Source organism: Ambystoma mexicanum, chromosome 1q (genome assembly GCF_040938575.1).
Source record: "Ambystoma mexicanum isolate Mex_15411 chromosome 1q, UKY_AmexF1_1, whole genome shotgun sequence".
NCBI lineage: Eukaryota > Metazoa > Chordata > Amphibia > Caudata > Ambystomatidae > Ambystoma > Ambystoma mexicanum.
The window spans coordinates 1,409,385,762-1,409,674,119 of record NC_090922.1 but is presented as its reverse complement, the minus strand read 5'-3'; the positions used below and the strand labels follow the sequence as shown (position 1 = coordinate 1,409,674,119).

The 288,358-nt window shown below is 45.5% G+C and overlaps 2 protein-coding genes across 2 annotated transcripts; one reads left to right on the top strand and one right to left on the bottom strand.

Annotated features, from left to right (window-relative positions):
• Positions 1 to 48,024: 48,024 nt before the first annotated feature.
• Positions 48,025 to 249,190, bottom strand: LRRC41 (leucine rich repeat containing 41). Its single transcript, XM_069642280.1, has 10 exons — positions 248,799 to 249,190; positions 237,925 to 238,011; positions 233,705 to 233,775; positions 213,435 to 214,602; positions 180,696 to 180,929; positions 160,234 to 160,398; positions 158,455 to 158,553; positions 157,559 to 157,681; positions 85,776 to 85,851; positions 48,025 to 48,619 (listed from the first exon to the last, which is right to left on the bottom strand). The coding sequence occupies exons 1-10, from the start codon at positions 248,896 to 248,898 to the stop codon at positions 48,388 to 48,390; spliced, it is 2,355 nt and encodes a 784-aa protein (XP_069498381.1). The 5' UTR covers positions 248,899 to 249,190; the 3' UTR covers positions 48,025 to 48,387.
• Positions 249,191 to 249,574: 384 nt separating this feature from the next.
• Positions 249,575 to 287,518, top strand: UQCRH (ubiquinol-cytochrome c reductase hinge protein). The gene is made up of 4 exons (XM_069642278.1): positions 249,575 to 249,740; positions 266,277 to 266,309; positions 279,867 to 280,028; positions 287,264 to 287,518. Exons 1-4 carry the CDS (start codon positions 249,687 to 249,689, stop codon positions 287,294 to 287,296), a joined length of 282 nt encoding a protein of 93 aa, XP_069498379.1. The 5' UTR covers positions 249,575 to 249,686; the 3' UTR covers positions 287,297 to 287,518.
• Positions 287,519 to 288,358: the final 840 nt, after the last annotated feature.

The window sequence follows — 288,358 nt, the reverse complement described above, 5'->3', positions numbered from 1 at the left end:
TCCAGCGATGGGGCAAACCCCCAAATCGACAATGTTCGTGATGAACTCCAAGTGCCAGAGGTTCGCCAGCAGGTTTCCGCAGCCGAGGAGCATGGGCGATGCTTTCTCGTTCCCCTGGGACGGGCTGTGCCTATATGCGTTCCCTCCGTTGCCGTTTCTGCTCAGAATCATCAACCAACTCAAGAGGTCCCGTGCAGGATGATCCTTGTCGCACCGGCGTGGCTGAGACAGATCTGGTTCCCGGACCTTCTGGACTTGTCAGCGTCCACACCAGTCAAGCTGGCGACGGACATGGATCTTCCCTCCAGAGAAGGAGGCGTCATTCTTCATCATGACCCGGAGTCGCTGAACTTGCAGGCCTGGCTCCTGCAGCACTAGAGTTTGGAGGGTACACTATCCCGGAGGACTGCAAGGAGGTTCTTGCAAAGGCCAGGGCGTCCTCAACTCTCAAGTGCTATGGACTAAAGTGGAAGAGGTTCTCTGTCTGGTGCCGTGCACAGAAGATTAACCCTCTACGGATTGCGGGCCCTCCAGTGCTACCGTACCTACTGTCGCTGGGCGAGGCTAGCGCATGCTTCCATCAAGATACACTTGGCAGCGATTCCCCGATACACCAGAACTACAGGACGACCATCCCTATGGTCTCATCGCCTGGTGAAGGAATTTATGAAAGGACTCTTCCGATCGTTCCCGCCGGTGAAGGCTCCGGCCCCGGCGTGGGAGCTCAACGTGGTGCTGACTAGGCTCATGGGGGCACCATTCGAGCCTCTGCATTCGGCACCGTTGAAGTTCCTGTCTTGGAAGACAGCATTTCTTGTGGCCATCACCTCCGCACGACGAGTGGGAGAGATCCAGGCCCTATCCTGCAAAGCCCCATACTTGACTTTTCACAAAACGAGGGTGGTGCTGAGGATGCACCCTTCCTTTATGCCCAAGGTGCCGTCGGACTTCCACTTCAACGAGCCCTTGGCGTTGCCAGTTTTCTTCCCGTCGCCTTTGTCACCGGCCGAGAGGACTCTGCACTCGCTGGATGTAGAGAGGGTGCTGAAGTTCTACATGGACTGCACGAAGAGTTTTCGGAAGACGTCACAGCTGTTTGTGAACTTTGGACCTGTGAACCAAGGGAAGGCTCTCTCGAAGGCTTCCATTTCCAGATGGCTCTCCGGCTGCATCATGCACTGTCACCGGTTGGCAAACCGACCGTTGCCCAGCCGTCCGAGATCCCATTTGACCAGAGCGATCGCTGCTACCACAGTGTTTTTGTCTGGTGTGCCCCTGCTGGACATCTGCAGGACTGCTACATGGAGGTTGACACACACCTTCACGAGATTCTACTGCGTCGACTGGGATTCCAAGGAGGAGTCCAGAGTCGGCCAAGCAGTGCTGTGCAACCTGTTCACCTGAAGGTGGGCCTGGTGAGGAGGTAAGAGTTGCTTAATGTTGAGTTTATGTGATGCTTAATATTGAGCCTTTGCTACCTCAGTGCATGAGTGTACTGCTATGTATTCATATATTAATGAGCATGTGAATCCATGCCAGACCGCATGCTGGAGAAGCAACAAGTTACTTACCTGTAACTGTTGTTCTCCAGCATGGGTCTGGCATGGATTCACATGTGAACCCTCCCTTCTACACCTCTTCACTTGGTCATACTGCCACTTTTCGTGCTACCAAATCTGAGGATGGCTGCCAGGGGAGGGGTTTAGGGAGAGGGCAGTCATTGGCTGGGGGCAGTATGACCCAGAGACCAGTGATTGGTTACTACTAAGAAAGACAAATCAGAAATGAAACTTATACTGATTTTTTTCTTTACCGAGGATTCCCAGCCTGACGATGGGGAATATTCATGAGCATGTGAATCCATGCCAGACCCATGCTGGAGAACAACAGTTACAGGTAAGTAGCTTGTTCCTTCCGCACACCGGTCAGGAGAGCGGCTGCGGACCAACCCCGTGCGGTGGCGCCCCCCACGAACAGTACGCCCTAGCTGAAGAGGGAAGTTGCAAAGTAGGCGGAGGCCTGGCCGGGTGGTGCCCGGATGTCTAAGAGCAAAGGAAAAGGAGGCCCATCTGGGGAACACTCGACCTCTACTAAACAAGACGCGAACCTAGTCCAGATGTGGGCGCGCAAAGTGGTGGGCGGCAATCGAGGGAAAGCTCAGGCGGACGCTACAGAGACCCAGAACCAAGCCCCATGCAGGGTCTTCAGATTTTGAAGGAAGACATTCAGGTTTGGTGTAAAGACCTACAGGACACATTTATGTCCACGGTGCAGGAGCAGTTCGCAAGCATGATAAAGGACATGAAACAGACGGTCCAGGACATTCGGCAGGATGTTGCAAAACTCGTAGAACGTACTGACACTTTGGAAAAGTAAAAATATGGAGGAAGAAACTCAGCAATATACTGAAACACAGGAGCAGCTGGTTCGCCTGACGCATAACTTAGAGTTACAATGCGAGGACTTGGAAAATTGGTCCCGTAGGGCGAATATCCGTATTAAGAATATGGTGGAGACGGTGGAGGAGAAAGACTTGAAGAAAGTGTGCAAGAAGTGTTTCGAGACATACTGGCAGAGGAAATAGGATTGATGCAAGAGATTGTAACCCGCACAAAAGATTTAGGGGAAGTCTTTAGAGACTACTATCAGAAGCTGTACTCCTCGGATAATCCGAATGGTCAGGCCCAACATTCTTAAGTGAGATAACATTGCCTAGGCTTTCGGAGTAAGACAGAGATTTAATGGAAGGGGAAATCGGGGAGGAGGAAGTTAGGAAGGCCATAAGAGAACTCCGGGCAAATAAGGCTCCGGGCCCTGACGGCTTTCTATATGAAATACGCTGATATACTGTCCCCCTTGTTAGCGAACTTATTCAATACCTTTAGGGAGGAAGGCACCATGACACAGTCGATGAACAAGGCCAAGGCCTTGGTCTTTCATAAGGCAGGCAAGGACTCATCGCTTCTGAGCTCTTATCGACCTATAGCCTTAACAAATTTAGATTCCAAAATCTACACGAAAGTATTGGCGGCAAGGCTGACTCTTGTGCTCCCCAAATTGATTAATAAGGACCAGTCGGGCTTTATACAAGGCCATAAAACTCATGACAATATCATGCGAATCATACATCTGATTGAAAAGATAGGGCTCAAGCAAACCCCGGCAGTTCTCCTAGCGTTGGATGCCGAAAAGGAACTCGACCGGGTGGAATGGTCAATGCTTTGTCGGATTATAGAGGGAATGAGATTCGGAGAGCAATTCATGGAAATGGTTAGAGCCAATTATAACACCTCCTCAATCAGAATAGCTTTGAACGGGGAGGTCACGGAGAGGGTGGAGTTAACGAGATGCACTAAACGGGGATGCCTGCTTTCACCATTGCTATATGCTGTCTTCCTAGAGCCGTTTCTAATTAGGATCAGAGAACATCCCGGGATCGCAGGTATAGACATGGCGGCTTACGCAGATGATATGCTGGTGCTCCTGACGGACCCCACCCGATGCCTCCCGGTGATTTTTCAGGAAGTAGAGCGATGTGGTTTGGTGTCGGGGTTGAAAATAAATAGAAATAAGTCTGAAGTGTTGGTGTTAGCAGGTGACGGTACAGATATAAACCGAGTGGCGGCTTCTCTAAACCTCAAGGTAGCAGACATCGGGATTAATTACCTGGGGGTAACTCTCACGGGCAGAATGGAGACCCTCTATGGCCAGAACTACAAAAGCTTTTTGGCAAAGGTTAAAAGGGAGCTTGAGCGCTGGAATCCATTGATGATCTCATGGTGGGCGTGCATGGTCTCGGTTAAGATGTCAGTCCTTCCCAAGCTGCTATATTTCTTTCAGGCTCTACCGGTCTCGATCCCCAAGACCTTTTTCCGAGCCCTTACTAAAATAGGACATTCCTTTGTCTGGAGGAGGAAACCGGCCATGGTGGCAAGGGGGGTGTTGTCGGCACTGCATCAGGATGGAGGCCTAGCTTTCCTGCATTTCTTCAGATATTACCAGCCGGCGCAATTATGGGTCATAAAGGAATGGATGGGGAAGAAGGGCAAACGATACGGGCTGAGCAAGATAGAGCTGTAGCAAGAACCCAGCTAGGAGGTCTGTTGTGGAACGAACGGCATAGACGGTAGACATGCTAACTTGCGAATAAGCAAGGTTATGGGAGCTACTCTGGAGGCCTGGATAATCAAACAGGGTAAAGGGGCTTTGATGATGGTGCCGGGTCCGTTTACTCTGATGTTCGCGAACCATGATTTCCCACCGGGTGTGGAGAAAGCAGCCTATGGGAAATGGGAACTGGCAGGGTGGACTAAGATTGGTGAAATGTATCAAGACGGGGAGGTCATTTGAGACCTGCGCTAGACTTTTGAGGCTGAAAGACTCTGACAGATATAAGTATGAACAGCTTCGCCATTGGCTAATGATGCTTGCAATTAAACGGGCGGCCGAAAGGGACCTTACACCCTTTGAAAAGTACACCATAACCAACTCAGGATCGCAAAAATTTGTCTCAACATTGTACAAGTTTATAAATGTACAGAATGAGGAGATCAAGTGGAATTACATGATAAAATGAGAACGAACACTGGGGGAACACATCAGTATACAGCATTGGAAAGACCTATGGGGGAGTATCCCTAAACTGACCCGATCCATCCACTCAAGGGAAATGTGGGCCAAGAATGTTTTGTAGTGGCACTATACAGCAGAGCCACTAAATGGGATGTTCACAAAAGTTTCCAAATCATGCTGGAGGGGCAGTGGGGGGGGGGGGGAAGGTTCCTGGTGGCATATATGGTGGGATTGTAAAGGGGTGCAGGTATTCTGGGCTGAGGTGAAATCCCAAATGAAGATGTTCCCCTATGTGGACCAATTGGGTGCACAGGTTTGGCTGTGTGACCTGAGGGATCACACACCTAAGAAGCTCTCAATGACTTGATGGAGATGCATTATGGGTTTGGTCATTATGGCTTGCACAGTGATTGCCCAGAACTGGAAGAAATGTGAACCTCCGGGGGTTTTTAGCTGGCTGCAGAAGGTATGGTCCCTGGTCACAATGGAAAGACTGTCACTTAGCATACAAGGTTCAACTGAATCATTCACGAAAAGATGGGGGACGGTCTTGGACTACCTCCAGTCAGACTACATGTTGCAATGGTGTCCGCGCAGGATCAGGATTTTGGACCTATTTCAGGCTTAAGTATCTACGCGGGGCTCAGGAGGCTACCACCGATGGGGGGGGGGGAGTGGAGAGGGGTAATGGGGAGTTGTAAGTTCTAACTGGTTGTTCATTGTTGAAAAATGAATAACAATATATACAAAAAAAATAGTAAGAGTGGGGGGGGTGAAGGAGGTGGCAAAAGCAGCTACTGACACTCGCTTCATTGGCCGAATGACAGAGAAGGAGACTGGCAGTGCGGGCAGAGGCTTATCTGAGGGGCTCATGAACTCCAGATGGGAGGAGAGAATGGTCGTACCAGGCGAGAGGAGTAGTTAGAGTGTTAGAGAAGAGATATCAGCTGAGATGAGCGCATCCAATCTTTGTCGGATGAGCGGGTTGGGCCAAAGGGAAGGATGGCGAGAGCGAGAGAGTTGCAGAAGTTGCGAAAGAGTAGAGTGGCAGAATTAGGGGAATCCAGATGGATATTGAAATCTCCAAAGAGGAGAAGCTTGGAAGAAGAGGTCAAAAGTGACGAGGCAAGTTCTGCCCACTTAGAGAAGAAGAGGGGGGTTGGCCCAGAAGGTCTGTATATTGTACCGAGAGGTTAGGAGAGACGCAAAGCTTGCGGATAAGACATTCAAAGAAGTAGTAGGATTGAGAGGGTATGATGGAAGCAGAGACCCATTCAGGGAAGACCAGAGCCATTCTGCCTTAAGACCAGTTAGATCTGAGCTTGGAGAGGATATTGTAACTCTCGGGAAGGAGAGTGTCAAAAGCATTGACAGAGCTGGCACTGAATCATGTCTCGGTGAGAGCAAGGACATTGAGGTCAAAGTCTTCAAGGAGATGACGGAGGAGTGTTGGACAGTAGAACAAGAATTTAGGGTAGCTAGATTAAGATGATTGCCACCTATACAGGTTTTCTGAGGCGGGTACAGGGGTGTGGTAGACCCGACGGTGGGGACAATGAGGCCAGAAGGGGGGCAGCCGGAGGAATGGCAGTAGAAGGGAGAAAGTTAATGAGAGAAGGAAGCTGCCTGTCGGGAAGGATGATGTTTGGCTGAGCGCCCTGGGCCATGATAATGCTATTCTGGTAGACATTGATAATGCACCTAGAAGATAGGAAGTGTGCTTAGAGAACTTCCCACCTGGTTCCACCATTAATGAGCGAGGAGGAAACAGGGTGAGGATAGAGACCATATGGGGAGTCCATAGGGCAGGAGAGAGGACAGTGAAGAGGATGTCGGTAATAGTCTTCCTGTAGGAAGCATTGATGTAGGTGTCGGCAATGGGCGTTCCTGGATTGAAGGGCAGAAGTGCTTTTAATAAAAAATTATTTCGAGGCTTTGAGAGAGGGGTAGGAAAGGCGATAGAGTAGCAATGAAAGTAGATAGAGCTGGAGAGTACTGTGGTTGCAAGGGTGGTGGGGTGGGGGTGTGGCAGACGGAGAAACTGCACAGTGCACAAGGAACTCACCAGGCAGTCTAGCAGGAAGTCAAGTCACGAAGGATCAAATGCAGCAGATGAGACAGGAGAATGGTAAGCAGGAATGGTGCCTAGGTTACAAGATGTAGCGGGAAACATGAACAATTCAGGATTCGAATGTGAAAGCGCAGCATCCATAAATGAAACGGGGTAAAGGTGCAAGGTGTAGTAATTGGCATAGCTGAGTTACAAATAACTGTGACTATAATGTCCCAATTCAGAGAGGACAGGGCAAGCAAATGACAAAGCTTAGGGCAGCAGGATACAGTTTTCAGAATTACAGATAAAATGTCCACATTTGGAGTGAGCACAGCACATTCCAAAATACCCAGATTCAATAAGGGCATGGCTGCCTCCAAAAGAGTGTCTGGGTTCCCTGAATGGGGAAATACCGGGCCATTCCGAGTATGGTATTGCCTCCTTCAGGGAACCCGGGCCCGGTCCTTCCCCATTCCCATTGGAGCCCCTATAGGGCTCAATGGGAATGGGGAGGGAGCTAACAACGGGCCCATTCATAATGGGCCCGTTGTTAGCTCCCTGGTCCCCTTTGGATAAACCAGACGTCCGGAGCGGGTCCAGCGAGGGGACATCGTAATTGTGCGGAATGGGTTTACCGGCGCCGGCACCATTACCGGTGCCGTTAAACCCATTCTGCACTCCTTATAATAAGGCCCAATGGGTGGAAGCCAAGCTCGACTCCACGTACGATAGAGAGACACAGTTAGAAATGGATGATAACAACTTCGTGTTTTTGTCATATAAAACGATTTAATATTAGCCACGTCCATGTTGCCCATAAATATTTAATCCAAAGTGGATTTCGACATCACACCAAACCAGGTAGGTAGGTCCTTTATTTCTAGACTAAAAAGGGAGTTAACTTGACATAAAAGCCCCACCTGGCAAGAAAATTAGCCCACGCGTATCAATCACTACCTTTTATTCCCCTGTCTCAAATTGTACAAATTATTGGGTAAATACAACACTTCATTTAAATGACATCAGGACATACACTGTTAAAATCGCATACAATTATATAAGTTGATTATCACGTTTCGATACCCAGTCTACAAGTAAATTGTTGATTTTATTAATGGCATCGTCCAAATTAAGCAGAGCAGGATTGTAGTAAACAATTATCAACAGCAAAGAATGAAGAACGCCTGTCATGTGATCCTCTATAATCATTGGTAACAGCGTCTCTGATGATGTTGATCATTTCTTAACTGTGTGACCCTGAATGTTCTTTACCGCCGTTAGAATTCCCCCATAGGGACGGCCGTGGGTCTTTTTTTTTAGCACGTTTATCCAAAACTATAAACCCATCAAAGATAGCTGTGGTACATAACCAAGTTTCTTGCAGACACCCTATGTAGTCCTTTGAGAACATTATACCATCAGCAAAAACTATTGTGTCCTCATGTATTCCAGGAGAAGATCCTCCAATCACTATTTTCTACATATTGTTCGATGGGATACTTTTGAATAGGGATAAAAGCAAGGCCCAACTCGCTTGTTCCCACTCAATTGTTACCAGCCTGCCCCCCCCCCAACCCATCATTCTCCGTACACTTTGTTAAATTTGTCAGTCAAGGCCTCCCATATGTTTTTCACAGAAACATAGCCACGGTTTACTAGAGTCCCCTCATAACAAACGAATCCTCTTTTTTATAAATTGTGTGACTGTTCAAGACAATGTTCTTAACCAACTGGGGAACTTCCTAACTAACACACACCCCGCCCCCTACCTCTCATTCACCAAGTTACCAACCTTCTTGGCCTCACCCCTATTCCAACCAAACGTAACCTCCCAGGCTCAGGGCAGAGATCTTATGATACCCTCAGGGGCTAACCATGTGGCCCTGGTCCAAGAAACTACCTCAGGCAAGAACTGCAGAGGGATTCCTAATAATTTCTTGTGGATTCTAAATCAAACCCTGATTATTCTACACCCTTCCTGGGCTTTTCAAACCCTTTCTGCTCTCCAACTGGTTATCAATGCTGATTATAGTCCCCAACACACAGTGATATACACATTCTAACTTGTCACGACACCCTGACCCAATCAAATCATTCTTATTGCAGCATCCCACTGCATCTCCTTGATGTAGTCGGTGGCCCTTTTGTGCGAGTTCCTCTGCTGCGCGGCCTCCTAGGTGCCCTAGACCATTCCCGCTGTCTGCTTCCTTGTTGGTGGGGACAGGACGTCTGGATGCTCTCACCATGTTATCCTTCACCTCTTCCAAGTGTAGCTGGGTATGTGTCCTTCCTCACAATTCGGTATCCGATGTTGCTTCCCGTCCATTGTGAAGAGCAACCCGAAGGGAAAAGTCAATTTATATTGTATCTGTTTTGCATTTAACGTCCTTACCACCGAACCCATAGCTCTCCACTTTTGCAGGGTTACAGCGGCAAGTCCTGGAACAGCTGAATTTTCCATCCATTGATGGTGATTTTGTCTTGTGCCCATGCTCTCAACACGCTCTCCTTTTGTCTATACAAGGTCATAGCAATCAGGACATCCCTAGGCCTTGCCCTATGTTCTGTCGTCTTGGGCCCACTCTATGTACTCTATCCATCCCCCACGTCGGAGCGCTTTCCAGTAGTAGATCACCAAAGCACTGTTCGATCGTATCTTGCAGGTCTTTATCTTGGATAGTCTCACTTTAATAAAATATTAGACCACCTCGATCTGTTTTCCAAGTCATCTTCCTGAAGTTCCAGATTCTGCATCATCCGTGTTCCAGCGGTTCATTGTTTTGTTTAACCTCTTCCACCATCTCCATTAGAGCCTGCTCATTGGTGTCCACTCTGTCTCCTAGGCTCCTCAGGTCATCCGTAACCTCTTTCAGGAAGCACTTGTGTTCTTCCTTTGAGGATGCAACTGGTCCTGAAAGGTAGCAGTGATCCTTCCATAGAGGTCCCTAAGGCACTCCTTCAGATCCTCCTTACTCTGTGCCATCTTTACTCCCACTATGCTCTTGGGATCTTCCTTTTGCCGTTGACCTTCGTGGGGAGCAGTTATCGGCTGGCCTCTGCTTCCAGTAGCGCTCCAACTACCCTTCAGGAGACAGAGGGTGTTATTTTAGACAGGCTGGTGTGGCCTTTCCCTTTGCTTTGGGCATCTGAGAGGCACAAGTACACACACACCACATTTCTGTTTGAGAGACGGCCCACTGCAGCCTGCACCGACTACTGTTAACTCTTCTCTGTACTGTTGTCCACTAATTTACCCTGTTCTCATCATACCCGTTAGTCTCGCAGGGCCGTGGGGCTTGGCTGTCCAGCTATGCAATTTACTGCTCCAGATCCTTGCTGTATAATCCATATAGGGCTGAAATAGTCCCCAGTTGCATCTCTCCACCCCTAGCAGCCTGCACTGCTGCTCAATATCCCTTGCTGCGGGGAGCGTCATTGCCTGGTATCCCAAGCAAAATTCCCTCAGAGCATGATCCACCCCTCGCAATCAGTGTTGGGGCCTGCTTTATTCCACCGCCTGAATCATGGGTTGTCTAACCACAGATACCTTGTTAGGCACTTCTCCTACTCCCCACCTTTTTGGGGCGTGTGTGACCCGGGCTTTCAACTTAAATTCCTTGCCAGATGTCCCTGGCAGCACCAATATCGATGCCATTCAAGCTTAATGCCCCTACTGCCCCCCAGACCTCTTCGCTACACTAGTTGTTCTTCCATTATGCCACAGGGGAGGGGAGGAGAAGAGTCACAGCCGGACTACTTCAACTGCACCTGCACCGTCGTGCTGCGGCGGACCCCACCCTCCCTGTTGCTGCCTCCCCTTCACATTCAGTTCGGCTCAGCAGTTTCTGTTTGGTGGTTTTGTTGATTTTATGAGGGTTTATGATTCTGCCAGAATCGTGGTGTAGATACACAGACATGCTTTATGAGACTGGTCCAGGACGGAGTGCAGCTCTATATGTCGGCCTCAATCGGCAGCCATCTTGGAATACCAGATCTGGTTATTTTAACTTATGGGATGATTGCCTGTTGATCCTGCATATGAAAAGGGTACCCATCACATGCAGGAAGTGGCGGTATCACTTCTTCTGGTGTGTCAAAGAAACTGATCTTAATGGGGACAAAGTGTCACAGCTATTGCCTTACTAGGAAGCTTGTGAGTGGCCTGCTTCTTACAACCCTACCATCAAGGTCCATATTTTGCAGGCAAGTTTCATCTGAAGGGCCCGCAGGCACCCTTTCCTTCTTGGACCCCACATTCAAGACCTTCCTGAAAGAACTGTCAAGTTTACTCCTGCACCACACCTTCAAAGATAAGACCTTCTGAGGGGAAAGAGAGTCTCTGAAAAATCCTAGAGAAGATCAAGGAAACTTAAGAGGTCACATTCCCAGAGTGCTTCCCATCGCTAGAAGAAAAAGACAATATTCGTCAGAACCCTCACCTGAAAGACAGATAAGGTTCACAGCATAATCAGCTTTGGCAAAAAAAAAAAAGGCTCTGGCTCGGAAAAAAGATGCTCAATTTTCAATAAAGCTACCCCGTCAACCTCTTTGAAGTCAAAAAAAGGTTTCAGAGCCAACCGCGTCTGGCAAAGCTGGCAGGGACTCTAATACAGGCTTGTCCTTGGCGCCCAAAAGGCCAGTTTGAGGCACAAAAAAGCCCCATAGTCCTCTATGTTCATCACACTGGCATTCTGCACCTTCTGTAAAAGGCCCGTCAGCGCAAGAGTCTATATCCTTCAGTGCCCAAATAGGCTCAGAGGTCGAGGAAAGATTTTACGTCTTCCTTCAAGATGATTGAGAGGATGGTGAAGAAGTCCCCCTTGACGTGGTCGCTGAGCTTCAGGATGCAAATGTGCTAGACACTTCTCCCAAGAGAGAGCTCTACAAACAAGACCCTAATGTTCATCCTCCTACTGTGGCATACCGGTTTGTCATGAAGGTTACTGGGGACCTCCTACCAGAAAAGTTACATCATACGACTTAACTGACATGCTGTGCAGGGAACCCACTAAACTTGCCAGTCCTTCTCTTTCCTGCAGTCTTCACGGACCCTCTTATTGAACTATGGCAAAAGCCCTGCTTGCCACCAGCATTGACGGGGACCTCGCAAAGAAATGCAGTCCTGCATCCTCAGCCGCTGACTTGTTTTATTTTTATTTATTGTTTATTTGTTATGCGCACAACACAACAGCAATGTGTTTCTAGGCGCATCAAGACAATGGGGGGTGGGGGAGAGGGGAATAAAACAAAAACATTCTCAAAAGGTCTTGGAACGTGCAAGTGCTATAGTATGAGAGCAGGAGCGGGTGAAAACAAACAAAACGCTCTGACTAGGTCGCAAGATAATTTAGAACGTGCATGTGCTGGGACATAAAAAGGGGGAGGCAGGGATGTCATTGGACCTCCACCCCAAAGTGACATCACAGGAAACGATGGAACACGACTTTTCACCCCTTGACAAAACAGGATGTGGGATCACATAGCATTGTTTCTAAGTACACTACAAAAGATATGGTTACAATATCACTGTAATGTGATATACATGTCATACAAGAATGGATCACCATATGTATCATTAATATAGGCGTGTATAGGCCCATATTACCAAATCACTGTGAATGCAAACAGACATCCAAGGACAAATGCTAATGATGTGTTATATAGCACTTACACTTAAGTGATTTATAAAGAACAAATTTACCTACAAAATCACCCTACCTGTGTTGATACTCATTTATCAACCTCAGAAGGATGGAAGGATGAGTTGGCCTTGCCGTGATTCGAACCTGCAGATCACATACATCGCAGCAGCGAGCACAGAACCCACTGAGCTATCTTACCAGCTAGAGCAAAATGAGCAATTACATATCTGAATGTTCTCAAAGTCAGAAAGCAAATTACACTGTGTAGTGGATACTATTAAACTGGCAAATGAACAGCCGGCCAGTTCATCTGCAGGTCTGGTGCAATGTTGGCCACATGTCAGGCCTGCATGGATCTACTTTTCGGATTTCAGAGGTTGGCAAAATACATACCATTGGGAGGGTTACTAACTGTGTATTAAAGAATTTAGTGTAGCAGATGGAAAGCAGCGCATTCACACGGTATCCCGTACTCTGGGCACTCGTTACCTCATACATGCAAACAAACATCCGGAACAGCACGCCATGGAAATAGGAAAGATAGACACATTGCAACAAAGCATTAATTGTGGCATGTGTGGAATAATGAAATCAAGGGCCACTTTATGTGCTGTGGTCAAACATTTCTACACTGTACACAAGCGTTTAGGCACAAGGATTTTGTCAAGTGACCGATGATATCGAAATAGAATGTCTTGTGATGATCGTAACAGAGACAACAGCTAAAAAAAAACATGCTATAACTGCAACTTGCGAAAAGCAAAATACATAGTCCCAAATGGATGCTTATTGTACTCAATGCTTTTTGGAGGTTTTTGTCTGCATTGTCAATTTGAGGTGTTTAAGAACAGACTAAATCAGTGACTCGCCCCCCTGAAGTGTGCATGAAATAAACCTTTAATGAGTCTAGCAATTATTGTATAGAATTCCAGAAAGAGAAATTATTTGTTATTCCTATTCTCTCTTATTTAGCGTCACTGTCCAAAGTGTTACACTTGCAGAACCCCAAGAGGCCTGACCAAGAAAGCCAGCCATTCCAGAAACAGGCTTCAATAGAAAATAAAAAAAACATTTTATTTCTTTTTTTAGGGGTAGCACGGGAGACCTCAGTGGTCGAAGGGGAGACCCCTGACAACCCCCAATGACGTCCCTGGGGGAAGGAAAGGGAGTGCAGGAGGGGAGAAGGTAAGGGTACAGAATGCAAACAAATATAAGTGCAGGAACAAGTAGGTAAACTGCATAAGGAGAAACAAAGGCCTGCTGTTGGGACAAGCTGGTAAAAAAGGCTACAGTCTGGGAAAGCGTCGCCTCAGCGATTGAGGGGCTACATCAGACATGCAGACCATTTAGACTAAGTGACTTCCGAATGGAAAAGCCACACCTCAGGGCTTGAGGGGCTACATCGGGCAGGAAGGCAACCAGAACAACAAGGTTTCATAGGCAATCTGCAAGGATCCAGAGTCAAAACGCAGGTAAATCAATGCAACAAGCAAGGATCCAGAGACAGTTGGTGGTTGCAGGAAGGTAATGCATAAAAAGAGGCCAGCGGCAAAACCCCGGTTAAGGATAGGTGAGGAATTGAAGAAGGCAGAGCATGGAAGTGAGCCACGGGCAGTGGGGAGAATTCATGAAGAGGCCCAGACTGCAAAATACATTCCAAAGCATGCAGGAAAGCAAAGGGACAACGAGCTAGGAGCAGGGGCAACAACTACGAAAGGAAAGGGGGGGGGGGGCAGCTGGGAGACAGACTGCACAGGGTGGCGGAAGGGAGGAAGAGAGCCACAGAAGGCAAATGGATGAGGGCGATCCGAGATGGATAAAGGGTGCACAGTGAATAGGTGAAACTGTGGGCTGCTGGGCTGTGTTTTTGGAGTCTGATTACCCTTAAGGCGGACTTAAAAGCCTATACTAACACGGCGCACGCAGTGTGTTCTTGCGGTTGTGGACTAGCAGAACTGTGGGCCGCAATTCTGCTCCGGCCAACACTTTGCCTGCCTTACCGCGTTCCTTGCATCTGGTAAAATGCTGTGCTCATACCTTCACTTCAGACTTCCAAGCCATCTTGCTTGTATAGTTGTGTGCTTCAGCCTGGTAATTTGTGGTGCGCAGAGCAAAGGAACTGCCGCTTAGGCACACTGTGTGGTATGCAGTGATAAAAATCGCTGCAAAAATGTCACATGTTAAAATGAAATTGCGGCAACAATGCTGTTTGACCCGGTAAAGGTGTACCCCATTATACCATTTAAGGGGAGCGGGGGTGTCCCCCGCATCCTTTACATGCATTGCAGTGGCAAAACCACAGCCTTTTTGCCACGATATTTTGTAACCACGCCCATTTTTACCACGATTTGAACACATGGAACCCACTGGGTGCCCTTTCTTACCTTTGCTCTCCCTGTTTTGTCTTGGAAGTGTGACCCAGAGTTCTACTCTGTCGAGGTGGGAGTGTGGTGGCTAGTTATTAATTAGTGCTTTTGGCTGCCGCTAAGGAACCTGAATTAGGGGCAACTCGGGAGTGTGGGTGTCTGTCAAGATCGTAACTTCTCAGATCCATAGCCCGTCTCCCCAGGTGTTGAACTAGTGTGTTTGTCTTCTGTGCCGCTTTCACTTTTAATCAAGTACCTATTGCGACCAATCATCGCTGATGATGCACTTGCGCAGTGGAATTGTGCATCTGATCTTCCGACGCCTTGGTCAAACTTGGCACCAATTTCTGATCAGGAAATGCTACTGGCCGTATTGCTACCGGTACCACCCTCTCCCACCATGGGCTTAGGTCATTCAATCACCCCTATTGAGTGTACCGAAGGACCCAGCGCACACTCTTGGTTAGTCCATCAAGAGGTCACTCATCGGAAGGGTCGGGGTCAGGCTTTCTTGGCAGCTGGCGCAACTTCCTCTTCTAGAGCGGGAAAAATAACTGCTTTCTACACTGGCAGAAAAGACTGACAACCAACTAAAGCTGCATCTACGCCCTCCAATCTTGGCGGAAACGTCATTACTATTAATTCGTCTCGCCACACGGGTGCTCGGTTAGCAAGTCTATCCGGGTTTTCTGCATTCTTCATTCAACCTTCTCATCTTTTAATTCAACTCCCGCTCCTGCTGCCTCACAGCTGCAATTCACAATTTAAAGGGACATTATCAACCAAGTGCTAGGTGTTCTAGTGCCATATGAAGGCTTAAAAACAAAAACACATTCTGTATTATCAGGGTCGCCGCTTTTCAAATTTGATAATGATAAATTGCATAATGTGGCTAAGTCATGTATTGCTAACTATGGGTGTGATCATGAGGAGCAGATTGGAGCGATGGCCAACGACGCAAACCACCAAAGGGGGGTTTCTGGCACAATCTTTCCGGTGCTGACAATCCACCGGGACGCAAGTCGGTAACACCGTAGGATGATGAGACTCCTACCATTATAACAAAATCTCCTACTCCCAGTGATTTACAGGTGGTGCTGAATGCTTCTAAGGGTCTGCAGTTAAACGGAGACTTGAATAACCTATTCCCTCATACTATAAACCCACTGGTGGTTGATTTAACCTCCAATCTCGGTCCAAATGTAATAGTGGGTGAAGTCAATAATGATACCCTTGCTTTTTTTGTCTTCAAACACCAAATGAAACAATGGCAAGTGTGAATATGCCATGGGGAACTCTTACAGGTGCAAGGTGCGATTACACAAAAAACCCTTACCGGAAACATGTTTAAAAGAAAAACGGGCTGATAAACAGGACAGATATCTAAATCTTTCGTGTAATCCCTGGTAAAGAATCCTTTATTTAAAAATCATCTTAAAAAATAACCTTGTCTGTGTCCACGATATATGAAGGCCCTATGATGTCAGGCACAGTGGGCACTTCGGTCCCTAAATCCAATCAATTAGGAAGTTTTAATTGTTCCAAAATATCTAAGACTAACCCCCACCCCCCAACCGGTCCACGAGCAGTTTCTTTTGTCCAGGAAACTCAACCTGCTAGCAAAATCTCGACCGAATGACCTACCTGGCACTAATTTACACTGGGTTGGAAGTTTAGCAAACCTAATCATGGAACCGGTTCAGTCAAATGTACATAACGTTGTTATCTCAACTATTGGTATGAAGCCAGTGATGGGGAATCTCTCTTCTCTGGCTTCTAGTAATAAGATCCAAATAGACTTGACGAACCCGACTAACTCACTCGAATGGGCAGCACAATGGCTTCTTCCATCTGGTATAACTCAAGTCGCACAAACAATTAAACAGGTTGCTTGCAGAGGAACTGCAATCCCATCCCATCAACCTATACCTTGACACTACAACATATCCCAGGCACAATGCAGATCACATTTCTTTCTTCAAGTACCAGTCCCCCCGTATCCATGATACTGCTAACTTGAGTCAGGACTTTAGGCCTCCGCTCAGGGCACCCAATGGGAGGAACTCTTGGGGGCTTCTTATTCTGATCAATCCTCTTGGCCTATTCCCACTGACAACCGGGTGGGACTGACTCCTCGCCCCATGGTCAAACAAATCGATCATCAGCAGGGCTTTCAGCTGTTATTAGAAAGTGTCTTACCAGAAAACATAAAACGTTAATCTTAATCACACCAATAAACACCCTAATCAGCGAGGAAATAGATTGAGTGGACTTTATAGGCCACTTTAGAATAGATCTGACAATCACATTTTTTAAATAAAAAATTCTAAAAATCTATTAATGAATGAATTGCAAGCGATTAGGACTTTTGGTTTTGTTTTTTCTTATTATAACATCTGCAGGCTTTTGGATGGTCCACTGATGGACGGAGGATGTATTGGACAGTCTCCAAGAAAGTCTATTGCCTCTCTTAGAAGAGACGATGGCCATTCTAGATTGCCGTTTATGTCCACGAGTACACTATCACACTGCGATCAACAACAAGACTGGCTTTGGTTATCGGGTCACTGTCCGCAGTAAGGAATTCGAATTCAGTTCAGTTTCTCTAACCCTCAGTTCTCGGACATGGAGGTAACTCTTATCATGGAACACAAGAGGTCATACCTCGCTAATGAAAACTCCATTTGTTTGTCAGTTGTTAAATCACTGCCTAATTTATCTCCAGGAAACATGGATGATGATATAGCCCACATTCAACGGCTATATGTCATCTTTTTAATCGGCAAAAAAGGGTCAGTTAGGCAGCCCCTCTGTCATTCTGCTTACACCGATATGCTCATGTTTGCATTTAAGCTCAGTATCCTCTCTGGAAATTGCATTTGGTGCATGGGGAACACAAGTTAGGTTATTATTGGTATCCCATATTGACATTCTGATTCTTAATATCTATTGTCATCCTGGCATTGGCCAACTCAGGATGTTTTTGGCAAACATAACGGCCCATGTCAATGAATGGCAAGTCAACAACTCTAGCGGTCACATCATTGTATCGTGGCCCTTAAACTTCTGCTGTCTGTCTATTCAATAGTTGACGGACATTCAATGCCTGGGTTCAGGGGAAAAAACATCATGGCCAGGTTTGGATGGATACCCTGGAAGGCTTGGGCCTGACCATGTTGAACGGCTCAATTAGTGGGGACGTTCCCCGAAGTTATACCTGGACAAATGGTTCAGCTCAATCAACTTTAGATTACATCTTTACCAGCAGGGGCCTGTACGATGGATGCAATCATCTCTTTATTGGCCCAAATAATTATAGTAACCATAGCTATTTGACAGCAGCTTTTTGTTTTACTTTGTTTAACCATGAGCAGTCGTCATCCTTCACCCTTCGCTACATTCAGTTGGAAATCATGTCAGCTGAAATCGGGGCACCTTACGCAAGGTGAACGCGACCTCCACTGCTTGCCTGACTTACTCCACATTGGACCGGCAGTATTCCACCTTTACAGTGAACAATTATGGTGACTTCCTCACAAAGCCTATGTAAATCAAAAAGGAGAGTGGGTCCTAGGAAGCACTGTCACGTGTTTGATCAGAATATGGTTAACCGAAAAAAGGCCCTGTGTCACCAGCTCAAACTTATCAGATGAGCTAAAGAGCTAAACAAGCATATGAAGACTGGGTGAAAAATAATCATGCTCTAATGTACCAGTGAAACGCTGAACAAATCCAATTGGTCCTGAGGAACAACGTTGGATCATTCTGGAATTTGATAAATGATCTTACCCAAGCATAGAGTTTCCTCCATATCAGAAAGCCAATGGGCCACTCATTTTGGTTAAATATTCAGTACTCTGATCGAAACAGTTGTAAACATGCCTCTTATGATTACAAATTGATGTGCCTTAAAGGGGACTCTGTCACTTGGTCTAGCGTTTTATATGTGATTTTCAATAATATCTATCCAACTAGTACTTTTCCCAAATCTTATTCAAAACCCTTTATTATATCAATCTTTAAAAAGGGGGTCCCATTCCAATCCATTATATTTCTGTCCTATAGCAATCATGGACACGAACAGCAAGATCTTTGCGGCCTTGCTTCTTCAACATCTTGAAACTTGGCAAAAATCAATTAATAGAAACCCACAATGGCAGATTGGTTTCCGGGAACACAACAGAACCACATTGAATGGGTTCCTACAGAAAGCGATCATTAGTCAAGTGCAGCAGCATAAACAAGAATCTGTCAACATGGCTAAAATTGACCTCTCCGCTGCACTCAATGCAGTCAATCAAAGTCTCTTGTGGACCAAGCTGCAGAAATGGGGAATCCCGCAGGGCCGTCTAAGACTCATAATTGGGCTACATTCTAATTCAAATGTTCAGGTCCTATTATATCACAACAGTGCATTGCCACATAGTATTCCAACCTCAAGAGGGGTTAGTGTTAGGAAAGGTTCCCATGTATGTGTAATTTTCCCTCCAATTGTGTACCCCCCAACCATTTGCTGCTGTTTAAACACCATAGTCTGACTTTTACCAGTGAAGCATAGCCTTCAGCTGCACTCTACTGGGCTTTCACGCACTTTATTCTGGGGAAACTGACATGCCCTTAAAGACAGTCAGTACTGGGAGACTTTGTTTCCCTTAGTCATTTCCAATGTTGCAACTTTTCTGCAACATGTTACAAGTGCACAATGTACTTTACAGTACAGTGCGCTTGGGTCTTCCTTTCATTTCCAAAGACCCGAGACTCCCTCAAAGGCTTTTTTGAGGAGAAGAGCAGATGTGCCTTGGACAGGGCTGGTGGCAGCTTATGTTTTCGCTTATTTTTTTTAACCCTTTCTTGCCATGCAAACCACATTTATCGCAGTTGGCACAGGAAGGTGGCCTGGCTCCAAAATTGCCATGCCCCAAGGTTCTTTGTCCTGTCCTTTGGCCATCTTGCCCCTTTACTTTTCCCAGATCATTATTTGGGCATGCATTCTCCCGCTAAACGTCAAGCTTTCACTGGCTTCTTCATGCCTTGTGTGTGTGCCTCCAGGATGTGGGCTGGACTGTCTAGTTCCAATACAAATCCTGGGTGCCAGAGAGCCTGGTATGCTGGGAAATGGCTGGGACCACCATGGTCGGCGATTGGTGCACGTCTGGTGTGCCCGCATGTGAGCAGATCTCTCATTGGGTCCTCTTTGTTTTGTCTTGGCGTGAAGGAGATTCTGGATAAGAGAAGGCTCCAAAGACCCATGCCAGGTTGATCTCTTGAGTTCTCACTGAACCTAGGATAGGATCCAAGCATCCTGAAACTAAGAAGCCAAGTCGAGGAACCGCTGGAAGGTTTGGCACACTGAGCTCGCTGGACCCCTCTGCATCAGATCGAACCAGAAGGTGCGCAAAAGCGCTTCGATCCATTTGAATAGTGGGAACTATTCACAGCACCTTCATATAAACATGCAAGTAAGCCTCTTCGAAAGTATCCCTTGGCGAACCAGTGGGCTGACCAGCTTGCGCAGGACCTTTGCTCTGAAAACGCCACCGTTTTGAGGAGACCCTTGAAACTTGGTACTTCGCAAGCTCTGTGTTCACGGCATTCTCACACCAAATTTCGTACACTTGGTATTCCCAGGTCTGGAATAAAGAGAGAGCACCCGAACCGGAGTACATACGGATACCATGTCGCCCAGCCATGTTGAGGAACTTTGCAGGTGCCTTGCTGCGGTGCCCCACTGTGCCCTGAAGCCTGCTACAGTGAAACTGGCCTGATGCATCCACCAGGAATGGAGAAATCACCACAGTCCCGCCAGGGAATCATTGCTGTAACTTCAGCGCTGAAAACCGCAAAACTGCTGCATTTGAACCTGCAACAGAAGTCAACTCGACTGCCGAAGTTTGGTACAGAGTGTGCCAGGGGTCGATGAGTACATGTAACTGGTAACCAGTGGCCCCTAACACATCCATCCATTTTTACGCATGAATGTGCCATGAGGGCCACTCACTTTTCCACAAGTAGCCATTCCCAACTCTTGGAACCTATTCTGCCCTTTTGGGAGACCCTCTATGAATAGTGGGAACCTGTTCTGTATCACCTCAGCCACCTCCCTGAGTTGCTACAACCCCTACGAGAGACCCCGTTTTTGCCCTTATTCTCTGTCACATGCACCAGCACTTGAAAGTACATTTGAGCGTTAGGCTCCACTTTTCGTAGGGACTGGACTGCCTCTCAGTTAGGGATGGTTTGATGTGGACCTGCCTAAGGTCTATTTGCACTGCTTGCTCCCTTTCCTTTTAGGTTGTGAACCCATTCTGTGCTTTAATCCTTTAGGCCACTTGGTATTATATATGTGTGTTATAGTAGTGTTGTATTGGTTTGATGTATTACTATTGGTAATTACTTCGTAATTGGGTATTTATAACGTGTTTAATACCCAGAGGTTTCTAAGCACATACCCGGGGATCAAACCTGTGTTGCTCCTCGTCGTCTTGTTTCCAAGGCGAGCACGTTGCCCCTGAGCTATCCTCCCGGCCCCTTTGTGTTAAACTTCAAAGGCCTTGAATAAATGTACATGTATTTTATATACATACACCTGACTGGGAGTGATTTTTAATGTCCTTTGCTCTGTGTGCTCATTGAGGTCTTTTAGTCACCCTCACCCCTCCTAAGACCTAGTCTTGACCGCGGCCAATACTACCTTGATTGGTCTGGTTTGTCCAGAAGGTTACCCTGTTCCAAGAAACTAGGCTGGCCTTCTGAATCTCTGCCCACCAGGTGAAAGTTCAGAAATCTATTTTAACAGTTAGGCAAAGTTGCATGCTTGTGCCCTGTCTATTTAATCTTTAATTAGGAGATATCGGTGAGTATTTAAACTGTGCAGCTCTCGCCTCTCCGAGGATTCAACATATAAAACCAATCTGGATTGCATATGCAGACAATTTCTTAATGTTTAATTTAACCCCAATTGGACTACAACATCTCTTGTTAACGTTTTCTAAATTTGCAGAATTTCACAAATTGAAGATTAATAAAAGAAAATAATGCAATGCACAAGTAAACGAACTGTTAAATCTTTCACTTGGCAAATAGACAATATGCCCTTGGAAAAAGTGCAAGGCTTCATATATTTGACATTCCCATCTTTGCCAAACAAAATAAATGTCTTGTAAGAGAATGGCTCAAGTGGCTTGGCCATTAGCAATCAATTGGTACGAGTTGACACTAGATACGGCAAGTACTCAATTCGCCCCTCTCTGAAGTTTTATGAAGGGCAAATAACCCCAAAAATGATATACAACATTGAACTCTTACCTCCTTGGGCCCTAGTTCTGATCCCCAGTATTGAGGATAAGATGTGGCAGAGGATTCTTCAACTTTCACATGGTATCCCTTTCCCTGCCCTTCGATATGAACTGGGTCTTTCGTCATGAGGTGTCGGAATATCTGGACCAATTACCTATTGCTAAGTTAGATGAAGGGGATAAACTTTGTCTGGAAAGTGAAATAACGGAACAGGAAATGATAAATGCCATGGGGCTATTAATGCCTGGTAAGTGCCCAGGACCGGATGGGTTTCCAATTGAATTTTCTGTTGCATTCAGTTCCTTACTTGCTCCATTTCTAGTTGATCCTTTTGAAGAAATCATTGAATCTGAACATGTGGCTGATTCCATGAAGTCTGCAGTAATATCAGTAATTCCCAAACCTGGTAATAATCACTCACTCTGCAGTAATTATAGACCCGTTTCTCTTCTAAATGCAGATGTTAAGTTATTAGCAAAGATGTATGCACTAAGGATTAACCCCCTGCTTCCAAAATTCATCCACCAAAATCAGACAGGCTTCTTACTTGGTAGGTATAGTTATGATAACCTAAGGGAATTACTGGATGTTATACATTTAAAGAATAACTCTGTCAACCCCATTGCTGCTGTCAGCATTGATGGAGAAAAAGCATCCGACGGGGATAACTGGGTTTTTCTCCATCAAGTATTAATTAGAGTAAACTCTGGCCCTTGTTTCTTGAAGCTATTTTCTGCTTTCTATAGCGATGCGAAGGCAAGAGTTCTAGTAAATGGTAGTTCATTGGATTGTTTCTCAATCCATCGGGGTACAAGACCGGGTTCTCCCTTATCCCCCCTATTGTTTGCCATCTTTATAGAGCCATTGGCTATCTCGATTAGGGTAATATTGCCATAAAGGGTATTTTGACAGGCAACTGCACCTCTAAAGTCTTGCTTTATGCAGACAACCTTTCGGTTCTACTTGCTGATCCTGAAGCCTCGTTCAAGGAACTTATTTTGGCACTGACTACATTTGGTCAAGTGTCAGATTATAAAATAAATGTATCAAAAACATGAATTATCCCAAATTCAGCCTCATGTCATAGAGGTTTTTTCGGAGTTGAGCAGGATAGTTGGGCTGGGAATGACTTTGTATATCTGGGTATACACATTTCTAGGCATGTCAACTGTTTGTTAGCCTCCAATATTCGATTCAAGCTCGCAGGGATTGTGCTGCTAGGTTTAAAGTGGAAAGGGTTGAACCTAACGTTGTGGGGTAAGATTAATGTAATAAAGATGCCTCTGCTTCCTAAACTACTTTATGGCTTTAGCATGCTTCCGCTTCCTTTAATGGGAGATTTGGTTCACGACATTAAGAGTTTTGTGTAATTTTCTATGGGGAGAGGGGGGGCAAATCTAGGATCCCAGTGGAGGTACTTATGAAGCCAGTACATTTTGGTGGTTTTGGTTTCCCTGATATATTCTTATACCATAGAGCCTTTTCCTTGTGTACTTTACATTTCTGGTTAAGAGAAGATGCAGCTAACTGCCCAAACTGGGTCATTATGGAGAGGGACGTGGTGTACCCAGTCCCTTCGGATTGCCTTCTTGATATGGCATTTATAATGCGCCTATACACAAGTGTTTCAAGGCGCGACAAGGCAAGGGAGGAGAACAGAGGGTAGACAGAGACAACGATCTTACTCGGCCAGGTGACACTGAGATCGCGCAGGTGCAGGGGGGGGAAGTGCAGTACATGGGATAAACAGTAAATAAATAAAAACAATAAATAGGAACAATAAATGAGAAGTGCAGCCACAAGTGAAAGGTGCAAGGGTAAGTGCAGACATCAGGTGTCAAGTGCTGGTAGGGGGCTGTAGGGATACAGAAACAGCCCCAGGGTGCAAGGGGCGGCAGTGCAGGTATGCAACTGGCGGGGAGGGGACCTGGGCCCAAGAACATAGGGTAGCCAGGTGACCAGTGCAGTTTCAGATTCAGCCAGGAGTTCAGCAGGGGAGGAGGAGAGAAAGCAGAAGCAAAGAAGAAGGTCTTGCGGTGCTTCCGAAACCGGAGATGGTTCTTCTCAATTTTCAGAGAGGCAGGGAGGCTGTTCCAGAGGGAGGCAGCAGCAGAAGAAAGATCTACCACCACCGTGTTGCTTGGTGAAGCGACTGACCCTGAGAGAGTTGGAGGTGGACGAGCGAAGAGCTCAGGAAGGAAGATATTTAGGAAGAGCGAGTTTAAGGTATTGAGGCCCCAGAAGGCCTTGTGGACAATGCAGAGGGTTTTGAACTTAATCTTTGCAGCCACTGGGAGCCAGTGCAGAGATTTAATTCTTGGAGAGATATGATCCCTGGGATTGAGGCCAAGGACAAGTCTTGCAGTTGTTCTGGATGAGTTGCAGAGGGCGGAGAATAGAGGCAGGCAAATTTAGAAAGAGGCTGCTGCAGTAATCCAGCATAGAGAGAACCAGAGCTCTGGAGACAGTGAGCTTCTGGGGGGAGGAGTGGAAAGGAAGAATACCTCTGAGGAGGTGCAGCTGGAAGTGTGACTTCTTAGAGACGTCAGAGATGTGAGGAGAGAAGGAGTGTGGAGTTGAAGATGCCTCCATGGTTTTTAGCCTCACAGGTGGGAGCAAGAAGAGGGCCAAGAGAGGCCAGCCAGAGAGTGACAGGAAAGGAGGGAGCGGGTGTGCCGATGAGGAGAATCTCAGTCTTACTGGCATTAAGGCAGAAATCATTGATGGCACACGATTCCTAAGAGATGAGAGAAGGAGAAGAGGTGGCTGAAGGATGCCCGAAAATGAGCTCCGTGTCATCCACATAGCACTGAAAGTTGGGGCAGCGAGCGGCAATGCGGTGGGCAAGAAGTGCCAAGCATTGGTTGAAAAGCTAGGGAGAAATGTTAGACCCCTGGGTAACACCACAGATAATGATAGAGAAGAGGAAGGACCCAAGTTGGACCTGGAGACGAAAGAAGACAGCCAAGCCAGGACCTGATCAGTGATATCCACGTTATCACAGAGACAGTTGAGCAGGATGGCTCCTAGGTATGGAAAAAAAAGATACCTGTGGATAAATCCACACTGTTTGTAGTCCACATTCTAAAAGACTGGAAGAAATCTTGTGAAGGTTCTGGAGTTAGATATCTACTGAGTCTGGAATCTTCCATCTGGAGAAACTTGGCAATACGTTTTAATAATCGTACTCTCTCGTGGCCCTCTTGGCAATCTGCAGGTTTAAATATAAGTTGCGTATGTCAGAGGAGTACTGATACCGAGTACTCTGTGATGTTTTTGCAAATCTTCTTGCACCTTTAAATGCCTTGTTCCATAGCGTCCCTCTTATATTGCAACTATCCAAAAGTATGCCTCTATCGGCTCCCACTCTGTATAAGCTTCTTGTGCAGGGGTTCCTTCTGAGCAGGGTAGGGCAACTTGGACCCTGGATATGGGACTTGAATTATCGGAGGGAGTTTGGAAAGCTATGTGTACAGGGCCTTGTAGGTATAAAGTTGATCTCTATTTGAGGTTTACTCAGCAGAGAGTTGTGCAGTGCATCTACTGGACACCTTAAAAAAATGGAGCGTTGTAAGCTTGTGCAGGATGACACATGTTGGAATAGTAAATCTGATGCTGGTACTGGTTTTCACATGTTTTGGTCCCGTGCGAAAATTAATAGCTTCTGGGATGATGTTCTGCAACACGTGGAACTTGTCTTGGGTTTGTCGCCACACCTTGCTATGTGTACTGGGCTTGTTCCCGGTAGATATTCAGTTTTCTGTTGGTCAGCCATTTTGGTTTTATAGGACACTATTGGTAGCTAAATAGCAAATCTTGAAATACAGGAAAAGTGATGCATAGCCTTTAGTCGATGGCTGGTTGCAGTATTTTTCCATTCTTTCAAGCAAATACATATCTTTCTATATGGAATGTCGCCAATGAATTGTATATCTGAATAATGTCCCTTTCTATTGTATTATTTAATGTATTGGATGGTTTTTATTTTCTCCTTTCCTTCTTCTCTCTCTCTCTCACTGTCTGCTCTTTCTTTTCTCTTCCTGTCTGCTATCTCTTTCTCTCCCTTTTCCCTCTTTCTTTCATTTCTTGCTCCATGGGATGAAAATATTTTTGCATCAGGCAGCATGGCTTTCAAAGCAGTAAATACCTGTTGCCTTAGCTAAATACACCCACACTTTGTAGGTGGTCATTAGGCAGGCTGCAGAGGTCAACCCAGAAGGGAAAGGGGGGGAATAAAAGAGGGTTTTCTAAAAGATGGCAAGGAGGCAATGTTCCAGACCCTCAAGTCTGGCATAAACCCTGTGGCAATTCGCCAGGTATCATCACTTCTCCCCAAGGGGGAGCCCTTTCCCATGGGGCCAGGGAGGTGTGGCCACTACCCAATAGTACCCCCAGGGGTAGGTTAATGCAGGATGGACTCACCCTCTGGCGATAAGGATGACCACCTGGGGTACAACCTGTTGAACATCACCCACCCCACATCCATTTCAAAACACTTCATTGAGAGTACACAAATGTATTTCTGTAGTACCTGGGGTACAGCCAAGACAGAAAATACTATGATGATGAAAAAAAGCACAGAAAATAAGAGGATTACTGACTGTGCTAGTACCTAGATGAGGTGCTGCCAGGAGTACCAAGGAGCCTTTAACAACAGGTGTTGACATCACACTGGGGCAGAGTAAGCCCTATAAAAAGGAAACAGAAAGTGAACTCTGCGTCTTCCTCCCTCATGGGAGAACGCGGGCGATTCGAAGAGGAGCTGGATTGTGCAGTCCTCTAACGGTGCAGAGACTGCAAGGAGCCACAACACGCAGAATCGCAGCAGAAACAGTAACGTGGCAGACGGCTGCAGGAAGGTCAGTAACCCCCAGTCCCTGGAGAGACCAGCACCGTGCAAGCAAGTCCCAGAAGGAAACGAGAAGCACAAGCGGACCAATAGGGATGGGATGGTGGGGTTAGAGCCGTTTTAGGCTTGATGCTTGGCCTGGCATGCAGCTATCAGAGGGCTATCAAGGGTCAGGGAACCAAACAGAGCAAAGAGTGCATCTGAGGAGTGTTTCCTCATATCAGTGGCAGATATAAGCCACCAGAGAAGGGACTGGTGCCCCAATATAAGTAAAACAAGCGTTGGAGGAAACCATCCTCACAGCTGTGGCAAAGATAAGCTCACTGACGATCAGAGACAGGTCTGGGATCCCAACTATACTGGACTAGCCATCCGAAGAAATCTTAATCATCGCAGTGGCAGAGCTAAGTCTGCTGGGATCCAGAGGAGGACTTGGGACCTTTCTGATATAATGGGAGTGTGCCAAGAGAAACCCCAAGTTGAAAAAGACCTCTCAGGAGAAACCCCAAGTTGAAAAAGACCTCTCAAACACCACAAGTAGAGAATCATTCTTATAGTGGAGAAACTAAATGCCTTCAAGTACACTGAAGATAACTGTATTTCTGCCTTGGCCTTGTTGTGAACTATATTGAACAGTGCAGAGCAGTAGAAGGGAGCATTTGTCCTGGTCCAGAAACTTGAGGGTACAAGCTGTTGGAGCTACAAGCCAGGGGAATGGAGTCATTCCCCCTGGCATCCATTTTACAAGAAGAGATTTTGGGAACACCACCCATCCACCAGGAGAAGGGAGTCATTCTACTGGAGAAGGAACGGTCTGTTAGGATGCTACAAGCTAGAGCGTTAGGTAGATTTTCCTTCTTAAGTGAAATTCTCCCCACTGTGTGAGTCCCCAAGCATTTTTGCTAGCCTATCAGATTTTTGGACTGATTCTCATAAGTGGGAACCTTTTTCCACACTCATTCATTCTTTTACTCTGACCATGAGAACCCTTTTAATCTCTTTTTGATACTTTTTAATGGAGTTATACTTTCCTCCATCTTTTCTGGCGTCTACATTTTATTATTGCAGCTCACAGCGCTTTCTTTGCAGTGTTTCTGGGGAGCGCCTTGAGCTTCCCTTTTTATTTTACCTATGTTACCAGGGCAGGTGGACACTTTTTGTCTCACCTGTATTTTATTTTGCTACATCAGCACACCCCACCTTAAGTAGTGTGCTGAGGGTAACCACGTTCTCCCTTTTCCAGTAACTTGTAGTTCATCTGGCAGGCTGGTGGCAGTGTACCTTTATGCACAACCTTTTGTGAACTTTTGTTGCAGGCTGCCTTCGCAGTAAGGTACATGAGGTTCACTATTTGCCAACAATGGTGGCTGTAATTTTTAAAGCGCTGTTCTTGATCAATTGAACTTTCTTGAGCCTTCTTCTACCTGCCTGGGTGGGGGAGATCTTAATGGGTGATTTGTCTTTGGCGGCTTCCCTTGGAAAGCCCACCAAGACCCCGAGTGCCTGAAACGACAGGAAGTGGGGGAGGTGACCGAAACTCCCTTGGTCTTTGTTATGCACTGTGCCTGCCTGGAACCAGTTTGTGCTGGGAGGCTGGCTGTCCCCATTAGACAACCCCTCCCCGCACCCCCCAAGCTTGAATGAATGCATGCCTGGTGATTGGTAGGCTCAGCCAGTTTTCCTGCATAAAAGACAAGGGTTCTGCAGCAGAGTTGGCCACTGCCACTGAAGATCCAAAGGAGGATAATGTCCACAGCCATTTCCAGCAACCGCCAGGTTGCTTTAGTCCCAAACGTCAACGTGTGTGTGATAGGGATGCCCCAAAGAGAACAGCTTCCTCCCTTGGACTGGTGGGACTATCCAGTCCAAAGATGACTGCATTTTGTGCCAACCAAGGATGAGCTGCTACTTCCAAAGCTTGTAATTCCTCAATGCGGGGGGTCCTGTGCCATTTCACAATGCAACATCTTCTGAAGTGCAGTTTCTTTCGAAACTTGGCAGGCATCCTTCTGGACCTTCAGTGACTGGATCCTGCAAGTCCCCTTAGCAGAGACGAGGACAGAGAATAGGCACAAAATCCACCACACAACAACAGTCCTTCAACCAGACCTTGAAAGAGGCACCAACAAGGTAGAGCTGCGAAGATCTTCTGCTGAGCGTCTAACTGCTCAAGTGCAACCACCAGTTCTATTCTTCAGTCGCCAAGGCCAAGAATCCTGAACCAGATTCTGTTGTCGCCTCACCTCGGGCACTGTCCGCTACACCAGCTTCTTCGCTTACAAGGTACTGTTCAGACCCCAATACTTACCCGGGCCTGCTTCGTTGTTGCTGTGCTTCAGAGGGTTGCACAGTCATTAGGAGCCCATGCTATAGACATACATGACCTTATCCTTGAACGCCAAATCAACTTCCTGGCCACCACAGAATCCTGGCTCCATGACGCTTCAGGACTTTTCCTCTCCTTGGACATCCCACCCAACTACATCATTCTCAGGGCTGACCGCCTGAATGCAGGAGGAGGAGTGGCACGCATAGCCAAATCCTCCCTACAGTTCAGAGATTGTCCCATCCCCATCATTCCTAGGTATGAAATGTTCCTACTCAAACTGTCAACCAACCCAAAGACCACCATAAACATCCTCCTTATCTTCCGGCAACCTAACAACGCCAACTATACGGACCTAGACATTCCCTTACTAATCACCCCACTCCTGAAACTTGCCACCAAATTCATTGTCTTACGCAATATCAACATGGGATATAAAGACACCTCAGATTCCATAGCCTCGCTCTGGTCCTTGAAGATATGAACTCCTCCCAACAAATAAACATCCCTAGACACGCAAAAGGCTACATTCTCAATTGGATTCTCACAGCCAATGCAACTGTATACATTACTGCCATCAACAACACCACATGGTCAGATCTTCAAAGTAGTCACCAATACCCCCATCCCCACTCAGACTCCCAACCTGAATCCCATAATTGTCAGAAACACCAGTAAACTATGACACGAGTTCCTAAAGCCCACCTTGACTGGCTACACTGGAATCAGGCCCCCCCCCCATCCCCTCCCATGCTGTCACCCCCACGATATCGCCAACCAATATCATGATTGCCTGCACATTACCATGGATAGTCATGCACCTTGCAAAACACGCAAACCCCTCCAACATAACTACTGGTTCAATGAGGACCTCATTCAATTGCGCCGGATCAAAAGAACCCTTGAACTTCTCTGCAAAAAGAAGCCCTCTCTCAGCAACTGCAATGCCCTTGCCACTGCTGCACACAATTAAAAGGCCGCTGTCATCTCCACCAAAGCGAACTCAATTATTGCAGCAAGAACGCAGGCTTCAACACCAAAGAACTCTTCTCTAACCTTAAGCGAGCTTGATACTCCCATTAGCATCACATCTCCCACCCTTGCTAACAAAACCTGGTGAACTACCTTACAAGACGCCCTAGTACACAAAATCACTTACCTACAAGTGAAAATCAGTGCCAAGAAAGCCAGCCATGCCACCAAAGCACCCACCCTCACCACACTCAAACCCTCCTCAATGGCCCACCCCTCTACTACTGCCCCGTTCAAGTTCAACATAGGTTTTAGAGCGAGGATGGTGGCCAGCACTCCCTCTTGTGTGACTAACTGCAAAGGCGACACCTGTCCTGCACATATAGTAAAACTCTGTGCGTCTACCTTGTCACCCATTATAAATAATTTAGTTAATGCCTCTTTTCTCACCAATGAAGTCCCATCCAACATTAAATCAGCATGGATTCTCCCACTACTAAAAAAACATCCCTCGACTCAGCCATACCTACAAACTACCGCCCCATCACAATGGTCCCCTTTCTCCTCAAGATACTAGACCGGGTGGCCTATCCTCAAGTACAGCACTACCTAGAGCTCAATCGCCTGCTTGGAAGCATGCAATTAGGCTTCCGATCCAAACATAGTACAGAAACAGCTCTCCTGGACCTAAAAAAAAGAAAAATCACATGGATACCATTAGGGACACTGATCAACTAGGCATTCTCCTACTACTCCACTTGCCTGCCACCTTCAACCTAGTCGACCATGGTACCCTCTGTCAGCACCTCACCCAGCATTTCAACTTCTCTCCTGATGCCACCGCCCGGATACATTCCTAACTCAGTGACCAGACCATAAGAGCATTCATCGGGGAGGCTGCCACAGACCCTATCCCCGTCACACTAGGTGTACCACAGGAATCATGCCTCTCACCCACGCTATATATCACATATACTAAACCGCTCTAAACCATTGGGTGTCATCTACACTTACTTTGAGGACAACACCCAAATACAGTGGAGTAACTTTGCTGAAAATGTTGGGGGGGGACATGACATCTGAAGAAAAGGTGCCCCAGCCAAATTAATGCGGACAAAATGGTGTGCCATGAAAGTTGGGGGGGGACAAACACCCCTGTACCCCCCCCCCCCAAAATGACACCCATGCCCAAATATATCCCGGTTACAGGCAAATTCACCCAAGACACCAACACCACCAAAACAGTTTACAGCACCATACAAAATTGGATGGGCACCCATAACTTACGCTTAAACGATGAAAACACGGAACTCCTCATAATTGACTGTCCCTACAGCCTCAAAAACCTTCCCTGCTTTTGCCTCCCTCTGCATAGATGGTACTACCATCCCTGTCCTGAAGCAGGTAAAAGCCCTGGGAGTAGGCCTAGAAGCAGAACTAACCATGACCAAACACAAAAGCCCTGTCATCTGCCACGGCCTACACCTCACAGCTTATTTCACGGAATAGCCAATTCCTGACTCCCAACAATTGCCTCACGCTCACCCATGCTCTCATCCTCTAAAAATGGGACTACTGCAATGTACTTCTCATGGACACCTCAGCCGCCAACCTAGCCAAATTACAACTATTGCAAAATAAAGCTCTGCGAGCAGCAATTGGACTTAACCGCTCTGGGCATATCTCTGCCACCAGACGCGAGGTCCACTGGCTACCAGTTAAAGCACAAATCAAGTACAAAACTCTATCCATCGCACACAAGTGCTTCTACACAGTAGCGCCCACATATCTCAACAACACAATCTCCCAGAAACCTCCAGGTTGAGGACTCAGACCCAGCGCCAGCATCTCCATGGTCACCCCTTCTTTCAGGAGGAAAAGAGCTGGAGGCTCTAGCTTCAGAATTACTGCACCTGCACTCTGGAACACGCTCCCCATAGATATCGAAAATGAAAAATCTTACATTTTCAAAAAACATGCAAGTATGAGATGTCTGACAACCTTTGTAACCCGATTCTGCTTTCGCTGTAACAAACACTGTGATACCCGAGGATTTTGGAGTTATATAAAGGTCATAAATAAATAAATCACTTGCATCCCCTCCAAGGCCTACATTGGACAACCCTTTGTGCTACTTACCCAAAGAAACCTAACTGATACTCACCTGTAAACTTGAAGAAACCTTCATAGACTCTGCCTTGTCCACTGCCTACTTGTCTTGGTCACTATATCCCCTTCCCCCAGACCCCTGTGCTCCATTCGACTTTGTGCGACTCACCTAGGATAGGTTTGGACTTCCTTAGGCTGGCTAAGCAGGGGTTAACTGTTATAAAAGTAGGTCTCAAGTTTGCATACTTGTGTCAGAAGTTTCTGATACTTTTTATGTTACCTTACAAATGTTCTAAAGTATATTACGGATATTGCAAGTATTCTGTGTTTATACTACAGTGTGATAGTACTTATCTTACTTAAATGTTATAAGCTTCAGTGTATATAAAATAAACTCTTATTTTTTATATAATTGCTAGAGTGAGTTTCCTTAAAATGCTCAGAGTTCTGTGTGCCTCACTACAGCCCTCATCCCTCCTAGATGACGCCTGGCTGCTCAGCCATTACTACCAAACCTTTGGGTAGTATAGGTTAAACCTAAGTGGTATAACCCCCATAGACTAAAAGGTGGGTTTTCTAAAGTCTTGTCCAAGACTGGACTTTACAAAAAAAAAGCCCCCTAACACATGGGAAGGTGGTCATTCCCCCTGGCACCTTTTTTTCAAGAGAACACCCAAATACCAGAAGAAGGGAGTCCTTCTCCTGGAGAAGAACAGGTTACTTACCCCTGGTAACGTTCTTTCGACTGGATGTTCCTCCCATGTATTCCTCATCTTTGACACTTGTTGTCCAGTACATTTTCGGCAGTGGGCGCTGTCCCTCGAGTTGATGGCCTACGTCGAGGATGATATCATCGAAGACATATATAGCACACGCAGCGCCTGTTGGCCTCAGTTCGGTTTTTCCTCCTCTTGCAGCAGAGATGCCCATAAAACACAGGAGTGACCATACTCAGCCTTGCTGGAACAGAAGCTGTAATAGCACAGGAAATTCTACTGTGGGGTAGACTGGGAGGGTGATGTGGCATACGTGGAAGGAACATCCAGTCAAAAGAACGTTACCAGGGGTAAGTAACTTGTCCTCCCACGTATTCCTCATCTTTGACAGACTTCCAAAGCAGTATTTGGTTTGAGTACCAATTTGACCAAGGGAAGACTCCAGGAAATAATGCTTAGTCAACGTGTGAATGGAAGACCATGCTGCTTTCTAATTGGTATGCCCCATTGAAGGGCCGTAGACCTAGTCATGCCCCTGGTGGAGTAAGCTCGTAACCCTTCAGGAGGGTCTTTTCCTGCCAGCCCGTAACATTCTGATATTGCCAGAATTATCCATCTAGATAAGGTCTGTTTGTTAACAGCCTGACCTAGCTTGTGTCCTGCGTGTCCGAGTTGGTAATCAATTCGTAACTTAGATATTCTTGAAATGCAAACGTTTAATGCTCTCTGAGGATCTAACCTATGCAGTCTTTCCTCCTCCTTAACAGGATGAGGTGGGGGATAGAAAGAAGATAGAATAATGTTTTGACCTAAATGAAAATCAGAAATGATTTTGGCCAAAAAAAGAGGGTTTGACCCTTAAAACAACCCTATCCTTGTGAAAGATGGTAGATGGTGGCTTGGATGAAAGTGCCTGCAACTCACTCCCTCTATGGGCTGATGTCAGAGCAACCAATACAATACTTTTGAAGGTTAATAACCTTAAGGGACATGTGTGCAGAGATTCAAAGAGTGCCCACATTAGGAATTTCAAGACCAGATCAATGCCCAAAACCAGAACCTGGAAATGAGATGGAGGGAACACATTACTGAGCACTTTTGGAAATTGAGTAACCAGTGGAATTTTGAAATGGCAACATTCCTCTGACAAGTGCTTAAAAATTGACAACCCCGCCAAGTAGCCTCTAACAGTACCAATCTGGAGCCCCAAATTAGCTAAGGATAGAAGAAAGGATAAAACATCTAGTGTTTTACATAGAAAAGGATCTACATTCTTTTCCTGCACCAGTTGCAGAATTTATTCCAATGGCACCAGTACAAAGACTTTGTTGCTGGCCTTCTGGCCAAAAGCAACACCTCCATTACATCATCCGGGAGGTCCCAGTTCAGAAACCAAGCATGATGGTACAACGTCTCTCTGAAAGAGAGAAAAAGAAAGAGACAAAGAGAAAGAAAGAGAAAGAAGGAGAAAGAAAGAGAAAGAAAGAGAAAGAAAGAGAAAGAAAGAGAAAGAAAGAGAAAGAAGGAAAGAGAGAAAGAGAGAGAGAGAAAGAAAGAGAGAGAAAGAAAGAGAGAGAAATGTGTCTCTCTTTGTGGAAGACCCATCAGAGGATAGATGGACATGTCCAGAAGGACTGGGTAACACGTCCTCCTGGCCCAATCTGGGGCAATTAGGATCATGCGTTTTCCGAACCTTCCGATCATATGAGGAATGACGTGGAAACTCCCAGTCCACTATGTGCGCGTCTCCTAGAGCTCCTCTCGGAGGGAATTCCCTTGGTCGCGAACAGATCTACTTGAGGGGTTCCCTAAAGGGTGAAGATCTCTTGAAGGACTTCCTGAGCTAGTTCCCACTCGTGGGAGACCGTGCTCTGCCTACTCAGAGTCCGCCGCATTTTTCTCCTCCCCAGCTAGGTGTACTGCCGATAGGGAGATTCCTTCCTGAATTGCCCAGTACCAGAGCTGCATCGCCTCTGTGCACACTGGTCGTGACCCTACATTTCCTCTCTTGTTGAGCAAATGCATGGCCACTGCGTTGTCCGTCATCATCAGGACATTCTTTCCCCAGACAGAGGGCAGAAAGCACTAGTCTGATTGCCCTCAGCTCCAAAAGATTGATATGTATTTTCGACTCTGATGGACACCAACGACCGCTGACTGTCAGATCATTGGTATGGGCTCCCCACCCCGTGAGTGAGGCATCGGTTACTACTGTAATCTCCAGCTATGGTTGCCAAAAGGGTTCTCCCTTCAGAATATTGTCCTTGCAGGCCCACCAAAGAAGATCCTGAAACCCTTGGTGGAAGCTGAATTTGGTCCAACATCTTTCCTGAGGACTGGGACCATTGAGTTCTTAGAGCCCATTGAAGGGATCTCATTCTCAGGCGGGCCTCTGCCACCAGAAAAATGCAGGTTGCCATGAGGCCGAGCAACCTCAGAAAATCGAAGGCCGGTAGACTGTGGACATTCTGAAATTTGGTCACCATCTGAAGAATGTCTCCAACCCTCACCTCGGGTGGCAAGCTCTTTCCCCAAGAATGTATCTAGCACAGCTGCGCTGTACTGGAGCTTTTGGGAAGGTGTCATATGGGACTTCTTGTAATTGAGGGACAAGCCCAGTCTGTGAAGAGAGTGGCAGTTGATGTTGACATGATCCAGGGCTTGTTCAGGAGAACGCGCCATGATCAGCCAATCGTCCAGGTAGGGGTAGACATGAATCCCCTCCTCTCCTGAGATTCGCTGCCACTACCGCCATCAGGGCGTAGGTCTGCCCGAATGGCAGAACTTGAAATTGATAATGAGAACCGCCAACTGCGAATCTCAGGTATTTTCTGTGCTCGAGATGGATTGGCACATCAAAATAAGTATCCTGAAGGCCTAATGACACCAACTAATCCTGGAGTTGGACGGCCTGAAAGATCTGAGAAAGTGTCACCATCTTGAACTTGTCCTTCCTGAGGAACTTGTTCAAGTTTCTCAAGTCCAAGAGGGGTCTCAGTCCTCCGTCCTTCTTGAGTATCAAAAAATATGGGGAGTACCAACACGTGTTCCTGTCCACTACAGGCACTGGTTCTGTAGCACCTTTCTCTAGTAGGGTTAACATTTCCTGCAGAAGGAGCGGATCCGGAATCCTCAAAGAGCAGTTCCTTTTATAAAAAGACCTCCAAACAAGCCACTTTGGAAGACAGTAACCGTGAGATACGGTTTCTAGAGCCCAAGCATCCAAAGTAATGTCTCACCATTCTTCTAGATGCTGAGACCGTCTGCCCCCCACTGGTGAACTGTGACTCAAGACCTCAAAGTGGTTTTGCAGCGGCAGATGCAGTGGTCACTTCTACTTCATCCACCACGAGGAAATCTTCTCTGGCCTCTGACTGGCCATTCCTCTCGCCCTTTCATCTGAGGAGTAGTAGCAAAAAGATCTACCCCTCCAAGGTTGAAAACGGCTGAGTTTGCCTTATAGCAGCACCTAAAGATTTGGCTGCCCGTTTTGAGGTCAGCAACTTCTCAAGGCTTGTTGCCAAAAAGGTGAGGCCCGTCAAAAGGCATGTTGAGAAGTCTAGATTGCACATCAGGTGAAAAACCCAACTTTCTCAACCACGCAAATCTGCGCAGAACGGTGCTCGTAGCCACGGATCTGCCGATGCTAAATGCAGAATCTAAATCTGATTAAAGGGACTCGCATATAGCATCTTTGGCATCCCTAACAATAGCTAAGAAGCCGTCCCTTTCATCCCCTTCGGAAATGTGCTCTGCTGCCATGGAAATACAATCCCATAGAGTATACAAAAACTTTGCAAGGGCACAAGTGGAGTTGGAAGATTTTAGCGCCATGCTCCCTGCAGAAAATACTGACCTCGCCCATCCATCTATGCGTTTGTCGTCCCTATCAGGAGGGATGGTAGAGTACGCCACTTGTTTGGAAGTAACAGTAGCTACCTGCACCACCAGACTCTCTGGAGTGGGGTGTTTTGACAGGTAGTCGGGGAGTGCGGGGGGGGGGGCACTAATGGAGGGGCAGTATTTTATCAACTGCCATATTGGACTCCGGAGCCTCCAATTCCTAGCCACCCTTTTCTGCAGTGCCATATGGGAAGGCAAAATAGGATCAGATTGTGGACCCTTGTCCAGAATGTCAGATGAGATCATCCTGCTCATAAGGCAATGGAGGCCTACTCCAGCCCGTGTATTCCACCACTTTAGCCATGAGCTGCCTGAGGGAAGCACCTGCATGCTCCCCGCCCTCTGGCTTTCCAAATTCAGGTTCGGGCGAGGTTCCTAACCCACTTGCTGTTTGCAAGTTGTCATACAGGTCCTTCATTCTGGACTCTACAGAAATAAAACTCTCTGGTACATTGGGAGTACCGTACTGTAAACCAAATGGGGCTTCTTCATCCTCAGACCACTTCTTTTCAAATATCGAAGAGATTTAAAGGAATCCTTTTTAGGAAGTGGAGCTTACACTATGTCTGGTTTTGTCATAATTGGCTTCGACATCATCAAAGTCGTCGATGCTTGCTTTAACAGCGCCGACTTAGGAGGGGCGCACGGCACTGACGGCACAGTTGGCAAATGTGGCATGGCTGGCGTCAAAGGCTTCAACGTCGAGGGATTGCCGGGCGAAGGTGTCGATGGCTTTGACAACCTCGACTTTTTATGCGCGTCTCGTATGATCCTTCGATTTTACATCGAAACGATCCCTTGCAGGCTCATGATGCGGATCAGGCCTTTTTCCCGGGCTCGAGGGCATGCAGGATTTCGGATGAGACCTTTCCTTTCCGACTTCTCTCGAAGGCTCGGTAGGAGCATGGCTTTTTTGTTTTATAAAAATCTTTAGGATTTCAGCCCTGAAGCCCTCCCACTCGGCCAGAGGGGACTTCTATGTAGGGCAAGCAACCCTCTCGGGGGGAAACGTCTGACGACAAAGACAACCTACGGTGCTGCCTAGATTTCTTTGAGGATGAAGAAGTGTGGTGTGAGCCACTCCTCGACTTCGATCGTTTGGCCTTCTTCCTCCGAGGAGAGTCTCCTCCTGACTCCTCGGTCGAAAGTTTCACAGATTGGGTAAGAGATTCTTTAAGGTTTTTCCTACCTTAAGCTTCCCCTTCAGTTCCCTCAAAGCTTTTGCAGTCATGTACTGGCATTTCAAACAGTTAGAGGTGTCGTGGTCCACTTCGAGGCACCACAGATACAGTGCGGGTCAGTGACTGACATTTTTTACCCGCAATCCTGACACTTCTTGGAACCGTACCTCAAAGTCGATGATTAAGACGGAACAAGTTACTTACCTGTAACTGTTCTCCAGCATGGGTCTGGCATGGATTCACATGCTCATGAATATTCCCCGTCAGACTGGAAATCCTCGGTAAAAGAAAAAATCTTATTCAGTTTCGTTTCTGAACTGTCTTTCTACTAATAACCAATCACTGGTCTCTGGGTCATACTGCCCCCAGCCAATGACTGCCCTCTACCTAAGTCCCTCCTCTGGCAGCCATCTTCAGATTTTTACTACACGTTCAAGTGTTGGGAGTCCTCGTGCTTTAGCTCTCGAGCTTTTAGTGCGTGTTGCCTTTTTCCAAAGAGTTTACTCTTTATTTTTCGGTCAAATCGAGCCTCAAGCTCCACAGTTTCATCTTCCGATTAACGGGAATCCGTTTTGGAAATTTTTACATCCTTCAAGGGCGATTATCATCGAATTTCACTTCTTGGAGGATTACAGAAGATCTTTGAGGCCTACCACATCATCCTCTGGAGCACCCCTCAAGAAGATCTATTTGCATCCAACTCCCAACAAGTGTAAGCTATTCTGTTCTGGGAACCTATGCCAAAAAGGAGCACAGAAGACACATTCATAGCGGACTCAGGCTTTCCACTGCATTATGCATTCTCACCAATTCCTGTCATCATGAGGTTTGGCATAACTATGATCCCAAGAGGCCTAGACTGGGCCGGGAGAACGTGGTACCTGGACCTTGTGGACTTGGCCATCAGCTCCCCTTGATGTCTTCCAAAGAGAAGACATGCTCTCACAAGGAGGTCGTCTAGTCCTTCACCTGAATGTCCACACTCTCAATCTCTCCAAATGGCTACTGAGAGGATGAGGTACAGAGATTGGGACCTCCTAGAAGACATCATGGATGTGTTGCTCTCGGCTAAAAGACCAGAAATGAAAGCTCATTCCGCAGCATTGCAGATGGGAGAAATGTTGCAGCTGGTGCAGAGCAAAGGATTTGGATACATTATCATGCAACATCACTGCAGTACTCGCTATCGTATTGCACCTCAAGTCAATGACTTTAGGTGGCTACGGCCAAAGGGTACCTAGCAGCACTCTCCCTTTTTTAAATGAGCCCAAAGTTCTTATTTTACAGTGCTTTTGGTCAGTCATTCAATTCTTGAAAGGACCAAAATATCCCCCCCCCACCTCCCCACCTACACCCCCAGACACCTTTTGTGGTGCTGGCTTGAATTTAGTGCTAATCTTTCTAATGGGAACACCGTTCATGCCAATGCCCTTTAGCCCATTTAGGTTTTTTTCCTGGAAGACAGCCTACTTGTTGCCATCACGTCGGCTAACAACGTGGGCAAACTCCAGGCACTTTCATGTAAACTATCTTTGCTAAGGACAAGTTGGCGCTGAGAGTTCCCCCATCCTTCCTCCCCAAGGTAGTGTTGGGGAACCAACTATTAATTGACCAGTTTTTACCTTCCTCCTTAACCTTCAAAGGATAAAGCACACTACTGTTCCCTGGGGCCAGCTCAGTGATATCTATCTTGTAAAGATGTTGGTGAGTGAAAATATAATCTATGAGGAAGGTTATTCTGCAGGTCATCTTCCTAAGCAAGTTAGACTACAACTTGTCACTAACCAGATTAACATGAACATCCAAATAGTCTACACTCTGTGTCCCTATTTTACTGGTCAATTGAATGCCGTCAGCAACGCCATCCAAACAGAAGAGAACTTCATGCAGCGCACCTTCATGAACATGCCATCGGCCAAATATATCAACAGTATACCTGCACCTACTTTGTAAGTAGAGTGCTGATGCAGGAAGACACTGTATGCTCCAATGAAGGTTTCACATGAAGGTGTTTGCATAAGAGGGAGTCATGGTAACCCTCATAGAAGTGCCTGAAGGCTGTACAAAAAAAATGTTCAAAACAAATGAGAATTCATTGGCGGCCCCAATGTCAGCATCCTGTAATAGCAAACATTCAACCAGAACTGTGCGCTACTGATGCTGGATAGAGACAATGTCAACGGTAAAAATGAAACTATTTTCTAATTCCATTTCTCCTAAAATTTCAAAGTTACATCTTTCACATACATTATTTACTACAGCCCTTCATACAAAAAAACTAGGTACCTACCCTAGTGGTTGTAAAATGCTTATTAGTGGCCAAAACTACTGGCTATCCTGGAGGAGAAGTTGGATGCATGTGAATGATGTGCAAAATGTAGAATAAGGGAGTTGTAGGGTTAATGAAGTTGAATATAATTTATTGATCCACACATACTCTTCTGCTTGCTCTAAAACGGTATCATTTAAGTTCAGGATTTACATCAGTTCATAGGTAGGCCCATCGGTAGGAAGTCGAAATGCTTGATGTTAATAGCAGCTTATCCATAAAACACCAGTGCTCTTTGTCCTCCTTATCAGCAAGTTAAACAAATCACCCAAATGGATAATGTTTATGTGATAAAACTATCTCTTCTGAAACTAATTTAGGGAAATAGCCAATCATAGGTTTAATGCACCTCAGGCTAAATCTATAACGTTGTGGTATAAATATGTATTTCAGGTAGCTAATTGAACAAAGATTTTAGATGAAACGCCTACGAAGGATATATTCAGTTCTTATTAACTTCATCGTTTAGTGGTCCTATTCACAACAAAGTTCATTAATTGACATAATCTGCATCTTCAGTTGCACGTCACTTTCTGTAACCTGCCTTAAGGGTTTAACATAACAGACAATTTAATGCTGTTTTGGTGCTTGTACTTGACATTTCCACAGAATAAGATAGTAATTTCATTTGAAATAACTAATGACTGAAGAACCCCTCCTCCCCCCGACCCCACATTATGAAATTATGAAAAACACTCGTCTGTAGAAATTCTTGATTTTGATGTTTATTCATCCGAGTATATATTTCATCACTGATGTTTTTTTTCTCCCTCCTGATTTTTCACTACATGTTGGTCTCTAGCTTTGATTTATATTGTTAGAGTTTCTGATTAATGTCCAATTAGATTTGATCTAATTCAGTCTCCTTGAGAGTTTATGCTCGTAACTCCCTGTGAAAGTTCCTATTACTCTTCATAATAGATGTAATTTCCTGTGACAGTTAATCCAACATATTTGCCAACTTTGAAACCAAATGCTTTCAGCAGCTCTTCTGTAAAAACGTAAAAGGAGAGCTTGCAGAATTTGCTCCCTACTTTTTTGTGTTGCACGTTTGCAAAATTGATTAAACCCAGAGAGATTAAGATTATTAATTGCAGGCAGAAATACCAGGCAGCATCTCCCAGGAAAATAACGCTTCCCCATTAGAACAAACCTCTTCTTTTACTCAAAGGTTGCCTTTTCTATTACAATCCCACTACTCTGTCAGTTGTGCATGCGTTACTAAACGCCCAATCAGCTTAACTCTAGTCAATTTAATTGCACACACATTAACTTGTTTGTTGCAGTTTTTGTCGCAATGCTTCTGTAAGGGGAACTAAAGAATATTTCTGATGAATTCTCCTTCTAGGAAAAATAATAACTTAATTTCCAGGCAGCATTTATACAAGTTTATGCTTTGGCTTTTATGACATATGTTATAACATGTACATACATGCAAGAGCAAATAGAAAAGCTACTGAAAACACTTTGCTTTTGTATTGGTTGCAATGAGGATAAGACAGCATTTGTTTGGATGTATGCAGAAAGATAAGCCTGTTGCGTTTCTCTTAAAAAATAAAAATAAAGTCACTTAGATTTAACATGTACAGCTGCATTATCTTCTCCTGTTTTGAAAAGTCCAACACGTTCAGCAAACAACTCTAATAAGAAGAAAAACTGATGCAAGGAAGACAACTTTCTGGATGCAAGATAATAAGGTCATCACTGGAATGCAGGAGACTGCGCCACTAGGAAATTCCACTTTTTCAAACACATTATGTTGCAAGTGTTTGTTAAAAAGCAAATATACATTTTTCAAGAACAAGCATTTCTGCCCCAAAGAAATCATTGCATTTAGGATCTCATTTTAGGAATAAAACAAGTTCCAACAGGTTAAAATACATTCACATGAAAGCATATATGTAGTGCTCTTTTAAAAAGCCCTTTAGACGCACAATATAAAAAGAATTTACTTCATGTAGCCGATTGTTTATACAAGTGTTCCCAGTCCAAGCACCAAAATGTTGTTATTCTTGACATATTGCCTTTTTACTTTAAACATTGCACGTCTAAATTATTTGATTCCAGTTACTACATGTTGAATAGATTGTCTGGAATGTGGTACGAAATAAATGGTCCTCAGAATGCATTTGCTAACTCGACACTTACAACACCAAATACACTTGACTGAGGTTTTATTCCCACTGAAGCAACTTCCTGAGTACAGTCACTTGCCTTCAAAAAGAACCACCAATAATTATTATTTTGAAATACACAAAAATAGATATCCAACATACATCATGTCCCACGGGTAACGAGGCCTAAACCAGGGTTTTGGGAGTAAAACTTACAATCCCATGAAGATAACGTTGCTATGATTGTTGTAGCTCTTTCCATCAGTGGGAAAGGAGAAGAGCTACTCGCTTTGTGCTTCTGTATATGTTGCAAGAGGTGTGGGGGGGCTTCAGCGTGAAATGAAGAAAACCAGTGGAAATCTGATGAACACATACAAAACAACCAATGTAATTCTTCAGTACACTAATACGTTGGTTTGCATTTTTCAGCAGGGCAATGTAATACGTCTTGGTCCCCATCTTTCACATATAAAACTGTAACAGTCAAGTGGTGAATTTTGGTGCAGTGATAATCAGTGATCCATGGATCTAATAACCCTAAAATATGATCATTTTACGTTCACAGTCACACATTTTGGTACGCCTTTATAAAAACAAAAAAACATTATTTGTTCCAATGGGCCGAGAGGGGTGGATGGTTATCTAACCTAGTTGAACACAACTATTCCTTTACTGGAATCCTCTAGGGAACACTTTCAGATTGGAGTAGCCAGGCTACCCTAGGGCAAACCAGATCTCTGGGGATTGCTGACCAATGATGTAGAGGTTTGTTATGCAAGCATTTCTGAAGTCTTCTATTTAAATAGGTGTCCCCCACACTACCCTGATATAACATGTGTTGTGGATGGCATACGTTTAGGGAAGATCAGCAATGGCATCTGGTACATTTTTAGAACATTTTTTTTTTCAGTACACAAGATCGAGGAGTGTGGTCTTTTTTCATTCTCTAGAATAAGCAAGCAAATTAGTTGATGTAACATAATTGCATTCATGGCAAATCTGCTCATTATCCCTATCTCCTCTTCCCTCAACAAAGCCAGGCACACAATTTAGCATACAAAGAATCTTTTCTCATTGAGGCTTCAGTGGAAAACATACTACACTACCCATTCAGTCCTGCATCAGAAAACAGGTACATACTGTGCTGAAATCGAGTCATTGCTAGAAACCCTCCAAGTCTGGTGCATTTTCTACACTCGCTAAAAGGTTATTCTATGTTGAAACAGTTCTACACAAAAAGGATGCTTACCTCTAAACACAAAGTTTTCCCTTTCATTTCAAAGGCATTCTAATAGCAACACACGAATTGGTAACAGAAGACGTATCACTTGGCCAAACAAGAAGTCACACTTCGATGACCATGCTATATTGCAATATACCTATTGCAATATAGCATGGCATACAAATCAGGTAAAAAAGCTGCATGGGTCTCACGGGATGAAGAAGTCATTGTATTTGCTAGTCAGAAATAATCACTCTTCAAAGAAAAATGCCACATCTATACAGTCACTGGATAACTGTCTGTGGGACTGTGCTGATCACCATGTTGGGTGGCATACTCATGTCACAAACATTGTCTGGCAACTTAATTATCCATGGCATTATTTCTTCGCAGAGCATAAAGAGGTGTCTCCCTTTGCTTGCTTATCAATGTCTTGTACAAAAGTTTTGGCAAAATAAAACAAAGTTGTGATCGGCGTTATGAACAACGAGAAACAGGCAAGGAACAGAAAAGAAAATGTTGAAAGACACCAATCATTACCAATGAAAGTTTACTTGATCACTGGCCGAAAGTGCACCCTTTGACACTGGCCTGGTGGTATTCCCATCAACAAATGTGAAATGAGCTGAATGAAGAAACATATGTCCCAGTAGTAGAAAATACACTGAAATATTTAAAATTACATTTGGCAAGTATGCTTAATTAAATGGGTGAGAATGCCAATAAAATTAAAGCAGAATCACAGCAAGATCAGGAAAAAGGAACACAATCCCCTCATCACGTGTGTCCAAGTGTAGCTGGTTGAATACAACCTGCCATGCACTGTGTCCCTAATCAGATACTGTATTCATTGGAACTATGCAACAGAAGATCCTGGCATTTCACCACAGACATTCACAATCCCCCTCTGGCTTAGTAGATGAAATCCCTCAAAATGGACATTCTGAGATCTAGGGGGAAGAGGAGCCCCATTCTTGATTGTGGCTTCCAGAACATGGGGTGTCGCTATTTGCAGAGGTGCAAGTCAACAGGGAACCTGGCCGTACCACATTGCCTCGCAAATGCTAGTGGGTAATAGGCACTAAGCATACAAGCAATGTACAATGTGGGTAGAGCACTTGAATGTATAGATCACTGTGCTGATCATGACTATTAATAGTCTATCCTGTTTCTGGAAAAGGGTTCTTAGGAGACTCGGTGAGGTAAGAATGGGTTTGGGTAAGAACCAGCATTACCCAGGCGCTGGGTCAGTAAACTAGTTAGCTGTTTGGTTTGCTTGCATTATCAACCAATAAATGTGAAGACTTGTCACTTGTTTTTTGCAGTTGTTTAATTCACTCACTAAAAGCCAACACGTGTTTTGACCAGACAACTGTCGTTTTCAAGGCATGTATGATATGCGTGGGAGGATTGTGTTGTAGGTGAGCTCCAGATAAGGGCTCTTGTCCATTAACACCTAGAAGGCCTGTAGGGCCTCTGCGTGAAGATGAGCAGTCACGCCAATCTTTCGAAATCTAGAGCTCCCCTACAACACAATCCTCACGCGCATATCATACACACCTTGAAAAAGATCCTATTGGGTCGAAACATGCGTCGGCTTTTAGTGTGTAAATTAAACGACGACAAACAAGTGACAAGACTTCGCATTTATTGGTTGATAATTCAAGCAAACGAAACAGCTAACTATTTTACTAACCCAGCGCCTGGGTGATACTGGTTCTTACCTAAACCCACGCATACTAGCAATGTACTTTGGCCACCAAAACGAGAGCAACAAAGCTTAATGTACCTCCCATTTCCAGAGCAGAGATTTGAACCAGAATAGCCCTTACTCAACACTTTAACCCTCCCTGTCCCATAGTCATTGTCTATTGTTAGTTTACCAAAATCCTTTGCTCAGTGACAACCAAGGAACCTCATCTCTTCGACAACAGTCATCAATGGATACTCATGCAAGTAGTTCACACAGGATCAGCAGAAGTTCATGGCTACAGAAACACAGACTGGCGAGGCACTAACCACCAGAATTGAAAGTCCTTCAGTTTACTCCTTTGGTTGCAAACATATGTTCGGATTGAATATGAAGTTGTAGCCATGTACATAGGTCCTAATAGTCTGTGTGGAAATGGACATGCTGAATGTACCCCAGTAATCAACATTATCTGTGTGAACAGCATAGGGTTGCACAAAGACAAGGCATGTAAACAGAAACGCAAGTGGCACTGTATTCATACCGCTATCCTGCATTAAGAGACATATCACTTACAAATACAAAGAAAAATTTCAAGGGCACTAATGAGTACATCTTAAGATGCCTGCCATTAAAAGGCAAAAACATGGCAAGTTCAGAACAAGATCTTTCCTGTAAAAATAGGTGGTTTAAACAACCTTAATAAACAGAGGCAATATTGATTTTTGAGAGGTGAGGGGAGGGGAAGCAACATAAAAGGCTGAGATGGCACAATAACCATTTTATTGTGCATACAGTGCCTGTAAGTTTAAATTTAAATACTGAAACAAGTACAGTTGCAAAACCATGAGAGTACTAAAAAGTGAGTATGTCTGTGTGTATCTGGAGCCAGTGATCTCACAGAAAGTGCAGGGCCAAACCAGTGTTGTCTGGCCTGGCTCTTAGGCCCAAGGAAATGGGCGTGCAAAAGTGTGAAGGGGAGGGGCACAGAGAAAAGGGGCCGTCTGGACTCCCAAAGCACAGGGGTGGGCTTATAAAAACAAAACAAGCCAGAATCTTTTGTGAATCTTGGCACATCCTAGCAGAACTTCGGATGGGAGATGTGTTAAGGATGGCACAAGTAAAAAGGTGGGAGGGGGGAAGTTGAGAGGAGAGAAAGGGGGCTAGAGACACAGGTAATGGGGAGAGAAACGGTGATGGTTGCACTCTGTGTGTGGTGCAGGGGATTTGTTGAGGGTGGTAAGGGTAGAAGAAAAAGGGGGCTGGAGGGAAGAAGGAGCGTGATCGCAGTGCTGGTGGGGCCAGGGGAAGTGGTAACCGTGAAGCAGGTATCTGCTTCAAGGTCACCGGTCCACCATTGCCACACAACAGGACATTCTAACACTCCCTGCCCTAACCAAGGCAAGGAGTCACTGATACCGTGGGCAGCATGTGGGGAATCATGGCTGCCCCCTTACACGAAAGGAGTGTCAGGCCAGAGCATCATGTCTGACCCAGGGACCACCTGGGTGCATTGCTGCATAAGTTTCAAAATGAGTGGCCACAATTATTGTCAGCATATCTGGCACATACAAAGGTAGGTCATGTTCAGAAGGAGGGGCATGGGAAGGGATGGAGGCACAAAAGGGTCCTAGCTTTGAGTGAAAAGAGCCTGGATATAAAACAAGCTGAGCAACTGCACTGCTAGTACCATATGCAGTCTTTCTACCCTGACATTTTTCAGATAGTATAAAAGAGGGCATTTAAGGGCAATTAAGTATTTCACCAAATACACTCGCTTATCAATGCATATACTTTTACTGGCAAATTTTAAACAATGCCATGTTTAAATACTTTGTTTAAAGTTCAACCCAGTGGAGCAGTTAGGAATGTAGTTTCAAACCTTATATGTTAATAGGACAGATTAAAATCAACATAATATTGCAAAATCAACAGGTAAGGTTGGAAGAACGTAAACGTTCTCCCCATTAGGCAAATTGTTCTCCTTTTTGTGTCCTCTCTGCAAGATCCTGTCAGGAGGTATATTTAAATTCAAGCGAAAGATAAGAAGAATAATACAATAAACGGTCTGAAAGCAACCCATGGTTATCATAGCTAAACATTGTGCACGGAAGCGCTCCAGTCCAGAAAGAATCAAGATTTTAGAATAGTAATGCTCAGAGAGGATTTGGTTCCCACCATAGGGTTTTTGTACGAGGAAAATCATCATTCATTTCAGAGATCTGTAAGAATTCAGTGCGATTCGTTTACCTCGCAGGATCTCCACTTAGCTTATGAACCCCTCATTAGCAGCAGCTTTACAATCATGCTCAGATCCGACAGAGCTCTACAACCTGTGACTCTCCAGGTACTTAGGACTAGGAGTCCCATCACTGCTTCCCCCTCCACCCCCGTTGACTATCCTGCTATGGCTGATGGGAGATGTAGTCCAAAACATCTGGAGATCCAAAGGTTAGTGACCCATAACAGTAAGAGGGTATACACCGATTTTGTGCCAAATATCCTCCTTTTAGCTAACACTTTCTCAACCCGAGTACAGGGTCTATACAGAACTCTGCCTATATGTACATTTTTAATTTGTGAAAATATAGGGTTTCCGTTCGAATCCTGTGCCAAATCAATGCCTGGTAGTGCAATGTCCGCGGACGTTGGGTGAGGCATGAGAATGGCAATCAACAAGAACAAACTTTCACAAAAGAGCATGTAATAAACCTTTTCCACAGGCCAATCCCTACAGTGTTTTTTAAATGTTCAACCTTGTCTCATGGCACTTCAGCAGAGCTTGAAACAGAAGTTACAGCCTGGGCAAATGGCACGTTGACACATAGAAACCTCAATTTAAAGAAGATAAACCATTCCAATGTCTTAGCTCCACATTGTGGCTTGGAAGCACCATCATTTCCTCCTCTTGGAACTGGTCATTTGCCACCAGTGTCTGCTCTTAAAGCTCGTCATTTACCAACAGTGGATTCTCTGCCACATCGTAGCACAGTCATTTTTCCTCTTGTCGACTATGTGACTGCTCATCAGAGACCAAATGTTTAAATTTACATGATACTAACATGATCAGCAAAGGCTTTAGCAGAGTCCCACTTGTCGCTGATCACGGTGCACATTCCCTGGAGAAGGTGCAAGGCCTCTTGAGCCATCATGGGGTCACGATCAAGCAGGTTCTGGGAGAGGGACAGGAGTTTTAACTGGAGCCCGGGTCTGCTTTGCAGACCGTACTCCAACTTCTTTGCAAACTGGAGCAGCCCATCCGACTTGATGCAGTTTGAACTAAGATCAGAAACAAAAGATAAAAGCAATTTATTCTAAACAAATGCAGGGAGTAGTCAGTTTGCTTGGCTAAGGCAGTTTTAACCTAATTTGATAACCAATTAAATACATTCTGGTTGGGCCAGGTGGATAAGAAGAAAGGTAGGAATCCCCAAATCTTGTTCCGCGAGATGTAAAAACTCGCAAAATGTACGTTATCAAGCACAATAGCACAAGTCTGTACAGCTGTTCAGTGTTTGAAAAAAGTATTACAAAAACAAATCTATTTGCAAGAACGTTATGATGGCAGATACAACATGTAGGTTGAAAGCCGCCATTAAAGGATAGTTCCGGGACTTTTTTTTTTTTTGTCCCTACGGTTCGGCCATGTGTTTTTAAGCATAAATCGGTAGATCGTAGAAAACTTTCCTATGGACCTTACCCGACTTTTCGTCCATTAACGCACTCGAAATCAGCCGCCATTTTCTGATAATCCTATCATTTCCCCCCCATCGACCTGGCTCACCTGCTTTTGCGGCACTAAATCAAATCCCCCGCCCCTGAAACAGACTTTATCAAAACATTCATATTCCCCGCCTCTATCCGTGACATGACTGTGCTGCGTAGGCAAACGCACCCAGGTGTCTTCTACGCGACTCCACACAGAACCCGGAAATCAACACAGATCAGCTCACAACACAGCGCGCCACAATTGGGAATATGAAACTGTACTTTTAAATCAAACCTCAAGATTGTAAATTTGGTAAAGTACATTTATTTGACATCAAATGTTTAGAGAATATTCAGCGATTTTCATTTTTATTTGCTCACGTTCCAAAAAGTTCGTTTTGAGGCACGCGATGTTCCTTTGCTGTACACAGGGTCTTAGATCATCTCACAATACAGCGCCACAATTCGGAATATGAAACTGTGGTTTAAAAGCAAACGGCAAGATTGTACATTTGGCAAAGTACATTTATTGGACATCAAATGTTTAGAGAATATTCAGCGATTTGTATTTTTCTTTGCTCTCGATCCAAAATCGTTCGTCTTGAGGCAAGCGATGTTCGTGTGCAGTACACAGGGTGTTGGTTTACGATAAAATAAGCTCTTCGGTCGCACTGATAATCGCATGGCTGTTCCAACAACGAGGCACTAGGCCACCACAACGGTCTGTATGTTGCATCTAGCCGTTAGTACCGCGTAAGGGCATACTTGTACTTGGCGATCGTCCCATAAAATGGTCAGGGTGGTAACGTTGTTCACGCGGAGAAGCAACTGGCGGTTGAAAAAGCCATCCGCCGGTGTCTGGTACTCGTGACACATACAATAATGAAGGATGTACCTGTTTTAAAAACATAAAAAATGAAATTAGTCTCACCATCAGATCTTTATTAAAATTATTCATTTTATATATTAGGTCGGGAAATTATTTCATAGCTAGGACAGTGCAACTGGGTATTATACGTCAAGGGGGGGCTGTAGGATACTGAGACAGTCCCCCAGTGCAGGGGTTGACAGGGAGGCAGTGCAGGTGGAGAGTGGAAGGGCCCAGGACCGAGGTCGCAGACAGTGGACCAGTTGTAGCAGGGGAGAGGGAGAGAGAAAGCAGAAGCAAAGAGGAAGGTTTTGAGGTGCTTCCGTAAAAGGAGATGGTTCTCCTCAAGATAGTGCGCGGTACAAAACAATATGCCACATAGAACGAACAAGTACAACTTAACCCGTCTTTAAAGCTACTGTATAGTAATTAAATTGCGGTATAAACTCATCTAAAGAGTTATTTACATTATATTTTCAGTTTCCATTGTGTCTGTGCGTAGGGCAGCCCCGAATTACCACTCCTTCTATGCCGACGTTATTTCTTCTAATGAACGAACATTAAATGGCTTTCGTTTCTGAAATTATATTCATTATCGTTTCTTACGTTATTGCCCCACACCCCCAAAAAGAAGTCTTTCGGGATGGTCCCGGCCTGTCAAGGTCAAATAACAATAGAACCTTATACTGAGTCGTGGGCCATTCCGGCACCCGAGCAAAAAATCAAAGCAGCTGACCTTCACTTTGAACGAGCACACATTCCTAGTTAGCTACATTCAGTGTAAGGCCATCTCACAGGACTTGAAATTTACACTCCATCTTTGCATTTTGTCTGCGTGCATTTGCAGCCCCAGCGAACCATAAATACGGAGACATTCTATATTTTTTGAAAAATGATTTATATTACTGTTTGGTTTAATTTAATGCGCAAATGAACAAGGGTGGAGAGACACATTGCATGTACACTGAGCAATCACTTTTATTTACACAATACATAGCTACACATATTCAATGGGCCTGCGACATGAGGAGACTCGAGAGAACAGACAATCAAATTACAATCATTTAAACCGTGATGTGTATTTCTCAATGAGCTCTGCTTTAGGTGGACATGGAACAGAGGCAATGTTGGGTGGCAATGCAGTTGTCCCCTGCACAGGTTCGTTCACAACTCCATGTATGTGCCTATCTAGGACATCAACAATAAGTCTCTCAATAAACTCATATTGCATATCCTCAAACACTGGTTTGATCACCCATTGTTTACTTCTTTTAGTGAAGGCCTTATTGTAGCGAAGCGTCCCTAAAGTGCCGGTCGTCCTACTTTGTTGACGGCCAACATTATGGTTATGTGCCAAGACCGCTAGAAGAGTCCGATTTATCATGCCCTCCATGCCAAAATGCAATCGTTTTGGCCTGTACTTTAGGCACATATTGTGGAACACCTCCAAATCTCCTGTGTGGCAGAATTCCGTGAGTCCCCTCAAATCTCTTGTTATAGTTTTATCAAATACAATCTTTTCAATGGCTTTGTGAGTGGGTGATGAAGGAATCAACCACTTATTCTTCCTGCCTCCTCTGTGGACAAATGGCCATGTTCACAATTGTGGAAATGTTGGTTTGTGGTCCAGCGGTGAACGTTGCTACAGTGTAGCATTACTGACCGCCATTTTTCCAGTAGAATTTCCAACGACCCTCCACATGTTTTTGAGCTCCACCAAAGATGGTTGCTGATTGACTTGGACCACTGTGAAATACCTTGCAATTCTTTTTTTTTACCTGCAGCCGACATTTTTTTATTGATTGTTTTTGCAAGATGCCAAACGTCAAATTGGTGATTTATATTTTTGTACTCTTCTCTCATTGTCTTGGCAATTGAAACGTGTCTGTCCGTGGCTATCAGGTCGATCACCATTCCCCGCGATTGTAGTTCTTGCAATGATGCTACAAAGCTAACTTTCTCCATGGCCACCGAGGATGTACTTTGTGACACCTGCACGACAACCGAACTCACAATTTTCTTACTTTCCATGTCCTGAAAGTGGTAGGTGCAGTACTTGGCTGAAAATCCTGGGCTGTCGCACTGTCCATCACCGGCTAGCCTGAACCGTTTGCCCGCGAATGTACTATCAATAGACATTTTTTCCATTCTCCAAGCTTCGCTAATGGCTGGAAATAGATAATCGGTTTGGTATTTGTAGAACTGAGTTTTCGCAATGAAATGGATTCCCACAAACTGAAAGAAAGACTAACTTTTTAAAACTTGAACCACTAAAAAGTGCAGCCGCTGCACAAAGTAGATTGCCTGCTGGCAGTTGCCCCAGCATGGGTTGTGCAGACCATGAGAAAGGATGATATTTTGTACAGGTGGCATGTATTTTAAGGTTAGTGCCTCGAATTGCACGAGTCACATTAATCAATGGCTCCCCACATACTTCCCCACCAACCGAATGCCCACATTTCATCCTAATAATAATATCAATCAAACAACTATCGAATACAATGAATTTGGCCTCTTTCCTTATACTGTCACTCTGCATCCCAGCTGGTTCGGCCTGTAACGTTGAGGACATGTCACTCACATGAAAGGTAGAATCTCTGATATCGTCTTCCGCTATGTTCAGTGATATTGATGGTGTTTCATTGTCGTCCACTTCATTCTCTTCCATTGCAACATCTGTTCCTTCTCCGGCGATGGGTGAATAAAACAATTTCTTCAACTTTCTCGCGGTCTTAGTTTTTGCGGGTGTGGATTCTGTAAATTGATCTCCGACTGCATCCGAACTACCAGGAGGACATTCACTATCAATGGCTGGTGGTGGTATAGCTCCGTTGTCAATCACTTCATATTCTTCCCATTGGCACGAGGCATCTCCAGTCTCAAGTCCCTGCCAAAAGGTTTGACAAGCAACATCTCTCGTTCGCTTCACTGTCTGTGTAGATCTAGTTCGTACACCCACTCGCAACTAGAGGACAGATTGGAAAAGGGATGTTCAGTTTAAACACAACTTACAGTATTGAACTATTAACAGTGAAAAACAACATAATATAGTGACCAGGACACTAACCTTCTTTTGCTTTCTTTTCTTTGAAACTTTCTTGCCTCGAACTTCAACATCAGGACGCTGTTGCTCCGACTCGTGTGTGCATGTCTCCACTTCCTCTTGCGCTGCAACGACTATATTTTCATGATAAGCACATCCATCACGCACTGACGCTCCATCGACTCCCTGAAACATAGAACTTTCATTAGTATGTATAATAATATTGAAAACACAAAATGTACTTGGGGACCAATACCCACGTACATCTCAATAGCAAAACACGAATGAACGCTTTGTGTAGAACATTCAAATGACAATTATTCACGCATTGTTGATCTAGTTAGATGGAACTGTCAAGATCCATACCTCGGGCTTCTCATAGACTTCCATTGATGATATTATTGAAGATGATGCTTCAGTAACTCCCTGAAACACAGTAATTGCATTAGTATGGTTTTCTATTTTGTTAAAAAGAACATAAACTTTGTGCAGGCGTCAACGGCTCATCTAAATAGACCTGCACAAATGATCAGTTGTCTAAAATAAATAATGGATATGTAAATATGATTCGATTTGCTCGATCGTTGGAAGTGTCACCACCCAGAGATCTGCATCAACTACTAGGGGTGATGTTCTTGTAGAAGAAGCTCCGTCATCTCCCTGAAACATAGTACTTGCGTTAATAAAGAAGGAAGTATAGCGGATGTAATCACGTCATATGATTTCGCTTGATCGAACTGTCAGTATCCATACCTCGAAATGCATAAGAACATCAAGGGACGATGTAACTGCGGTGCACACTTCTGCAAGCTGTTGCGCCGACCCGTAACTGCATGCTCCCCCTTCTTCTTGGACTAATGCTCCATCGACTCCCTGAAACATAGGACTTTCATTAGTAATGAACACAATATTGAAAAAAGAAGACACATAGGAGGGCGACGACAGAAGGACATATCAATGGCTAAAAACGAAAGAAACATTGTGTGTAACAATCACGCTACAAGAATGCAAGATCTGATGATCTCCATCGATGGAACTGTCCGGAAACGTACCTCAAGCATCTGAGCGACATCAACGGTTGTCGTCAATACGTTGGACTCCTCAGCATCTCCCTGAAAGACAGTACTTGCATTATTTTGGATAACAATAATTATAACTGAAAACAAAGACTAGAGGATGAGTACAAGGGTGTACCATTAGGTAAAATAATTACACGATAAATTAAAACTATTGATTTACATGCCTAAAACAAGTCAGTGGCAGAATAGCCAAGTAAGATTACCCGATAGGCGCTTGAAGTGGCTGATGACTGCAATAACGACACGGATGGAGAATCTTCCGCCTTCATATTGAGTGGATACATAAATGGGGAAATTATTGTTAGCTAATGCTACACACTACCGCAAGGCCGAGAGATAAATACGTAAACTTGACTCACCAGTGGAGGGATGTGGACGAATAGAGTGGGAATAGCGGTTGAGAGCAATTTTCGCCTCGCTCGCGGTGTGTTCTTCTTTATTAGCAATGATGTGGAGTACATGTCTGAGCTAAAGTGCCTGCTGCAGATGCGGTATCGATCACCCCTCTTGTCCGCAAAGACTTCTAGGACTCTACTTTCAAGCTCAGACGGTGGATATCCGCAATATCGGACCCATTCTCTTATCTGATCTATTGTCTTAGGGAAAACATGCATTATAGTACCTTCAGATTTATTATGGGTCTTCAAAGGGCAACCGCCAATGGAACAGGCAGGCATTGTGGAAAGTTCTGAAAAGTAAAGATTAACAATTCTCTATGAATACCAATGTGTTAAAAAATTAAATGACAAAAGGTTCAATGCAAGGTTCGTTTTGGTTCTTGGAACTATACACGTTATTCACATGCGGATAAGTATTTGAATAACTTTAAAAAAAATAGAAAGATAATTTGACTAAACTCAGAACATGTGACTAGTTCCTTGCATGTACTGTCTTGAACGAAAAGAAATTGGACGCAAAATGATTATGGTACATGGCCTTACCTTGACGAACAAACAGTTAGATGCAGGGATCAGAGTAGTTTCTTGTCGTAGAACAGGGAGCAGTTCACAGGTTGCAAACTGACGAGTTTCCTCGAAGTGGTCACGGAAGTTCACAGAGACGAAGAGCAGATAACCAGCACCTTCACGGGTTGACTAGCAAAGCGCAAAGAAGTTCTCATTAGAAATATGAAGTGGGTTATAAAGAATTCGAAACAGGGGTGTGTTTGTGAATGAATGACGTGTATATGTCGTGGCATTATGCGGTTTGCAGGGGGCCGTCCAGCGTGAGGGGGGATGCTTGGCAGGAGACACAGGGTCTGAAGGTAGACATGGGAACAACAACCCATGCTCTATAGACCACTTTGAAGTGTACATGGTCTTTGGCTCCTCTTGGCCTTTATCGCTCCCTGACAGCTCCACTTGCCAGCACAAGTACCCCGGTGCGAACTGCCTTTGATAGGGCGGGGGGGTGGATTGGGGCGGTGGTCGTGCAGACAAGACACAGGAAGACTCGTGAATGGAGACACACTTATGTGGATTGCAGGGGGCCGTCCAGCGTGAGGGGGGATGCTTGGCAGGAGACACGGGGTCTGGAGGTAGACATGGGAACAACAACCCATGCTCTATAGACCACTTTGAAGTGTACATGCTCTTTGGCACCTCTTGGCCTTTATCGCTCCCTGACAGCTCCACTTGCCAGCACAAGTACCCCGGTGCGAACTGCCTTTGATAGGGCGGGGGGGGGGGGGGGGTGGATTGGGGCGGTGGTCGTGCAGACAAGACTCGTTTGCCGCAGGGCCTCACCAAGGAGAGGCCATCTAACTGCATGTAAGAGGCAGGCTGCAGGATCTAGTACATGGAAGGCAGGGGGGTGAGTTTATAAATACCTCACCCTCCCAGGAGAATATATGGGTGCAGTTCACCCTGGAGACCCTGGATGCCTAGGCAGTTAGTCAGCAGCAGGCTGGCCTGTGGTGGCAAGGCGGCACGGGCCAGAGGGGGTCATCTCTGTCCCCGGTGCCCAAAAGGATGATTTATTATGATCAACCATATGGATTATTTACCTATAACCATGTTTTGTATCAATAAAATCCAACGGCCTTCCTTTTATTGCCAACGCTTGAACAAAGTGGTGTGGTAAGTATTTTTGGGGGAGGAGGCAAGGCCGGGAGGCTTGATGCCAACCCGCAAAATAACATATGTATGTCTGCTGCATATGGGTTCAACAGTTATGTGGATTGAAGGTGGGCGGCCAGCGTGAGGGAGGATGCTGGCCGGAGACATGTGGTGTGACAAGACAAAGCACAGGAAGACTATTCAATGGAGACACACTAGATTCATTTAAAAAATCAAAACAACCATTGTTAAAATATATGTTGGGTTTTATTTTAGATCTTAATTTCAATTGAACATAAATAATAAACATTACACATTGTAAAGTTCCGGTTGCAGCACATCCAGGGAAAATCCGCGCTATTGTCCACTGTCGCTGGGGAAATGTTGTCTAATGGCAAGTACCGCACAGGCAGGTATTACTCTCCGAACGCGGTGTCCGAGCCTCCCGTGAAGCCACCAAGTGAAGCAACGATAGGCCATCAGCCTGTACCACCTGTGAAAATGAAAGATGCAAACTGTATTAAAATGACAAAACTTTCTTATCACTGTCGATTCAGGTAAAAAATGTCATTCTGCTTTGAAAAAAATTCTATCTAGAAAATGCACAATATGGAACCAATTTACATGCATTCGAATGATATGTAGATGTAATTTTATATGTGGGAGACGACCATGACATAGTAGTGGCATCACTGACATCACAACTAGAGTATACTTACTCGTTACTCGGATTACGCGAACAGTGCCGCGAAGTTCGTGCATAAGCACCATCATCATCCTCAACACGGTCCGTGAGAGGCAGGCTTCCCTGAACTCTGGCAGCTCGGTGATGCATTGCGGACTTGGCTCGCCTTCCGAAATGTAGGCCAAGCACCCGGAATTTTCACGGCAGCAGCAGTTCTCCTCCTCAGTTGGCATTAGCTCGCACCGATTGCACGTGCACCAGGTGGAGACGCCGTCCATGCGACATGGTCCAGGCTCTTCATCCGTTGACTGGTCCTCCCAACTGCCGTCCGAATCCCCATAGTTTTCGCGTGCTTGCCTTTCCAGCAGTTCTTGCTCAGTGTACACGGGCTCGTACATATACGGCATTATTGTAGCCATTGTGTGGTAAAGAAAGTAAAATAATTTACAGAGATGGTACAGGTGTTCACAAGGCCTAGAATCGGCGAAGGTAGCTGACCAGAGCACAGAAACGAGTCACAGAATACTCAAAGTAACACAGAGAGAGTAATGGAATCGAAAATCTGCTGCTGTGTGTTGTGAAACGGTGTGTTTATACTTATTGAGGAAAGAGGCGTCCTGCCATTTCCATGGCGACACTTCATTAGCTGAGGCGCAGCGATTCTTGACACGAAACGTGCTTTGGCGTTGGGAAATGGGCGGTACGCGTCTGCTGATGTCAGGCTCAGGGGCGGGGGATTTGATTTAGTGCCGCAAAAGCAGGTGAGCCAGGTCGATGGGGGGAAATGATAGGATTATCAGAAAATGGCGGCTGATTTCGAGTGCGTTAATGGACGAAAAGTCGGGTAAGGTCCATAGGAAAGTTTTCTACGATCTACCGATTTATGCTTAAAAACACATGCCCGAACCGTAGGGACAATAAAAAAAAAGTCCCGGAACTATCCTTTAATGGTCGTTTTTCAGCAGGGAACAATTATTTTAGTAGGGTCCCACTGTTAAGCAAAGTTTGAATGCAGTACCCTCCTGGAACACTACAAACAACTATGACGGCAGGTATAGGCAACCCAATCTTTGGTATAAGCTTGTAATACACAGTTTTGGTAGCGTGTTGAGCAGCCAGGCTTATCTCAAGAGGGGAAATGTTAGCTGTAGTGGAGTTACACAAAGATTCACAGTTACAGGTTGTCAAATAAATGCTTACACTCAAGGTTTCTTCCATAAACAATAATTTATCAGTCAGTTATAAAGCCTCCTTTAGAAGGGAGCAATAGGATAGTAACACACAAATATACTTCAATACTGTACACTCTGTTTCTGGATCAGACAAGGCCCTTTTGGGATGGCCCACAGACACAACCAGGGTGCTGGGGACATTAATACCTTACTGTTGGCATACAGAAAACTCTCAATATTTGTAAAAGACAAAGGTTATCAGAGCACAAGAAATTACAAACATCCTTAAGCAGGGCAAATACTTTCAGATAGCAAGAGAATAGTCATTCAATTCCATAGACTAAGCCAAAGTCAATGGGCAAAAGTCTTTGTATAGGGTGCAGCACTTCAGGTAAGTAAATGGAAAAGTATTTTCACAAGGTTTTAGGAGTCTTTGATAAGAAGAGGAACCAAATGTAGGGCCACAAGCTGATTAGACTTGTTAGTTGCAGAAGTTACAAGCACTTCCACAGTAAGCGGTAAATTCTCATAGGCTAGTTTTACAGTACCTTAGTAAAGAAGAAAAATATGCAGCTGAAAATTTCTGTTCCTGTACAGCTCTGCAGATCTCACTGTTCCTTTGCCTCAGTCGTGGGGACCAGAGGGCAGACGTCGGGGAACTCCCTCACTGTATTGGCACCGTCAAAGCTGGCAACCGGTAAACTTTACGTTCAGTGGCTGTTTCGCTTTTCAGTTCCTTGAGGTACAGCAAATAGCAATAAGCGCGGTTCCTGGCTGTCAAGGTGGTCTTTCCTCACATCTGAGGTCCTGCACTCAATTGGCAAGCTTACAAGCAACACACACAACCTGGTGCCCCTCTCCGTGGCTCTACGCTTTCCTGCAGCACTCTGAGGAAATGCAACCAGCTCAGAGATGGGTGTCCAGGTGGCTTAGTTGGGAGTCGATTGGTCCTACCAACTCAAAAAGGGAGAAGTCAGCCTTGTAGGGCTTCTCTGTCGATGCGAACTCGGCAATTCGGACCTGCAGCAGGGCTTCACCGGGCAAACCAACGGTCCAGGAGTTGCAGCAGCCGTCCTCTTCAAGCTCTTCTTCGGTTCCTTCGTCCAGTGGTCGACTCTGCCTTCCAAGCCAAGAGACTCGCCCTTTTATTCAGTTCTTTCCCATTCATTCCAGCCTAGCTGCCACTCACCCAGCAGTTTGGCTGTCCTTGCCGGACAGCCAGCCAATCATCACAGAGTGCATTTGGGTCTCCTAGGAGGCTAAGCACAGGGAGTTTTGGGCACCTCCCTCACTTCCTGCCTACCCCAGCCACTCTGGGGCCAGTGGCAGGTTTCACTCCTGAAGCCCGCCAAAGGCAAATGAACAAAGAGAGCAAACCTGGTTTGGCGCGCAGAGAGAAACTAGAGTAGGACCTTTCCACAAAGAAATGGCGAAAAAAGAAGACCAGGGATCATTTTAACAAAGGAGGCTTAGCGCTAATTTGAAAAACATGGCTCCCACGATTTAATGTTACCGGAGCTGCGAACAGTTCGCGGTCGGGGTAAATCATGGTAGTTCATTGCAATACCACTGACACCAGCCATTCTGAGAGGAAAGGGTAACATGTGAATGCTACATGAGTAACTAGACATAGGGGACACTAAGTAACCCCTCCAGCACACTATGTAAGATAGGGTGTGCTGGGTCTAGAATTTTACAGGACTAAAAGAAGTCAATTTCACTCCACTGCTCTGGGAAACAGTAGTTGATCCCAGAGAAGGTATTTAAACCTGGGGAAATCTGACAGACTTCCCCGGGTCACTGCACTGAAGGTGCTTTGTGACAATTGTAAAAGATGATGCCTATGGAGTTGTTTAGACTCCATAACCAAAAAGGAACAAACACAAACAATTAGAATTAAAAGTACAAAGTCCCAAAGTTAAGCAAATGAGCTGGGGGTCTCTAAGGTAGAGAGGAATGAGCAAAATTTAGAGAATTCTCCTTAACACCCACATTTTAGCATACCAGCTGGTACAGACCACAGCTGCACTACAATAATACAATAGAATACATTGTTCTGAGTTTTTATATCCACCCAACCTGTCTTTCTGACTCTTTACTATGCATTGGTTTATCTTGATTTATGGTTTCAATTTAGATTTATAAAACTACATTCACAGAACCATGATTGTGACAAAATGATTTTCTGCAGGAGTACAAGGGTGAGACGTGGCTAAACTGTCTACTCAGGCCCACTCTATTAGATCAGCATTGTTACTCAAAGTGTAAGTGAGACAGCCTTACAGTACACATCCTTTGCCTTTTGTGGTAATGTGGGCCGAGGGCAGGCTATGCTCACCGCAGGGTGAGAGGTTATTGTTGAGCAAGAATTGATGTAGTAACCCCCGGGGGAGACTACACAACCCTTGTCTTCTTGGTAGTAGGTAATCCACCTATTGGTATAGGTCTATACTACACAAGTTGTTAGTGTGCCTGAGCAGCCAGACTTATCTCAAGAGGGGTAAATGTGAGGTGTAGCATTGAAATTCACCAATACAAGTATCCAAATAACACTCACACTTAAGGTTTTCTAGTAAAATATTTTTTTTAACGGTCAGTTTTAAATAAGCATTCTTTAAAAAGAGCAATGCGCAACAATAAAAATACAATTCAAAATACTTTCTCAGAGTCAAGTCAAAGCAAAGCAAGAAGATACTCTTTAGAAATGCTTCATACAAACTTCCTACACACCATGAGGTGACTTCACTAACTAGGACAGTATGGGCATTTATATATATCACTTTTATACTTTGTACAATTCTGAGGTTGGTAGGAAGGAAAAAAGGTTAAACAGGTTCTCAGAGCATGTGAGCACTTTTAAATCTCCCAATTAAGTAATCCCAGCAATATTAGTTAGAAATCAATATATCACCTATGAGGCACAATGGGAATCAGTCAATCCACTAGAAGAGTCTGCAGGGAGCCAGGACAGCAAAGGTTAATTTGAACAAAGTCTTTGGAGCCGAGGCACATCTTAGATAGCAAGAGGTCTTGCAAAGTAGAGAGTTTGTTGCAGAAAAATCACTGTAGGGTCACAAGCTGTTACAATTGTGAAAGTTAGAGCTGAAATGAACTCTAGAAACGCAGCTGCTGCAAGTGTCAACTGAGAAAAGCAAGCTACAAAGAGGTAAGTACCCCTTAGTCAGAACAGTACCTTAGGTTAGAAGAAGAGGATCCAGCTGGCTTCTGTCTTGGTTGCAGATCCTGTATTCCTGGGCCTCAGTTGTGGGGACAATAGGGAGGCAGTCTGGAGGACTCCTGCAGAGCAGTTGTGAGGTCAGCGGCAGCTATGGGCTCTTTTCAATTCAGCAGCACTTTGCGGTTTTAGCACGTGGTAAAACAGCACCACCACAGATCTTGGACACTAGTTGGGCTTCCTTCACTCCATGAGTCCAGCATTTTGGTGAGGTGACTCGAGCTTCAGTTGTCCTGCTTCGGGAGAGTCCTCAGGAGACTCCTGGACCTTTTGGCTGGCTTACAGACGTTGCACTCGACTACAAATTTCTCTACCTCTGGCACTCGGTTCCAGCAGCAGCAGCAAAGAAGTAAAGCCAGTTGGGGAATGTCTTCCAGCAAAGTTATTCTCGGGGTTAGTTGGTCCCACTACTCAAGGGAACAAGTCGTCCTTTCCGGAGCATCTCTTGTCAAGCAGAAAAAGGAGTTTCAGCACAGCAGCACGGATTCACCAGGCAGTTCAAAGATCCAGAAGGATGCAGCAAGCTTCGTTTACGGTTTCATCAGGGTGTTCTTCCCAGTGGTCAACTATCTTCAGTCCAAGAAGCCTCGCCTTTTATGCAGGTTTCTTCCATTCATACACAGCCTAGCTGTCACTCACACAGCAGGGTGGCTGTCCTACAAGGACAGCCAGCCAGCCAATCAGGACTGGATGCAGTTTGCCCTGGAGACTAAGGATATGGGCGTTTCGTGCACCTCCATCACTTCCTGTCCTTGCAGACACACTGGAGCCAAAGGCAGGTTTCAGTACTGAGCCCCCCCAAAGGTAAAACGAGCATAGGGCTCAAACTTGGCTTGGCACGCAGAGTAAAACCCAAGAAAGTAAACAAGAGTTTGGGATTCTATGTATGCCTATGTGCTTGGTATTTCACTTCTTCAGCGTTTCGCTCTTCAATGAAACAGTTTAAACTTTGTTCGTTGTTACTGCACTGACGGTGCTGTATATCAGCATACAAAAAGTAGATGCCTATGGAGTTTGTCAGACTCCAAAAACAAAAGAAACGCAGAATACCACTCAGATCAAAATACATGAGCGAGTGAGAAAAAGGGCTCACTCTCTCCAGGGTTAAAAAGTCCTAAAGTCCAGCAAAAGAACTGGGGGTCTCGAAGGTTGAAGGGAATTAACACAGAAATGGGAATTCTCCCCAACACTCGTCCCCCACAGACTAAGGGACAGGAGGATTGAATCCACTCCTGGATGAATCTCCTAATCCAGTCGGTCATACTTTCTGGAGAGACAATCCGCATTTTGGTGATTACACCCTCACCTGTGTTCTATGGTGAAATCAAACCCTTGAAGGCTGATTGACCAGCTTAACAATTTAGGATTCCCCCCTTCATCTGCATCAACCTTCCCAAGGGTTGGTCGTCTGTCTGAATAAAAAAAGTAGAACCATACATGTATGGACTCCATTTCTTCAGAGACAACACAATGGCAAAACACTCACGTTCAATAGTTGCCCACCTTGTCTCATGTTCCTTCAGTTTCCTACTGATGAAGCAGATAGGGTAGTCCCTGGCTTTCTCATCCAGTTGACTCAAATCACCACCTATTCCTGTGTTAGAAGCATCTGTCTGTACCATGAAGGATTGGTTGTAGTCATGAGCTCAAGACGGGGGCTAGACAAAAGGGTTTCTTCAGTCCTTCAAAGGCCTGAGTGAACGCCTTATTCCACCTGACCTTCTTGGGGAATTGTTGGTGAGGAGATCACATTCAAGGGAGAAGCTATGGTCCCATAGCTCTCAATGAAGTTGGTATAGTACCCAGTGAGACCTAGAAAGGCTCTCACTTGGGTTTGAGTAGTAGGGGTGGCCCAGTCTAGTCAATGGCCTGATTTTACCCCCTCCTACATCATGTCCAAGGTAGACCACTTTGCTCTGACCAATTTGACATTTACTAGCCTTTATGGTCAGGTGGGCCTGTTGAAGAGCTTGCAAAACTTATCCAAGGTGGTAAAGATGCTCTTCCCAAGTTGTGGTTAAAGCTGCAATGTCATCCAAGTATGCCATGAAGAAGTCCTCCCTCCCATTCAGAACTTGATTCACCATGCTCTGGAATGCAGCAGGTGCACGTTTGAGTCTAAAAGGTATAATCCTAATCTGGTAGAGGCCTCCTGGGGTAGGAAATGCAGTTCTCTCCTTGGCATGGTCTGTCCGAGCTATTTGCCAATAGCCTGAGGTCAGAACAAATGTACTGAGGAAATTGGCTGAACCTAGTTTGTCCACCAGCTCATCTGTCCTGGGTAAAGGATGGGCATCAGTCGTGGCGACTGCATTAAGAGCTCTACAGTGCACACAGAATCTCAATTCCTGCTTTTTGCACTAGTAAAACTGGACTAGCTCATGGAATTGTAGATGGCTCTATTTAGCCCAAGATCAAGCATCTTCTTGACCTCTTCTTTTATGTGGGATCTTACATGGTTTGACATTCTGTAAACCCTGCTTTTGACAGGGAGACTGCCACCAGTGAGAAGGAACAAGTTACTTACATGTAACTGTTGTTCTCCAGCATGGGTCTGGCATGGATTCACATGCTCATGAATATTCCCTGTCAGGCAGGGAATCCTCGGTAAAGAAAAAATCAGTTTGAGCTTCGTTTCTGAACTGTCTTTATACTAATAACCAATCACTGGTCTCTGGGTCATACTGCCCCAGCCAATGACTGCCCTCTACTTAAGTCCCTCCTCTGGCAGCCATCTTCAGATTTGGTAGCAAGTAAAGTGGCAGTAGGACCAAGAGAAGAGCCGCAGAGGGGTTGGAGGCAGGGTTTGCATGTAAATCCATGCCAGACCCATGCTGGAGAACAATAGTTACAGATAAGTAACTTGTTCCTTCTCCAGCATGGGGTCTGGCATGTATTCACATGCTCATGAATACAGGAATACATAGCAGTACACATGCACAACCACGGGAGGTGGCAAGGCTCAACATTAAGCATTTCAACAACTCGACATTAAGCATCTCTTACCTCCTCAGCAGGCTCACCTTCAAGTGAACACGTTGCGCAGCACTGCTTGGGTGACTCTGGACTCCTCCCTGGAATCCCGGTCAACGGAGTAGAATTTCGTGAAGGTGTGAGTGGACCTCCACATAGCTGCCCTGCAGGGGCACACCAGACAGGAACGCTGTAGTAGCAGCGGTCGCTCTGGTCGATTGGGCTTTCGGACGGGCAACGGTCGGTTTGCCAACCGGTGACAGTGCATGATGCTGCCGGAGAGCCATCTGGAAATTGAATCCTTGGAGAGGGCCTTCCCTTGGATCACAGGGCCAAAGTTCACAAACCGCTGTGACGTTTTCCGAAAGAAAACTATTTGTGCGGTCCATGTAGAACTTCAGCGCTCTAGCCACATCCAGCGAGTGCAAAGTCCTCTCAGCTGGCGACTAATGCGACGGGAAGAATACAGGCAACACCAAGGGCTCGTTGAGAAAGAAGTCCGACGGCACCTTTGGCACGAAGGAGGGGTGCGTCCTCAGCAATACCCTCGTCTAGTGGAATGTCGGGTATGGCGGCTTACAGGAGAGGGCCTGGATCTCTCCCACTCGTCGTACGGAGGTGAGGGCCACAAGATACGCCGTCTCCCACGATAGGAATTTCAGCAGCGCCGAATGCAAAGGCTCGAATGGCGAGCTCATGATCCTGGTCAGCACCACATTGAGCTCCCACGCCAGGGCCGGAGCTTTCACCGGCGGGAACGAGCAGAACAGTCCTTTCATGAACTCCTTCACCAGGCGGTGAGACCACAGGAGGCCCCGGAGTTATGGTATAGTGGGAAATAGCCGCCAGATGAATTTTGAGTGAGGCATGCGCTAGCCCTGCCTTGGCCAGCGATAGCAAGTACGGCAGCACTTGAGGGGCCGTAATCCGTAGAGGGCTGATGATCTGTGCGCGGCACCAGACAGAGAACCTCTTCCATTTATGTCCATAGCACTTAAGAGTCGAGGAAGCCTGGCATTGGAAAGTATCTCCTTGCAGTCCGCCGGGATGTCGTATCCTCCGAACTCTAGTGCTGCAGGAGCCAGGCCTGCAGGTTCAAAGATCCTGGGTCATGATGCAGAATCGCGCCTCCTTCCCTGGCGAGAAGATCCGCATCCATCGGTATCTTGACTGGAGGGGACACTGACTCGCCCAGAAGGTCCGGGAGCCATATCTGCCTCGGCCATGCCGGTGCAACGAGGATCATCCTGCACTGGGACCATCTGAGTTGACTGATGAGTCGCAGGAGCAACCGCAATGGTGGGAATGCATAGAGGAACAGGCCGTCCCAGGGGAAGGAGAATGCATCCCCCATGCTCCCCCCGGCTGGGGAAACCTGCTGGTGAACCTCTGGCACTTGGTGTTCGTCACGAACAGATCGATCTGGGGATTGCCCCATTGTCGGAATAGGAGATCTACTTGATCTTGCCAAAGCTCCCATTCGGGGCAAGAGCGCAGCTCCCTGCCGAGTAAGTCGGCGATGGTGTTCTTCACTTCTGACAGGTGAAAGGGTACCAGGAACATCCCCTGGTCGACGGCCTAGTGCCACAGATCCTGTGCTTCCTTGGAGAGCGGGGGATCTGGTGCCCTCCTGCTTCCGGATGTAGAACATTGTGGTAGTGTTGTCGGTGAAGACCCTCACCACTTTGCCCTTGAGGGATGGAAGGACCTGAGGGCCCAGAACACGGCACGGAGCTCCAGGAGGTTTATGTGCAGTGACCTCTCCTCCGGGAGCCAAAGGCCTCTTGCGTGGAGATCTCTGGTGTGCGCGCCCCATCCTTCCAGGGAGGTGTCCATCGTCACCGTCTCCTGATGCGCTGCAGTCTGGAAGTCCATGCCCGCCGCGAGATGCACGCGGGTGCCCCACCAGCGGATCGCTTGGAGGAAAGTCCCGTAGATGGAGATATTGTCTTCGAAGCTTCCTGCCACTTATATCCACCGGGCGTCGAGGAACTGCTGCAGCGGCTGCATCCGCAACCTGCTCAACCGCACAAGGTAGATGCACGACAACATCATGCCGAGCAGGGACTTGATGGACCTCACCCTGGCTATTTCCATGGTCAACAGCCGTTGTACCTTGCCCAGGATGGCCTTTAGCCTCTCCTCCGACGGTGAAGCCAGCCACGCCACCATGTTGAGCCTGGCTCCCAGGAACAGGGCATCCTGCGATGGCACCAAGCAGGACTTTGCAAAGTTTATCGAGAACCCCAGTTCCATGAGCAGGCGTACGATCCTTGCTGTGTGGTCAACAGCAAGTTCCCTTGACTTCGCTCGGATGAGCCAATAGTGCCAGGCACTTGGTGAAAACCCTTGGCGCCGACTTCAAACCGGAGGGCAGTGCCTTGAACTGATAGTGCTGCCCCTGGACCACAAAGTGTAAGAACTTTCAATAACCTTTGTGTATGGGGATGTGGAAGTATGCATCCTCTAGGTCCAGCGACGACAGGAAGAAGGGTGACCATCTGGAATTTTTGGGATTTTATGTATTTGTTGAGGTGGCGGACGTCCAGGATAGGCCGCCAGCCGCCGGTCTTCTTTTGGACGAGGAAGTACCGCGAGTATACTACGGAGCCACTTCGGGGCGAGTTCTATCATGCCCTTTGCCAGCATCGCGCGTACCTCCAGAAGTAGTTGTGGGATGTGGTTTTCTTTCCTGGCCACCGGTGGAAAGTCTGGACACTTCCTTTGGAACTCCAGAGTGTGCCCATGGCCCAGGGCATCCAGCACCCAACGGTTGGTGGAGATGTATTTCCACACGCTGACGGATTTCGCCAGCCGGCCTCCCACTGGGGTGCCTGGGTGGGGGCCTGACGTAACAGCCGGTTCAGTCCTGCTTCGTCGAGGCCTTGCCACCTTGGGCCCCTTGGCGACGACTACTATGTCCACCAGCCTTGTTGCGACCTCGGTAGGCTTACTGCGACAAAGAGCGAGCCGCCTGACGGTACGACAAAGAGCTGCCGGCAAGTCCTTTGGAGTCACCTTAAGACTTGCCTCCGGAGGTCCGAAAGGGCAGCCGTCGCTGATGTAACGTGCCCATGGCACAGGCCATCTCAATGTCTACCTTGATGGCCAGCAGTGACTCATCCACTGCCTTGCTAAACAGGTTGTTCCCGTCGATGGGCATGTCCAGTACCCTAGCCAGTACGTCCTGACGTTAGTCGGTGGCCCTGAGCCAATGAAGGCAAACGCGGTTGCCCATCTGGCGAAAACCAGTGTCGCCAATGTCCGTGGCTACCGTGATGGTGTGGTCCGACGCCACCTCACCCTCTTACAGGATTTCAAGGGCTTGCGCCCTCTTGTTGTCTGGAAGGAAGTCCAGGAGGGGGCGGGGGGGGCGATTTTGAACCACAGCTCCCTATCGTAGCGGGCTACGATAGCGAGAGCGTTGGCCGCCTTGATGACCCGACATCCCATGGCGTCTAGCTTCTTCCCCTCATAGTCCGGCACAGAAGTGGAAGTCGATGCTGTCGCCCCAACCGATTTCTTCTTGGCCGCCGCAGATACCACTGAGTCTGGGGATGGCTGCGCCCAGAGGCACATAGGAGCGGAGTCTGGAACCAGGTACTTCTTCTCGTACCGGTCTCTCTTTGCAGGGGCCGTGGACGGGTTCTTCAGAAGGGACAGCCTGTCGTCCACCAGCGGGACTGAGGACAATCTTCCTCTTGGCCTCTCGTCGTTGATAAAGGAACCCCTCCTTCTGTTCTTCGGGGCATAGCTGGAAAAGCTCTGATGCCCAGCCAATTTCGTCAGGAGGGGAAGCCCGGGGAGGGGGCGATGAGAGATCTGTTCCGTCGTCGCCACCGTCATCCGTCCCAGTTGTCTCAGTCTCATCCCTCGGCGGAGGGGATGGAGGTGAGGGATGGAAGGGCGGGAGAAGATGGACTCGCCTCCTCTTGGCTTGAGGACTCCCCAACGGTCCAGGCGCCGCTGGAGGTAAGGGTAACCTTGTCCGTATCTCTGTGCACAAGGTGTGCAGTGCCAGCAAAATGTCATCTGACCCGTTTGTCGGCGGTGGCATCGGTTGAGTAGGCAGAGGTGTGGTGTCCGGTTCCTCGTCAATCTGCCGTTCATCGACTCCACCCTCGCTCTCCACGTCCGCCTCATTGAGATCCTTCCTGTAGGCCCTGACCTCAACAAACCTCTTGTCGAGGACTGACTTGAGGCCAGACAGCTCGTCCTCTGAGGAGGTAACAGTCAGCTCTATAGCACCCCCCCACCACCTTCTCGGCCCGGGAATCACGGGGGGCTTTTAGATAGGCTGGAAAGACGATTCCCTCCAGGATGGCAGGGAAACTCTTGGCCTGGAGTTCGTCTCCACTGGGGTCGCCTCTGCGGGCTTCGCCAGGGCCATCACGACTCCCTTAATCAAGGCCTTAGCCGTTGAATTTGGGCCTTCACGACATTAGGCGCGTCTGAGGACTTCACCGCGGGGGGGGGAGGGTCACCGCCTCGCTCCCCCTTGGCTTTATCTGTCAGGGCCGTCCGGGGCTTCTCCCAAAGCTTACCCGGGTTGTCCGACTTCCTCTTCGAGCCAGAGCGTTGGCTCGCGGTTGACAGTGTCTGTGATGTTGCGCCCGGCCTGGCAGTCGAGGAGCCCGAACCAACGGCGCTACCGGTGCCCGTGGACTCACAGTGCTTTGCCTTTTGTTGGGCCCCCAAACGCCAGAGTACCCTCAAAGGTCTTAGAAGACCAATCAGACTTCTCCCCTGCTGCTGGGCCCTTTGCCGCCAGCCAGTTAGCAAGTCGTGTACGACGGTCCTTCATGGTCCAGGCGGACATGTTCTTGCAGAATGCACAGTTCTCCTCCACGTGCGACTTTTCGGAGTGCAGGCAGTAGAGGCACCGGGAGTGCTCATCCTCCTTGAAGACGTTCTGTAATCAACATCCTGGGCCGATCCTAAACAGCTTGGATCCATCGGGCGTTGAGTCTCCTTTGTCTTGGGCATGTCCACGCGGGGGGGAGGCCTCAAAGATCTTCCGGAATCCTCCAAAAAGTGAAATTCGATGAAATTCCGCCCTTGAGGGGCGTAGATCTTTCCAAAACGGGTCCCTGTTAATCGGAAGATGAATCGGTGGAGCTTGAGGCTCGATTTAACAGAAAAAATAAGAGCAAACTCTTTGAAAAACACAATACACAGCAAAAGCTCGAGAACTAATCACAAGGACTCCCAACACTTGAACGTGCAGTAAAAATTCTGAAGATGGCTGTCAGGAGGGGCTTCGGTAGAGGGCAGTCATTGGCTGGGGGCAGTATGACCCAGAGACCAGTGATTTGTTATTAGTAGAAAGACAGTTCAGAAATGAAACTGATTTTTTCTTTACCAAGGATCCCCAGCCTGACGGGGAATATTCATGAGCATGTGAATCCATGCCAGTACCCATGCTGGAGAATATCATGCTGGCCCCAAGGGGTCAAGCCTGGAGTCAGCGAAAACAGGGAGGCAAACTGATTTAACAGAGCTTTGCACTCCTCCTGTTGTTGCAGAGTCTGATCTGACGAGAGTTTTACTCTTTTCTCATCTGAAGGTTGTCCCCTTAGAAGGTCAGGTAGAGGTTCACTCTCCTCCTCCTGATCAGAGGCTAAAAGCAAAGCTCCTAGTTCTGGTCCGGAAACATAAGCCTTCAGACTAAGTGTGATAAACCCTAGGGGCCTGCTTGTGATTTCCCAAGTACACTAAATTGACCCCTCCAAGTTTGCCCACACTCTTGAAGGGTCCAATCAATTTGTCCTTTAAGGATCTCTGCCTTGTAGGTACCATAACTAGAACAAGCTGGCCTGGAGTAAACTCCACCATGTTGGCATTCTGGTCATGCCAGTGTTTGACCAGAGCCTGACCTGCTTTCAAGTTATCAGAAGCTTGTCATCATAAGTGCCATTCTCCTCTGGAGACCTAGTACATAGTCGGTGACTGTCACTGGCTTGAGGGAAGGAGCACGCTCCAACCCTTCCTTCATTAGAGCCAAATAGCCTCTCACCGGATGACCATAGAGCAGTTCAAAGGGGCTGAAACCAACCCCTGCTTGAGGGACTTCTCTATAAGCAAAGAGAAGGCATGGCAGTAGAAGGTCCCACTTTCTTCTAAAGCACATGTCATGCGCTTCATAGTTCTGTTAAACCACCAACCCATTGGTTTGGGGATTGTAGGCTGTAGAGAACTTATAGGTCACTCCACAGTTTCTCCACATGGTCTGCATGTAGTGGGACATTGCATTTGACCCAGTGTCAGATGACCTCTTTAGGAAAACCAACCCTGGTAAAGATACCAAGGAGGGCTTTAGCCACTGCCTGAGCAGTAACAGTCCTCATAGTTAGGACTTCAGGATACCTGGTAGCATGGTCTACCACAACCAATACAAATCGGTTTCCTGAAGGAGTTAGAGGGTCTAGGGGACCAACAATGTCGATCCCCAGCCTCTCAAAAGGAACTCCCACCACTGGGAGGGGCACTAAAGGTGCCACATTCTTGGCTCCACTCTTGCCAGAAGTCTGACAAGTGTGATATCTCTTACAGAACTTAACTACATCAGACCCCATCTTGGGCCAGTAGAAATACAGAGATAGCCTCTCTTTGGTCCTCTTGAAACTCAAGTGGCTTGCCAGAGGTATCTCACGGGCTAACTGTAAGAACTGTTGTCTCACCTCCTGGGGCACTACAAGTCTTCTGTATTCTCCTGGGGTAGGCTCAGTAGGTTCACTTTAGAGGCCTTCCTCCCAGTAAAGCCTGTGCTTCCCTGGCTCTTACCCGTACAGCTTTCAAGCTGTCTGTTGACAAAGACCTTGTAGAGTATGTCACTCTGTTTGAAATATGCTGAAGTCTGCCCTAGAGAGTCCACCTTCCACAAGTAAAGTTTGCAGATCAGGATGGTCTTTAGGATCCAGATCTCCAACACAGGGAAGGTTCTCCTCCAGCTCTGTTTCACCAGTAGTGGACTCTTCTGAGTTTGGGTGGTCCAGCCGCTCAGCCTCAGCTGGGGAAGGGGTCACTGGGGTAACCTTGGACTGTCCTCTCAGGGATGTCTTTGTCCTTTGAACAGGTTTAGGTGCAATACCTTTCTTTTTTTCGGAGTTCTTGGGTAGCCCCTTTGTCTCTTTATTTGTCTTGGAAATAGAAGGGTGTCCTGCCTGTGGACTGGGGCTAAGAGGAATCTCCTCAACCTCCCACTGAGAGTCTCCATAGGGTGCCTCTCTGGCCAATCTAGTTTGCTCCTGCTTCCTTTTACTGTGAGGCCTGGGGGTACTAGTTACAACTCAAGAGTTTTCAAATCATTCCCCAACAGGACTCTCCCAGGCACCTCATTTTGTACACTGACAGGTATTCTAACAGTCATATTATTGCACTGAATAAGAGCTGGCAGTATTGGAACCATTTGGCTTGGACCTCCTGCACATTTAGTGGGACCTTTGGGTGCCTTAGCCACATCCTCAGGTTTTAAAAAAACTTTTCATCAACCACTGTCATGCTTGCCCCAGTGTCTAATGGCAGGGATCTCCTGACCATTTACAAATACACTGTTCTTGTAATATTCTTTTGTGTTATCTGGTATGGAGTTGTACACATCCACATTCTGTTGTTCTCACAGACCCACAGACACTAAACACACACCGGCTTGAACTCCAATGGGGTCTTCAGCCAATAGTTGAAAGTTACCACTTGCCATTTGGACTTCTCCCTCAGGGATAAAGGGTAAGGAGGCAGTGTGGACCCCTGACGGTTTACCCATACATCTGGGATCCCATTTCACATGGTCAGTAGACCCACATAGATAGCATTTCCCAAATGCTCTCTGGAATGGAGGTTTCTGCTGACCTCCCTCCGGTTTAGCACCAGGGGGTTCACTAGACTTACCAGGCTTTCCATGGAATTTACACTTATTCTGTTTGTGGCCCTCTTTTGGATGGTTGGAATTAAAATTCTCTTTTCCATCTTTCTTCCGAGTCTTCCCCTCATTCTTTTTGTGAGTGGTCCAAAGTCCTTGTGAGTGGCCCTGTTGGCTAACCACAAGTAAGCAGCCTGTGCTAACTTTTTGGGATCAATCCCTTGAGTCAGCCAAGTGCTGTCTCAGCTCAGGAGCGCAGACATCAACACTAGATTCTAACAAAAACAGATCTCATTTTTTCAAAGGTGTTCATACTATAACCCTTAACCCAACCATCTAGGTGTTTCAAACATTCACACACCCAGGTAGCCCAAGGGATACCATCAGTCTTTTTGAGGGTCCTAAACCTCCTAAGGTACTGAGAAGGGGTTTTCCCAAATCTGGCTATTAATGCCAGCTTCACAGATTCAAAATCCCCACTCTCAATGGTACCATACTCCATTAAAGCATCACTGCCATTCAGGAGGAGCCTATACATGAGCCAAGGGATTAAATCATTCCCACTTATTCCCTGAAGACCATACGTGTATTCAAATGTACTCTACCAACCCAATACATCCAGTTTTGCATCATACATACTCACTGCTTCTTTGGGCAGGCGAGGCCTATTGGGACTGGAAGACCTAGAGGACCCTGGGAGGGAAGCAGATTCAAGAGACAATCTTTTCATATCCATTTCATGTTACATTCCCAACTCCCTGAGCCTGCTGGTCTGATGTCTGGCTTCAGTTTGAGCATGTATCCTTTTGACTTCCAACTCTACTCTTTTGTTTTCAAGAGAAACATATTCCGGCCTTAATGTTGGACCTTGTGGGGTCCCAAGGCGAATGAGTTGAGGCAAAAGGGCAGGCTGTGGCAAAAGAGGGGCTTCTATCCCGAGACTGCTCTACCTCCCCTGACTCCTCTTGAATGGAGGTAGATTTTAAACTGTCACCCTCATCATTTTCCACATTACTTGGGATAGTAGGTGTTACAGGGCACAACCCAAACCTTGGAGATTCAACAACCTTGCAATTAATTCACCTTTCTTTCCTTTAACAGGCAGACCCCTAGCTTTGCACATTTCTTTCAGTTGATCTACTGTCAGAATAACTAGGACTGCCTCATTCAAGTTATCCATATTTGGCATGTTACAATTGCTTTACTTTTCTGATGGAGCTTAGCCTTGTGGCGGTTTGGTTGAACACAATCACAGTAAAAAACGTAATGTAACAACTCTACCCAAATCCTCACCCCCTGCCACGAGTGTTAGGCAAGATTGTATGTAGTAACCCTTTGGGTGACTACACCAGCCTTGTCCTCACGGTAACAGTTAACCCACCTATCGGTATAGGTCTATACAGCACAAGTTGTTAGATTGACTGAGCAGCCAGACATATCAATAGTGGCAACTGTGGGCTGTGGAGATGCAAGACTGAGATTCACAATTACAAGTATTTTATACTCCAGGTTTTCTAGTAAAACTAATTATTTATTCATTCAATGGCTGGTTTTAAATAAGCCTTCTTTAGAAAGTGCAATATGCAACAATAAAAATACATACTTCATAACGCATCCTAAGATTTAAGTTATGCAAGTAGATACCCTTTTGGGATGTCACACACACACACACACACACAACTTCAATTACTGGGACACGATGGACATTAATATATAACTTTGTACACTTAATGCAATCCTGAGGTTGTGGAAAAGGTTAGAGAGAAGGAAAAAAGGTTAACAGTTTCTCAAAGCATGTGAATATTTTACAATATCCCAACGAGTCTAAGTTAGACCTTTCCCAGCAATACAAGTTAAAGATATACACCACCTATGAGGGACAGTTAAAACCAAAGTCAATGGGTCAGAAAAGTCTTTAGGGAGCCGGGACAGCCAAAGTCACTTTGCACAATATCTAGGGAGCTGAGGCACTTCTTCAGATAGCATAAACGTCTTACACAATGTTATTAGAGCGTTTGTAGAAAAATAATCACTGTTGGGCCACAAGCTGTTAGGCTTGTGAAGGGCAGAGCTGCAAGCAACTCTGCAAAAAGCAGCTACTGCAAGTCTCCAGTGAGAACAAGCAAGCTACAGACAAAAGAGGTAAAGTACCCCTTCAGTCAAGACAGTACCTTAGGATGGAAGAAAAGGATCCAGCTGGCTTCTGTTCAGGTTGCAGTCCTGCAGGTCCTGGGTTCCTGGGCCTCAGTTGTGAGGACAAGAGGGAGGACGTCTGGAGGACTCCTGCACTGCAGTTTGAAGGTCGATGGCGGCTAGAGGGTCCTCAGGATCTTCCAGGAGCTCGGATCCAGCTTAAAGACGATGCACTTGTTTCTGGTGTTCCTTATCCCTGCCACTCGGTACCAGCAGCAACAAGAAAGTACACCAGCAGGAAAAGGGGTTCCAGCAAACCAAGGGAAGAAGTCGTCCGTTGCGGGCTTCTCTAGTCGATACGAAATTGGTGCTTCAGCACTGCAGCAGAGCTTCATCGGGCAGTTCAAGGGTACAGCCAGCTTCTCTTCCAGTTTTTTCATCAGATGTTTCTTCCAGTGGTCGATTCTGCCTTCTGTTCAAGAGACCTCACCTTTTATACAGTCCCATTCATGCACAGCCTAGCTGTCACTCACACAGCAGGGTGGCTGTCCTGCAAGAACAGCCAGCCAGCCAATCACGACTGGGTGCATTCAGGTAACCAATGAAACTAAGGACAGGGAGTTTCGGGCACCTCCCTCACTTCCTGCCCTACCAGACACACTGGATCCAGAGGCAGGTTTCAGCACTGAAGCCCACCAAAGGAAAAACAAACAAAAAGGGTTAAACCTGGTTTGAAGCACAGAGTAAAATCCAAGAAAGACCTCACAAGCAAGAACTGGCAAAAAAAGAAGACTGGGCCATTTTCACAAAATGGGAGCCCATGGATGCAATACTGCAACAGAGGATTCAGCCTGCGGTACAAGCACACAATTCTAGGAAAATTAAATCACTGCCACCAGCCATTAAAAGTAGGTTAACATTTAAAAATGTACACGAGTAGATAGGAAAAGGGGCTACTAAGTAAACCCCAGTACATCTACATAAGATAGGGTGTACTGGATCTACATAGGAAAAACAGGCAAGTACAGTCAATTTCACTTTACTACTCTTGGGAACAGTAGTTTACCCAAGAGAAGGTATTTAAACCTTAAGAGAAATCCAAAGAACTTCTCTGTGACACTGCACTGAAAGTGCAGTGTCACAATACAAAAGGTGATGCCTATGGAGTTTGTCAGACTCCAAAACCAAAAGAGACACAGTTCAAATACATGAGAGAGAGTGAGAAAAAGGTCTCACTCCATAAAAATCAAAAGTCCAGCAAAAGAGCTGGGTGTCCCTAAGGTTGAATGGAATTAGCACAGAAATGAGAATTCTCCCTAACAGTCATAACTTAAATAGTGATATTAACCTCTACATGTGTTTCTCCATTGTGGCTCCAGTGGGTCATCAGGAGGTTTTTCGTAATAGTCACAATTTAAAGGTTTCTGAGGAGCAAAATTAAAATAAACAAAAGTTAAAAATAAAATTAGGACTACATCTTTAAAGAACACTTTTTCTGTCTCAATGATTTGTTAAGCTTGTTAACTTCTTCATGTAGTAGTGGCGCACCCTTACTGATTTTTTGATGCAGTTTTCCACTGGAGATTCAGTCTTTTTCAAAATCTTTTTCGATTTTGGGAGATTCTGGATGTGATGCCCTCTTTTCAAGAGCTGCTCCTATTTTGGGAGTTGTCAAAGTATTAAAAGATTACTTTTGTAAGTATCCTGGTAGTTCTTAATGAGTTAGTACTAAGGATGCATTGCAATATATAGTGTATTTCCCAAAAGTTATTTTCATGTTTTACCTTATTGTGAGTGGTTCTCTAGGACTCAATTGTCCGGAAACGCTGATCCCTAGGGGGGATGGCCGCCTATTTGTTTACCTACGCGAAGATGTCATTGCGCCAAATCTAACACGACCAACAAGAATGCAATGATTTTTGTGGTTATATCATAACATGTTTGAAAATTCTATTTGTTGCTCGCTGTTCATCTGGATCTACTGAAAATGCTCAGATTACTTCAGATTCAAATGCAGGAATAAGAAGACAAAAAAATTATAAAAATAAAGTATAAAAATGCATCTCAGTGGAGATGACATTTTTTAAAAAAATAAACAAATGCAATAGCGTTTCACAGAACTCCATAGCATATCATCTGTGGTTACTGATCATATAGTACTTGTAATAATACCTCAGTTGCTATTTTGTCATCTGAATCTTACAGTTCATTATGTACATTCAATTTCATTGTTCTGATTTAAGCCGGATGTACATGTGTCCATTAGATTGATCCATCTGGCCTCTTTCTGTCCTAGTAACAGTTCTTTCTTTCCACCTTTAGGTGGCAAGTCCGCTCTTTCCACTCCGAAGATATTGCTTCCTTCTACAGTTTCATTTGGATGTTCCATATAGAAGTGATTGGCCAATGGGTATTTTGGTTCTCTTTTTAATCGCTCTAAGGTGTCCCATAAATCTTGACTTCAAAGGGCGAATTATATTGCCTACATAGAGTTTATTGCATAGGCACTGTATACCATAGATAATACATGTTGTATTGCATATTTTAAAGTGTACCTTCATCCTAGAGATCTGAATCTACTACTTTTTTAATTCTAGTTATTTTGGCAGCATGGACAGAACAGTCAGGCTCATCTTTGGAGAAAAAGAGGGCAGTAGAAAGGTCCAAAGAGTTTGTAGCATACAAGTGGTCCAAAGAAACACTTATACACAGATTTATTGTAAAATTAAAGGTGCATTTATATATACACAGGCAAAGAGAATATTTCAGAAAGGTAAGTACAATTTAGAAGTCTCACAATATAAAAACCAACACTATGCTTATGGTAAGTTAACCACAGCATATACCACACATTAGGAATATCAGTGAGCAGTTTAAGGTGAGTAAAACCTAGCGATACACATTTAGAATGGCAGTAAGCTATTCAAGGGAAGGAAAAAACATTAGCAGACTTTTAGAAATACCAAAGGCAACTCAAGATAAGCAGACCCTATTGGCAGTACACTGACACATATCCAGTTTTCAGAACACAGTTCTAATGTAAGCAAAAAATGAATAACTTTTAAGGAGGACAGTATGCACTTCATGGACAAGTAAGAGCTAAAGATACACATTTAGAATGGCGGTAAGATATTCAAGGTGAGCAAGACCCTACTGGTAGTAACACCTTTTTCACTTATTCTATTTCAGGACCATGTAGGCACACCAAAGTTCTTTTCAGAAGAGTGGAACACAATTCAAAGGCAAGTAAATAACTATACTTTTCAGACGGGCTATAGGCAGCACAAAGCTAAGTAATAACATTGTAACATGTTGTAACTTATTCTGTTTCAGGAATCAAAGTTACACCACTAACACATAGCAAGTAAGTACTTTGCAACACTGGTTATAATTTCTCTGCAGAGGCATATGCCATCGAAGCCCTTCCCTATTCTAGGGCATGAGTGATCTCAGAGGTAAAAAGGGGGCCTTGGCGGTCCAGGAGCCAGCAGTAGGCAGGTCAGGATAAGGCAGAACTGACTTTCCTCAGAGTTCTAGAGCATTTCTCGTCGAACAAGTATCAGATTTTAGAGCTTGTGGAAGTGTTCAGGGACTTCGTAGAAGGCTCCCTAGATGCGTTCAGGAATTAGGTCTGGACGAACTCCCAACTACACAAATCACCTACTTAGCCACACAGGGGCAACACAAGACTTTAGGTAAGTATTTACCCCAAGCCACACAGTATCACAGTAGTGAACTGGAGCTTGCAGATAGACACCTTCACGATGCAGTAGCACAGGACCCGTCTCAGGATTCTTGGTTGTGGTGATGAAAGACAGGACACTGGATGGGAACCTGCAGCAACAGTCGACAGAAAAGTCTACCAATAAAGGAATCTTGGATGCTTCTTGTGGCTCTGATTTTGGTGCCCTTTTCAAGGTACAGATGAAGGACTGTCGTCGCCGTGTTAGACCATGAATGTAACCCTATAGTCGGATGATATGTATAATATGTTGGCCTGAAGCCAATAGCATCATGTGACAAACATCCTGATCAAAGAATCATCAATGTAACCAAAGGGCGCCCATTTTGTATAAATGTCAGCCATTTGCTTTTTTACTTTCTGTCAAAACGCTCCTAGGCTGGTAGAACCTGCTGGCAAACCTCTGGCATTTGGAGTTCGCTGCCGTCGCAAACAGATCAATCGGGGGCCTGCACCACTTGGTAAAGATGCAGTGCACCTGGTCCTGCCGAGGTTCGCACTTGTGGCAGCAACGAAACTCCCTGCTGAGCGAATCTGGGATATTTTATTTACTCCCGCCAGGGGAAAATGAATGAGGAACATCTCGTGTCCGACAGCCTAGTGCCACAAGGCTGTGCCTCTTTGGAGAGCGCTGGGGATCGGGTGCCCCCCTGCTTACTGATGTAAAACATTGTGGTGGTGTTGTCTGTGAAGATCCACACCACCTTGCCCTTCAGGGACAGAAGGAATGACTTGAGGGCCAAGCACACTGCCCACAGCTCCAGGACATTGATGGGGAGATCCTTCTCTGGCGTGCAGAAGTTCGGTGTGGGCTCCCCAGCCTTCCAGGCAAACGTCCATTGGTGACCGTCTCCTGGCATGGTTTTTTTTTTGAAACCCTGTGCCCCGGGTGATGTTTGAGTGTACAGCCCACTACCTCACCGCCCGACTGAACTCCTCGTGGAGAGGGATCTTGTCTACAATGCTTCCGGCCACTTGTAACCAGCGGGCATCCAGGAACTCTGAAGAGGCTTCATCCACAACCTGCAAAGTCTGATAAGGTAGATGCACGACGACAACATTCCGAGCAGCTACTCGATGGTCCACACCGTGACAGTCTTCAGTGACAACAGCCGTTACACCTTGCCCAGCAGGGCCGCTATCCTCTCCTCCAAGAGCGCAGTTAGGCTGGACTGTGTTGAGCCCGGCTCCCAGGAACAGTGTTCTGCGATGGTATCAAGCAGGACTTTGGATAATTGACGGAGAATCCCAGAACCATCAGCAGTTGGGCTGTCATCTCCATGTGCTCCCGTGAATTGGGCTGGATGAACCAGTCGTCGAGGTACGGGTACACTTGTATCCCCCGTAAACGTAGATGGGCCGCCACTGGTGCCAGGCACTTAATGCACACTCTGATGACTTCAATAGCTAGGGTGCTGTTGGCATTTATTTATCACTGTTGCATTTAGAATATTCTTGGGAGTAGTGTTAAAGAGAAGAGTTCAGAATAAAACAAATATTCACACAGTTATTCTTAAGTAGATAAGTTCAATACAACCCCCAGCGCAAAGTCAGTTATCCCTCTCCAAGAAGGGAGGCAAAACACATAAGCAGAAGAGAGAAGTGTCATTCAGGGAGCCTAGGCCAGCCAATGTTAAGTTAGCAAAAGTCAAGGTGAATTGAAGCACTTCTTGCAGGTTAGTAAAACGTCTTTTCCAATGTTTAAAAAGTAATTGTCGGATAGAAGAAATCAAAGTAGGGCCACAAGCTGATTAGTATTGTGAGGTAAAGAAGCTGCAAGCTCTTTTACACATGCAACCAAGCAAGTTTCCAACGAGAACAAGTGGCTACACAACAAGAGGTAAGTTCTCTTCGACTGTACAGTACCTTTTGCTTGAAGAAAAATTGCAGCAGATGACTTCTGTTCCTGTGCAGCGCTGTAGATGTTGCTGTTCCTGGGCCTCAGTCGTGGGGACAAGAAGGACGACCTCTGGGGACTCCTGCACTGCAATGGGGTGGTCACTGCTCGCAACCAACAAACTTCAAACAAGTGGCTGTGGTGTTCCAGCTCCTCGTGTCTACCGCAAGTAGCAACAGTGCGGTTCCTGGCTTTCGAGACGGGCTTTCCTTGCGTCTGGGGTCCCGCATTCTGTTGCGGGGGCTCAGGCTCGGTCAGTCTTGCTTCCAGGGAGTTCGGAGGATCTTCCTGGAGATCTTGGCCAGCTTAAAAGCAACACACACAAACTGGTGTTCCTCTCCCTGGCTATCCGGTTCCAGCAGCGGCTGCAGTGGATACTCGACCAGCTTTGAGAGGATGTCCAGGTGGTTTACGTTGGAGTTGATTGATCCCACCAACTCAAAGGGAGAAGTCGTCCTTGCAGGAGCTTCTCTGTCAATACTAATTCTGAGTTTCAGCACAGCAGCAGGGCTTCACCGGGCAAACCAACGGTCCAGGAGTTGCAGCAAGCATCCCCTTCAAGTTCGTCTTTGGCTTCTTCCATCCAGTGGTCGACTCTGCCTTCCAAGCCAAAAAAACCTCGCCTTTTATGCAACTTGCTCCCATTCATTCCAGCATAGCTGTCAGGGTGGCTGTCAGAGTGGCTGTCCTTGTAGGACAGCCAACCGGCCAATCACCTAAGAGTGCATTCCTGTCTCCTAGGAGAATAAACACAGGGAGTTTCGTGCACCTGCTGGAGCAGAACTTGAAAAGGGAACTTCCAACCCTGGTGGACGAAAAGGAGTGAGGTGCGGAGTAGGCCCGATGGCCTTCTGGAATCTTCGATGAAACACAATGTTAGGGAGAAATGTGCTAATTCCTCTCTACCTTAGAGACCCCCAGCACTTTTGCCGGACTCTAGGACGTTTTAATTTTTAACGTGGTGGGAGCAAGACCTTTTTCCCACTCGCTCATGTATTTTTCTGTGATTTAAACTCTTTCTTTTGGTTATGGAGTCTGACAAACTCCATAAGCACCATCTATTTACATTGTGACACACAGCACCTTCAGTACAGTGACACAGGAAAGTCTTTTAGATTTCCCAAAGTGTTAAATACCTTCTCTTGGATAAATGACTGTTTCCAAGAGCAGTGAAGTGAAAATGACTTTACTTTAACTTTCTGGACCCAGCACACACTATCTTACAATAGGGGGCTGGAGGGGTTACTTAGTTTCCCCTTTTGTCTAGTTTCTCATGTAATAATTTTACGTTACCTTTTCAACAATTAATGTCTGGTGGCAGTGGTTTACTTTTAACTACCATTGGGAGTTTTTACTGCAGGCTGCATTCGCAGCTTCAGTAAAGCACCCATGGGTGCCCATTCTGTCAAAATGGTCGTCTTTTTTCACCATTTCTGGTTGGACAGGTCCTTCTTGAGATTTACTCTGCGCGCCAAACCAGGTTTGGTTCCTTTGTACATTTTGTCTTTGGCGGGATTCACAAGCGGAGCCCGCCTCTGGCTCCAGTATATCTGGCAGAGGCAGGAAGTAAGGAAAGTGCCCAAAACTCCCTGTGCTTAATCCCCATGGTTACAGGAATGCACCCAAAGGTGATTGGCCGACTGGCTGACCGGCAAGGACAGCCACCCTGCTGTGTGACAGTGGGCTGGAATGAATGGGAGAAACCTGCATAAAAGGCATAAAAGGCAAGGCATTTTGGCTTGGAAGGCAGAGTTGACCACTGGACAAAGGAATCTGAAGAAGAACTTGGAAGAGACGCCTGCTGCAACTTCTGGAACATTGGGTTGCCCAGTGAAGTACTGCTGCTGTGCTGAAGCTCTGAATTCGCCTTCACTAGAGAAGCCCTGCAAGGACGACTTCTCCCCTTGAGTTGGTGGGATCAATCAACTCCAAAGTGAACTTGTGTGGACATCCTCCCGAAGCTGGCTGTACTAATGCTGGAACCGAAGTGTCAGGGAGAGGAACACCAAATCGAGTGGATCGCTTTTAAGTCAGACCCGAGCGTTAGGAAGATCCGATGCAGGACTGAACAAGCCTGAGCCACCTCAAAAGAGTGCTGGACCCCAGAAGCAAGGAAAGTCTGAAGTTGTATCCGTGAACTGCAATGTTGCTATTTGCTGTCAGACGCGAGGAGCTGAAAAGCCGAAGAGCTACTGAATTGAAGTTTGCCCTTTGCGGTCGCCGAACTTCCCGTTGTGTTGCAGGAGTCCCCAGACGTCCTCCATCTTATCCCCACGACTGAGGCCCAGGAACAAAAGGATCTGCAGAACCACACAGGAACAGAAGCCAGCTGGAACCATTTCTTCTAACCAAAAGGTACTGTACAGTTTAAGAGAACTTCCCTCTTGTCTTGTAGCCTTATTTGTTCTGACGGTGGGAAAAAGGGCACGGGCTCTATTTGTATTTTATTTATTTATATAGCGCAGCCAGGCCCGAGGGCAACCGGGCGCATATCTTGACACAGGTGTATAATACAGTACAGGTTACATTTTAAGATGGCAGGTTAGCACAGTGTATACAGTAGGTTATGCATCGTAAACAATGTAAGGTGTAATAATATCTACAGTCAAAGAATAAATGTAAAATTTTACAAAGTGCAGAGCACAATATCTACAAGTAGCAAGGGGAGCATACAGGCGGAGGTAATTGCTGAGCCAGGGTAGTTCCTAAGATACGTTTGGTCATTTAGACAACATTGGTAGCTAACCATAATTTGGTGCTTTGTTTGAAAATGGTAGTCGAGTGTTCTTCAGATCTAATAGGTAAAGGAATCGAATTCCAAAGTTGGCTCTAGGTTGGAACCGACCTTGCTGAGCTTTGGTAATAGGTTTCCTTAGTTGTTAATGTTGCAGCAAGATCACAGGTTAGGATTGAGGTGCAGCCCACACCTCGTTTGGTTGGTAGGAAAAAGAAGGGAAACCTGGATACCTTGCCTTAGTTTTATATATGGAATAACATATTGTTCACACAATCTTGTGTTTGAAGTGCTATATTTGTAGCATAGTTATTTTATTAGGTTTGTCTACACCTTTGGTGGATACAAGTAAAGGGGGGTTCTGTGTGAGAGACAGCTTCCGAACGCAGACAAGAAGGAACTCCCTGGACCTAAGGGCCCAACAAAGCCACTGTATAAACAGGACCAATTGTAACCAGGACCCCATAGGGGGCGCCAGACCAAACCACTTAGCCTTGAAAAGGACCTACGGGTAGAAACACGTGGCGGCTGACCATATGGGGCAACTAGAACCCCCCTTAACTTCTATCCACCAATAGCTGTGCTACAAATACAGCACTTCAAACACAAGATTGTGTGGACAATATATTATTCCATATATAAATATTCCATACATAAAACTAAGACAAGGTATCCAGGTTACCCCTTCTTTTTCTTACTTGTTCTCAGTTGAGACTGATCTTGGTTGCTCCTGTAGAGTTGCTTGCATCTTCTACACCTCACAAGCCTGCCAGCAAGTGGCCCTACTTTGATTCTACTTTTCCTACAACGACTTCTAAAACATTGTGCAAGACTTTTTCCTTACCTACAAGAAGTGCTTAAGATCACCTAGACTTTTGCCCAATTGACATTGGCTGGCCTGGCTCCCTGAATGACTCTTCGCTCCTCTGATTGTGTGTTTTTACCTTCTTTCCGGGAAAGGGTTAACTTACTTTGCATTGGGGGGGTTCAAAAGTACTTTACTGTTTTTGAATATTTGTGTGATCTCTTGTCTTATTCTGAAACCTCTTTTCTTTAACACCAACTTCAGTATTGCTCTAAATGTGCCCAACTATTTAAGTCACCTGAGAGTGTAGGAAGTGTGTGTGCCATCCCAAATAGGTACTTGCTGATTTAGAAAAACTAAGTGTGTATTTTGGAGTGTATGTGTGTGTTACTATTATATTGCCCCTACGGAAGAAGGCTTATTCAAACTGACTATTATTTTTTTTTATAATTGTTTACTCAAGAAACCTCGAGTGTAAGGGTTTATTTGGGTGCTTGTCACTGTGAATCTCTGTTTAACTACCCTACAGCTCACACTGACCCCTCTTGAGATGAGCCTGGCTGCTCAGCCACACTACCAACCTGTGTAGTACAGACTTGTACCAAAAGGTTGGGTTCCTATTGCCAGGAGGTCAAGGTTGTTGTAGTGAACCAAAAGGGTACTGCTCCGAGTCTTGCCTAACACTCGACGATCCTTGCTCTTGAGGGGTGCTGAAATTCACTGACAAACGGATCCTCCTTTGTCGGCCGATGAAGAGAAGAGCACCACAGGCTCCGTTTGATAAAAATATGACTTCTATGAAAAAAAGCGCTTAAAACCGTTGAATAGCTCACAGAGCAAAACTTATGGACTCCCAACACTTGGACGTGCGGTAAAAATCTAAAGACGGCTGCCAGAGGAGGGGCTTAGGGAGAGGGCAGTCATTGGCTGGGGGCAGTAGGACCTAGAGTACAGTGATTGGTTTAGAGGAGAAATACAGTTTGTAAGTGAAAATGAAAATTTTTTCTTTCACCGAGTATTCCCAGCCAGACGACTGGGAATATTCAGGCGCATGTTAATCCATGCCAGACACCATGCTGGAGAATAGAACTTTACAGAAAGCATTGGTAAAAATTGCACTACACACACGCACGCTAAAATGAGGTTCGAGCCTCTACTGCCAAAATTGATATACAAATATCAACAGTTTTGTTAAAGGTAGACTTTTCTTAGCTAACGTCCAAATATTTTGTGATGCCATTGATCTTGCTAAAAACACTGACTAGCCTTGGCCAGCGGTTCATTTTAACATCGAAAAGGGTAGGGTGTGACTTCTTGGCAGAAATTCCGAGATGGCACCGGTTCGGGCAGAAAATAAGACCTTTTATTTTTACTTTATACCATCAACACAGATTTTCTGTCTTTGTGAACCGTCCCTTCCCTCCCTAGGGGCATGAAACGGGACTACCCACTTCCCACCCTTTTATTAATTTGATCACTAGAATCTCTCCTTCCAGCATATCAGAATTACTGAATCCATCATAGAGGTGGGTACTCAATCAAGGTATAACTACAAATTAACTGAATAAAATCCTGAATGCGTAGTGGTGAAAATACTTAATCCAATCATACCAAACAAAGGGAACAGGGGTCGCAGTGGTGTCCCCCGTACCCCTTAAAATGCATGATACAGGAGTTCTGTGGGTGTCCCCTGCTTCCATTACATGGATTACAAGGGACTATAAAGTTTAATGAAAAATATAAAAATATCCATCAGCGGAAGTTCCTACCCACTTTAGGGTTCAGGAACTGACGTTGCGAGGAGGAGGAAAGGTGAGCTACAGGAAAGAAGGTAAGTGAAACACACAGAGGTAAGTATGGGGGTAAAGGGGTAGCTGGTATGGGGGATGCAGGAAAAGAGTGATTTATGTGATCACTGCCATTCACGCTTTTCATATTTGGCATTTTTGTATCCGAAATGTCATGGTTCGCAGTGATCACATAGATCCCTCAATCAATAAGCAATAAAGTAGCAGCATTTGTGGATGACATTTTGGCCTTACTTGAAGAACCCCTTTCTTCCCTTACCCCTTTCTATTTGATTTGGAACACCTTCATTTCTATATGCAGAGGATGTATGCAGTGTAACAAGATCGTACATTTTGTGAAATTATATGCAGATTTCCAACTTTCTCAATTGTATGTTGTGAAGCGTAAAATGTAAAAACTAGAGATTTGCTAAATTGTATGCTCCTATAGGCTCTCTTGCTTTCTGTATCACTGAGTTTCAATAAAATTAGCCAAGAAAAAAAAAATATGTCAGTTAACGAGGCCAGTAGGAATGAGACCATGTGGCCACGTTAAGCTGAAACGGAGGATTAGTTTATGTGTGCAATGTTATAGTTACAAGTGTCACCCCCCCAACCTTACCACCACCACCAACCCCCCCAAACAGATCAGCGATTACCTGACATCAAGGCAGTGAATCCTCGATAAGGAATCTTCTGAAAAGAGGTCTGCCAACAAGATAAGGCCATCATTCCCTGGAAATTAAAGATCTGTGTAAGTTAGAAAAATGGTCAAGCAACCAAGCAATCCACAGAAAAAATACACGTGAAACAGACCAGCACAAACTGACTATTGTTCAAAATTCGCTTCAGATAGACCTACCATGTATGTAGGATATATTATAGGAATTTGCATGACACAAAAGGACAAGCAATTAGGGCATTAAAGTTTTCAAGCTTGGCTCAAATGACCCTAAAGTTAAAACAAGCGGAGATTGTCAAAACTGACCCTTGAATATTCCCAAACCAGACACTAAGATCTGATTAACTAGAAGAGCATTAGCAGTTTTCACTGCAGGAAATTCACCAGTTATGCTTTCAGCAATCAAATCACAACTTAACCACCTACATGTGTTGCTCACGACAACGCGCATTCAGCCAACTAGCATGGAACATAGCCTTTGGAAGAGAATTTTTAGCACCCCATTTGGGCTTCATTTTCTGGGTGCTGGAATCAAAAGTAAATTTAAACAGTCTGAGGTATTACGGTTAACTGTGGGAATGTGCATTTCATCTACGATGCCGTGTGTTGGCATGAGGGGTACATGATGTCGGGTAAGTTTTTGTAAAGACCAACTGGGGTAAGACTTCTCTTGGTATTAAGGACCCAACTCTTAATATAGGCCTGTACTACACAGGTTGTAGAGTGGCTAAGCAGCCAGGCTTATCTTAGGAGGGAGTTATGTGAGCTGTAGAGCAGTACAAAGAAATCAGTTCATACAAGGACCGAAGAAAATACGTACTACGTTATATTTAAAATATATTTATTTATATATACACACACACAAGAAATAGCAACAACAACATTCAGCTTGGATAAGAATTAAATTACAGAAGGAACAATGATGCAGGCGAGTACCTTTTATTACACTTCATATATCCAGCACACAGACCGACATCAGTTATGGTCAGTAGAAACACTTAGAAGTATCTGTCATGATCTCTGCTTCCAAAAGGTCAGGGTTTTCCCAACTCCCTTGGAAGCAGATCCATAACCCAGGTTCTGAGTGCCAACCAGTCCCAATTGGGACCTTTTGGACCCAGTCCTGGCGCCAGTGGCACCAGGCTCATAAATATGCCCAGTCCCAGCACTGGAAGCGCCGGGCTCATAATGCTTGGGTGGACTTACCTGCAGCAGACCATGCTGCTTACTTGCCTGCCAGTTGAGCCTCTGATCCTCTTCTGTTTGGAACTACTTTTCCTGTTGGGTGGGGCAGGAGCCACTCCCTAGATTCAGAACACTGGAACTCTTCTGGAAAGCAGGAACTCTTTTCTTACCTAGGCGTGGCTGTGGAAGGAGACACCTAAGCACTACAGGAGGCTATTTAAACCACACCCGATGGATGAATCTTGCTTTGCGTTATTCTGCATCCTCTGCAGCAGAACGCTCATCGTGTCTTCTGAATCTGATCCTGGGCCTAAGGAAAAAGGCTTACCATCCTGAATCCAGTCTTCAGCAACACCTATAAAGACAAGAAAGAACAGGTTAGCATTACTGTCTTCAGTGACAGCTCTTCACTTACCTGGTCCATCGGCTGTCACCAACGCCTCGCGCTGCATTCCGGCATCTGAAAGACAAAGGCTTACCTACTCTTCGTGCGCTCCGGAGGTCTTCACACTGCATTCCGGCATCTGAAAGACAAAAGCTTACCAACTCTTTGCACGCTCCGGAGGCCTTCGGCGCTGCATCCCGCATCTGAAAGACAAAACAAGGTGCGTTTAAAGACATTGGGGAACTTTAATACTCACGTGCCATTACTCCTTTCCACATCTAACCCAGTGGGTATTCCGGCACCCTGCAGCCGCTCCGAACTTGTACCTGCAAAATAAAAAGACAGTTAGAACGCATCGTGAAGCAGGCAACAAGCGCTTACTTACGTGCTTCAAGGCGCTTCTATTCATCACACGGGCTCCATCTTCAACTCACTTCAGCCCGTCATCCGCCATCGCCGGAACCCTGCAAAACAAGAAACATCATTACTAAAGACTTTAAAGACATTAGAATTACTCGAAACTTACCGTTCGTGCAGTAAACGACGGACAGCAGTCCTCTGAAGTCAAGAGGCCTGCTCCCCTTATCCAGTGAAGAAACTGGTTACAGCACCCTGCCCCGAGGCAGATGGAGAGCACGGCGTTCACTTACCTAAGGTGAGAGCGTTAACCTTTGGGGTTCTACAGGAGAAGAGAAAGGGAAGAAGAGAGAGACATTCAATAACCCAGTTCCTTAATCCCATATTTTCTATCTGCAGACATCTTACCCTTCGAGTCAGACATACAGTGCACAGAGGTCCAGCCCAAAGAGCCAGCCGTGTGTTACAGATCACCTTTGAAGATACGGTATACGCCCAGTCAAGACCGGCGCCTCTACGGGAATCAGGTGAGCGTTACAGAACGCAAAGCCTACCACAAAACTCCCGTCCAGGCGCTATGGAAACCTCGGATACCGACCAGCTAGCCCAGTTACTTGGGGAACTAAGGGCAGAAGTGCATGCAGCCCGTCAGGAAACGAACGCTCTAAGAAGGGAACTGATTATTTCCAAGGAGCGAACAGATGATCTCGCTAGACAATTGCTACAGTCACAAGCCGGACAGACCCCGTTACCCGCATCTGGGGGAAATCTTCCTTCTACATCCTCTATGAATCCAGTGCAGATCAACCTACCTGGGAATGTACCCCTGGCTCCGCCCGAACGATTTTCTGGTGACCCAAAGAGGTTTGCAGTATTTATCAATCAGTGCCGGTTGCATTTCTTATGCCGGCCAGCAGCCTTTCCAACTGATCAAGCTAAAGTAGCTTTCGTGCTTTCGTACCTTAGTGGCAATGCGGCAGACTGGTCGATCCCTCTAGTAAATCAAGATGATCCGGTCCTCCATGATTTTCAAGCTTTTCAGCTCAGTATGGAAAAACTGTTCGCAAGGCATTCACAGGGGCAGGCCTTGGACAATGAGCTTCTTTCGTTGCGACAAGGTAATCAAGACCTTTTGGCTTATATTGCGTCTTTCAACAGACTGATAGTGGAAACTCAATGGCCTGAGGACAAATGGATTACGCTGTTTTATAGAGGTCTACGTGGAGAGCTCAAAGATGTGTTAGCCCAAGTAGTGAATCCCCCACAAGATTGTTCGGACTATATAGACTTAGTCGTTCAAATAGATCACAGACTGCAGAACAGGAAGGCCGATCGTTCCAAGTTTGATGCTCGAGTATTTTCCAAACCGCCAACTCCTTCCAAAGGAGTAGACTCCGGGGAACCCATGCAAATAGGGGGTCTGAAAGGTCCTCTAACACAAAAGGAGCGGGAAAGGAGAAAACAGTTGCAATTATGCCTCTATTGCGGAAACTCAGGGCACGACCTCGCCCGACAAGAATAGAGGTCCTCTTGCCGAGCGTGAAAACCAGTTCCGTGACCTCGCATTTCGTGATACCTATGGTCCTCATTAGCCCTGATTATCCGGATCGATTACATGCAATTGAAGCTTACATCGACAGCGGTGCCATCGGCAATTATGTGGATCATGAAATGGTTTTGAGGATGAATCTAACTCTTTGTCCCAAGGCTGTAAAGGACGTCATTACTACAGTGGATGGTACGGAGATAGCCTCCGGGCCAGTAACGCATACCACTCAAGAGGTGACGCTAGTAAGTCAAGATGGACACCATGAGAAGATCGTGTTCGATGTGATCAAGGCCCCTCAGTTTCAGATTATTCTAGGAATACCTTGGTTAGAGAAACACAATCCTCTGATGGATTGGCGAGCAAGAACGGTCCAGTTTCCAGAATGTGTCTCTACTTGTCACCCTCCACCTGGTGTTGCACTGGCAGCAATTTCTTCAGAGACTCCACAGTTACCTCCCGAATACCTAGAATACCAAGATGTTTTCCGGAAGGATCAGGCTAACTCTCTACCTCCTCATAGGTCTTATGACTGCCAGATAGACCTGATACCTGGATCTACTCCTCCTTGTAGTAGAATTTATGCCCTCACCGAGCCTGAGAACCTTCATCTTCGACAATACCTGGATCAATACCTGGCAAATGGGTTTATTCGTCCTTCGAAGTCCCCTGCTTCTTCAGCTTTGTTCTTCGTTCCAAAACAGGAAGGAGACCTTAGAACTTGTATAGATTATCGCTCCCTGAACCAGATCACCGTTAAGAATAGATATCCGTTACCTTTGATCCCTGAACTCCTGGACCAAGTCAGAAAAGCATGCATATATACAAAGCTGGATCTTAGAGGAGCTTACCACTTGGTACGAGTAAAAGAGGGCGATGAATGGAAGACGGCCTTCCGCACCAAGTATGGGCTATTTGAATATCAGGTCATGCCCTTCGGACTTTGCAATGCCCCGGCCGCCTTTCAATATTTTATGAACGATGTCCTCAGAGCTCATAGATGTGTGTGTTGTTGTTTACATTGACGACATCCTCGTTTATTCTTCATCGGAATCTGAACATCGGAAACACGTGAAAATGGTCCTCGAAAGATTGCGTCAACACAAACTTTTCGCTAAGTTGGAAAAATGTGTTTTCAACGTGACTGAAGTTGAATTCTTGGGATTCATATTATCACCTGGCGGAGTGCGTATGGATTCAAAGAAGGTCGATGCAGTTCTCAAATGGCCATCACCATCCTCCGCAAAAGGTGTGCAAAGCATGTTAGGCTTCGCTAACTTTTACCGAAGGTTTATCCCCGAATTCTCTCGAACAGTCCAGCCCATCACTGCCTTGTTAAAGAAAAACAAACGGTTTGAATGGTCTACCGAGGCGGAACAAGCTTTCCAGGATTTGAAGACGAAATTTATCTCTGCACCAATCTTAAAACACCCTCGCCCCGAACTCCCCTACATCGTGGAAACTGATGCTTCAAGCCTTGCCATGGGGGCAGTTCTATCACAAAAGGACCCGGTAACCAATCAGTTGCATCCCGTGGCATTTTGGTCCCGCAAATTCTCGCCTCCTGAAATCAATTACACGATTACTGACAAGGAACTTCTGGCTATCAAGTCTGCCTTTAAGGCTTGGCGGCATTATCTGCTGGGGGCCCGACACACCGTTACTGTGATTACGGATCACCGAAACCTGCAATATTTGAAAACCGCAAAAGCCCAATCCTCTAGACAACTCCGTTGGGCATTATTCTTTGCCGAGTTTGACTTCATAATTACCTATCGACCTGGTACAAAGAACGGTAAAGCTGATGCCCTTTCTCGGATGGGAGTGGAAGAACACTTGATCAACCTTAACCCTGTACCAATCATTCCCGAACAAAGAATTCTGGGTGTAATCGCCACAGAATCCATAGAGGAAGTTAAGGATAAAGCCAGGCAACTTGTAACTCCAGCAGACATACAGAATTGGCATCTGCAGGGAAAGGACTTTGCAGTAAAGGACAACTTATTGTATTTCCAAGAACGATTATACCTACCCAGCACAGATTTACAGAAAAAAGTAATCTCTTGTTATCACGATTCTTTAATGGAAGGACATCCCGGTATGGCCAAGACCTCAGAAAAGATCAAGCGCTACTTCTGGTGGCCGTCTTGGAAAAAAAGATATCAGAGACTTTATAATGTCCTGTGGAGTATGCGCCCAAAACAAGAGTCAAAAGGAAAGACCAGCAGGCCTCTTACGCCCTATTGACATCCCACCTCGCCCTTGGCATACGCTTTCTATGGACTTCATCACCGATCTACCTCCATGCTCCGGATACAATACGATTCTAGTAATCGTGGACTTATTCTCCAAGATGGCGCATTTCATCCGGTCAAAGGCTTGCCAACAGCAGCAACTCTGGCCCGAGAATTTCTCGAAAACATCGTCCGACTGCACGGTTTTCCTTCGGTTCTAATTTCGGATCGAGGTAGTCAATTTATTTCTCATTTTTGGCGAAGTTGCTGTCGGTCGGCTCAAATTGATGTGAGACTATCGACCAGTCACCACCCTCAGACCGACGGACAAACCGAGAGGACCAATCAAACTCTGGAACAGTATTTACGCTGCATGCTGCAACAAACTGAAAAAACTTGGAAAGACATCCTTTGGATAGCCGAATATGCCTACAATAACTCTGTCCATTCGGGAACTGGGAAAACCCCGTTTTTTCTTTTGTACGGCAGTCACCCTCGAACCTCGGAGTTGGATCCCCTCCAAGATCTTGAAACACCAGCAGTAGACTACCTGCATTCTACAATCACCCAAGCCTTTAAGGAAGCTGTTTCTCACCTTCAAAGGGCTAAAGAACAATACAAGAAAGGAGCAGATCAACATCGGAAGGAAGCCCCTCAATATCAAGTAGGGGATCAAGTCTGGTTATCCACCAAATATCTACCTCTAAAAGGGCCACGCACATTCAACCCAAGATACCTTGGTCCCTATTCCATCACTACCATAGTAAACCCAGTAGCGGTCAAGTTGGACTTGCCCCCGCACATGAAGATACATCCGGTCTTCCACGTCTCTCTATTAAAACCCGTGCAACCTCAAACCCGACTAACTAAATCTCCAAAACCTATCCTAGTTGATGGAGAACTCGAGTTTGAAGTCAAAAGCATTCTGGACTCCAAGATCTCCAAATCTAAACTATTTTACCTAATTGACTGGAAAGGCTACGGCCCCCAAGAGAGATCCTGGGAACCTGCTGAATATGTCCACGCTCCTCGCCTAATCAAAAGATTTCACCGAACATTTCTTGACAAGCCAAAACCCCCGGAGAAGCCCGGTTTGGGAGGGGCCTTGAGGGGGGGTACTGTCATGATCTCTGCTTCCAAAAGGTCAGGGTTTTCCCAACTCCCTTGGAAGCAGATCCATAACCCAGGTTCCGAGTGCCAACCAGTCCCAATTGGGACCTTTTGGACCCAGTCCTGGCGCCAGTGGCACCAGGCTCATAAATATGCCCAGTCCCAGCGCTGGAAGCGCCGGGCTCATAATGCTTGGGTGGACTTACCTGCAGCAGACCATGCTGCTTACTTGCCTGCCAGTTGAGCCTCTGATCCTCTTCTGTTTGGAACTACTTTTCCTGTTGGGTGGGGCAGGAGCCACTCCCTAGATTCAGAACACTGGAACTCTTCTGGAAAGCAGGAACTCTTTTCTTACCTAGGCGTGGCTGAGGAAGGAGACCCCTAAGCACTACAGGAGGCTATTTAAACCACACCCGATGGATGAATCTTGCTTTGCGTTATTCTGCATCCTCTGCAGCAGAACGCTCATCGTGTCTTCTGCATCTGATCCTGGGCCTAAGGAAAAAGGCTTACCATCCTGAATCCAGTCTTCAGCAACACCTATAAAGACAAGAAAGAACAGGTTAGCATTACGGTCTTCAGTGACAGCTCTTCACTTACCTGGTCCATCGGCTGTCACCAATGCCTCGCGCTGCATTCCGGCATCTGAAAGACAAAAGCTTACCAACTCTTTGCACGCTCCGGAGGCCTTCGGCGCTGCATCCCGCATCTGAAAGACAAAACAAGGTGCGTTTAAAGACATTGGGGAACTTTAATACTCACGTGCCATTACTCCTTTCCACATCTAACCCAGTGGGTATTCCGGCACCCTGCAGCCGCTCCGAACTTGTACCTGCAAAATAAAAAGACAGTTAGAGCGCATCGTGAAGCAGGCAACAAGCGCTTACTTACGTGCTTCCAGGCGCTTCTATTCATCACACGGGCTCCATCTTCAACTCACTTCAGCCCGTCATCCGCCATCGCCGGAACCCTGAAAAACAAGAAACATCATTACTTTAAAGACATTAGAATTACTCGAAACTTACCGTTCGTGCAGTAAACGACGGACAGCAGTCCTCTGAAGTCAAGAGGCCTGCTCCCCTTATCCAGTGAAGAAACTGGTTACAGCACCCTGCCCCGAGGCAGATGGAGAGCACGGCAGATGGAGAGCACAGCGTTCACTTACCTAAGGTGAGAGCGTTAACCTTTGGGGTTCTACAGGAGAAGAGAAAGGGAAGAAGAGAGACATTCAATAACCCAGTTCCTTAATCCCATATTTTCTATCTGCAGACATCTTACCCTTCGAGTCAGACATACAGTGCACAGAGGTCCAGCCCAAAGAGCCAGCCGTGTGTTACACATCACCTTTGAAGATACGGTATACGCCCAGTCAAGACCGGCGCCTCTACGGGAATCAGGTGAGCGTTACAGTATCACCTTTGCAAAATTGAGGTAGGAGGGAAATAGAAAATTATACAGCACAAAGTGAGCAACTGTTAATAACAAGAACACTATCCCACAGGGATATAGGCAGTTGGGTTCCTAGCAATAAAAGTGTTCACAATTAAAACACAATGGACGATACAGCATTGCCAAAGCCAGTAGGATCAGAAGATGGACCTTTAAAAAACCAGTACAGCCAAAGTCAAATGGACAGTTCGAGGTCTGATGAAGATCTTCAGAGGTAAGGTTATTCAAGCAGTCAATAGTACATGAGGAAAATAAAGGAGTTAAAGAGGAGCCTACCCACTCGAGGCCTCCATGTCATGGGGTGGGGAAGCCCTATGACTTCAAAAAGAAACAGTGGGCCTCATGAGTTTGCCGGCCCGGAAAAAACGGTACCGGTAAGCTTGCCGGTACCCTTGTTTTACGGACTGGCAAGCTACGAGTTCTGCAAGCGGGTGCCTTTCAGCCCACCAGGTTTGACCTGGTGGGTGGAACGGCACCGGCGCGCAGAACTCGGAACCACCGGCACCATTCATGAATGGTGCATCCGGCCTCCCCATTCCCATTGAGTCCAATGGGACTCAATGGGAATGGGGAGTAATATTTTCAGGCGCCGGGAATGGGAAATTACCGGGTCCGCCGGGGTTTTAATGCACTGGTAATTGCCCATTCCCGGGCACCAGAAAATTCATGACTTCGGTGGCAGCCATGCTGGTATTTACCGGCACCGCTACCGCCAGGGTCATAATGACCCCCAGTATCTTTTTGAAGTCACTCTCCATTCAAAAAGCAATGATTTCCACTATGGTTCATTCCTTAAAGGAACTCATTTCTTTATGAAGTCAACGTGACTTCAAAAAGAAACAATTTCTTGCGGGTGCGTGTGCGAGTGTATGGTGAAGAGTGCACACTGAAATGTACGGGTGACTGCCTGGGAGTGCTTGCATGGTGAAAGGGTGCACTCTTAAATGTACGGATGGCTGTGTTTGCATTTGTGTATATGGTGAATGGTGCGTGTCTTGTGTTCAGGGGTGCAACAAAACCTACATTTTGGGGGGCTAACCCTTCAAATGTTGGGAGAGGTGCAGACTTCACGGGCGGTGGGGGAAGGGCAAACTTATTTGTGTGGGGGCATCCAATTTCTTTACTCATTTTAATGAGACTATTCTAGTGCAGCTTCAAAGTTACAAGCAGTTAACTTTCTCCTTTAAGGTTTAAAGCTCCCTCTTATGGACTGTTGTGAGAATGGAGTGGTGTCCTGTTCCCTCTCTACCCTTCCAATCTTTCCCCTGGCATGCAAGTACTAAACCCACATCAAGATTTCAATTGGCTAAAACATTTGGCATTTGAATGCAGGTACTAACGGTGAAATGCTTTATGTTAGTAATGGCTGGGTTCTTGTTAACAGCAAAACCCAGGTTTAACATCTTAGTCCTGTTCTGTCCGGCCACTGCTCTGAAGGCCAGTCAGGTCGAGTCAACATAGCCCAACATTTCGGGGGGGGGGGAGGAGTGCTTAATCCTAGTCAACTCAATGGTGTTGCACCACTACTTGTGGTTAATGCTTTGATTACTTATTGGTAATCTTCATTACTCCTAGCCCTATTCTTCTTCGTCCCACTACTTGTGTATGAGGCAAATTGCCTCATACACAAGTACTGGGATGAGGTGGAGGTACATGGAGGTAATGCCTCACTTAGCTACTGTAATCTTCATTACTCCTAGTCCCACTCGCCCTCATCCCAGTACTTATCTGGGAGTGAAGGAGCCTCATATGTAAGCTGTGGGACAAGGAAGAGGGACGTGGAGGTAATTCTGGGCCAAGGAGCTGATTTTGGAGGTTGGGGTAGGAATGGGAGGGTAGTTTGTGGGGAGGAGGAGCGGGATTGTGTGACAAATCATAATGGTTGTCCATGTCCAGTCTAAGCAGGCATGATATGTGGTATTAGTGGCTAGAGAGGCATTTTGGTGCAGCCAGTCTAGTCATTCCTTGGTTTGGTATGACTTTAATAACTGGGCATTTCTGATAAAGCAGTCCTGCTAAATGTAATTCCCTGGCTAGACTGGCATTTGGGTGCTGCCAGACTAGTCGTTTCTTACTGGGGCATTGTATATTTTTCTGGGCATCTGTGACAAAATGATATGATACAAGTCATTTATAATGCACCTGTACACAAGGCATGGGAGGGGAGATGGAGGGAGAACAAGACAAACGATCTTATGTCATTCAGATTGTGCCGGTGTGAGAACGAGAAGTGCAAGGTTAAGGGAGGGAGGGGGTGGCGGAGGAGGAGTGCAAGGGAGAGTGGAGGGAAAAACAGGGCAGCAATTCTCTGAGTTAGTGCAGCCAGGGCAGTGCAGCTCTGGTTAGTGCAAGGAGAACAAGTGACTGTAGGGTTACAGTTACAGCCCCTAAGCGCGTGGTAGGCCCAGAGGCAGTGCAGGGGTGACTGATCAAGAAAGAGTCTCGACATAGCGAGACTCTGAGGGTAGCCCAGCAACCAGTCGGTACAGCAGACAGTTAGGCCAGGAGGGGATGTAGAGAGAGAAAGCAGAAAGCAGAGGAGAAGAGGAAAGTTTTGAGCTGCTTCCGGATCTTCAGGTGGTCCGGCTCAATTTTGAGAGGGGCAAGAAGGCCTTTCCGGAGGCAGGCACCTGCATAGGAGAGAGAGAGATCTACCCCACCCCCCCACTCTCTGCCTGGGGAAGTGTCTAACCCTTAGAGAGTTGGAGGTAGCGTGGGGAAGGGCTTGAGAAGGAAGGTATTTTGGAATAGAGTGATAGATGTAGTGTGGGCCCAGGCCCAGAAAGCTTTGTGGACAATGCAAAGGGTCTTAAACTTCATCTTTGCAGCAACCGGGAGCCAGTGGAGAGATTTCAGGGCTGGAGATATATGATCCCTGGGCTTGAGGCTAAGGATAAGTCTCGCAGTCCTGTTCTCGATTAGTTGCAGAGGGCAGAGAGTAGAGGAAGGCAGGTTGAGAAAGTGGTTATTGCAGTAGTCCAGCCTATAGAGAACCAAGGCTCTGGAGACACTGAGCTTCTGAGGGAGAGTGAGAAAGGGAAGAGTCCCTTTGAGGAGGAGCAGCTGGTAGTGGGACTTTGTGGCGATGTCTGAGATGTGAGGAGAGAAGGAGAGCGTGCAGTCAAAGATGACAACCATGTTTTTTGCCTCGCAGGAAGGAAAAGGAAGAGGGCCAAGGTAGACGGAAAGTGTGCGAGCGGGAAAGCAGGGGCGGGGGCCCCAATGAGAAGGATCTCCATTTTACTGGCATTAAGGGAGAGATTGGTGGATGTGCACCAATCCTGAATCGCGGATATAATGAGAGAGGAGAGAAGTGTGAGGGGAGCCTGAAGGAAAGCGGAGTGTCATCTGCATAAGGTGCTGCTGAACGTCTATTTGGAAGTTGCTGGTGTTTGCATACACGCTGCGTGAGACTCTGGCTTCTGGACCTGCCAGGAAGTCTTTACTGGTTGCACGCGCTGCCTGACCAGGTGAAAGGAAGGTGAAGGAAAAGGAAGGTGAAGGGAAAGGAAAGGAAGGTGAAGGGAAAGGAAAGGAAGGTGAAGGGAAAGGAAAGGAAGGTGAAGGGAAAGGAACAGAACGTGAAAGGAACGGAACGTGAAAGGAACGGAACGTGAAAGGAAAGGAACGTGAAAGGAAAGGAACGTGAAAGGAAAGGAACGTGAAAGGAAAGGAACGTGAAAGGAAAGGAAACAAAGGTGTGTCCCCGTGACATTTTACGCCGCCTGGCCAGCATAAAGCACAAGCATCCAGCGCACCCACGCACGCACCATGCAAGTACTTTTGAAGTACTGTTGACTGGCGCCGTGTGCTGCTGAATGCTTATTTGGAAGTTGCTGGTGTTTGCATACGCGCTGCGTGAGACTCTGGCTTCTGGACCTGCCAGGAGTCTTTACTGGTTGCACGCGCAGCCTGACCAAAGGAAAGGAACGTGAAAGGAAACTAAGGTGACTGACTGCTACTTTATTCGAACTACACCCCTGATGATACGAGAGGCACGAAAACGTAGTGATTTTTTTTTCTCACGCTGTGTGTGGGGACTTGTTATTAACAACTATGTTGTGTTTGAGAGAGGGGGCACAGCCTGAGGGGGTACGGCCTCTTTGTTGGCCAAGAAACGCCCCTTCATCCGTCAGTCACGAATGTTGCAAATCTCTAACAGTGCTCATTAATTAAAAGTATCTTTTTCCTTCCTTTTTTGAAGCTGTGTCCCTGGGACGTTTCCCGCCCTCTGTTGTGGAGACGCCCCCTGGCCAGCATAAAGCCCGAGCATCCAGCGCACCCGCGCGCGCACCATGGAAGTACTTTTGAAGTACTGTTGACTGTTTACGGTTTCCGGTGCGCGGGGGCGCTGGGTGCTCAACAGACTGTAATGCTGACCAATTTTTGAAGCCCGTCACCACAACTTGTGCACATACTCAAAATTGAAGCAACTACCTAGAGCCAAACTGGAGGGCGGTCATTTCTGACTACAGGTTGGAATGGCTAACAGTGACCAACTAGGTCTTTTCTTTGCACATTTTATGTACTATCCTCTCTTAACCATTCAACTTCCTAAATTGGCGTTACTGAGGCCACGCTGCAGTCCTAGTGGATGAATGGTAAAACTCCAAATTTGGGGGAAACACTCATTGTACTATGCTAGCGGTTGGTTCAATTTGGAAAATACTTATCCTTTCAACACAAGTGTATAGACAACGTTGAACGAATCTTAAGGACATTGGGTTATCTGTGGTACAGCCCCTATGGTTTACTCTTTACGCACTGGTTGCCCCCACCCTGCAAAACTGTGGTCAAAAACAAAAATTCTAAAAAATAAACAAAAAAAAAACATTTCTTCAAATCTCTCTCCAATTGTTGAGACAGTAAACATGGACCAATACCAGGGCGCAAAGAGTATTCCAGGCCGCCAGGTCTTCCGTAGCGGCAAATGACACAATCTGCCACGAAGTGGCATTTGCATATACACGTTCGCACGCGGAATTTGAAACTCCAGCTTTGCCCAAACGGGCAAATGCTCCCGGGGAGGGTGCTCTGGCTCGTCCGTCCTCATCCAGGAAGAGTTTCATGAGTATGAGAATAGACGAACCACCATCTGTGGGGGATGGCTCAAACGATTTATTAAACACCTCACCATCCGACAACTCCATCCTTGCCCCAGCAGTTCTTGCGGCCCTTGAAAAATGGGTTCGCTTGTCAGATGGTCCCTCCACCCCGGGTATCCTGCCCAGTTGTAAAAGAGCCGATGTTCACTTGTATTGTAAGGAAAAGGTGACGCTAGATATCTCTAATATTTCCCCCAGTTCAACGAAGTCCAGTAACCCCCCCGATTCTAACGGAGCTGACAATGGAGTTGCCTCTGTTGATTAAAACGGATCCAACTCCATCGGCTGCTGCGGTAGCCTCTTCTCCTACCTTGAGGCCCCATATTCCCCCTTTGGGCTTTGATCCCTCAGATCTGCAGTCCTTAGAGGCCTCGTATCCAGTTCTAACACGCATCTTGAACTTACTTGACAAAGGCCACAAATACACCCATTATGAGCTTAGAGATTGCAAGTCTTTATTGAATCAAATATTATTCAAACTTAACAAATTGGAGGGCTTCATTTTTGCTGAATCTATCTGAAAGGAAGGTTCAAATCCCAGGAATGATGGGCAACCACCTGTACACACTGACAACGTAGAAAAGGTAGAATTTGCGAACATAGCTACTCAAACTGAATTGAGTTAACAGGCGGCAATGTTAGTTAAGATGCCCCCAACTCAGCCGAATACCTATTCATTTGCGCAATCCTTCGCCTAAACGGTTGCCGCTCCCCTGACTCCCGCACACCACCACATCCTCACTCATGCCCAGTTATGTCAAATGGTTAGTATGAACACAGAGAAGATTGAACAATTACTCCTCTTTGTTCAGAATAACCCCGCTGACTGTCCAATTGGGAGGGGGGGGCTAAAAGACTCAAGAGGACATGAAGTGGATGCAATTTTTCATCCGGGCAGTCCATCCGCCTTTACCAACCTCTTTTTGGAGTCTAGGACCGAATCAACGGTCCCAGATGGAAAAACCAAGGCTAAGATTGGCGATTCAGCTAGTGCTGGCCAATTTTTCACCTCTCGGAAAGAAAAGCGTCTTTTTCTTAGAGCACTAAAGAGGAAGGAGGACAGGCAGCCTCCGCTGTCTGCGGCAAAACCATCCATCTTAAAAAAAGCAAAAATGACGACAAAAAAAACAAAAATACTGCTCCGTACAATTTGGTAGCACTTCACAGGATGCTAAACAGTCTTCAGTAAACAAACCAGGCCCTTCTATACATGCTTCCCTTAGTGCATCAAAAGTAGTCTTACAGCCTGCCTCTGAAAGTACTGATACGGGCATGCCAACCAAAAGTCACAAAGAAAATAAAAATGAGAGTAAACACAAAGAAACAAAAAGGGCCCACTTCTTGTGAACCCCCAGTGCATCAGGACAAAACACCACTTACTGCTCAAACTCAGCTATCAGCCTTTGTTAAGCCCATTGCGAGTAAAGCAGTACAGGCAGGGAACAAAATACATCAACCTCCCTCACCCTACGAAGAAGCAGAAATTCTAAAGACACAGTCCAATAAAATAAATGGTTGCTTACATTCCATCCATTGGCAAGGGACACAAATCTTGAGGATTATGATCATAAAAACATGCAGAATGTCTCTCAAATGGGAGATCAAACTATCGAAAAGATGTCACATGATCATACGGAATCCCAAAAGCACAAAAATAAAACGACTACATCGGTATCTACTATTCTTAGCTGGGAATCTGACCTGAACATCTATGGAAATAGACGTCTTAATCGATCTGCTTTGTTGAAAACATTTAGGCAAATCCCAGCGCTTCGGACGCTCCATTCCGATGACATAGAATGGATCATTTTGCCCCAAACCCAAAACTACAGGATGGTATGCAAAGTGCAAACCACCATTATTTCAGACCTGATATGGCAACACAGGAGTGAACTCCACACGATTGGCCTTCAACCGACACCATTTGAAATCCTTGATGAGGCCATAGCGTTCAACCAAACACCACTGAGACAACCCTCTCCAAATCCAAAAAGATCAGGGCAGTATCCATCCGGAAGTAATTAGCCAATTGGTTGCCCTTTCAAATAGCAGTAAGGATTGGTCATGCTCATCTTCCTTGGCTACTACACTAAACCCCGCAATGGATAATACTCCCACCTAACAAGTCTCACAGGATTTCCATCTTCTCATGGAATTCATGTGGTTTTACAAATCTTCTCCCCTGGTTTAATAAGAAACTTGACGGCATAAACTGTGACATACTGTTTTGTCAAGAAACTATGGAAATGCGTAATATCACACTGCCCGGTTTTCTAGTCCTCCAAAATGCGGCTGAGCGTGGACTAAGGGTACACCCGCACGGTGGAATTGCTATTTGTATAAATACCAAATTGCACTTCACTATCCATGAAGTTTACGAATCCTCATTGTTTGTAGCTGCTGTTATATCCTTTCAATCTTCTTCAGAGGACTATTTCTTATGTGTATCTGTTAGGCAGAAACCTGTGCAGTTCCCTTGGGGAACACTGCAAAAGATTTAAGACTACAGGTAGAGCAGTAAACCCCTTTGGTAGCAGTCTGTACCACCCAGATTTACCTGGTAGCTGTGGCTGAGCAGTCAGACTTCTCTCAAGAAGAGTTAGGCAGTATGTAAAGTATACACAATATGTACCAAAACACAATAGCACAAGCAAACACTGACCAGAGCTTGGTTTCAAAGTATATAGTTATTTATTTAAAAACACACATAAGTAAAAACACTCTAGCAAAATATAGTAAACACTTCAAACACAGTTATAATGAAAGTAGATTCAATCCTTTCTCCTATCTAGACAACTCTAGGTTAACACCACTTAATTAAAACAGAGGTGAGTGCTTAACGTTAGATGACACTCTAGTAGTTTCCAAGAAAGGGAGAGAAAAAGCAGAAATGGGTTAAACACACCACTCTAAGGTCCAGAACACTTGCAATAGGCTCAAAGAAGCACAAAGTCACAGGTGAGCAAAAGTCACTAGGCAGGGCCCACTCTTAGAGTAGCCGGAGCGAAAATGTGCCCAAGATCACACTGTTAGTTAGAGATTCAAAGTCTTGCAAAGAGTCAAAAAGAGTTTAGAGTGGCTCAGAAAGTTTAGCCAAAGTGTCCCAGGCACTCCCAGGTTCGAGAGCCGGGGACTAAATCTACCCCGTACAGTCGGTGGCAAGGGAAGCCAGGCGGAACACAGTACCTTAAGCGGAAAGGATCCTCCAGCGGTGGCAGTTGTTCCAGGCAGTGGCAGCAGGGCTCGACGTCGGTCAGGGGAGAAGAAGTTCTCGCTGAAGAGCAGAAGAAGAGGGTCGTTGCACTGCCCGGGAAGAAACCAGCCGCGGAGTCCTCCGGTTAAAGGGTTGGTACCGACTTTCGCGGTATGGGGGTAAAGTGTGGTATTCCGGTTGCCGGGGTGCTTGGCACAGGCAAGGCGGCCACGAGATACCTCAAAGAACGGAAAGAAGGCGAAAACTGGTTGTCCCCACCAGTCAAGGGAAGGAGCCACTCCGTTAAGAGTTCTCCTCGGTCGTCGGGAAAAAGTGGTGAGACGGTTCAGCAGGGCTCCACCGGGTGGTGTCGTCGAAGCAGGTCGGCTCAGCTCTTCCCTCGTCGGATTCTTGGTCCTGTGGCGACTTCTGAAGTCCCAGTCCCCAAAGCCCTGCTTTTATGCAGCAAACCCCCATTCACCCAGCCTAGCTGTCACTCACACATGCTAAGTGGTGAGCCGGGCGGCTCACCACTTGGGCCAATCAGGACGGAGTGCGACTTGAGTTACCAAGGTAACTCAGTCCAGGGTGCCTAAATCCCCCTCCACCCCTCCTAAGTACCCCAGACAGAGTGGCACCACTTTGGAGGGCTTCTGTGGAGAAGCCCGCCAAAAGTGGAACAAAGGGCTCCACTTTGGGTCAGAGTTACAGAGGCGAACACCAACGCCATTTTAGAATCAAGTTTTGGCAAAAAGTCCCAACCGGAGTTATAAAAATAAATATATAAACCGGCGGTATGTTTAAGGCTACCGTAAATAAATAATTAAATGTGTTAGCCTAAAACAATGGGAAATCCCATAGGAAAATATTCGCGGTCGAATATAAAACGTAGTTTCCACTGCCACCAGCCAAAACTCGATCAGGGGGGACGGAGACGTGCCCCCTCGACTAACAGACCCTGGGGCAATCGAATTGCCCCAGCCAGTACGTCCACAATATGATGGTTTGTACTGGTTCTGTTCAGGATTCAAGACTAGCAAAGTCTTTGGTGACTTTACATGCCCTGGGAGACAGTAGTCAGCCCCAGGGTATGGAGTCTATGTTGGGGAGTCCCTAGGACACCCCTGGGTCACGGCACAGAGGGTGCTGTGTGACCCACATCACAAAAATACATGAGGCCCTATGGAGTAAAAGACCCCATAGCCCATTCAACACAAGGTTTAACCAAGAAAACACACTTCAACATGTCCAAGAGTGAGGGTAAAAGAGTCTCACTCTTGGCAGGAGAAAAAATTAAACCCCAGAAATCCAGCAAAGCTGCTGGGGGACTCACTAGGGAGGGAAATTCAGCCTAACCAGAGAATTCTCCCTAACACTCGCCCCCCCCAGACTAAGGGACAGGAGGATTTAATCCACTCCTGGATGAACCTCATACCTCTAGTCGATGATATACATCCTAGAGAGTCCATCAGCATTTTGATGGTGACACCTTGACCTATGCTTAAGGGAGAACTCAAAGGTCTTCTTTTGCAAGCTAAAGGACCTACAAACCCTTTGAGGAACATCAGTCTTTTTGTTATAGGGGATCTGGTTGACCAGTCCCTCAGAAGTTGGTACAACTTCTGAACCTATGTTAGGCTTTTTGAAGGGGTCCTTATAAAGGATTCCCTTAGATCTAGAGGGGCCTCCAAGGTTCCTCACCACCTCTCTTGTGGGAGCAGGTTGGGTCTTAGGCCTCTTGGTTGGAGGGGTTGGGGTTAGGCAATGTACCTGCTTCCCCTTCCTCTTAGATCTACCCTTACCTATTTTAGGAGTTTCCCCCCTAATATTAGGATTTGAGTTGGGGTCTTCAGTAGAAGGCCCAACAGTCTGAAGGTTTCTGGCCTTAGACTTTTCTTTTCTGGTTTTCCACCAGCACTGAGAATTACCAGTTCTCTCAGGTTCAGATAGGGGCCTAGTTGGTCTATCCACCTCTTCCTCAGAAGCAGGGGGGTCAGAGACTCTGAAACTAGGGGAACACAGGGTGGAGCTTGGTTGGGGCTCCCATGTTCCTAGCATACTATCCTGAACTGTGCCTGGGTTAGAGGTCAACTTACTAAAACCAGGGCTTGTAGTGGGGTTCTCAGTAGAGGGTCCCACAGGCCTAGAAGGGTCCTTCAAGGTAGCCTTTCTAGCCAATTTGGTTAAGTTCTGTTTCTCCATACTGGGAGGCCTGGGGGTATGTGACACTACTCCTAGAGTTCTTAGGTCATTCCCCAACAGGACCTTCCCAGGTACCTCAGTCTGAACACTGACAGGGATCCTCACTGTCATGTTGTTACACTGAATGAGGGCTGGTAGAATAGGAACCATTTGGGCAGGGCCTCCAGACATTTTAGTGGGACCTTTGGGTGCTTTGGCCACATCCTCAGGTTGAAAGAAGCTTTCATCCACTACTGTTCTGCTGGCCCCAGTGTCTCTCCTGGCAGGAGTATCCTGGCCATTGACAAGAACACTGTCCACATAATACACCTTAGAGTTAACAGGTAGGGAGTTATACACAACCCTATTCTGGGGACTAACCAGACCCATAGGCTCTAAGTTTACAGTTGCTTGAAGACCCAAGGGTTCTTCAGCAAAGAGTTCAAAGTGGGCACTAGCCATCTGTACTTCATCCTCAGGAGTGAAGGCTAAGGAGACTGTGCTGATCCCTGCAGGTTTACCCTTGCACTTGGGATCTCCTTTGATATGGTCAGTACCCTGACAGACATAGCATTGTCCAAATGCTCTCTGGAAGGGTGGCTTGTTCTGACCTCCTTCTGGCTTGTGGCCAGAAGGTACAGTAGCCTGACTTGGTTTCCCATGTGGCTTACCCTGGTTATTTTGTGGTTTGGGGCCCTCTTTGGGATAGGAATTATTAGAATTCTCTTTGGAGTCTTTTTTTGGCTGTTTCTCCCCATCCTTCTTCTGAGTTACCCCAGAATCCTTGTGAGTGGCCCTGTTGGCAACCCACAAGTCAGCAGCCTTAGCTAGCTTCCTAGGATCCAATTCCTGTGAATCAGCCAAGTGCTGTCTGAGCTCAGGAGAGCAGGCATCATAAATAGTCTCCAACATAAACAAATTCTTCATACCTTCATAAGTGTTCACCTTGTAACCCTTAATCCATCCCTCTAAGTTTTTCAAACATTCACTCACCCAGGTAGCCCAAGGGGTACCATCATGCTTTTTGAGGCTCCTAAACCTCTTAAGATACTGGGAAGGGGTCTTCCCAAACCTAGCTATCAAAGCTAGTTTCACACATTCATAGTCTTTCCTATCCTCCTCCCCCATCTCCATTACCACATCAGTTGCAACAGGGGGAAGCCTAGAGAACAACCAGGTGAGTAAGTCATTTCCTGTGATGTTCTGGAGCCCATGATTATATTCAAACAGAGACAACCAATCCAACACATCCAACTTGGGCTCATACATACCAACCAATTCTTTAGGCATCCGGGGTCTTTTAGGACTGGAACTTCTAGAGGAGCCAGAGAGAGAAACATTCTCAACAGATAATTTCTTCATTTCTAAGTCATACTTGAGCTCCATTTCCCTTAGCCTTAGTTCTTTGTCAGTTTGAGCATTCAGTTTCTTATACTCCAATTCTAGCTTCATTTTCTCTAGTTCAAAGTACTGAGGACTAAATGTGGGACCTGGTAAAGGTCCAGTAGGCACAGCAGGTAGAGCAGGCAGAGGCCTAGGGGGGACAGTTACAACAGCCTCACCCTCCTCTTCTGACTCTTCCTCAGAAACATCAACATTTTGCTCCATGTTAACTTCAACACTGTCATCTACAGTTGCTGGAGTGGTAGGTTCCTCTGAACCATCACCCAGACTTTGGTTAGCTAACAATCTTTCAATCAGCTCCATTTTCTTGCCCTTAGTCAGGAGATCCTTATGTTTACAGAGCACTCTTAAACAATCAGCAGTTTTGGCTGCAAGGGACTCTTGACTATAGCTTTCTATAACTGACATGTTAGAGGTTTTACTTTTTCAGTGCTAAGCTTTGTGGTTAGTTGCACTAAGGTATCTAAAGCACAATAAAATGTATACTCAATACAAATCCCACCGCTGTACACCAGTGTTAGGCAGAAACCTGTGCAGTTCCCTTGGGGAACACTGCAAAAGATTTAAGACTACAGGTAGAGCAGTAAACCCCTTTGGTAGCAGTCTGTACCACCCAGATTTACCTGGTAGCTGTGGCTGAGCAGTCAGACTTCTCTCAAGAAGAGTTAGGCAGTATGTAAAGTATACACAATATGTACCAAAACACAATAGCACAAGCAAACACTGACCAGAGCTTGGTTTCAAAGTATATAGTTATTTATTTAAAAACACACATAAGTAAAAACACTCTAGCAAAATATAGTAAACACTTCAAACACAGTTATAATGAAAGTAGATTCAATCCTTTCTCCTATCTAGACAACTCTAGGTTAACACCACTTAATTAAAACAGAGGTGAGTGCTTAACGTTAGATGACACTCTAGTAGTTTCCAAGAAAGGGAGAGAAAAAGCAGAAATGGGTTAAACACACCACTCTAAGGTCCAGAACACTTGCAATAGGCTCAAAGAAGCACAAAGTCACAGGTGAGCAAAAGTCACTAGGCAGGGCCCACTCTTAGAGTAGCCGGAGCGAAAATGTGCCCAAGATCACACTGTTAGTTAGAGATTCAAAGTCTTGCAAAGAGTCAAAAAGAGTTTAGAGTGGCTCAGAAAGTTTAGCCAAAGTGTCCCAGGCACTCCCAGGTTCGAGAGCCGGGGACTAAATCTACCCCGTACAGTCGGTGGCAAGGGAAGCCAGGCGGAACACAGTACCTTAAGCGGAAAGGATCCTCCAGCGGTGGCAGTTGTTCCAGGCAGTGGCAGCAGGGCTCGACGTCGGTCAGGGGAGAAGAAGTTCTCGCTGAAGAGCAGAAGAAGAGGGTCGTTGCACTGCCCGGGAAGAAACCAGCCGCGGAGTCCTCCGGTTAAAGGGTTGGTACCGACTTTCGCGGTATGGGGGTAAAGTGTGGTATTCCGGTTGCCGGGGTGCTTGGCACAGGCAAGGCGGCCACGAGATACCTCAAAGAACGGAAAGAAGGCGAAAACTGGTTGTCCCCACCAGTCAAGGGAAGGAGCCACTCCGTTAAGAGTTCTCCTCGGTCGTCGGGAAAAAGTGGTGAGACGGTTCAGCAGGGCTCCACCGGGTGGTGTCGTCGAAGCAGGTCGGCTCAGCTCTTCCCTCGTCGGATTCTTGGTCCTGTGGCGACTTCTGAAGTCCCAGTCCCCAAAGCCCTGCTTTTATGCAGCAAACCCCCATTCACCCAGCCTAGCTGTCACTCACACATGCTAAGTGGTGAGCCGGGCGGCTCACCACTTGGGCCAATCAGGACGGAGTGCGACTTGAGTTACCAAGGTAACTCAGTCCAGGGTGCCTAAATCCCCCTCCACCCCTCCTAAGTACCCCAGACAGAGTGGCACCACTTTGGAGGGCTTCTGTGGAGAAGCCCGCCAAAAGTGGAACAAAGGGCTCCACTTTGGGTCAGAGTTACAGAGGCGAACACCAACGCCATTTTAGAATCAAGTTTTGGCAAAAAGTCCCAACCGGAGTTATAAAAATAAATATATAAACCGGCGGTATGTTTAAGGCTACCGTAAATAAATAATTAAATGTGTTAGCCTAAAACAATGGGAAATCCCATAGGAAAATATTCGCGGTCGAATATAAAACGTAGTTTCCACTGCCACCAGCCAAAACTCGATCAGGGGGGACGGAGACGTGCCCCCTCGACTAACAGACCCTGGGGCAATCGAATTGCCCCAGCCAGTACGTCCACAATATGATGGTTTGTACTGGTTCTGTTCAGGATTCAAGACTAGCAAAGTCTTTGGTGACTTTACATGCCCTGGGAGACAGTAGTCAGCCCCAGGGTATGGAGTCTATGTTGGGGAGTCCCTAGGACACCCCTGGGTCACGGCACAGAGGGTGCTGTGTGACCCACATCACAAAAATACATGAGGCCCTATGGAGTAAAAGACCCCATAGCCCATTCAACACAAGGTTTAACCAAGAAAACACACTTCAACATGTCCAAGAGTGAGGGTAAAAGAGTCTCACTCTTGGCAGGAGAAAAAATTAAACCCCAGAAATCCAGCAAAGCTGCTGGGGGACTCACTAGGGAGGGAAATTCAGCCTAACCAGAGAATTCTCCCTAACAGTATCTTTATACCATAACCCTAATTGTTTCAAAATTAATAGTGCCTTTGACCAATTAGATACACTTTTAGACAAAGCACTCAAGTATACTGCATGCCGGATTATTATTGGCGGGGACTTTAACGCTGAATGTTGGAAGAAACCTGCTACCAACATGGCCAACGAGCTACCCCTATCTTCACATGGTAGGGGAGTAATGTGGAATCAGCACCTAAAATCCTGGGATCTAACATTTCTCCCCAATCAAAATACAGGGTTAGATTACCCCTGGAAGAGAGGACCACTTAACTTGTAGAGATCATTTTGCTATTTCTGCAAACCTACAAGAATGTTGTACTGACACCCTTACAATAGATCCGGAATGTGGCGACCATATGTTAATTTCATTGACCATTTCTATAAATGTTACTGAATTAGCTCAGGATCCGAATCAGGGATTCTTAGAAGTTGATAGACCACAGCTTTCAATAAGATGGAACAATCGTTTATGCGATAAAATCAACGCTCGTATTAACAAATGGCTTGAAGGATTTCTGGACAGCTCTGGAAAGTTGCAATTAACTGACAAAGATCCAGCCAAGTACTTGCAGATGCTAACGCACACAATGGCTAGGACCCAAAAAGAAAAAAACAATCTGAATGCAACAAATCAACCAAAAGGATGCCCAGAACTCCTACTAGCGAAACGAAAATGTATAACTGCGCAAAGTTGAAAACATCGATTTGTACTATATATATTGCAATAAATGTTAAAATATTAAACGATACACACATAACCTGGTCAATCAACAGATAATCAATTTACTATGTCGAAACGATCAGAGATCAACATGGGCAATCTTGAGGTGAGACGCCAGTAAATTATATAAGAATCAGGCTTCTACGATATCTGCCGCAACATGGGCGAGCTATTATGAGAAAAAATATGCACCTGCCCCATGTTTTTCCATCGTTAACGCAATTACTGCGCCCATTCCACAATTGCCAATAATCCCCTGGTCACTCCAGGATATTGAGTGTGCCATCAATGCCTTGAACTACTCAAAGGCAGCCGACCCAGATGGGATTCCTCCCTGTGTTCTGAAACAACAACCATCACTTTGGGCCAACATACTGAAACACCAATTTGACAATGTGCTATCGTCCTTAGTTATTCCATCTTCATGGCTGGGTTCTATTATTGTTCCCCATCTACAAAAAGGGGGAAGGAGTAATCCTGCGAATTACAGGCCTATCGCATTGATAGATGCGTCTGCTAAAGTCTTTGCCATCTTACTTTTACGGGAACTCCAATCACTTTTGAAAATTAACAATACCCTATCCCGCTTTCAGATCGGTTTCAGAGCACAGATGGGAACTTTCCTTAATGCTCCACTTATGGCGCATATACTTGCCAAATCAAAGATTCCAGATAACGGGCCAATATACATGGCTTCAGTGGACCAAACCGAGGCCTTTGATTATGTAGTGCGCGGCCTGCTTAGGCAAAAAATGTGGGAGATGGGTATTCCTGATCTTGTCTACTTCATTGCCAAACTGCACACCAATACCGTGTACTTTATTAGACTCAACTTGGCTGGAGCTACTACAGGACCAATTGCGATTGCTTTAGGGGTTAAACAGGAGTGCAACTTGGCTGCCACCTTGTTTAACCTATATCTTTGCAGTATCAATGAAATATGGTCGCAACAAATCAGCTACCCAGCTCGACTAGGCCACTTAAAAATCCAGTGGCTAGCATTCGCGGATGATATAGTCATCTTCGATCGAACACCATCGGGCCTGCAAACGAAGCTTTCACTGTTCGCCGAATATTGTTCATCCCATAATCTGCAATTTGATGCAGGGAAGTCAAACATCTTTCTATTTAACAATTTAAAGAAAAGGATATGCCCTAGAAATTGGACTATCGGTTTGATTCCTATTCCACGGACTGCCATAATACGCTACTTGGGCTATCTGATATCCGACTCAACCGCATTATTAATGTGGAAAAATACCTTGAATCAAAAAGCAAAAACTTTAGTAACACAAATGCGCATGATACTAGTTGAGTATTGGAAGTTCTCACTGCTTCCATAATTTGAATTTTACATCCTTAAAGTTGAGGAGATTTTATTATACGCTCTTGATATGTGCTTGGCTAAAATAAATCCATTCTTAGACCTACTACAGGGTCGCATCTGGAAGGATGTGTTGCGTCTGGCTAATTCACTCCCAAATGCGGTACTAAAACAGGAATTAGGATTGATATCACTGTCTGCCCGCTACAATTGGCAACAACTAACAAATTACGCAAAAATGCTTTATCCACTTAAAAACTCTTTATATGACGATCTGGGGAAGATTATTAAAAATCGCAATCCACCATCCATTGAACAATATAAAAAAAAAAAATGGAAGCTCTTTTGGACGAGATGGCACTTACTTCTGCCGATCTAGAATATCGCCAAGCACATGTCAAGAATCGACTATTCGCCTACGACTGGTGCAAAACCCTAAATGCTATGGAAAAATATAAGCTGTACAAGGAAGCTGTTAAATTCACAACAGCGCGTTCTCCGCGTAAGTTTGATCTTCAGCAATTTCCCTGTTCCATAGCAAGAGGTTTATATTTACGATTCAAACTAAACCAACTGCCAACACTAGAGAGAATAAAAAATTGGAAAAAAATCAGATGAAACATTGGTCTGGTGATACATGCAGACTACGCAAAGTGAGCGACTCACATGAAACACTTAAGCACTTGATTATTTATTGTATACATTTCGAAGTACAACGTAATGAAATATTCGAAATTCAACATGCAAATGACACTGTTGAAAGAAGAGAATGGCTATGGCTGCCATGAATGTGGGGACTAACAACTAAAGCCATTCTGCAGATTACGCGCCTTCTTACTTTAGTGAATGCTGAGTTAAAAAAAACTGTCACTAACTCATGTAAATGTCTTGGGTCTAAATTAAAATAAAAGTTCCTCAAACAAAAACTATAAATCTTTAGTGGAACTGAAATTCCAACAATAGGCCCATACGATTGGGGATGTAGACTCTTTGTTGTATCGTTTACGAAAATTTAAATTTGAGGGTCAAGAATGAGGTAATGTTAATTTTATATTATATATATTTTATGTACTGGGATGAACTAAAGTGTTTTTCTTTTTAAGTTTGTATTGTATAATGATAATAATCGGAACCTCGTATTCTGGAAAGATTTTAAGGTAAAATTGTGTGAAATTGTATGAAAATTGCAGAAGAAATTGTGAAATGAAGTATGTTGTAAACATTTGGTAATCAAACTATAAACAACGGTTTGAATTTTTTAAAAAAAAAAAAAGGAGGACAAGGTAGAGATCAGGTGGGCCAAAAGGAGCCAAGAAGAGGTTGAAAAACCAGGGTGAGAGGATGGAGCCCTGGGGAACGCCACAGGTATAGAGAGATGTGGTCGAGAGAAAGGGACCAAGTTGCACCTGGGATGGGCAGTCCAAGAGGAAGGAGGTCAGCCACTCAAGGGCCTGATCCGTGATGCCCAGGTTCTCAAGGAGTCGATTAATCAGGATGGCGTGGTTGACCATGTCAAAAGCAGAGGAAATATCAAGGAGGATGAGGACAGAAGGAATGCTGTAATCAAGGTTAGAGAACAGATCTTCACAGGTGTTCAGGAGAACGGTTTCCATGCCTCTGGCAGCTTTGAAGCCAGACTGATGGTCATGGAGACAACCAACAGATTCAGTGTGGAGAGCAAGCTGGAAGATGAGCAGATTTTTCCCAAAAGTTTGCCCAGGAAAGGAGTGATGGATATTGATTGATAGTTTGCCAGGCAGGAAAGGCAGACGGCTTCTTGAGGAGTGGGTGCACAAGGGAGTGCTTAAGGGGAGAGGGGAACATTCCAGTGGTGAAAGAGCGATTACAGAAATCGGCCAAGGCTGGAACGAGGGTGTCAATATGGTCCTTGATGGTTCTAGAGGAGCAGGAGAGCCCCCTGTTTGGACAACACTTTCATAGATCGTGCTTGTCTAGAAACCTCATAAGGTATTGGCAGAGAAAAAGACGAGAACGGAGGAAGAGGAGTAGAGTTGGCCAATGGGGGGCCAAGAGAGGTAGAGGAAGAGGAGATGGGGGACTGGATGTCCTGATTTTTAACAGAGAAGTGAGAGAGCAGAGCCATACAGAGGGCCTGGGAGGGAACAGGAGAGGTAAAGACCGTGTTGTTAGAGGCCACAGAGACGCAGGCTTGAATGTGTGTTCTCTTCTTCATGAGTGTTATTGCTTCGACTGGCATTTTGGTGCAACCAGTCTAGGTATGTCTAAATGTGGCCTGGCATGCTTTACTGTAATGTTATTACACTGGTCTATATTGTGCAGCCAGTTGGACATGTTTTCATTGTGGCATGGCATTTTTAATAGCAAAGCATTAATGTTCCTGTGCACTGTTGATGACTTGCATGTATTGGATTGGTGATAGCCTACAAAACCATTGCAAACACTGTGGCATTTTTCGGCAATTTTTCTCAAGTGTGCTGTATATTGCATTAGATCACATATTTATATCTTTCTCCTAATGCAGTGTGTGGTATACCCCTTCAACAGCACATTTGTGCATATTGCGCAAGCGTGATAATCTAGGCCGGACCAGAGTGTGGCGCGACCTGTGATTTGTTGCCGAGTTGGGGGTGGGTGACCCCCTCAGCATGGCCCGCAGGGGGGCCCTTACGTTTTGTGTTACGCCACTGAGCCTACATGAGAGTACACAGGCTGCAAGGCCTGCACAGGGGAGTTGAGGTCAACTATTACTTGAAGGAAACAGCATTTCCCAAAACGGGAAGCACCGAAAGTGGCACAAGGTAATTGCACCCCAAGCCCCAAAGTACCTTAAAGATGAAGACATTGTAGCTGGCTTCCTTCTAGGTGAAACATTACAGACCCCGATTCCTGCTCCATCTTCGTGGTGACGAAAAGGGGGACCTCTGGCTGGCTTCTGCAGCAGCACTCAGGAGAAGGGGTCCTCGGCAATGGATTGCACTCTTTGTGTCTGTGTCTCTTTGTGGTTTTGGTGCCTTTTTCTTAGCCCCAAAAAGAAACATATTGCCGATTGGATTCTCTTCAATTCCTTGGTCCTGAACTCTGGAGAGGAGACTTGTGGTGAAGAATTCCTGCCTCTGGAGGTCCACACGGATGCCTGCAAAGTTTCAGCCAGATTCGATCTTCGGTAGATGAGGCACTGTATAATGGTCCAGGTACCCTGGTAGGAAGAAGGTCTCGAGGCTTGTTTTGTCTAGTTTAGTTTATTATTTGTAGAGCGCACCTAACCCTGAGGTATCTGGGCGCTTGAGCATAGGTAATTTGTTACAAGTAGAAGATGACAAATGGCTTATTGACCAGTTTACAAATTGATCAACGTGCCAACATGTGATTAAATAAAGAGCTTACAACAGCTGAGAAGCAAAACTCAGTTGGCTGTCGAGCATGGTACTAACAGTCAGAACAGTTACAAAATGGAGAACAGTTATACACAGTATTTAGGCATGAGCTAGTCTAGAGGGCCAGGAATACTGGTCTCACTGAGGCCATATAAATAACAGTAGTAAGATCAACGCAACAATCGGGGGTGGCTGATGAAGATAGGTAGTAGATTCAGTAGTAACAAATGTAATGGAGGTTCAGTTAATGTTGCTGGGCAAAAAGCCAAGCCTTCACTTTAGATCTAAAAGTCCAAAAAGAAGGTTCAGCTCTGATGGCTGTGGGGAGGGAGTTCCAGCACTTAGCAGCTAGCACAGGGAAACTAGACCCCCTGCAGTTTTCAGTTTGTAAAGTGTAGGTAGAAGGATCTTGTAGGTCTGGAAGGTTGGTTCCTTGAGAATTTGTCAGTCAAGTATTTAGGCGCTGTGTTTGACAGGCATTTGTGTGTGATGACAAATGTGCGCAGTGAGATTCTGTCACGCACTGGTAGCCAGTGTGTATCCAGTCTAATGGTGGAAATATGATTAGAACGCGGGATATTTAAGGAAGATCTAAGGGTATTGACCTGAACAACTTGTAATCTATTCAGGTTACATTCGGAGGAGCCTAGGAATAGGGTATTACAATAGTACAACTTAGATAGAATCAAAGCCCTTGCTAGCGTAAGGCAGCTGTTGGACGACAAATAAGGTTTGCAGGCATTGATTAGTTTGTTAGTGTACTTGTTTTTTGAGGGAGAGAGTAGATTCTAAGTAGACGCCTAACGTTTTGACCTCGTTGGCTACTTTGATAATGTTCCCATTAATATTGAAGGTCTTGTATCGTATGTACAGTCTATTTAGACAAACTTGAGAACCAATAATCAGAAGTTCCGTATTGTCGTTTTGACACAGGCTTTGGGCGGCCATCCAAGCCTGAATTGCGAGGTAGATTTCATTTAACATTTTAGAGTCTTTGTCATTGCAACCAGTGAGCATGAGGAGGACCTGGGTGTCATCTGCATAATGTGTGTACGTGACACCCAGGTTGTCAAGACGATCAAAGAGGAGCTTTGTAAAAATTTTGTAAATCGTGGGTGAAACACACAGGAGCCCTGCGGGACTCCAGAGTAGATAGGTACTGTGGGTGCGAAGACCCTAGTTGTTCTGTTCAAGAAGAAACATTGGATCCAACTAGCAGCATTCGGAGAGAACGCTGCAGCAGTGGTCGGGTGTTGGGTCAAGATCTGATGGTCGATGAGATCAAACGCTGCTGAGAGGTCCATCAGTAGAAGGATGGATAACTTGCCCTTTTCTTTGGCTTCATCAATTTGGATTTTTAGGTCCAGGAGGGCCGTTTCAGTGCCGTGCCTGGGCCTGAAGCCGGACGGTCACAGGCCTAGAAGGTTATTGTATTCCAGGTGTTTCTGTATTTTTAGATAGACTGCACGATCTAATATTTTTAATAAGAATGGGACTGTTATGGGTCTGTAATTGGTATGTATGTTAGGGTCTAGATTATGTTTTTTGAGGAGTGGCATAACCCATGCCTCTTGAAGGTTGTTGGGGACTGAGCAACTTTTGAAGGATGAATTAATCAAGGCAGTGATGAACGAAGCTAGATCTTTAGCTTCATCCTTAATAACTTAGGCTGGGCAAATATCTGCCTGGCATCTTGAAGGTTCGAGCCCCATGATGAGGTTTTCAACTTCTTTAGTGGTGACGGGGGAGAAGTAGAAAGGGTGGCACGGAGGAGATTGAGGGTCGGGCAGATTACGTGAGATAACGATTATGGCTAGGCTGTTCTTTTTAGTCTCAATTTTAGCTTGTAGTAGGGCTACTTTGTCTGATAAGGTCTTCTGGATATTAGCACACCTTGATGCAGGCTTCTGTGGGCGGTGCAGGTGACTCCAATTCCCTTAGTATAGTAAAGAGCTCTTTCGTGCCAGATTTTGCATTCTGAATTCTGATGTTATAGATCTCTCTTGGTGTGGAGAATGGCTGCTTTGTAAGTAGTAGCGGCATTAGTGAACTTTTCCTTGTTAGGGATTGAAGGTGTTTTTCTCCAGATGGCTTTGGAGGATCTTTTAGCATTGTGGAGTGATTTTAGGTCAGCTGTGAACCATTTATTAAAATGGGCTGAAGGTTTCCCATTTCTTAGTTTGAGGGGGTGGAGGGGGGGCAATTTTATTTAGGGCTTGTTCTAAGGTACAGTTATACAGGACAACCAGTGAAGATAGGTTCTTATCTGAGTTATATCGTAAGTCAGTAATGGACTGTAGTAGGGGTAATAGGTTGTCTAATGTTATGTTATGCTTACTTCTGGACAAGTTTTGAGGGACGATGGCAGTGCTGGTATTGAGGTGGGCGCTCTCCTGCATGGTGAAGCTGATGTAATGGTGGTCTGACCAGGCACACGGCACATTATTAAGGATTGTAGTAGTGCAATTTAGGTCTGCCAGCCAGTCCAGTGTTCTACCCTTGTTGCAAGTAGGTTCATTAATACTATGTTTGAAGCCAAGTTGTGTGATAGAGTTTTCTAGGATAGTGGCGTTGGAATCATTAGGGTAATGAAGGCCTAGGTTAAGATCTCCCAGTAAAATGATTTGCAAGCCCGGTTTGGTATTTTGGGTCAGGAGGAAGGTAATGTCTTCCTCAAAGGAGGAGATGGAGCCAGGGGGCCGGTAGTTAAGATGAAGGAAAAGGGTACTGGTAGAGGAGAGGGAGTTTAACCGAGAGAAGTTCAGCTGAAGGGAAGCACACACTCGAGAATTCTGTAAGGCCTATGTGTGATTTGGCTATGAAAGCCACTCCGCCACCTTTGCCAGTGCCTCCATCTGCTCTGATAATCATATAGTTATCTGGGAGAGCTAATGATAAGGTAGGTCCTGCCGCAGGGTACATCCAAGTTTCTGTTATGGCAAGGAAGTCTAATTGGTTGGTGGAAATGAGGTTGGCAATGTCAAGAGCATGGGCTAACACAGACCGTGCATTGATAAGAGCTCCTTTGATAGTTGGTGTGTCTATGTCTGGAGCTCCAGGTAAAGGAATTGCAGATACAGGTGAGCAAGTGTTTTTGGTGGAATAGGTAGACAGAGTGGGATGGATTGTTGTCTGTTAATTGATAGGCCGGTTAGCGTCCTGCAGAACAAAAGGCCTATGTTGGGAGAGTTCTCAAAACGTGCCAATTCCTCTCTACCTTAGAGACCCCCAGCTCTTTTGCTGAACTTGGGACTCTGTACTTGTTAATTGTTTTTTTCTGTGTTCTTTGATTATGGAGTTTTAAGATAACTCCATAGGCATCTTTTAATATGTGTTACACAGCACCCTCAGTGCAGTGACACAGGGATGTCTTTGTAGACTTCCCAAAGGTTTAAATACCTTCTCTTGGATAAAGTACCGTTTCCCAGAGAATGTAAAGTTAAATTGACTTTACTAGTCTTTTTAAATTCCTAGACCCAGCACACACTCTTCCTATTGAGTGCTGGAGGGGTTACCTAGTATCCCCTATGTCTAGAAACTCATGTAGCAGTCAAATGCTACCCTTTCCTATCTAAATGGCTGGTGGCAGTGGTTTTACAATAAACTACCATGATTTTTCCCGACCGCGAACACCGGTAGATAAAAATCGCGGGAGCCATGTTTTATAAGATTGCGCCTTAAACCCCTTTGTTTAAACGGTCCCGGTCTTCTTTTTTCACCATTTCTTTTTGGAAAGGTCCTTCCAGTGTTTGTCTCTGCACGCCAAACTAGGTTTGGTCCCTTTGTTTCCATGCCTTTGCGGGCTTCAGGACTGAAGACTGCCTCTGCTGTCTGTGTCTGGGGTGGGCAGGAAGTGAGGGAGGTGCCCGAAACTCCCTGTGCTTAGTCTCCTAGGAGACCCAAATGCACTCTGGAGTGATTGGCTGGCTGACTGTCCAGCAAGGACAGCCACCCTGCTGGGTGAGTGGCGGCTAGGCTGGAATGAAAGGGAGAGAACTGTTTAAAAGGCAAGTCTCTTGGACTTGAAAGCATAGCCGACCACTGGAACGAAAGAACCGAAGGCGAGCTGGAAGAGGATAGAAGAGGATGGCTGCTGGAACTCCTGGACCGTTGGTTTGCACGGTGAAGCCCTGCTGCACATCCGAATGACCAAATTCATCTCGACAGAGAAGCCCCTTCAAGGACGACTTCTTCCTTGATGTAACGCTCACCTGATTCTCGCAGAGGCGCCGGTCTTGACTGGGCGACTACCGTATCTTCAAAGGTGATGTGCAGCACCCGGTTGGCTCTTTGGGCTGGACCTCTGTGCCCTGTATGCCTGACGTGCAGAGTAAGATGTCTGCAGATAGAAAATACGGGGTTAATGAACTGGGGTTATTGGGGTGTCCCTATCTCTTTCCTCTTCTCCTCTCCTGTAGACCCCCACAGGTTAACGCTCTCACCTTAGGTAAGTGAATGCCGAGCTCTCCATCTGCCTCGGGGCAGGGTGCTGTAACCAGTTCCTTCACTGGATAGGTAGCGCAGGCCTCTTGTCTTCAGAGGACTGCTGTCCGTCGTTTACTGCACAAACGGTAAGTTTCGAGTAACTCAAATGTCTTTAAAGTCTTTAATAATGATGTCTCTTGTTTTGCAGGGTTCCGGCGATGGCGGATGACGGGCTGAAGTGAGTTGAAGATGGAGCCCGTGTGATGAATAGAAGCGCCTGGAAGCACGTAAGTAAGCGCTTGTTGCCAGCTTCACGATGCGCTCTAACTGTCTTTTTATTTTGCAGGTACAAGTTCGGAGCGGCTGCAGGGTGCCGGGATACCCACTGGGTTAGATGTGGAAAGGAGTATTGGCACGTGAGTATTAAAGTTCCCCAATGTCTTTAAACGCACCTTGTTTTGTCTTTCAGATGCGGGATGCAGCGCCGACGGCCTCCGGAGCGTGCGAAGAGTTGGTAAGCTTTTGTCTTTCAGATGCCGGAATGCAGTGTGAAGACCTCCGGAGCGCACGAAGAGTAGGTAAGCCTTTGCCTTTCAGATGCCGGAATGCAGTGTGAAGACCTCCGGAGCGCACGAAGAGTAGGTAAGCCTTTGCCTTTCAGATGCCGGAATGCTAACCTGTTCTTTCTTGTCTTTATAGGTGTTGCTGAAAACTGGATTCAGGATGTTAAGCCTTTTTCCTTAGGCCCAGGACCGGATGCAGAAGACACGATGAGCGTTCTGCTGCAGAGGGTGCAGAATAACGCAAAGCAAGATTCATCCACCGGGTGTGGTTTAAATAGCCTCCTGTAGTGCTTAGGTGTCTCCTTCCACAGCCACGTAAGAAAAGAGTTCCTGGTAAGAAAAGAGTTCCTGCCTACCAGAAGAGTTCCAGTGTTCTGAATCTAGGGAGTGGCTCCAGCCCCACCCAACAGGAAAAGTAGTTCCAAACAGAAGAGGATCAGAGGCTCAACCGGCAGGCAAGTAAGCAGCATGGTCTGCTGCAGGTAAGTCCACCCAAGCATTATGAGCCCGGCGCTTCCAGCCTGGGACTGGGCATATTTATGAGCCTGGTGCCACTGGCGCCAGGACTGGGTCCAAAAGGTCCCAATTGGGACTGGTTGGCACTCGGAACCTGGGTTATGGATCTGCTTCCAAGGGAGTTGGGAAAACCCTGACCTTTTGGAAGCAGAGATCATGACAGTACCCCCCCTCAAGGCCCCTCCCAAACCGGGCTTCTCCGGGGGTTTTGGCTTGTCAGGAAATGTTCGGTGAAATCTTTTGATTAGGCGAGGAGCGTGGACATATTCAGCAGGTTCCCAGGATCTCTCTTGGGGGCCGTAGCCTTTCCAGTCAATTAGGTAGAATAGTTTAGATTTGGAGATCTTGGAGTCCAGAATGCTTTTGACTTCAAACTCGAGTTCTCCATCAACTAGGATAGGTTTTGGAGATTTGGTTAGTCGGGTTTGAGGTTGCACAGGTTTTAATAGAGAGACGTGGAAGACTGGATGTATCTTCATGTGCGGGGGCAAGTCCAACTTGACCGCTACTGGGTTTACTATGGTAGTGATGGAATAGGGACCAAGGTATCTTGGGTTGAATGTGCGTGGCCCTTTTAGAGATAGATATTTGGTGGATAACCAGACTTGATCCCCTACTTGATAGTGAGGGGCTTCCTTCCGATGTTGATCTGCTCCTTTCTTGTATTGTTCTTTAGCCCTTTGAAGGTGAGAAACAGCTTCCTTAAAGGCTTGGGTGATTGTAGAATGCAGGTAGTCTACTGCTGGTGTTTCAAGATCTTGGAGGGGATCCAACTCCGAGGTTCGAGGGTGACTGCCGTACAAAAGAAAAAACGGGGTTTTCCCAGTTCCCGAATGGACAGAGTTATTGTAGGCATACTCGGCTATCCAAAGGATATCTTTCCAAGTTTTTTCAGTTTGTTGCAGCATGCAGCGTAAATACTGTTCCAGAGTTTGATTGGTCCTCTCGGTTTGTCCGTCGGTCTGAGGGTGGTGACTGGTCGATAGTCTCACATCAATTTGAGCCGACCGACAGCAACTTCGCCAAAAATGAGAAATAAATTGACTACCTCGATCCGAAATTAGAACCGAAGGAAAACCGTGCAGTCGGACGATGTTTTCGAGAAATTCTCGGGCCAGAGTTGCTGCTGTTGGCAAGCCTTTGAGCAGAATGAAATGCGCCATCTTGGAGAATAAGTCCACGATTACTAGAATCGTATTGTATCCGGAGCATGGAGGTAGATCGGTTATGAAGTCCATAGAAAGCGTATGCCAAGGGCGAGGTGGGATGTCAATAGGGCGTAAGAGGCCTGCTGGTCTTTCCTTTTGACTCTTGTTTTGGGCGCATACTCCACAGGACATTATAAAGTCTCTGATATCTTTTTTCCAAGACGGCCACCAGAAGTAGCGCTTGATCTTTTCTGAGGTCTTGGCTATACCGGGATGACCTTCTATTAAAGAGTCGTGATAACAAGATATTACTTTTTTCTGTAAATCTGTGCTGGGTAGGTATAATCGTTCTTGGAAATACAATAAGTTGTCCTTTACTGCAAAGTCCTTTCCCTGCAGATGCCAATTCTGTATGTCTGCTGGAGTTACAAGTTGCCTGGCTTTATCCTTAACTTCCTCTATGGATTCTGTGGCGATTACACCCAGAATTCTTTGTTCGGGAATGATTGGTACAGGTTTAGGGTTGATCAAGTGTTCTTCCACTCCCATCCGAGAAAGGGCATCGGCTTTACCGTTCTTTGTACCAGGTCGATAGGTAATTATGAAGTCAAACTCGGCAAAGAATAATGCCCAACTGAGTTGTCTAGAGGATTGGGCTTTTGCGGTTTTCAAATATTGCAGGTTTCGGTGATCCGTAATCACAGTAACGGTGTGTCGGGCCCCCAGCAGATAATGCCGCCAAGCCTTAAAGGCAGACTTGATAGCCAGAAGTTCCTTGTCAGTAATCGTGTAATTGACTTCAGGAGGCGAGAATTTGCGGGACCAAAATGCCACGGGATGCAACTGGTTGGTTACCGGGTCCTTTTGTGATAGAACTGCCCCCATGGCAAGGCTTGAAGCATCAGTTTCCACGATGTAGGGGAGTTCGGGGCGAGGGTGTTTTAAGATTGGTGCAGAGATAAATTTCGTCTTCAAATCCTGGAAAGCTTGTTCCGCCTCGGTAGACCATTCAAACCGTTTGTTTTTCTTTAACAAGGCAGTGATGGGCTGGACTATTCGAGAGAACTCGGGGATAAACCTGCGGTAAAAGTTAGCGAAGCCTAACATGCTTTGCACACCTTTTACGGAGGATGGTGATGGCCATTTGAGAACTGCATCGACCTTCTTTGAATCCATACGCACTCCGCCAGGTGATAATATGAATCCCAAGAATTCAACTTCAGTCACGTTGAAAACACATTTTTCCAACTTAGCGAAAAGTTTGTGTTGACGCAATCTTTCGAGGACCATTTTCACGTGTTTCCGATGTTCAGATTCCGATGAAGAATAAACGAGAATGTCGTCGATGTAAACAACACACACAACTATGAGCTCTCTGAGGACATCGTTCATAAAATATTGAAAGGCGGCCGGGGCATTGCAAAGTCCGAAGGGCATGACCTGATATTCAAATAGCCCATACTTGGTGCGGAAGGCCGTCTTCCATTCATCACCCTCTTTTACTCGTACCAAGTGGTAAGCTCCTCTAAGATCCAGCTTTGTATATATGCATGCTTTTCTGACTTGGTCCAGGAGTTCAGGGATCAAAGGTAACGGATATCTATTCTTAACGGTGATCTGGTTCAGGGAGCGATAATCGATACAAGTTCTAAGGTCTCCTTCCTTTTTTGGAACGAAGAACAAAGCTGAAGAGGCAGGGGACTTGGAAGGACGAATAAACCCATTTCCCAGGTATTGATCCAGGTATTGTCGAAGGTGAAGGTTCTCAGGCTCGGTGAGGGCATAAATTCTACTACAAGGAGGAGTAGATCCAGGTATCAGGTCTATCTGGCAGTCATAAGACCTATGAGGAGGTAGAGAGTTAGCCTGCTCCTTCCGGAAAACATCTTGGTATTCTAGGTATTCGGGAGGTAACTGGGGAGTCTCTGAAGAAATTGCTGCCAGTGCAACACCAGGTGGAGGGTGACAAGTAGAGACACATTCTGGAAACTGGACCGTTCTTACTCGCCAATCGATCAGAGGATTGTGTTTCTCTAACCAAGGTATTCCTAGAATAATCTGGAACTGAGGGGCCTTGATCACATCGAACACGATCTTCTCATGGTGTCCATCTTGACTTACTAGCGTCACCTCTTGAGTGGTATGCGTTACTGGCCCGGAGGCTATCTCCGTACCATCCACCGTAGTAATGACGTCCTTTACAGCCTTGGGACAAAGAGTTAGATTCATCCTCAAAACCATTTCATGATCCACATAATTGCCGATGGCACCGCTGTCGACGTAAGCTTCAATTGCATGTAATCGATCCGGATTATCAGGGCTAATGAGGACCATAGGTATCACGAAATGCGAGGTCACGGAACTGGTTTTCACGCTCGGCAAGAGGACCTCTATTCTTGTCGGGCGAGGTCGTTTCCCTGCTCAGAGTTTGTAACTGTGGTAACTGCAGCTCCTACTGCCTTCTTGGCAGGTATCACCGGACAGTCTCGAAGAAAGTGCCCTGAGTTTCCGCAATATAGGCATAATTGCAACTGTTTTCTCCTTTCCCGCTCCCTTTGTGTTAGAGGACCTTTCAGACCCCCTATTTGCATGGGTTCCCCGGAGTCTACTCCTTTGGAAGGAGTTGGCGGTTTGGAAAATACTCGAGCATCAAACTTGGAACGATCGGCCTTCCTGTTCTGCAGTCTGTGATCTATTTGAACGACCAAGTCTATGTAATCCGAACAGTCTTGTGGGGGATTCACTACTTGGGCTAAAACGTCTTTGAGCTCTCCACGTAGACCTCTATAAAACAGCGTAATCCTTTTGTCCTCAGGCCATTGAGTTTCCACTATTAGTCTATTGAAAGATGCAATATAAGCCAAAAGGTCTCGATTACCCTGTCGCAACGAAAGAAGCTCATTGTCCAAGGCCTGCCCCTGTGCATGTCTTGCGAACAGTTTTTCCATACTAAGCTGAAAGGCTTGAAAATCATGGAGAACCGGATCATCTTGATTAACTAGAGGGATCGACCAGTCTGCCGCATTGCCACTAAGGTACGAAAGTACAAAAGCTACTTTAGCTTGATCAGTTGGAAAGGCTGCTGGCCGGCATAAGAAGTGCAACCGGCACTGATTGATAAATACCGCAAATCTCTTTGGGTCACCAGAAAATCGTTCGGGCGGAGCCAGAGGTACATTCCCAGGTAGGTTGATCTGCACTGGATTCATAGAGGATGTTGAAGGAAGATTTGCCCCTGATGCGGGTAGCGGGGTCTGTCCGGCTTGTGACTGTAGCAATTGTCTAGCAAGATCATCTGTTCTCTCCTTGGAAATAATTAGTTCCCTTCTTAGAGCGTTCGTTTCCTGACGAGCTGCATGCACTTCTGCCCTTAGTTCCCCAAGTAACCGGGCTAGGTGGTCAGTATCCGAGGTTTCCATAGCGCCTGGGCGAGAGTTTTGCGGTAGGCTTTGCGTTCTGCAACGCTCACCTGATTCTCGCAGAGGCGCCGGTCTTGACTGGGCGACTACCGTATCTTCAAAGGTGATGTGCAGCACCCGGTTGGCTCTTTGGGCTGGACCTCTGTGCCCTGTATGCCTGACGTGCAGAGTAAGATGTCTGCAGATAGAAAATACGGGGTTAATGAACTGGGGTTATTGGGGTGTCCCTATCTCTTTCCTCTTCTCCTCTCCTGTAGACCCCCACAGGTTAACGCTCTCACCTTAGGTAAGTGAATGCCGAGCTCTCCATCTGCCTCGGGGCAGGGTGCTGTAACCAGTTCCTTCACTGGATAGGTAGCGCAGGCCTCTTGACTTCAGAGGACTGCTGTCCGTCGTTTACTGCACAAACGGTAAGTTTCGAGTAACTCAAATGTCTTTAAAGTCTTTAATAATGATGTCTCTTGTTTTGCAGGGTTCCGGCGATGGCGGATGACGGGCTGAAGTGAGTTGAAGATGGAGCCCGTGTGATGAATAGAAGTGCCTGGAAGCACGTAAGTAAGCGCTTGTTGCCAGCTTCACGATGCGCTCTAACTGTCTTTTTATTTTGCAGGTACAAGTTCGGAGCGGCTGCAGGGTGCCGGGATACCCACTGGGTTAGATGTGGAAAGGAGTAATGGCACGTGAGTATTAAAGTTCCCCAATGTCTTTAAACGCACCTTGTTTTGTCTTTCAGATGCGGGATGCAGCGCCGACGGCCTCCGGAGCGTGCAAAGAGTTGGTAAGCCTTTGCCTTTCAGATGCCGGAATGCAGTGTGAAGACCTCCGGAGCGCACGAAGAGTAGGTAAGCCTTTGCCTTTCAGATGCCGGAATGCAGTGTGAAGACCTCCGGAGCGCACGAAGAGTAGGTAAGCCTTTGCCTTTCAGATGCCGGAATGCTAACCTGTTCTTTCTTGTCTTTATAGGTGTTGCTGAAGACTGGATTCAGGATGGATGCAGAAGACACGATGAGCGTTCTGCTGCAGAGGGTGCAGAATAACGCAAAGCAAGATTCATCCACTGGGTGTGGTTTAAATAGCCTCCTGTAGTGCTTAGGTGTCTCCTTCCACAGCCACGCCTAAGTAAGAAAAGAGTTCCTGGTAAGAAAAGAGTTCCTGCCTTCCAGAAGAGTTCCAGTGTTCTGAATCTAGGGAGTGGCTCCAGCCCCACCCAACAGGAAAAGTAGTTCCAAACAGAAGAGGATCAGAGGCTCAACTGGCAGGCAAGTAAGCAGCATGGTCTGCTGCAGGTAAGTCCACTCAAGCATTATGAGCCCGGCGCGTCCAGCGCTGGGACTGGGCATATTTATGAGCCTGGTGCCACTGGCGCCAGGACTGGGTCCAAAAGGTCCCAATTGGGACTGGTTGGCACTCGGAACCTGGGTTATGGATCTGCTTCCAAGGGAGTTGGGAAAACCCTGACCTTTTGGAAGCAGAGATCATGACACTTGAGTTGGTGGGACCAATCAACTCGTAAGCCACCTGGATACCATTCTCAGAGCTGGTTAGGATTAAACAGGGGGAAGGACACCAACTTGTGTACTGGACTACAGTTACCCAAACTGAAGTAAGTCCATTTTGTCAGCATTTTCCGATGATCCCACGCAGTGCAGGAGTCCCCTTGACATCCTCCCTCTTGTCCCCACGACTGAGGCTCAGGAACAGTGTGATCTGCAGGAACTGAAAGTAACTGAAGTGCTATTTTGCTCCTATTTCAGGGGAGCCTAATTTACTCAGAAACGTATTGGTTTGGTGTTGGAAGTTTATTTGTGTATGATATTATGTTGCCTCCTTCTAGTGAATGTTTTCCAAATGATTGTGTAATACATTAATAAGTGTTTGTACTGCTCACATTCCCTCTTGAGATAAGCCTGGCTGCTCAGCTCTCAACCACAAACTGTAGTATAGATAGGGTTTCCTGTTCTAGGGGTTTATTTATTTATTTTTTACTTCCGGGGGTGTTTTTCCAGTGTTTTCAAACATTTTCAGAATCTGTGTATCAGTGGTTTCCCGTTTGCCCCTTTCAAAAAATCGCGGACAGCCGTTTTTCCAGGTGCAAACACAGAAATGTTATTTTATTGCTTCATTGTGTGCATATGTAGGAGCTGTATTTCCTAACACACTGTCATGTAACCAAATATGCCTTCTTCTGTAACCAGTTTTGACTCTACAGGTAACAGTGCCACGATGCCTCCGGGCTGCTGCGCGGTATATAAACATTAATAAATAAATAACATTGTTATATGTTAGCTCGTATAAGCGGGGAGGGGGCTGATGTGTGCATTTCATTTTTCAAAGGCAGAGAGGTAATGGAAGCCTTTCTTAAAACTAGCAGGTTTAAAGCTGGGCTTTTTATTTTATTTATAGTGTCTACCTCCTTATTGCATGTACAAATGGGGATATATACTCTTATTTAGGTAATATGCTGTTAATCTTGCTTGCTGAATAGGGTGTGCCCACCTCTGGACCTGTGTGCCGCCTGTGCCCTGCCTATCGCGCTCCATATGGTGCACTGGCTCTGAGCCTTTGTCTTGGATTCTACCCTGCTTTTGACCTACCTCTGAGCCAGTGATGTTTTATTCTTTGCTCTTCCTCGGACATGCGTGTGAGCTGGTGTTCGGTCTGTGATTAACCTCAGGGTCCGAGTGTAGACTTCTCCCGTGTCGGAGGACGCGGGTGCTCTCTGTGAGGCTGTTGCATGCATGTGAAGCGGTCTCTTCATGCGGCCTGCCCGATTTTATGGTTATTGCCTGTGTGTAGGGATGCCTATTTCTTGCTTGTTATCCTCCTATCGCATGCATGTGAGCCTAGGTCTTGCTTTTGAACCTGTAGCCTGCCTGTGAATCTGAGGCTGCCTGGGACCCGTCTGTGCACTCGTGGATCACCTATGGCATGCCTAGCGATACGAAGGACCAGAAACTACAGAATACAATATTGTTTCTGGAAAATGTAACAAAAAATAAAAAAAAAAGGCTGTGGCTGAGACCCGTCACTGCCTCTGGTGCCCCCTTGCAGGCCTTGCTCCTCTTCCACGGCCTTGTTTATTTATTTGGACAATGTTTTCCGGTTCCGTGGACCTGCTTAATTTATTTATTTCCGCGATGTTGGTCGGGACGAACATTGCAGAAATAAATAAATCGGATCCACAGACCAGACAACATTGTCCAAATAAATAAATAGCAAGGCAGTGGCAAGCCACTTACACACCTGCAGAGAGGCAAAGCTGCCTACAATGCACGCCCACTCCCCACACCACCTCCCCTCCCATTACAATGCTGGCACAAAACCATTCATTGACCAATGGCCATCATTAACAGTTTCCTGCCAGCATTGTGATGGGAGGGGCTGGTATTAGCTGCAGGGGGAACTGAAGTGCCCTTATTGTTGTGCTTATGAAGAAATAAGCACAACAATAAGGGACTAATTGACAGAGGGAAAAAAAAAAAATCAGTTTGCAAAATGCACTCAATTCAGCCACAAGGCGGCAATGGTGGATAATCATTTAAGGCATTAAATAAAACTCTTTCATGGAGCTGCCAGGATAGCTCACTGGCAACGCTTCTATCTTGAATACAATATCTTGAATAGCTCCAAATCCCACTCCCTGCATATAGTTAGGAAGTATGATTTAATGAATTACTGGGGTTTATCGGAGTCCCCTAGTAATAAATAAATATTAATGGGGTCTAGATATCAGGGAAAATCAGTAATCCCCGAAAACCGGACTCCCTAAGTATAGACTTATACCAAAGGTTGGTTTTGCTTACACCTGTAGTCCTGTAGTATGTGATGGTCCAAGAGAGTACTGCATGCAATTCTGCCCAACTGTGGCCATGGTAAGCGTTACTCTCCGTAAAATGGCCATGTGAAAGAGAGCAGGTGGCCTAGATTAGAGTTCTAGTTTGTTTGATGCAACACAGTCAGAAGTGCAATGAGATGCTAGGCACAACACAGTAGGCTAGGTGCAACACTATAGGATATGCAGTGAAATGCTAGGCAAAACACAGTAGGCAACACAGTAGGGTAGGTGCAACACTATAGGATATGCAATGAGATGCTGGGCACAGCGCTATAGGTAATATAGTAGGCTAGCAGCAACACTATAGGTAACAGTAGGCTAGGAGCAACACTATAGGAAATGTAGTGGATTACTAAGGACAACCGTAAGCTAGGTGCAGCATAATGAAGTTGAGGTATAGAGGTCGAATGCATTATGAAGTGACTTCCAGGCTTCTTGGGATTACTTATGTTTATTACAAGTACTTAAGTCACAGTTATATACATAGGTGGACAGGACATAACACTAGCTCCCATCACCCAGGCTGGGGAGCTCTAACTACTCCACATGACATCACCAGCTCTCACGTGCATAGACAAGCACATCACAATACATCTCCTTCCTTTACTGATAAACATAAACACACTTAGGCACGCTATAACACATCTCCTTCCTTTACTGATACACACTGATTCCAGGTTTGTTCGTTGCCGTGTTCATTTTGATTTGGAGGCAGCAGTATAGCTGGAGGTCCTTATTTATAGTATTACGCTTAAATAAACACTTTGTGTAACCCAAGGTCTTCCAATGAGTGTCACTTAACATTTCATACAGAATCTAAGTAAACCCGACATCAGTCCAGGAGGATCTAACCAAGAGCCCATTGAGCTGTTAGGATACAGTATAAATGAGTTTGAGTTTAAGAATCGAATTTGTGAAGTAAAGATCTATGTTTCTAAGAAAGGTCTCACTTTGTTGGGGTGGAGGGAACAGAAAAAACTTAAAATCAAACTGGACCCAAATGGATATGAACAAGTATTGCAAGTTGGGGATTCTGTCACAAGAAAACACCCCAAAGTTTTCAGGAAGGGTGTTGGCAAGATGAAAGGTATTCAACAGCAGATAATATTGAGAAAAGGGAGTATGCCTGTAGCGGCAAAACTGAGGCCTGTGCCATTGACAGTAAGAGAAAATGTTAAGGAAGAACTCACCAAGTTGTTGTCTGCAGGTGTTATTGAAAGAGCAGGAGGTGTAGATTGGGTATCGCCATTAGTGGTGGTGAAAAAGAGTTCGGGAGATCTACGTCTATGCGTGGATTTACGACAATGCGTGATGGTACATCGTCACCCTTTGCCCAACATGGCAGAAATGCTATCAAGAATTGGTCAAGGGAGAATATTTTCCAAGTTGGACAAGGCATCAGCATACCGCCAGGTGGAACTAGAGGAACGGTGTCGCAAATTGACAGCTTTTATATTACATGAAGGGGTTTTTCAATTCAGACGCATGCCATTTCGTCTAGTGTCTGCTTCAGCTGTTTTTCAAAAGATTATGGACAGGCTAGCGGGTCACATTGATGGTGTGTACTGTTTCCAGGATGATGTATTAGTATGGGGGAAACGTATGGAGGAGCATGATTGCATACTGGATAGAGTACTCAAAACATTTGAAAGGAATGGAATTGTGCTGAGAGAAGAGAAATGTAAGTTTGGTGTTGAGAAGATTGAATATTTAGGACATGAAATAACAGCCGAGGGGGTGAGACCAAAAGAAAGCCTTGTGGATGCCATAAAAAACATTGAGTCCAGAAGATAAAGCCCAATTGAGGTCGTTTTTGGGAATGACCGAATTTTATCAGAAGTTTGTACGTAAATATTCCAGCAAGGGGAATGAGTCGAGAAAACTATTGAAGAAGGGTTGTGAGTTTGTTTGGAATCATAAGTGTCAGGAGGAATTTGAGAACCTAAAGAAGGAAATTGACTTAGCTCAACCATTAGGGCATTTTAATACATATCTCAGGTGGATGAAGGGAAGGAGCACATCATAGCTCATGCATCGCGAGGTTTAAGAGGGGCAGAATATCACTACTCTGTGCTAGAAAAAGAGGCGCTGGCATGTCATTGGGCCATAGAGAGATTCAGGTATTTTATTTGGGGCACATGTTTTGTGCTATGTACTGACCATAAACCCTTAAAAGAAATTCTAGAGAACAAAGGTTTGGACAAAGTTTCCAGAAGAGTTGCGGGTTGGATTACTTGCATGCAAGGTCACGAATTTTCAGTTCAGATAATACCAGGAAAAGAAAATGTGTTGGCAGATTGCCTGTCAAGATGAAGTGTGAAGAAAAATTGGAAGCGAATGTTGAGAATACTGAAATGGAAATGGTTTTCGTCAACACTTATGGGATAATATCAAAGGAGGAATGGCTGGAAGAGTTGTGCAAGGATGAGAAGTTGACGTTGGTGAGATCGCATGTGCAGTCAGGTGTATGGCCCAGAAAAGCGGAGTTAGAAAAAGGTACAGAACCATTTTGGGAAGTCAGGAATGAACTCAGCGTGGTGAATGGTATTTTATTCAGGTGGGAACGTGCTGTGGTGCCCAGGTTGTTGCGAAATTGATCTAGCACATGTGGGACACATAGGTATTACCAAAACGAAGGGTGTTTTAAGGAGTGATTACTGGTGGCCCGGTTCCGATAGAGACATTGAGAGAAGGCTATTGGAATGTGTCATGTGCACGAAAATGAGAAAAGGTTAGGTTGCTAAACAACAACCACTTGTGGAAGTGGAGGTACCGAATGGAGTATGGAAAGATATTGCCATGGATATCCTGGGTCCTGTTGAGTTGGGATATGGACGCGGGAAATTTGTAGTAGTAATAGATTTGTTTTCACGATGGTGCGAGTTTAGTGTGGTTAGGAATACATCCGGGGAAGCTATGGTGAAGGTACTGCAGCAAATGTTTGCTAGGGAGGGTGTGCCTGAAAGTGTGCTTACGGATAACCGACCGCAATTTACTAGTGGATGTTTTAAAAGATATTTGAAAGAGTGTGGAATTAATCACAAGAGGACATCATTATATCATCCAGAGTCGAATGGTTGCGCAGAAAGAATGAATAGGTGTCTCATGGAGAGAATCCGAATGGCGAATGAGACAGGATTCGATAAAAAAGTTGCTATCCAGGACAGGATATTTGGTCTATGCATGTCACCCCACTCTGTTACGGGGATATCACCTTTCGAATTGATGAGAGGGTGTAAACCCAACATGGCAGTTAGTCCACCATGGCTGTGAAGAAGTAGAGAGAGAGAATATGTGGTGGATGGCGTGAGGAGAGAAATGAAAGGGAAGAAAGAGGTGGGTGGAACGTGAGAATGCAAGGAGAGGAAAAACCTTTGAGTATTAAATGTGGAGATATGGTGAGGATAAAGAAAGGATAAAGAAAGGAACATTAAAGAAGAAGGGAGAATCTCTCTATTGCCCAATGAATGTTACCGCAGTTTGCGAGTGAGGGTGAAGGAGATCTGTCCGAAATTGGATCTAGATTTTAATCCAAAGACTAGCACCATCCTCGAGAGATATCATTTCCGCATGAGAATACAGGAACCAGGCGAAACGGTGGAAGAATATTTCACTGCTCTCCGACAATTAGCATCTTCATGCAAATTTCAAGGTTCACATGATACACAGATGTGTTGTGATGTGCTTGTCTATGCATGTGAGAGCTGGTGATGATGTGGAGTGTTGCCTTGTGAATGTCGGAATGTTTACCCAAGGATTCCAGACCCAGCCAGTTAGAGCTCCCCAGCCTGGGTGATGGGAGCCAGTGTTATGTCCTGTCCACTTACGTATACAACTTCATGTAACTGTGACTTAAGTACTTGTAATAAACATAAGTAATCACAAGAAGCCTGGAAGTCACTTCAGAACATTGGCGACGAGGATGGGATTACTTATATGTTTATTACAAGTACTTAAGTCACAGTTACATGAAGTTATATACAGATATATCAGATTCTGGGGGTCTCAGCATAAAGGGAATTAGCACAGAACTGAAAATTCTCCAACAGTGGTCGAAGTATGGATGCTTTGGAAACTAACTGGCAAGTTTGGGTTTATAATTTTTCAATGAAACCATAATGTCCCTTCAGTGACCATTAAGGTTATTACAGAAGTTAACTATAAGTGATTTCTGTTTTGTCATGACATACACTAACTTGTCTAGTGGGCAGTTTGCCCATGGCATGGTGCTTACCTATGCATACATCATCTTAAAGACAAACTGTAGGGGAGTTTTCCTAAATTTCAATTTGGAGGTAAAACTTTAGAAAGCTATCCCTGTGGTTTGTAGATCCCAACTCTTTAATATCAGTCTGTACTACTCAAGGACCTTGGTAGAGTGACAGAGCAGTCAGGCTTATCTTAAAAGGAAGATGGTGAGCTGTAGGTAGGTACACTGAACCCAGTTAGATTTGCAAATCAAAGAAACACTTCACGCATACATTTATATTAAAATATAGATTTACACAAGAGTCACTGTTGAATACAACCACAATAAACCAACACACAGGTACACTTTTCAATACATTCAAAGCGTAACTTCTTGGTATGTTGCTGAACGCATACAATTGTTACTTCTATCGGTAATAACGCACACCCACAAAGTAATACGGTAATTGTATTTAGTCTGCATACACATATAAGATAGTGATTTTTGGGAAGGATAACCTTTTGTTACCCCTAGCAGAGCTTCAGGTTCCAGAGGCAATTTCGCGGCACAGCAAGTCTTTCAAAGTCAAAAACGCAACCCTAGCTAAAAGGCAGTTTGTAACAGCATAAAGTCTTGCAAAGTAAAAAAATGAAAAGGTTTCTGTGGATTCTTTCTAATCTCTAGGAAGGAAGATACAACAAAGCTTAACCAACGTTGGAGACCGTGTTAAAGGACTCTAAAGGGAGACAAGCAGCAGCTTGACGCCCCTGGGTGCACTCCAATGCTTTGGATGCCTTTCTGGAATCAGGTAAGCAATACCTTTTTCCCCACAGTACCTTTGGTTAGAAGAACAAGTTACTTACCAACTGCAACATTCTTTCGACTGGATGTTCCTCCCACTAATTCCTCATCTTATGATAAGTCGTTAACTCCAGCTTCGCTGCTTCGGAAAAAAAGAAATGTTCTCGCCAGAGGGCGCTGTGCTCGAAGTCGTGGCGTTGATTGTCCCTCGACGGGCTCCGTACTCCGTCGAGGTCACCGATGGTATAAATAGCTTGAGCCGCACCTGTTGCTTCAGTTCTGTTTTTTCGATGAACATATAGGAGGAACACCCAGTCATGCCCCATGACTGATGCACTCTTCACGAGAGGAAAGTGTAAGAAAAACTGTACTGCGGGGTAGGATGGGAGGGTCGATGAGGAATACGTGGGAGGAACATCCAGTCGAACGAACGTTACAGTTGGTAAGTAACGTTCTTCGAATGGATTGTCTCCTCCCACGTATTGCTCATCTTGTGCTAGACTCCCATAGCAGTGGCAATTTTGGAGGTGGGAGTACTAATTACAGTTTTCATGGACAGAATGCAGAACTGCCCCTGGCAAATAACCCCTCATTGGAGGAGGTAGTATCCAAGCAGTAATGCTTGATAAAAGTATGCATTGTTTTCCCAAGTTGCATCTGAACAAATATCTGCTGCCGGGACTCCCCTCTTTAGAGCCACAGAAGTAGCCATTCCCCTTGTAGAATTGGCTCGAAGCCCATCTGGTGGGTCTTTTCCCGCCAATCCGTAGCATTCAATTATGGCCAGAATGATCCAGCGGGATATGGTCTGTTTTGTTACTGATAAGCCCAGTTTATGGCCAGTATAACCCACAAACAGTTGGTCATCTTGTCGTAATTTAGACATCCTTGAGATGTAAAAACTAAGAGCCCTCTTGGGGTCTAGTCTATGCAGTCTCTCCTCTTCTTTGCCCAAATGAGGAGGATAAAATGTTGGTAATATTTTTTGGGACAAGTGGAAGTCAGAAACTACCTTTGGTAAAAAGGAAGGTTTAACTGTAAGGACTACCTTATCCTTATAGAAAAGTAGTATATGGTGGCTTGCATGAGAGAGCCTGAAGTTCACTAACTCTGCGGGCTGATTAGGCTACAAGAAGGACAGTTTTTAATGTTAAACCTCAATGGACAGGAGTGCAGAGGCTCAAAAGGTATGCAAGTCAAACATTTGAGTACTAAATTTAAGTCCCAAGTTGGGACATGAAAAGGTACTGGAGGGTATACGTTAGTAAGCCCTTTTAAGAATTGAATGATTAAATGGTATTTTGAAATATGAAACCTCTTCCGAGGTGCGCTTGAAGATGGACAGCGCAGCAAGGTATCCTTTGATTGATCCTATCTGGAGCCCCAGATTGGCTAGATGTAAATCGAAAAGAAAGCACTATTGGAGTGCCACATTGAAAAGGGTCCACATCCTTATCTTTGCACCAGTTACTAAACCTGTTCCAGCGACATCTGTACAAAGATTTTGTTGCTGGCCTTCTGGCCGAAAGCAAAATTTCCATTACGTCATCCGGAAGATCCCAATCCTTGTATCTCAACTTCTCAGAAACCATGCGTGAAGGTTGAGTGTCTTGACCTCTGGAGGGAGAACCAGACCTTCCTCTTGCAAGAGAAGATCCTCTCTTTGCGGAAGACGTATTGGAGTGCAGATGGACATGTCTAGAAGGTCCGGGTACCACGTCCTCCTGGCCCAGTCCCAGGCAATTAGGATCATGGTTTTCCTGAACTTTCTAAACCTCCTGATTACTTGAGGAATCACAGGGACTGGGGGAAACGCGTACAGCAGTGGAAAATTCCACTCCACTACGAATGAGTCTCCCAGAGCTCCTATTTGAGGAAATTCCCTTGAGCAGTACTGCTGGCACTTCCGATTGATCACAGTGGCGAAGATCTCTTGAAGGACTTCCTGAGCTAGCTCCCACTCGTGAGAGACTGTGCTCTGCCTGCTCAGAGCATCTGCTGCCGTGTTCTGCTCTCCGGCTAGGTGAATTGCCGATAGAGATTCCTTCTCGTATTGCCCAGAACCAGAGCTGCATTGCCTCTCTGCACAGTGGTAGTGACCCTACTCCTCCTCTCTTGTTGATGTAGTACATGGCCACTGTGTTGTCTGTCATTATCATGACATTCTTTCCCTGTACAGAGGGCAGAAAGGCCTTCAGCGCTAGTCTGATTGCCCTCAACTCCAAAATGTTGATGTGTAGTTTGGACTCCGGTGGAGACCAAACCGCTGATTGTCAGATCGTTTGTGTGTGCTCCCCACCCCGTGAGTGAGGCGTCTGTTACTACTGTTATCTCCGGCCATGGTTGCCAAAAAGATTCTCCCTTCAGAATGTTATCGTTGCAAGCCCACCATAGAAGATCCTGAGCAACTGCACGCGGGACTTGCAGAAGAGCTGACATATTCCCTGAGAACTGGGACCACTGAGTTCTGAGTGCCCTTTGAAGGGATCTCATTCTCAATCTGGCCTCTGGTATTAGAAAAATGCAGGATGCCATGAGGCCGAGCAACCTGAGAAAATCGAAGGCCGGTAGACATTGGGCATTCTGGAACTTCGTTACCATCTACAGAATGTGGAGAGCTCTCAACTCGGGAGGCAAGGCTTTTCCCGAGGAAAATTACAAAATTTAAGTAAAGTCAATTTCACTTCACTGCTCTTGGAAACAGCTTCACCAAGAGAAGGAATTTAAACCTTTGGGAAATCTAAGACTTCCCTGTGTCACTGCACTGAAGGTGCTGTGTGTCACAATGCAAAGATGATGCCTATGGAGTTTGTCTCCAAGTTAAAAGAAACAGTCCAAATCACAATAAAAATACATGAGAGGGTGAGAAAAAGGGCTCACTCTCTCCAGGTTAGAAATTAAAAGTCCTAAAGTCCAGCAAAAGAGCTGGGCGTCTATAAGGTAGAAGGGAATTAGTACATTTCTGAGAATTCGTCCCCCCAGACTAAGTGACAGGATCATTTAATCCACTCCTGGATGAATCTCCTTACTCCAGTCGGTCATACTTTCTGGAGAGACCATCAGCATTTTGGCGATTACATCCCGATCTATGTTCTATAGTAAAATCAAGCCCCTGAAGGCCGATTGACCATCTTAACAATTTAGGATTCTCCCCTTGATCTGCATTAACCATATGAAGGGTTGGTGGTCTGTTTGAATTACAAAATTAGACCCATACAAGTATGGTCTAAACTTCTTCAAAGACCACACAATGGCAAAACATTCATGTCCTATTGTTGCCCACATGGTTTCTCGCGCCTTCACTTTCCTACTGATGAAGTAGATACAGTGTTCCCTGCCTTTCTCATCCAGCCGACTCAGAACTGCACCTAAACCTGTATTGGAAGCATCAGTTTGTACAACAAAGGAATGTTTGTAGTCAGGAGCTCTTAAGACTGGCGCTTGACAAAGGGCTTTCTTAAGTCATTCAAATGCCTTGGTGCACTCCTCATTCCACCTGACCTTCTTGGGGAATTTGGGTGAGGAGATCACATTCAAAGGAGAAGCTATGGTCCCATAGTTCTATATGAAGTTTGTATAGTGCCCAGCGAGACCTAAAAAAAGGCTCTCACCTGGGTTTGAGTAATAGGGGTGGCCCAGTCTTGTACAGCTTCTACTTTACTAGGCAATTGCCTTATTTCACCTCCTCCTACCTCATGTCCAAGGTAGACCACTTTAATTTGACATTTGCTTGCCTTTATGGTCAGATGGGCATGCACAACATATCCTAGGTGGTCGAAATGTTCTTTCCAAGTAGGGCTGAACACTGCAATGTCATCCAAGTATGCCATGCAGAAGTCCTCCATCCCATTCAGAACATGATTTACCATCCTTTTGGAATGTAGCATGTGCATTTCTTAGTGCAAAAGGCATTACCCTAAACTGGTAGAGGCCTCCTGGGGTTGAAGATGCAGTTTTCTCCTTGGCATGTTCTGTCAGAGCTATTTGCCAATAGCCTGATGTTAGGTAAAATGTACTGAGGTACTTGGCTGAACCAAGTTTATCCACCAGTTCTTCCTCTGTCCTAGGTAGATGGGCAACAGTCGTGGTGACTGCATTAAGAGGTCTATAGTCCACACAGAATCTCAACTCCTTGGATCCTGCCTTTGGCACTAGTACAACAGGACTAGCTCCTGGACTTGTAGATGGCTCTATCACCCCAAGATCAAGCATCTTCTTGAATTCTTCCTTTATGTGGGTTCTTACATGATCCGACATTCTGTACCTCCTGCTTTTGACAGGTAAACAGTCACCAGTGAGTATTATGTTGGCCCCAAGGGGTCAAGCCTGGTGTCAATGAAACAGGGAGGTAAACTGATTTAACAGAATTTTGCACTCCTCCTGTTGGTCCAAAGTCAGATCAGAAGACCGATTAACACCTATTTTCCCCATCTAAAGGCTGTCCCCTGAGAAGGTCAGGTAGAGGCTCACCCTACCCCTCTTGATCAGATGCTAAGAGCAAAGCTCCCATTTCTGGTCTGGATACATCTGCCTTTAGGCGGTTGGTGTGAAAGACCCTGGGGGCCTCCTTGGGGTTGCCCAAGTCCACCAAATAAGTGACCTCTCCAAGTTTGCCCACTACCTTGAAGGGTCCATTCCACTTGTCCTGTAAGGCCCTCTGCCTTGTAGCTACCATAACTGTTGGCCTTCTGGTCGTGCCAATGTTTAACCAGAGCCTGACCTGCTTTCAAGTTATCTAAAGCTTCTGTCATCATGTGTGTCATTCTCCTTCGGAGACCTAACAAATAGTGACTCTCACTGGCTTGTGGGAAGGAGCATTCTCCAACCCTTCCTTGATTAGGGCCAATGGACCTCTAACCGGATGACCATAGAGAAGCTCAAAGGGGCTGAAGCCAACCCCTTCTTGAGGGACTTCTCTATAAGCGAAGAGAAGGCATGGCAGTAGAAGGTCCCACTTTCTTCTAAGGGTTTTTTCTAAAGCACCCATTATGCTCTTCATAATTGACTTTACTTACGTTTTGTAACTTTATAGACCCAGCACACACTATTTTACCATAGGGTGCTGGAGGGGTTACTTAGTATCCCCTTTGTCTAGTTTTATGTTACCCTTTCTACAATTAATGGATGGTGGCAGTGGTTTACTTTTAACTACCATTGTGTTTTTACCGCGGGCTGCGTTCGCAGCTACAGTAAAGCACCCATTACTGCTCAAATGTCCAGTGCTATGCTGACGACACAACTCATTTTCAGTCTGTCCTCGGCCAACTCCTCTCCCTCATCTCTGATTGCCTAACTGCCATTCAAGATTGGTGTGCAACCAATGATCTTTGTCTGAATGCCAGCAAGATTGAGATCCTTCACCATCCTTTCCCCTCAACTCTCTGGCCGATCTCCCTTGGCCATCCTACCCCTACCTGCGAGGCTAAGAACCTCTGGGTCATCTTTGACTCCACACTTTTCTTCTTCGCCCACATCTGATGTCTCTAAACTTCCTACTGCACCTCCTCGGAGGTACTCTGCCTTTCCTCTCCTTCCCCCAGAAGCTCACTGTCTCCCAAGCTCTGGTTCTCTCTACGTTGGACTATTGTAACAGCCTCTTTCTTAATCTACCGGCCTCTACTCTCCACCCTCTGCAACTAATCCAGAACAGGACTGCAAGACTTTTCCTTGGCCTCAAGCCTTGGGGTTGTATCTCTCCAGCTCTGAAATCTCTCCATTGGCTCCCAGTGGATACAGGGATTACATTCAAAACCCTCTGCATTGTCCACAAAGCTTTCTGGGGCATGGGGCCAAAATGCCTTCAGCTATCCCTCTGCAAATACCTCCACTCTCGATCTCTTTGCTCCTCTACCTCCAACTCTCTCAGGGTCAGTCGTCTTTCAAAGAAACTAGCTTGGATTCTCTCTGGGACAGCTTCCCTACCACTCCAACTTGAGAACCATCTCCGGTTCCGGAAGCACCTCAAGACCTACCTTTTTGCTTCTGCCTTCGCTCCCCCTCTCCCCTGATGATCTGTTTTCTTGGCACCGTGCACCAAGCCACCCACTGACCTGTGGACCCAGGTACCTGCTCACCCTGCCACCCTCCCGTCCCACACTGCCTCCGGCAACCCCTTGCACTGGGGTCTGTTTCTGTCCCTATACAGTCCCCTCTCCCCCTTTTCTTCCTGCACTCATCAGTCCTACCCTGTCTGCTGCATTAAACCCACCACTTGCCACATGCTGGCTGCACTACCCCTGTTTGTTGCCTTTATTATTCATTATTATTAATCTGTTTTTCCTTTGCTCCGCACTTTCCACTTCTCCCCCCCCTTCATTGCACTTTTCCCTCCCCCCTCTCCTATGAACTTGCGTGTTCGTTGTTTTGTTCTCCCCTGTTCGCCTCCTTTTCCTTGGCTCGCTCGGAAACACGTTTGTACGAGCGCGATAGAAATGAAATATCAATATCAATACCCATTTCGTCAAAATGGCCCTGGTCTTTTTTGCCATTTCTTTGTGGAAAGGTCCTTCTTGAGATTTACTCTGCGCGCCAAACCAGGTTTGGTCTCTTCGTTCATTTTGCCTTTGGCGGGATTCACGAGAGAAGCCCGCCTCTGGCTCCAGGGTGTCTGGTGGGGGCAGGAAGCGAGGGAGGTGCCCGAAACTCCCTGTGCTAAGTCTCCTAGGAGACAGGAATGCACTCTTAGGTGATTGGCTGGCTGTCCAGCAAGGACAGCCACCCTGCTGGGGGACTGATAGGTATATATGATATGATCGTTTATTTATATAGCGCCTATACACAATGTGTTTCAAAGCGCTTTGAGGCAAGGGAGGGAACAAGGGAAAATACAACCACATTCTTACAGGCCATGAACAGTAAGGATGTGAAATTAACTATCGTACTCGGTCCGACGACATTTCAGATAGTGCAAGAGCTAAGACATAGATAAAGAAGGGAGGGGGAGAGTGGGAAGGAAATGGAAACAGACAGGCAACTACCGTACAAGGCCTGAAGACATTTCTGGTGGAGCCGGAGAAAAACAAAAGGTGAGGGAGAGGGGTGCAGAAAGGGAGGGGAGGAACAAAACAACCGACTATCATACTAGGCCCGACGACATTTCAGATAGTGCTGGAGGGGTGGTGAGGAGGAAAAAAACAGTAAAGGGAGGGTGGAGAAAACAGACGAGGTTGCTATCATATTAGGTCCAGGGACAATTCTGATAGAGTAAGGTAAGAAAGTAAGGGGAGGAGATAGGAAAAGGGAGAAGGGAAAGGAGGAGAGAACAGAGAGTAAGCAGTCAAAAAGAGTGGAGAAGCAAGAGTGGAGAGCGAATACAATTGCAGAAGTCAGCAGTAACACATATTGTTGCAAGCCAGGATGCAAGATGAAGATGGGAACAGCATGATTCAGGGCCACCATGAGTACAAGATGCAAAGGAAGTTCAGCATGAGAGTTGAGAAAGTGTGACGCACCATGAATGAATGAAGTCCATAAAAGTCAAATCCAGCATTGGCCAAAAGACAGTGATGTTGAAGGAAGGCACCAGGTGGGCGGGGCTTAGGACAGGTGACCTAGATCCACTTGCACCTGCTCCCCATCTGCAAAGGAAAAGAAGCTGGAGGGCTCCTTAAGTAGGGAAAACAGAGCGGCAAGCAGGAAGGCACCAGGTGGGCGTGGCTTGCTAAGTGGTGAAAAAGAGCGGCAAGCAAGAAGGCACCAGGTGGGCATGGCTTGCTAAGTGGTGAAAAAGAGCAGCAAGCAGGAAGGCACCAGGTGGGCGTGGCTTGCTAAGTGGTGAAAGAGCGGCAAGCAGGAACGCACCAGTTGGGTGGGGCTTGCTAAGTGGTGAAAGAGCGGCAGGCACCAGGTTGGCGGGGCTTAGGCCAGGTGACCTAGATCCACTTGCACCTGCTACCCATCTGCAAAGGAAAAGAAGCTGGAGGGCTCCTTAAGTAGGCAAACAGAGCGACAAGCAGGAAGGCACCAGGTGGGATGGAATGAATGGGAGCATGCTGCATAAAAGGCAAGTCTTTTTGGCTTGGAAGGCAGAGTTGAGCACTGGACGAAGGAATCCGAAGAACTAGGAGAGGACGTCTGCTGCAACTTCTGGACCGTTGGTTTGCCCAGTGAAGCCCTGCTGCTGTGCTGAAACTCCAAATTTGTATCGACAGAGAAGCTCCTGCAAGGACGACTTCTCCCTTTGATTTGGTGGCACCAATCAACTCCAAAGTAAGCCACCTGGACATCCTCTCAAAGCTGGTCGAGTTTCCACTGCAGTTGCTGCTGGGAGAGGAAGACCAGTTTGTGTGCATCGCTTTTAAACTAGCGAGGAGCTCCAGGAAGATCCCCCGGACTCCCAGGAAGCAGGACTGACCGAGCCTGAGCCCCCTCAACAGAGTGCGGGACCCCAAACGCAAGGAAAGCCCATCTCGACAGCCAGGAACCGCGGTGTTGTCATTTGCGGTAGACGCGAGGAGCTGAAACACCGAAGTGCCACTTGTTTGAAGATTGCCTGTTGCGAGCAGTGACCGTCTCATTGCAGTGCAGGAGTCCCCAGACATCCTCCCTCTTGGCCCCACGACTGAGGCCCAAGAACAGCGAGATCTGCAGAGATGCACAGGAAAAAAAGTCATCCGCTGCACTTTTTCTTTAACCTAAAAGGTACTGTAAAGTCTGAGAGAACTTACCTCTTGTTGTGTAGCCACTTGTCCTCGTTGGAGGCTTTCTTGGTTGTATCTGTAGAGTTGCCATCAGCTTCTTTACCTCACAAGCCTAATCATCTTGTGGCCCTACTTTCTTCTATCCTACCAAGATGTTTATTATTTGATAATGCGCACCAAACCCGAGGGTAGCCGGGCGCAGCAGGTACAAGGTTACTTAAGCTTAGGTTACATACATAGAATAAAAATCAAACCAATACAATACATACAAGTCAGTACAAGCAGTTGGAGTGAAGAGCTAGCATATTACAGTATTACAAGAATGTACAAGGTAAGAAAGGGAGAAAGCAGCATCAGCATTGTCTTCGACTAAGGTACAAGGGCATCATAGCTGTAGGGTGCCGCGTGAGTTAATTGTCGTTGGACCAGAGCCAGTTTTTTACCTTCCATCTGAAGTTAGAGTAGGGTAGGCTAGCTCTCAGTGCAGTGGGCAGTGCGTTCCAGGCCTGGGCAGCTCTGACGGGGAAGCTTGCTCCACCCGCTTTAGATCATCTAAATCTAGGCGTTTCGAGCAAGAAGTGGTTGGTAGCCCTAGTGTGGTGGCTAAAGGTTTTTCTGGTCAGTCTAGCCGAAATATAAGGGGGTGCTGCGTGGTTGAGCCCTTTGTGGGTGAGCAACAGTGTCTTGAGCAGGATTCCGTCGCTGATTTTAAGCCAGTGGTGGTCTTTTCTGATGTTGGAAATGTGTGCTCTACGGGGTATGTCAAGGGCTGCTCTGAGAGCGTTATTTTGAAGGATTTGCATTTTATTTATAATGGATTTGTTGATACCTGCATAGAGGGCGTTGCAATAGTCCAGCTTGGACATTACTAATGCGTTGGCTAGAATGATGCAGTTGGTTTTAGAGAGGTAAGGTCTACAGGTCCTGATTAATTTACAGGTGTATGCTGTGGAGGATGCCAGGGTGTTAACTTGTTTATGTAGGGAAAGGGTAGAATCGAGGTAGAAGCCTAGAGTTTTTACCTCAGTAGCCAACCTTAATTGTGTTACCATCTATGATGAAATTGCGATAGTTGGGACTCAGTTTTTTTAAGTTGGAGTCGGAGCCCAGGATCAATAACTCAGTTTTGTCGTCATTTAGGCAGAGGCCGTGGGAGGCCATCCATGCCTGAATGAGGAGGTACATTTTGTTTACTAAAGCTGTGTCTTCGACAAAGTTGCCCGATAGTGGTATGAGGATCTGCGTATCGTCCGCATAATTAGTGTAAGTTACCCCTAATCTGTCAAGTTTGTCGAAGAGAGGCTTAGTAAAGATATTATACATTGTCGGGGAGACACATGAGCCTTGTGGGACACCACAAGTGATCTGGATTGGGTCCGCTGCCGCTACAGGGGAGAATACTCTCATCGTCCGGTTAGCTAGGAAGGATTGTACCCATGCTATAGCTTCACTTGAGAAGTGGGAGGCCGACGCTAAGTGGTTGCATAATACTGCATGATCCACCAGGTCAAAGGCCGCTGATAGGTCAAGGAGGAGGAGCATAGCTGTACTACCTTTATCCTTCAACTCGTCGATTTGTGTCTTGAGGTCGATAAGGGCCGTTTCAGTACCGTGCAGAGGTCTGAAGCCAGATTGCTGTGAGCCTAATAGTTGGTGTGTCTCCAAATATTTTTGGATTTGGAGGTAGGCTACTCTGTCTATAATTTTAAGCAGAAATGGGACTGTAGTAATGGGCCTGTAGTTAGTGGGGATAGCTGGGTCAAATGTCTGTTTTTTGAGTAAGGGCAGTACCCAGGATTCTTTAAGGTTAGTAGGTACCGTATTCGTATTGAAGGAGGCGTTAAGTTTCGAGATAAAAAGGTGCTAGATCTCTGGCTGCATCCTTGAGGATTTGCGCAGGGCAGCTGTCGCCTTGGCAGTTGGACGGTTTAAGGGAGAGAATGACCTTTTCAGTTTCTAATATAGAAATATTAGTAAACCTGAAGGGTTTACAGTTGCTTTGGGTGGATGTGCTGGGTATCTCTTTCAATGGGGTGGTATGCGTTCCGCTAGGGATCAATGACGCTTTTTTCTTAGCAATTTTCGATTGAAGGGTAGTGATTTTATTTGCTAAGGCGTTTTGGGTGCACCAAGTGCACCAAGATTTGTCCTTGGGGACATTGCCTGTAGGGGTTATTGGGTTTTCCAGTTCCCGGAGAATGGTGAAGAGCACTTTGGAGTTCGAGTTGGCTTTATTGATTCTTTTTTAGTTTGGATTATGTCCTTCTTGTATTTTTTGGCAAAGTTGACAAGTGTAGTTATGTTGTCAGCAGAGGGAGTGTGCCTCCAAATAGCTTGGAGTTTGCGTTTTTGGATACGCATTTCTTTGAGGTGGGGGGTAAACCAAGAGTTAAGGTGCGTTTCACGTTTACTTTTATGGAATTTGATAGGGGCAATCAAGTCTAGCGCTTTGGCCATGGAGTTGTTAAATGATTCAACTAACTCGCTAGGGTTGGGTTCATTGGAGCTGATTGTGAGATCTGGTAGGAGAAGTGGAAGTAGTTTTTCAGCTGTGATTTCTTTTTTGCTTCTTGTTGGCAAGGGAGGTGCTGTTTTATTCTTGTTAGGTTTGGAAGGCTCGATGCTGGCTGTAAAGCATATCAGATAGTGGTCTGTCCATATTTGAGGTAAGACCCTAGAGATGGCGATGTCGCAGTTATAGTTGGCTATCCAGTCTAGTGTGCGTCTTTGTGTGTGTGTAGGAGTTAGGATATTTTGGGTAATGTCGTGGTTGACTAGAATGGATTGGATAGACTGGGCTTGTTTATCTTCAGCGTCGTTAAAGCCCAGGTTAAAGTCACCTAGTAAAATAAGCTGAGTGGAGTCTTTAATACTGTTGGTGAGGAGGCTGGAAAGGTCTTCCTCGAAGTTGCCTAGTGGGCCTGGTGGTCTGTATATCAGAAGTATCGTTAGAGTGCTATTATTAGAGATAGGTATTTTAGCTGAGAGAAGTTCACACGATGTAATTGTTGGGTGTGGGATGAGTCTAGCAGCTAGCTGTGTTTTGGTTATGATGGCCAGGCCGCCTCCTCTAGAGTTAGGTCGGTCGACTCTTAGGATGTTGTAGTCGTCTGGTATGGCAGTCATGAGGGCAGGGCCGGCTGCATCGTGGAGCCAGGTTTCAGAAACTGCAAGGATATCTAGGTTGTCCATAGCCAGTATATCAGCTATTTCAGTATTGTGTGCTATAAGGGACCTAGCATTAATAAGGGCTCCTGATAATGTAGGAGTTGTAGTATTGTCTTTGGCAGAACTGGGGGTAGGGCGGATAGGTCTCCTCTGTTTGTAGTATGGGACATCATGTGGTTTCCTCTGTTTGTAGTATGGGACAACATGTGGTTCAGGACGATGTAACGTCGCTGAGTCTAGGAGGTTAAGATTAATGGCAGTGGAGGTACTTGTGGGTACTAACGGGCTGGTTCTTTTATTTTAAATGTCGTAGAGTCGTGGCAGCCTAGCTCTGAGTCGCAAGTTTCTCTCTTGCAGGTTACAAGGTATGGGGTTGGTGAGGGCCATTGTTATGGTGATGGTTAGAAGAGTCCAGACTAGGGAACCGCATGCGAGTGATAAACAAGTCTTAGTGGCGCGCATGTTGTGAACGTGGCAGGATGGCGCCTGTGTTAGGCAAGCCCGGTGGGGACTAGTGCGTGGTTGTGCTATTGCAAATGCACCTAGATTGGGCAATCCTGTTAGTGTCTATGGGGCAGACATCCTATGGTATAACGCCTAGCGTTGAGGGTCCTAATCATGGCTAAAGATGTATACATACTACAGCCCAGCACCTAAAATTGAGAGTCCTTTTCGTGACTAGAAATGCAAGCACCTTATAACATGGCACCTGGAATTGATGTAAAACATAGGGCACAACATAAGTTTAAAGTGGTCTGGAAGCGACCGTAAGGCACAACACAATTTAAAGTGGTCTGGAAGCGACCGTAAGGCACAACACAATTTAAAGTGGTCTGGAAGTGACCGTAAGACACAACACAATTTAAAAATGTAAAGTGGTCTGGAAGCGACCATGAGGCACAATACAATTTAAAGTGGTCTGGAAGCGACCGTAAGGCACAACGCAATTTAAAGTGGTCTGGAAGCGACCGTAAGGCACAACACAATTTAAAAATGTAAAGTGGTCTGGAAGCGACCATGAGGCACAACACAATTTAAAGTGGTCTGGAAGCGACCGTAAGGCACAACACAATTTAAAGTGGTCTGGAAATTACCATGAGGCACTACACAATTAAAAATAGACTAGGAGTGACCTTAAGGGCCAGCACATTATAAAATGGTCTGAAGTGACCGTAGGCACACCAAGATTTAACATGGTCAGGTGCGACCATAGGGACAGCACTAAGTAGTGTAGGCACCATGCATGCGGAATGCAGGGGAAGGGTGAGGAGGAAGGCAGGACCGTTATACCCATACAGTAATGGAGCGACTGACAAATCTTGATGTGTATAAAGGCTCAATCCATAGCAAGCAGAAGGTATGAATAATGGTAATTCGAAGGCTAGTCTTGGAATGTATTAAGCTTAAGCAAAGCGAATAGACTGCTTGTCCAATTTTGCATAAACACGTGATGGCAGATAGTGGCATATGTAGGCAGGCATATGTATGTGCCAAGTATGCAGTAAGGATACAGTGTATAGGAGACCGGGAGTTGTGCAGCGAGTGTCATTGATCAAGCGCAGCAATGCAGGACTGTCTGATTGTGGCAGGCGGTATGCTACGCATTGCCTGATGTGGGAGACAGGGCAATTGGACTGTAGGCTTAGTGGGAGCCCCGCGGAAGGCGAGCCGTGCAGAAAAGAGTCGTAATGCAGCTGCCGCTCGGGAAGTGGTGCTGAAAAGTTTGTAAAACTAAGTTGATATGTGTGTGCTTACCAGGATGAGGTGCCAGGTCGTGCCGGGCGGGTGTAGTACAGACATATACCAAAAGTTGGGTTCCTATTGCCAGGAGATCAGGGTTGTTTTAGTGCACCCAAAGGGTACTGCATACAATCTTACCCAACACATCTCAACAGAGTGCTGGACCCCGGATGTGAGGAAAGTCCAGAGTGTTATCCGAGAGTCCGCGGTGGTGCTATTTGCTGAGACGCGAGCAGCTGAAACCGCAAGTGCTGCTAAATAGAGGTTTGTCCTTTTCTGCCGCTGACCGTCCCATTGCAGTGCATGAGTCCCCAGACATCCTCCCTCTTGTTCCCATGACTGAGGCCCAGGAACAGGATCTGCAGAGCTGCACAGGAACAGAAGCCAGCTTGAACCATTTCTTCTAACCAAAAGGTACTGTAAAGTTTGAGAGGACTTACCTCTTGTGGTAGCCTTACTTGATCTCAGTTGAGACTAGTCCTGGTTACTTCTGTAGAGTTGCTTGCATCTTCTACCTCTCACAACCCTCCCACCTTGAGACCATACATTGATTCTACTTTTTCTACCAAGACTTCTAAAACATTGTGCAAGACTTCTACATGCCTGCAATAAGTGTTTCAGCTCACCTAGATGTTTTGCACAATTGACATTGACTGGCCTGGCTCTCTTAATGACTTCTCTCCTTTGCTTGCGTCTTACCTTCCCTCCAGTAAAGGGTTAATTTACTTTGCATTGGGAGGTTCAAAGTACTCACCTGCTTCAGAATATTTGTGTGATCTCTTGTTTGATTCTCTAACCTCTTTACTTTAACACTCATCTCAGTACTGCTCTAAATGTACCAGTGATGTATTAATGTCCACAGGGTCCTAGTTATTTAAGTCACCTGAGGGTGTAGGAAGTGTCTGTGTGCCATCCCATATGGGTATTTGCTGATTTAGAGTAACTAAGAGCATGTATTTTGGAGTGTATTTGTGTGTTGCTATTATATTGCTCCTTCTGTGAGAGGGCTTATTCAAACTGACTATTAAATGAATTGCTTAATCAAGAAACCATGAGTGTAAGGGTTTATTTGGATACTTGTCACTGTAAATCTCTGTGTAACCACTATACTGCTCACATTGACCACTCTTGAGATAAGCCTGCCTGCTCAGCCACATTGCCAACCTGTGTAGTACAGACTTGCACCAAAGATTGGGTTCCTATTGCCAGGAGGTCATGATTGTTGTAATGCATCCAAAGGGTCCTGCTCCAAATCTTTCCTACAAGCCTGCGATGTCATGTCCCCAAGCAAGGACCAGCGACTGGAGTTTGATATCCGGAACAAACAGCCAAACTTAATGGAACCACAAGCCTTTCTTTGTGGAAAAGCGCTCCTGGAGGGACCTAGGAAGATGTTTCAAAGCTTTGGGGGAGGCTGACCTGACCTCTTGGACCTCTAGCCGGTACGATAGCACAGCGAGTAGAGCGCTCACTTTGACATCTGTGCAGAGCCTGCTGACGCAGGTTCGAATCCCGGCAGGGCCAAACTCAGCCCTTCATCCTTCCGAGGTCGATAAATGAGTACCACACACCCTGGGTAATAATAAGCAGCGCTCAGATACCTGAGGGTTCGTAGTGCTATATAAATGCTAAATTATTATTGTTATTATTGGAGAAAGTTACAGTGCCTACAAACCGTACATCACAAAGTAGACTCTCTCCTTTGAACGGAGGATGGAAAAACACCAATGGATTCTGGGACAAACTATCGGCCACAATGTTCTTGCTGCCGGGAAGGTATGTAATGAAAATCATATTGCGCAAAGAAGTACGCCCATCGGGCTTGGCAGGTGTTTCTAAACTCCATTTGCTATAAAACTTTGAGGTTACTATGATCCGTTAGGGCCTCAAACAGATGGTTTCATCCTTGCAAAAGGTGTCACCATTCAGCACATGCCCGTTTGATGGCCAGTGACTCTTTCTCTATGACCAAGTAGTGATTTTCACTAGGGTTTAGAGTGCGCGAGAGATATGCTACTGGATGTCCAAGCCGTTCTGTTCTTGCTTCAAGACCGCTCCCAGAGCCCCTGCTGATGCGTCAGTCTCTACTATGAACGGTTGACGTTGGTCGGGTTGTCTGGGAATGGGAGCCGAGATAAAGGCCTTCTTCAGGCCCTGAAACGCCCATTCAGCCTTGGAGACCCAAGATGAAAGGTATGTCCTTTAGCAGTGCTGTGATGGGTAGGACTTGCTCCAAAACATTTTTAATGCATCTCCTGTAGAAATTTGCAAGGCCCAAAAAAGCCTGAATCTCCTTTATTTTATTTTTTTATTATTCAAGGTAATTTGGTTTACACTTTGAAAACGTTTAACCCTTCAGTTCAGTTACTACAATTTCATCAAAAGAAAAAAAAAGAAGAAAAACTAAAGACTGGTAATCCAAAGCACTAGAGCCTCTTCCTCAGTCTCTTACTCCTGTGCATCTAGTTTCTTGAGCATTGAAACTACCAGTTTTACAAGGGCTATGTTGATTTTGGTGTTCCCTCCTTCAATCGATGTTCTCCACCAATCGTCCGTGCTTCTGGTTGGATAGGTTCTAAACGTCTCCCCTAGGCAGTTCTCACGTTCCTGCCTAAGGCCCAGACAGCAAAGAGTTGAATGTTTTAGAGTTTCATTCTCTCCCGAGAGATCACACAGTCAGCACCCTATATGCCTGCTCAAGATGCTTCTTCTGTGCAATATCTCTCCTGTCGGCAATATGTTAAGTCTGTACCCTCATTAGAATTGACCTGAAGTACCAGTTAGGAAATAGTGACAAATACCCTGGTATCAGGTTCAATCTTCTTGACTGAGCCCAGAAATCTTCATAGTCCTTGTATTTCCTATTGTGCTCTTGAGTTTCTATCCAGTCCATTGTGTACAATTTTTTTGTTTGTTTTGTCTGGGTTGTTTGACAAATCCTTTTTTCAGCACGTTGAAGCCTCCGGGTGCGTTCTCCTCCAAGCATTTACGATAATAAAAGGACATTTGTTTCCAGCGGCTATCGCTTTCAGCGACACCATGGCCAGCTCTCTCATTATTACTTGTATCGGCACTGAATTAGGGCGTTGGAGCACTTTCCGCCAGAACAAACCCTCCAGAGTTGGCCATGTTTGTATTGGCAAGGATGTTGATGTTTCTGCTCTGTAAGTCAGTATGGGTACTACTTTCATTCTGTAGAATTTGATCAGCGGTATCATGGTGAACCTAGAATATCTTTTCAGAATGATTTTCCCCTGTGAAGCTAAGTTGATGGCTTTCCTTCTTAGCCCTTCAATTCTGAGTGCTTCACTGCTCGTGTTATTGATGCAGACTCCCAAATAAGTAAACGAGTTTACCTCAAAGAATTTTTTCCCTTTTAGTGTCCAATCCATTTTTCTGATCTCACCATTATTACCTCCCTTTGGAAACCTCATTATTCTTGATTTCTCCGGGTTCATAGTCAAATCGTTTGCGTCCACATATGAATGTAAGGTAGTGAACTGTCTTTGCAGGCCTATCAGGGTTTGATCTATTAACACAAGGTCATCTGTGTAAAATAGTCTCCCTATTGGAGCCCCGCAACCTTAGGAGGATAGCTGCGGATGAGATCAAATTCTTCTCCCATGTCTGATGTAAACAAGTTGTAGAGCTCCGGCGCTAAGGGGCAACCTTGTTTCAGCCCCGTTTTAATAGATATTTGGTCCGACAGTGACCCTGTCTTGTCTAGCCTTATTTGAATGTTTATGTCCAAATAAAGGTCTTTGATATTCTCCACAATAATTTGGGGACATTCCCACTTGCAGTTTGTCCCAAAGTTTCTTTCTTGTGATTGTGTCGAAGGCCTTTTACAGGTCAATAAAGGCAATGTAAATTACCTGTTCTTTGGTTCTGGCTTTTAGCAGGTTAATCAGAAAGATGTTTAGTGCGGTGCCCATTCCTTTCACAAACCCAGAATGCCAAGGGTATCTTCGACGTTTCCTGATGCTGCATTCTGTTAAGGCCTTCAGTAATGTGGTCGCGGATACTTTTTCAGCCACGTCCATGAGAGCGATAGGTCTGTAATTATGGGGAGATGTTCTCAGCCCTTTTTTATAAATTGAACAACCACTGCCGCCTTCCAAGACTCCGGAATTTTTCTGTCCATATCACGTATTTAAACACTAGGAACCGGGCCCACTGGCATGTTACTTTTAAGTATGACGTTTGTCAACCCGTCTGGTCCCGGGGCTCTGGAGTTTAAGTTCTTTAGTATAATTTCAATTGACTGTGCAAATGTACGGTCTGTCTTTCTTTGCGTTTGCCACTGATCTTCGTTGTAAAGGGCACCCGTTATCCTCTTGCTGCGGAATAAAAAACTCACACCACGCTGTTGCACTAATTGGGTTTGACAAAGACACATCTTGCCTATTGTCTGTCTCTTTAATAATTGCCCATCTCTCTGCTGTGTTTTTTGATCAGATTTTTTTTAACATTCTTTCTGCATCTTGGTTGAGCATGGTTTTCTTGTGAAGATATAGCCAGTTCCGATAGCTCGGTTTCAGCTTGTGTATTTCCATGCTACTGTTCGGGCTTCAGATCTTAGTCAAGCGGGTGATATTTTTCCTCAGATCTTTTTTCTTTTTACGTACCAGACGATCATATGCGTGGGCATGGGTCTTGGACAGTTGGTTCGTGTTTTGTTTTCTCCTTTACCGACGATGGGGTTGGCCACTCGAGAATAGCAGTGACTTTCTTTGGATCCATCTCCACTCCTTTAGCGGATAGGATGAAATCCAGGTAGGGCACAGAGGGAACAGCAATGAGGCATTTTCAGATTTGGCGTACAGCTGATGGCGTCTGAAGCATTCCATGACTTCAGTGGGATGGGCTTTGTGTTGGTCGCTATGCCAGGAGAAGACCAGGATGTCATCAAAGTAAACAATTACCGACACAAACAGTAGGTCAGCAAATAAACGGTCCATAAACCGCTGAGATCCAGCGGGGTCATTCACCAAGCCAAACGGCATTACACAGTAAAAAGTCTGAAGGGTGTGCGGAAGGCCGTTTTCCACTCATCTCCCTTTTGAACTCTCAAAAGATGATACGCACCTCTCAGGTCAAGTTTGCTGAATACCTCGGCACCCTCCACTGCCTCCAGGATATCTTTAATCAATGGCATGGGATAGCGGTCCCTTACCGTGACCTTGTTAAGGCCACGATAATCGATACTGAGTTTGCTGGAATCCTTCTTAGCTATGAAAAACAAAGGCCGCAGCCGGAGACTTGTTGGGCTACTTGAGGCCGTTTGAGGTTTTGATCCAGGTAAGCTCTTGGTATCGTCAAGGAGAACATACGCCCAAAGGGAACAGTCGAGCCTGGAAGCAGTTCAATAGAGCAATCTTCCAACCAATGTGGTGGTAGGTGTTTAGGTACCCGGTCTTAAAAAAAAACACATCAGCAAAGTCTTGGTATACTGAATGCAAGTTGTGGATCGCAGCTGAGGTGGAAGATAAGCAGGAAATGGTGGCGCACTCCGCCACAAAGGATAGAAAACATTGCTTCTTGTAATGCTACGAGCAGAATCTCAACATGTTGAGGGACCAATCGATAAAGGGGTTGTGCCTGCGGAGCCAAGGGATTCCGAGAATGACGGGGAAGCGGGCTGCTCTTATAACGTCAAAAGTTAACATCCCTCGATGATCGGAGATGCAAACTTGAATCCTAGGTGATGACTGGACAATGGGGCCTGATCACAAGGGGCGGCCATCCACCCCTACCACCTTTTGTTCTGCCTCGTTGACAAGATGGAGGCCTTCTTGCTTGGCCCAATTGACATCAAAAAAGTTTCTTGCAGCACCACTGTCGATCAGAGCTAGGACCTCCTTACCCGATTGCCCCTTCCATTGAAGGGTGGCCTGCACCACCATCAGCCGTGAATCTTTTCCTGATGCCCGAGCACAGGTGGCGCCTTCATCCCGGTTAGTGGCTGCTCCTAGTAATCGGGGTCTTTCGTTTCCCAGTCTCCGCTGGGGCACTTCAGGACAGTCTTGCAACAAATGGGTATCCGTGGCACAGTACATATATAAGCCTTTTTCGCAACATCTGTTTCTTTACATTGAGGTAAGTGGTCCTCTGGTAGTTCATATCTGCATTGGCTCCTCACTAGTGTGAGCCTGAGACTGGGTCAATGGGGTAGCTGATCTGGACGTGGGAAGGGATGGCATCCGGCTTTTCTTCCTCTCACATCTGCGCTCTGACATCCTGTAATCAATCTGAAGAACCAGAGAGAACAAATCCGCGAGGGTGGTCGGCGGATGGCTGCGGGCCAACTCATCTTTCAGTTCTTCATGGAACCCTCTCCTGAAGGCAGTAAATGTAACCGATTCTCCGCCTTTTATATGTGTGGGGAAGTGTGATGAAGTCAGGTGTGTGCGTAATGATCAGAAATTGCTTGACCTTGCCTGACCATTGTATTGGAACATGTCAGGTGATCCTCCCACACTGGTCCACCCCCAGGAACTGGATCAAAAAGCGATGGCCGTGTCCTGCCCACCTGGTTGACTGATCCCCGGGACTAGCGCGCAAGACACCTTCTGGTGTCTCACAATAGGCAAGATCATGTAGCTTCTGGTATAGCAAGGCTAAAGTATGGTATGTAAAACACAACTAGGCTGTTGACAATACTCTCAAACACAAATCCAACAGGCAACTCATGGACATCAATCCTATACCCGACAAAGTGCAATTGCAAAGGACATTTATTGATGGACTAGAATTACATTGGCAAGAGAAAAAACAATTACCCATTGAACACCACAACTACTAGTACTACCAACCATTAGTCCTGAGGGACCAGGAAATATACTATTATTACCTACAGTATATGGTTTGTTACATGGTACTTTATTATCTGGAATGCTCCATTAACCGGCCAGCCACTATCATAGCACAATAGGAACACTGCCAATGTTGATGGCCCGTTAGCGAAGTCTAGAGATTTCATAAGAGCATTTTGGATGGCATGGTACCAGTCAGTAGAGAACAAGTCCAGGAGGCTTCGTTATCTGAACTTTTAGCTATTTACTGGCTATGACATTCAGAATATGAAGGTTATCCAAAATATGCCTTACAATGGTGCCGTGTTATCCGGAACCATTGATTACCAAAGGCTGTTGAACTTTCACTGTAGTTAAGCGGTCCCAAGTGACACAGATAAGGTTTTCAAAAAGTAAAGTTACATGGGCCTTACTGGTGTAATGAAATTAGGAAATCCACTGGCTTTCTGCAAGCTCAATTTTGAAACTGGAAGTAATAAATATTTGCCCTACAGTTAGCACTGTTTGCAACAAAACTAAGCCTTAAGATCGAGAATTTATTTTCCTTTCTATTTTAATATATTTACAACCCAAGTATAGTTTGTCAATTTGAATTTTAATTTGCTGCAGTCAATCGTGCAAGAGCATAAGGATTTTTTTTCCTTAATGTGTCTACAGTTCAACTTCACTGATGACAAATGTTGATATTGTTACCATAAATATATTCTATGTATATCTTTTAATCGTTTTACACTAAAAAGAGGTTTGTGCATCATTCGTTCCATTGGGGGTGTTGAATAAGACTCTGATATTGTATGTCAATGAGCCAAAAATGTTATTATTTGTGAATGCAAAAATTTGCAACATTTTTTAAATTATGTACCAGAACAGCTTTCCCGCTCAACAGGCTGCTCAAACTCCCCATCATCAGCGATTTCAATCCTTATGTTAGGCAAGATCTGGTGCAGTACCCTTTGGGTGCATTCCAATAACCTTGACATCCTGGCAATAGGAACCCAACCTTTGGTATAAGTCTGTACTACACAGGTTGGTAGTGTGGCTGAGCAGCCAGGCTTACTCAAGAGGGGACAATGTGAGCAGTAGGGTGGTTAGAGATTCACAGTGGTAAGTATCCAAATAAAAACTTACAGTGAAGGTTTCTTGATTAAACAATTATTAATTTAACAGTCAGTTTGAATAAGCCTTCTTCAGAAGGGGCAATATAATAGTAACACACAAATACAATACAAAATACACACTCCGCAAATACCCATTTGGGATGGCACACAGACACTTCCTACACCCTCAGGTGACAAATAACTAGGACCCTGTGGACATTAATATATCACTGGTACATTTAGAGCAATACTGAGATGAGTGTTAAAGTAAAGAGGTCCCAGAATAAGACAAGAGATCACACAAATATTCTGAAGCAGGCAAGTACTTTTCAACCCCTCAATGCAAAGTAAGTTAACCCTTTCCTGGAGGGAAGGGAAGACACAAGCAGAGGTAAGAAGAGTCATTCAGGGAGCCAGGCCAGCCAATGTCAATTGGGAAAAAGTCTAGGTGATCCGAAGCTCTTCTTGTAGGTAAGTAAAAGTCTTGCACAATGCTTAAGAAGTCTTTGTAGAAAAAGTAGAATCAATGTAGGGCCATAAACTGGGAGGCTTGTACGACGTAGAAGATGCAAGCAACTCTACAGAGGCAACCAAAACAAGTCTCAACTGAGATCAAGTAAGGCTACAACAACAAGAGTAAGTCCTCTCAAACTTTACAGTACCTTTGGTTAGAAGAAATGGTTTCAGCTGGCTCCTGTTCCTGTGCAGCTCTGCAGATCCTGTTCCTGGGCCTCAGTCATGGGGACAAGAGGGAGGACGTCTGGGGACTCATGCACTGCAATGGGACATTCAGCGGCAGAAAAGGACAAACCTCTATTCAGCAGCACTTTGCGGTTTCAGCTGCTCGCGTCTTAGCAAATAGCACGACCGCAGACTCTCAGATACCACTCTGGACTTTCCTCACATCCGGGGTCCAGCACTTGGTTGAGATTTGTTAGGTAATATTGTATGCAGTACCCTTTTGGTTGCACTACAACCACCCTGATCTCCTGGCAATAGGAATCATTTGGTTTAAGTCTGTACTACACAGGTTGGGAGGGTGGTTGAGTAACCATGCTTATATCAAGCGGGGTCAATGTGAGCTGTAGGGGAGTTGCAGAGATTCACAGTGACAAGTTTCCAAATAAAGTCTTACACACAAGGTTTGATTAAACAATTATTAATTTATCAGTCAGTTATAGTAAGCCATCAGAAGGGAGCAATATACAGCAACACACAAATATACTTCAGAAATACACACTCTTAGTAGGGTGTCAAGGAAAAGGGGATCAGAATATAACAAGTATTCATACAATGATTCTAAAGCAGGTAAGTACTTTCCATAACCCCCCAATGTAAAGTCAGTTATCCCTTTCCTGGAAGATAGACAAAACCCCTTGAACAGAGGAGAGCAGAGTCATTCAGTGAGCCAGGCCAGCCAATGTTAAGTTAGCAAAAATCAAGGTGAACGGAAGCACTTCCTGCAGGTAAGGAGAAAGTCTTTCACAATGTTTTAAAAGTCTTGGTAGAATAGAAGAAATCAAAGTAGGGCCACAAGCTGATTAGTATTGTGAGGTAAAGAAGCTGATAGCAACTCTACAGATGCAACCAAGAAAGCCTCCAACAAGGACAAGTGGCTACACAACAAGAGGCAAGTTCTTAGACTTTACAGTACCTTTTAGGTTGATGAAAAAGTGCAGGGGATGACTTCTTTTGCTGTGCAGCTCTGCAGATCTCGCTGTTCTTGGGCCTCAGTCGTGGGGCCAAGAGGGAGGATGTCTGGGGACTCCTGCACTGCAATGGGACAGTCACCGCTCGCAACCGGCAATCTACAAACAAGTGACACTTTCAGCTCCTCGCATCTACCGCAAATAGCAACACTGCAGTTCCTGGCTGTCGAGATGGGCTTTCCTTGCGTCTGGGGTCTCGCACTCTGTTGAGGGGGCTCAGGCTCGGTCAGTCCTGCTTCCTGGGAGTCCAGAGGATCTTCCTGGAGCTCTTCGCTAGTTTAAAAGCGATGCACACAAACTGGTCTTCCTCTCCCAGCAGCGACTGCAGTGGAAACTCAACCAGCTTTGAGAGGATGTCCAGGTGGCTTACTTTGGAGTGGATTGGTCCCACTAACTCAAGGGGAGAAGACGTCCTTGCAGGGCTTCTCTAGTCGAGGCGAATTTGGAGCTTCAGCACAGTAGCAGGGATTCACTGGGCAAACCAATGGTCCAGGAGTTGCAGCAGGCGTCTCCCAAGTTCTTCTTCGGATTTCTTCATCCAGTGGTTGACTCTGCTTTCTATGGCAAAAAGCCTTGCCTTTTATGCAGGTTTCTCCCATTCATTCCAGCCTAGCTGTCAATCACACAGCAGGGTGGCTGTCCTTACCAGACAGCCAGCCGTCCAATCACCTAAGAGTGCATTCCTGTCTCCTTGGAGACTAAGCACAGGGAGTTTCAGGCACCTCCCTTGCTTTCTGCCCCCACCAGACAACCTGGAGCCAGAGGCGGGCTTCACTCGTGAATGCCGCCAAAGACAAAACAAAGAAAGGGCCCATATCTGGTTTGGCGCACAGGGTAAATCTCAAGAAGGACCTTTTCCACAAAGAAATGGCGGGAAAAAAAAGACCGGGCCCATTTTGACAAACTGTGCATCCATGGGTGCTTTACTGCAGCTGCGAACGCAGCCCGCTGTAAAAACACACAATGGTAGTAAAAAGTAAACCACTGGCACCAGCCATTAATTGTAGAAAGGGTAACATAAAAATGTTACATGAGAAACTATACAAAGGGGATACTAAGTAACCCCTCCAGCACCCCATGCTAAGAAGTCACAAATTGTAAGTAAAGTCAATTTCACTTCACTGCTCTTGGAAACAGTTTAAACAAGAGAAGGTATTTAAACCTTTGGAAAATCTAAGACTTCCCCGTGCCACTGCGCTGAAGGTGCTGTGTATCACAAGGCAAAGATGATGTCTATGGAGTTCGTCAGACTCCAAAACCAAAAGAAACTGTGTAAATCACAGAAAAATACATGAGAGTGGGGAAAAGGTCTCACTCTCTTCAAGTTGAAAATTAAAGTGCTAGTCCAGCAAATGTGCTGGAGGTCTCTAAGGTAGAGAGGAATTACCACATTTCTAAGAATTCTCCCTAACACCTTGACATACAGTTTATATGAATTTAACCAAAAACATACTTTTTACTGTTCAAATAACAATTCTTAAAATAAATACAGTACCAAGTCGATTTCCACACAGCTTGAGTGTCTTCAAAGCAGAATTTCTCTTAAGTGCGTGCACCATGTCAGATAGGAACTGCAATGCACGCTTTTCAAACAGATGGCAAAATGAGATCTTTACATCTATGGCAAAAAAAATGAATTTAGTGCATCAGCAATACTACTTCTGAACGCATCCAAAAGATCCATATACACACACCAAAGATTGTGCACAATCAGATATCAAATGACAATAAAATCCCAGTGAGGTAGTAGTGCCGTCAAACAGCACACTAGTTTACATTAATAAACGAATGTACTGATGCCAGTTAGGGCATCACACACAGAGGATATGTTCTAAGGACTGATAAATGGAAGTTCATTTACCACAGGCAATTAACAAGATACCCTCACCAAAATGTCAAGGGACAAGCCAGCCATAAAAAGTCACTTGCCACCTCAATTCCACATTTGCATACACAGCACACCATTTCTTACTCGCCAAGAGCCCATTATCACTAGCCAATGGCTAGTGCAAATGTTGCACCCTGTCCTCACTCTAGGTCCTTGAAGAAGTCTGCATTACTCTAGCCTACTGGAACTTAAAAGCTGAAAGTGGGCACATTGGGGGACAAGTTCCGTTTCACAATAGGAGCCACCTCACGATTTGCTTTAGCATGTACTTACCCTGGGTTGGCAGGCGCTACTGCCCTGTGCAAAATCGCCCATGTTCCAATGAAAGCACTACCTTAGTGTGTCGCACAGCTTCTGGAGGCTCCCATTCTCAAAGTAATGTCATCAGTGACTCAGTGAAAACATCTCACACATCAAGGCCATGCACCAGCCAATCTCAATTACTCCACCACCCACTAAAGTGGTGGTGTGAAGGGGTATCCTAAGAAGGGCAGTAACTTCACCTTCAAGATGAGACTTTTGAAGTAGGAGTAGAATCTCGTCCTGGCAGTCAGCAAGATACATATCATGGAAGCTCAGTCGCTTCAAAGTGGTGTTGTACTCTAGAGGGAAGAAAAGGGTATCCATTAAAACAATGTCAAGTAATGATTCTGTGGCAGGCAGAAAAAGTTATGGCTGTTGGCGTTCCCCACAATACAAAATGGAACCCTTAGATGGAGGATGACAGCATATTCATCTGTTTTTTATGAATAATTACAAATGATTCAATACTTTCACTTCAACACAGTTTAATATTTTTTATATAAAGTAACACCCAACAGTGTAAAATTATTTAAAATGTAAAACACAATTTACACTTGTTTAAGATCCACAAAAACATTTAACCCTACACTCCATTCATTTCACTTTACCATACCAGCATTCATACAAATACTCCATAATCCTAACATATAGAGGAGTGCCTGTCCCTAAGCGGGACAGGCAGTCATATATATGTTAAGATTGTATTAAGAGGATCTAAACTGAACAATGATATACTAGACTATTTGAGTGTGACCGCATTTTGAGGTTATAGAGTATTTGTGTGAATGCTGGTATAGTAAAGTGAAATGAATGGAATAAAGGTTAAATGTTTTTGTGGATCTTAAACAAGTGTAAATTGTGTTTTACATTTAAAATAATTTTACACCGTTGGGTGTTACTTTATATAAAAAAATATTTAAGAACTATGTTTTGAAGGGAAAGTATTGAATCATTTCTTATTATTCATTAAAAAAACAAATGAATATGCTGTCATCCTCCATCTAAGGGTTCCATTTTGTATTGTGTTGAATATTTAGCCCATAGGACCCTAGATTTTTGGGCAATCCCCTTCATTATTGAAATTTGTTGGCATTCCCTCCATCACCACCGAAGCCTAATTTCCACACATCGCAAGAATTAAATAGCTCAAAACCAATGTCCATACAGTATTTTCTGAGAGCGAGTAGGCTTGTAGAGTTAATCTTTGGGAACTGCAAAAAAGTTGTACTCTTGAAAGATCAATAAGGGAATGGAATATGTGGTAAGGGGAAAGAAATGAAAGGAAAGCGGGAAAGCAAAGGGGTAAAACATTAGAATTAGTATCAGGAATAGGACTGAGTGGAGCAATGGAGGCAATGGTGGGGTTGTGGAAATTAGGTAAAGGATGGAAGTGCATCAGTGCACAGATTACATTTTATAGCACTCAACATTAGGGTGTTAAAGACACGCATGTGCCACAATCAGGTGATATTAATTTCTCAAAATCATCACCTCCAAATTAGAAGCAGATGTAGCACTCTGGGGGAGAATGGGTGCACCACCATCTCTTCCTGTTTTGTCAGATGAAAAGTGGACTTCACTTCTCCCATCTAAGATGGATTATGAATGCACAAGATAGTTCACTGTAAGTGTACCACTAGTGCACATACCTAGGAGGTATGCATTTTAGGTAAATTGCTCTACAAGTTTCATGCATCCATTTATTCTTCAACATTTCCTTTGATGCATTTAGCTAGACCGGAAGACAGTGAGGAATAGACCACAATCCTCAATAAATGCCTCAGCATGCAAAATACTTTTTGGGCGAGCACAAATCAGTACAATCGCATTTATGACAATATGATTCCACATTATTAAATCTGTACAAATCACCTCTGGATATAAGAAAAACAGGATCTCTCTGATCGGTTCTGCTTGGCTGATGCACCGACACTGTGCCAATGTAATGCCACTGTACAAAGCAATCCAGTCTACTATACCTGTGAGTGTCTGCAGGGTATGTCTCAGTTCCTCAAAAGAAGAAAATGTTGCATTATCCAGCGATAACTCGTTCAGTTTCCTGGATCCTCTCAGCAAGGATAATAGGTCATCTGTGTGTAGGGGCTCACGAGGGAAACGGATGTCCAATGCCTCCAGCTGGTTTTCTGAGGGTAAAACACAGAAACCGATGAGTGCGACAGAGGGTAGCTACTCTGCAGCAATCACTTTGATGCAATTATGCACACAATCTCAACAATAACATTACGAGGTCCACTGTCTCAAAATGTAACTTTCATGGATGAAAAGATTTTTTAGAAGATATAAAATCTGGGACAAAAGAACAAAGGAATGTATGGAAAAGCCCTCAGTTTAACATTCTAGTGAGCAGCATAGGACCATGTGCAATGACAGTCTTGGCAACTACATACTAAGCAATCGCTTACTTCATAGAGTTATGGGGAAACGCACGAATGCCCAGGGGACACAAGAGTGGCACTTTAACATTGTTAAGCAAGAAGCCATGAGTTCAATCAGTCAAAGTGTTTCCTCCCGTATCTAGTTCATGTTAACAAATTAAGCTACCCTGCATTACATTTCTAAACAAGTAGTTTCGATCTGCAATAGACGAGCTCGCATTTGAAAGTGTTTCACTATTAGAGAGCATGTAGAGATTCAAACACTCTCTTCACTCATCACCTACACTGTACTAAATTATCTTCGCTCATCACCTACACTCTACTAAATTATCCTTTTTACGAACTATATCAATGAGCAGTAGACTGGCAGTCCCCCAGGGGTACTGCTTGTGTCCTGGAAATTGCTGCAGCTGATGTGGCACAAGCCCAGCCACGAGTGCCAATAGCACATCTAAGGGCAGTTGACCCGCAGTTTGTGGGAGACTAGCCTGACTCAACCCTTTGAGGAATTCTCACATGAGCTCTCCTGGCCTGTTTTGCCAAGCTACAGGAACACTAAGAAATGAAATGCTCCTATAACCACATATTTGATTCTATTGGCTCATGTTTGTTAACAGCTGTTGGAGGGAGCCCTCGCTCAAGGAAATACAAAATCACTAACTGAAGAATGAACAGTGGTCTTCTCCGAGGGTAAACGATTACACTAGCAAATATGGCCAAAAGGAAATCAAACAGCCTATAAAGAGTCTTAAAGAAATGGCAGGAGAGATAGGAGCCCAAATAACAGCTGTTGAAAGTGACCTTCAAGCATACTAGTGATTGATTTAGGCTAGAAAAGAGTGCATCTACTCCAAGAAATACCACAAGACTTGACAGAATGGGAGAGGGATTCCTTCAACCCCTATGCCTGGTGTCTGATAAAAATGTGCTGCCTAAATGCTAGCCTGTCTATGAAAAGGAACCAACTATAACGAGTTAACCATGGAGATCAAGCAACTTAAAGGGAACATTTGTGAGACCCAAGAAAAGTTCCAGATCCTTGAAGAAATCTAGAAATAAGTAAAGTCAATCAAAAGGACCAAAAATGCCAAAAGAAACAAACGAAGTCTGGAAATATAAAGCAAAAACATCTAAGCATATGTATTGCTTTTTGTAGGTCTATGGCAGAAGGAATATTGGCAGAAGCAAGTGGCAGAGAAATCTATGCAATCCCAAGTAACGGCTTACCGCCAGATATTAGTAGGTTGAAACTGATGGATTTAATTGTACCTGAAGTTACTTCATTTCAGAAATCCTGACCCAATGACAATTGTTTAAAGGGCTTACGAAAAAATATAAATTGATACTATGATGTTGCTACACCAACCGTTTCACAGTTTTTGGCTGTGGGGTGAACACAGGTAACAAGAGTAACAAGCTCCAAGAAAATACAGATCGTCGGGGTACTAAATCTTTGAGACCCAAAACCCAACAGTTTTTGCTAAAGGTAGAGACTGCCTGGTAGCAAAAACAGAAGGATAATAGTTTAAAGAGCTACTATCGAAATAAGCATGCGTCTTGCAAACTCAATGCTATGAAGATGAGCAGCACATTTAAAAAGACTTGTGCACAGTGTTCTGGGGTAGGCAAAAGTCACAGTAGAGAGTCAAGTGGCCCGGTGAAGCCCTCTTGGACTACCTGATCTGCTTCAATCACTGGACTGGTGGGACAAACCAGTCTTGAAGTATTTGAGGATCCAGCTGTCCTGAACCATCGGAAGAGAACCTGGAACACCAAGCTCTGCAGAACCTTCACCGTTCAACGTTTGCCGCCAGAACTCTGGCTGTTGCCCGATTGTGGTACAAGTCGCCTTCCTGACAGACATCAGCGTTCCAGCCTCAAGTGATCCCGTTCTGGAAGGACATCTACAACAGCAATTGGAAAGCTACCTGCCATCGTCTCTGTGCAGTGGCCATTGCTAGAACTCACCTTCCACCTCACCCCCTGTCCTATGAAGTGTCCTGAAGAGGGCTGCGTCTGTGAATATTGCATGTCTCCATCGCCAAGGATTGCACTCTGCTGCCAGACCGGACCCATTCTTCTTAGGGATTGGACTGCTAAAGTTAGGGAATATCACTTGTGACTTGGTTCCATCTTTATTTACCCTCATTTGTGTTTTTTCATGTTTTTTTATTGAACCTTTGTAATGTGCCTATACAGCAAAATTGTTTCCATGCACCACAAGACAAAAGAGGGGCATAGGGCAGAGGTGAAAATAACAGTAACAGTCCTACTAGGCCTTGTGATGTTCGGATTGTGCAAGTGCTGTAAATAAAGGTGCAGTGAGAGGGGGCTGATCGTGGCAAAGGGATGGTAAAGGGTGGGGGGCGGAAGAGTGAGAAGTGCAGGAGGGAGGGGACCCCAAATGCAAGTCACTGAATGCATTTTAAGAACCTGTGGTAACTGTATAATCTATTGAGTGTTGTGCAATATCGCCTGCTTATTTAATTTTTTAGTGTGTGGCCTAGAATTAATAGCTATTTGTAGACATTCCTGTCTAAACTGAATTATTGTGTGCTCGACTGTGTGGACTCATTGTGGCCCCATTGCCACCCATCACACTCTCCACGCTCATCTTGATTGGTTTTGGCCAACCTTCAGTTCACCATAACTAGGTTGGGCTCCTAAAATCTGCCCACCAGGCCAGATACTAGAAATCCATCTCATTTAAGGAATATCCTTCTGGGTTGTACATGAAACAATTAAGCAGGCAAACCACTTGTACTCAATGATAATTTGTGTAACTTGTAGGTTTGTATTCTAAAAGAAGGGTATTACAAATCAGATGATTGAGTTTTTGCTTTATTAGATTGCAATTATCAGTAAAATTGGCACAGCGTTTCCTTTCACATCTAACCTCAACATTGCCAATTTAGTTTGAACTTTGAAAGGGTTGCCTGTGCAAGTGTCAGTTTTCTTGAAAACAGGAATGCAAATGCCCCATTATATAAATTGTTAGGCAAGATTGTATGCAGTACCCTTTGGCCAGCTTAAAAGCAACGCACACAAACTGGCGTTCCGCTCCCTAGCTATCCGGTTCCAGCAGCGACTACAGTGGATACCAACTTTGAGAGGATGTGCAGGAGGCTTACTTTGGAGTGGATTGGTCCTGCCAACTCAAAAGGGAGAAGTCGTCCTTGCTGGGGCTTCTCTGTCGATGCAAATTTGGAGTTTTAGCACAGCAGCAGTGCTTCACCGGGCAAACCAAAGGTCCAGGGGTTCCAGCAGGCGTCCGTTCTTCGGATTCCTTCATCCAGTGGTCGACTCTGCCTTCCAAGCCAAAAAGCCTCGCCTTTTATGCAGCTTGCTCCAATTCATTCCAGCCTAGCTGTCAGCCTAGCTGTCAGTCACACAGCAGGCTGGCTGTCCTTGTCGCGCAGCCAGCCGGCCAATCACCTAAGAGTGCATTCCTGTCTCCTAGGAGACTAAACACGGAGTTTCTGGAACCTCCCTTGCTTCCTGCCCCGCCAGACACCCTGGAGCCAGACGGGCTTCATTCGTCAATCCCGCCTAAAGAGAAATAAACAAAAGGTACCAAACCTGGTTTGGCATACAGAGTAAATCTCCAGAAGGACCTTTCCACAAATAAATGGCGAAAAAAGAAGACTGTGGCCATTTTGACAAAAATGACACCCATGGGCGCTTTACCGTGGCTGCGAACGCAGCCCGTGGTAAAAATCACATAATGGTAGTAAAAAGTAAACCACTGCCACCAGCCATTCAGTGAGGAAAGGGCAACATAAAAAGGTTACATGAGAAGCTAGACAAAGGGGATACGCTCCAGCACCCTATGGTAAGATAGTGTGTGCAGGATCTAGAAAGTTACAAACGTAAGTAAAGTGAATTTTACTTTACTGCTCTGGGAAACAGTAGTTTATCCAAGCAAAGGCATTTAAACCTTTGGGAAATCTGAATGTGGCACTGCCCTGAAGGTGCTGTGTGAAACAATGTAAAAGATGATGCCTATGGAGTTTGTCAGACTCCACAATCAAAAGAAACAGTGTACAAAATCACATTAAAACACATGAGAGAGTGGGAATAAGGGTCTCACCCTCTCCAGGTTAAAAAAAATCAAGTCCTCAAAATCCAGCAAAATTGTTGGGCATCTCTGAGGTAGAGGGAATTAGCAAATTTCAGAGAATTCTCCCTAACACCCCTCATATAGGGACCGAGCAGTGGGTGCCTGGCAATAGGATTCCAACTAACTTGCACCTTGTCACACTTTCCTAAAACTATGCAATCACCTTATGTTCTATCTGCAATATTTCAACCATCGCAGGACCCCTTATCTCGTATCCTGATAGTAAACATTTATAACCCACCTGGTTGTTTACAGACAAAAACCATGCAGGTCATAGTCAACAATAACATACAATGGTACGGATGTCGTCCACTGGTCACGTAGTCTTGGTAGGCGATTTTAATGTAAAAAATATACACGTACTTGCTCCATTTTCTACAGACTCTGGTCGCCACTGGAGGCAGTTTTAGTTCATACAATCTGCTACATCTATCGTTTGTCACATCTAAGACATATATTTCAAGTTATACATGGACAAATGACTGTTATTAGCGACTCTGTCTTGAATTACAGATGCAGCCCTGTTAAAACTGAATATAATAATTTGAGTGACCTTGCAGCACTAACTTGGACAGTGGATATTGGTGTAACTCAACCGAATATGGTGAGGCAACCTAATGTGACCAACCTCCAGGGTGACTGCCTTCATTGGACGGAGACAACCGTAAAGGCTTTTAATGGTTAACTATGGCATGAACGAGAATTAATAGATCCGGCTCGATCGCAATCCAACTGTGATCTAGAGTTCATGATTAAGAATAAAATGAAAATAAAAGCAACGCCCCATTTGACATTGCTGCTCTATTGTAAAGCTCGAACTTCAATTAGAGCTAGTCTTTTGCTAAGCAGTTCTGAAAAAGAATTGGGCATTATACATCTAGCCACACGATACAAGAACTGGTTGAAGCAACATAAACACTACCACTAATGCCAATTGGTTACTGTTTGGATGGTTAAGATTGCACAATAGCTGCAAATTCTGGTCACACTTTAATGAGCATATAAAAGCTACGACTCCCACAGAATTAAACCCAATACCAGAAGATATATGGTTCAGACAGATCCAAGAACTTTGTCAACCATACTACTTCCTGCCCTGAAGAGATTTTCAAACTTATAAAATCACATCTCTATTTTAGAAATGGAAGAGAACTTACTGGTCAGCATAAAACTAAAGGGTTCAAGTGCCCCCGGGCCCAGATGGCATGCTGAATATTGTTTAAGGCCCAGCTGGCGCTATGGGCAAAAATATTAACTTTATATCAGCATTTAGAACTTTGCAGAGTTGGCGTAAATCTGTACTTGTAGTACCCATTTTCAAAAAATGGGTATAGATCGGACCCTGCCAACTATCGCCTTCTGGTTATGATGGATTCTAGCCAGAAGATCTTCGCCACAGTACCTTTAAGGAAGCTCCGATGGGCCGAAACAACTAATCTGAAAATCATATAATACAATAACTAACATCTGTATAATCCAATATTTGATTGTGACAGCCGCTACTGGACAAATAAACGGAACTGTTCTACTGTTATTTCCCCGACTTCTGCTTTGGGAAGAACTTGAGGCTTGGGGGATGGATCCTACATCCCTGTACTATATTCAACAATTATACACAAATAGTTGCATTATGGTACAACTAAATAATGCAGGAGTGCATACCAATAACTATAGTACCAATCACATCCTTAAGCAAGGCTGCGTAACTGGCTCCAATGCTGTATAACATATACACTAAAGATTTGGATAAAAGAGCTTCGACTGGCGCATCATTTTCCACCTAAAATGAATGGTGAACATATATTGTGGATCTCATATGCAGACGATAATATTGTTTGACCAGACTCACACTGGCCTCCAACATACAACCGACGCCCTTGCTGCCTACGCCACAACGAATGTTATGGTAATTGATACATCAAAAACAAAAGACCATGTGTCTAGGTGAACGTACCCCTGAAAAGTGCCTGTTCACTTGGAAGCTAATCAATAGTTCATGGAAAGGGTGAATGAGTAGGTCTACCAAGGCTTTCCGATCAGATTGAATCCTTCCTCATCTTATTATGGTGCTAGAACTGTAACTTAAGAACAGTAAAAAGTGGCTGGCAGTAAAAAGTTATGCAGTACATCGTGGAGGAGGTTAGAACGTGGTAGGATTACTGGAAATATATCGTACTAGCATTATACCTGGTTTATTATATTGTTTTTCTTCGCTCTCATGCAAGCAGGTTTCATGGCTTGATCGTTTCGAAGAAAATACTTTGGTGGTGGTCGAAGATCTGAGACTGGAATTTGGGCTACCCTCACCTCTCTCAATCTGGTATACACAGAGAACACTTCTTTATGCCTAGCTTTGTCAACAAACTCAAATGGTTTTCTTCAATTGCTAGGGAAGAAGATTGATATTGGAGAAAGAAACAAGTTAATTATTGAATTGAAAATGACTGCCATGACACACCTAGCCGCCTTGGGTTTAGACCCCGATTCTACTCCTGTTTTGACCAATTTTGAAATGATAAAAAAAATATCGAAAATATGGGACAGGGGCAACAATAAAGATAAGCGAGGCAGAAAAAGAAGGTATAATTAATATGCTCAGAGTTTTCCATTGCACATGCCCTGCAGTTATTTATCTAAACCCTGTGCAATTGATTTGAAATGTTTTAGAATGTATTTACGATTAAACTTATTGCATACCATGGAACTTATTGCAGCACGGCAGAATATACCATCTTTGCCATAGGGAAGTCAAAACCTTACGTCACATATTTAACTCCTGGCCCGGACAAATCAGAAAGGCTATTGCCGTTTCATTACTAAAAATCGAACATGTAGCACACAACCAATTTTGGTCTGCTCTAGTCGGAGCAGAATCATTGGTTATTGTGAAAGCAGCATTTTCCATATGGAAAGAAGCTTTGAAGAGATTTTACTAGGAACGTTTGCTGTCTCTTGTGTACTTGTGAATTTAAATTGAATTTAAATTCATTGTGATTGTAATAAGAAAATTGTATTAATTGCATATTTTAAAACCCATTAACGTATTTATGGTATTGCTTCTATTCCCATTGTAGAATTGTAATGAAATGACTGATGCAATTTACATTTTTATTAATTTTCCATGTGCCTAAAGTTTGTATGTGCACAATACAAATAGAATGCAGCCTGGGTTATAAGTTTCACAAAATGGTAGAAAAGTACCCGCTGCCACCAGCCAGTCAGATTCCTTACTGTAAATAGAAAGTTACAGGAGAAGTGGAAAAAGGGATTCCACAAAATAAAGTTAAGTAGGATAAAAAGTATCCCCTTGTCCTTGCAAACAGTAGTTAGCACAATATAAAAAGGGAAGCTCAAAGAGCTCCAGCAACATTGCACAGAAAGTGCTGTATGCTGCAATAATAAATTGCAGATGCCTTAAAACGTGGAGGTAAGCACAACTCCAAAAGGATAAAACCGAAAGGGTTGAAAACGGTTTCCAGAGGTAGAGTAAAAGACTGAGTGAGTGTGGAAAAAGGATCCAACTAACTCTGGAAACCTGATAACAAGAAAGTCCAGCAAAATGTGCTGGGTACTGCGCCTTTGAAGGTTAGGACCAGGAGTAGTTTTTGTCTAGTGCAGAGAGCTTGAACCACCGAAACTTGCATGAGGCCAGTGAGCAAGTTCCGTCCTTAGCGGGGGCTCCGACAACTTCAGCAGGAGGGTGTAAACCTTCATCACTTTTGTAAACAATGCATCTGCATAGGAATACTAGGGTTGGGGGGTTGCCGGCGCTGACAGAAACCCTCGACAGATGAGCCAGCTCCAACCAGCCATTTCCATGATACGAGCCAACAACGTGCTACAGTAACAGCAGTAGAAATGATGGAAGACCACTTCATGTGCCCCAATTCACTCCAGCTGGGAAGAATAAGCACCATCCACAGAGTAGTCATTCTAGGGAGAGGGGGAAGGCCTACATCTATATGCACAATGTTCCCAGATTGGAGCCAGGCCGTTACAAGATCAAATAATCGTTACAAAATAAAGCCATTCATTGGTTGTGGCATAGCAGTAGTTGTACATCCATCATACAGGATCTAGTCTAGTATTCCGTGGGCCTATGCCGATAGGTGGGGAAGATTACATTCAGTTGGCAGTGACTAGTAACCACCTTCTGATGGAGGGGTTAATGTCCACTGAGCTGAGAACATATCCCCCAAATGCTCGAGGACCATACTAAGATAATACATCGCCACCCTCATTCCAGCGAACACAACCAGAGGGGCGGTTAGGTTACAAGTGGCAAGGCCGGATGAGGGCCTGGAGGGTATGACTACTAAACACATCCCCAAACACTGCAGAAATTCTACCTCGTACCACTCCCGATGCGAATCCAGGCTGTAAAGAACTGGAAGGCTTTATCTTGGAACATAGCCGACATTGGCAAACATCAGGACAATCCTGGCTGGTCTGATTTTATTCATGGTTTCAAAATTATTTGTTCCCAAGAGACATGGGCCTTGGAGGTGAAGACTATCTAGGCTTATAGTATTTTTTCTATTCAAGCTGTTAAATGCCCTAGAGGAAGCCCAAAGAGTGGTCTGTTGATTTGGGTGGCCTCTGGCCTAAACTGGCCTGTTAATTCATGCTTTACTGGTAGCTCAGACTTAAAACATCTTGTAGCTATTACCCCCTGATGCTAAGCCAATCCATATATTTAACATTTATAACAAACTGGGTGGAAAACCGCCAAATAACTACTGATGCAGGATGAAATCCACATGTGTGCTCAGGCTAAAACCCAGCCTCTTATATTGGCTATGGGTGACAAACATACAATTTGAGCTGCTACACGAGTATGACAAGCAATGGAACATCAGGACCACGCTTCGGGGGAGAGGCAGGGGAATAATTCCAGCCTTGTTAGCTACTCACCTACAAAGAATCCATCCGCAGGCCATTGAAGCTGCACACATTCTGTACGGCCTTAAATACAAGAGCCTGCAACTACAGGTTGAAATCTTAACAGCCTGCTGTAAACACCTTTCATGGTCATAATGGTCACTCTAGAATTAATTACATTCTTATTAGCACTGGTGAGTGTATTTTGGTGGATAACTTTGCTGTCTTACAACACAATGACAGTGATCATAAGCCACTCGTGCACAGTCCAGTTCAAAGTTGGGTACACTACGCTAACGCAGGGTCAGCAGCACACGGTGGAGATCGATTTACTGGGCCATGCCAGGCGTAGAGTGAAATTGTTGGATGTTGAGATGAACAATTGGAAGTCTGATATGTATGGCTTCAGACTGGATGATATTTATGCCATACGTGGTGCTCACATTTGGGATCAGTCCATTTTGCTACATTATGAAGCTATGGTTCTCGGCCTGCAACCTGTTTCCACCAAGCCTGCTAGGATTATCAAACAGAGGGTGCTCAAACAAGCGAGCTGGTTTGACGAAGAGTGCAGAGTGGCAATACATGATCTAAAATGTATAAAGGAAGGTCAGCCTGTGCAGAAAGCGGGGTTTCGATATCTCAGGTTCTCCTATAAATCACAGACTAAAATAGATGGGATGTCCTTACATCCGATTGTAAAGAGGATGACTTGTCTTTTTTGGAGGATGGTAGCGGGAAAAGATCAGTACGCTCCTAATATCCTCCAGTGTAGTATACAACCATTATCCTGGCAGATGCACTTTGGGGAGCTATATCACGATCCAGTTGACCACTATCCAGTTGAGGGCTGGAAGTTAGAAACCTCCCTGCAACATCGAAATCTATCGATGGCCCAGGCGGGTGGTAAAGCCCCTGGCCCAGGCAGGGTTCCAGTTGACCTTAGGGATGAGCCACAGATTTGGGTCCCAGTCCTTTGCTGTCACTTCCTCAATCCTGGCCTTCAGTGGAAATAGTTTCCATATTTAACAAGGACTATAGGGTTCATCCTGGGAACGACCGCCCAATGTCTCTTCTCGGTGAGAGGGAAAGCTTTTCACTAAAGTTGCATTGGAACGTCTGCAGGATTGTGCTCAGTCAACTGGGATTATTAGTCACTTACAGACTGGGTTCCAAAAGGAGACAAGCACAATAGATCAGAGCTTTCGTCTTGGACTAATTCTGAAGAAGTATACAGTCCTAAATAGGGCAAGGGTTTATACGGTCTTCGTAAACCTTTGGGCCACTTTTGACTGTGTGCCAAAAGAATTACAGTGGCAGGTGCAGGGCAATAAGAATATTCCCTGTGAGCTGCTGCCTTTAATTTAATCCTTGTACACGTCCAATAAAGCCATCTGTTAGATAGGGCCTTGGTAGTGAGTTAACTTAGCCAGTTGATGTACCGAGAGGAGTTCAGCAAGGGGGGTATATTTGTGCCGCTCCTCATTAAACTATACATTAATGAGGACATTGAGGAACTGCTGGGCAAGTTGTCTGGACCCTCCCAGAATGGGCACATTTCCATTTCCTGCCCTCTTCTTTGCAGACAACGCAGTTTTGTTGGTGACATCCACAATGGGGCTAAGATTTACATTAGCCACTTTTCAGTTAAGCAATTTTTATTGAGCTTTGTAATGGGATACATTTAATCATTTACAGTTAACCATTATAAGACTTTCTAACCAATAATCCAAAATAAAAATGTAAATTGAGTTAATAAAAAGGCACAATGTATTCTATCAAGGTTACAATAAATGCAGAAAGCCACTAAATGTTCGTTTGCAAAAACTAACATCAGAATTCATTGAAGCAATATATGAGAAATATAAACCTAAAAAGGACTAGAAGAACACAAAAAGAAGAACAAAACAGACAGGACAAGACAAGAGGAGAAGGAAGAACAAACGAAACTAAAACTAAAGCGACAAATTAAAATGAATCTGCTGAGGAGGCATTAAGATATTTGATCAGCCACGTTTTTGAGAAAATGTGAGGAATTGCGGCTCGAATTGAACAAAGAGAAAACAAAAACAATGGTCTACAGACAGATTGGCCAAGCTGGTCAAACTTAATGTTGGCGTTGAAGGCATCCTATTTGAACAAGTCTCCACTTATGATTATCTTGTGATTAAGTTCTCTGAAAATGGGCTACAGGCCAAACAAGCAGTAAAGGCGACTGTGACCTTGGGAGAGTATGGTGGGGTCAATTACCCTGGCTCTTCAGTTTCATCGCTCACAGGCACTTACCTCAGCTACCTGCGAAGCTGACATTTGGTGTTGCTCTAGAGCACACAGTCCATGAGCATTGTTGAAAAAAGTTTTTAAAACTGCTACTTATGTTACCTATGGGTACTCCAAGTGCAAGCTTACGTATGGAATGTGATCTCCAACCCGTTGAAGACCACATTAAGCTGAAGCCTTTATTATATTGGGCTAGATTGTGGTCCTCTCCAGGTTTAGCATGCTATAGAGAGGTATTGAAGCACACAATGTCCTTGCAGGGGTCGAAGTCATTCTTGTGACATTTATGGTTAACCGCCAAAGGGTGGTGAGGGGCTGCCCACGTGTCAAGCAGGAGAAAATTATACACTGTACCGGGATCCGTCGACGGGAAGCCAAGATATATATTATTCCATTAAAATTGATCTTGGCGACCACAACCTACTGGAGGGCATATTAAACATAAATCAATCATGAGGACCCCCACCAAATTCTCTAATAGTACACAGCCTTTTGCCTTGTGAAAAGATATTCCATCGGTCTGTGCTCACAGGAGCAAATGCTGTTTATACTAGGCAACAGGCCCCAAGCAAGGCTCCTTTTTTCAGACAATCAAGGTTCATGGCACACTGATTGTTGGTATGTATCCAGCTATTATGTAATAACCAAGAGCTACCCAGACCATTTTCAATTTGTAGCTGCCTTAACCCGTCTCCCGATCTCGATCACTCCTTTCCTGGGCAAACTCCTGGCCAGCTCTCAGCTTACTCTCCATACTGAATCTGTTGACTGTCTCCATGACCATCAGTCTGGCTTCAAAGCAGCAAGAGGCACGGAAAACTGCTCTCCTGAACACCCGTGAAGATATGCTCACTAATCTCAATTCAAGCCTTCCTTCTGTCCTCATCCTCCTTGAACTTTCCTCTGCTTCTGACACAGTCAATCATGCCATCCTGATCAATTGACTGAGAACCTGGGCATCACCGATAAGGTCCTGGAGTGGTTGACCTCCTTCCTTCTGCAACGACCCTTCCAGGTCCAACTTGGATCCTTTCTCTCCACCACCTCTCTCTCTACATGTGGTGTTCCCCAGGGCTCTAACCTCTCACCATGGCTCTTCAGTGTCTACTTGGCCCCTTTGGACCACCTGATCTCCATTCTTCTCTAACTAAGTATTATGCGGATGACACTCAGCTCTCTTTCAGGCTCTCCTTAGCCTCCTCACCTCTCTCGCTCATTCAAGATGGTCTATCCGCGATTCAGGATTGGTGCGCCTCCAACAACCTCTGCCTTAATGCCACCAAGACCGAGATCCTTCTCAATGGGGCCCGTGCTCCCGCTTTCCGTCTCACTCTGGCCGCCCTCCTTGGGTTCTCTTCTTTCCCCTTTCTGTGAGGCAAAATGGAATAAGCTACTTACCTGTAGCTCCAGTTCTCCAGCATTGGTATCTTTCAAAGATTCATATGCTGTGAATATTCCCCATCGTCAGGCGGGAATCCACGGTAACAGAGCAGTTTACACTTTCAGTCACTAGTATGCTCCACCATAGTCATTGTTGGGTCATACTGCCCACAACAATAGGAACACCTCCCTTAGCGCCTTCCCTGTGGGACATCTTCAGAGTTGATAGCGCACGCGAGTGGCAGTAAAAGCCAAAAGATGAGCCATGCACGTTTGGTGGGAGTGTCGCATTTGAATCTATGAAAGATACCAATGCTGGAGAACAGGAGGTACAGCTAAGTAACTCTCCACCATTGGATCTTTCATAGATTTGCATTCTGTGAATAGATTACAAAGCATTATTATAATACCCATGGGCGGAGGCAAGCTCCCAGCATACCTTACCACTGGAGACTTATCCACCTGATGCAAAAAGGTTCAGCAGAACAGATTAGCAGATTCTAGATTCTTCTGCAGAATGTCTGTCGACACAGTAGAACCTGGTGAACGTATGCACCGATCTCCAGGTGGCTACACAGCAGATGTCAGGCAGCTGAATTCCGGAGAGAAAAGATGTGGTTGCAGCCACTGCTCTGGTAGAATGAGCCCGTCCTGCCGGGAAGAGGCCTGCCGGCTTGCCGATGGCAGAACGAGATACAGGTAGCAAACTATCTTGCAATGGAGGACTTCCAGAGAGCCTTCCCAGGACCAGACAGTACAAATGAAATGAACAACTGATCCGTTGCGTGGAAAGATTTTATTTGTGCCACGTACTACTTCAGGGCACGCACCACTTCCAGCGTCTGCAGAGTACGTTACGCTGGAGATATGGGTGTGCCAAAGAAAACAGACAAAACTACCAACTGGTTTGGGTGGAAAGCAGAAGGCACCTTCGTCACAAAATGTTGGGTTTGTACCTAAAACTGCCTTGTCCTTCTGAAACTTTAGGTAGGGCGGTTTCACAGAAAACGCCTGGATTTCACTCGCTCGTCTGGCTGCAGTTATGGCCACCAAGAATGCAGTTTCCCAGCAAAGGTGTTTAATAGATGCTTGGTGCATGGGCTAGAAGGGTGGCTTCATGAGTCTTGAGAGTAGCACATTGAGTTCCCATGTTGGTGGAAAAGACCAGAAGAGCCCCCGTAAACCTCCTTCACCAGCCGGTGAGACCACAGGTAAGGCACACCTGCTGCATGGTTGTTCCTAGAAATCGCTGTGAGGTGCACCTTTATGGAGGAATGCGTTAACCCAGATTGAGCCTGGGACAGAAGATATGGCACTAGTTTGTCCGGTCGGATGGTTTGAAGTTGCAGTTGTTGGCTTCTGCACCACACTTGGACACGTTTCCAATTGCCTTTGTAACATTTCAAGGTGGACGGGGCTCTAGCCTTGCCAAGGATAGCTTGGCAGTCTTGCGTAAGGGACAGTGCCCTGCACTCTAAGAAGACAGGAGCCAGGTCATCAGATTGAGAGAGGCCGGGTCGTGGTGCAGTACTGCTCCTTGATTCCTGGACAGGAGTGCTTGGTGAGGAAGCAGCTTGATTGGTGGGGCCGACGATAGGGCAAGGAGGTCCGAGTACCAAAACTGTCTCAGCTACGGAGGGGCCACTAATATCAGTTTGCACTGATACAGACTGAAGGCGTTTAGTACTCGAGGAATAGGGTGTGAAAACGCATAAAGAAACTTCCCCTCCCATGGAATTGTAAAGGCGTCTCCCACGCTTTGTAAATGGGGAAAGTGGCTGGCAAAAGTCTTGCAACTTCTGTTCTTGTGGGTGGCAAAAAGGTTGATCTCCGGAGTGCCCCATGTCTGAAACCGGTGTAGCTGGTCGTTGTGCTGTTCCCACTCGTGGCAGGAGCGTAACTCCCTGCTGAGAGAGTCCACTGGAGTGTTTCTGAATCCCAGGTAGATGGAGGGGGAATGAGAAACATGCCCTGCTATAGGAGGCTTGGGCCTCCTTGGAAAGCTGTGGGGACCTTGTTCCTCCTTGCTTGCGGACATAAAACATCGACCTTGTGTTGTCGGTGTAAATGCGAATCAACTTAGATTGCGGACCAAATTAAATGCGAACCAACCAATAGCCGGTCAGATTGCACAGCGAGTACAGCACTCGCTTTGACATCCATGCAGAGCCTGCTGAAACAGGTTCGAATCCCAGGAGGGCCAAACTCAGCCTTTCATCCTTCCGAGGTCGATAAATGGGCACCACACCCTGTGGGAAATAAGCAGCGCTCATATACCGGAGGGTTTGTAGCGCTATATAAATTCACAAACAAACTTCCTCTTTAGGAGGGGGAAGGAAATATTTCAGGGCCCAGAAGCTTGCTCGTAGCTCCAGCAGATTGATTAACTGGCTCTTTTCCTCCTCCGTCCAAAACCCTCTGGTGTGTTGGCAATGACAGTGGGTGCCCCAGCCCTGCAGTGAAGCATCCGTTGCGACGGTTGCCTGGTGGTCCGGCAGTCTGAAGGGGGAGCCCTGCACCAGGTGTTCCATTACTGCCCACCAGCGAAGGCTTTGTCTGAAAACTGGTGTTAGAGTAATGCAGTCGTCACAGGACCCCAAAGGACTGGACCCAGCAGGCATTGAGGAATTCCTGAACCCGTCTCATGGGTTATCGGCAGTCTGAGACTAATGGGACTAATGTGCAAAGATCCGGGCCCGTCAGTTGACAAATCCTTGTGCCTCTTCTTGGAGGCATGGACTTTGTGCCACCTAGACCTCTTGCTAGAGGTTGTTCGCTGGGATGACCTGCCCCAGCCTAACGAAGCACGAGTCCACACTGAATCTGAGTCAGAGGCCCCGCCGGCTTTCTCGAGCCAAGCGACGAGACGGCAGCGATGATCCCTCAGTGTTTTGTTGGAGAACGACTGGCAAATTTCGCAGTCCTTGATGACATGGTGTGGATGAAGGCAGTAGAGGTAGTCGTCGTGATCCTCTTTGTTCCTCATAGGCCGGTCCCTGCCTGAAGATTTAACCAGCAAGAATGTCATCTACCGTGGCTGATCCAGATGGGAGTGATCAGAAAAACTATATACAACATGTTAATGCATAAACAAGTAGTTAGACGTTGGTCATAATGAGTGACAATATTTGATGTGGTCTTACAGAGGGTAAATAAGCAGTCCCCATTGACAAATTCATCCTGAAGAGAGAATCTTGTGTAGGCTAAAGAAATCAACTCCCAATCCCTATGTCGCCCTGCCCTAAAGGTAGCACACTTTTTTCAACTTAGAATATCACCTCATTACTGTTGTAGAGGTGAGAGACGCATAGATATGGGTCGTAACTTACACACACACTGTATTTTAGGAAGCATGAGATGTGGGGCTTTCCAACTGATTTATCATGTAACAGAATAACTTGCATGTCCTGAAGATGGCCCCAATAATCGAACACTGCAGTCCGCTCCGCTGCCTCCGACGGGCACCCAGGTGGAGCTCCTTTGCACAGTGTTCCCGCCACCTCTCAGTCAGGTGTCAGCCTCAGAGCGAGACTTCAATTATTTCAGTACTGAAGCGCCGTTTCCTTTTGGGAGTGCATCAGGGTCTTCCTGGGGCACTAGCCTGCTAATATCTAGGGTTGAAGTATTATTTCATCCGCACATGCCATGCATAAGTGTCAGAAAGTCCCCACTCGGTACGGAGCTCAAGCACAGTCTGCCAACTTGGCTCGCCGCGCTACAGCGCCCCTCCTTCACTGCTTATTGTAATCTAAATAAGGTTATACTTTGGTCTGTATATCATAAGTATTGCGTTAGTTTTAATAATTGTGTGTATAAATGTGATAGTACTTACCTTTACCAAGATTTATCTTTACCTACTTGTATTTAAATAAACCGTTTATTTTTACCTTTACCAAGATTTATCTTTACCTACTTGTATTTAAATAAACCGTTTATTTTTACAATACCTAGTGTTTCCTCTCTCCCTCCTAAGAAATGCTTGGCTGCTCAGTCTACGCTACCAAATGTTCTCAGGTGGTACAGCCTTGTACTAAGAGTGGAGTTTTTTTTACTGCATCAGATCTGGTTTTATGAAGCCATTTGTTAGACTTTAGAAAAACTGTCCCTAACAGCACCAACCAATGCCTTCTTGAGATCAGAACAGAGGAGCAGGTCTGATCAGTGAGCTGCTCATCTTCGTAGAACTCCTGGTTCCAATAATGAGTCCTACTTTTACCCAAGTTCAGGCTGGAAGCAAGCCCACCAATTAAGGATCTGCAACAATCAAACAGCCATTGGCTATCCAGATATGGATAGTGTAAGGAGATCATGGTGGCAACAGTAAGGACAAACACAGTACAAGGGTTTTTATTAATCTGTATATGGGAGTTGGAAAAATGCCTAATCTAAACCTAAACCTATGATGTGAGCAAGCTACGATATCAAATAATAAGGCAGTCCGAGTGGCGTCTTGTCAAATAAAAGGTCTATACTAAAAAAAAATTAAAAAAACAATTGCCAATCCTTACGCTAAACACAGAGTGTGGGATAGGGTTCACAGGAAAGAAAGAAGTGTTCACAAATAATATGTCACAATGCAGTATTCGGGTCTCCCTTCCCCGCGTTTTGAGTACGGGACAAGGTACTTCGGAGTACAGCACATGCTCGAGCTTTCCCAGCATGAGTTAACAGTTTTGCTGCTGTTATCAGAGCCTTTTGGGGTTAAGTCTCGTTTCTACAAAAAGTCTCTTGCCTCCGAGGATCTGATGTATTCCACAATAATAAACAAAAGTTCCTTTCTGCTTGCATGTTGGGTGATGTCATTTCACCCCTGGATCCCACTCTTCCGGGCTTAGATCCCTAGAAAGTTCCTAGCGGTATCGGGACCTTCAGTGTTTCCATCTCTTGCTTCCGAGGGACTGATATATTCAAAACAAAAGTTATTTTCTACTGATCTTCAAAATGATGCTTCTTCACCCCTGGGTCCCTCTGTTCCGGGCTCAGACCCTTCTCAAATGTCAGCCTCCCTCCGTCGTGTTCACTACGGCTTTCAACACAATCTTCTATGTGCCATTCATGTATTTTTAAACAGTTCACTATGAACAACGCTATGCCGGGTTCATTGTTGTAAACATACACTGAGACTTCAGACTTTGCCCCCTGTTCATCAGGATCCCTCCATCGGATTCACTCTTGCCAACTTTTGCAATTTACACAGTTCCTTAATCAGTTGTTACGATGCAGGATTCACTTCTCTTGGCTTTACCTTCATTTGACGGTCAAAGACTTTCGACTGTACAAAGGATTTTACTACACCCCCATATGATCACTTTGACCCTCTTCTTGCGCCATTCCCAAGGCATTCTTGTAATGGTAGTCAACCATAGGGTTATCACCCAGAGTTTAAGTGAACACCCATGTGGTGTCTGGCTCCTCTGTAGCTGGTTTTACCCTCTCGTATCAAACAAATAGTTCTTAGTACTTTCTTCAATTAGCCGTTTTGCTACTTTTGTTCAAACAGTTCGGTTTCTTATCGGCTCTCCCCTTGAATCACCAGCAGTGATGAACCGCTTGTATTTTTCTTGTCTCTGGATTCAAGATCGGTACCACAGTGGCAAGCGTCTCCCCTCGGTTTGGTCATCAGCGGAGGAGGGCCTTGGGTACAGTTGACATCTGCTGCAACACACAATGGATATTGTTTGCGGTCTTACAATTCCTTCTGTGGAGGTTTCATGGGGCTGGCTCGGAAAGGGCAAGGTCGCTTCTCTCCTGGTCACCCTCTCAGTTTGTGCAGTCTTTCGCCTCCTCTTATACTGCTGTGCTGAGCTAGCTCTCTCGTCTTGCGGTCTTGCCTTGCTCGTATTGTTCTCTTGTGCTTCACCTTTTATCCCTCTGGGGAAGGTAAAGGGCCGTCAGGTGGGTGTGATTCTTGTCAATTGCCATGATTTTGCCTGACCCTGGTGTAGGGACATGTCAGGGAAACCGCTTTGGCGTATGTCCGTCGTCTTTCGTGATGTATGAAAGTGTTTGTGTTGGTAAAGGTGAGGGCAGAGCGTTCGAGTAACCTACAGAGTAGGATGTGGAAAAGGAATAACAATGGGGGATGCCGCGTCTCACCAGTCAGTGTCCCACTTCCAAAGGACCGCCGATCCAGGTGATCCTCCCTCACTGGTTCACCCCCAGGAATTGGACCCAATAGCGATGGCGGTCTCCTGGCCACCTGGATGCCAAATCCCCAGGGACTAGTAAGTGATACACCTTCAGGTTTCTCACAATAGACACTTGGCACCCCATCTGCCCAGCAACAGACTTTTGCATCAAAGATATGGATTAGGACTAGACAGTCCAAGCCACCTTCTCTGGATCTCAGGATCACCTGGGAAGGCAGGAAAAAGGCCAAAGGACAAGCTGGCCTAGGAAAATGTGAAAAGCTCATGGCATTGCCATTTAAGGGTGCTAGCCACCTTTAGTAGCCATTTGCATTGAATGCAAAAGTTCACAAATAACAAAAATAGTAAACATATCACAGCTGCCATCAGCTTATCTTCGGCACACTGTAACCAACAAGTCCTTATATAAAAAGATATAAGGATACAAAGTACCCTACCTGCACTTCACTGTAAGGCGATATGTGCAATTGTAACAATACGAGAATTCATAAAGCAAGAGTCTCTCAGTACAGACAGTCCTAGGGACTAGCCAGTTTCCCCATAAGAATGAGCAAAACAGGCAAGGGAAGTAAAGCACAAGGACTGACTTACTTTCAAAAAGTGAGCACAGTATTCAAAGCAAGCAAAAAGAAAGGGTGTCCCATAGAAATTGTATGGAGGGAAAGGTGCAAACAGAAATCATTTCCCAACAGTAAGGGAGACATTGCTTTAAGACCAGAGCGCTGGCTGGTGGCCCCAGTCCCCATTGACAGTTCAATAAAAACCCTTGAACCATCCTCGGGCGTGTGCCATCTGAGACACAGGACAAAATGCCATTTTGCTGCGGATTATAGCACTGTCTGGTATACCCGCTTGATCTTTAGAAGGCCTTTTAATGCAGAAAAGCACAATGAGAACGGGCTAAGTGACTGCTGGACAAATAGCTTGAGAGGAGAAAGAATAAAGCATTTTTCCAGTCTACCATCCTCTGCATCCCATTGCCTCAATAGCCCATGTCGTCCTATTTCCAACAAACTGCGAGATGATGACGCAGACTGAAAACAAAGACCACACAAGTAAATCTGCCATTTGAGAAGACACAGATTGTCATTTCATTACCTCCATTTTTCAAAGGCCTCCCCCAATTTAGATACTCTATTTGTATGACCATAAAACTAACCAACATGCCTTAAATACACAAGAAGAGAATGCAAAAATGCTTTCAGAAACATTTGCCGCTTGGTCCTCCTTCCTACCTGGAAAGTCGAATGTGCTCCCTTCCATTCTTGGCTTCTCTGGGAAGTTCTCCAGATCAAAACTAAGTGAAAGCACATGAAGCGAGGGGAATGCAGTTAGGATTGTGTGAGCCAGTTCCAGAGTGGGGATATACACTGTGAAGTCACTTAAAGACACAGTACGAAGGCAGCAGTCATGGTAGTGGGATAGTGAGACCAGTGCTTCCAGGACAGGGAAGATGTTGGAGCCTAAATCTATAAATTAAAAAATAGAAAAGACAAGTTATTTTTAAAGTATTATTTTCAGCAAAATGGGCCATCAACTGAGTAGGTGTTAAAATGAAAAAAGATAAATATCAAAAATAAGGATAAGCACTAGGAAGCAAATCTACACCTTATTCATAGTTTCTTTTTGATGCAATGGTATAAAGGTTTAATATACATTTTTCAAAATAATTAGATCACAACAGTACTAATTATTTATTTCAAAAGTAACCCAAACACAGAAATCACCGTCTGTTCAGTATTTGCAGCAGACTGCACAGATTGTGTGATTGCAAACAAATTAAAACAAAGAAAAAAAGCCCTTACATGGCTGTGTGTCGGATTGCCAAATTTCACCTACTGACAGAATTGTAAACTATTTGCGCCTCTGGTGAATCTGTCAAGACCGTGGGCGAGCATTATCTTCATTGATTTTCCACTCTTCTACCAGATTTTAATCTTCATATTTCTCTATTTATTATTATTTGTCTTTTTCCCAACTTCAAAACAGAACCCGCGAGTCTCAGTGCCCCTGGTAGACCTGTCCATATCCTGTCCCGGTTCCATAAGCCACATCCTGCTTAGGTTCTCTCCTTCTGGAAAGATAAGTAGCTCCTGCTAAAGAACCCAAATGTGTATATTATCGAGTCATTTATTAATGGGATTGTTCACAAATAAGCCAAGTAGAGTGTATTAGTAATTAAATTGATGCATACTGTATGTAGTTGTCATGATCTCTGCTTCCAAAAGGGTCAGGACTTACCCAACTCCCTTGGAAGCAGACCCATAACCCCGGTTCCGGGTGCCGGCCAGTCCCAATTGGGACCTTTTGGACCCTGTCCTGGCGCCAGTGGCACCAGGCTCATAAATATGCCCACCAGGCTCATAAATATGCCCAGTCCCAGCGCTGGAAGCGCCAGGCTCATAATGCTTGGGTGGACTTACCTGCAGCAGACCATGCTGCTTACTACCTGCCAGTTGAGCCCCTGATCCTCTTCTGTTTGGGACTACTTTTCCTGTTGGGTGGGGCAGGAGCCACTCCCTAGGTTCAGAACACTGGAACTCTTCTGGAAAGCAAGAACTATTTTCTTACCCAGGCGAGGCCGTGAAAGGAGACACCTAAGCACTACAGGAGGCTATTTAAACCACACCGGATGGATGAATCTTGCTTTGCGTTATTCTGCATTCTCTGCAGCATAATGCTCACCGTGTCTTCTGATCCTGTGCCTAAGGGAACAAAGGCTTACCATCCTGGAATCCAGTCTTCAGCAGCACCTATAAAGACAAAGAAAGAACAGGTTAGCACTACGGTCTTCAGTGGCAGCGCATCTCTTACCTGGTCCAGCGGCTGTCGCCAACGCCTCGCGCTGCATACCTGCATCTGAAAGACAAAGGCTTACCGACTCTTCGCACGCTCCGGAGGCCTTCAACGCTGCATCGCGCATCTGAAAGGCAAAAGAAGGGGCGTTTAGAGACATTGGGCAACTTTACTACTCACGCCGAAATCAGCGGGTATCCCAGCACCCTTCAGCTTCTCTAAAGCTCCGAACTTGTACCTGCAAGGTAAAAGAGACAGTTAGTGCGCATCGTGAAGCAGGCAACAAGCGCTCACTTACGTGCTTCCAAGCGCTTCTATTCCTCACGCGGGTTCGATCCTCAACTCTCTTCAGCCCGCCATCCGCCATCGCCGGAACCCTGCAAAACAAGAGGTATCATTACAAAAGAACTTTACATAAGTCAAAAGCCATACTCGCGTGCTCCTCGGCACCGCTCCACAGCAGCTACGCCTTACGCACTTAAAGACTTTTAAGACATTTGAAGTGCCCAGAACTTACTGTTCGTGCAGTAAACGACGGTCAGCAGTCCTCTGAGGCCAAGAGGCCTGCACCCTTATCCAGTGAAGAAACTGGTTACGGCACCCTGCCCCCGAGGCAGATGGAGAGCTCGGCGTTCACCTACCTAAGGTGAGATCGTTAACCTTTGGGGTCCTACAGGAGAAGAGAAAGGGAAGAGGAGAGAGGCACCCAATAACCCCAGTTCATTAATCCCATATTTTCTATCTGCAGACATCTTACTCTCCGAGTCAGACACACAGTGCACAGAGGTCCAGCCCGAGGAACCAACCGTGTGTTGCACATCACCTTTGAAGACACGGCATTCACCCAGTCGAGACCTACAGAACGCAAAGCCCACCGCAAAACTCCCACCTAGGCGCTATGGAAACCTCGGATACCGACCAGCTAGCCCAGTTACTTGGGGAACTAAGAGCAGAAGTGCATGCAGCCCACCAGGAAACGAATGCTCTAAGAAGGGAACTGATTATTTCCAAGGAGCGAACAGATGATCTCGCTAGACAATTGCTACAGTCACAAGCCGGACAAACTCAGTTGCCCGCATCAGGGGCAAATCATCCGTCAACATCCCCTACGAACCCAGTGCAGATCAACCTACCCGGGAATGTGCCTCTGGCTCCGCCCGAACGATTTTCTGGTGACCCAAAGAGGTTTGCAGTATTCATTAATCAGTGCCGCTTGCACTTCTTATGCCGGCCAGCAGCCTTCCCAACAGATCAAGCTAAGGTAGCTTTCGTGCTTTCGTACCTCAGTGGCAGTGCGGCAGATTGGTCGATCCCTCTAGTTAATCAGGATGATCCGGTTCTCCATGATTTTCAAGCTTTTCAGCTCAGCATGGAAAAACTGTTCGCAAGACATTCACTGGGGCAGGCCTTGGCCAATGAGCTCCTTTCATTACGACAGGGTAATCAAGACCTTTTGGCTTATATTGCGTCTTTCAACAGACTGATAGTGGAAACCCAATGGCCTGAGAACAAAAGGATTACGCTGTTTTATAGAGGTCTATGTGGAGAGCTCAAAGATGTGTTAGCCCAAGTAGTGAATCCCCCGCAAGACTGCTCGGAATATATTGACTTAGTCGTTCAAATAGACCACAGACTACAGAACAGGAAGGCCGATCGTTCCAAGTTTGATGCTCGAGTGTTTTCCAAACCACCAACTCCTATCAAAGGAGCAGACTCCGGGGAACCCATGCAAATAGGGGGCCTGAAAGGACCACTAACCCAAAAGGAGCGGGAAAGGAGAAAACAGCTGCAATTATGCCTCTATTGCGGAAACTCGGGGCACTTTCTTCGAGACTGTCCGGTGAAACCAGCCAAGAAGGCAGTAGGAGCTGCAGTTACCAGGGTCACAAACTCTGAGCAGGGAAACGACCTCGCCCGACAAGAATAGAGGTCCTCTTGCCGAGCGTTAAAACCAGTTCCGTGACCTCGCATTTCGTGATACCTATGGTCCTCATTACCCCTGAACGTCCGGATCGATTACATGCGATTGAAGCTTACGTCGACAGCGGTGCCATCGGCAATTATGTGGATCATGAAATGGTATTGAGGATGAATCTGACTCTTTGTCCAAAGGCTGTAAAGGACGTCATTACTACGGTGGATGGTACGGAGATAGCTTCCGGACCAGTAACGCATACCACCCAAGAAGTGACGTTAGTAAGTCAAGATGGACACTATGAGAAGATCGTGTTCGATGTGATCAAGGCCCCTCAGTTCCAGATTATTCTAGGAATTCCTTGGTTAGAGAAGCACAATCCTCAGATCGATTGGCGAGCAAGAACGGTTCAGTTTCCAGAATGTGTCTCCATTTGTTACCCTCGATCTGATGTTGCACTGGCAGCAATTTCTTCGGAGGTTCCCCAGTTACCTCCCGAATACCTAGAATTCCAAGATGTCTTCCGGAAGGATCAAGCTAACTCTCTACCTCCTCATAGGTCTTATGACTGTCAGATAGACCTGATACCTGGACCTACCCCTCCTTGTAGTAGAATTTATGCCCTCACGGAGCCTGAGAATCTTCACCTCCGACAATACCTGGATCAATACCTAGCGAATGGGTTTATCCGTCCTTCCAAGTCCCCTGCTTCCTCAGCTTTGTTCTTCGTTCCAAAAAAAGAAGGGGACCTTAGAACTTTTATAGATTATCGCGCCCTGAACCAGATCACCGTTAAGAATAGATATCCGTTACCTTTGATCCCTGAACTCCTGGACCAAGTCAGAAAAGCATGCATATATACAAAGCTGGATCTTAGAGGAGCCTACCACTTGGTACGAGTGAAAGAGGGCGATGAATGGAAGACGGCCTTCCGCACCAAGTATGGGCTATTTGAATATCAGGTCATGCCCTTCGGACTTTGCAATGCCCCGGCCGCCTTTCAATATTTTATGAACGACGTCCTCAGAGAGCTCATAGATGTGTGTGTCGTTGTCTATATTGACGACATCCTCGTTTATTCTTCATCGGAAACTGAACATCGGAAACACGTGAAAATGGTCCTCGAGAGGTTGCGTCAACACAAACTTTTCGCTAAGTTGGAAAAATGTGTTTTCAAGGTGACTGAAGTTGAATTCTTGGGATTCATATTATCACCTAGCGGAGTGCGTATGGATTCAAAGAAGGTCGATGCAATTCTCAAGTGGCCTTCGCCATCCTCCGTAAAAGGTGTTCAAAGCATGTTAGGCTTCGCTAACTTTTACCGCAGGTTTATCCCCGAATTCTCTCGAATAGTCCAGCCCATCACCACCCTGTTAAAGAAAAACAAACGTTTTGAATGGTCTACCGAGGCGGAACAAGCTTTCCAGAATTTGAAGACTAAATTTATCTCTGCGCCGATCTTAAAACATCCTCGCCCAGAACTCCCCTACATTGTTGAAACTGATGCTTCGAGTCTTGCCATGGGAGCAGTTTTATCACAAAAGGACCCAGTAACCAATCAGTTGCATCCCGTGGCATTTTGGTCCCGCAAATTCTCGCCTCCTGAAATCAATTACACTATTACTGATAAGGAACTTCTGGCTATCAAGTCCGCCTTTAAGGCTTGGCGGCATTATCTTCTGGGGGCCCAACACACCGTTACTGTGATCAGAGATCACCGTAACCTGCAATATTTGAAAACCGCGAAAGCTCAATCCTCTAGGCAACTCCGTTGGGCACTATTCTTTGCCGAGTTTGACTTCATAATTACCTACCGACCTGGTACGAAAAACGGTAAAGCTGACGCCCTTTCTCGGATGGGAGTGGAAGAACACTTGATCAATCCTAAACCTGTACCTATCATTCCCGAACAAAGAATTCTGGGTGTAATCGCCACACAATCCTTTGAAGAAGTTAAGGATAAGGCCAGGCAACTGGTAACTCCAACAGACATACAGAATTGGCATCTGCAGGGAAAGGACTTTACGGTGAAGGACAATCTATTGTATTTCCAAGGACGGTTATACCTGCCCAGCACAGATTTACAGAAAAAGGTAATCTCCTGTTATCACGATTCTTTAATGGAAGGACATCCCGGTATGGCCAAAACCTCGGAAAAGATCAAGCGCTACTTCTGGTGGCCGTCTTGGAAAAAAGATATCAGAGACTTTATAATGTCCTGTGGAGTATGCGCCCAAAACAAGAGTCAAAAGGAAAGACCAGCAGGCCTCTTACGCCCTATTGACATCCCACCTCGCCCTTGGCATATGCTTTCTATGGACTTCATCACCGATCTACCTCCATGGTCCGGATACAATACGATCTTAGCAATCGTGGACCTATTCTCCAAGATGGCGCACTTCATTCCACTCACCACTTACCATCAGCAGCAACTCTGGCCCGAGAATTTCTCGAAAACATCGTCCGACTACACGGTTTTCCTTCGGTCCTAATTTCGGATCGAGGAAGTCAATTTATTTCTCATTTTTGGCGAAGTTGCTGTCGGTCGGCTCAAATTGATGTAAGACGTTCGACCAGCCACCACCTCCAAACCGACGGACAAACCGAGAGGACCAATCAAACTCTGGAACAGTATTTACGCTGCATGCTGCAACAAACTGAAAAAACTTGGAAAGATATCCTTTGGATAGCCGAATATGCCTACAATAACTCTGTCCATTCGGGAACCGGGAAGACCCCATTCTTTCTTTTATACGGTAGTCACCCTCGAACCTCGGATTTGGATCCACTCCAAGATCTTGGAGCACCAGCAGTAGACCACCTGCATTCTACTATCACCCAAGCCTTTAAGGAAGCCGTTTCTCACCTTCAAAGGGCTAAAGAACAATACAAGAAAGGAGCAGACCAACATCGGAAGGAAGCCCCCCAATATCAAGTAGGAGATCAAGTCTGGTTATCCACCAAATATCTACCTCTAAAAGGACCACGCACATTCAACCCAAGATACCTTGGTCCCTATTCAATCACTACCATAGTAAATCCGGTAGCGGTCAAGTTGGACTTGCCCCCTCACATGAAGATACACCCAGTCTTCCACGTCTCTCTACTAAAACCTGTGCAACCTAAAACCCGACTAACTAAATCTCCAAAACCTATCCTAGTTGATGGAGAACTCGAGTTTGAAGTCAAAAGTATCCTGGATTCTAAGATCTCCAAATCTAAACTATTTTACCTGATTGACTGGAAAGGTTACGGCCCCCAAGAAAGGTCCTGGGAACCTGCAGAATATGTCCACGCGCCTCGTCTAATCAAAAGATTTCATCGAACATTTCCTAACAAGCCCAAACCCCCGGAGAAGCCCGGTTTGGGAGGGGCCTTGAGGGGGGGTGCTGTCATGATCTCTGCTTCCAAAGGGTCAGGACTTACCCAACTCCCTTGGAAGCAGACCCATAACCCCGGTTCCGGGTGCCGGCCAGTCCCAATTGGGACCTTTTGGACCCTGTCCTGGCACCAGTGGCACCAGGCTCATAAATATGCCCACCAGGCTCATAAATATGCCCAGTCCCAGTGCTGGAAGCGCCGGGCTCATAATGCTTGGGTGGACTTACCTGCAGCAGACCATTTAAACCACACCGATGGATGAATCTTGCTTTGCGTTATTCTGAATTCTCTGCAGCAGAACGCTCACTGTGTCTTCTGATCCTGTGCCTACGGGAACAAAGGCTTACCATCCTGGAATCCAGTCTTCAGCAGCACCTATAAAGACAAAGAAAGAACAGGTTAGCACTACGGTCTTCAGTGGCAGCGCATCTCTTACCTGGTCCAGCGGCTGTCACCAACGCCTCGCGCTGCATACCTGCATCTGAAAGACAAAGGCTTACAGACTCTTCGCACACTCCGGAGGCCTTCAACGCTGTCAGCGAAATCAACGGGTATCCCAGCACCCTTCAGCTTCTCTAAAGCTCCGAACTTGTACCTGCAAGGTAAAAGACAGTTAGTGCGCATCGTGAAGCAGGCAACAAGCGCTCACTTACGTGCTTCCAAGCGCTTCTATTCCTCACGCGGGTTCGATCCTCAACTCTCTTCAGCCCGCCATCCGCCATCGCCGGAACCCTGCAAAACAAGAGGTATCATTACAAAAGAACTTTACATAAGTCAAAAGCCATACTCACGTGCTCCTCGGCACCGCTCCACAGCAGCTACGCCTTACGCACTTAAAGACTTTTAAGACATTTGAAGTGCCCAGAACTTACCGTTCGTGCAGTAAACGACGGACAGCAGTCCTCTGAGGTCAAGAGGCCTGCACCCTTATCCAGTGAAGAAACTGGTTACGGCACCCTGCCCCCGAGGCAGATGGAGAGCTCGGCGTTCACCTACCTAAGGTGAGATCGTTAACCTTTGGGGTCCTACAGGAGAAGAGGAAGAGGAGAGAGGCACCCAATAACCCCAGTTCATTAATCCCATATTTTCTATCTGCAGACATCTTACTCTCCGAGTCAGACACACAGTGCACAGAGGTCCAGCCCGAGGAACCAACCGTGTGTTACACATCACCTTTGAAGACACGGCATTCACCCAGTCGAGACCGGCGCCTCTGCGGGAATCAAGTGAGCGTTACAGTAGTACAGGTGAATTCATACGCGAATGCGCAGCTTAAGCTTTTGAAACCCGAGGGCAGAGACACATTCCCACTAAGCGCAGTCGGACCCATGAGGATCTAACCCACAGCTGGGCCCCCCCCCCCCACAGGGAGCGCTGTTAGGCAATGTTTGTATGCAGTACCCTCTGGGAACACTACAAACGGTTCTACGTTATTTTGCCGCAGGATTTTTCATCGCAGGACTTTTCATCGCCGTTTTTTTATCAGAAAAAAAACTTTTTGGGAGGGGGGTTAGCACCCAAACCCGTTATTTTTCCTTTTTTAAATTATTCCCTTTCACCCACAAATATTTATTTAATTTTTAACCCCAGCCCCCCCAAAAAAAAAACGACGAACGAAAAATCCTGTGGGAAAAGAACTGTATACCCTACAAACAACTATGACTACAGGTATAGGCAACACAACCTTTGGTATAAGCTTGTTCTACACAGTTTTGGTAGCATGTTGAGCATCCTAGCTTATCTCAACAGGGGAAATGTGAGCTGTAGAGGAGTTGCACAAAGATTCACAGTTCCAGATATTCAAAAACTCTTACAAGCAAGGTTTCTTGCATAATTTATCAGTCAGTCATAAAGCCTTCTTCAGAAAGGAGCAATTGAATAGTAACACAAATATACTTCAATACTGTACACTTTGAGTTTCTGGATCAGACAATGCCCTTTTGGGATGGCCACAGACACAACCTACACCCACAGGTGACTTCAGTAACAAGGAGGCTGGGGACATAAATACCATGCTGTTGGCATTCAGAATACTCTTTTAAAAGTAAGTAAAAGGTAAAGGTTATTTACAACACAAGAAATTACAAATATTCATAAGCAGGGCATATACTTTCAAATAGTACTTAGAAGAGTCATTCAATTCAATAGGCTAAGCCAAAGTCAATAGGCAAAAGTCTTTGTATAGGATGCAGCAGTTCAGGTAAGTAAATGGAAGAGTCTTTGCACAAGTTCTTGGGAGTCTTTGATAAAAAGAAGAACCAAATGTAGGGCCAAAAGCGGACTAGACTTGTGAGTTGCAGAAGTTACAAGCCATTCCACAGTAAGAGGCAAGTTCTCTTAGGCTAGTTTTACAGTACCTTAGTAAAGAAGAAAAAGATTCAGCTGAAGACTTCTGTTCCTGTACAGCTCTGCAGATCTCACTGTTCCTGGGCCTCAGTTGTGGGGACAAGAGGGAGGACGTCGGGGGACTCCTGCACTGTATTGGCACAGTCAAAGCTGGCAACCGGCAAACTTTACTTTCAGTGGCTGTTCGCATTTCAGCTCCTTTCGGTACAGCAATTAGCAATAAGCGCAGTTCCTGGCTGTGAAGGTGGACTTTCCTCACATCCGAGGTCCCGCACTCAATTGAGGGGTGTCAGGCTTGGTCAGTCCTGCCTCATGGGAGTCCGGAGGATCTTCCAAAAGCTTAAGGCCAGTTTACAAGCAACGCACACATCGGGTGTCCCTCTCCCTGGCTCTACGGTTTCCTGCAGCAACTCTGAGGAAATGTAACCAGCTCCGAGATGGGTGTCCATGTGGCTTACTTGGGAGTGGATTGGTCCCACCAACTCAAAAGGGAGAAGTCGTTCTTGCAGGGCTTCTCTGTCAATGCGAACTTGGCGATTCAGACCTGCAGCAGGGCTTCACAGGGCAAAGCAATGTTCCAGGAGTTGCAGCAACCGTCCTCTTCAAGCTCTTCTTCGGCTCCTTCGTCCAGTGGGCGACTGCCTTCCAAGCCAAGAAACTCACCTTTTATTCTGTTCTCTCCCATTCATTCCACCCTAGCTGCCATCGCTGTGTTTTCTGGCCTTCTGTCTTGTCATGAACTTAATGGGAGGGGGCTGAGGGGACGGGGCAAGATCCGGAATCCCTCTTCACCACAGAGCGAGGATATCTTTGTCTAGTTTCCACTCATGTCCTTCTGGCAGTGGGTGTCTGCTTAGAGTATCTGCCAGAGAATTGAGTTCCCCTGGAACGTGTTGAGATGTTAGGAACATGTTCTGCTTCAGTGCCCACTGCCATATTTCTTGGGATAGCTTGGCCAGACTTAGTGTGTGCTTCCCTGCTTGTTCAGATAGAACATGGCTGTAGTGCGGTTTGTGAGGACCTGCACCATCTAACCCTATAGATGTTGCTGAAAGGCTGGAAGAGATTCGAGGACTGCCAAGAGCTCCAGGAAGTCGATATGTCTCTGGACAGTAGCATGGGTCCACTGTCCATGGGCTGTGTGGTGGAGGAAGTGCGCCCCCCAACCGTCGAGCGAGGAGTCTGTAGTTAGGATCGGTTGAGCTGGTGGAGTGCGAAAAGGTTTTCCTTTGAACAGGTTGTCCTTGGACCACCAGCAAAGAATCTGAACCTAGGTTGGCAAAACAACCACTAGATATGTCCACTTGCCTGAGGCCACTGTTTCGCGAACCATTCCTACATTGGACGCAGGCGTGCATGAGGAACCAAGTAAAGGCAAGAGGCTATCAACCCTAGCAAGCACATTACTTTGCACACTTATCTGGCGACCAACCTTGTATTGAGGTACCTGCAACATCATATTTTGTACTCTCTCGTTTGAGGGGAATGCCAGCTCCTCCTTTGTGTTTAGGATAGCCCTCAGAAATTGTTTTATTTGGATGGGGATTAGACTTGATTTTTTCTCATTGATAGAGAAACCCAGATTGAAGAGTAGGCTTATTGTTTTTTGCGTGTTTTTTACTTGCAAATTTGAGAGGATTGCCCAGTGATTAGCAGATAAGGGTATACTGGGATGGACTTTCTGAGCAGGTGTGCTGCCACTACTGCAAGCACCTTGGTGAAAACTCTTGGTGCCAAGGTAATGCCGAAAGGGAGTACTTTGAACTGGTAGTGTACACCCGCCATCTTGAAACAGGTATTTTCTGTGTGCAGGGTGCATTGAAATATGAAGGTATGCATCTTTCATGTCCAATGTAGCCATGAAGTCCCCTCCCCCCCCCGTTTCAGGCGTGGAATCACCTCATGAAGCGCAGTCATGAAAAACTTTTGTGGTTTGACATGTTTGTTCACGGTACTCAGTTCTAATACCTGGCTCATGGTAAGGTCCTTTTTTGGCACAAGAAAGTACGTTGAATAAATACCCTTGTTTACCTGGTTTGCCGGGATGATTTTTATTGCGTCTTTTTCAAGCAGCGCCTTTATCTCCTCCAGCAGTATGACTTTTTCTTCTGCTGTTAGTTTCTTTCGTCTTGGCAGGCGGTATGGTGGTTTCCGAAGAACTCTATGCAGTACCCGCCTGCCACTGTGGACAACACCCACTTGTCTGATGTTATCCCCTCCCATGCGTGGGTGAATTTAGTGATTCAGCCTCCTACTGGAGTGGCATGGGAGGGGACCGGAAACAGAGCGTCATTGTTTGGGAAGGGCTGAGCCTCTCCCAGATGAGGTTCTGCCTCTACCTCTGTCTCTTATTCCCCCTTTGAAAGCTGGAAGAGGAACCTTGGCCTGGAGACTGGTTCCAGATTGAGGACTGTCGTCCCTGGCAAAGCCCCAGAAACGCTGTCCAATTTGGCCCCAAAATCTGAGTTCGGGGTCCCCCGTTGGTAAGAAGGTCTGTTAGTTAGCTGTCCAAGGGACTTAAGAGTGTCGTACTCGTCCTTGGCACTCTTTAGGGCGTCCTCTACGGCCTAACCAAAAAGGACGGTTGGCTCTATTGGCATGTTGAGGCGGGTTGCTTGGGTCTCCAACTTAAACCCTGACTGCCTAAGCCAGGCACGCTGCTTAATGAGCATGCCTTCCGCTATGATGCGTCCTGCATTATCTGCCTGCGTCCTGCATTATCTGCCGCATCAAGATTGTTCTTCAGGATGCAGCTTGACATTTGTTTGGCTTCAAATACAGTCTTAAGCAGTTCGGCCCTTAGTGGTTCTGGGATGGCTTCTAGTTGTTCCAGCTCATCCCATTTGTAGCAGCCGTACCTAGCCAATAGTGATGTATTGTTTGCAATTCTTGTCTGGTACGCTCCAGAGGAAGCCACTTTTCTCCCAAACGTATACATCTTTTTCTGGCGGAGATTCTGCTAACTCTATGGGAGTGCATGCCATTTTTCTGGTGGTGTTAACTACCAAGGAATCTGGGCTGAGCTGGCCCCTAATGTATAGGCAGGTCTGGGGGTATGGGGTGGGGGGGCGGATGGTCAGTGGGAGAGGGCCTGGGTTGATCGCCCTTGTAAGATTAGGTGTTAGGGATGGTTGAATACATCTCTGGACCAACTGCAGGAGAGGAATGAATTACGCGGCTGCCTCCTTATCCCCCAGGATGTCTTCCACAAAGTCCTTATCGACTTGTGTCTCTTTGGCGTCAATGTTGAAATGTTGCACCGCATTCAGTAACAAATTTGTTGTACTGGATTTAATTGTCAACTGGTGAGCCTGCAAGCGGCTTGTCCTGATGGCCTGGTGACTGCACTATGTAGATGTTGTCATCGTAGTACTGGTCTTGGTCCTGGCTATATAGGTCCTCCTGAGACCCTGCTTGGTCGTCATAATAGGAGTCATGAGATGGGTCTTGGTAATGAGTGGTTTCTTGGGAAGCCGAGGCGGAATGCCTAGAGTGGAGGTGCTCGGCTGTGGTTCAAGGCGAGACTTCTTGGCGGAGTGTGATCAGTTGGTGCCCCTGGCTGTGAGGCATCGCAATGTGCCGTTAGTTGGTCGGGGTGTTTGTCCATATAGTTTACGAAACAGGACACTTACACGAAAATTATATAAAATTGTTCTGGTTTGAAATGACATTCTGGTGGGAAGCCCGAGACGACAGGGCACTTTGAGGGAATGTTCTCCTTATGGCACATAGCCTTAGCAAAGGTGTCTAAGGGAGTAGAAAACTGTCTGGGTGACCTTTGGGGTGAGCGGCATCAGATTTGTGTGCGTTTTTGGCAACCTTGCCTCGAGTAGTGAAGCACTAACGTATTTTTTAATTAACGCATGTATTTTCAGCGCTTTTTTAGGCGACGCTGAGATACCTTCCGATGCCTGTTCTTCGGCGTGTGAAAGGAGGGCCTTTTTATATGCGGTGTCCGAACAGACCTTTGCTTTCGATTTTCGGGAACTGTCAGTAGGCGAAAGCGTGCACGATGGCCCAGAGGACAGTGAGGAACCTGAAGCTTTATCACCGGTCACCGCATGGGCCTCGACGCTAGACAGTGTTGTGGAGAGACGGCCCTGGGGAATGTCCTTAGCGTGCTTGCGTTTGTGTGTGCTGTGGCTGGTGGGTGTCTTCATCACAGGACCGCCGGCCTGCTTCTTGAAGTCGGAGGTCTGCACTTGGGGTCCCGATCGCCCTCAGCGTTATTCATGACTCGGTAGCTGCCCTCGATGGAATCTTCCATCACGTCTATGGAGGCCTCAGCCTGCATGGTGTGTGCCGCTCAGCGTTTCGTCCTCCGATCCTTCAGGGCTTTTGGCCGAAAAAGCAGACATGATTTACAGTGCTTTTCGGCGTGATCCCTCGGGAGACAGTGATTGCACACTTGGTGCATGTCTTTCCACAAGACTTTACGCTGGTAGCAGGGACAACATTTAAATGGGGTTTTGTGCATTATGTTTTAAAAGAGCAGCTGGGCGAAAAAAAAGGGGATAATGGGATAAACATTCTCTAAAAAGATGTCAGTATAGAGAACCTCCCCCTCTCTCCCTACTGTAATGCCCGAAGAGGCCGTATGGCCTTCGTCTGGCGTCGATCGATCAGTCGTCAACGCTGTGGGTGTTCATCAGGAGCCATCGAGTGGATGAGCAGTCGTGCGGTGAGGCAAATACAGGAAAGGAAGAAATTCTACAAGTATAACTTTAGTAAATCAAAGACATCAGCCTGGAAGAGAACTCTTTTTTTCCGCCATCGAAGTCGGTCACAAATGCAATCTGAGGGACCTCGATGTTTGAAGGGCCATGGGTACAGTACACGTCACACTAGGGATAGTATTACTAATCACGCCATGTCAACGTCCGTTTGAGTTTTAAAAATAAACCTTGTAATACTCGGCGACTTCCACTAGATGTCAGAGTATGCAAAGCATGTGATCTAAGCAGATCCAAAAGCTCCGGAAACACATTCATAAAAAACAACTCAATACCTGGAGGTATGCAAACCAAGGTATAACCTCATTTAGAGGAGCCAACTCTCCCTGCAGTTTACAGAAAGGGATGGTCTGGCTGTCCAATCAGGATAGCCATCCCCCCCACACTACGAGCTGGTTCCTTTCAGGGAAGTTGAAAGACAAACGGCTGCATAGTTTGGGTTTCTCCCTCGCTTCCTGCCTTCTCAGATACTCTGGAGCCTAAGCAGGAAATACAAAAAAAGATTCCCACCAAAGACAAAACGCCCACGGAGGTCGTTGTTGCCTAGAATGGCAGGGAAGGCCTCAAACAACAAGCACACGAGAAATGGTGAAAAAAGATGGAGCCCACCTTTCTAGCAGAATGGTGCCTTTCGGTGCATTACTGAGGCTGATTTAACAGCCTGAAAGTAATAATTACTAAAAGTCCTCAAAGTAGTTACACTGCCACCAAGTAAACTTGCAATTGTGACAAATGTTACCAGGTAAGTAAGACAGGGGATAGATTGTATTCCCCCTAACAATCCACATAAGGTGGGGTGTGCTGGCTCACTATATAAAATGCAAAGGGGGATGAAAATTCTGCTTTACACCCTTTGGGAATAGTAGTTCACCCAAGTACATTAAAGAAAGGAAGCCCAAAGGGGTTACATGTGTTAATAATGAAAATTAAATGTCGGCAATTACAAATTACAAACCCCAAATAAAAGACATTCATTATATGTATTGAAAGGAGTCAATATAACTAAACCCATTGGCGACATTGGTAAATTATGGAACTGTTACCAAGCAACCAAAGATGAAAACAGCCAAAACAAACAATAGCTTGGAAGGATGGCACAATGGAATTCGACACACTTTCAAGACAAACAATCTGACATTGTGGAATGTTTTGATTCATTTAAAAAAGGAACAATTTTTTTTTTTTATTGAACTTTACTCGGTAAAACCAAGTTTTGTCAAAATTTCACAGTAGTCTGAAGTGCCAGTATCCTTTGATAGCAGTGGAATTCGGCCATGCTGCTTTGTCTATCACACCTAGCAAGGTCGCCTAGAGCAAGGCTCCACCATTAGTCACACGCCTGGTACTGTGGCAGCTCATCTTCTAAGTTTTGCTGTTTAATTTGGTCGAAAACCCGGTCGATGAGTTTGGCTAAGGCTTGAGACCACTTGTTGTTTTCACCGGAGATCAGTCTGTTCCACAGATCATCTGTTCGAAAAATCCATAGATTATCGTCAAGCGCAGGGAGGTACAGATTTCTAGATTCCTTCGTGTTCACACATTCCATCACCAAATGTTTCAGTGTTTCCGTGGAATCGTTTTTACATAATCTGCAATGTTTAAGCCCTCCGCCTCCTCTAATGGCTATGATCTCTCTGGTGGGCAAGAGGTTGAACCTTGCTCTCATAATTACGGTTCTCAGTCCTTTTTCCGGGAACTTAGCACAGTACTGTAAAGGTTTTTTTACCTTGTTGAAAGTTGGCGGAAGGTGGTTCAGGAGTTTATTCCCGGTGGCCTTTTCTATGGTCGAGATCCAGTCCAGGTCTTCTAATTTCTTTTTAATTCTGTCGGGGTTTTCTTTTAGCTCTTTATCTGAGCATTCAATTTTTGCCAGATCCTCTCTTCTTCTTCTTGCCCAGTTTTTCAAGGCCGTGCACTTCCCAGTTTCAATTTCCTCACAAATAGATGCCACGATGGGTAGTGCGTCGGCCATGATGATGTTTCTATATAGGCGCATCGCACTTTGGTCAACCATGGAGGCCAAGGATAGCAGCCCTAGTTCTCTCCTGATCGCCGGCATGGAGGTTGATTTAGGGAGCCCCAGTACTGCTTTCCACACATATCCTTCCAGTTTAGCCCACGTATTCCGTGGGAGGTATAACGAGGTCTCTGCTCCATAGATTAGTGCCGGGACCACCTTGGTTTTATAGAAAGTTATCGCCGGAAGCAGGGAGAATTTGCCATATTTGCGGTCAATCGCTTTTGTTTGGGCTGTAAGACGTTTGACTTTCTCCCATAGTTGGGTTTGCAGGCTCTTTTTCGTTTTTGAACTATCTCGGTTGATCCCCAGGTATTTAAAAGACTTTACAACTTCAAGCTTGGATTTATCAAGAAATATGTTTAACTTGGTTGTTCCTTTATTGATCACTTTCTCCATTACCATGATTTTGGTCTTTGTCTTGTTGATTGCCAAGTGGTTATTCTCAATATACTTTTCGAGGTTCTGTATTTTTCTTTGCAATCCCACTTTGGTCTGGTCGATGAGAATAACATCATCTGCGTACATTAGGCGAGGGATCTCCATTTTCCCTATCTTCGGGGGAAATGCCCGGATTTTCGCTTCAGCTGTTTGATAGTCCCCTAAGAAGGCTATGAACAAGGCAGGGGCAAGCGGACATCCCTGTTTGACACCTCGTCTCACCAGAATTTCCCCTGAGAGGGCGCCTTGATGGTTCAGTTTGACTCGCATTTTTGTGTCTGTATTTAAGGCCTTCATGGGTTCCAGGATGTTTGCTGGACATTTCCAGCTTTGAAGCTTAGCCCATAGGGTGGGCCTGTCGACCATGTCAAAGGCCTTTGAGAGATCGACAAAAGCCAAGTAGACCTTCGGTGCTCCTTCTTTGATTCTGGCTTTGAGAATATTTAACACCATTAAATTGATGGTAGTTGATCCCTTTTTTTGGAATCCTGATTGGAGTGGGTCTTTAGCCGGACTTTTATCCTCCCAGTCTCGAAAGTGGTCCAGAAGGCGGGAGGCATATAATTTGCCCAGGATATCCAATAACGCAATTGGCCTATAGCTTGCTGGTTCTTGCCTTGGGCCCTTCTTGTAGATTGGGACGATCACGGATCTTAGCCAAGATTCTGGCAACAACTTTGTTCTGGTACATTGGGCAAATATTTTACTGATCCACATAGCCCATTCCACCGGTGATGATTTAAGGTCTGCGTTGGTTAGCCCGTCCGGTCCTGGAGCTCTGGATGTTTTCAGGTTCCGTATTGCGGTTTCAATGGCTTCAGTATTGGACAGGTCTACCCATGGTATTGCGTGGTCATGGGTCCCTTCTTCCGTGGTGCCAGGGAGTCCCTCGAATTCGGCCGTGAAATACTGCACCCACCTTTCTTCAGCTACCGCGTTTGCAGTGATGGTTCTTTGATCCGCGTTCTTGTCCTTTATGAGGGCCCAAAATTCACTAACTTTTTTAGCGGATAGTTTGGACATCATCTCCTCTGCATCTCTTTGATATTGCATGGCTCTCTGCTGTCTGAGCCAATTTTTGTATTTACGTTGTTCAAGGCCCCAGCTCTTCCAATCTTCTATTGTGTTGGATTTCTTTGCTATTCTTAGCAATCTGCGGACCACTTTTCTTTTAGTCACCAGCTCTTTGTCATACTGGTGGACCGTGCTGGTTATTTCATTTTTCTTTTTTGAACCATTGACTTGGTAGGCCACTAACAAGGGCAAGTAGTTTGGTCGTTGATCTTCTCTGGGTCTTCTCGGAGAATACCGCATCTGGTCCTGCTTGTTTTTACTGCTGTGATATCGTTGGAGCTTTATATCATCCCTCTCCCCTACTTCCGTTCCCCGGTTTTGACCCTTCGCTTTGTACTCTTGTCTATGGTGTTCTTGTATCTGTTGTGGGTATGTATATCGATTATCTCGGTATAGTTCTTCCGTTCTTGATCTAAAATGGTAATGTGTTTTAAGCCTCTCCACCCTTCCCTCGTCTCGGGTGCCCATCCTGTTCCTTAGTTCCGTCAAGCGGAAACCCATTTGATCCAGCTCTTGGTATGCCGCGTCCTTAATATCTTTAATGGCCGCTTCTTTCAGGTGGAGAAACGCTTTCGCCCTCTTCTCCCTATGATAGGGTTCCACCAGCACTAGGTCTGTCGTTGAGATTTTTTCCAAGCTTTTTACTTTCTTTGTAATTTGTAGAACAGTCGGTCTGTTTAGGATGATAAAGTCTTTATCTGATGCCATTTGTTCAAGTTTAAATATTCTGATCACTTTTCGACCTTTTCTTCTCCTTTCAAGATTGTCTTTGTCTAGGCGTTCTATTTGTGGACTGACCCGCCCATCTTTTATTCCCTTAGAAACTGCGGAGGAGGATGATGTCGTTCTTTTTTTCTTAACCCCACATTGGGGATTGTCCTCCTTTACTCTTTGCGCTGAAGTGCTTGTGGGACTGGGTTCTTCCGATCTGATTTGTCCCTCTCTCTCTTTATTAGTTGGCGGGGTCGAGGTTTTTTTTCCTCCTAAGGCGTCTTTTTTTTCTTTTTTTTTTTCCACGCAGTCCATCAGTTGGCTCGTAGATCTCAACAACCTCGTTTTCCGAATAAGTGGATATATTCATTAGGTCCGAGCGTTCTAAGAATTCCTCCACTGTTATCGGTGATTTGGGCTGGTTGACTTCTTGGTGGTTTTTGCTTTGCGTTGGATCCTCTTCCTCCACCGCCCTTCGGGCTGGATCGGTTTTCTGCTTCGTGGGGTTCTTGAAGTTGGTTCTTGTTTCCTTTTGCATCCTGACTGGGGTTCTGAGCTTTTGTGGCATTTGCCGCTGGCTCTCTTCCTGATTGCCTTGATTTAATACAAGCAGGATGTTCTCTTTTCTCTGAGGGCGTGTCCCCTCTTCATACCCTTGAGCCCCCCATGAAGATGATTTTACTTGCAGTTCGTTGTTCCACTTTTCCATCTCCTCGATTTTCTTTTCCAGTACTTCAATTTTTTTTTCCCACAGTGTCTTGTAGATGGATTGAACCTGCGGTGTCCCTGGTCCTGTAAGTCCTGGTAATGCTTGTCCAAGCTGACGGGCTATGGAGTCCATTTTTTTTTCGACAGCGTCAGATTTTGATGCCCAATGGTTGTGTTGGTTGAGCATTTTTTCACTGGTTTCTCGGAAAAGGGTTTCCATCTGGGCCAATTTCTCCATCGTATTGGATAGGATTGCCGTGTTGTCTTGTACATTCCCCTTGATTGACTCGTATAATTTACAGAATGGCGCTAAAACGACGGTCATCGCTGACATGATAGCGATCATGTCTGGTTTCTTGTTCGATGATTCGTTATGTAATGACGCTGCAATCTCACTGAGTCGTCTCTGTTTCGGGGGGGTAGGTGTTTTCTCCGAGCTTCTCACTTGGGCTACTGACTCGAAGGTGGCCCCTTCTTCTAATAATCCTTGGGCTCTGTCAGTGGTTCTCCCCGAGCTGGGGGAACCACCCCACCTCCCCGCCGTCTCTTTGTTCAAACTAGGGAGCGCCTCTTTCCTTCTTGGTATGTCATTTTGTTGGCCAAAGATTAGGTGAGGCTTCGTCCAATACACTTCTTTGTTCTTGTTCTTCTGCGAAGTTTGGTCCATGGTCCTGTCAGTCTCTATCTCTAATCGGCACGCTTCTTCTTTGTCATTGTCCTCTATTACTATTGTGCCTGCCTCGCAGAGGCTTTCCATTTGTTTGTTCTCGGGGTCTCTCATGGGCTGACCCGTTAGGTCCATTTGTCTACCTTCGGGGGCCTCCGACTCTTTTGTTTTTACCGCTTCCTTGGGTAGATTGATTGTTAGATTGTTGGTCATTTCCTTCTGGGACCTATTAGGAGACCCTATTTTTTTTGTTACATTAATGTCTGGGTCTGTGCTTTTCTGTTTTTCAGCAGACTGGGGTTCAGATACTAGTTCCAGCATCTCCGCATCTGATATTTCAGTGTCCACGCTCTGTTTTCTTTTCTGTTGTTGGGTAAAGAACGATTTGAGCGATTGGAACGACAAGTGGTTGGGGAGCCCTTTAGAAATAGGGGCTCCTCTGTTGGGCCCCTTTGTTGGATTTTGTGCCCCCTGTCCCATGTGTTTTCTAGATCTCATGGTCACTCTTTTCTTTGCTCCTTGGGGTCTCACAATAGCTGGGATAGCAGTTTTGTTTCTCTTCCTTTTTGAGACCCCCACACCCGCCTTCAATTGTTCTCCGTCCGTTTCTTTATTGGAGTCGTCCAGTTCTCGCTCCAGTTGGTCGTCACTGTCTGTGGCTTCTGCTTCTAGGTCTGACTCACTCTCCAGGTTCGATCTTTTCCCTTTATCTTCGTGGACTTTTGCCGGGCTGTACCTCTTTGACCTAGTCTTTTCCTCGTCTAGGTCGCTGGTCTCTGCCTCCCCATAAGTTTTGTGGAGCATCACTTCAGTTTGAGGTGACTTTGATGTTTGGCCATGTTTATTCTCTTCGGTAAAGCTCTTCATGGCCCCTTTGTCTTTCTCCCTCCTTGGATTTGACTTGGCTCCGAGTGTCGAGCAATGTGATGGAAATTCTCTTTGTTCGGTTATTCTCATAATTTCTTTTAGTTTTAGTGTTTCCACTGTCTCTTTTCCTTCCCCTAACCCTCCGGTAGCTATAACGCAATTGGGAGCTGCGCTCCTCCGGGCTTCTGGGTTTGTGTCGGGTCTCTTAGGGGACTGATGTGTCCTCACGTTCATAGTTTGCTCTTTTTCCTGGTTTGTGTTCCGCGTTGCTTTTTTCACCTCTTTCCCCTCACACAAACACCGGCTGGGGTCGGGCACTTCAACGCCTCTCATCGAGGCCCTCGACCAGGCCCCCCCCATTTCCTTCGTCCATTGGGTCTGCGCTGAGCGATCCTGATCCTTGCTGGCTAGCCGTTGATTTACGCGAACCTGAGGGGGGTCCACCTATGCCCTGGTCCAGAGTCATCTGGACCCTGCTTTCCTCTCGTTGCTCCCCTCCTGGGTGCTCTGGGTCCACGGGCCTGGGCTCGGGCCGTTCCTCCCCGTGCGGCGTCCCTCCCGTTTCCCGCGGGACCGCTGAGCTGTGTGTGCCGTCCAGAATCCCGCTAGGCTCGGGTATGTTTTCTTCCTTTTTGTCGGGAATATATTCGCCCAAGCCCTCTGGGGTCTGTTTGAGTGTTTTGATGTTTGGAGTTATTGCTAAAGGGTCCCATGTTGGCGGGGACGTGGGGAGTCTGTGTGCCGAGTCTGACTTACTCCTCCATCTCCCCGGACTCATCTTTCCCACGCCCCGACTTCGCTGGCTTTGCTGGGGGTCGATCTTTTGGGGTGGGGTTGAGAGCCCTTGGGTCGTGGATATCCACGGGGGGACGTACCTCGGGTTCCATTCGGGCGCGGCTCCGCGTCTGCAGCGGACTGCTGCAGACTGGCTCACACCTCAGCCTCGCAGCTCCGCTTCACCGCTCCGCGGTATCAGGTAGCAGAAATAGCACCTTCCGGACACAATGATGTGGTCAGACTGGCTCACACCTCAGCCTCACAGCTCCGCTTCACCGCTCCGCGGTATCAGGTAGCAGAAATAGCACCTTCCGGACACAATGATGTGGTCAGACTGGCTCACACCTCAGCCTCACAGCTCCGCTTCACCGCTCCGCGGTATCAGGTAGCAGAAAAAAAGGAACAATCAATCCAGGAAATGCAAATAGCTCAAACATTAGCTAGAGAAAAAACAGGTGCTCAAAGAAAGAAGTATAGTGGTCTCGGCAAGATAGCACAGGGGCAACATGCTGCCTTGGAAGCAAGACGACACAGAGAAACAGGTTTGAACCCTGGGTCGGCGCTTAGAAACCTCTGGGTATTCATTGCATTATAAATAACCCATCATATATATATATCAGAGACTCTCAGTTACATTAAAGAATCTATTCTCAATTTCTAAAAAGTGGAGAACATAGCTTATTTACAAAGCGTTGCAGTTAATCTAAAATACTGAGAAAGAAAATACAATGAACTCAGAAATGCAATAAATCCAATGGTCGTAGAAATACTAATCCATGCAAACTGCCAAGAATCCATTTAGAAAATACCAGAAATTGTGAAAAACGAAGAAATCCATGCTCAGAACCACAAGTTTGCAATCCAATTTCGAGGAAGAGAAGAAAAACCTGTGTAAACAAACCGAGAATTGCGCTTCAAATCCATCCAGAAAATAAATAAATAAATACAAAAACAGTAGGCCAAAACAAAGAATCCAGTTCAAAACCATAAACCGATAAACCAGAACTCCAGAAAAGCAAACCGAACGTGTAAAATAGAAGCCAAAAGTGGCATCGGATTGTTTCCGGTCTATGTAAATACGAGAAAGTCATGGGAATAGGGACACCTACTGGTGAAAAAAAGATCATGGTTCTAAAAAAGTACTGTAGTTGAAGCTAATATTAATAAAGTTTTAAAAGTTAGTATAAAATGTAACAAGAATTCTTTATTTATGTTCACTGAAAATGAATTAGTTAAAAGAAATTCACAGGCAAAACGTTCTGGGGTTGACACAGGTCAGGAAGATTCATCATAAAGATGAAAATCTTACCCAACAATGTCGACCTCAGGTGAGGTGTCCAGGCCAATTGAAAGATTCACCAGGTCCCACTGATCCCCATACACCGCTTTCAGGAAGTCCCAGATCTCCCTAGAATGGAGGATGTTCCAGTCTGAAGGGCACGGGAGGATGCCCAGGTCAGAGGACTGACATCTAAAGGAGGATCAGTGTGAACCTTGGACGTGATCTTGCCCTGTCTTCTTACGGAATCCTTGTTGGCTCATCCGGGTCCAGTGGGAACAGTTAGCTTGGCTGAAGCCAAAGGTGCCGGGGTCAAGACCACTGGCGCTTTGGCGAAGAGGACAAGCATCTTCTGTCTAAAGGTCTCAAATTCATATGCAGTAGAGGATTGACTTGCAAAGGGTACCTGTTGAGCCTCCACAGAGTGGTGGCTCCTTTTCTTAGATGAAAAAGAGTGGGGTTTTGAAGAGCCACCTGGGGAGCTCAAACTCTACCATGGCTTTTTTTTGTCCATTTTGGACAGGGGGCTGTTACTCCGTGCAGCGGTCTGGCCTCATTTGTAACTTCTCACCTCGTAGAGAAGGGGGAATGGCTTTGCCCCATGTTCTGGAAGAGACTTTGGGTGCATTGAATGCCATGACGCGCAGTCCTGCGCATCGTGGGCTTCGCCAAGACAGTAAAGATAGATGCAGTATGGTTCCGAAACTGATAGTGCTAGTAGAGAACTCATGGCTTCAATACAGAAGACTCCACTGAATTCAGCTTGTTGTTGAATAACTAATACGAGAATTAAAGATTTTAGAGGAATTTGAAAGAGCGGTGTTCCTAATAGCAAGCAAAGAGGGGGACAAGTAACGTGGTTCACAGGACGTGGCAACTCCATATCTACTGGCCCACACGTCATGACTGGCGCGGTGCCCGCAGAGGCAACGGGCAGAGCCCCTATGCACCCCGTGAGGTGGAAAAGAGTCAGTTAGAAACAACCAGACATGATATTCATAATTTGTGCTCTTATATATTGCATCATTTCAGGTTACCCCTGCTTTCAAGAACTCTAAAAACAGGTATTAATATTACCCAGACCTAATGGCACTCAATGTATTCTCCTTGTAAGAATGAATGGCAGTCAGAAAAACCACAAGGATTCAAAGTTGCGAACGATAGACTGTTCCCTGTGAACTTCAGCCATTCACCCAGCCTCGGGTGGGAGGCCTACCAGGGTATTCACCAGACCTAGTTCTGCCCCACGGGTAAGGTGAAGGAGCTGGTGAAATACCAACTCCAACTCTAGCCCTACTCTCGCCCCTCAGATGCTAGGCAGAAATAACCGCAATATTACCTTACTAAACCTATGCCCGCTATTCCACGCCATCCTTGACCCACCCAAGTACGAGGACCTAGATTTGGACCACTTGGTTGACCTCTACAATGTCACCCTAAAATCTGCTATAAACGATGTTGCCCCCATCAAACCACAAAAAGCTAAACCAGGAGCTCATCTCAAGAAATGGTTCACAGTTGAATTGAAAACCCTCCACAATGCAGAAACTCTGGAGAAAGTCACCTCCGTCTGCTAACAAGACTAACTTCACCTCGGCTGCCGCCACCTACAAACTGGCCATCCAAAATGCCAAATCCAGCACCAAGGAACTCTTCATTATCTTGGAGAGAGCTAGAGTCTCCAGCTCCACCAACAGAAGCTTGTGTCAAGGATGCAACCCGGTCCGCTAATATACAGAAGGCCCTTTCTGATAAAATCTCTACGCTTCAAGCCAAAATAGAGAAAAAAATAAAAATAAATCTAGTCTGCCTAACAATTCGAATACAAACACCTTGCTGGACCCTCAGCCCCCTATCTGCCCTCCTTTCTTCTTTTCCCCAGTCACTCCAAAGGAAGTGGAAAACATTATCTGCAGCCTAAAACTTTCAAGGTGTCAGGGGGACATATGCGCAGCCCCAATTATCAAGGAAGGCGCGAAAGACCTGGCCCCATTCATCGCCCCTGTGATCAACGCTTCCTTCAACTCTGGTTCAGTTCCTACTAGTCTTAAGGAGGCTTGAGTCATGCCCCTCTTCAAAAAACAAACTCTAGATGCCAACACCCCAACCAATTATAGGCTCATCACTACTGTCCCGTTCCCCCCCTAAAAATACTGCACAGAGTAGCCTATATACAAATCCAAAAACACTTGGAGGATGACAACCTTCTCGGTCTCCGTCAATCTGGCTTCAGACTGATACACAGCACTGAACCTGCCCTCTTGGACTTAAAATTCCAAATGGAAGAGTCTAAAGATCAAGGCAAGCTGGCCATACTCGCGTTGTTAGACATGTCCGCAGCATTAGATCTTGTCGATCACCAGATTCTAACAGAACACCCAACCACAGCTGCGGGATTTTCACCCAAAAGCCTCTAATTGGATTCAATCCTTCCTATCAAACCGAACCACCAGAGTCTTTGCACCCTCAGCCGAGCCAATCCCCATTACCTGTGGAGTGCCCCAGGGCTCCTGCGTCTCCACAATGCTCTATAAACATATTCACTAAGCTTCTCTCCGACAGTCTTGACAACCAGGGTGTCACCTATACAAACTACGCTGATGACACCGAGGTTCTCATTACGCTCACTGGTTGCTATGAGAATGATTCCAACCTGATCAATGAAATCTACCAGGAAATACAGGCCTGGATGACTTCTCACAGCTTGTGTCGCAACGACAAGACAGAGCTCTTGATCATTGGGACCCAAGCTCGCCTAAACAAACTCGACTCTCGCTACACGTCCTTCGACATTCACAGCAACTTTATTAAGGTTGCTAAGGAAGTCAAGACCCTTGGAGTCTATCTAGATTCAACACTCCCTCTTAAGAGACAAGTGAGCGTTACTGCCTCCACAACTGCCTACACTAATAAACTTATCAATGCATGCAAACCCTACCTGTCCCCTAACCGCTGCATTACGCTAGCTAGGGTGCTAGTCTCATAAGTTGGACTACTGTAATTCTCTTTCCTAGGCTCCTCAAAACGCAACGTTAATAGAATACAGGTCCTACAGAATAACGCCTTGAGGGCTGCGCTAAATATACCTAGGTCCCACCACATAAAGACTCAGAGGTTACACCCATCGGCTCCTGATTCGTGATAGGATCCTGCTCTGCACGCTCGTTATCGCGCATAAATGTCTAATACTGCAACTAAATTCCTCTCTGACAAATTCAATAGAAATCAACCAGCTAGACCTACCAAGTCTATCTATTCACATCGTCTGAGCATCCCCAGGTTCCACTTAAAAACTGCTGGAGGAGCTAGTTTTCCAGTTCAAGCTGCCAAATGCTGTAATTCTCTCCCTCTCTCGATCAGAACCGAACAATCTTTCTGGTCCTTCAAAACCAAAGTAAAGAATTGGCTTACAGACAAGGCTATTTAACAGCCTTATGCTATCGACCTGCGCTGTCATACAACTGCAACATCCGTCAATTTCTAGCACTTACCTGTAGTTACATGTACACTACCGACTATTCTGTAACTCCGAGTCGGCTTGTCTTTGCATTTTACTTGCATTTCACTCCGGTTTTGTTTTTGTAACTATGTATAAAGTGTCATGCGCCCAGTTACCAGAGGGTTAGGTGCGCTTTACAAATAGACTAAACTAAACAGCAACAAGGCAGAGTGAAAGACCAGGATGACCGAAACTGGGCGTTAGGTAAGAAATTGATGCAGTCCAACTGGTGTGGGACTACACAAAAGACTTGGTATTAGGTAACCCATGTTAGGGAGAATTTGTATTTCTGTGCAAAAATCTCCCACCTTAGAGACCCCAAGTTCTATTGCTGGACTTGGGACCTTTTAATTTTAACTCCTGAGTGAGTGGGACCTTTTTCTCACTCTCTCGTGCGTTTTTCCCCCAATTTGGATTTTGTGTTTTCCCTGTTTTTGGAGTCCGAGGCATCTGTTTTTTGTATGGTGACACAGCACCTTCAGTGCAGTGTCACTGAGAAATCCTTTAGATTTCTCTTAAGGTTTAACTACATTTACTTGGGTCAATTACAGTTCCCAAGAAATAGTAAGGTGAAATTAATCTTAATGACCTTTTCTCTTTGTCAGTCCAGCACACATCTTATGTGGAGTGCTGGGGCTGTTGGAGTGCTACTCACTTAGTAGCTCCGTATCCTACCTTCTCATGTAACTGAACCTGAACCCTCAGCTGCAGTACAGCACATTTGGGTGTCCATTTAGCCAAAATGGCCCTGATTCTTTTTTCAACATTTTCTGTTTGTGACATCTTTCTTGGCTTTTACTCTTTATGTTGAGACAGATTTGAGCCCTGCGTGTGTTTTTCCTTTTGAGGTTTTCAACCCTGAAGCCTGCCCCTTGCTCCAGTGTGTCTGAAAGGGCAGGAAGCGAGGGAGGTTCCCGAAACTCCCCTGTCCTTTGTCTCTAGAAGTGCCGAAACGCAACAAGTCCCGACTGGCCAGCTGGCTGTCCTAAAAGGACAGCCACCCTGATGTGTGATTGACAGCCTAGGCTTAGGCTGTGAATGAATGGGAAACCCTGCTTAAAAGGTGAGGATTTTGGGACTACAGACAGTCGACCACCGGAAGAAACATCTGACGAAGTAACCGTGAAGAGAAGCCTGTGCAACCTCCTCGACCTTCAATTGCCCGGGGAAGCCCTGCTGCTGAGCTGACCTTTTTCACCTCGACAGAGTAGCTCTGACGGAACGACTTCTCCCCTTGGGTTAGTGGGAGCAACTAACCCCGAGACAAACGCCACTTTGGCGCAATCCACTACTTGCTGTGCCTCTCCGTTGCTGCAGAAGCCCAATGCCAGGGGTTGGGTGTCCATAGTTGAGTGCAACATCTACCACGAAACGGATCTGGCCAAAAGCTACAGGAGCATCCCAAGGATATTCCAGAAGCAGGAATTCCTGATCCAGAGTCCCCTCGCCAGAGTCCTGGATCGAGGGAGCAAGGAAAGGCCAACCAGAGATTTGTTCTTCATCGAATCCGTGAAGTGCCGCTGAAGACCTTCCAGAGTACTGCTGCAAGAGTCTTCCAGACGTCCTCCCTCTTGTCCCCATCAAGCTCGGGAACCAGGGTCTGCATAGCTGTAGCAAGAGGAATACAGAAGGACCACTCTTCTAACCAGAGGTACTGTTTGGGCTTGGGGGTACTTACTTTAAGTCGTGGTGTCTCACTCGAGATTTGCACTTGCTTTACTTTAAGAGTTGATTTCAACTCACCTTTGCACAGGCCTAACAGCTTGTGTTTTCAGTGATTTTCTTTTAAACAATCTGACTTTGTGAAATACTTTGATCCAAGAAGTCCATTAGAAACATCGACTTTATCCGAATAACTTTGTCTGTCCTGGCTCCCTAAAGGCACTCTTCTAAATCCATTGACTTTGGCATTGCTGGTCCCTCCATAGGTTGTAGTTTGTTGAAAACTGTTACTGCTGGAAAAGGCTTGCCTAGACTTCATTGGAGGATTCAGTTGTCCTCCTTTTTTCATAATTTGTTCGAACTTTATTTTCCTTAACCCTTTCTTTCTGCAACCCAGAGTTTACAAAGTATGTTGGAGCGATATAGAAATGCAAATACTATCCTTTTAACTGAAGTCACCTCAGGGTGTAGGAAAAGTGTATTGTGCATATCCAAATATTATTCAGCAGCTTTATCGATTCTGTAAAGCATTTCCAAAAGCTTACTGGAATTGTTACAACGAATTGCCTTTTTAAAGAATGCTTATTGAAAACTGAGGTTAAATAACTATTTATAATTGAAACCTTGAGTGTAAGTGTTACTTGGCTACTTGCATTTACGGATTTCATTTGTACAGCTCTACAGCTCATAGTTACCCCTCTTGAGATAGGCCTGGCTGCTCAGTCACACTAACTTGTGTAGTATAAACCTATGCCAAAAGGTGGGTTACCTAATACCAATCAAATAAGTCTTGTGGAGTTGCATACTGTGTGACAGTAACAATTTATAACTAACAACCCACCTTTTAATACAGGCCTCTGCTACACAAGTTGGTAGTGTGACTGAGCAGCCAGGCTTATCTTAAGAGGGGTAATGTGAGCTGTAGAGCTGTACAATGAAATCAGTAAATATAGGTGTCCAAGTAAACACTTATACACTTAAAGTTATAGTATACATATGTATTTATATATACACACACACAAGGATATTTAAAACATTCTTTAAAAAGCAGACACTAATAGTAACATTAATCCCAAGTTAGGATTCAATTCAAAAAGAGACCAATAAGGCAGGCGAGTAATTCTTTCATACGTTACACATTTTCCAGCACATTGTCATTTGAGGTGAGGAATAACACTTATTTTCTATCACCTTTACAGTATTGAGTTATAAGGAGGGAAAGGTTATAGTTAGATCAGAGCATACTGGTATTCTAAAACAAAACAGTTAGATTCTCCCAAAGGGATGCAAGCAGTCTTATCCTAGCAATAATAGTGTTCAACAATTAAAACCTGCAAGGGAACAAGAACTGCCAAAGCCAATAGATTCAGAAGGGGGCCTTTAGGGAGCCAGGACAGCCAAAGTCAAGTCAGTAGTTCAAATAGCAAATCACAGCAACTCAAGGAGACACCTTGAAGCACAAGCTGAAAGGCCAGTGCAAGTGAGTAGAGGTCAACTCTCAAGAGGGTAACATAGCACTCCTCAAGGTAGCAAGCACCACAAATGGCAAAAGATTGATGTACTCCAAGCCCCACAGTACCTCAATTTGTTCCAAATGGATGCAGTGCAGCAGACCCTTGTCCTGATCCTTGGTCATGATGATGAAAGACAAGATATTCGGGCTCCTTTGGCAGCACTCAAGAGAGGGACTCGGTAGAAATGGATTCCCCTTGATTCAGCAGCTCTTTGTTGTTTTGGCGCCTTTTTCTCAGCACCAAAGAAGAACAGGTCTGGTTAGAAGTTACTTGATCCCTCGGTCGTGGAATATGGTGAGGGGACTCTGGATGAAGATTTCCTGCTTCTGTGGGGTCCTCTGGATGGCCACAAAGTTTTGGCCGGATTCGCACTTCGGAAGACTATGCACTCGATGATGGTCAGGTGGTCCCTGGGTATTGGGATTTTGCAGCCTTGATAAGTCACAGAAAGTCGGGGGTTGCGACAAAATAAAGTTCGTCTTTAGGCTAGTTTGTCCCACCAGCCCAAGGAAGGTAGTCAGCACAGCTGTTGGGCTCCACCGGGAACTTTGCGGTCCAGGACGGTGCTGCTGGCATCTTTTCACATCTTCGTCGATGTTGTCCTCCAGTGGTCGACTGCCTCTAGTCCCAAAAACCTCGCCTTTTTCCCATTCATTCACAGCCCTAGGCTGTCAATCACCTAGCCAATCAGAACTGGTTTCCCTCAGGCACACCTAGAGACAAAGGGCAGGCATGATTCGGGACCCTGCCTCGCTTCCTGCCTTTCCAGACACACTGGAGCCTGGGGGGGCTTCGCGGCTGAAGCCCGCCAAAGGCAAAATACGCAAAGGACTCAAACTCCATTCAAACAACAGAGTAAAAACACAGAAAAAACTGACAAGAAATGGCAGAAAAGGGCCATTTTGAGAAAATTGTCACCTTTGTGTGCTGTACTGCAGCTGAGGATTCCGCCTGCAGATACATGGCACAAGGTAGTAAAAAAGAAACCACTGCCACTAACCATTCAAGTGAGTTAGTTTAACAGAATGTTACTTGAGGAATGGGTTGAAGGAGTTACTATGTAGCCCCCCCAGCACTCCACATAGGGTGGTGTGTGCTGGACCCACGAAGGAAAAGGTAAGTAAGACAGGGGTCATCTTACTATTCTTGGAAACAGTAGTTCACCCAAGAAAATGTAGTTAGACATTAAGAGAAGTACAAGGGACTTCTCAGTGGCACTGCACAAAAGGTGCTGTGTGTCGCAATGCAAAAAGCAGATGACTATGGAGTTTACCAGACTCCATTAAACAGTAAGAAATTCAAAATTCCTAGTCAGAAAAAAACAAATGAGAGTGAGAAAAAAGTCCCACTCACTTAGGAGTTAAAATTAAAAAGCACTGAGTCCAGAAAAGGAGCTGGGGATCTCCAAGGTTAAAAGGGAAGTGGCACAGAATGAAACTTCTCCCCAACACTGGGCAACTAGAAAGGCAGCAGAGCATTAAGAGATCTACTCAGATCTTACCCGGTGCTTGTAAAGACAGGATATTCCCTACAAGGCCCCCAGAGGGAGAGACACAGAAAACGCCAACATCCTCAAGCCCGTACCTTAGCCAGATTTTTAAATAGTAGGCGTTTAAATTGTTAGTGTAAAAACCTGGGGTACAGAGATCCTGGGTTCGGAACAAGCAGCACCCACAAGAGACCAAAGGGGAGAAGCCAGTAGTGTGCTACAGTTCAACCTGCTGCCATAAAACCATTGCATTGCTTGCAGTACTTGAAATAAAAACCCTTAAACCTATCCATGCCGTTTGGTTATTTTAAGGACATTTGTGACAAGCAGACAGCCAACCATCTGAATTCTCCTTTAAGCTAATTTTTCGTCATCCAGGGCATAAACTAAATGGTGAGACTTTGAAAGCAAATCGAGGTTCAGTAACAGTGTCTAAAAACATTTGCAACCTTGACAATACTTAGTGAAGACTGTTGGGCAGCATTACGAATGCAACCATGTTATAGTCCAATTCACCAAAGAATGGCAACGGTATGCCAAAGTCATAGTCTTCAGAGAGCGGTACACAACTTTGCAACATGTGCTACATTTGTCCTATTTCAGGACAATACTGCTTTTCCCCAGGTCGACTAACTGGGAAATTTGGCACCATTGGTCATTATCAGTAGTAGCTCTGGAGACATCAGTCTCTGATTTGCAAGTCAGGCTGTATGGAGGGATTATGGAGATGGGAGCCTGTTCTCCATTTGTTTTATTTGTTAGCATTACCAGAAACAATATAGATTGTAGGGTAACCTCTGGTTATAGTATTTTATATGGTGTACTGCTTAAAATCTCCTGAACTGTTCCCTTCAAAATGGGGCAGAGGCTCGGAGTAACAAGTAGCATTCAAACTCCAGCAGCTGAGACTAGGCAAGGTCAGTACATTAGCAGGGAGATTTTTCCTCCTTGAGAAAGCGTCCACACATATTGTACTAACAGGGTTCAAAATTGAGAATCAATGAGCAGGAACTAAAACCAGCTCCTGGGTGTCCGGCATCACACAATAGGCAGGATCTACTGCAGGGGAACCAGGAGCCATCAGGGATGCTCCTTTATCCTTTTGTCCATTTTGAATTAATCATTGTGTTTAAATGTGTACTGGATGGGATCGAATTCTTTTTTATTAACATTCTCACACACTCAAAGTGAATGTCACATTTACATGTTTGGAAGGCACCAGTTGGGTATCCCTACATATTATCCCCACCAAAAATACCGCTGTAACTATGGTCATTTGTCTCGCCATAGCTGATATTTTTTGGGGGGGTAATTTGTGGGAGCGGGGTTGCGGGGGTGTCCCCTGCACATTTAAAAATAATGCAGGGTTTGAGGGGGTGTCCCCCGCAGGGTCCCATGGCTCAATATCACCGCAAAAATATGGCGATATTTTTGTATTGCGGTATTTTTGCGGGGAGATTAACACATGGAATCACCAGTTGGCCCTAGGAACCAAAAGTAGCTCCTGGTAGCTGTTGGTTTCAAGCTAACCAGGCTCCACTATGCTAGAGGCAGGAGCAGAATAGCTTCCAGCTCCCCTCAATTTCGAACCCTGTACTAAATGTGTGGTCACTCAGCAAAACGTCACGTCACTTTTAGCATCTACGGTTAATGTACAAAACACGAATACACAATCTGCCTAGTATGTTATCAATAAGCATGTCATGAAGACAAATTGTGGAGGAAGGCTATGATATGCTTTCAACAGTAAACATGATCTGAATAAGACCCTGACAAAGCAGTGCATAATTGGCCAAGAGTGTAAATCAGGCCCTGGGATTAGTCTTTCAAAGAAGTCTTTACTAGACCAACCGTCATTAGCCTGGAAGCTATTTCTAAGCAGCTTTATTCATATATCTAAGACTGGGACAAAATACTGTTCCAAGTCACTCCAATGTATTGCACAGCTAGATAGTCTACAATAAACTAAAAATACATTACTTTTGTCTACATTTGCAATGTTTTAAATGCAATATCTCATCTTGTCTAAAACGTGATTGACTTGGAAATGTATGCAAAATACTTAGTAATATAATTTATGCAAATGTTTTATACCTACCATTGTAGGCCATAGTGAGCTTCTCTAAGGTGAACCAAGTGCTCAGCAGGTTACACAAGATGTGGCAATACTCAAGAGTCAGGGGCACATTGTGCAAATTTAGCGCACTGATGCTTCTGAACCGGCGAGTCGGATCAAAGAAAGGAGCACCAAGGCATCTTTCAATGGAGGAAGAGAAGGTGTGGACATCTCCTTTCTCAGCTAGTAGGCCTTTGTTCTCATAGCTCGTTTTTGTTTTTTTCTCATTGGCCACACTGAAAATGAAATCATAAAGATCTTCCTCAGTGTCCGAGCCTGACAAACCACTGGATGTAGCATGCTGTGTGTCAGAATTATTTTTCTTGCCCAGATCGACTTGCAGTCTTTTTTTTGAGGTAGGGGAAGGTTGTTTGCATTGGTCCGAATCAGTAGGACATATGTTTGTGCTTGTTTGTTGACGTGGGGTATTCTTGGAAAAATTGCCCTTTGATGCTCTGGTGTTTGTGGCAACAGTCACTGCAGAGATGCTTTTATTTTGTGTTTTGGATGGGTCTTCCCAAGGTCGCTGGTTTAAGTCAAGTGGTTGCAAGGTGAGCAAGGCACTTTGGGTTTCCTCTTGAACCATTTCACATTCTAGGTTATATTGATCTGAACTAGAATCTCCAGCCAGTTCCTCCAAAGGACCGCCATATGGCACATGAGCATCAAAGAGCTGACCACCTTCCAGCAGCAAATTGTCCCCTTCACGCCTGGCTTCATCATCGCACAACCTGCAAGAGTTTCTGTAGTTCTCTATCCAAAATCCTGCACTGATACTCATAATGAGGACCAAGAGCTGTGTGTCAGGTGCAGGCCAGGATAACAAGGCCACTTTGTTGACTTCTCCATGGTGAATGAGGCGATGCAATAATGAACATAATGACTGCTGCCGGACTAGATCGGGAGACCGCAGATGGAGGAACTTCAGCGTGCGTACAGAGTGGACAAGGGCCTCGACCACAGGAGGTGTAAGCTCTGACACGCCTTGCAATTTGTTACAAATTGTGAGCTCTGTGACATGTTGAGAGCTGTGAATCAGAGGGGAGAAGCGCTGATCTGTCAGGCGTTTATCTGATGCAACATTCAATATCCCTCGCAAGACATGGTGAAAGAAAACTTCAAGAAATTTCTTCCTCCAACAAGTTATCGTCTGTAACAAAGCAAACATTGCTGTGATAAAGTATAATTGTATACAACTTCGACATCTTAATGTAAATTATCAAAATGTAATGTTATTAATTACTCCTAATTTCTTCTCTCCCACACTGAATAATGTTCAAATATTTTCACTGAAGGTGTTCCATTAGAAAAAAAGTGCCATAAAATAAATTAACATCACACATGTGCAAGGTCTTGACTGTCCCTCGAGCGGTCCACTAGTATATGTGAGAATAAAAGAGCTCAATGACCAGAAGTAGCTACTTAACTAGATGGATGTTGGGGAATGCAAAGTTTTCTTTCTTCCAAAAACAGCAATAAGGGAAAATAAGGAAACTTTGTGAAAAACACACAATCAAAATGTTTTGTGCTGCCACACATTAGTTTAAACAGTGCCAGTTTTGTTACACAGTTCAGTAACAGCATATACATTTGTACAGCCCTTCAAATCATGGATCCACACACTTAAACCAAATGCAAGCAGGTAGCAGGATTAAGAATGCTTATTCAAAAGTACATTAGGAAAAAGTAAACCCTACAAACTGGTGCTCAATACAACATAAAACTCCAAAATGATATGCCAAGACCGAGCAGTACCTCAAAATGCATTACTTGTCCATTATGGAGAATGGATGAGGGGACTGGGGCATGCAATGTGTCAACAACAAAATACCTACTATGGAAATAATCAATGTTCTCCCTTATGCACACTTCTTGATCATGCATTCCTCTGCAGCGCTCCATACCAGATTCCTCCTGCCTCTAATCAGTTTAATGACATGTTTTATTACTCTATTAAAAAGGGTACTCAATCTATCATCCTCGAAAGCTAAAGGGCTTGGTCAGCCCTGCCATGGGATAACAAATTGCGAGTTGTAGGCTGTCAACATGTGAGAGGTGAACACTTAACTTGTGAGCTATACACCCAGGAATTCAGTGACACTGTTGAATGAACACCAAACAGTGCATAGGAGAGTGGAGATTTTAAATGGAAATAAAATGGTCAAAAAGAAAAAAGTGGTTTTCCCAACACCATTCCTGTCAGAGTGTCTAACTTGGAACTGGTGTAAATAGTAGGTTATGGGGCTTTTATTAATTACACCGGAACTACCAGAGTCAGCTTCCTAAAACTAATTTTTATTATAAGGAGATATGTTAATCCTAAATGAAAGGCACAGTGGTCCTTCAGCCTTCTCAGCGTGATCAACAAGGAGCTCAAAGAGCTTACTGCTTCTACAGAGAAACTGCAGTCACCCATATATTTCATTCTAGCCTTTGGATCACACAGATACAAGGTTATTGCTTTTGAAGAGTAATTATGGACATATCTGAACACCTTCTTTGGAGGAACCAAGGGTAAGATTCACACCAAGTCTTGTGAACGAAGAAGAGCGATTTGACTTGAACTACTGCGAGCCATTGAAGCGAAAGATGGACTGGTGAGATATGAATCAGCGTACCAAAGCAGAGTGCACAAGCCATGATAAAACAATTTTAACTGGAAACTTGAGAGTGGGTCCATCAGCCAATTTGGTGGGCATCAGAAGAGCTCTGGCCAGTTCCTCCGAGTTTAGCATTAGAAATGATCTCCACCTGCGAGTTCCCCCAGCACTTTTCTCTGGACTCGTGGATGTTTTGCCTGATTCTCTCGAGTGGGAACCTTTTTCCACACTCTAGTTCTTTTACCTCCATTTAGACATTATTTGTGGTTTTAAAAAGGCACCTATAATTTACTAAAGCAGCACACAGACTTTCTATTCAGTATTGCTGGAGGCATCTAGGAGCCTCTCTGTGATTGTTTTACTTTACTTGGCAAACTGTTACCAAGGCAGGGGGATACTTTTTATCCCAACTGTTCCTTATTTTGTGAGATCAGCATGCCTCACCTTATGTGGAGTGCTAAGGGGATCCAATGTGTCCATTTTCTCGATACTCCAGTAACCTTTTGGTTACTGCAACAGGTCTATCCATTTAGATTGGTGGCAGTGTACACTTTACACAGCCTTTTGTGAACTTTCATTGCAGGCCGTCTTTGCAGTTGCCGTAGGAGACCCAAGGGCCACCATTTGGCCAAAATTGCAGCAGTACTTTATTAAGCCATAAACAAAATGGCCTGCCCTTTCCTTTTTTAATTTTTTTTAAAAAAAACGTGTTATTGTTTTATAAGATGAAACAACAACAAAACAAACAGTCACTCTGGCACTCATGCTTGGATTCCGCCCTGCATCATCATTCGTCGTGGCGCAGTTCCGTGCCCATGCTGCCCTGATCAATGGCCTACCATCCTATTCGGCCTCAGGTCTATATCCCTTGTCCTTCTTGTTGGGGGGAAATCTGCTAGTTTGCCAGTTCTCCTATTGATGTTCCTCCACTCCTCTGGAGTCGTCTTTGCTGCTCTCTTCCCTTTGTCCAAATAAGTCCTGTATCAGGGAGTACAATGCCAGTATCTTATGCCCACTCTACCCCTACCCCCTCTTCACCACCCTTGTCCACAATGCTGTATACGCTACCGACCATTTCTGGAGGTCAGCCCACCATGAGTCTATGCTGGGTCCCGAGGTGGAGTTCCATGCCATTGCTATGCCAAAATACACACCAAATCGTTCATCTTGGCCAGATGTGTCCTTTGCCCGTCTCCTCTAGGAAAAAGGCCCAATGGGTAAGACTATGGGGTCCATGCTTGCATATGGATTCCACGCCCCCGCCACCCTATCCTTGATTCCCTCCCAAAAAAACCTCATCACTGGGCAGGTCCAAAACATGTGTAGTATAACAGCATCCTCTACATCGCAACGTGGGCAGCTCAGGGGTTCACCTACCCCATCTCAGTCATTCTGTTGGGTGTGAGGTATGCTCTGTGCATGAGGTAAAGCTGTGCTCGTCTAAATCTAGCATTCCTGACACTTTCTTAGGGTATCACAGGACTCTGGACCATTCCTGGTCGCTGAAGGGCCACTGGAGCTCCTTTTCCCAACATTCTCTCATTTGCAGCTCACGCTTAGATTTCAGCAAATGTTCATACAGTCTAGGGACCGTGTGTCGCCCTTCTGAAAAATAGTACCGCGCTTCCAGCATCCCACTTGTGTCATCCTCTGGCAGTTATGGCCATCTCTTCTTAATTGTCTGAACTATACTGTTGTACAGTAGGAACTGGCCACCGTGTATGTCATGCTCCTCCGTAAACTTTTGGAATTCTACCCATTATCCTTCCTTTCTCAGATCTATCTGAGCAACGCCCTTGGCTTCGCAATGGGATCGGTATGTTGCGAGGGTCCCTGTATCTACGCCAACTAATCCTGTGAGGGGGATTTGCGCAGAGCAGGGGTTCTCCGACCCCTGGATTTTCCATGCTTTGTTCAACATGGTCAAGCCCAATTTAACCATATTGGGTAGAGTTCTGGTCAGGGACTTGTCAATCCATATCATTTCTCTCAGGTAGTATTGTTTCAACACCGGCTGGTAGTGAATCTATTGACATTTCATCTCCTAGCCATCTGACCAATAACAGCAGTTGTCCAGCAAGGTAATATCCTTCAAAGTCCAGCAATGTGATGCCCCCCGTTTCATAGTCTCGCTGTAGCGTATTCAGCGCAATCCTGTTCGTCCCCACACCCCACAGGAACTCCTGTGCCATTGTGTTCAATTGTGTAAAAAAAAAAGGCTTGGGTATATCGTGTCGGATGTTTGCAAAGTAGTATAGCATGCGTGGCAATACAGTCATCTTAAGCAGGGCTGCCCTCCTCCCCATCATTCCCAGTGGAAGTGTCTTCCAGAAGGCCATGGCCTTCTGTGTCTTAGCGAGGGCTACCCATGTATTGAATTTTTGTGCGTCAGTAGTATCGTGGAGCACCTCTATCCCCAGATAACGGAAAGAGCGCAGTACCCATTTAAGTCCCAGGTCCGGCAGTTGGTTCAGAGGGACGCATCTTAGATCGGCCAGGGGGAGTAGGGAGGACTTGTCTTTGTTGATCGCTATTCCTGAAAGTCTGGTATACGCATCTATTGCTTCCAGTAGGCATGATGGGTGCACCCTCGGGTTCCCCACAAAGAGGAGCATGTGATCTGCGTATAACGAGGTTTGGTATATAACTCCATCTATGTCTATCCCGGTGTCCCGTATTCGTCCCAAAGGATGACCGCCAGCGGTTCCAGGGCCAGTATATACACAACATCGGTGACGGTGGGCATACCTGCATTGTGCCTCTGTAAATCCCCCAGACCTCCAAGATGTGCCTCCCAGTTTTCATTCTTGCTCTAGGATTTTTATACAGCAGCCAGACCCAACGGAGCAACCCCTACCCCATTCTGAAGTGGGCAAGGACACTCTGCAGTCACTCCCAATTCACGGAATCGAAAGCTTTACCAGCGTCTAGTGACGCTAGGGCACATTCGCCCCGTCTATGATTCGTCTGGTCCACCACATGGAGTCTTCGTAGATTCCACGTTGTGTTCCTTCCCGGTACATAACTGGTTTGGTCTGAATGGAGTAGTGTGGGTATCACCAGTTTAAGTCGGTTGGTGAGCACCACTGTGAGGATTTTGGAGTCTTGGTTAATCAGGGATATCAGCCTGTAGGAGGCACAGTCTAGTGGCGATTTCCCCAGTTTGCGGATAGGTATGATGACCGATTCCGACATATCTGGCAACTATCCCTTCTCATACACCTCTTGATACGTTTCCAACAGTCTTGGTGCTAGTGTGCCCTTGTACTCCTTGTAAAACTCACCTGGGAGCCCGTCGGGTCCCAGGGATTTGCCAGATGGGAGCTCAGTAATTACGGTCTCTAGTTCTTCCACTATGAGGGGGACCCAATGTATTTGGACCTGTTCTTCCGCTAACTTTGTTAGTCTAATCTCGGTCAGGCTGTCTGCTATATTGCCCGTTTCCACCACAGGGTTAGGGGCGTACAATTGCTTATAGAATTGTGAAAATATTTTGTTGATACCCTCTTGGGTTCTGACCTCTTCCCCCTGCTTCGTCTCTTATTGCATTGATAGGGTTACTCCTATTCTCCTGCTTCGTGAGCCAGGCCAGGAGCCTACCGGACTGGTCTCCCTCTGCGTGTACTCTGTATATACTTCCCATAATCCAATTACCCCAGTATCTCCCAGATTGCGACAAATCTCAACGTCACGAGTTCCCCGAATTCCTCCCCAGTCATATCCACTTGGCGTTCAGCTACTTCTATCTCCCTTTACACTTCCCCAAGATCCGCCAGAGCGCGTTCTCGTAATACCCCCGTTTTCCCTACGCAGCCCCCCGTATCACCACTTTAAAGGCATCCCAGATCATACTGTTACTTCCTACGCTTCCCATGTTGTGCTTAAACTAGTCTTCTATCGCGTCATGCAAATATTCCTGGATCCCGCCCTACTTCAAAGCTTCCAACCTCAGCCGCCACCTTGGTATAGGGTCTGTTAGGAAAGATTTCCATTTATGTGTAATTTTCCCTCCAGTTGTGTAACCTCCATCTTTTTTGCTGCTGTTTTAACACCATAGTATGATTTTGCCAGGGGAGCCCAGCCTTATGCTGCACTCCACTGGGCTTTCGCTCACTTTTTAATGGGGAAACTGACATGAGTCAGTACTGGGAGACTTCGTTTCCCTTAGTCCTTTTCCAATGTTGCAACTTTTCTGCAACATGTAACAAGTGCACAATGTATGAAAAAACAGAAAAACTGGCTTTGGAAAGAGCTCGTCTGGCGGCGACTCCTCTTTAGGCCTATTGAAATGGATTGATATTGTTATCTAATTGTACTCTCTGGTTTGTCGTGTCTTCTCTGAGAAGCAGACATAGCTAGAAACCGCTAAGGATTTCTAGGCTGAGGTCTCAAGACTGCGCCAATTAGGAGATCACTCAATAGAACAGTTTGTTAAAGTGCTGACACGTGTTTCGGGTGCTTTCAGCCTTTTTCAAAACTGGGCTCAATCTAATGTAAATCATAATTCATTATACATAATACATAATATGTAATCATAATCACTTTGGAGAAAAGGTCTATATAAATTCAATAAAATACAAAATATAATTCATTAAATATAAATGAACATTATGTCAAAATCAGATAATGATAAAGCAAAAATAGTAATAAAGTGGTTACAAAAATTGTGTTCATAAAGGTAACACAATCAGATTTGTTGTTTACAATATACATAGATCAGCCAAATAAAATAAACCGATGCACAGAAAAATGGGGGTTGGTATAGGGGAGGATTGATTAGGGAGAGAGGGAGAAGAGATAACATGTGTTAGGAATAAATTTGATAGTTTTGTTCCATGGAAAAAATGTTATCTTTGAGAAATATTGTAATACATGATTTTCCGAACATCAAATACTGTGAGCTTAACAAATTTGTGGGGTATCACATTTCATGGGTTAAATCCCTCATTGCCTGAACATTTTTTTTATATATATATATATATATAACACACTGCCCGTTAGTGTGATACAACCAGAGTATTGTATGGTGTAGTGTATTAATGGTATAAGCGAAGGCAGAGAGAGGGCATTTGTATCGTTATAGATATAATATTGTTTCTTACAGAATTTCATTCAGATGACCATCATATTGTCTTGCATGCAGGTATGGTTTCCTCAATGGGAACATTGCTTCCCAGATTCTCCTAGGTATCAGTATTTTCACTGGTACTGCCAGCGTTTCACACTCCAGCATCCAACATGCAGGTGCTGTGGGCGAGATGGTTGAGGTGGGGTACTTAGCTCCTTCTCTACACTCCCCCCTCTGGGCGATTCATCAACCACTCTCCCCTCATTATCTCTAGACATCGTTTTCTGAAGACCTGCTACTATGGTACCCATATCTTTAGGACTCCTTTCAGGCATCGAGCTGATTTCACATGCTCATCTTTATTCCAATTCATGAGCATGCACTGTCCACTTGGACTGAAATAGATCCATCTTCCCACATACTTCTTATGTTGCTGGATACAGAAACTTTGATCCCTCAGGTGCATGGATACTGGCCTTCACAAAGTCTCTGATCTCTTCATCCGTTAGATCTCTGGCTTTCTTTGCGGTATTCTTACATTGTGTGATTATTATCTTGATCACACACAATCCTAGCAACACGAACACGATCAGGGCTCCAAAGAACTTGAACATGTCAGCCATCCATTGTGGAACCCAAGAAAAAAGTGATCGAAACCAACCATCATCAGCACTGTCTTCTATTTAGTCTACCATCTGGACGTGTAACTTCGTCAGCATCTTTATGGCCTTGGTCAAAGTGCCATTTTCGTCATGAGAAGGGATGGAGGTGCAACAGGATTCTCTGATTTTAGTACAAACACATCCATCCATAGCTGTAATCATGTCCAAGACGCATCTATTCTTAAGAGTCATCAAAAGCTTCTATTGACTTGGCAGAGAAAAAGCTCCCTCTTCATCCGATAAACCAGTTCCAAAGAGCTCTTCCTCCTCAGATGAGCATCTGCTTTTGGGAAACCATCAATGTTCAGGTCACTTTTAGGAATCACCAATGCAGCAACATGAACATTCACCAAGGTGCATATTCCTCCCCAGTCTTTGGGCAATCTCGTATATGTTTTGGATCAACAAGCCCAATAATAATCCATAATTACTGCTGTTCCAATTTTCATTCCTGGTGCATCAAATTCTCATCTCATTATCTGACTTTTCTTGTACCATTGTTTCAGAAGCACAACTTTGAACTTTCCAACTGCACTATCTGCAAGAGTCCTCCTCTGTCTTCAACCCAGGTCAGTAGCTTAGCAAGTCTTGGCCACAATGGTTTGCATCCATTCTGTATTATGTCAATGGTTGGCTGATAACGACCAATGACCACCTAGGCTCTGCAGATTACAACTCCTTCTTCCCATCCATCTGGTGATCGCACTGATCCCCAAAATGTGCATCCGGCCTCTGTTCTTCCATCTATGAATTTCTTCTGCAGCTTTTCCTGAAACCTCAAGTTTCCTATTCGCTTCTCATCCAATTTCTGCTCCTTTCCCTCCAGATTTTCGATATCTGATCACAAGGTTCTTCGTTTGTGCCTTCTTGTCTTCGTATCCTGTATATAGTCATCTGGATCTGTCCTTTCCGTTGCCCATTTGAGATAAGCATCTCGACCCATGAACTGGCCTGTTGCTCTGCAAAGTCCTACATGCGAAATACAATGTGCTGCCTGGACGTCTATTTCAATAGCTATGAAGATCTTGGACTTCCCTATGATATATGGCAGGAGTGCACATACAAAGCTTTCCTTCGTTCAAGTTCTTCTTCCCACTTTGTTCATATGCTGGTACCATAGATTATTCCCCAAATGTGCTGTACTGTCCAGCTAATCATTTAGGTCATGATCATTCTCCTAGCATTTCTCTTGGGCCTCAATTTTCTCTCATGAGCCTCTAATCATGTCATGAAGTGTGTCAGCATGTGTTCTTCTTACGGGACCAACCATAGAAAAATTCATCAGTGAACTAGGTGCATTCACATGTGCTACCTGTGTAGGAGAAAGTTCTAAAAGCCTTGGTCTACTTCGATGCCATTTCCTAGCAGCAGCATGTGAAGGCCATAGAGAGTCTCCTATAATCTCCATACGTGGCCTCTCTTCAACAGGCAACTCAGGTTTATCTAGTACAGGGATAATAACCTTAGGTTTCGGCTGCCTAGTAGTTGCCATGTGTGCATCCTTCACGTGTATAGGAGGATACACAGGAATATTTGCTTCATGTGTCTCTACTAAAAATTGCAGTACGTATTGTGAGTGAAAGAATACCACTATGAATATAATGCAGGCATAGATAACACACATGTACGTAAACTTGCACCACAACCTTCGTGCACAACGTGGAGATCTCCCATGATGAAGTTGCTACTGGTGCTGCTCATACTTTATTTAAGGAAGGAAAAAAGTAACTTTAATGTGGCAACAACAGCAACACTCTAGTAATATCTCAATAAGTTGTACAAGCAGCTGGCTGATCTCAGGACGATTAACAGGGTTCCTGATGTATAGAAAATAATTGTCTTTTCTCTAGACGAAATGTGGATGCCTTTCCAACAAAAAGTAAAAGACTACAGCAAGTACGCTCTGGATCTCTTCCTCTAAAAGTCTCATTCAGGATGTACTCAGTCTACTTTAGCTGACTTGATTAGTTCAATGACATACACCAATTCCCAATTGATACCACAAATCTGTTTTAGACCAGATGATAAAGATTTTTCTTTCAGCATAAAACAAAAACTGGTCATTTGGAAAACTGTTTTCCTTTTCTTCTTCACCAAGTCTCATTCAGTCCTCAAAGGTTCTCTCAGAGTACTCATTCACTTGGTATATAATTTCTCTCAATATTCGGTTGAGTTCTGCATTATTTCTCGGGTCTCTCAGGAAAGTTCTGACATCAGTTTCCTACAAGATGTGGACATTGTTCAATCAAATAGTAAAAAACTAGGCTATGCAGTCTATGTGTGTTATCCGTTGACGGGGCCTCTGTATCTCACTCACTCTACTCTGGGAGCTGAAGAATTTGTTCAGTGATAACTATAAGCAATCTTCTCACAACTGGGCCATTCGTAGAATCTTGCAGGAAAACAGGAATGCTAGTAGTTCTCTGCAGCAGCGTCGGAAATGCGCGCAATACAAACTCGAGAAAAGCAAGAATGATCTGTGAAACATTGTCATTTGGTATCACCACAGGCATCTCCAAAGAGAAAGTCAGTAAGAAAGTAATCAGGACACTGCTCTCTTTTCCAATTGTCAAACAAGAATTCCAAATCTGGCATATTTGTTTGTTTACTGAAGGCTTAAATGTGCCTCAGTCCAATGTCAAAAAGCTCTTGTGGCTTAGGAACCAATATCTTTCCTTAACTCTTATTTTTAGTAACTAAAAGAGTGTCCCGAAATAAGCCATAGTTGAACTATTTGCCTTTACTTGACTGCTTCTGAGTTCTTCTTCCTCACCATGGACTTATCCTGCACGTGCTGTGGTTCTTCCCCGATGCTTGCTTCCGATGGGTGTGGGTGTGCTGTGGATTCTTAACCTGAATCTTTACATTGTAGCAAGGAATGTCTAAGCACGTCTGCCTTACACCACAACTACAGACGCTACACTGTCTTTCACTATAAAGGGGCTAGAGGAGCGATCGTGCCACCTTTTCAACAAAGTTCAGTCTATGATCGGATTTCCGGGAAAATGTTTGGAAACCCGAAACTCTGCATCTCTGGTTGCTGCAACATCTCCTTCTGTGTTCTGCGCTGTCCCACACCCTTGTCACTTGAGTGGAGCTAAAATGACAGATACTTGAAGTAATACACGTAAAAAGACACACGTAACTCCTTATCTGCCAATTCTATTGTTTGCTGGGCATCACTCCTAATCCTATATGGAGGTTTGAGAAATATTGTCACTGTGTGTAACTGTCATGATGCCCGCTCCCGGGGAGCCGGTTCAAGCCCTGCGTCCCCGAAAGCAGACCTCCAGTCCCCAAGGAAGGACCCAGCAACCCCATATAGGGGCCCTTTGGACAGTGTCCTGGCGCCTATGGCGCCAGGCTCATTATGGAAGTGCTTGGGTGCACTTACCTGATGCAGACCATGCTGCAGGATCCCGGCCTCCTTGAGGCCTGAAAGGAACTACTTTACCTGTGGGACTAATTTACCGTCGGGGAAGGATACATACATGGAAATTCTTCCAAGGCTATTTAAACCCCAGCCGAACAGCCACACGTGCTTCGCGTTGTTCTGCATCTAGCAGCTGGACGCTCACCGTGTCTGCTCCTGCATCCTGACTTCTGCCACGCCTGCCAGCATCCTGGATCACCAGCAAAGGAAGAGAAGAAGAGAACAGAAGAAGGAAAAGTCCTTACCTGCTAAATCCGCATCCCAGAGACATCTCGCCGACAATCCTGAAAAGAAAGACTTTTATTTAAAAGCTCATCGCGTCGATCGCTGCAGCGCCGCATTCCACTCACCTTTACAGGGCGCCTCCATGTTCAGCAGCGATCATCCGGCTTCGCAGTCACGCCCCAGCACCTAGGGAGAAAAAGACCAGAACAAAAGGTGAGAGAGAAGGGAATAAGGAAAGCTAATTCTCCATGTTAAGACTTACCTGTCGATTCATTCCCTCTTCATTTCGGGTCCGCGCCGCATCCTGGCATTTCCGGACCCCGGCCCCTAAGGGGAAAAAGAGACATCAGCGTTAATGAGCGAATGAAAAGACATTACCAAAAAAACGCTCATTAAAGACTTACCTGATTTCTACAAGGATTTCACCTCTCATCTCGGGTCGGTGCCTGTTCCCCGGCATTCCGTACCCCGGCCCCTATGGGGAAAAAGACACTAGCATTAGTACATTAATGCATGGACACAAGGGGAACCTCTTATCAAAAAACTTACCTGGAAGCCAAGCAAATTTGGTTCTCACCAATCCGAAAATCCAGTGAAGTAACTGGATACCAACGCGCCCCTGCATCAGAAGCAGGATGGAGAGCTTGTCCTTCCAGACCCTAAGGTGAGACGCTACCAAGAATCACAGAAGGGTTTCGAGGAGGGTGAGAGGGGAAAGTGGGAGGCTGATTGCATTACCCCACAGACAGTTAATCCCCTATTTGCGCCTACAGAAGGATACTTCTGCGAGCCAGACAAGCCAGATTTGGGGGCCCGGTCCAGTCCGTCTTCCGAACCCTGCGCATCACCTTTGAAGAGGTCACAGCAGCGCGAACCAGGCCAGCGCCTCCGTGGGAGTCAGGGGAGCGTTACAGTAACAAGATGGTTTTCCTAAATCTGTCCAATTTCTTAAAGCATATAATGCTGGTGATCGGCAATGCAACCATCCTTTTTTCAGGGTCTTTTTAATTTCTCCATTCTCTTCCTTAAGCAAGCTATTAAGTCCTCTTACATATCTTATTCGCCCGCTGGTGACCTTATCCATGAAAGCTTGTGCCTTTTCTAAGCAACAATCTTATGGATCCACAGACTTTTTCTTTGACACAAAATAAGGTTAATATATGACTCTTATTAAATCCCACATTCTTCATCTAAGAAACACATTTTGTGCTACGATTCTTAGCTATGGGGACTTAATTCACCTCAGGAAGTACATATCCGTATTGATCATATTTCAAAGTCTATATGCAAGTGCTAAAGGATATCATTAAATCTCAGTCTAACTCCTTTGTGCATAACGTGTGCCCAGTAACAATCATTTTACTATATAAAATGCAACGTTGTCTACTATATGCAAAAACCAAACCAATCCTTGGCACGTTGCAATGAGGTTTTTTTCCTAACAACATGCACAGGGTAGTGTAGTTTATTCCAACACCACCCTTAATAAAGCTACAGGCATTACTGGTTTACCAGTACTGTCTTGTCACCACAATGCTTTAGAGGGGTTTAAAGAATACCCTCTCTGTGTCCACAAGTCTTTCTCATCTTGAGGCACTTCTTCTTAAGTCTTGATCCATTAAAATGTAAACATTTAGGACATTCATTCCACATTATCATACTTCCATCCACTTCTAAACATCTCAACTAAGATACCTACAACATATTCCCTTTCTTCTCTGCTTTTCCAATTTCCATATAAAACTAAAATCTACCCACTTAATATGAACTACGCATGTTACAACTGCAATGGCTATTGGGAGTTGTAGTGATTTAAGAAATGTTTCCAATAAGAATACGTGCCGCACCGGAGAGCCACCCTCTTAGAGGTGGGCCCTTCCCCTTTTCCAATGTGCTAACCCTACATACATCGTTGACATCACAAAGGCAGAGTCACTGTATACTGTTACTTCCTGGTCTGCATACTTTGAGCGCGACAATCAGCGCCACTAATTCTGCAGTTTGTGCCGAAAAAGTAAGACAGTAATCATACACTGTATACTACTTCAAACTCTCCGTTGCCTGTGTGTTTTACCCCATTGGATCCCCTATATTGTTGCCCTTTCATCAATTCGAAACTACTTCAAATAAAAGGATGTTCCTCGGCCATCAATGAATTTCCCTTCACCCTTGGGATAAAGTTCTCAACTCAATCATTTGAGTGTTCACCCTCTACTGGTGGTTTCAATACAAACATGGCAGGGTTCATTACTCTACACTCAATCTTTTTAAAATCACTACACTCACTATAATCACCCCATAAAGAGAGCCTTTTAAGATGTCAACGCGCCTTTAGGCTCTTTCTTCATAGTGAATAATACATATTCAATAACTAACGTCAAAACATTACTGCACCGACAGCCCTAATGGCAAAGGCGGCGACCGTCAAAATTGTCCATACTTTACATGACCCCATACTTCTGGATCTAAAAACCTTTCAAAAATATACAAAACCAATATATACCATTATAAACCTTTTTAATTCTCCCAACACTTCACATGTGGCTATCCTTATTAAACATACCATAAACATTCACAATGAATCAATACATTCTTAATAAAACATTCTGTGCCTTTATTAATAACAAAAAAATTGTCATACTTAAATTGTGTCATTTAATTTTACCCCAATATGTGAACCTTTGACTTAAATACAATAAAAAACAGCCCAGACATAGCTCTCTTGTATACGTAGGCATGTTAAATCTGTGTTTATGCTATTTCAGGTCTTCATACGTGACTTATTGTCTCTGAAAGTTTTACTGCACTCTCTGCGCTTGTCTGCTATACCTTCTGATTCTGGACAAACTCAGCTTCATTTTACTGCTAATATACAGGCGGGTTTTTCAGTCCTTCTCAAAAGCTGGTTATCCGGTATGAATCCTTAACCTTTTCATATAACAAGGAAGTGTTCTGTCGTACCCCATATCTATCCCTCATGCGGAAATCTTTTCATTTACTTAATCTTCATATCTCAGGTACTCTATGAGATTCCCTAATCATTCTGGAAGTTCCTACCTCGAGGGTCTCCTTGCTTAATAAAAGAACTGAAAAAAAAAAAAAAGCTCACATTTGTCACCTATTGTTTGCCTGTTTGTGGCAGGGACAATGGTCCCACACTGCCCTCTATCTGGCAATGGCCTTATCCTGCTCACATATAATGACAAGTCCTCCCTCTAAGTTTGACGCACGAAATATTGGGAGGTCTTAATTCGACCGCCTTACTTTCTTACTCCCTGAAAGCATTCTACAAGGATACATATATTACCTATCTCCTCATAAATATGCTCTCTCTCCCTTTTTGCCATATTCTATTCTCATCATGAATAACCCTTTGTTTCATCGTCTCTTTAATCCGAGTCAGTCTATTAAAAAGACAGCTCCTCAGGTTTTACACTGCGCAAGGCTTTTTTATGCCATATAACCGCGTACTATTGAATTGATCACCTTTACCCTTCCCCTATGGGACTTCCTTAGCTCTCGTGTACTGATAGCCTTTGTCGATCTCGTCCCAATGCTTTTCGAGTCTGCATCATCCTTCAAATTTGTTCTCGACATATCTACTTAACAGCTCATGTGTCGGGAAGAGTTCTTTTAAGTCTTCCCTCGACACTGCTGAATTTAGGATTACTTCCTTTTCCATACAATCAATGCTGTGTGCTCTCACGTTCTCAATGCTCTTACCATGGAGTCTGTGCAAACTCTGTTCGTTCTGCATATGCACTAGCCCATCAGTTTTGTCTTTTCACTTATTACTATCCCTTTTATATCATTATAAAGGCTCCAAACCCTATATCACATGTTTTACTTTAATCTGCTAAAAAACATTGATAGTCATTTTTCAAATACACGCTTAGTGCCTCAAACTCCTGCGTTTGTTTATTTTTATCAACTATTTCGTCATCATTACACAATCACAAAAACAATCAAACAGATATACTCGGCCTGCCATATACATCTTGTCTTCTCTCATAAGACTCATTTTACCCCTAAAAAAAAAAAATACTCCATACGGAGTGTGAACAGACCTCATTAGGTTCGTCTTTAGCCGAACCAGTCTCCCACGGCTTCCTCTATGGGATTTTAGGTGCTGTCACTTCTGTTACGCTCTTTAAAGCGCAGGCACTGGGTATACTCTCTACCGTGGCTCCTCAAGATACTTTCGTGAATCGCTTGGCATTCTCAAGTCAGTTTCTACTCATTTGTAACGCTCATCGTTCCTCAAGTTACATCATCCCTACCTCCCTCTGTTACATATTTTCCCCTTATTGTTCTCTTTAACCACTGCCCATTCACTCTTGCCACCTTTCTCAATTTTTACTCACCATTTGTGTTTTTTCAGCTTCCGATTCTCGGGATCGCATGCCTCTTCAGTAGCCTCTTCCAACCTTCCGTTCGTTCAGCGTCCCGTGAAAAAAAAACGGATTCGTCTCTTATCAGGTCGGCAACTAAGCCCTTCCCTTAAAATATGTCACTATGAACGTCACCAAATGTGTGACGTCTAATTGGCTACACAACTATAGAACCCTCGATCATGCGGTCCTCTATCATTGGTTACTTTCCAACCTGTCAGTACCCTCCCAACCAACGTTGTCACGCAAGCTGAAAGTCCAGGTGCAGATGAGCTTGTCTTAAACATAGCTTCCCACCAATTAGCATATCCATCCATCATCACCTCAGTGGTCCACTTTCAATGAGGTCTTTGAACTCTGCGTTGAACATGCTCTTTGCGCCGGTGAATTAATGGGAGTGAAGGCACGCTCTGCCCTCATGCGTAGCTGTGACCATCATGCTCGTCCAACTTCTCCTCCCCGCGTGACTAGAGACCACGAAATTGAGCTTTCTGTGTATTAAAAGACTATTCTTTAATATACCTCTGACGTCTTGTTTTTGTCCATGCCTTCTAAACACGAGCTTGGTTCTTTCACATGATTTATATCCAATGTTAGCTCACCCCCGTCTGATATGGCCTTGGCTTCTTGGCTCATCCAACCTCGCCTTTCTGAGTTTTCGCCTGTAATTCACTTATTTACTAAATAAACTACACTCGGGAAACTGGGACAAGCGGCCTTCCTTCTTTGACTCAGCACTGCTATTGTACGTGGTGGAAACATCCATCTTCTACTGAAAATATAGACCCTGGATTTTGAGGACTGATTTTTTTTTTATTTACCCGGAGAGAGCGACTCTTTTTCCCACTCTCGTGTATTTTAATGTGATTTTGAACAATGTTTTTTTTTTGGCTATGGAGCCTGACAAACTCCATAGGCATCAGTTTGCATTGTGTCACACAGCACCTTCAGTGCAGTGGCACAGGCAAGTCTTCTAGATTTCCCAAAGGTTTAAATACCTTCTCTAGGATAAACTACTGTTTCCCAAAGCAGGAAAGCGAAATTGACTACTTGCATATGTAACTTTCTAGACCCAGCACACACCATCTTACAATAGGGTGATGGAGGGGTTACCTAGTATCCCCTTGGTCTAGCTTCTCATGTAACATTTTAATGGCTTGTGGCAGTGGTTTACGTTGTTTACGTTTTACTACCATTATGTGATTTTACGGCGGGCTGCGTTCGCAGCCACGGTAAAACACCCATGGGTGCCATTTTTGTCAAAATGGCCCGGTCTTCTTTTTTCACCATTTCTTTATAGAAAGGTCCTTCTTGAGATTTACTCTGCGCGCCAAACCAGGTGTGGTCCTTTTGTTCGCTTTGCCTTTGGCAGGATTCACGAGTGAAGCCTGCCTCTGGCTCCAGGGTGTCTGGGGTGAGCAGGAAGTGAGGGCGGTGCCTGAAACTCTTTGCTTAGTCTCCAAGGAGACCCAAATGCACTCTGTAGTGATTAGCCGGCTGACTGTCCGGCAAGAACAGCCACTCTGCTGGGTGCCTGACAGCTAGTCTGGAATGAATGGGAGAGAAATGAATAAAAGGCGAGGCTTTTGGCTTGGAAGGCAGAGTCAACCACTGGACGAAGGAACCAAAGAAGACTTGAAGAGGACGCCTGCTGCAACTCTTGGACCGTTAGTTTGGCCAGCGCAGCCTTGCTGCTGTGCTGAAACTCAATTCGTATCAACAGAGAAGCCCCTGCAAGGACTACTTCTCCCCTTGAGTTGGTGGTACCGATCAACTCTAAAGTGAGCCACCTGGACATTCTCTCGGAGCTGGTTGAATTTCCATAGACTTGATGCTGGAAACCGAACGCCAGCGAGAGGAACACCAGATTGTGTGTGTTGCTTGTGAACAGGCCAGACTCCCAGGAAGCAGGACTGACCAAGCCTGAGCCCGCTCAACAGAGTGCGGGACCCCAGGAGCAAGGAAAGCCCATCTCGACAGCCAGGAACTGCGGTGTTGCCGTTTGCCGTAGACGCGAGGACCTGAATCACCAAACAGCCACTTGTTCGAAGATTGCTGGTTGCAAGCGGTGACCGTCTCATAGAAGTGCAGGAGTCCCCAGATGTCCTCTCTCTTTTCCCCACGACTGAGGCCCAGGAACAGTGGTATCTGCAGAGCTGCTCAGGAACAGAAGTCATCTGCTGCACTTTTTCTTCAATACAAAAGCTACTGCAAAAGTCTGAGAGAACTTACCTCTGGCTGTAGAGTTGCTTGCATCTTCTACTACTCACAAGTATAATGGCTTGTGGCCCTACATTGATTCTTTTTTACTTCAAAGACTTCTAAAACATTGTGCAAAGACTTTTCTTACTTACCTGCAAAGAAGTGCCTCAGCTCATATAGACTTTTGCCCATTGACTTTGGCTTAGCCCGTTCCACTGAATGACTCTTATTGGGGGATCTGAAAGTATTTGCCTGCTTAAGAATATTTGTGGTCTCTTCTATGTTCTAAATAGCCTTTTCCTTTGACCAACTCCTACGTGATTCTAAATACGACAGTGATATATTAATGTCCCCAGCACCCTAGCTATTGAAGTCACCTAAGGGTGTAGGTTGCGTCTGTGGGCCATCCCAAAAAGGGTACGCCCTGATTTAGAGATATTAAGAGTGTATTTTGTGAAGTATATTTGCACGTTACTGTTATATTGCTCCCTTCTGAAGAAGGCTTGCTCTAACTGACTGATAAATCAATAATTGTTTACTCAAGGAAGTGTTTATTTGACTACTAGTCACTGTGAATCTCTGTGTAACTCCCCTGCAGCTCACATTGACCCCGCTTGAGATAAGCCTGGCTGCTCAATCACGCTACCAACCTGTGTAGTACAGACTTATACCAAAGGTTGGGTTCCTCTTGCCAGGTGGTCAGGGTTGTTGTAGTGCACCCAAAGGGTACTGCATACAATCTTGCCCAGCAGGCGCATGCCACAATCTGTTCACTATAAAGCTAGCCTTTAAGAATACTTCATCTGCTTGCGTTTGTTTACATGTATATACGTGTGAAATTGCTTGATCTCTTAATGATGTCTGCAGCATAAGTTCCTTCTTCTTGATGTTATTCATCTCGATATTTCCTTGATCACTTATAGAATTGTCTACATTTTCTAGTCTCTGCATCTCTTCCCTTATAAGTCAGCCTTGCTCTATATGACAGTGATGGTGATGGTGATGGGGATGACGTCACCTTTCATCACCGTCCTGTTTCTCCCGGAATTTCAGTCAGACGGCCATCATATTGTCTTGTATGCAGGTATGGTTTCATCAATGGGAAGCTTGCTTCCCAGATTCTCCTAGGTATCAGTATTTTCACTGGTACCACACGTGTTTCACACTCCGACATCCAACACACAGGTGCTGTGGGCGAGATAGTTGAGTACTTGGCTCCTTCTCTACAGATTTCGTACGACCCCCTCTTAACATTCTTTTTTGATTATCCACCATCTTCTGAAGTTGATATGGTCCCATCCAGAAGCTGAATCACATTCAGTTGACATTGAGAATGGCCATTTTCTTGACCCAAATTTGATTTACAGACCTACATGATGTTTCCAGGATGCAACAGATCCATGGACTCAAAACTCTATCACCTTTTACAAAGAATCAATCACTGTGGAATCAATACTTGTTTTGTCTTTTTTAGCAAGCCATACTGATGCTCCGAACAAGCAGCAATTAAAGCACAGAAAATCAAAGGCCATGTAAAGATTGATTTCAAGAAAGAAAAAGACGAGTGCTGGACAAGGAGCAGCAAAAGAGCTAATTTGGCAACCACGAAACATTCTGTGTACATTCTTCACCAGTAGTGGTGCCCGGGATTACAGTGGTGCTACAACTCACCTCAAACCTTGACGACTTTAATTTCATCACATCCTTGCACAGCCTGCGCCATATGGACTGAGTTGACAGGCCTATGAAACAGAGAAAACCAATGCACATACATTATGGTTTTGGAGAGCTCAACCCTAGATAGGAAGCAATGGAACAGAGTACAATGCTGGGTTGAACAACTTTCGAGGTGGTGGAGCAGTAACGATGAGACGTTTAGGAATAGTTTAGGTAATTTGCAAAGTGAAGGTAATACGGGTAGTATCTGGTAAAGGAGGGAAGGGGTTAAACCAAGATTTTGTGTGGAATTAGTAACAGCAAATCATGAAAATGATTTCATTGCCTTTGTCACAGAGAAATCATTTAATTGGTGTTTTGTGGCCTCCTCTGGTCTCTGAACTAAAACTGGGTGCTGAGAATGTTTTAGGCCTGTGAAACAGCACTTCTAATTTGAAACCCTGAGCAAGATCCTGTCAGTGGATCTTATCAGACCTGATCAAGATGAGAGCAACCGGGCAACCATCTTTTTTTTTTCTTTACAAAAAAAAAAAGAGGGTATTTTTATAGCACCTTATGGCATGCCCAGGAGTGCCTGCATGATTGTATGGAATATTGAAGTAAATGTCTTCCTTTACATCCACAAGGATGCAATCATTACAATTGGACCCCAAGAATCCCTGCCATAGATTTAACAAAAACTGTGGTCCTTTACAGCTTTAGGTTTACTGATCTACGTTTACTGATATATTGGTTTCTAGTCGTAATCATTTCAATTATCAATGGTTTGCTTGTGCAAACAGAAATAAAAAGCGCTCAAATGGAATGATGGGAACCTAGAAGTAAAAACAGCATCTACTCCAAGATCGCTCCTTTAAAATCTGCTCCTTGTATGAATAATTAACAAATAGAATACTTAAAATGCCTGGACGCCGTTCCTGGAGCATTAGAAGTTTCCATTCCTGGCTTTATTAGGCCACCCCTGCTGTTGGGTTACTCCTTTATGTGGGGGCTGGGCGGCCAGGGGTGGGGGGGCATTGCTTGCAATGTAGATGAGGGAGGTTTCTTTGCACGGGATCATGCCAACTGTCATTTTGTGGCTTCCGTATTTGAATGTGTTTAAATAAGCGTTAAGAAAAAAAAAAAAATCTGCTCCTTTAAAATCAACTATCAAAACTCTGGCCCTCACCCCTCTAACTGTTGGACCCCCAGAGAAAGTCAGCACATACCTCAGACGTCTCCTCCTTTGGATTTCACTACCACCTCTTTGCTGGCTACACTTGATTCTTTTTCTTCAGTCCATCATTCTCCCCAAATCCACTGTCTCACTTCAGTCACTAAAATGCTCTCCTCTGCCCTATACTGAACTCGTCCAAATACTGAATCTTTCATCTGCCTTCCAAAGCCGTCCCTCCTACCCCTAGCATCTCTCCCATGTTCCAATTGCTCACTTGTCCAAAGCTTGCAACCATGGGGTCCTTTTTTACAGCAAAAGAACTGCAACAATCCATCACCATCATTAGCCCAACCACTCAAATTAACCTCCTCAACATATGGAAAATGAGACCATTTCCTACTCGATACTCTGAAAAAACCTCTAAGCTCTACCCTTATGCTCAGCAAACTCTGCTACTGCTCATGCCTACTTCTTGCCTTTGCCACTCTAGAGAAAGTAATCATCTTCGGTACCCACACTCTACAACCGCCTCTACTTCAAACTATTGACACCATGCTGGCTGGCCCGCCATGCACTCTTTACAGTTTAAAGTTCCTTCTCTTAGTCTACCAAACATTCAATGGTCTCGCTCCTACCTGGATAACTATAATCACAGTCTACTCACCAACTTATTCCCTCTGCTCCTACTTTGCATTCAACCACACTGTAGCATGCCCCACCCCTTGCCTCCGTTCGCTTCTGTGCTGTCTCACTGCTTGCATGCTGTTAGGCAGATATATCAGTGTTCTGCTTAATCCCCTCTCCTAGTGAGAACCCCAGCACATGTTGCTTGACTGCTGGACCTTTTTCTGTCACTCCTGAATGGGGCGGAAACCCACCCACCCCCCTCATTCATTGTTCTTTGCTCGAACATTTAGGAACTCTTATTTTGTTTGTACCCTTTACTATGGAGTCTTGCTTTCCTCCATATCTCTTAAGGCATCTGTTACACTATTGCAGCACACAGCACCCTATGTGCAGTGTTGCTGGGAACCCTTTGAGATTCTTTGGCTATTGTTAGGCAAGATTGTATGCAGTACCCTTTGGGTGCACTTCAATTATCTTAACCTGGACCTCCTGGCAATAGTGACTCAACCTTTAGTGTAAGTCCGAACTACACAGGTTGGTAGTGTGGCTCAGCAGCCAGGCTTATCTCAAGAGGGGTCAATGTGAGCAGTAATGTTGTGACACAGAGTTTCACAGTAGCAGTTATCCAAATAAACACTTACACTCAAGGTTTCTTGATAAAACAATTATTAGTTTTATTCACAAACAGTTGTATAGGCCTTCTTCTGAAGAGGGAAATATTGTGAATAACATTTATAATACAATTCAAACACACACTTTGTTTCACTAAATCAGATGATACCCACTTTGGATAGCACACAGACACGTCCTACATCCTCAGGTGACTTAAATAGCTTGGACACTGTGGACATTGATTGATCACTGGTACATTTAGAACAACACTGCATATGGTGCAAAAGATAGAACAGAGGACTAAAACAAAAGGTTAAGAAATCCTTCAAACTGGTAAGTACTTTTAAAAACCTTGCAAACCAGAGTAAATTAATCCTTTCCTGGGGGAAAGGCCAAAGCACAAAGTCAGAGGTAAAGAGGAATCTCTCAGGGAGCCAGGGCAGCCAATGTTAATTGCACAATGGCAAGGGGAGCTGAAGATCTTCTTTGCAAGTAGGTAAAAAGTCTTGCAAAGGTTTTAGAAATGTTTGTTGAAAATAGAACACTTGAAGGGCAACAAGCTGGGAGGCTTGTGAGGGGCAATGCTTTAGTAACTCTGCAAGGTAACCAAGACAGGTCTCAACTGAGAGCAAGTAAGGCTACACAACAAGAATTAAGACTCTACAGTATCTCTGGTTAGAAGAAATGGTTCCAGCTGGCTTCTGTTCCTGTGCAGCTCTGGAGATCCCGTTGTTCCTGAGCCTCAGTCGTGGGGACAAAAGGGAGGACGTCTGGGGGCTCCAACTCTACAATGGGAAGGTCAGCGGCAGCAATGGGCAAACCAATTCAGCGGTCTGTGTTTCAGCTCCTTGCATCTGATAGCAAATGGCAACACTGCGGTTCTCGGATACCACTTCACACTTTCCTTGCTTCTGGGGTCGAGCACTCTGTTGAAGTGGCTCAGACTTGGTCAGTCCTTCAACAGGAAGTCCGTAGGATCTTCCTGGTGCTTGGGTCCGACTTAAAAGCAATGCACACAATCTGGTGTTCCTTTACCTGGCACTTCGGTTCCAGCAGCAGCAGCACAACCAGCTTCGCGAGGATGTCCAGACGGGTTTACTTTGAAGTGGATTGGTCCTACAAACTCAAAAGGAGAAGGCGTCCTTGCAGGGCTTCTCTAGTCGAGGCGAATTTGAAGCTTCAAAGTATGGGCGGTACTGGTACAAGTGGTTCGAACAACAGTGGACGCAGGGTTGAGCGTCTCACCGTTTCTCCACTTTCCTAACCAGCTAGGGGTAGGGACATCAGTTGTCAACGAGTAGGTCCCGGTTACATTTAGAGTGGGAGTTAGACTGAAGCATATCAAAATGAATGGCATCAGGGGTAAAGATTTCAAGTTGCAAGCTACTAGCTAGCCATAAAAGTCCTACCATGTTTTGCTAGCCAACAGTCGTTATCACTATAGTAGCCAATGGCTAGTGGCGAGTGCACATTTTGAGCCCTGATTGCATCACATGCATCTATAAATGTTAATTTGGCTCAAGACAGTAATGTGGTGCACCAATAGCACTTTCAATGCCATGGTCTCTCGCATGGTTATGGACCCCAACCCAAACTTGAAAGTTTAGTTTTCTCCCGATTTTTTCCCCCTTCTACACCCCTCACCCACAGTTTTTTGTTTCCCTCCCTCAGTCCCCTCTGACCCAGTTTTCATCCTTGTGCGCACTCTCAAGTGTGCTTCATACATGGGGAGCAATATGAAACACGTAAATACATAAAAACGCCTGCACATCTCAGATGCAAAAAAAATGAAATGAATGCCTTTAACCACACAAAGTACCTTTTTTCACTGCAGCTGGCTCAATCCTATCCAGGTAGTAGATGTTGAGAAAGGGGAGGATGTCTTGCAGAATCACAGCCGGCAGTTCTACATGTGAAAAAACAGCTTATTAAAACACATTTCCCAATTTAAATGAAGACAGCCAACATGTTTTATATTTAGCAGTTGCTCCGTCAGGTATTGCAAATGTTCTAGTGCTGTGAAGAACAGAAGAGAATGGCCGTTACCATCAACAACTTGATGACACAATGCAGGCCTAGCGAGTGGCAAGTGATTATGGATTCTTAGCAATAAAGACTTGATCTGCACGAATGTGGGAAGGCAGGGGAAGGAGCGACTTTATAACTGGTGTGACTAATCGAGGGAATTCATCCCTTCTCTCCAAAGGGGGAAGGGCGTTCTCCCACCTCTCCACCGGTGAGGGTAGAGAGGCGAGCCTGCTCTGCAACATGCTCCCTAGGGGTCGAGGCAAGTGGGACCACACCAGGAGAGTCACCCCACCACCCCTGTTAGGTGACAAGTACTCTCGTTCCCGTGAGAAACTCCCCAACACACTTCACATGATGGCGTATATGGGACTATCTAATACACAAAATAATTGCAAGTTCCAAGACTGGATGAAGAGCTAGTTAACTTATGCTATTACAAGGAAGAAGAAGAAATTGGCTCTTTAAATAAAAATCTCAGAGAAAGACACTCACACGTAGACGCAGACAGGGGAGGCCCCTAGAACCAGATCACCTGAAGGAGGCGGAGTGGAAGCAAGCTACGAAGCCTGCGAGGTTCAGGATTGCTCTTAACAGGAGAAGGAAGCACTGGGAATCGGGTGTACGCCAGAAGCAAGACCTCGAGACAGCTGGAGCAGAAAGCTCAGTGTTGGTGTGACCATGAAGCAATCATGGTGGGCAGGCTGCCCACAAGACGACACCAACACCACCCCACGGAAAAAGCAGCAGACAGTCTGGTTACTCATAGCAGTATCAGGACACAGAGGAGGCCCAAGAAGTGGATGTCGCAGAAAGAGAACCAACAGGGAAACAAAAGGAAGGATTAGCTCCAAAGCATCTAGGGGGCCCAGAGACGTTCCCCTGCAATATTGAATGCAACGCCAAAAGGGACTGGTTATAATCAGAGAGACTCGTCCCAGTACAAGTGATGAAAGCATGAAAATAAAGTTGATGAACTTGAAATGTACTAATGTAAGAATGAGAATCATAGAAACCCTGAAGAGGGAAAGCAATAGAATTGATGTATCACTACCCTAGGAAGATGAAAACCAGTTATCCAAAAGGCAAATAATGAGACATAATGGAAAGAGAAAACTATGAACTGAAGGCCAGAGAAGCCCTTATGATACACAGTATACAAGACAGGTCATACCAGGAAAGGTGAACTATAATTACCCAGAAAGCAAAAGCCCCAGAGGAAAATAGACTCTACAAGATTAGTCAGAACCCTTGAACGCAGAAAGAAGGATTCAACAAAGGTCAAGGAAACCCCACACCACTAGCAAAGCACAAAAGGTGCACTCGCTGTGATCTTTGACTTTTTATGAGTAAGAAATGATGTGCTGTCTGTATGCATGTATAGAACTGAGGTGGTGAGTGACATGGCTGCTAGTAGCTTGAAACTTGAGTTTGTGCCCCTGACCTGCAAGGTTGGATTGGCCGGGTGGACACCGATGTCCACCTCCATGTTCACCTTCAATTTTGGTGGATTGTTGGATATAGCGCCCACCCCACTCGTTAGCTTCTTCTTGACTAGGTACTGGAACCTTTGCATGAACTTTTCTGGGTACAGTGCCATCCTACTTCAGCTCCACACTTGCTAGGTTTGTTGCCATCCTGTTCCCCAACTGGTATAGCATTTCCCTTTTCTCGGCAAGGGTGGGCGAGTGGCTGGCACATAGCACCTTCCTAGCTTGCTAGTTTACAACCAGGGAATGCTCACATGACTGGTGGTCACAGTTTGGGTCCCCGGTGGAGCACATCTCCAGCTCCATTAATGGCAGAGCACCTCTCCTAGTCCTTTTGTTGCCCTCCCTGGAGGATGCCACCAAAATCAGTCCTGCAAAGTAAAGCACCTCTGCTGGCTCTGTGGTTCTCAGTGTATCGGGTGGGTCCACAGGCACATCTACTCAGATCCAGGACTTCCCCCTCAAGCCTTACTAGCAGAACACAGCCCTCAAGCATCAATGGCATTCTCCTTTATATCGGGGTGTCTTTGATCATGTATCACCCATTCCACAGCCTGCTGGTGCGTTACTGCTCCAGTCTGTGTCCTTTTTCTAGTACCTCTGTAGCGTTTTATAACCGTTTGAGGGCTAGCACATCTGCTGGTTGGCGATTCTAGCTTTCCACTTTATGATGCTTTGGTCCCAATTGGTCTATTCCCTTAATCAACGCTTTGGTCTACCTGGTAAGAAGGACCCTATATCGGTGACTTGGCATCACCGTCATCTTAGGATCATACATAATTGGTCACACTGAACTCTGTGCCAGGAAGGCCACCTGGTTGTCCATAAGATAAGTCTAAGTGCCCTGTCCGGGCTGGAGGAAGGAGTGCTGTCAGACCAGAGCATGTCTCACACAATCCCAGAGAACTCAGTGCTATTCTGTGAGAGAGACAGACTGGGTGCAAAGATTTCTGGAACAGGTTGCCACAACCTCCCCGACTCAATTTTTTCTTGCGTTTGTTGTGAGGCCACACAGAATTCACTAAGCTGATGGTAGGCTAGCTCGCAATTGAAGGAGGATAGAGTGGAGGATTTCAAGAAGGCATTTTCTTTCTTATTGTAGCGGGTAGAAGGAATGGTACTGTAGAAGCAGGAGGTCGGTCAACAGTTGTGGTTAGGTGTAGAGTATGCAATTGGAGTGGCAGGTTCCTTGGGGTGAACTCAAGAAGGGTTGATGACCCATTTCATCCTATTTAATGCATGGCTCCCCCACAATATAGAATGTGGAGGTCGGACTCGCCTGGAGAATGGATTGAAATTGATAGCATAAAAAGGTTGAGCCAGCACTACCAGCATTCTAAACTAGGATATGCAAGTTCAGCACAGATTTAAGCAGCAAGTGTTCCACACACTAAGGTGATTGCCATAAATGTGTGGTCCATACTACATACAACAAAACGCTTTACCAGCAAATCACTTAAACACTTCCCAAACACTGAATTTTTAAAACAGAAACCCTGTTCACATTTCAGAGGATTTAACAGCAATTAAAAACGCACCCAGACATCAAGACACCCAAGAACAACCACTTGCCTCTTTGTATGAATATGTACAATGATTAGAGGGAGGTAAAAGTGGAAATATCCTTGAGGATTACCTCAAAGATCCACTTTGTCAATTAAATAATATAACAATTGACAGGACCCACAGTGGTTTTACAAAGTGTTAGGGGAGTTTTCCCAAAGTCCTCTGGAAGGTAGGACTTTAAAAAACTATCCCAATGGTTCGTAGATTCCCCAATTCTTAGTATCAGTCTTTTCTACTCATGGAACGTTGGTAAAGTGGAAGAGCAGTCAGGCTGATCATAAGAGGAAGATGTGAGCTGTAGGGAAGTACACTGAACCTACTTAGTAATGCACATCAAATAAACAACTTACTCAATATGTGTAGATCATCTTAACTATCTTAACTTCATTTCAGCTTGGAGCCATAAAAGTGTACATACTCAAACATCCGGTGTTAGGGAGAATTTTCCGAAATGTGTTAATTCCCTTCTCCCATAGAGACCCCCAGCTCTTTTTGCTTGACTTTAGGACGTTTTATCCCTCATGTTATTTTAATGTGATTTATTCTCTGTGTTTCTTTTGACTTTGGAGTCTGACAAACTCCATAGGCACCATCTTTACATTGTGACAACACAGCACCTTCAGTGCAGTCCCACAGGGAAGTCTCTTAGATTTCCCAAAGGTTTAAATACCTTCTTTTGGTGAAACTTCTGTTTCCAAGAGCAGTAAAGTAACTTTCTAGACCCAGCACACACTAGGTTACCATAGGATGCTGGAGGGGTTACTTTGTATCCCCTTTGTCTAGTTTCTCAGTTAACATTTTTTTGTTACCCTTTCTACAATTAATGGCTGGTGGCAGTGGTTTACTTTTTATTACCATGGTGTGTTTTTACCGTGGGCTGCGTTTGCAGCTACAGTAAGGCACCCATGGGGTGCATTTCGTCAAAATTGCCCGGTCTTCTTTTTTTGCCATTTCTTGTTAGAAAGGTCCGTCTTGAAATTTACTCTGCAAGCCAAACCAGGTTTGGTCCGTCTGTTCATTTTGTCTTTCACGGGATTCACAAGTGAAGCCCGACTCTGGCTCCGGTATGTCTGGCAGGAGCAGAAGTGAGGGAGGTGTCCGAAACTCCCTGTGCTTAATCCCCTTGGTAACAGGAATTCACCCAAAAGGTGATTGGCCGGCTGGCTGTCCAGCAAGGACAGCCACCCTGTTGTGTGGTTGACAGCTAGGCTGGAATGAATGGGAGAAACCTGCATAAAAGGCGAGGCTTTATGGCTTGGATGGCAGAGTCGACCACTGGACGAAGGAATCCGAATAACATGGAAGAGACGCCTGCTGCAACTCATGGACCGTTGGGTGGCCCGGAGAAACCCTACTGCTGTGCTGAAGCTCCGAATTCACCTCAAATACAGAAGCTCTGCAAGGACGTCGTCTCCTTTGAGTTGGTGGGACTGATCAATTCCAAAGTAAGCCTGTCTGGACATCCTCTTGAAGCTGGTTGTACTTTCACTGCTGCTGTAACCGAAGTGCCAGGGAGAGGAACACCAGATTGTGTGTGTTGCTTTTAAGTCGGACCCAAGCGGCAGGAAGATCCTCCGGACTTCCCGGATGCAGGACTGACCAAGCGTAAGCCACCTCAGAGCGCTGGACCCCAGATACGAGGAAAGTCCAGAGCGGTATCCGAGAACCTCAAACGCGAGGAGCTGAAACACCGGACAACCGCTGAATCGAAGTTTGCCCATTGCTGCCGCTGTCCTTCCCATGCAGAGCGGGAGTCCACAGACATCCTCCCTCTTGTCCCCACGACTGAGGCTCAGGAACAACAGGATCTCCAGAGCTGTACAGGAACAGAAGCCAGCTGGAACCATTTCTTCTAACCAGAGGTACTGTAAAGTTAAGAGAACTTACCTCTTGTTATGTAGCCCCGCTTCCGCTCAGTTGAGACCGGTCTTGGTTACCTTGCAGAGTTGCTAAAGCTTTGCCCCTCACAAGCCTCCCAGCTTGCTTGGGGACTATTCCCCAGTGGAGCACCGTTTGCTCCTGTGAGCACAGTCTGATAAGGGGGTACTATCACAGGGAGTACTATTAGGGACTTTAGTAAGGGATCACAGAACATGTTAAAATGTAGTACGCCCTTGACTAGGCAGTAGTCACTGAAGTCAATTCTGATAGTCATATCCATTGGCTCCCTGGCTGCGGATTCTGGTGCAACGTATAATATGCTCCCGATTAATTAACGGGCAGCCTCTGAAAATCCGGATCCACTGAAGACTTTGTTTAAAAGGGCATCTCTGGGCTTGTGGTAATGGAGCAAGCTTGGGAACCTTATGGAGATAAAGTGAAGACCCTGACCCGAGGTGGCATTGGCCTGTTTTTTCTGGAATATGGCCCGGTCGACACGTTGCCCCTCCTGGTAGATTGGTTGGCCCAGGTGTCCTAGCTAAATTTGGGAACAGAAGATCCAGAAATGGGGGCTGGTGGAGGCAGTGGCTGGCCCCATTATGCACATAGTTATTATGAGCTAGCTCCTCCTGCTAAACCTGTGAACGAAGGAGTATTGATCTTGGGCCCAATTAGGAGCGCCCTTGTCACTGTAATTGGCGACAGTATCATTCAGGCAAATTGTCAACTCGGGCGCCGACAAACCACCATACACTTGCATCACATGGGCTTCTTGTTTAGCCCCCATACCAGTCAAGAGGCCATCCTTACTCATGCCACAACCAACCAATTCAATCAGATGGAGAGTTCATTTCTTAAGTTGGAAGATTTCAACCATTGCCCTTTAACGAATGACGGATCCAACGGCGAGTCACCAATAGGGCCCTTGTGGAGTAACTAACGCCATTCCCACAGTTACTCTACCCCCAGCTCCATATTTGTCTTTTCCCTCAATTGGCTCTTTAGGAGACCCCTGGAGCCATATGGTTGTGTTAGAAGATTTAACAGGGGTAAGAGATTCATCAGGGCCAAGCTTCGTAGGCGCTGTGGTCCCCCCCCCCCCCCCATCACTGTTTTTAAAATATGGGGAGCAAAGGCATGTCCGGAAGGTCTAAAGTCAGGGGCATCTACAGCCAGAGCAGCATATAAGGTTGGAGCAGTGACTTCCCCCTGAATAGGTGTTGGCGCTGGTACAGAGTCCATGCCCTCATCTGTATAGCGCAAATGTGAGCATCCATCCTCATCACTTATCAGGTTCAACAGCGCCCACAATGTCTGGGGCAACTGCCTCCCCCACCCACCCCCAATGGATCCAAACTGGCTGAAATAGTAGTTGAAGGGCCCAAGGAATCCAGGAAACAGTCGATTAAGAATAAATTAACTTTGCCAAAGGTTGTTTTGGACATTTACTGTGTTTGTCTTGTGTACGAGCGCGATACGAATAAAATATCAATTCAATTTTGTACATATGGTTATCGCTTGGTTTGGCGCTGGGAGTTTCCTTTTAACTTGTATAATTTTCTGTTTCAGTGTGGATGAAAACACAGGTACAGGGTTTGGAGGGTTTACAGACGTCAGTGAGAACAAAGGAGGGCCCGTCCGTGAATCACTAATTCGCCGAGCCTTCTGTTTTGAGCTAGGGGTGGGCAAAGCACAAGGCAGTTCTCCATTTATTTCCTTGACCACATGATTCCCTGAGCTGGCCGGTTGACCAAACTCTATTCGGGCAGTAAAAGCATCAATGGCAAGGTAGGTGATCTCACCTGTTTACGAGCAGCCCAGGCGTTCATCACTCAGGCTGAAAATCTTCGCTGATGTCGAAGGCTGGTCGAGTTGCCTGTATAGTTGTTTCAAAGAGACTTTCAGAGGAGCTTACATGCCACACTCCACGGTGCAAACACCACCACTGCCCACCCCACCCCCAGTGGGCTTCACCATCATAGAAGGATGCATAAGTCCTTATCCGGGGGTGGGCCTCAATGGACAGGCAGTAACAGCAAGGAAGGGCACCCACGGGTGCAAACACCTGCCCCCTCTCCCCAACGCAGATGTATATAGTTTATATATACACACACAAGAATCTCTTTTAAATACTCAACACATTTAAGCAAAACACTTAGGAATACTTTTCCAGTGGTGGAAAGTGTTACGCTCACATTGTCTCTGCGGGGACGTCAGGTGCCGATGCGTGGAGTGTCTGGTTCCCTGGTTAGAGGCGTTGCGCATATTTTGTTCCCTGTACTGGCCTTGGGTCAGCTCCTTGTGTATTTGGTTTGCGGTCTCTTCTTCCTGCTTAGTCTCCGCAGTGCCGCAATGTCCTGTAGGATCCAGTTACTTCACTGACCCTTGAAGTCGAGTGGCAACCCAGTACTGCTGTGGTCGCAACTCGTGGTGCTCTGCTTGTTATTGTCCATTTAATCCGTTGTATATGTTGTCCGTGTCCAGTTATCCCTTTGCTGCGTGCCGCAGTCCGTGCTCGTTTCACTGTTGTGACTCGTGTCGCTGTTGTGGCTCTAAGCCCTCCTTGGTGTGCGTTGGATTGGTGCAACACATTTGAGCGGCTGCGCCAGTGGGTCAGGGTAGCCTGCCTTGTGTCTAGGGGGCCAGCGCGAGCTCAGGTGCGGTTTGCATGATCTATCCTGTTCTTTCTTTCTCTTTTCCAGGTACCTGTGAGCCGGCGTGATGAATGAATCCGGTCGATGGAGACGGAAGCGGTGAGTAATGCGCGGCGGTGACAGGGCGCGATGAATGAGCTCAGCGGTTAACCTCGTTTTCCTTCTCTGGCTTCTGCAGGTGCCAGCGACCGATGAAAGCTGGAGTCCTCGACGAACAACCGGGTCGTTGCTGGAGGCACATGTAAGTCAGAGCAGGTGAGTATACGAGGCCCGATGGTCTCTGGCTTTTCTCTGCAGCTTTGTAGAAGATTGCTGGCAGGAGTTCCTCAGAGAGCGTTACGCTGCTAACTGCAGAATAACACGAAGCATGCCGTAGGGCTTGGGTGGGGCTTACATAGCCAACCACGCTCTGCCACTCCCATTGTGTGATTAATTCCAGAAGCTCTCTGCCACACCCACGATTGCAGCCTAATGCACAAGCTAATGGCTTAGAGCCAAGCCCTTAAGTGCAATTAGCACTGAAGTCAATCACTCAGTGGCAGACCAACTATATCTGTGTTTTCCTTGAGGTTAGCTCCAAAAGCCTGCTGCCAGAGGCGCCAGGACTGGGTCCAGGTGGCCCTCCTTTGAGGCTTGAACCAGTCAGGGTCCTTAATATGCCCCAATGTTCTCACTGCTGCTGGGCTGGGGCGATCTGGTCTGCTCATCGTGACAGAAAGATGTTGAATCAGGACCTCGATTCTTATCATTGTACTCTGCACAGACAAAGCATCAACTCCAGAGGTTGAAATGATATTCTTATTTTGTTCCATTTGCCTGACTTCCTCCGCCAGAGCAGAATCCGGTATTTCTTCAGTGTTTATTAACAGCATCTCCCGATTCCCCCCCTTGTCTAAAGGGGTGTTTGAACAGAGCGAGGGAGCAGGCTAGTTGGAAACTGCCTAGAAATCTGCTTCCACCCACCCTCTATTTTTGCCCAATAAGTTCCAATATCAGAAGAAATGGGTTTAGAGCAAGGTTCCAATAGTTCTTGAATTATACAGAAGGTTGATGCCTTCTTTTCCCATTGTTCTTTGAGGAAATCCCTGGGGACACTGTCCCACTCCTTGAGATTTCCTCTGTGGCATTGATTTTTTTTATGTAAATGCATACGACAGCTGAATGCTCCAAAAAAACGTTAAGATGCTTTGTTATTTAATCACAAGTGAAAGGGCAAAAACGTGTGGGAGCTTTCCTAGGTACAATTAGCTTTAAATACCAGAAGACCTGCTGCCCATGTTGAGTGCATCATTGTGGAAAGGCATACTTCGTCAAAGTCTTTGCTGAGACTTCAGGGACAGTCCACAGACACAATCCAACTCATCCAAGTCCCCTGAACAGAGTGCAGGACTTCAGGAATCAAAGAAGATTGACGGGGCGATCCACCTCCTTTGTTGGTGCTGCAGAAAAGGTGCTAAAACAGCAGAGTGAACAGAGAAGTTAATGAAAGCCGTGCCAAAGGTCCTCCCTCCAGACTGCTGCTGAGAGATCCTGTGCATTGTCATCACACCAAGGAATCCGGAGGTAGGGTCCAGAACTGCAACATCGCAGAGCACCCAGCCACAAACACTTCCTTCTAACCAAAGGTACAGTGGGGAAAAGGTATTGCTTACCTGATTCCAGAAAGTCGATGCAGAGCATTGGGAGTCTACATACGGGTGTCCAGGACAACCCCCTTTTACCTCTGACGCAAGCTGCTGCTTGTGTCCCTTTAGCGAGTCCTTCAGCAGTGTCTCCGGTGTTGGTTAAGCCTTCTTGCATTTTTTATCCCAGAGAATAGAAAGTATCCACAGGAACTATAGATTTCTGTTGCTATTCAAGACTGTAAGCCTCTCCCAACTGTCTTTTAGCTAGGGTTGCATTTTGAACTTTGAAAGACTTGCTGTGCGAAGAAACTGCCTCTAGAACCTTAAGCATAGCTAGTTTAACACTAACCAGATATTTTCCTTCCTAAAAATCATTATCTTATATGTCTTCGCTAAGTGAACTCAATTACCATATTACTTTGTGTGTGCCGATGATACGGTAGACCTGTCAAAACTCCTATAACAATTGTGAGCGTTCAACAACTACCAACTAAGAAGCGGCCTTTTGAATTAATCTAAAAGTATACCTATGTGGGTTGGTTTATTGTGCCAAGTATTTAAAAGTGACTCTTGTGCAAATATAATAAATCTATATTTTAATATAATTATATGTGTATGTGTTTCTTTGATGTTCATTACTAACTAGGTTCAGTGTACTTACCTACAGCTCACATCTTCCTCTTAAGATAATGCGCTGCCACTCTACCAAGGTTTCCGAGTAGTACAGACTGATACTAAGAGTTGTCGTGGGGGGGGGGGGGGATCTACAAACCACTTTAATAACTAACTAAAAAGTCTTACCTCCAAGTGGGACTTTATGAAAACTCCCCTAACAGCAGCATTCTACTTTAGGATTCACTACTTCTCTAACGCCTACAAACAGACGTGGACTGCCTCCCTCCCTTCAATGCCCCCAGCCACAAACATGACACCTAGGGTTGTTAATGCTGCATTTATTTGCTGCACTTCCCTTGACAGCATTCACAACTAAAGTTTACCTTTTTGACATGTGGGCAGAGTCTTATGCATTTGGGCAGAGTCTTGCATGACTATGGGCGGGGCATACATCTCAGGGTTTTTGTTTTTCAAATGTAGGCAGGTATGGCACAAAGGTTCCCAGGAAACGGGCGGGATGGAACGAACTAGTGCATGATGGGCATCTGGGAGCTTGATGATCAGGGGTTCTGTCACGGGGATTACAGCCTCAATGATTAGGTACTGAGACAAAAAGAGGGGCGTGGTAGTAACGTCAAATGTTTTTGACGTGTCATCCCATTGAATGAAGTGAGTATAGGCTACATTGTTATTGGTTGTGATGAAAGTTAGATGACGGTGTAGTTATTCCTTCAAAGTGTATGTGAGGCACGGGGCTTGGTAGGAAGACAAGAAGTATAACCACCATAACAACTTTCAAATGAAGGTTAGTTGACATGGGTATACAGTAGACCTTACCCCAAACCTCGGGCTCCAACCGCTCCATGTTACTGCTCACAACGCGCACGCACAGTGACACCAGGGTACTGGACCCCTCAGCTTCCTGGACCTCCTCCATCCTGAAATGGAACTACCGCGACTCATTCAACCCCACGGGAGGTTACTATCCTCCGCACACACCCTGAGAGCCGCGTAAAAACCCAGTAGGACTCGGGTTCCGCAACAAGTCGCGGCTGGGGGACGCCATCTTGGGAGGGTCACATGAGCGCGCTTCCTGGTCAGCTGTAATGAAGACGCTGCGCACGCTCGCTGCTAGCACAGGGGGCAGATTCCAACAGGGGCTCGTAAAACACTGACACGCGTCGACACGCTACCATACAGTACACCCCTGCGTAAGACATAAACAAAGTAATACCAAGTGGCGGAAGCTGAAGGTGGCCAACGTCATGGCCATTTTGAATGAATACGCACGTGTAACTTTTTAAAAGTTCCCTTGACAAATTGTTACAAATATACCACAGTTCAGCAAAGTAAAACCTGTTATATTTTTTACAGAAGTTTTAACGAAGTATTACCATTACTTTAGTTCTCTTTATATATCTTATTAATAGGGTGTTTGTCTTTTACTTTCTGATAACGTCTTGGTAAAGTTTTCCCTAATTACTTTAAATGCTGAATGTGACAGCCGCCCTTCCAGGCTATTGCTTTATTCTAACATTTGCACAATCGCCGCTGATTGCGTCTCTTCCACGCAGGCTAGTCTTTCACAGAATTGGCCTGTTGCTGGCCGTGCAATCCTTTGCCTTTGACGTTAGGGGGCGGGCGCACAGTGACGTGTTTCCGCCCTGTGACCCAGTCGTCCTTCCTCTGGTACCTGCTGTTGCTTGTGGCTGCTGTGTTGAAAAGATGGTTTGGGGCTCAAAGAAGGAAGAGGTGAAACGAGAAGGGGACCCGGAAGAGGTAACCGGTTTCCATGGGTTGATTAAGAAGCCAAGCAAAGGTGGAAGCTTGGAATTCTTTTTTTTGGGTGAGGGAGGCTCTTGTTGAAATGATGAGCGGAGTGTGAAGGACACCGGATGAAATGGTAACCCCCAGCCCCTAGTCGTGGAGGAGTGCGTGCAGGGCAGCCTCTAAACAATATTTGGTGAAGTAACGCCGTTTCTCCTCTACTACTTTAAACTCTCAAGTGCTTTAAGTGGGATAAGAAAAAGAGGAGATGCAAAATGTGGGGGCGGCCCTAACCACTGTCTCGCGCAGCCTCAAATCCCAAGTAGTTTATAAAAAAGACGAGTGGCCTGTGTAATTAAAGGAGTGACCTAACGGAGACAATCGAGTTTACATATGTGCAATGAAAGGGCAACAATACCGGTTTAAAAGATGCATTTAAATATGGTTAATGTGTGTAAACACTTTGAACTAAATATATTCAAACATGAAACCGAACATCAAATCAAAAGGGGTCTGTACACCATTCCACAGTTCTTAAAAACATTCTAATGATAACGCTTTAATACAATGTGTGGCAAAAAATCAACCATGTATTCTCCTATGCTTTCCCTTTCCTGTTTGAAAAGTACCTAATTTCACATTTCTTTAACTGATCCTAAAAATTACTGAAAGTGACTCTACTGGCAACACCAATATTGACACTCATATTTTTGAAGAAATTTGGCGAGGGAGGTCAGTTCGGAGAGCCCTGGCACAAGGGCAATATTTGGAGACTGTCAGATTTTTGAGTGCTGCCTAGCCCAACCCCACTTAAAACCCTGATCTTAGAAACAGATAGTCATTGCTATGCTTACGTTGTCTAAATGCAGGGCAGTCTCCTAAATGTTGCTGCCACAAAAGCATTCACTGATGCTGCATCTGTTTTTCAAACAGTTTTGCTTTAAATTGACCACAGTGACCAGAGGCTGTTCCAAATGCTCTGGCATAAAAATGGCAGATGGGTGTGAAATAAAATGGAAGGAGTTGGGCGGTGGTGAAAAAAGAGGTAGTTCCCAGCTATAGGGTTGGGGTGCAATGATTCCCTTGAAGCTACTTCAAAGCATTAAATGGGAGAATCAGAGAAGGGGGTAGGTCATTAGGTGAAGCTGTCATGTTGCAATATGACCTGAGTGTTTTGACAAAGTATAAATATACCTGCCACATTGTGTGATCATGTTAATGAGTACATCTGATATAAGGGGAGAGTACCTAAATCTAGGATTAAGATATCTTGACAATGGAATGCGTAATTAGGCATTTGATAATAGCTACCTAATGGCGATATTTCCTGATAATAATTTTACTTTCTGGCAAATATTTGCATTCCGGATGGACAGCTCATGTGTAACATTCTTGTTTTGAGAGAGAGGCACTATGTATGTGATGGGTTTAAAACTTTGTACCGATTAGGCCCTTTGACGCTCTATGAATCTGGTAATATTACTGGTAATACAGAACATTGAATTAGTAAATCTACTTGAAGCTGTAATATAATTATATGATGCAAGTACAAGCCACTATATTCAAATGCCTTCTACATATTGTATGTATGGTGGAAATAACTGTAATAAGTAAAGGTAAATGAAAATGTAATTACAATCCCTACAGTAGCATCAAAGAAAACATTTAGGTATACGCCTGTCAACGTTGGTGGCTTTGATGCTTTTTTTCCTGTCTACTTTTTCACATACGTTTTGTATCACAATAATTAACACACACACATACTTGCTCTTGGGCACATGCACCACCAAACAAATGCAGTAGTCCTCTTAAATACAAACCCACCAGCTTCCCAACTCTGCCCCTCTGCTAAAACTTTGAAGGTCAACATAAACTATACTGGGTACAAATTATGTTTTTTTTCCCCCCTAGTTACTTGAACTGTTTTGCCTCCCACTAAACGGCATAGTCTGGCAAGGGGACTCTATATCCCCCGAGCACATGGTCTACAGTCCTGGGCTTTCATGTAACAGAAAAATGCATTCTGGGAGGGTTTTTTCTCAACTGTATTAACATACCAGTAAAGGAGGATTTTCAAAAGAAATCCTGGTGGTGTTCAGATAACATGGTCACTCATTTGAGCGCCACAAACAAGAAAAAGAAGCCTAGTGACCTGCTACAAAACCATCCATTAATGTCAATTCCTCCCCACATATCGCACCTACCTCGTACCATTTACTTGTCTTCTACCTTGCCCCCATAATAGCCCACTTCTGCAGTCATTTCTGGCCCTTTACATTAAGCAAGTAAAAAAGCCCCTTTGTCCACCATAAACCACTAAATCCCCAGTCTGAAATGTAAGTGCTTGGTATACATAATCACTGTCCAAGGCTATGGGGTTGTTTAAGAGGGTTCAGTTTCACAAAGGGATGGTCATTTAGGAGGGGGACACATTCTTGGAAAAAAAACTCTGATCAGAGTATTACGCCATTGGCTGCATCAAGGGGTGGGAGGTGGATATGGGCAGAATGTTGAGCAGAGTATTATGCCATTGGCTGCATCAAGGGGGGGGGGTGGATATAGGCAGAATATTGTCCTCTGCCAGCTTAGTGATGTATTTTATATTGCAGTGTTAATTATACTCAAGCCTCTGTTATTAACCAACTTTACCTGCTGTGCTCCTTGTCCTAGTCTGTTGCCTGGTTTGCCCGCCCCTAGAAGTGTGTGTGTGTGTATCTATCTATGGACAATGTCTTGATTTAATTTTCGGGCTGAGTGAGAGGAAGATGGACGTGGGTATTTGGTTCTTGCAATGTGAGATTAATGATGAAGCGAGACCTATCTGGCATCTTCTTGGGATCAAAGTAAGTAATGGGACGCCTCTCAAAAATATACACCTTTTTTAAAAAAGGTTTCGTACTGGTTGTATCCAAATAAGATCATAAGTGCTTCTTCAAACGACTTCTGTATATTTGTGGTGTTCCTAATTTCACAGTGCAACTCTGCAACCTCCTCCCCATCAAGACCAGTCTTGCCCCTCCAGGACTCAAAATTAGAATTCAATGAGCAAGAGCTAAAACCATCTCCTGCGTGTCGGGCATTCCCTACCACTAGGGAACAAGGAGCAAGTATCTTGCGCTCCGCTAATCCAACTTCAACAGGAGATGCACACTTTAACTTATTAGCCATTATATATAAGCATACTAGATGTGCTCCAATTTGTCTTTATTAACATACTCATAGTTAACGTCATACATGCATATTTGCAAAGCACCAGTTGGCCTGGGGGAGCCAAGCTAAACGGACCCTCGAAGGCTTTAAACCGGTGTAAATGGCTTCCTCCCCACCCCCAATTTGGCACCCTGGCCTTTTTTACATTTCAGGTAGGAGTTCAACATCCTCAATTTCAAGGAATGCACCCACAACCCCATTAGGTACGCACCTGCTCTCCACACCCACCCCATAAACTGTGATATTTCTCCCCTTCCCGCTGTTTATTATTAATCTCTTGTCAACCTGCTTCCCTGAAAGTTCCCACCGCCCCTAAGTTGTAAGCACACTGCTGCTTCCAGAAGCTGTCCACACTCAATAAATACCATAATACTGGGGCCACAAAGCTACATATTGCCCAGCTCCTATAATAAGGATCGACCTGCCGATAAAGAGTTCCAGTTTGTTTCACTGACTGTGCAATAGGAATTACAGGTCTTGGTCCTCACTCGAGTGTGCAGGTCCTGGGCTATCACTTTAATTTTGGTGCTGCTTCCTGAATGGGGGCAGAGTGGATGAGAGGCGATTCGTTGTGTGGAAGGTGGCATCCCAAGGGTCTAGCCCCCACCCCCACTCATGTAGTATATATTTGATCTTGATAAAAGTGCCAGGTATTAATTACCCATAACCCCCGCGTTTGTTGCAGGCAACATTATGTGTTGCTTTGTTTTTCCGCAAACAAACGATCTCCCTTCATGGCAACACACAGGGCAGACCCACACTTGACTTACAGCAAATTGCCTATGGCGCCTTTTTCCAGTGCAGCATGAGCTAGGGCATAAGATCCTCCTCTGCAATGGAGGGAACCATAAAGTGAGTCACAATGTCTGATGCAGCTGACATCCGCCAACAAGTGGATGCACTTCAGAGGTAAGGTTAGTGGCTCGAACAAAGTGCTGTTTTAAACAGATCTTGCGGCACAATTTGTTTCTGGTTGGAGAGGAGGTAACCTTGAGGGTGATTGTTGTATCTGCCACACGTCCCGCATGCGCGGTGGTGTGAGGCGCATGAGAAATGAAGGATCTGCCCTCCAGAAGTCAGGCAGTTCCCGGCACGAATAAAAGCAATCGTGTCGTGCCCTTTGTCTGCTCCCCAGTTGGGCCACTAATTCAGGACCTGCTCATCCCTCTCTCTGCCGTCTGCACCGGCAGGGAGGAATAGAACACTGGCAATGAGATGAGGGGCGTGCACAGCTGATTACAGGATGTAAGTCAGCCCACGACGCAGGCATGTTTTTGAAAATACAGTGGGGGACCTAGCAACACAGTGGACGCCACTGGAGTTTTTTTTTCTCCTCTTGAATCGTCAAGCAGCACAGAGGGTGCCTCTGCACCACCCAAGGAAACACCTGAGAGCTAGCAAATCCACGGTGCCACACCAACAGGACGGAAAACAAAGGTGAGGAGGAATCCATTGCTGTCGACATACGGGAGTGAATACAGCTCCAGGGCAACATGGCAACTGGCCTTTCAACGCCAAGACCAGGTGCACCGGCAAGGATATCCACATCACTGACGCCACCAGCACCGTCCCCTCGACTTCATGCAGGTTCCACAACTGCATTAGGGCCTTTTGACCCCTACACTGATCCCTCATCAGTGGGGCCCCACTGGATGCTGTGGATTCAAAAGTTTGAGATGGCAATGGACTGCAAGGACATTACAATACCTAGGGTGTTAGGCAAGATTGTACATAGTACCCTTTGGGTGCACTACAATAACGTTGACCTCCTGGTAATAGGGACCCAACCTTTGGTATAACTCGGAACTACACATTTTGGTAGTGTGGCTGAGCAGCCAGGCTTATCTCAAGCAGAGTCAATGTGAGCAGTAATATTGTGACAGTTTCGCAGTACAGTTATCCAAGGTTTCTTGATACAAAAATTATTAATTTATTTCACAATCAGTTGTATAAGCCTTCTTCAGAAGGGAGCAAAGCATGTAACAATTATAATACACTTCTAAACACACTTAGTTTATCTAAATCAGAGGATACCTATTGGGGATGGCACACAGACACTTCCTATACCCTCAGGTGACTTATCTATTTATTAGAATTTTTAAAGCGCGAAGCAGCCCTTGGGCATCATGGCACTGTTACATAGTCTTGCTGGTTACAGAGGATAAAGAGAGCTTGGTGGTTACATAGCAAACCGAGGTTGACTTAAATAGCTAGGACACTGGGCATTGATTTAGCACTGATACATTTAGATCAATACTCAGACAATCCAGAAAATTGAGGCATGAAATGGAAAATTTTGCGGCACAAAAAAGAAAAAAATTGCGGCACACAACTGCGTTTTTTGCGGCATTTTCTAATGTTGAAAAATATATCATTTAACATCTTTTTTAGCCTAAAACCAAGTAATTGCAAGGCTTTTGTTAGTGAGGAACAAAATGTTGTGTTCTGTCTGGCCACGCTCTGTAGGACAGCCAGGTCGAGTCACCACAGCCTAACATTTTGGATTGTGGTGGGGGAGGGGGGATATTGCCTGATCAGCTCCATGGAAATGGTGCTGCGCCACTACTTCCAGCAGACAAGTGGAAAGCAAATAAACAGATAGGCTTGAATTCAAAAGTGTAACCCTGGTTGAAGCCCATAGGTTTGCTTTTCGCTTGTCCTATGACCCCAGGAGAGAGGGGGAACAACTCTACACTTCTCCATGGAAGGAATCCGTGAGGCCCAAGACACAGGGGCAATGCAGTGGCAGTAACTGCAAGCCCATAATACCTAGCCAAACAATGAACTCTCTTGGGTGGTCATCATTCCTTGGTTATGCCACCCACACATGGTGACTTAACACACCCACAAACAGAAATGACATCACAACACTACCAGGGGTCAAGTCCTACAAATTAAAGTGGGGGGACTCATCAACAAATGCAATGGCATGTGATGTCATCAGAAACTAGCATATCAAGGTGAAATAAGCATATATCTTTAAATTGGTTTTGCATAACCACCAAAATTGCACAGGACGAATGGCATTTGCCTTTCATAAATTTAAACACCCAATTTTGTGCCTTGATTGAAGGCTGGGCCGCATGATACAAACGCTCGTAGCTGTATTCGTTTCAAATTGCTTTACAATTATTGTAAAGCAATTTGAAACGAATACAGCTACGAGAGTCTTCAATTGGAATCATGCAGCCCAGCCTTGATTCAAGGCTGGGCTGCATGATACAAACGCTCATAGCTGTATTCGTTTTCAAATTGCTTTACAATTGGTATCATGCAGCCCATGATACCAATTGAAGACTCTCGTAGCTGTATTAGTTTCAAACTGCTTTACAATAATTGTAAAGCAATTTGAAACGAATACAGCTACGAGCGTTTGTATCGTGCAGCCCAGCCTTGAATGAAGGCTGGGCTGCATGATACCAATTGTAGACGAGCGGCAGAAAGCATTAAGTTTATGCTTTCTTTTCCGGCACTCGACAGGAAAGTAATTTACTTTCCTGTCGAGCGCCAGTAATGAAAACAGTCCATTGGCCTCTTTGGGTGCTCTGAGTTGGGGGCAGATGAGCGGACAGGCCAGTGCTTACCTGGCTACGCTTCACCAACTCTGTCAGCTCGGCAGGGCGGGCACTCAAAGAGCCTTGGAGGTGCCTGGGGTCACAGCCAAATGCTGTGCAGCTCCCAGGCCTGCGTAACCCTCCCCAATCCTGGGCCTGCAACGCAGAGCCGGAGGTGTTAACCCTCAAGCTGCTGCAATCAGCAGTCAGCTGTGTTCGCTCTAAATCATTAAATGAGTGCGAAAAAAGACACACTAAGCTAACGTGTCTTTTTCGCGCTCATTTAATGATTTATAGCAGCAATTGCGGGGAATGGCAAATTTTGCTTTTTTTTTTTTTTGGCAAATCGCAAAATCACCATAAGGTGGATGATCTGAATACTGAGTTTGGTGTACAAGGTGAACAAATAATTCACAAACAGGTAAGTACTTTTAAAACCTTCCAATGCAGAGTAAATTAACCCTTTCCTGGGGAAAAGGCCAAAGCACAATGTCTGAGGTAAAGAGGAGTCTCCCAAGGTGCAAGGACAGCCAAATGTAATTGGACAATGTTTAGGGGAGCTGAAGATCTTCTTTGTAGGTAGGTAAAAAGTCTTGCAAAATGTTTTTAGAAAAGTTTGTAGAAAATAGTACCCTTGGAGGACCACAAGCTTGGAGGCCTGTGAGGGGCAAAGCTTTAGCAACTCTGCAAGGTAACCAAGACAGGTCTCAACTGAGCGCAAGTAAGGCTACCCAACAAGTGGTAAGTTCACTTAGTACCTCTGTTTAGAAGAAATGGTTCCAGCTGGCTTCTGTTCGTGTACAGCTCTGCAGATTGGCGTTCCTGAGCCTCAGTCGTGGGGACAAGAGGGAGGATATCTGGGGACTCCTGCTCTGCAATGGGAATGTCTGCAGCAGCAATGGGCAAACGTCAATTCAGCCGTCCTTCAGTGTTTCAGCTGCTCGTGTCTGACATCAAATAGCAACACCGGGGTTCTCAGATACCAATTCAGATCCTTGCTTCTGGGGTCCAGCACTCTATTGAGGTGGGTCAGGCTTGGTCAGTCCTGCATCAGGGAAGTCCGGAGGATCTTCCTAGTGCTAGAGTCCGACTTAAAAGCAATGCACACAATGTGTTGTTCCTCTTCCCTGGCACTTCGGTTCCAGCAGCAGCAGCGGAAATAGAGCCAGCTCCAAGAGGATGTCCAGACGGGCTTACTTTGGAGTTGATTGGTCCCACCAACTCAAATGGAGAAGTCATCCTTGCAGGGCATCTCTAGTCGAGGCGAATATCTTAGCTTCAGCACAGCAGCAGTGCTTCACTGAGCAAACAGTCCAGGGGTTGCAGGCGTCTCTTCCAAGTTCTTCTTCGGATTCCTTCGTCCATTGATCGACTCTGCCCTCCAAGCCAAAAAGCCTCGCCTTTTATGCCGGTTTCTCCCATTCCAGCCTAACTATCAATCACACAGCTGGGCGGCTGTTCTGGCTGGACAGCCAGCCAGCCAATCACCTTTTGGATGCATTCCTGTAACCAAGGGGATTAAGCCAGGGAGTTTCGGGCACCTCCCTCACTTCCTGCAGGGGCAGGAGTGAGGGAGCCATAGGTGGGCTTCACTCGTGAATCCTGCCAAAGACCAAACAAACAAAGGGACCAAACCTGGTTTGGCACGCAGAGTAAGTCTCAAGAAGGACCTTTCCAACAAGAAATGGCAAAAAAAGACCGGGGCCATTTTGATGAAATTGACACCTATGGGTGCCTTACTGCAGCTGCGAACACAGCCCGCAGTAAAAACACACAATGGTAGTAAAGAGTAAACCACTGCCACAATCCATTAATTGTAGAAAGGGTAACATAAAAATGTTAAATGAGAAACTAGACAAATGGGATACTAAGTAACCTCTCCAGCACCCTATGGTAAGATAGTGTGTGCTGGGTTAATTTTAAAGGATATTTGTACCACGCACTATAACCACCGGAGTGGTCCCCTGGCACTCGGGAGGCTCTGGAAAAAGTGAGGAGGGGTGAGTTAGTGGGAATAAGCTGGAAAAGTGCAAGAGAGCACTGATGTGCTGTTGGCAGCCTCAGCCTGGTGGCTGGGATTGGGGTGTTTTACTGTCATGATGCCTAACCCCGGGCATCCGGATCGAGTCCATCAGCCCCGGGAGCAGGCATCCAGATACTCATTAAAACCGGGCTGTTTGGATTCAGTCCTGGCGCCAGGCTCATAGACTTTACTTACCTTATGCAGACCATGCTCTGGTGTGGTTCTGGGGAACTTTTTACCTGGGACTACTTTGCAGGCTATTTAAACCACACCCAAACAGCAGCCCATGCTTTGCGTTATTCTGCATCTATCAGCGTGACGCTCACCTTGTCTGCAAGTCGGCATCCAGTCTTCTGCCACGCCCGCCTCGAATCCGGAGCTCCTAGACCAGAGGTCGCCAAATGGTCGATCGTGAGCTACTGGTAGCTCGCCTGAGCCTCTTCAGTCGCCCGCGCTGGAGAGTCTGAAAAATGAACACTATCTGAATCACAATTGTTTTCTGGTGTGATTTGCTGTGTTCAGGATCTGAACACTAGTCGTCCCGCTTGCAGACGAGGAGCTGCCTGCTGTGCCACGTGGAGCTGCTTTTGAATGTGATGACAGATGTCAGTATCACATTCTGTTTCTGCAGCCATCTGTAGTACCACAGATGGCCTTGTGCGCCCCCACGACACGGAGATGTCCGAGAGGCTGGGGCAAGTTCATCAGCTATCCCTACTTCGATTCCATTTGTGACAATTGTTGATCAGTGTTTCTAAAGTGGAGTGACATTTTCCTCCGAAGTTTAATATATTTTTTTTAAACACAAGTTATATTTTCGACGAATTGGGTCTTTGCTGAATTACAATTGCGGGCCTCTAACAACCTGAACTAGCGCATGACCTGCCTAAAAAGTGTCCTACGAGCCGCAGATATTCACCTCCCAAAAATGATCAAGGCGTCAGGCGGAGACACTCGAGCAACTGCTTCAGCTAATGTAGAGGGGCACTCCTTTAGCGAGCGAAGCATTTTTTCAGAACACACCCAGTCAACGACTGCTTAGCCCTAATACTTCCCACAGCCAGTATTCCCTTCAGTGCTCTTTTTGCTGATTCAATTTTCACACGTTTGAAAATACGCATTAATATTAGGGGTTCTGGGATAGCGGCTGCCTCTGCATGAATTTTGAATTGGAATACATAAGACTGGCACCATTTTTGGTGGGAGTCAGATGCATCCGTGGAGAGAAAGCAAGCCACAGGGGGCGCGCTGCAGAGCAAAGAAAGAGGACTCGCCAATTGCTGCTCAGCCCTGTTTAATTAGCATTCCTTACTATTTGGCAGCTTATTTCTTTAATCAAACAAGAGTATGCATTTTAACACTGCCCAAAACAAGCATTGCCAAATCCAGTGGTTTTCTATAAGGAGCTAGTATGAATTTTGGGGGGGGTGGAATCCCCCCATAGGATACAAAGGCTTCCTCTCTACATATGACCATTTGCAATGCGTTTTTTGTTCTGCCATTGCCCAGCGGTCCCAATACCTCTACCTCATGATGGGGGCTGCCTTATCCTTAATTGCACTGGAGGCCACAGCGCCCCTTTCAATTTAAGAGCAAAATGTCCCCTCTGCGCCATTTTGATCATTTCTGAACTGAGTGAAAATGGTAAGAATAAAACCCCGGCAAATCCACTGTAACGTTTCACGTTTCCACTATGTTTTGCAAAAAGTGTTTCGAGCACCAGTAAATGTCACATTGCAGGCAGCATTACCATGGATTCCTGTTGCGTAGCGAAAATCAAGTTGTCACCCATGAACCCACAGTTTAATTCCCTAAAAACTGCTGTCAGCACAACAGAAGCATTTATTTGTGATTAACCAGTTTGACAAGTTTATAACATCTTTATAACCTGTGCGAAAACACAGGGGTCCACAAATAACAGAGTATGTGTGGTGTCTGACAGAAAAAAACATTTCAAAGAAAACTAGTTCACGCAAGTAGCATTTTTCAGTTTGGAAATGACTTTTGTTTTGTTTTTTTATGGAAGTGTGAAATGCACATTTGGAAAAAATAGTGTGCCCAGCATGTAGAAAGCCTGCATAAAACGCAAAGGGGCACACAAATTACAGGATATTTGTGTGGTAGTCCAACAAATATCTGTCTTTTTATGAGACAGCTACTAATAAATAATAATGCAACAAAGAGGTTTTTGAAGTTCTTAATATAATCGTGAAGGCATATGTTATTCCATCTATTTATAGAGAGGAAAATATCGGGCCAAAAAAATATTGGTAAAAATTCCATAGTTTATAAACATCCCCACCCCGATATCGCCCGCTAGTAGCTCTCCACTGTTGGCCTCCACTACAAGTAGCTTTAGCTAACGTAAAGGTTGGAGACCCCTGTCCTAGACAAAAGGAAATGAAAGGAGAAGAAGTTAGATCACGGACATTATTTGATTCCTTACCTGATTCCGGACCCAGCACATCTCTGAGCCTGGAAAGGACATTATTTCAGCACGCTTCGCCAGCAGCAGCGGCGCATTACTCACCAGTCCACCGCATCTTTCGACTCGGCGCTACCTCCATCATTTTCTTCGTCGAAACCCAGCACCTGGGGGGAAAACAAAAGGAATAACAAGTTGAGCCGAGAAAACCGACAAAGACAATCTCTTTGCCACCATAGGCTTACCTGCTTTACCACCGGAGGTATTATCCTTTAATTCTCCGCATCTTCCTATGCAGCACCTATAAAGTGAGAGAAAACAGCAAGTTAAACTCATGCAACTTTTACCGGACAGTGTTTGGTAATACAGACTCTTACCTGAACGCCATCAGCTGCCTCCAGGCAATATGCTTTTGGACCCAGCTGCAACCTAACGAGGGAATGGAACAAGAGTGAACATCGGACATATTGAACTTTATAGACACTGGAGTCAATATTCCTCTGGAACTCCTCCAGTACCTTCAACCCAGTGAAGTAACTGGTATCTACGCGCCTCTGCATGCCATGGAGGATGGAGAGATCATCATTTAAAAACATAAGGTGAGGTTACCAAGAGGGGATATCGGAGGTGATTAGTGGGGAGAACGAGAACTGTTGGGGGGCCATCACTAAAGTCCACTGGTGGCTAAATCCCTTTCTCCACTTGCAGGAAAATACTTCTACGAGTCCAGCAGACAAGATTAGGCCGGCCAGTCCAGACTGTCATCTCTTCACTACGCATCACGTTGGTGGAGACCGCAGCTGTCCGGGTCCGATTGACACCCCTGTGGGAACCAGGTGAGCATAACAGAACTCAAAGCCTATCCATAAATCCCCACCCGGGCGTAATGGAGACCTCAGAAACCGACCAACTAGCCCAATTGTTAGGAGAATTTAGGGCAGAAGTGCACTCCGCGCGCCAAGAAACTAATGCCCTCAGGAGATAACTGATTGTGTCAAAGGTGCGCACTGATGACCTTGCCAGACAACTGCTGCAAAACCAAGCCTGGCAAACACCACTACCTGGACTTCATCGAGCAGCCCTGTGCAAGTGGTTCTACCAGGGAGCATTCCTTTAGCTCCACCCGAAAGCTTTGCTGGGGACCCGAAAAGGTTTGCCGTGTTCATGAACCAATGCTGCTTGCACTTTTTATGCAGACCAGGAGCGTTTCCAAACGACCAAGCCAAAGTAGCCTTTGTACTGTCGTACCTTAGTGACAGCGCAGCAGATTAGTCAACCAGGATGACCCTCTTTTTCGGGATTTTCAGGGTTTTCAATTGAGCATGGAATGATTGTTCGCCAGACATTCACAGGGACAGGCCCTGGATAACGAACTTCTATCCCTACGACAAGGAAACCAGGACCTGCTAACTTATATCGCAACCTTCAATAGGTTGGTGGTGGAAACCGGATGGCCAGAGGTAAAGCGAATTACATTATTTCATCGTGGACTTCGGGGTGAACTCAAAGATGTTTTGGCCCAAATTGTGAACCCACGTCAGGATTGCGCAGAATATATAGACTTAGTGGTCCAACTAGACCACCGACTTCAGAATAGAAAACCTGATTGAGCTAAGTTCGAGAATTGGGTATTGGTTAAACCCAATGTTACTCCCAAAGGAACAGATGCATCAGAATCTATGCAGATTGGGGGGGTTAAGGGACCCTTAACTCAAAAAGAAAGAGAAAGGAGACGACAGATGCAGTTGTGTCTGTACTGTGGGGCCTCAGGAAATTTTCTACGGGATTGCCCTATAAAACCATCCCGAGAAAGTAGTCGGAGTTGCTGATAGAAATCAAACAGAGCCTGATTCGGGAAACGACCACGCCCAACAAGCGTAGAGGTCCGCTTGCCGAGCTTAATTATTATTATATTATTATTGTTACCGTAACTGTATTCTTAATCTGGGGCCGCTGCAATGCTCGGGCGGGAGCAGAGCGGCATCACAGTGCCTCGTAAGCAATCCTCGTTGCCAATTGTAGTGTTTGCGATGAAGGATGAGGACACTGGAATTGGGACGGATTATCTTTATTATTAACTTAATATATTACGTTATATAAAATATGGGAAGGAGGGAGACTGTCCATCAAGCCGCAGTGGCTCACTGCTGTACCGTTTCAAAAGGCTTTCCGATTCCACGATGTAATCGCAATCCATGAAACGCTGCGGGCACAGAATGCAGAAGGGAGATGACGGCTGCCCCTAGATATGAGTGCAGATGCTACAAAACACTGTCTGCTGTACAGGCCCTTTATAAATACTCAAAAATAAAAATAAAATTCGAAGAAGCATGTCATCTGACCGGGAGCCAATTGAGGATACAGATGGCAGGGGTGATGTGCTCTCTGGGGCCGAGTGCGAGATGTGAAGTTCTGGCGCTTTCGGTGTTAATAAGCAGAGGACACCAAGGTATTGGGAGTTGGCATAGTCTATACAGGAGAGGACCATGGACAGGATTGCAGTGACTATGTGGGGGTAGGAGAATTAAGGGCAGATGTGGCTTGAATGCAGAGGTGTAGATAGCAAGATTTAGACGCATTGTTAATATGGTGCGAGTGTGTCTGGTCGGTGTCCAGGCCTAAGGAAAAGGCCACGGGGCGGGTGGGTGGCAGAGTGCTGTCTTGCTGCAGAGCATGCTTTCTGGTTTTCCGGGATTGAGGAGGTGGTGGTTGGGCGTCATCCAGTGATGGATGTCTGAGATGCAGAATGCAAGTTCATGGCGGGGGATGGAGACAGACTTGGGGATCTTAAAAATGATTTAGGTGTCATCTGCAAAGTTATAGCAGGTGAGGTTGTGTGCATGGATATGTTTGGGGAGAGGGCTCCTGTAGAGGTTGAAGAGAAGAGGTTCTAGGCAAGCAGCCTGTGGGACTCCTTTGTTGTTGGGGTGGGCGGTCGAGGTGAAAGGAGGGAAGTAGTTGATTTTTGTATCTCTTGGCGAGGAATTAAGAGATCCGCCTTAGTGCTGTGTCCCTTATGGAGTAGTCTGTGAATGAGGATGCTGTGTTCAATGGTGTCGAAGGCTGCTGAGAGTTTGAGGTTTAGGAGTGCCGCACAGCCTTCTGTCTGCGGTGCTTTTGAGGTCATCCCATATGGATATTAGGGATGATTCAGTTCCATAGAGGGGTCTGAAGCCATGCTAGGTGGGGTCGAGAAGGTAGTTGGTTTCAGTGAAAGTGCAGAGTTTGGAGTAGGCCGTTTGGTCATTGAGTTTGGCTAAGAAAAAACGGGTGTTAGAAATGGGTATGTAGTTGGCTGGAAGGAGGAGGTCAAGTGAGTGTTTTCTTTTGAGGGGTGATTGACATGTGTCTTGAATGCTGCACGGAATGTGACTGAAGTAAGGGAGGAGTTGGAGGTATTGCCTGCACAGATTGAAGTAAACATTTCTGAGGTGGGTAGGAGGTGTAGAGAAGCCCATCAATGGTCACACCAGACAAAATACAATCCACTGGGGGGGGGTGGACCCAGTACACCTCTTGAAAGGAGAACAAGGTTTATTCTCATAAAAGTATGCAATAGCAAAGAGCTTCTGCCACAGCGGGTGCTCTAACGAAACCAACATTTTCGGCAGCTTATGAAGGCCAGAAGCATCACTGACGTACAAATCCATGGCGCTGGTACCCTATACAAAGGCGGCCATTCTCCATATGGGAAATCACAGCTCTTTGGACACTCATGATCTTTATATGATCTGGAATGTTAGGGTCTTGGGATAGGGGTATCTGGGCAATATAATTTAGGGTTTGGGTTGGGCTGGGTCAGAGGTTCGTGCCCTCCTTCTCTTGGGATAACTGTTTGCCGGGAGTACTCGACTCCTCATGGCCTTGCAGGGCACATTCCTTCTAGGTTACATGTCCTAATCTGAAACAATGGGAGGTTTATGGTCTGTGTGAGCCTGGCCTGTCCCACTCCCGCCCCAGCCGTACCCTGCTCCCGCATTCACACGCGTATCTCTATGCTCTGTGCCAGGGTCAACTGTCCTGGCTGCAGCGTAGCACCAGGCTGTAATTACAAAATGGTGGCTGTTTTCCAAAATGGTGTTTTGTATCTACTGTGATCTACATCTACTCTTGCTGCATCTTATCCCTAAATGCATCCCGTATATGCTCCCCAAGCACCTACCATACAGTCCTCTACCTTTGCTGCATTCAAAACTTTGGGGGGGGTCTGAAATTATTGCCCCCACTTCCCAAAAGAGAGCATGGGTCACTCAAGGATACAGACGGGTGGCTGCTGGCAAGTAGCATAAGGAATTCGGGTCTAGAGATGGGAGAGAAAGAGAAGATGGAGGGGGGGTTGGAGTATTGTGGTGAGCGTGGAGCAAATTTTGTGCCGATGGTTTGGGATCTTTTCCAGCGTTAAGTTGTAGAAATGGTCGTAGAGGGCATTACAGAGAAATTGGGTAATGTGCAAGGAGGGGCCAGGAATTCTGTAATGATGTTGTGGAGTTCCTTGCTGCTGTTCTGGGTGTTAGAGATTCTCTTCCCGTAAAAGGGTTTTTTGGCTTTCTGGATTTTGGCTTAGTAGACATGGGTCTGGTGGGCATAAGCTGTTGTGAAGTGGAGATGGGTTAGCCCACCATCTGCATTCAAGAGAGTGGTTTCAGGAATTTGAGGAGAGGGGTGAATCGTCTGGGAGAGAGGCCTGGTCTATTGGAGGTTGACCCAGAAGGGGTGAGAGGTAGGAGTGCGTTGGAGAGCAATAGGTCCAAGTGACTGATGGAGGGTAGTCCTCCCTCGACTGGTATGTTGGGGCAGGGCAGGAGTGAGAGGTGTGGAGGTTGTGCCTGTCCTTGGATGCGTGCCTCAGCGGTGCGAGAAAAAGATTGGAGTGTGATAAGCCCATGATTGGGGGTTGGGGAAGAGCAGTGTGGATATGTTTGCAGTGGTGAATATTGCATCGACGGTGTGACCTCCAGTGTGGGTGGATGTGGAGATGTGTTGTCAGGTTGAATGCTTCTAGGTTGTCTGCGAGAGATCAGGTTTGAGGGGGGAGTCAAACCAGATGTTGGAAATATCCTATGATGGTCATTGAGGATGGTTATCAGAGCACGTCTGCAGTTTCTGTTGTAGCCAGGGGGTCGGTAGTAAGTGGGAAGCTGTACGAGATGGATGACTAGAGTTTAGTTTTACCAGAAGGGATTTGTAGTCTGTGGTGTTGGCTGAGGTGTCCTTAATTATTAGTGGAAATTGGTATTTTCAGAAACTCACTGATGTGGAAAATTGTCGTGTAATTTCTTTAGAATTTGTTCTGTGTTAATCTTTGACTAATTTGTCAATTTTGTTTGTTGCCTCAGGAAGAAGAGGAGGAGGAGGAGGAAGAGATGGTGGTAAGCATCCGAAATCCGAATGCATGATCCTCTACTTGGCTACACAGTGGCTGAGATTATTAATGTATTGGTGTTCTGTGCATCGTCTCATGAAGCCAGATCAGAGTGCCAAATACATGCTATCACAAATTTGTTTTCACAGCTAATCCTATTTGCCTTATTCAGGATTTTAGTCCAGTCAAACATTGCAAATGAACACCTATATAATTTGAGTTATTGATTTACATTGGGTGACCAACTAATCCCAAATAATATTACAAAATGATCCGAAAATGCATTCATGGGGTAATGCATTGTATCGTGTATTATATTAATGGTTGCATTTCAGAGAGCAACTGCCACATCAATTGCAGCAAGCACAACATATGGAAGCCTGTTCCTACCCTATGAACTGATGCAGGAAGGAATAGCTGTACACTTGACCCCCCCCCCCCCATATTCCATTTTAACCACTGCAGTGCCCTTAAGGGGCATTGTGTACGCAGTGTTAGGAAAGAGTCTCTGCATTTCATGCACTTCAGGGAGTAGGGTCCATTCTGTATCGAGGTGAAATTTTGCCCCAAATGACACCAGTTGTCTTATCATAAACGACTATTGTTTTTATGTGCTCCCAACTGCCGCTCTGATTTGAAGTGCTATTTCTCATAAACCAAATTTCTTTTTGTTGTTTTTTTTATTTGTTTATTTGGCCGAGGAAATGAGGCCATGTTTGGTCCCATGCCATTTTTGCATGGTTACCATATACGTGAACACAGTGTAGCTGGCAGTATTCATTGTGTCAATGGCGCTGTACAACACAGAGGATCATTCACACAATTCATGACTAGGCAGTCCACCTTGGTGTGACGAATTGGATACTTCTCTGACGGAGTACAAGATGAGAATTGCCAAAAATACCCAGTGAACTCACATTTCTACAAACAGAGGTCATGCATTCATAAAGGTAAAACATGCACAGTAAAGAGATGCACCTCTTTCGCCTTTTGTGGTAACTGTTGTTAGGCAAGATTGGATGTAGTAACCCTGTGGGAGACTACACCAACCTTGCCCACTTGGCAGTAGATACCCAACTATTGGTATAGGTCTGTATTACACAAGTTGGTAGAGTAACTGAGCAGCAAGACTTATCTCAAGAGGGGTCATTGTGAGCTGTAGAGATGCAACATAGAGGTTTACAAATACAAGTAGTCAAATAACACTTATATTCAAGGTTTTCTAGTAAAATAAGTCGGTTTTAAATAAGCCTTTTCTAGAAAAGGAAATGGGCAACAATAAAAATACACTTCCTTAGATTCAAGTTAAGCAAGTAGATACCCTTTTGGGATGTCGCACACATTTCCTACTCCCTGAGGTGACTTCAATAGCTAGGACACTGTGGACATTGGTATATAACTTTAAATGCAATACTGAGTCGTGGAAAAGGTTGGGGAAGGAATAAAGTTTTCTGAACAGGTGAGTATGTTACAATCCCCCAATGAAGTATAGGTTAACCCTTTCCCAGCAATACAAGTAACTTATGTACCACCTATGAGGGACAGATAAACACAAAGTCAATGGGCCAGAAGAGTCAGCAGGGATCCAGGCCAGCCAATGTCAATTGAACAAAGTCTAGGGTAGCTGAGGCACCTCTGATAGATGGCACAAAAGTCTTGCACAATGTTATATAGAGTGTGTAGAAATGAATCCCTCTAGGGACACAAGCTGTAACACAACCAAAAGGTGCAAGGTAAATGTTTGTGCTTCAAATTCACCAACACGTGTGCAAAAAATCAAATATGTAAATCCAACAAAACAATCCTTTTATCCAGGGGATTATTCTCCTCCTGAACTGTCGCAGGTAAAATGTTGAAAGTGTTCGGTTCAAACAGTGTCCCTTTTTTAAGATAAGTGGAAATACCTGATTCACGTAACACTTTAAGGATGATGAGGAACAAAAGTATTTTTCCAAATGATGAGTCCTTAAGAGTAGTAGAAATGTCTGTTTTTACACAACACTCTCTTCAGAATAATGCGTGTTTTCTCACATCAATGGTGTTTGATAGGATGGCAAAAGTCTTTTTTCTATACAACAACTTAAAGATAGTGTCTTGGTATACTCTCCTGCTAGGAACCGGTTCACAATGTCTTGTCATTTCAAATACTGTATGTGGATTAACGGGTGTACTCTCCTCTCCTGCCAGGTATCTTTCCCCCAAAGGCTCACTGCCTGATGCACATCTTTCACCAGGTCTTTTTATAACTTTCTCTTTTATCTTAATCGTTCTCTTTAAGTATAACACAACTGTACTCCTTCACTCTTATACATTATTTGCTCCAGGTATTAGTTGTTCCAACTTCCCCCATATAGCCATGCCATATATGGAGACTTGTTCAAGCTCTGTTTGTTAACTTCTTTATTGGTTTGTGGCAATACTTGTTCCACTCTTCCCCCATATTGACATCTCAGAGTTGTTCAGATCTTGCCTTTCAAATGCTTCATTAACATTCACTTGCATTAGACTACGTTTATTCCAGATTTCCAGATTGTATTAGTGACATTATTGGCTGCACCTTGTCTTGCGGGCAACCCTCAAACCTATCTCAAACTACATATAATACAGATTAGAACAACATAACACCGGATTGGCCTATGTAACATTGTATGCTCATGGTCACATAAGCTTTTCTGATAGGTTGACATACTCTGCCAATCTTGTATGCTTGGATTGCTAGCAGCACGGAAACAAAACTAAACTCTGGTACAGAGAAAAATGTCAGACCACTGCCCACTTGTCAAATTAGTTCTACCATCTCATCGGCCAAGGCTTTTCCTTTGTACTTGGCCTACCTGGATGTTCTCTTCTCGGGAACTTTAAGGGAGTGTAGGTACATTGTGATCTTCGACCAGGGCTTATGAATAGGCCTTGTTTCCTGGTCTTGCACCACATGTCAAGAGACTACGATTTTAGCAATTTTGCCTTTTGTTTAGTGCTATTTTTTTTTAAACCTTTTTTATTTTTTATTGGCATGGTGAGAGAACAGACAAGCAACACAATGCGCAAGGAAAGAAAACAATACGTAGCAGTTACATGGGTGGTAATGCGATACACGGGAAATACCAGCAGGGGCAGGCACACAAATTACAGACAGCAGTTCCAAGTCATCCCTATTCAGAGAAGTACAGAATTCCGCCCAAACATTCTTGGGGCGAGAGGGGGGGGGGGGGGAGGGAATCGGCGCTTCCAGCATTGTAGTATACATTTTTTGGCTACTATTGTGGCAACATTCAAAAACCTGGACACCTTCCTCAACTCAAGGTTATCCCGAACAGTGCAGTTAATGGTTCCGGGGGGATGAGGAACGCCGTAATTTTGGAGAGCGCGTCAGTTATGGCTTTACAGTATGGACCCAGCGCATCGCAGGACCAGAACATATGTATGTGGTCAGCAGCTAAAGATTTACATCTGGGGCATATGCGCGCCTGGGTATGTGCGAACCTGTCCAATCTGTGCGGTGTGTAGTATAATCTATTCAGGAGCTTATATTGTATGCACCTATGTCTGGCATTTAGCGAGGTGGTTCGAGTATGCATGCACATTTTCTTCCACATTGCGTCAGTGATGGGGAGACCCAGCTTGCGCCCCCACGCGTCACATGCCGTGGGTGGCATATCTTTAGGGTCAGCCATCAGTATTTTGTACAGTGAAGACACTAACCCCTTAGCCCCGGGAGAGTTGGATATGTAGTGGATCTCTGGCGAGTCCGGCGGTTCATCAGGGTATGAGGGCCACCAGGCACGGAACACCGCCCTCAACCTAAAATATTGCAGCAGTTCCAATGCAATGCCAGAGTGACCGGGGCCCCAGGTCTGCGGGGTGATAAACTTCCCTTCAGGCTAAGTCAGTCAAGGCCCGGTAGCCCATGTCGTGCCAGTGTTTCATTAGGAGTTTTATCATGTGTAGGGCTGAGGCATGGGAACTACCAGATGGGCAGCCATTTGTAGTATGGGTGGTGGCCAGGTTGTGTCTGCAATATTCGCTTCCAGGCCAAGATTGTAGCCGCTATGGGGTCAGCCGGGGCGTCAGCATGAAATGTGTGGTGGGGTTTGAGGGAGAGGATGTTGACCCCTACACTTGCTAATCTTTCGAGTTTCACATGTAGGGGAGGGACGGTGAACGTGTACCAGTGTGTGGCGTGCTGGGCCTGTGCGGCTGTCCAGTATTTAGCAAAGTCAGGGGCGGTGAAGCCCCCCCCTCTCATACGGGAGGGTCATATGCTGCCACTTCTTACGAACCGCGCCCGAGTGCCACAGAAATTGGGCACATGTAGTGTGCAGCTTACTGAAGTATTGTTTTCCAGGCCAGATTGGCACATTAGCGAAGATGTAGAGCAGTTTGGGGACGGTTATCATTTTGATTAAAGACAGTCTACCCGATAAGGAGAGCGGGAGACTGCGCCATTTCATCATTTGGGCCTCTGCAAGCTGCGCCTCAGCCACGTAGTTGTCAGCCAATAAACTGTGCCACATGTTTGAATAAATTTGGTGTGAAGCAGTCTTCCGCGATTTTTGCCGCAACACCCTATCTGGTAGTGTGTGCAGGATGGTGAAGCTGCTCCAGCTCCTCCTTCAATAACACTGGAGGTATAACTGGCTTTCCAGTGCTATCCTGTCTCCACAAAGCCTCGGTGGGGGGTAAAAAAACACCCCTTTATTAAATGTATTAAATCCTTCCTGGATCAGCATGAACCCCTCTGATCCTTAACATCTCCTAATTCAAAATCAAAAATATTTGGAAAATGCGTTACTTTTTTTCACCTGTATGTCTGTGGCATCATTTCCGCAAAACGTTAGGTCTGCTCCTTTAGTATGGGTGGCACATTTCAACACAGCGATATCCAATGGGAGCTTTAGTACTCCAATGAACTTACCCAATAGAGACATATGTTGCACTAGAGTGCTGTCTGCGTGAAGGAAACACCTCCTCCGCCAACGTGACAACCCTGCATGTACGGTTGTTGACACGTAGGCGGAGTCCGAGTATGATTCTGCAGCCTGCACTGAAGAATGTATAGGCAATCTCTCACTCGTCACTACTTTAAATTCACCAGTGGTCCCAGGATGCCTTTCACCAGTTTAGTCGATTTCAATCACCCATGCTGGGTGATTGACAGCCAGGCTGCGTGAATGGGGTTTTGGTCAATTTCAGAAGAACCATCAATTTGAATATGCGAACGAGTAAAACTCTTCACTAAGGATCTCTTCCTGACTATATTGTAGTTTCTCTTTTTCTACCTTGTATCCTTTCTCTGCTAGTATTGTCCTAGTCAAACTGAGTCCTCCCTGCACCTTTCCTCTGTCTCACTGCACACTAAAATGTACTCTACTGGCTTATCATGCTCTCAAGCTGTACGTCACCCAAGTACATCTGGAGGTCCCTGTTGAAGATCAAGGGGATTTGCAGCCCCTGAGGTAATCTTGTATGTTTTAGTTTCTGGTTTCTATACCGAAAGGATGTCAAATGCTTTGAGTCTCCATGAGGGGAAATTGAAAAGAACACACGGACTGTGAAATATTTGGCTTTGGCTGGGATGTTGCATAATATTGTAGCAGGATTTGGGACTGTTAGGGAAATTTCTCATTTATGGCTAATTTCCCTCACCTAGTGAGTCCTCCCAGCAGCTTTGCTGGACTTCTGGAGTTTATTTTCTTTCCACTTGGTAAGAGTGAGAGCTTTTCCCCCCACTCTTACCTGTGTTTTGCTATGTGTTTCCATTGTGGAATCTGAAGTACAGCACTTCAGTACCCCACTTCTTTGTGTGTGTCAAACAGCATCTTCAGTGCCCTGGCACAGGGTTGTCTTTGAGACTTCCCTCGACTCCATTTCTGAGGCGACTACTGTCCCCCAGAAAAGGGTAAAGTTACCATTAAATTTACTTAGTCAATCTACCACAGATCCATCTTCCATGGAGTACTGGAAAAGGGTTAACTTGTATCCCATTGTATATGTACCTCCTAGAGAATTGTTTCGCTCTTTTAACATTTTGAATTGGCTGGTGGCAGTGGTATCTACCCTAACTTTTCTACTGCGATTATATTAGATAAACGTGGTACTGTTCTTGGCTGTTATATTAGCCTCGAACATAAACCTGCTTGACCAAATAGTCTTTCTCTTGGCTCCGGTTGGGTTTATTCGCCATTTCGTTTTGTTAAAGTCCTTCTTGTGTTTTACTTTGCGCGGCAAACTAGGTTTGTCTTCTTTGTTCACTGTCTTTTGGCGGGCTTCTGCCCAGAAGCCCTCCTCGAGACACCTGGGTGTCTAGGTGGGCTGAATGTGAGGGAAGGGTGTAGTCACCCCCTGAACAGGGTATCCTAAGAAACCCAAGTCCCACTTTGTCATGATTGGCCAGGGTAGTTGTCCGGGCTGGACAGCCCCCCCCCTGCTGGGTGATTGACAGCCAGGCTGCGTGAATGGGGGTTTTTCACATAAAAGGCAGGTCTCTGGGGCTAGAAGTCAGAGAGTCGCCACTGGAACTACAAGGAACCGAAGAGAAGCAGAGAGAACGACGGCTGCTGCAACTACCCCGTCCCGGTGAAGCCCTGCTGCAGTCCCGAGCTATCTGCCCTTCAATGACTCAGAGAAGATCCAGTCCGGAGTCATCTTCCCTTGAGCTTGGTGGGGATAACCAGCTCATCTTCTACAGCCAGAGGATCCTCTTCCATGGTCCAAAATCGCTGCACACTGCTGTAGTGGTCCGGATAGCCACCTGAAGAGCCTCTCCTGTTTTTAAGGAGCGCCCCTTTTATTCCGTGTCGCTGCTGCCGGCCTCCTCCCTGTGTGGTGCAGACCCCCGTCAGACGTCCTTCTCGACGAAGCTCCAGGAATCGTGGGTCTGCAGGAAACCAACAGGAACAACTACCAGGGCACCAGCTGCACCATTGGAACAAGGTACTGTGTTCTGTTGAGGAAACTGGGTAAATCCCTTTTTCTTCATTTCCAAGGCTTGACCTTGTCTCTCCCCTCCTTCTTATAACTTTTGCTTCCGAACATTGACAATATGGAAGTACTTTTGGCTCCGTTGAATCGTGAACTGTTTCACCCTGTGATCTTCGGCAACTGGCCCCGGTGTCTTTCGACCCTGGCTCCGGCCCTTTGATTTTTGAACTCTCTTGATTCTGCCTTCCTAACCAAAATATTGCATGTGATTTTTGCCTCCAACTCAAGTGTGTTTTTGCCCCGGTAGCATTTCATGTCACGGATACGCGTTTGTTTAGTAGGCCGAACTGTCAAAAAGTGATCGCAAACATATCCGCAGTAACGTGTTTTTGTGCCTAACACTGGTTCATTCCAACACAGGGTACTTACCTTGAGACTTACTGTACAAAGTGAATTGGTTAGTTGTATATTTAACGTGTGGTTTTTATTGAAGTTTAATAAAAGTGTTGTGTTTATAATGAATGAAAGAATAAATGTACTTATATTTTTCTACCTGAAACCTTGAGTCAGTGTTTGTTTGAGTCACAGTAATTGTGGTCCCTTTGTGTAATCTCTGCTACTGCTCATATACTCTTGAGATACGCCTGGCTGCTCTGCCACTGCTACCACTCTGACATAGTAGTACAGGCTTGTACCAAAGGTAAAACTTGTATCACCACCTGTAGACTTAATTGTGTGTAGTGGTCCCTAAGGGCACTGCACAGGATTCTGCCTAACGGGGACCAAAGGAAATTCTGCCTCAATATAGTTTAGGGGGCGGTGTTGGGTAAGAATTTGTAGAGCCCAACTGGTGTGGGACTTAGCTCTTGGTATTGCGTAATTCACCTTTTAATATAGGCCTTTATTACACAAATTGGTAGAGTGACTGAGCAGCCAGGCTTGTCTTAAGAGCAGTAATGTGAGCTGTACAATGAAATTAGTAAATGCAGGTATCCAAATAAACACTTACACACTTAGTTATAGTATAAATATCTATTTATATATTCGCAAGGATGGACAATCTTTTAAAAAGCAGCAACTAATAGTAACATTAAATCAAAAGTTAGGATTCAGTTCAACGAGAGCAATAATGTAAGTGAGTAAACCTTTCTTATGCTAAACATATTCAAGCACACTGAGTGACGTAATTTGAGGTCAATATCAGCACTTGTTGTGATCACCATTGCACAATATTAAGTTTCAAGGAGGGAAAAGTATAAGTTACATCAGAACGTACTTTGTAAGTAGTAAAACAGCTAGATTTTCCCAGATGGATGTAGGCAGTCTTTTATCCCAGCAATAATATTGTTCAACAATTAAAACCTGTAAGGGAACCAGCACCGCCAAAGCCAATAGTTTCAGAAGAGGAGCAGTTGGAGAGCTAGAACAGTCAAAGTAAATGGCCAGTTCAAAGTTCTGATGCAATCTTCTTAGAAGAACAATATTTTTAAATAGTCCGTAGTTCAGTAGAAAATCACAAGCTCAAGAAGAGCCACCTTGAAATAACACAAGCTGGGAGGCCAGTGCAGGTGAGTTGAGGTCGACTGAAAAGGGTTTAAAATAGTACTCCCCAAGCTAGGAAGCACTACAAACGGCAAAAGGTAGATGCATCCCCAAACCCCACACTACCGGAGAATTGAAGAATTGGTTCCAGGTGTATGCCTTCTGTTGCAGTTTAGCAGACCCTTGTTCCTGGCCCTTGGTCGTGGTGACGAAAGGGAGAATGTCTGGTGGACTACTATGGCAGTAAACAAGCGAGAGAGGGAGCTAGAGGGAGGGAGGGAGGGAGAGAGAGGAGGACTCTACAGAAATGGATTCTCTTTGCATCAGCAGCCTTTTGTGGCTATGGCACCTTTTTCTCAGCGCCAAAGAAGAACGAACAGCTCTGGTTGTAAATTACTTGATTCCACGGTCCTGAACTCTGGTGAGGACTCTGGATGCACACAGTTTGGGCTGGATTTGCACTTCCTAAGACCATGCACTCGATGATGGTCCCTGGGCATTGGGATTCTGCAGCCTTGGAAAGTCACAGCAAGTCGGGGGGTTACACTAAAATGAAGTTTGTCTCAAGGCTAGTTGGTCCCACCAGCCAAGGGAGGAAGCCGTCCCTTGCAGCTCTTCCCAGTCGAAATGAAAACGGGGTCCGCACAGCTGCAGGGTTCCACTGGGCACTTTACAGTCCAGGAGGGTGCGGCTGGCGTCTCTTCACGTCCTCTTCGTCAGATGTTGTCCTCCAGTGGTCGACTCTGCCTCTAGTCTCAGAAACCTCACCTTTTAAGCAAGTTCCAATTCATTCACGGCCCTAGGGCTGTCCTCCCAGATAGCCAGCCGGCCAATAAGAACTGGTTTCACTCGGGCACACCTAGAGACAAAGGACAGGGGCGTTTCGGGACCCTCCCTCACTTCCTGCCTTTCCAGACACACTGGAACCTGGGCGGGCTTCATGGCTGAAGCCCCCAAAGGCAAAACACACAAAGCACTCAAACCTGATGCAAACAGAGTAAAGGCTCAGAAGAAACTGACAAGAAATGGCGAAAAAAAGAAGACTGGGGTCTTTTTGGGAAAATGGTCACCCTTGGGTGCTGTACTGCAGCTGAGAAATCAGCCTGCAGATACATGGCACAAAGGTAGTAAAGGAACCACTGCCACCCGCCATTCAAGTTGGTGAAACAAAAAGTTACATGAGAAGTGGGATAATGTTAATTCCCCCCAGCACTCTACACAGGGTTGTGTGTGTTGGACTCACGAAAATGTATTTAAACGTTAAGAGAAGTCCAAGGGACTTCAGTGACACTGCACAAAAGGTACTATCACTATGCAAAAAGCAGATGCCTATGGAGTGTAATGGACTCCATTAAGAAACCAAGAATCCTAGTTAGAGGGAGTGGGGGCATGGGCTGAGTCCCACTCACTCAGGACTACAAATTAAAAAGCCTGGAGTCAAGCAAAAGAGCTGTGGGTCTCTAAGGGTAAAGGGAATTGGCACAGAAATGAGAATTCTCCCTAACGGGTGGAGATCCTGAGAAAATCTCCATGACCTCTCACCCCGACCCCCAGTTGAATTGTTCACTGGGTGCACAGCCGTGTTGCATGGGGACTCTGATGGCACCAATATTTCTTGCTTTATTAAAGCATAAATGGTCTCAAATATGCCTTCATCTGCTTCTCTCAACATAGGATACTGTTTTGCAAGTTGCAGAATTGCTCCTGGTTTAAGCTTGATCGCCACTACTCCTGCTCCACTCACTAGGCCCATGCCATATGAACTGTTGGTCCATAAAACTTGTTTCTAAGTCTCTGAAACAATTTTTCTTTTTTTTACCAATGCCATTCTCTGTGATGTCTCTCAATTCTCATCCAGTAATTGAGACATATGAAAAATACTAATCATCTGAATATTCATCTACAAACAAGTCTTCGTCTGTCAAATCTATCAGTCTGTATCCTTCCTTAAGGGCTATTATTCTGCAGGCTCTTCCCTAATCATCTGTCCCATTAACAACCACCCTTTCTTGATTTAACGCTGCTGCCGCCGCCTCTAGCTCTGTGGGAATGACCTGCTCTGCCTCGTCATCCGTAGGTATTTCTGGTCTAAACAGAAATTAATCGGGTATTCTCAATGGTTTCCCTGTCAGTCTGGGAAGCCATATCAACAAAATATTTACTTAATTAAAAATGTCTGGTTCTAAGGGAACCCCCTCGTAATGCTTTCCGGCCTGTGAAGGCTAACATACATTCTCTCACATTGATGTAATGAGTCGAACACACTCCCTTTGTCAGTGAAGGATATCCCGTTTTGTCATTAAGTCTCGTCCTAATATATTGACTGGTGTCTGCTGAGACTATACTAGTGGCATTGACACGTCATGTTCACCTATAGAAAGTAGTAATTTGTCAGTAAAGGGACCTGAACTTGTGGCCCCTGAGAATCCCTGCACATTCATGGCAATGCCAGACATTGGATATATTCCCGCCCCCCGCCCACCCCGCGCGCCACCGAACACAGTAACAAGTTGCTCCCATGTCCACAAGGAACGAAAACGTCTTTCCTCCTATCGTTGCCCTGTGACCCTTGGTTCCTCTTGTGCGTCTGGTTTTCAGATAGTACTGAACACATCAAGTCGCTCTGTGGGCCTTCCTATTATGGGATCAAATCCACCCCTGTTATTGTGAAAGGATTCCCTCCCGCTTCTGTCGCTGTCAAACTTCCTATCCTGGGTGTGGAAGCCTGTGGGACTCCTGTGTTTGCCTTACATTGTGACACTGTTGCTTGCTGTACTGATGTATACTGTGGTTGTTGTGCCTGTGGGTGTTATGTCTGCATGGGTTCTTGCTGTGGCTGCCCTTTTGGCAGCTGCATTTGCTGTGGGACCTGCTGTGCTTGCTGTGCTTGCTGTATTTGTGGCGCACTCACCTGATATTGCGTGTGATCTTGGGCATAATAATCTTGTTTTTTTTTGTTGTACTGTGGAGAATAGCTCATTCTCCCTCCTGAAACCTCCCGCCTCCAATTGGAGCTTGCCACTTCTGTTGCATGCCTCCTCGACTACTTCTAAATGTTTGGGCTACATGTCTCATTCTCCCACAATTCCATCATTGTTGTGGCTAAAATTCCCCCCACCCCCAGACCCACTGCCCTCCCGGCCCCCGTGTTGAAGGTTTTGAAATCTTCTACCTCTTGGCCAATAGTTATACCCAGTCTGATCCATGGGATGCACTACATTGCTCTACTGCACTGACTGTACGTCGTGTGTAGGCACGCCTTCACCACTTGTCAATACTGCTCCTTCTATGGTGAATTTTGACAATTTCCTCTGAACTAACTTCACTTCCTCCTGCTTTCTATTCTTGGCTTTCTTATTTTTCTCTTCTAACAGTCGACAAAGATGTCAAATCGTCACCTGTATTTCTGGCCATGGTTTTGCTTCCATCCTTACCTGTTTCTTAATCTGCCATTGCACTGGCTCGGGGAGACCCTTACATAAAATATAGTAAGATAATGCCACTGTTTTATCTCACGGTTCTCTTATCTCAAGACGCCAGCACTATTAAATAAAGGCAACAGGATGTTTGCCCTCGCCCATTTTCCTAGTCATAATCGTACGTCTGCCCTGTAATTATTAAATGGCGCTCCATCATGTGTCATGTTCTGTGCAGTTACACTTGCATACCCTGCTCATCTCCAAATGTTGTCGGCTCTCTCCCATAGGATAGCTGCTAACAGGCCTTTTACGTCACCTACTGCTAGCATAATACCTGCTGGCATTCTCTCTAATTCATAAATCCATTTTCCGGGTTCATAGGAGCACTAAATTGCAAAGGAAACGAAGATGCAACTAAACTAGAATTATATTGGATGGGATGAAAAAGTCAAACCCCTTTACGCCAAATTCGAAAATGTAGTTTTCTTTTGTCAAATGCTCCTTTATCGTACAAATATAGATGTTATTAATTTGGGATGTGGGGGATCTGGGGGATCTCCCCCTGCATTTATTTGTTGGAAAATGCAAAAGAAAATGTCGGATCCTTTTTTTAAATAGTTCATCCTTTGCACACAGACCTTTTCACGCACTCCTAAAATGCAGCCACTTGCTAATGACGCTTGCAGAGGCCAAAAGAAGGTGAAGCAAGCTTATGAGATGTCATGAAATATATTTTTAAAAATCTAGTATTTCTAACGTCTTTGTCGATGTTTGTATTGTCATTACCACTGCCGCAGATTTCTTATATTCCCACCATGGTGCAGTAATATCAGTTCGCCTCCAGCAATTAACCTGTAATGGTTAGTCAGGCGCTTGCTGCTGACTCTTGGAGCTCAGAAAGCGCAGATTGTCACTTTCTCTCACTCATGGTTTGAGGCTGTATTACCTACCCAGGCGCACCCACCCCCTTGAGCTTCGCCACTTCATCTCCATGCCCTACCATCAGAAAGCCATTAACTGTGTTACAGACACTGTTAATTTTTCAAACCCATTGTGATACATCTCATCTGCAATCCCATCACTTTGGCTACTAACCTTGCTACTAACCTTGTCACGCTCCTGTATTCAAGCTTCTAAATCCCAAATATACATGAATCAACAATTTTTCTGACTATCAATGCTATAACAAGCAATAAGACACATGCACAAAAGCAAATTAATCCTTTGCAGGACTTGGCTTTGTACTCAAAAAATCTTATTCAGAGAGTCGCAGTTTTGATTTTGGGAGGGGTTGAGTGTATTTCGCAAGCCCTGACTATTTGGAACCCAGTCAAGCTGACTGCTTCTGTCCACTTGTAAACATTTCGGCAACGATGACCGGGATTTGGTCTACAGTGTGTAGATGTTGATGCGTTTTGGTAATGGCTAGCCCACGTGTTTCCTTATTTTAAATGAACACATCAAGTTCGTGGTCTAAGTATTTAAAATGTGAATAGTGTTGGAAGGCTTTAGCGATTATGAAGGGCGTAATGTGATGTGCCATCAGCCTTCAACTTGGCTTGGAGTGGCAGCTGACCTCAATGTGAACTGTTTGGCAAATGTACTAATAACTCCTGATTTGTAACTGATGTTTTCAGCCATCAAATGCTAAGTTGCGCTTAACAGTTCCTTTTTTCTGCCAGGATCCCCTCACAACGGTGAGGGAGCACTGCGAGCAATCGGAAAAATGCATAAAATTGCGAGAAAGGATGGAGATATGTGACAATCGTGTCTCCTCAAGATCTCAAACTGAAGAGGACTGCACAGAAGAGCTTTTTGACTTTCTTCATGCAAGGGATCACTGTGTAAGTAAGACCAATCTAGGCAGAAACGCAGGGGCCCATCGGAAAGCTGATTAAAACCATCAAAAATGCACTTTTGACATCCTCTTGTAGGATACAATGAAGTATAGCATATGCCACCTATAGGACAGTTCATGATAAATTCCAGATGTCTTCATCGGTATACTTCTCAAAATTTCACTACTTCTGTATATTTATCCAGTTCCATCTTGATTAATAATTTGATTATGGTAACTCTGATTGCCAACTGTGGTTGCCTCCAGCATACCGCCAGTTTGTCTATTTTACAAACATTTACAGGGAATCCGTCTATCAATCAAAACACTAACAGTTGGTGTCCTTACTGCAGACTATTTTCTCCCCCCCCCTCCCTCCCACCTTTGGTCAGAACCATGTATTTCATTCTTTTATTTGCATTTTATTCAGCGATCACTATCACCTAATGAAACTTAAACTGTTGAACATTGTCCAATCATTGTGGTGGGCATCCACAAAATGTACGTTTCACAGGGTGTGCTTGGCCTGCCCGCTCCACTGATGCAGCAAACCTAGTCTGTGCATGCCATGTTTACAAGCAAAACTGCCCTTTCTGAGGCACGTATTTCGGCGACAGACTCGCCTTTTTTCAATCAGGACTAAATGGGGTAATCATAATTATAAATCAAAGTTAGAATTACAATAGTATACAACGTGAGTTCATCAATTAAAATAGGGTAATCATGACAATGGTTGAACAAACAGTCAAAACAAAGAGTGCACAAGTTGCAAAAAATACAGATTGATTGTGGCGTACAGTGTATCACAAAAAGACAAGGGACGCAGACGCCGACGCTTGAGAACAATCACCTCTTGCGAGGTAAGCCCCAAATCCCTCACATCAGCCGAACGCTCGCTTCATTCATTCTAATTTACATAATCGGCACACACTACACTGTAACACAATGCCGCGCTAGTAACGCTGTTACTTGTTGTTCAACTTGGAGACATTTTTACGATTTTTGAAGATATATGCACTGCATGCAAATATCAGCCGAACGCTCACTTCATTCTAATTAACATACCCGGCACACGCTGCACTGTAACACAGTGCTGCGCTAGTGACACCGTTACTTGCTATTTAACTTGGATACATTTTTTGATCTTTGAGGACTCCTAATGCATATCGATGTACTGCATGCAAATATCTAGTATATGTAAAGACAAGCTCTTGAGTCCTTCATTGCATTTGGATACTTCTCACCTTGAGTATTTCACCCAGCATACTCCGCACTGTAAATAGTGTCACGGATATGATGCAGCCACCTGTCTCACATCTCGTAGATGTATATCATCAATCACTGCAAGCTAAATTCGCTGCAACTCGCGTCCCAAACTCCCGCAGATAAACCATGGCACCATTATTTAGCACTATTCTGTACTTACCTAAAACGCCTTTAGCTAATGTAACTATCCTCTTCACAGGCGGGATTCATCCCATGAACAAGGCAACCAACAAATTGTAAAATTGACTAACACTGACATTAGGTAAGATTCTACCACTACCAATGTGGTAATATCTACTTCTAGAGATATATAATATATCACGTAGCAAGCTTAAAACTACTAACTAATGCATTATATATCTTTTCTTTTTCTTCCCAGTGCCATTTTATTTTATGTATTATTCTTACCTAAACCAATTCTCCCCTTACCCCTCCCTTGTCTCTTTGTGATACACTGTATGCCACAATCTATCTGTATTTTTTGCAACTTGTGCACTCTTTGCTTTGACTGTTTGTTCAACCATTGTCATGATTACCCTAGTTTAATTGATAAACTCACGTTGTATACTATTGTAATTCTAACTTTGATTTATGATTACCCTCTTTAGCCCTGATTGAAAAAGGCGAGTGTCGCCGAAACACGTGTCTCAGAAAGGGCAGTTGTGAATATGTCTTTTTTTCACAATCATTGAGTGTGTATCTTTATTGATTTCTGGTGCTGCATTTTAGGTGGATTAGGGTTCTTTGAGCCCTTAGTACGCTTTATTATTCATCGGAGCAGGGGGTCTACTCCGTTACTTGACTGAGCAGCTGCCACCCACCACTTAGCGCAGGACACAGATGGTTGATACAAAAAAAAAACCTTGTTCATTTACATGTTTACAAGCGAGCTATGATCTTTCTGTTTTAAGGAATACATGCAATTGCTTCGGCTTAAAACTAAAATGTGTAGAATTACCTTCTTCTGGATTTCTATCCATTTTACCCAATTTTGTTTATGAACTTGAGATGTAAAATGTCATTTTGCTCTACTTTTCAATTTCTTTCAACGTTTTATTGGTTGACAGATGACCAAATCGTGCGTGTTTTTAATTCTGTTAATTGAAGACATATGGTCTGTATTTTTTTTGGGAGAGTTTGGGTAGAATGGTGGGGAGAATGGATGATTATATCCGGAAACCACCCTCTGTGTCCTTTGAGCAGTATTCCTTGATTTACTTTCTGCATTATAGGACACCCAATAACCAATCCATTATCCTTGATGCAAGATGATCCGTAAAAAATAAATTATGTCGCCACTGAACAAGATAGAACCTCATGAAGCAAGTTGTTTTTTTTTGTCAGCGGTTTGTAGCTTTACTCCCTCGGAAATTTGCCTAAACCTGTTATGCAGTGCACAGCATCCCACCCTGATAAGAGCCTTGCTCTTTTTTTATGGACGAAGTTTAGACATTTGATATCTGGTGTCACGGATGGTCTCAAGAATAAACCAGCTCTCGAAGACTGTTGAAGGTTATTTTTGTTTTGGTAGTTGAGGGGCCCTCTAACGGCTGTCCCAACCTCTTGCCTAAAGCCAGCATTCCCTCCCTGACCCATGCATCCCTCAACTCCAGGGTGGTCACTTGCATAGTAATGGCAAATTCGAGATTGGCCACTGCTTCAATTCTCTGCATATCACCATATACATCTTTGTAGGATGTGGCTTGATCTTTACTTCATGTCAGCCTCCAATCTGTAGGCCTCTACAAGGTATTGTTTTGAAAAAGCCAATGTAAGGTAGAATGAAATGGGCTTTTTTCATCTGTACACTTATTTAAATGGTACATTTATGTGGGGTGGAAGGATAGCTCAGGGTCAACATGTATGTCTTGGAAGCAAGACAACACAGTGCAACACGGGTTTGAATCCGATACCGTGCGTAGAAGCCACTTGTTGCTATTAAGCGCTCTATAAAAGAATAATTGTTAAAAAAAGGAACAATTCTAAATGTAAACCTGATCTAAACATTTTTCCTGTACATGCTTCAGATGCATCCTTAGAAGGAAAGTGTTTTGAAGTTTCCAGGTATGTTCCAGCCAATGAGGCTTCTATGACACTGATAGCAGTAATGGCAGACGTGATAATCATCTTGGGGCTGCGGGCTGCCTTTGTTAAAATTAAACCCCATTCTGTTCAGCACAGTTTTGAAGCTTTGGAGTAGTGATGCCCGCACCAAAGGTGCCAATTCACAGCTGTATTTTATTTAGTTTGTTTTATGGCCAGTAGGAGTGCATGCTGCCTTTTGGTATCAGCACTTTTGCTATACTTTTGTATATGTAATGTACGTGTTCTTGTATGGTGAACCTCTGCTATAATTGGTGACCTTGCTGCGCTTGGATCTGTAAGACTAAAGGGGTGGGTGGGGCTCATCCGTGGGAGAGGCAAATGCAAGCCTGTGGTGTTGATGGGTACATATCAGAATGTCCTGGTTTTTTGGTGCTAATCTGCTCTCTATGGGTTTGGCATAGATGCTTGGAATTATGTTCTACATGGGCAGGCTAGCCAAAGTCTGTTCGACTGCAGGGCTTTTGGTCTGGTTAGCTGCTGATATAGGAGAGTGTGATCGGGCTAAAGTGGAGAGCTTGGGCTTTATTAGTTTTGATGAATGTGCAAATGGCTGGGTCTCGGTCTGTGTCTGTTAGGGAGTCGGATTGTGTGTAGTTTAAGGTGGCAGAAGAGCTTTAGGGCGTCGGTTAGTCGAGGGTGGGGGAAGGAGTAGGCCTTGCCAGGCAAAAACTACCTGCCACCCTGCAGTCTAACCATGGGTCCCATTTCGTAGCCCGTATTCTCCTGGTCTCCCCAATAAATAACTTTCTATCAAATGTGCAAAAAAATCAACATTTACTAGTTGGCAGATGAGGTAAAGGGGCGGTCTAGAAATTCCACTCAATTACCATAAGCTTCATGCTAGTAAGTTATGGGATGCAAGACGTTTCGTTTCAAAGAAAAGAGCGATTTGAAATCTGAGGGCCACAGTTTCTCCTTTAACTTATCTTAGTATGCTATTTGGCAGGCTGATTGACTCCTTACACTTTCATTTAGCATGCTCAGAACAAACTTTCATGTTGGGTATCCCTGTGACTGCAAACATCGACCTCGTTTATGAATGTTAGTAGTTTCACATATATGGTGCATAACTGAATCATGAACACCAGTTTTTAACACTCCATTTTTTTTAAAGCAAGGCTGCTAACTTTCTTGCAGAGTCCAGTTACTTGAGCTCCTGAAGTTACGAGAATAACCAGAGGTTCCCACTAGCAGATGAAAATCTGCCAGAGTAGCAAATAGTTTACTAAGCATTCATGCACTTTTCCAGTTAAGGGACAGACCTTATTTGTTTTGTGAACGAAGATGAGATTGTCCTCATTCAAGATAAACTGGACAGATGTTCCGCGTTTTCGTTAAGTGCAATTAGTGAGTATTTCACAATGCTCTGTGACCTATAAAAATTCACAAAACAGTAGGGGCACATTAATTGCACTCTAAATCCTCCTTGTGTTTGTTCTTTGTACTCCACACACAGTGTATAATCTCTTCAGTCTACCTCTACTCACTCTACAGCAGCCCGAATTCTGAGTATGAATGTCGGGAATAAAAAAGTGATCCGGGTTGTAAAGGCTTCTTGGTTCTGTGACTTTTCTGCAAATGATGATTGTGCAACTCCTGCTTGTTCAGAGGAATTGCCTTCACATCTCTGCTGCTCTAGCTCTGTTTTCTCAGCTAGTTAGGATGTGAGGAATTCGACCATCCACATGGTGTGCAAGAGCTTGCCTGGGCTTTTTTAAAATGTTTAAATGGAATGATGGTAGACCAACCTCAGGAAAATGTATGGGGCTAATCCACACACATTTTCCTATGCTCGCACCACGACAAAGGCATAGACCTGTGTACTCTGGCGTGGACACCGCCTACAGGCGCTGTCCTCCCTAGTCATTTTCAGTTGTATTGTGACAGCCAGGAATGCACGATGTCCTTTCCAGGAAGGGGGAGGATCAACCTTTCCCTGTGCCATGGTCAGCCTGATTAACTGACAATGGTTTCATGGAACCGCCTGTTTTTTTGTTAGGCCGTGAAGCTGGTGGCAGCGATTAACATACACTAGAGAGGGTACTTCAAGCCGGCCCACGCAGGCCTGGCTGCAGAGGTTAACAAAGGCTACCAGAAACCCAACAACCTTTCATATTGAACTTACTTGAAGCCAGTTCCCGTCCTCTGTATCAGTGACTGTGAACTGTCCTATCTGGGTCTGTATACAGTAGGCCACCCCGCTAGTGGGAGCCTCCATTCAGAAGGTACTTTAATGTGATTTGCAGGAGCCAGAGAGTCTGGTCTCACTGCAGCTTTAAGGGAAACCTGCCACTTTAACAGGGACCACACCGGGAGGCCCATTAACCAGGGAGACTCGTTGAACCCAACAGACAAGAAGATACACTTGTTTCTGTTTTCACCTCTTTGCTGTTCCTGTTGCAAAGAATTCTGGTTATGACCGCACACATACAGGAGATTGTTGGCAGTGACCCCAGGATTGGTTTATAAATGTAGGCTTGGCCTACACCAATCACTGTGGCCCACTTGGCTTTAAAAGGGGTCTGAGCCCCTCTTTTGGCAGATCATGTGAAGACTACACCAGAAGTATCAATGAAGAACTCCACCTTAGACCCAGGCTGAAGGTACAGTCTGCCTTGCATCTTCTGCTAGTGAACGAAGGCCAGGAGATCCTGAAGAGGGAAGCAAGATCCCTCACCTAACCATCTCCCAGGGAGCAGAGGAAGATTCGGAACGAGGACCATCCAGACACTCCAGTACCCAGCCAGCACACAGCTTGCCCTGCTAGGATCTGCAACAAGCTTCCTGGATCGAAAGTGCCAGAAGATCTCTGAACCTACAACACACAAGGCAGCTGCCTGTAACACACTCCTCAGCTTTGGACCGTCCGCCTTAAAGGACAACACCATCCCAATGAAGCAGCTGGGAGAAGTGCCTTGACTGGTTTCTACCAACGTTTGCTTTAAAGGACATTTTCGAACAGGTTGAGTTCTCGTACTGCAACCGACTGCAACGTTGACCATTGTCAAGCTGCAGTCGCCAAAAGACATCCGAAACGTGTATACCGGTGCTTCAGAACAGCTGACAAGCCCTGAGATAATGATTCCTGACCACGCTTCCATGTTAGGCCAGCCTTCAGCCGTTTGTCCAGCTTTGTTTGCCAAATTGTCTTGCTGTCTGATGCCCTCCGCTGTCACCCATCTTCAACTCTGTCATAGAAACCTGCAAAGCACCCTGGTGTTGACTCGACCCTGTCGAGCACCAAGAACATCAACAGCCAAAGATACATTGTGGTTCTTTGCCCCTGATCCTTCCCAGCACACCCCCTAGAGAAATGTTATGACCCCTTGCTCCCTTTGTGCTGAAGTCAAGAAACCTTAACCAGTGGTGGTTATTAACCACACCGACTACCCTCCGTCATATCCAGAGTGCATCCCTTTTCCCCTCTTTGAAAAGATCTGTCCTCTGCATTTCTATACAGGTCGGTAGTGTTTCTAGAATGGTCTGTTGTGAAATAAATAAAGTAGAGATCTTTGATACAACCTTGACTGAGCAGTCCCTTTTATCATTGGGTAATTGTTTTTTTGCTGTGTTGTAACTAACCAACGATCCACAACCTTTCGAAGATGAGCCTGCCAAAATTGGACATGTAGGTTTACAATTGGCTTGTTCCAACCTGTTCGGATTCCTTCTGGTGTACTAGAGGTGAGGGTCTGATTGATGGTTTAGAACCCGATATTCACCCCTAGGCCACTGGTACCCCGAAAGTTGGTTTGTCACATTACTAGAAATATAGCCGTATATTCCACCACCCTACTTTCCGCTTAACTTGTTATAACCCTTTTGCACTTACGTTAACATTTCAACATTGTTTCTTTTTTAATCCCGCAGGTGGCTCACAAACTATTCGACCATCTCAAATGAAGAGATGTCAAAGAATCCCTGCTATAAAAAGTGTTTGCCGTTTGGTTTGCGATATGCCTCTCTCCAGTTGTCAAGTGGATCTTCAAAATTCTTCCTTTCATAAGTTGCACTGTTTTATTTCTGATGTTAAAAGCTTCCATGCTCAGCACCCCAAAAGAAATTACAGCCATAACAAAAGCTAGTGAAGTTTGGGTTTCTGTATTAAATATATTTGAAATGACATTGAACTCTATTTTTTTTCTATCATATGTAATGTACTTGAGTAAAATGAATTTTAAAACCAGACTTCACGTATTGGAGCAAAACCCGGGTCACAGGTTTATTTGCATCCTTCCTTTGCTTTTGTAGTTGAAATTAAAAAAAACTCCACCACTTCACGACCTAGTCAGATGAATGCCCCTTTATTTAGCTGTATGTTTAACTTTAAGCATCAGTTTACTTAACTCTTTCAAACACTCCAGCCTCTTATTCCCCAATCCCAACATGGATAGTTGATGTGGGAGAGATTTGACTTGTACCCCGTCACAATTCCCTGTACTTGGAGAAAGCACTAAATTCAGCCATGAAAAATTAAAACCCTCCCAGAAGTCTGCTCTCGTTAATGTCCCTTTGCTTGACCACCTGACCCATCCCTTGTTTTTGTCAAAGTTACTTTTCCTACCGCACTTCTGACTCCTGCCTTTTCAAAAGACATTTGTGGGATGGTTGCTTCAAACAAGTATTGATTCTGATTGTCACAGATGGCCTCGCACTCCCAGACTGATTCATTCCAATGTGGGGCTGGGTACACTAGTGGGTGTACCTCCTCTTCCATTGGTCTCCCACCCACCTACCTAATCCAGGTGTCCCTAAACTCCGGATTGTTAATTAGCGATCGGTGACACCTACTGTCAGAAAGATAACTAATGTGAGGGCCGAACGGCTGTAGTCTTCTCACTCTGTCATCTCTCCTGTGTGTGTGTGTGTGTGTGTGTGTGTGTCTCTCTCTCCTGTCTGTGTGTCTCTCTCCTGTCTGTCTCTCTCTCTCCTGTCTGTGTGTCTCTCTCTCCTGTCTGTGTGTCT

Coding starts and splice junctions, on each gene's coding strand:
- LRRC41 (XM_069642280.1), bottom strand. CDS start 248,898: ATGGAGGAGGTCCAGGAAGCTGAGGGGTCCAGTACCCTGGTGTCACTG. Junction 157,682..158,454: donor TCAAAAGTCTCATCTTGAAG/GTGAAGTTACTG, acceptor TTTTTGCCATAG/ATGTAAAGATCTCATTTTGC. Junction 48,620..85,775: donor ATTCACTGCCTTGATGTCAG/GTAATCGCTGAT, acceptor TTCTGATCTTAG/TTCAAACTGCATCAAGTCGG.
- UQCRH (XM_069642278.1), top strand. CDS start 249,687: ATGGTTTGGGGCTCAAAGAAGGAAGAGGTGAAACGAGAAGGGGACCCG. Junction 249,741..266,276: donor GAGAAGGGGACCCGGAAGAG/GTAACCGGTTTC, acceptor TTGTTGCCTCAG/GAAGAAGAGGAGGAGGAGGA. Junction 280,029..287,263: donor TTCATGCAAGGGATCACTGT/GTAAGTAAGACC, acceptor TTAATCCCGCAG/GTGGCTCACAAACTATTCGA.